Source organism: Oncorhynchus nerka, linkage group LG21 (assembly GCF_034236695.1).
Source record: "Oncorhynchus nerka isolate Pitt River linkage group LG21, Oner_Uvic_2.0, whole genome shotgun sequence".
Lineage (NCBI taxonomy): Eukaryota > Metazoa > Chordata > Actinopteri > Salmoniformes > Salmonidae > Oncorhynchus > Oncorhynchus nerka.
The window spans coordinates 18,918,685-19,207,042 of record NC_088416.1 but is presented as its reverse complement, the minus strand read 5'-3'; the positions used below and the strand labels follow the sequence as shown (position 1 = coordinate 19,207,042).

The following is a 288,358-nucleotide window of genomic DNA, read 5'->3' as shown; positions in this document are numbered from 1 at the left end:
AACAAAATTATTCAAATGGAGCACTGGTCTGGGTCTTTGAGAGAAACAAAGTACCACATTAGCAAGAAAGATTTTGGGAAACTCAACCTAGTTTTGACCAGTTCGACCATATGATTGGTTGGGGGTAAATGGGGGTAAATGGTGTGTACATACAATTATCTGCCAAAATAAAGCCAACATTTGAGTAAATGAGGGTTCTGGCGGCTCTGTTTTGGTGTGAGGTGCATTTTCCTGGCATAGCTTAGGTCCACTCAACCTCTTAGAGGGTAAGGTAGACACCAATAAATACACAGCCATTCTGAGTGATCACCTTCAACCTATGGTGAATCATTTCTATCCAGATGGGAGTGTTCTCTTCCAGGATGACAATGCCCCCATCCACAGGGCACGAGTGGTCACTGAATGGTTTGGTGAGCCTGAAAACGATGTAACAATGTTTCCTTTATTTTTGCAGATACCTGTATGTCAAATGTGATTATATTTCTTAACAAACTGACCATTTCAATCACTTTATAAATAGGCTCTCTGAATACCCTACAAAACTCTCACTTATTTGTCTTCTGATATGAAGGAATAATGGATAAATATAATATTTTGATCTAATCCAGGCCCTAAGGCTAGGAGGCAGATGAGGACATAGGCAATGAAGCTTCTATAGAGAGTTGACCAGGCCCATGTCCGCAGGAAGATGATTTGGGGTGGGGCTGCTGTCGACGGGGGGATAATTTTTGTTGGGGGGTTCGCATGTGTGCAGTTTTCAGGGCTGTCAACTTTTGAAGAAAGCTTGGAGTAAGATTTTCTTTGTGAATTTCCATTGCTCCCTGGCACAACCCTTAGACGGGGGGGGAAATGTTACTATTTTAAAGCGAATTTCCTGCTATTCTATGTATTTTGACATAGCTTAGGCCTATGATCAGGGTGGACATTTTTACAGGTTAGGTGTATTCAGGATTCTTTGAACAATAAAGGAACACTCAAAACTCAACTTTGTTACTTTGAGATTTTGGGGGAATGAAATGTAAAGAACACTAACATGCTGACCAGACCGGACACGCGCGAGCATTGCAAAATAAATATAGAAATCCATGTTATTCAATTATTGCACCCACACTGCTCGCGAGCGTCTGCGATGCCAAGGGCTAAAATAGAACTCCTTTCTATTTCTTATGCAGATTGCCCTGAACGTTCTGCCTATCCCATATCCTCATTGGTTTATAGAAGCAGGTACCCACGTGCCATCTCCTCATTGGTTATACCCACATGGGTGATTGAAAGACAAACTGTTTTGCCGGTCGTCGTGGTAATACTATGAAAGTTTAGATGCCGATCACCATATAAGTTCAAAGATGAAAAAGCCTGGAAGGAGGAGAGATGACTAAGAAAAATTTGGTTGGCCGTTTTATGTGTGGATTAATTGTCGGAGTAGAGGACCTTGTGCATTTCAGGTAAAATAACAACTCAATGTTTATATCCCAGGACAAGTTAGCTAGCAACAGCAAGCTAGCTAAATAGGACAGATTAGCTGGCAAGTGCAAGCCAACTAGCTAAATTGCCATACATGTATAATGCTTTTCGACCTGTCCAAATTAATGTAATTGGTTCAGAGTTTGTTTTGATATTTTAAGTTGCGTGTCGTGATCGCGTTTGGTGTAAGTGGACAAAATAAATGTATGTACGATAGCGCATGATGGTGCATGTGTGCCGCTGGTTTGGGTTCCGTGTAATGTTTTTTTTAACATATTTTTAGGTGGTTTGACACTTTATTCAAACAGTAATTAAATGAGATAGACAGGCAAATTCTATAAGACAGTGGAAAGGTTGGAAGCAGGGATTGATTCCTATTCTCAGGTGGAAAGTCATATGTGACACATGCCAGGGAGTGTTACCAATACACCAAGATTCTGCACAGGACATTTTTAAATGAAAGGTTGATCGCAGTGGGTAACCAAATCATAGATTGCAGTCTCATGTCCATAGTGTTACGGTTTTCTTCCATCGAAGGAGAGGCGGACCAAAACGCAGCGTGGTTATCTTTATACATCTTTAATAAAAATAAAAATTGAACAATATACACCACACAAGAAATGTGTAAAACCAAACCAGCCCTATCTGGTGCAACAAACAGAGACAGGAACAATCACCCACGAAATAACCAAAGAATATGGCTGCCTAAATATGGTTCCCAATCAGAGACAACGATAAACACCTGCCTCTGATTGAGAACCACTCTAGGCAACCATAGACTTACCTAGACTACTTCACTAACCACAATCCCATTACCTACAAAAAAAACCTAGACAAAACACATCACATAAATACCCATGTCACACCCTGGCCTGACCAAAATAATAAAGAAAACACAAAATACTAAGGCCAGGGCGTGACACAGACTGATTTCAAGGTAAGGACACAAACATGTTGTAATTTGAGTGAACTCTTTCGTTAAAATAAGGCTACAAGAAAATCCTGTTGGCTCTCCAGGAGGGTTTGCCACCCCTGATATATATTTCCCATGTGTTGGGTGTTTGAAAATGTTCTTGTTATAACAATAATTGCTCAATCACCCAAGCTTTATGAAAATACAAATATTCAAGTGTTTTATGCCTACTAAGGAGATAGATTGGGGGTAAGGCCCTGCGATAGACTAGCGTCCTGTCCATGGGGTGTACTTGTCCATCAAGCTGCCTCACGCTACAGAAACAGGAGATAGGCATAAGTAGTATATAAGTAGCCTTGCAGGAGCCTATTAGTTGAAGATCCTTGCCATCATCTTACTTACATAGACAAAATGTGTTTATGTGTTGTGAGTCCCCCTACCATCTCTGCCTAGCTTGGGCACAATATTAAAATGTCAAAAATGATATTTGATTCCTGGAGCATTTCATTTCCAATGCTTATTGGTATGACTTATTGAAAACTGTCTATGAATGACGGGAAGTAATACATACGGTTGGAGTCATTAAAACTCGTTTTTCAACCACTCCACAAATTTCCTGTTAACAAACTATATTTTTGGCAAGTCGGTTAGGACATCTACTTTGTGCATGACACAAGTAGTTTTTCCAACAATTGTTTACAGACAGATTATTTCACTGTATCTCAATTCCAGTGGGTCATACACTAAGTTGACTGTGCCTTTGAACAGCTTGGAAAATTCCAGCTTTCATGAGTGAACTATGCTCAACTCAGAGGCCCCACCCAGGTGAACAGACATCGGTTGTAAACTATGAAACACGGCCCTCTCTCCCAACCCTATATAAGCCCCTTTACGAAAATGTAACTTTCTGTTCTGAGGACGTGAGGACTTGCGGTCCCCGTGTTAAAAAGGACAAGGTCACCTACAGAACTAAGCCAACCTCAGCGTGAGCTCTGGTTGAACGACAAGAACCTAACGAAATTATCATCGAATTTCAATGTGAAGATAACGATCCACACGCCGAAAGGATGAATTTCGACTATATCAGCCAGAATATAGCATGAGCTTAAAGTATGGCAACTTGGCATGAACTTTGAACTCTTATTCACTAAAGAAGTGATACCTTCTAGCCGTTGCGTGAGCGCAGCTACTGTAGACGTGGGCTTGGAGAGGACGGACAGAGTATCCATTCTACCATGCTCCAGTTCACCACTAGACATTCTTCAGAGGACCAGAGATCCATGCTGGACCACCCCGCCTTCTATCTACGACCAATCTACCTAAGCGCAGCTCAGAGTAAATATTTATTGTATTTTCCTTTTTCAAATGAACGGTTGTTTAGACTGCATAAGATACTGTATTTACGATAGCATAGCTGCCTACGGCGCGATAGAGACAAAACCTTTTTGCTCCTCAGTCTTCCCGCTCTTTCACTCAATGTATGATACATTGTGTGTAGATGTAATTCTGTGTTATTATTTAGGTATTTCGTAAATAAATAATTAATCAACATTTTGTTAGCCAGGGTTCATGAAGATTTCAACCAAGAATTTACAACTTTCAGATGAGACTGAATAAAGTGACGATTAAATATTGACTGCTACATATGTAAAAGATTACTAGGTCTTAAGAGTTTATTCGGAAGATAACAACTCTATAAACATTCTTTCGTGGTGCCCCGACTTTCTAGTTATTTACATTTACATGATTAGCTTAATCAGGTAATATTAATTACAGAGAAATGATTTTATAGAATAGCATGTCATATCACTTCATCCGGCATAGCCAAAGACACGACTGTGTAAACAGTCACAGTGCAGGGTGGGAAAAGTAAGTGACTCCTTGGATTTAATAACTGGTTGACCCTCCTTTGGCAGCAATAACCTCAACCAAACGTTTTCTGTAGTTGCGGAGCAGACCTGCACAACAGTCAAGAGTAATTTTGGACTATTTCCCTTTTCAAAACTGTTTCAGTTCAGCAATATTCTTGGGATGACTGGTGTGAACTGCTCTCTTGATCCCTTACATACTTAGGCCAATCATATGCTTCAATGTGCCGCGGTTCACAGTTCTGTGGCAAAACAGGACAATGATACAGGTTCCTCTCGTGATGTCAAATTGCAAGCCTAGATGCTCCGATTTCAAAACAATTTGGGGCACAGTTGAAAACTCGCTGACTATACAATGTATTAATTAGAAAATTAAAATCTGTACTTTTCCATGCGTGAAATATTAGAAGTGTCGTAAGAGCATGAGACGAGAGCCAAATGCGTGAGTTTCACATGTGTATTTGCTGTTTTGACATGACAAGCTTAAATTTTGCATGTGAAACCAAATTTTCACTTGTATAAAATAACATGTTCACATGTTAACACCATGTTTTCACATGTGAAGTTTGCGGTTAAACATGTTAAAAACATTCACGTGAGAATCTTATCTATCTTTGGTTGTTACCCTGGCCTTTGCTTTCACTGACTTTTTCAGGTGCCCCTCCAGAATCTCTCATAATTGTTTAAATAGGTTGAGATCTGGTGATAGAGACACAGAGACACAGCAACTCAATGTCACGTTTCAGGTGTTGATGAGGACAGATGCCTATTGACTTGTTTATCTCTGCATTGGGTTGTCTTCCTGGCCCATTGCCATTTACCCAAACTGGTTGTCCTGCTGCATCAGATGAGCTTCTCCAGGCTCACCTTTTCTTGGAGTCACACGATGACATGCTGTGTGGTCCTCCCACTACGACTCGTGAAAGCATGCAGTTTATATTGAGGGGCTTGTTCTGGTGACATGATGGTCGATGCTTGGCTGCCGTTTATGACGTTGCTCTTTTGTCCATAATAATCTCATCATGTAGGTTATAGCCACACTGTATCTTTGAGTTTAGCAAATGCCAATACCAGTGGACACATTCACTATAACGAACACAAAAGTGTGACAAAACCATCGGTAGAGTGAAAAATGCGATGGAAACCCATTTAACTTGTATTTTTTATCCTATACACAGTACATGGGAATTTAACCGCAAAGGTTATTTTAATGTGTACTATGTAATCATGCAAAGCCTTTTATCCACAACAAAAAAATTAGCAAGTTGTTAGTATGTAGATTTAAAAATATATATTTGCACGAAAATCTGTTGCATTTTGGATGGAAACCTAGCTAGTGATGGATTTTCCCCCATCTTTGTGCATGTCAATAATGGAGGATGGATAGAGTAATGGAAATGCCAATGCTTTATGTTTGTGTGTTCAGACTCTTGATACTTACTGCCATGAATGCCAATCATGTATGGGAATGTGTGGACACTTCTATGGCCCCTGCCTTCGCTATCGGCATACTCTGAACTCCGCAATGATATGAACATGTTTAGTTGTGTGGTCAGTTCTCCTCTAAGACAGGAGCCACCTCTCTACCACCCCTCCATTGGCTTTTCAAATGCAAATATTCAACCAGTTTCATCCAACGTCTCAGTCCTTTGGATAAAACGCTCCTTTTCTCACAATAGCTTCTGTCACGGTAAAAGAAGATAAAGAGATGCATTTCCTTTTAAGTACAAAAATCACACAACAGTCTAGCCACTTTTTCCTATTTGATTTCGTGAAGGCTGCTATCCAAAGCCTTGGATTGTTGCATTTGAAAAGCAGAGAGAGAAAGAGAATCCTTTCCACACAAGCCCGGGGTGACAAGCTGATCGTAAATAGTTTCTGACCAGATCAGCATCCTCAGTCTTCCCTTTACAATGAACTGTAATATGACAACACAGGCAAACGGTGAGATCTGCCAGTAGAAAACTGTTTGTGAATGTCATCGGGTCATTCATTGTCATGTCATTTGGGAAACATCTGAGAGTGCAGAGATTCACCTCATACCAGACAAGGCCATACTTGTTTTTCGAATTGGTCCACTAAAATATCAAGTGCTATCCAATACGAATAAAGATAATTGGCTCCAAAACCAGGGGCTTGGTGCACTTACACTGTAAATGTGTGTAAACCATTGCAACACCCTTATGCAAATTGATATGGTAGAGACTGTTGATGAAATGTGATTGGTTTCTGGACACACATACAGAAATTACAGCCAGATCTGATTGGAGCATTGAGCGGCTGGCAGAAGTCCACATGAGCAAGGAAGTCCGATTGAGTTGTCAAAATGATTTGTTGGCCCTATTTATTGATTAATGTTGAGCTATTGATCTGTGCTGGATTAACGTAAAAGTCAATCCTATGTATTATGACAGGAGCCCACCTATCAGAATCGAGCTACAGATATCAGCTGATAATTGAAATGCCACTCTAGTAAAGGTGAACCTGTGTTATCTTTGAGGTGCTAGCTTGTTACTATGGCAGCAGCCCTTAAAGCTTGTGACCACCCTGAACTGAACCTAATCAGACAAGTGATTGATAGCTGATCTCAGTACCACGTCGACTTTGCTCTTCATCTTATTCAAAAGTTATTGTGCGCAGAACAGTAAAATGCTGTACACTCCGGGAGGTCCGTGGGGCGACGCACAATTGGCCTAGCGTCGTCCGGGTTAGGGAGTGTTTGGCCGGTAGGGAAATCCTTGTCTCATCGTGCACCAGTGACTCCTGGTGCGGGCCGGGCGCAGTGCACGCTAACCAAGGTTGCCAGGTGCACTGTGTTTCTTCCGACACATTGGTGCGGCTAGCTTCCGGGTTGGATGGCGCTGTGTTAAGAAGCAGTGAGGCTTGGTTGGGTTGTGTATCGGAGGACGCTTGACTTTCAACCTTCGTCTCTCCCGAGCCCGTACGGGAGTTGTAGCGATGAGACAGGATAGTAGCTACTAAACAATTGGATACCACGAAATTGGGGAGAAAAAAAGGGGTAAAATTCTCAACAAAAAAAAAAGCTGTACACTGGCCTTTCTATGCATGAAAAAATGGGGAAAAACTGCATGAAACATTTATTTTGAGATACATGTGAAATATAAAACATTTGGCAAAGACTGTATAAAAAATATTGAAATACATTCAAACATGTATTTAAAATGTGTATATAAATTCATAAATGTACCTTTCAAAAGTTTGGACTAGTTTAGACTAGTTGAGTATCCTGGCCAGCCTGAGTATCCTGGCCAGCCTGAGATATGGCTTTTTCTTTGCAACTCTGCCTAGAAGGCCAGCATCCCGGAGTCGCCTCTTCACTTTTGTCATTGAGACTGGTGTTTTGCATGTACTATTTAATGAAGCTGCCAGTTGAGGACTTGTGAGAAGTCTGTTTCACTAACTAGACATTCTAATGTACTTGTCCTCTTGCTTAGTTGTGCACCGCAATTTATCACTGCAGTATTTATTTTACAACTTCAACATGCTCTGCTTTGCTCCAAGTAGCTGACGTCAGATCAGTCATCAGTCCCCTCCTCTGTAGGGGATCAAAGAACTAGATGTCTGTCTGAAAAAGGGAATCAAGGAGAAATTATCCTGATCTTATATGCTGTAAATGGGGCTAAATGCAGCAAGATAAAATGAATGCAATGTTGATATGAGACATGGCCATGCCATTACGGGCCATACTGAGCGGCTGCCCAAGTGGCGGTCAGAGTGCCAGCTATGAAATGTTATAAATTGATTTGCATTTTAACCTGTTAGGGATGATGCGAATTTTCGCAGCTTTTCGCAGCTTTTTGTTAAAAATCGCGCAACATTTCAAAGTCCTGCTACTCATGCCAGGAATATAGTATATGCATATGATAAGTATGTGTGTATAGAAAACACTCGGAAGTCTCTAAAACTGGTTAAATCATGTCTGTGGCTATAACAGAACGTGTTTAGGAGTAAAAATCCCTGGGAAAACTGTTCACCAAAAACACAAAAAAAATATTCATCCGCCAGTCAATGTATTGTCTAAGGCGATAGAAAATAGATGAGGTTCCGTTTACAATGCCTACAGCTTCCACACGATGTCGCCAGTACTGGCATTTCATTGCTGGTTTATCCTTGGTTAGATGACGTATAGGCACTTCCTGTCTTGGGGTGCACCGGAGGAAGTTATGAAAGTGAAAAAATGGACGATGATTTCAAGACTTGCTGCTATCGAATACAGATTGCCCCGTGATCAATTTGATCGATTATTAACGTTTATTAATACCTAAAGTTGGTTTACAAAAGTAGTTTGAAGTGATTTGTAAAAGTTTATAGGCAACTTTTTTAATTTTAAAAAGAGACGCTGCGTCTTGTAAAGGTGAATTTTCCTGGATCAGACCGGCCTTCATAAATTGACATTTTGGGTATACAATGACGGATTTAATCGGGAAAAATACCCAATTGTGATGTTTATGGGACATATAGGAGTTCCAACAAAGAAGCTCGTCAAAGGTAATGAATGTTTTATATTTTATTTCTGCGTTTTGTGTAGCGCCGGCTACCGCTAAATCTTTTGTTTAGGTCTCGTTCAGGTATTTCGGGGGGGTGCATGCTATCAGATAATAGCTTCTCATGCTTTCGCCGAAAAGCATTTTACAAATCTGACATGTTGGCTAGATTCACAACGAGTGTAGCTTTAATTGAGTACCTTGCGTGTGTGTTTTAATGAAAGTTTGAGTTTTATCGAGTTCTAAAGGTGGCGCTCTGAAATTTCCGCTGATTTTGGTTCTTGTACAGGAACCACAATCGGCTGCCCAAGTGGCGGCCAGAGTACCAGCTATGACATGTTATAAATTGATTTGCATTTTAATGAGGGATATAAGTATTTGACCCCCTCTCAGGTGTTTTTATACAGGTAATGAACTAAGATTAGGAGCACACTCTTAAAGGGAGTGCTTCTAATCTCAGTTTGTTACCTGTATAAAAGACACCTGTCCAAAGAAGCAATCAATCAATCAGATTCCAAACTCTCCACCATGGCCAAGACCAAAGAGCTCTCCAATGATGTCAGGGACAAGATTGTAGACCTACACAAGGCTGGAATGGGCTACAAGACCATCGCCAAGCAGCTTGGTGAGGTGACAACAGTTGGTGTGATTATTGGAAGAAACACAAAAGAACTGTCAATCTCCCTCGGCCTGGGGATCCATGCGAGATCTCACCTCGTGGAGTTGCAATGATCATGAGAACGGTGAGGAATCAGCCCAGAACTACACAATCTTGTCAATGATCTCAAGGCAGCTGGGACCATAGTCAACAAGAAAACAATTGGTAACACACTGCGCCATAAAGGACTGAAATCCCGCAGCGCCCGCAAGGTCCCCCTGCTCAAGAAAGCACATATACATGCTCGTCTGAAGTTTGCCATTGAACATCTGAATGATTCAGAGAGCAACTGGGTGAAAGTGTTGTGGTCAGATGAGACCAAAATGGAGCTCTTTGGCATCAACTCAACTCGCCGTGTTTGGAGGAGGAGGAATGCTGCCTATGACCCCGAGAACTCCATCCCCACCATCAAACATGGAGGTGGAAACATTATGCTTTGGGGGTGCTTTTCTGCTAAGGGGACAGGACAACTTCACCGCATCAAAGGGATGATGGACGGGGCTATGTACCGTCAAATCTTGGGTGAGAACCTCCTTCCCTCAGCCAGGGCATTGAAAATGGGTCGTGGATGGGTATTCCTGCATGACAATGACCCAAAACACACGGCCAAGGCAACAAAGGAGTGGCTCAAGAAGAAGCACATTAAGGTCCTGGAGTGGCCTAGCCAGTCTCCAGACCTTAATCCCATAGAAAATCTGTAGAGGGAGCTGAAGGTTCGAGTTGCCAAACGTCAGCCTCGAAACCTTAATGACTTGGAGAAGATCTGCAAAGAGGAGTGGGACAAAATCCCTCCCGAGTTGTGTGCAAATCTGGTGGCCAACTACAAGAAACGTCTGACCTCTGTGATTGCCAATTTTTCCCTCATTAAAATGCAAATCAATTTACAAAATTTGCATTTTTCTCTCTCTCACTGTTCAAATACACCTGCCACTAAAGTTATAGACTGATCATTTATTTGTCAGTGGGCAAATCAGCAGGGGATCAAATACTTTTTTCCTCGAAAGAACGAGAGAGAGATATACATTCTCATAGAGTCGTCTCTTAGTCAGAGTGGAAATTCATTGAGCATGAAGAAATCCAAATGTTAACACCTGTTAGAGAGAGAAAGAGACTTTCTGTAATGAAACATTCTCATTTAATTTAAACCCCCCCTCCTTAAAAATAAAACACCAAAATATACTCTGTAGCGCATACATGTACCATACTCACCTTTCCCTCTACTACACGATAAAAAACAATATCACAATAACCATACACCTCATCACATTAACCAAAAAACCTCACCACTTCTACAACCGTACATCCAAAACATCTTCCCCAGCTATACAGACAGCCCTCCAACACACCATATCTCCTGAAACATCTCCACACGTTTTATCTTTCTATAGAACTCAAATTCAACCCTAAGGCGCGCAGAGACCATCCTATTACATAATAGAAAAGGATCTGTTATCCCCACCTTTGACCCTGTTCCTCCTTGTTAGCCAAATGGCCAAATGTGTTTTGTTGAATTTGGCTTTCTCCTTATTCGAATACCTGTACCCCATTATAAACATCCCAACAGTAAAAACCACCCCCAACCTCTCACACAGACATTAATGGCATGAACCTGGTGCGCACTGAAAACACAATCACAGTTTCTTTCATAATAACACAGAAAGGACTCCCCTGCCCGATTCCCAGTTCAACCCGTGCCAACCAGCTGTTTAGTGGCCAGGGCTCCATGAAGAACCCTCCACTGGAAGTCCCCTGACCTCCTTGGTCCTGGGGGTTTGTAGAGCGCCCTCCATCTAAAACCCACCATGCTCTGCGCACCACATACCCCCTTCCACTGATGTACCTTCACTCCTGTTAGGCTCCTAATGTTCCTCCCCTTAACGTAGAGGTTGTAGGGGGCTTTACCTCCCACCCCTTCAAACTCCCCCTCTCCTAGCAGTTGCAGGTCACTCAGCCTTTGTAAACCCGCTGCCATCAGTTGCCTCTGCAGGGTGGCTAACTGAACCGATCTCAAAGGGATGGCTGGGTTGTGGAAAATAGACTCCTCCCACAACCACAGCCCAGGCTCCACACCCCCTTCTCATGTGGGCCTTAGCAGCTGCCAGGCCCTCAGCACTGTAGAGTAAAAATCTGAGAGACCTGCTGTACTCAGCCTCTCCAGCTTCATGAGGAATAGCTGCAGTCAAACCCTAATCCGCCAGCTCTCCTCAGCAGCGCGCATGCCAGTTCCCTCCAGCCAACATCAGTATGGTACAGCAGTCTCTGCACTGATTTTAGTCAGAAAGCAGCCATCCTGCTCTCCAGTTCCACCAGGCCCTGTCCTCCTTCGTGGACGGTCATGTACAATACTGCCGCCCTCAGCCAGTGATGGCCCGACCAGAAAAAGTCCACCAGCTTGCGCTGCAGGTCTGCGAGCAGACGGGGGGGGGTTGAGACGGGGACGGGGACGGGGGGGTTGAGGACAGCCAGTTTATGCCACAGGGAAGATGCCACCAGGTTGTTGATTATCAGCACCCTCCCTCTATATGACACTTGGGACAGGAGACACCTCCACCTGCCAAGTCTTGACAGCACCTCCCAGTTCTTCCTGACCCACTTCTCTGAGCCCAGGTACACCCCCAACACTTTAACCATGGGTGTCAAACTCTGGCCCGTGGGCCAAATTTGGCCCGCGGGGTAATTATATTTGGCCCGCGAGACAATACCAAATTACTACTAGAGCTGGCCCGCCGGTATTATACAGCGCATTCACCACTAATACTACGAATCCCATAATGCTCTGCTGTTTTCGCGCGCCAATCAGGACAGGACCCAGAAACGCTCTCTCCTCTGTGACAGTAGTCATAGCAACATAGACGCTACAACTGTCAGCGAGCTAACCCTTCCCAAAAATGGCGAAAAGAAAGGCAGAAAACAGGAGCTTTCTGGACAAGTGGGAGGCAGAATATCTGTTTACATATGTAAAAGACAAACCTGTTTGTCTTGTTTGTGGAGTCAACGTGGCTGTAAGTAAGGAGTACAACATTAGACGACACTATGAAACGAAACACCATGACAAATACAAGGACCTGGACATGACTCAAAGGAGCCAGAAAGTAGAGGAGATGAAAAGAAGTTTGGTTTCACAACAGAATATGTTTAAAAAAGCCACATCACAAAGGGAGGCTGCTGTAAAGGCTAGTTATATAGTGGCAGCAGAGATCGCAAAATCAGCCCGGCCCTTTAATGAGGGAGAGTTCATGAAAAAGTGCATGATGAAGGTTTGTGACCTCGTATGCCCAGAGAAAAAACAAGCATTTTCAAACGTGAGCCTGAGCAGGAACACAGTAGCTGATCGCACATGTGATCTTGCCACCAATCTGTATGACCAGCTGATGGAAAAGGGAAAAGATTTTGTTGCGTTCTCCCTCACTGTGGATGAGAGCTGCGAAGCATCTGATACTGCTCAGCTGTCAGTCTTCATCCGTGGAGTGGACTCAAATCTGTGTGTTACGGAGGAGCTATTAGGATTCAAATCAATGCATGGCACAACCACAGGAAATGAAATCTTTGAGGAGGTTTCCAAATGTGTAACTGAAATAAAGCTGCCGTGGGATAAACTCGTTGGATTAACGACAGATGGTGCGCCAGCGATGTGCGGTAAAAAGAGTGGACTGGTGGGCATGGTTCGGGAGAAGATGCGGGAAGAGAACTGTGCAGGTGAGCTAACTGTTTACCACTGCATCATACATCAGGAAGCACTGTGTGCCAAAGCCCTAAAGATGGAACATGTTATGACCACAGTAACACAGGTAGTTAACTTTATAAGAGCCAAAGGTCTAAATCACCGCCAGTTTAAATCTTTTCTGGAGGAGTGTGGTTCGGAATACGCAGACGTGCCGTATCACACAGAGGTGAGATGGCTAAGCAGAGGAAAAGTACTGAACAGATGTTTCGAGCTGCGTGAGGAAATATGTCAATTCCTGGAAACCAAAGGGAAGGATACAGCAGAGCTCCGGGAGCAAAAGTTCCTGTGTGAGCTGGCCTTTCTCTGTGACATCTCGAGCCATCTCGATGCGCTGAACCTGCAGCTTCAGGGGCGGGGGCGCATCATCACAGACATGTACGCTGCAGTGAGGGCCTTCAAAACTAAACTGTGCCTGTGGGAGAATCAGATGCTGCAAGGAAACCCTTGCCATTTTCCCTGCTGCCAATCCATAAAAGCACAGATCTCTACCGCCGTGTTCCCATGCGCACAGTTTGCTGAAAAACTCAGTGTTCTCGCACCTGAGTTTAGCCGGCGATTTGCCGACTTCGATGCCCAGAAATGCAAGTTTGAACTGCTTAGTAATCCCTTCGCAGTTGATGTGGAAAATGCACCAACCAACATCCAAATGGAGCTGATTGAACTCCAGTGCAACGACACGCTGAAGTCAAAGTATGATGCTGTGGGCGCCGCACAGTTTCCACGGTTCATCCCTGACACAATGCCTCAGCTCCGCACCAAAGCTGCTCAGATGCTCTCCATGTTCGGCAGCACTTATCTATGCGAGCAACTTTTCTCCTCGATGAAGATGACCAAAACAACTCACAGGAGACGTCTGACTGATGAACATCTTCGCTCGATACTGAGGATTTCTTCAGCTCAGAGCTTGAGCCCAGACATTGATGAACTAGCATCCAAGAAGAGATGCCAGGTATCTGGCTTGGGCACATCAGATTAGACCAGTGTGCAATAATTAACGTTTTCTTTATGCACTTTTTCTTGCTACAAGGCATGGGCTTGAATGGTTGATTGATTTATTATCATTTTATTTGTAAAATTATTAGCCAGTGGAAAAAGTTTATTTTGGTATTTAAATCAGAAGGCTGCAAATAGAAAAGAGGCATACAATTTTTATTTAAATTTTATTTATTTAATAAATGAATGCCATTGATGTGTTTTTTCATTTGAAATTCGATTTTGCATGTCTCCACTATTAAATTATATATTGTATGGTAATAAGCGATGCTTGTTCCATATTCAATGTTAAAGCAAAACTTGTTTGGGTCCATATTTAAAGGTTAATTTGTTCAATGTTGGCCCGTGACTTTGTTCAGGTTTTACATTTTGGCCCACTGGGTATTTGAGTTTGACACCCCTGCTTTAAGCCCTTCACAACCCCACTGCAAACCCCCTGGGAGCAGAGGGGCCCTATCCCCCCCATGTCCCACATAACAGAGCTTTGCTCTTGCCCAAATTTACCTTAGCTGAAGAAGCTCCCTCGTACACTTTCAGACTGGTCTCTAGTGCCTGCATATTCTGACCATCACAGTAACATCATCTGCAAATGCTGACACTGCTATGCCTGTCACCACACCCATGCCTGTCCAGCACTCTCCCTGCAGTCTCCTGCGTAGCAGGCACAAAAAAGGCTCAATGGGTAGTGTATTTAACTGCCCTGATAGAGGGCATCCTTGTCTAATTCCCCTTCTGGCCGACTGAACCCCCTCCCACCTTGACCATACATGACGCCCCAGCATACAACAGCTTCACACCGGTCAAAAAAACTCTTCCCAAACCCAAACATCACATTAAACAGATACTCATGGTCCTCTCTATCAAAAGCCTTTTCTTGATCTAAAGAGAACAGTCCAAAGTTCACATTAGAACCTCTTGAGAAGTCCAACATGTCCCTGATTAAGAATAAGTTGTCTGTGATTGAGCTTCCCAGTACACAATATGTTTTATCCTTATGTACTATCGAGTCCAGATGGGACTTCAATCTGTTTGAGAGGACCTTGGCAAATATATTGTAGTCCGCACAGAGTAATGCCACAGGCCTCCAATTCTTAAGTTCACACAAGTCCCCTTTTTTGGACAGGAGATTCAGAGCCACCTGATGGCAGCTCATCGGCAACTCTCCTACCCCGGTGCATTCACGCAACACGCAAAAGAAGTCCTGTCCAATTATTCCCCAGAATTGTTTTGAAAACTCCACTGGGTGCACGACCAGGGGACATCTGTGTTAAGGCCTCTGCCATTTCATGGAATGACAGAGGAATGTCCATTTTATCCCTCTGTGCCAGAGAGAGCTTAGGGAGTCCTGCAAACAAGACCTGAGCACACATAGGATCACACATTTCTGCCCTATACAACTCAGTATAAAACTCCACAGTCCACTCTCGCATCTCTCCCACCACTGAGGTCACCTGCCCACCAGACAGCCGTAGACAATGCATACCCTTGACTTCACCACTCTGTCTTTCCAAACCAAAGAAGAAGGAGCTGGGAGCATCCATCTCCTTGAGCATGGAGAACCTAGCTCTTACAAGGGCTCCCTTTGCTTTAATTGCTTTAACCTGGAAAAAACTACCAGGTCCCTACGTAATTCAGCTAAATTAGCCTGGAGGCCTACATTGCCTTGCTCCACCATCTCTAGCTCCATCTCACTAATACAACGCTCTAGTTCCCCCAATACTCTTCTAGACTCTGAGGATGAGAGAGCTGTATACTGTTCACAGAAAAGCCGAATTTGGATTTTCCCCACATCCCACCATTGACTCAGAGACTCATACTCTTCTCTTTGCTGCCACCACCTTTCCCAAAAGGTCTGGAAACCTGAGCAAAAAAGTGGCATCTTGTGAGAGCTTTACATTAAACTTCCAATAGAATGCCTGCCGGGGACCTGGTGAAATAGACAGCCGAGCCATGGTTATGTGGTGATCCGAAAAACCAAACGGGATAGTGGTAGTGCCCAACAGCCTATTGCTCCGATTCCTGGACATGTAAAACCGATCAAGTCAGGCTGTTTAGTTCTCCAAACATCCTATAGGTCGAACTGATTAATGATGTCCCTTAAAACTTCTTATGGCTGCAGGGGCAGGCTTGAGTAGCTTGGATGAAAGGTGCCCAGAGTAAACGGCCTGCTCCTCAGCCCCAGTTGCTAATATATGCATATTATTATTAGTGTTGGATAGAAAACACTCGGACGTTTCTAAAACTGTTTGAATGATGTCTGTGAGTATAACAGGACTCATATTGCAGGCAAAAACCTGAAGAAATCCAAACAGGAAATTGGAAATCTGAGGTTGGTCGATTTTCAACCCAGCCCCTATTGAATACACAGTGGGATATTGGTTATGTTGCACTTCCTAAGACTTCCACTAGATGTCAACCGTCTTTAGAAACATGTTTGAGGATTCTGCTGTGAAGTGGGGGCTCATGTTTGAGCCAGGTGTCTGGCAGAGAGCCACAGGCGCCGAGGCGCGGTCACGAGAGAGTTAGCTCTCGTTCCATTGCTTTTCTACAGACATAGGAATTCTCCGGTTGGAGCATTATTGACGTTTTATGTTAAAAACATCCTAAAGATAGATTCCATACAGTGTTTACCATGTTTCTATGGACAGTAACGAAATGTTTTGACATTTCGTTTGCAACTAGGGAATGCGCTTCATGACTTTGGATTTGTTTACCAAACGTGCTAACAAAAGTAGCTCTTTGGACATAAATGATGGACATTATCAAACTAAATCAAACATTTAATGTGGAACTGGGATTCCTGGGAGTGCATTCTGATGAAGATCATCAAGGGTACGTGAATATTTACAATGCTCTTCTGTTGACTACCCAATATGGTAGATATCTTTTTGGCTGCTTTTTTGTTTGAAAGCTGTACTCAGGTTATTGCATGGTTTGCTTTAAAGTTTTTTAAAAATCTGACACATCGGTTGCATTAAGGAGAAGTGTATCTATATTTCCATGTCTAACAAGTGTATTTTCATCGACATTTATAATGAGTATTTCTGTAAAATGATGTGGCTCTCTGCAATATCACCAGATTTTTTGGGAACTAGTGAACGTAACGCGGCAATGTATACTGAGATTTTTTAAATATAAATATATATTTTTAAATATAAATATGCACTTTATCGAACAAAACATATGTATTGTGTGACCTGATGAAGATCATCAAAGGTTAGTGATTCAATTTGATCTCTATTTGTGCTTTTTGTGACTCTTCTCTTTGGCTGGAAAAATGGCTGCATTTTTCTGTGACTTGGAGGTGACCTAACATAATCGTTTGTGGTGCTTTCGCCGTAAAGTCTATTTGAAATCGGACACTTTGGTGGGATTACCAACAAGATTACCTTTAAAATGGTATAAGATACTTTGTTTGAGGCTCTTTCACATTTCTGTCCTTCGTAAAATCCATTGTACAGTTCCAGTCCCCACTGACCACCAGCGCCTCCTCAGGCGTTACCTGTGAGAGTTTCAGTCTAAGACACATAAATAGATCCCCCCTCTCTCTCCCTGTGTTAGGCGCAATAGACATGTATAAAGACAAAACCCATGTTGTTAATTTCTACTTTTCCAACAAGCAGCCTACGCCTACACACCTCCTTTGAGGAGCACATTTTTACAGTAAGACCCCATACAAAAAGGACTGCCACCCCTGCACTAAAATTTGTCCCATGGCTCAACACACTTGCCCCTTTCCACCGTAGCCCCCAATGGACTTCATTCAACACATCAATATGCGTCTCCTGCAGAAACGACACCTGTACTTTTTTTGTTTTACATATTCACCCAACACACTCCTCTTTCCCGCATCTCTGTCACCATTTATGTTGAGTGAGCCTACCCGAAGAGTCTACATAATACGTGGGAGAAAGGCCAGCAATGAAAGAGACCAATAGCAAAGCTCAAAAAGCCCCAGTGCCAGAAAGAAACTATACATCTCAACAATGTCTGAAGGTAGACCCACTTTCTCAACTTTAACCGTTTCCTGGGTGAGAGGACACCATGCCCCTCATTTTTCATAGCATGATGTGCTGATCTTACAAACTTTCTCGGATCAGAAAAAGAAGCCTCAAGATGAACTTTTTTCCCCTTGGTCTCATTCAGGAACCTTGTATGTTCCCTCAGCGTGTACTTTGACCCTTGTCCTTGACTGGCTGTCAGCTCCGGACCCATTGAAGAGGAGTCTGAAAAAAATAACTCCTCATCATCCTCTTCCTCAGACTCACTTTCCTCCTCATATCTCATCCTGACCACCTTCCCTTCCTCTCTGGTCAGGGCCTCCCCCCAGCACCAGGCAAAGGTTCCATGGTGCCTTTGACCACACCCTTTTTCCTTTTCCGCTTGACACCCTCCTCCTCCCCCCTATTCTCTTACACTTCCCCACTATACTCTCCTCATCCACTAGCATAACCTGACTAGACCCAGCCTCCGCTACACCATCATCTCTAGCATGACTAGGCCCAGCTTCATCTACACCACCATCTATAGCATGACTAGACCCAACCTTCGCTACACCACCATCCATAGCATGGCTAGACCCAGCCTCAGCTACCCCACCATCTCTAGCCTGACTAGACCCAGCCTCCGCTACACCACCATCCATAGCATGACTAGACCCAGCCTCAGCTACCCCACCATCTCTAGCCTGACTAGGCCCAGCTTCATCTACACCACCATCCCTGGCAGGACTAGGCCCAGCCTCATCTATACCACCATCCCTGGCATGACTAGGCCCAGCCTCTCATTGCCCTCTGCACATTGACCTCGATTTCCCCCACTGGCTCTTGTGCCCTTACCTTGTCAATGGCCTTTATGTGGGCACGCAAAGTTCTTATGCCCCAATTCCCCACACTAAAAACACCATAGACTATCTGTGCTAGCAAACCCTGCATAGAGCCCCTCCCCATGCCTCACAGGTTAAAATGCACATTTAGCTGCTGCTCATTGTTATTCAGAAACATAAACAACGTGCTTAACGGCATCTGCCTGAAAACCTGCCAACAGTACACGAAAACCGCTAGCAAACTTACCAAAACGACTGAGCAGTTTCCTGATTTCATCATCCGTAATAAACTGGGGCATATTTGCAACTACCACCCTTGTCGAAGGGGTAGGAAGAGGTGAAATTGGCACCCTTACAAATATTCCACTACCAAATAGCCTACCAACCAAATTTTGCTCTTTTCATGAACACAACCACAGCTTTGTTCATTCTAGAAGCGGAATGTATAAATTCAGCTCCTACCTGTTCACCGACAGCAAGCAGAACCTCCTCCACTTCAACTCCATTCTCAGGAACACACCTGAATCCATGCCGTATCGAAAGCGTCTCCTCCGCACTAGGCTGAGAAGCCATCGCACACACCACACCTTCCAAATCCCAGGAAACTAATTCTGTCCTCTTCCACCCTAACTTGTGGATACCGCTAAAACAAATAATGCATTAACCCTCCACCATAGAAAATAAAATTAAAACAAAATACCTAGGACAGAGCCCTCCACACCAAACACTCAAACTCCAAAAACTCCCAGCATGCACTGCAAGAGAGAGAGAGAGATTTCATAAGATGTGTGTTTAAGGCGTCTGACAAGATAAAGATTGGGTAAATAACTTCCTCTTTGTGTAAACGGACTAGACAACATAATTGGATGAATTTGGAAAACATCAAGAAAATCTAAGACAGGTTCCTTCGGAGAGTTCATCAATGAGCTTGATGCCTTGATAAGCTCCTTTCCTGAGGACGGTTCACCTCTCACAGTTCTGGGCGACTTTAACCTCCCCACGTCTACCTTTGACTCATTCCTCTCTGCCTCCTTTCCACTGCTCTCCTCTTTTGACCTCACCCTCTCACCTTCCCCCTCTACTCACAAGGCAGGCAATACGCTCGACCTCATCTTTACTAGATGCTGTTCTTCCACTAACCTCACTGCAACTCCCCTCCAAGTCTCCGACCACTACCTTGTATCCTTTTCCCTCTTGCTCTCATCCAACACTTCCCACACTGCCCCTACTCGGATGGTATCGCGCCGTCCCAATCTTCGCTCTCTCTCCCCCGCTACTCTCTCCTCTTCCATCCTATCATCTCTTCCCTCTGCTCAAACCTTCTCCAACCTATCTCCTGATTCTGCCTCCTCAACCCTCCTCTCCTCCCTTTCTGCATCCCTTGATGCTTCTATGTCCCCTATCCTCCAGGCCGGCTCGGTCCTCCCCTCCTGCTCCGTGGCTCGACGACTCATTGCGAGCTCACAGAACAGGGCTCCGGGCAGCCGAGCGGAAATGGAGGAAAACTCGCCTCCCTGCGGACCTGGCATCCTTTCACTCCCTCCTCTCTACATTTTCCTCTTCTGTCTCTGCTGCTAAAGCCACTTTCTACCACTCTAAATTCCAAGCATCTGCCTCTAACCCTAGGAAGCTCTTTGCCACCTTCTCCTCCCTCCTGAATCCTCCTCCCCCTCCCCCTCCTCCCTCTCTGCAGATGACTTCGTCAACCATTTTGAAAAGAAGGTCGACGACATCCGATCCTCGTTTGCTAAGTCAAACGACACCGCTGGTTCTGCTCACACTGCCCTACCCTGTGCTCTGACCTCTTTCTCCCCTCTCTCTCCAGATGAAATCTCGCTTCTTGTGACGGCCGGCCGCCCAACAACCTGCCCGCTTGACCCTATTCCTCCTCTCTTCTCCAGACCATTTCCGGAGACCTTCTCCCTTACCTCACCTCGCTCATCAACTCATCCCTGACCGCTGGCTACGTCCCTTCTGTCTTCAAGAGAGCGAGAGTTGCACCCCTTCTGAAAAAACCTACACTCGATCCCTCCGATGTCAACAACTACAGACCAGTATCCCTTCTTTCTTTTCTCTCCAAAACTCTTGAACGTGCCGTCCTTGGCCAGCTCTCCCGCTATCTCTCTCAGAATGACCTTCTTGATCCAAATCAGTCAGGTTTCAAGACTAGTCATTCAACTGAGACTGCTCTTCTCTGTATCACGGAGGCCCTCCGCACTGCTAAAGCTAACTCTCTCTCCTCTGCTCTCATCCTTCTAGACCTATCGGCTGCCTTCGATACTGTGAACCATCAGATCCTCCTCTCCACCCTCTCCGAGTTGGGCATCTCCGGCGCGGCCCACGCTTGGATTGCGTCCTACCTGACAGGTCGCTCCTACCAGGTGGCGTGGCGAGAATCTGTCTCCTCACCACGCGCTCTCACCACTGGCGTCCCCAGGGCTCTGTTCTAGGCCCTCTCCTATTCTCGCTATACACCAAGTCACTTGGCTCTGTCATAACCTCACATGGTCTCTCCTATCATTGCTATGCAGACGACACACAATTAATCTTCTCCTTTCCCCCTTCTGATGACCAGGTGGCGAATCGCATCTCTGCATGTCTGGCAGACATATCAGTGTGGATGACGGATCACCACCTCAAGCTGAACCTCGGCAAGACGGAGCTGCTCTTCCTCCCGGGAAGGACTGCCCATTCCATGATCTCGCCATCACGGTTGACAACTCCATTGTGTCCTCCTCCCAGAGCGCTAAGAACCTTGGCGTGATCCTGGACAACACCCTGATGTTCTCAACTAACATCAAGGCGGTGGCCCGTTCTTGTAGGTTCATGCTCTACAACATCCGCAGAGTACGACCCTGCCTCACACAGGAAGCAGCGCAGGTCCTAATCCAGGCACTTGTCATCTCCCGTCTGGATTACTGCAACTCGCTGTTGGCTGGGCTCCCTGCCTGTGCCATTAAACCCCTACAACTCATCCAGAACGCCGCAGCCCGTCTGGTGTTCAACCTTCCCAAGTTCTCTCACGTCACCCTCTCCTCCGCTCTCTCCACTGGCTTCCAGTTGAAGCTCGCATCCGCTACAAGACCATGGTGCTTGCCTACGGAGCTGTGAGGGGAACGGCACCTCAGTACCTCCAGGCTCTGATCAGGCCCTACACCCAAACAAGGGCACTGCGTTCATCCACCTCTGGCCTGCTCGCCTCCCTACCACTGAGGAAGTACAGTTCCCGCGCAGCCCAGTCAAAACTGTTCGCTGCTCTGGCCCCCCAATGGTGGAACAAACTCCCTCACGACGCCAGGACAGCGGAGTCAATCACCACCTTCCGGAGACACCTGAAACCCCACCTCTTTCAGGAATACCTAGGATAGGATAAAGTAATCCTTCTCACCCCCCCCTTAAAAGATTTAGATGCACTATTGTAAAGTGGCTGTTCCACTGGATGTCTTAAGGTGAACGCACCAATTTGTAAGTCGCTCTGGATAAGAGCGTCTGCTAAATGACTTAAATGTAAATGTAAATGCATGAACGACACACACACAAACTACGATAAAGTCAGTGAACAAAACTAATGAGTGGGTTCTTTAATCTTAACCTTTGCAGATGTCTTCAGAAACATGTTTTTTTCCATTACTCTGAGTATGCTTTTGTCCATCTCTCAGTGGGTGTCGACAGTTGTGTGCCTAGAGATGCTTTATCGCTTTTCTCTCTATTCACTAGAAAAATATGTTCTTGAACAATGGGATTCAAACCTCCAGTTGAACATGGTCTCATTTGTAAGCTACGTGCTGACAGCATAATCAACAACATTCTCCAAACCTGAGGGCAAGCCAGATAATACTGCCTCGCTAACTGCTGCTTCTAAACATTTAAGTCCCCAGCTGTACTGTTGTGCAATTGGAGTGTGGATCTCTTTGTTGTCTTCCATTTGCAGATTAAAACAATATGGAAGTTGTTTTAGCATTGGCTTCAGTCATTGTCTGTTTATAGATCCCCAGCAGCGAATCTGCTACTATTCAACATTTTCAAATGTGGGAAAAACAGTCATGGTTCGTGCTCATCCGTGGAAATATTTCCATTGAGAGGCATTTTCCCTAATTGTCAAACAGTGGGAATATTGCATCTTAGAGATACATTACCAAAATGTTTTTGTGGCCTGTTCAGAGACCTTCACTGAGCTGCCATGATTTATTTTCCCAGTGCATTATTCACTCCAGATCATAAAGGAAAATATTTTTTGACATCTTGTCAGTCTTTTGCTATTTTAGGTTTGTTGACGCAGAGAAAAATATAACTGTAAAGTCAAGTATAGTGTCAGAATACCCATGGCCAACATTCAGAATTCCTACCCAGAGCCTGATTTAAACGAGTGCAACTCTACACTTTCCGCCATATAGTTAACACAAGGCCGATATACTTCAGAACAGAGCATAATGTGTTCTTCGGCCATGTTTTTTAAAATGAGAGTTGACAGATTTTAAGTGGGGTCAAGCCACAGAGGATCAAACTTTTTGTCAGAATTTCACTTTTCCACAACCATGTGTGTTTTCCCTGCCTGTCAAAAGGGAGAAAAAACAGTATCACTCTTGGGCAGACGACAGCAAAGTTAATGAGAGGGAGAAAAAAATGAAAGAGAGAAACTAATGAAATGAAAGAATTACTCTAATAAACAACAGTTCTCCTTTTCAACCCTCGCATTGTCTCAATATCCTTTACTCCATTGAAACTTTAATACAAGGCCAGGTTTTCTTTCAAAACACTGTACTTTATCTTTTCAAATGGACACAACCTACATAAGCACATACACACTGAATCTCGTCCATTCCTTGTGTGCATTCAGTGTCATGCCTTTTGTTAATGCTACATAATAACATAATGCCTTCACAAAAGAATCATTGGAAACTTTGACAATGGCTGATATATTAACCTGTTGCTTCTACTCGGGACGCTTGCGTCCCAACTAGAGCTCTGGAAATGCAAATGCGCTACGCTAAATGCTAATAGTATTAGTTAAAACTCAAAAGTTCATTAAAATACACATGCAGGGTATCGAATTAAAGCTACACTCGTTGTGAATCCAGGCAACGAGTCAGATTTTTAAAATGCTTTTCGGCGAAAGCATGAGAAGCTATTATCTGATAGCATGCAACACCCCAAAAGACCCACAGGGGACGTAAACAAAATAATTAGCATTTCGGCGTTACACAAACCGCACAATAAAATAGAAAACATTCATTACCTTTCACCATCTTCTTTGTTGGCACTCCTAGATGTCCCATAAACACTATTTGGGTCTTTATTTCGATTAAATCGGTCCATATAAAGCCTAGATATCGTTATATGTAGACTGTGTAATAAACGAAAAAAACATTGTTTCAAAACGTAACGTCATTTTTTAAAATTCAAAAAGTCGACGATAAACTTTCACAAAACACTTCGAAATACGTTTGTAATGCAACTTTAGGTATTAGTAAACGTTAATAAGCGATAAAATTCATCAGGAGGCGATGTAAAGATCATTAGCTGTCCGTCTGGAAAAATGTCCGGCTAGAAACTCAACGAAAATATCCGGTCCTAGGCCTGGAGGAGATACGGTGTCCTGTATGTGTTTGACCAAGAAAAAACTCGAAGGGAAATGACAAGACTCTAGACACCCTGTGGAAGCTGTAGGTACTGCAACCTCAGTCAATTAATTGTGGTTCACGTTTATCAATGGGTTCAAGTAGCGCATGGATATATTTTCCCCATTTTCAGTGATCAGTTTTTCCTGTGCTTTTCGATGTAAATGCCGTTCTGGTAAAGCCACAGCAGTGATTTAACCAGTTTTTTAAACGTCTGAGTGTTTTCTATCCACACAGACTAAGCAAATGCATATACTATATTCCTGGCATGAGTAGCAGGGCGCTGAAATGTTGCGCGATTTTTAACAGAATGTTCAAAAAAGTAGAGGGTCGACTTAAGAGGTTAAAGGGAAAATCAACAAAGAATCACTAATTGCTATAATTTGCAGTGTTAAATAACACTAATATGTGAGAACAATATTTTTTGTGAACAAATGTTTAATTGTGTTATACGGTTGGTAACAATATGAAAATCTTTTGGAAAGCTGTTGCAGCTCAAGTCGACTACAAAACCCACAATGCAATGCAGCTGGCTGGCTGGCTAGCTGGATAGCTAGCTAGCAAGCGTAGTTACACACAATAATACCAAAGTCAATATCAGCATGTAAAGTAGCTAGTTAGCTGTAAAATCACCTAAACAAGCTGCACTATCTACAATCTCTCCATGATCAACCTGCAGATAGTTTGCTTTGCAGAGAGAGTCTGACTTTCGCAACGGCACCATGCAATGCACCCTGGACTGATGTGGCAGAAAAATAGGAGAAATGTGGTGGACCCTCTGTTAAATTACACATTTCTTGAGGTAGGGATATCACTAAAATATGATCAATGGCTCTTTTGAGAGAAAACTTCCCACATTATGACATCGATCAGTTTTGAAATCTGACATGTATGATAGACGTTTTCGCGATCTAAAAGTAATCTTCCTATTAACTTTCAGTGTAGTGAGAGCGGCATTATTACAACGTGTTATTACAACAGGTATCCTGTGTGTGTGTGTATCCTGTGTTCTTTTCTCTCCTTCTCCCCTCACAGGTGAAAATCATCACTCCCCAATCAGTCACCAATCACTCATCAATCAGAAGACACACCTCCTCCTGTTTCCTACCCAATCACAGTTCCTTTCCCTTGGTTTAAAAACCCTGTCAGTTGTTTGCTCTAGAGCTCAATCTCTCTGTAAAATGCCATTTGTTTGTAGATCGCTCTGTTTCACCCTCTCCTACTATGTCTCTATCGCTCTTTAAGTATTGAGCTATCTTTTGTTTGAGCACCTCCATATCACTTTGTCCTAACCTGTGAGTATTGCTCTTGGTTATGGTGTTTGTGTTTGTTTGCTGGTGGGAAAAGGGGGAAACAAGACAAGTCGCCCATGGGCATACACTACCCGTAGGTAAACTTTGTTAAATACACTAGTTAGAACTGGGCGGACCACCCACTGTATTTTTGGTTAGTTAGTTAGCTGTTGTTGAAATAGGCTAGTCTAGTTTAGGGGTGTTTTTGAATACTTATTATTTCTTTCCTTGGGTCCAGCTCAGCCCCTTTTCCTGTCCCCCCCATTACTGTGTGTTTTCTAATAAACCATGTGTTTGACGGTAATTTAGTTGTCTGTGGTTATTTCGTTCTCACTGTTACTTTGTCACTATTATAAATTGCATGAGTTATGTTACGGGTCTCGTTACCATCTCCCCTAGACTGTCGGGCCAAAAGGGATTCGTAACACAACGCTAGAGGGGTTATGGCTATTGACATTACTTTAATCAGTTTGTGTATTTTATTTCCCAGAGTGCTCTCTTCTTCATGCTATTCTGAAGTGATTTTCTCATCTCATTCTGCGCAGATCGAGGTAAGCAGATGGCCATGTGTTTGTCATTGAGACTCCACATTTGGCTCTTCTCCCACCCAGGAATGCTTCCAGCATCCAGCATTAGAACTGGCCCGCTCTGCCGTCCACAGCTCACAGTCCAATTGCAGCCTGACATCACTGATTCACTGGAGTATAGCAGCATTTGAGATAGTGTAGAGAGCTAGCCAGTGTCTTTGATTACGGCCTCGTGAAATAGTCAAATGATCTAAAAGTCTTCCAGGCGAGTGGGCTGAGGTTTATTTACAGTTTAATCTCTAATTTTTGTGATGGTTGAGCTGACATGGCTGATGGGATGGAGGTGATAGGATGGCTGACTGCAGTGGATGGGGATGTTTCACCATGTAGCCACTACATAACCAGGGTGAAGGTCTGCTTCAAGGCCAGTAGGTGGCTGGTGCGTAAATTAGTTGAGCTCAAAAGGTACTCGCACTCAGATTAGTATTATGTCAGCAGTAACATGCACAATTTAGCCTGAGAGTGAATATATTTGAGCTTCAGTACCTTGATTATCCTTATCATCTTTCGATCTTCATTGAGAAAATATAATCTCATCTTTAAGAAGGACGTCAAAGGGAGATAGGAAAGCTGCTGTTTACACTTACTTCTTTTGCTGATGAAATATCAATTACTATATCTCTAATCAACTCATAACCACCCCTTGGAAATGATTTGCTACTGATTTTTTGAAGTGTTCAAATGTCCCCTTTTACCCTCTAAACATTGTCTAACTTTCATCTCATTGGAATTCAGATCATGTCGCGGTGACCACCCACGTCACCATCAGATCTATTACTGTGAAACATTAAAACACCTCCGGAGCCGCCCCCGACGGTAGATGCCCCTCCCCCAAAGGTGCGGACTCCGACCACAAAACCTGACTCAATAGGGGAGGGTCACGGGTGGGCATCTACCGTCGGGGATGGCTCCGGTGTGGGGCAAAGTACCCACTCCGCTCGCAGATACGTCTTCCTCCATGGCGGCTCTGGTGCAGGGATCATCGTCGGAAGCTCCGGACCGTGGATCGTCACCTGAGGAACCGGACCGTAGATCGTCGCAGGAAGATCTGGACTGAGAACCCCTGCTGAAGGCTCTGGACCGCCGACCGTCAGCTGGAGGCTCTGGACCGCCGACCGTCAGCTGGAGGCTCTGGACCGCCGACCGTCAGCTGGTGGCTCTGGACCGCCGACCGTCAGCTGGTGGCTCTGGACCGCCGACCGTCAGCTGGAGGCTCTGGACCGCCGACCGTCAGCTGGAGGCTCTGGACCGCCGACCGTCAGCTGGAGGCTCTGGACCGCCGACCGTCAGCTGGAGGTTCTGGACCGCCGACCGTCAGCTGGAGGCTCTGTACCGCCGACCGTCAGCTGGAGGCTCTGTACCGCCGACCGTCAGCTGGAAGCTCTGTACCGCCGACCGTCGCTGGAGGCTCTGGACCGCCGACCGTCGCTGGAGGCTCTGGACCGCCGACCGCCGCTGGAGGCTCTGGACCGCCGACAGTCGCTGGAGGCTCCGGACCGTTGACCGTCATTGGAGGTTCCGGACTGCGGACCGTCGCCGGAAGCTCTGGACTGCGAAACGTCGCCTGAAGCTCTGGACTGGAAACTGTCGCCGGAAGCTCTGGACTGGGAACTGTTGCCGGAAGCTCTGGACTGTGGAGGCGCACTGGAGTCCACATGCGTGGTGCCGGCACCCGGTGGTACCGTGCTGGTGACATGCACCTCAGGGCGAGTGTGGGGAAGAAGCACAGGACGTACTGGACTGTGGAGACCTGGAGGACTGATGCGTGGGACCGGTACAGGTGGCACCGGGCTGATGACACGCACCTCAGGGTGAGTGCTGGAAGAGGCACAGGACGTACTGGACTGTGGAGGCGCACTGGAGACAGTACGTATGGCCGGCGCTGGATATACTGGGCCGTGGAGGCGCACTGGAGGTCTGGAGCGTAGCGCTGGCACAACGCGTCCTGGCGGGATGCTCACTTTAGCCCGGCAAGTGCGGGGCGCTGGCACAGGACGCACTGGGCTGTGTAGGCGCACTGGCAATACAGTGCGTAGAGCCGGAGCAGGATATCCTGGATCGAGGAGACGCACTGGAGACCAGGATCGCTGAGCTGGCACAACCCGTCCTGGCTGGATGCTCCCTTTCGCACGGCAAGTGCGAGGAGCTGGCACAGAAAACACCGGGCTGTGGATGCGCACTGGAGACACATTGCATATCTCCGCAAAACATGGTACCTGACTATTCCCACGCTCCTCACGGCGACTGTCTTTCTCCAGACACCAAACATCCACTACCTCAGTGAAGCCTCTTGCACTGAGATGCAGTGCCTTAGACCACTGTGCCACTCGGGAGCCCCAACACATGTGCACATGGATGTTGTATTGTAAATATTTGGTGGCGGAGCGGTGGCCTGAGGGAAGGAACACACTGAATGTGTTGGGTAAGGAGTTATGAAATGTCATGTAGTATTTTTAACTGTTTGTAACTGTCTTATGTTGCTGGACCCCAGGAAGAGCAGCTGCTGCCTTGGTAGCAGCTAATGGGGTTCCATAATAAATACAAATATGGGCAAAAGACCACGACTAAGGGCTGTTCTTCCGCACAGTGCCTGGACAAAGCCCTTATATACCACAAACCTTCGAGATGCCTTATTGCTATTATAAACTGGTTACCAATGTAATTAGAGCAGCAAAAATACATATTTTGTCATACCCATGGTATACAGTCTGATAGACCACGGCTGTCAGCCAATCAGCAATCAGGATTCAAACCACCCAGTTTTTAATGTGGATTCTGTCACTATGGGCCTTCAGACACAACTCAAAGTAATAGCAATTACACCCAAATATAGATTTTGCCTGAACTATCCCTTTAAGTTGGTTTAGAGTACCTACCTGTCAACCTTGACCTCCACTTGTCCAGTGCATTACTAGTGTCAATGAGCTATTTTGGGTAAACCAGACTGAACACTGTGCAGTATTTGGTTTAACCAGGCTATCAAAGAGTTACCAGGCCAAGGCAGAGATGTGGAGAATATCAATGCAAGGACACACTATGGCAAGATATTTATCAGTCTAGCCATTTAGCCATTGGAGGCCATCCCTGTGTGTCTCGGAAGATTTGCTAAATAAAATCTGGCATAAACTAAAAAGGTATTACGACAGTCGTTGCTTTTTATGTTTTGTTAATAAAATCAACCCCGGGAGTCTGGCTGTTAGATTTGAGGGCCTGGTTCTTATTATACTGTGACTTCTATCTCTAAACTGACCGTGAAATCAATGTTTCATTTTTTGCCTTACTTTATTCTTCTCCTCAAAGCCAAACCATGCTTCTTTGTAAACTAATGCAGATGTTTTCCTGTGATAAGCATCCGCTGTCTCAAAGTAAAGCCGACATCATTAAATTGACTTTTTATTATTAGTTGTGTCTCGCCCTGACCATAGAGAGCCCTTGGTTCTCTATGGTGTAGTAGGTCAGGGCGTGACTAGGGGGTGTTCTAGTATGTCTATTTCTATGTTGGTGCTAATATGGTTCCCAATTCGAGGCAGCTGTTTATTGTTGCCTCTGATTGGGGATCATATTTAGGTAGCCATTTCCCCACCTGTGTTTTGTGCGATATTGTTTTGTGTTTAGTTGCCTGTGTGCACGTCATGACTTCACGTTTCGTTGCGTCTTTATTGTTGTGCTGCGCCTTGATCCGCTTATTACAAGAAACGTGACAAGTTTATATATTATTACAATTAACGTGCATGGTTGATTACTCCAAAGAGGAACATTTACTTAGCAAAATTTACTTTTGAAAGGTAGAAGTTCTCAGTGGAGTCAAACACTCATTCTCCAAAGCAATTTAATGGTGTTTGAAAAAACCTGGAGGAAATCATAGGGAATATTCCATTTCAACCCTGAATTCAATTAACCATGTTCTACTACATAGTAATTTAGTGAATTTCAGTGGCTTGGAAACAGGAAAATATTTTAAAAATATGTTAAATTATTGTCAGGGCTTAGGTAGAACACAACCATAACAATATTAATTAATTAGTTCCTCCCCGTTTATATTGCCGGTGTAGTCATGAAACTCCTATGGTCCAGTTTCAAATTTGAACAGTCCTCTTGTGACTGACATTGGGACCTTTCACAATCTATTGTTGTTCAGACCACCCCTAACAGAATATCAACAGAGCCTCCCTAAACTCTGGATTCACCTTGTGAGTTCATTCAAAAAATATATTAATAATGTGTACGCTGTATACACCCAGAGTGTCATGCATTGTTTGCGTTTCCAATGAAACAGGAGCAGCCACAACAGAACTGAATGTCAAATGTTAAATCTTTGAAAGCTTTCCTCCAATAATTGTTTTGACAACCACATGTTTAATAGCCAACCTCTAACTTCTAACTGTGCTGTTAATTAAGTTACGTAATGTTGTCAAAACTCAGCATTCATTAGAGCCTGCTTGTTTGGTTGGTTACACCGTTTAGGTCATTAATGTCACACGTTTGTCAAAGTATGGATCAGGCTCTGCCGCTAAGTGTGGGATTGAATTTATAATTACCACCTGTTTTAAAGTGATATTAAAAAGTTCATACACTTTCATCAATCTGATTAAAAAATATATATAATCTGTAGGCGAAGTACCACTTAGCTAGATGTCTATCTAACTGAAACCTCTTTTAAGAGAAACTTCCTACAGTATTCATGTGGCAATATTTCTCTGTAGAATCACTAATCAAGATATTGATTTAACCATGACAAGTCCATGTAATGAACACGAGGAGAGACAGAGAGCTGGTTTCAAACGCAGGGCGCAGCAGGTGTTTATTGCAAACGACCACAGGAGGAGGCAGGTAGCTGGGTCCAGGGGCAGGCAGAAGGTCATACACAGGAGGAGGCATGTAGCTGGGTCCAGGGACAGGCAGAAGGTCATACACAGGAGTAGGCAGGTAGCTGGGTCCAGGGACAGGCAGAAGGTCATACACAGGAGGAGGCAGGTAGCTGGGTCCAGGGGCAGGCAGAAGGTCATACACAGGGGGTCCAAAAGGGCAACAGTACAGGCAGGGAAAAGGCTAGTAATGTAGTCCGGGAGATCAGGCAATAAGTAGACAACAGGAAACCCGAACAGGCAGGGAATAGGCATCATTTGTGAGGCAGGTAAAAACTATCATACACGGGAGGCGTAAAACACAGGAATCGCAGCTTTTAAAACTTCTTATGGCTGGGGGGCAGTATTGAGTAGTGTTACGGATACAGTTATCCTGTGTGTGTGTGTATCCTGTGTGTTTCTTTTCACTCCTTCTCCCCTCACAGGTGAAAACCATCACTCCCCAATCAGTCAACAATCAATCATCAATCAGAAGACACACCTCCTCCTATTTCCTACCCTATCACAGTTCCTTCCCCATGGTTTAAAAACCCCATCATTTGTTTGCTCTGGAGCAATCTCTAGCTCAATCTCTAGCTCAATCTCTCTGTAAATGCCATGTCTGTAGGTGTCTGTGTTTCACTCTCGCTTTTTGTCTTAACCTCTCTTTTGTTTAAGCACCTCCATATAGCACTTTGTCATCACCTGTGAGTATTGTTTTTGGTTATGGTGTTTGTGTTTGTTTGCTGGTGGGAAAAGGGGAAACCAAGACAAGTCGCCCATGGGCATACACTACCCGTAGGTGAACTTTGTTAAATACACTAGTTAGAACTGGGCGGACCACCAACTGTATTTTTGGTTAGTTAGTTAGCTGTTGTTAAAGTAGGCTAGTCTAGCTTAGGGGTGTTTTTGAATACTTATTGTTTCTTTCCTTGGGTCCAGCTCAGCCCCTTTTCCTGCTCCCCCCCATTACCGTGTGTTTATAAATAAACCTAGAGTTTGACGGTAGATTTCTGTTGTTGTGGTTATTTCGTGCACACTTTTACTTTGTCACCATAATAATTTGCATGAGTTATGTTACGGGTCTCATTACCATCCCCCCTAGACTGTCGGGCCAAAAGGGATTCGTAACAAGTAGCTTGGATGAAAAAGGTGCCCAGAGTAAACTGCCTGCTACTCAGGCCCAGAAGCTAAGATATGCATATTATTAGTAGATTTGGATAGAAAACACTCTGAAGTTTCTAAAACTGTTTGAATGAGTATAACAGAACTCATATGGCAGGCAAAAGTCTGAGAAAAAATCCAACCAGGAATTGGGAAATCTGAGGTTTGTAGTTTTTCAATTCTTTGCCTATCCAAGATAGTGTAAATTTGGTCAAATTGCACTTCCTACGGCTTCCACTAGATTTTTTCAACAGTTTTTAAGGAATAGAGTTTTTAGAACCTTGTTTGAGGCTTCTACCTTGAAGGGGGAGAGAATGAGAGCTGTTTCAACCAGAGGTCTGGCAGAATGCCATGAGCTCAGTCTCGTGAGAGCGTCCTGCGTTCCATTGCATTTCTAAAGGCAAAGGAATTGTCCGGTTGGAATATTATTGAAGATTTATGTTAAAAACATCCTAAAGATTGATTCTATACATCGTTTGACATGTTTCTACGGACTGTAACGGAACTTTTTGACTTTTCGTCTGCACCTAGTGCTTGCGCCTCATGAATTTGTGAACTAAACGTGCAAACAAAAAGGAGGTATTTGGACTTTAAATGATGGACTTTATCAAACAAAACAAACATTTATTGTGGAACTGGGATTCCTGGGAGTGCATTCTGATGAAGATCATCAAAGGTAAGTGAATATTTATAATGCTATTTTTGACTTCTGTTGACTCCATAACATGAGGGGTATCTGTATGGCTTGTTTTAGTGTCTGAACGCTGTACTCAGATTATTGCATGGTGTGCTTTTTCCGTAAAGTTTTTTAAAAATCTGACACCGCAGTTGCATTAACCTTTTGCGACGAGCAAACCCGTATCCGGGAGCGTAATCATAGCCTCAAATGCATTAGCATAATGCAACGGACATAAATACCCCTATAAACTTTTACTATTCATGAAAATCGCAAATGAAGTGAAATAAATATATTCAAACACAAGCTTAGCCTTTTGTTAACAACACTGTCATCTCATATTTTCAAAATATGCGTTACAGCCAACGCTAGACAAGCATTTGTGTAAGTTTATCATGGCATAATGCTATGCTAGGCTCTGCTGGCAGCAGGCAACATTTTCACGAAAATAAGAAAAGCAACCAAATTAAATCATTTACCTTTGAAGAACTTCAGATGCTTTCACTCAGGAGACTCCCAGTTAGATAGCAAATGTTCCTTTTTTCCAAAAATATTATTTTTGTAGGCGAAATAGCTCCCGTTTGTTCATCATGCTTCGCTGAGAAATCGATCCTAAAATGCTACAACTATAACGCCAAACTTTTTTTCAAAATTTGCTCCATAATATCGACAGAAACACGGCATGCGTTGTTTAGGATCCATCCTCAAGGTGTTTTTAACAAATATATTTGATAATATATCCGTCGAGGCAGTTGGTTTCTCATAAGAAGCGATTGGAAAAATGGCTACCTCAGTATTTTACGCAAGGTTTTCTGCGGGAGACACCATGTGACCACATGCCATATATGGTCCCTTACAGCCATTCTTCAAGGGAAATGCCTAAAAAGATGTCACAATGCTGTAGACACCTTGAGGAAAACGTAAGCTCATTCGTAGCTCATTCACAGCCATATAAGGAGGCATTGGCATGAGGCGGTTTTAAAAAATGCGGCACTTCCTGGTTGGATTTGTATCTGGGTTTCGCCTGTAACATCAGTTCTGTGGCACTCACAGACAATATCTTTGCAGTTTTGGAAACGTCAGTGTCTTCTTTCCAAAGCTGTCAATTATATGCATAGTCGAGCATCTTTTCGTGACAAAATATCTTGTTTAAAACGGGAACGTTTTTCATCCAGAAATTAAAATAGCGCCCCCTAAATCCAACTGGTTAAGGAGAAGTGGATCTATAATTCCATGCATAACACTTGTATCTTTTATCAATGTTTATTATGAGTATTTCTGTACATTGATGTGGCTCTCTGCAAAATCACCGAATGCTTTCGAAGCAAAACATTACTGAACATAACGCCCCAATGTAAACTGAGATTTTTCTATATAAATATGAACTTTATCAAACAAAATATAGATATTGTGTAACATGAAGTCCTATGAGTGTCATCTGATGAAGATCATCAAAGAGAAAATGAATCACTAACCTATTTCTGCTTTTTGTTACTAGGTGCTGACCTAACATAATCGTTTAGTGTGCTTTCTTCGTTAAGCCTTTTTGAAATCGGACACTGTGGTGGGATTAACAACAAGTATCTTTAAAATGGTGTGAAATACTTGTATGTTTGAGGAATTGTAATTATGAGATTTCTGTTTGAATTTGGCGCCCTGCACTTTCACTGGCTGTTGTCATATCGATCCCGTTAGCGAGATTTCAGCCACAAGAAGTTTTAACGACATTGTTTGTCACAAAACAAACAATGCCTCACAGTGATGGGGTGCAAAGAACTGAACTAAATTAGTGTGTGATAATGACATACAGGTGATTAGAATTCAGGTGATTGGGATCTGGAGAGTGAGCTGCGTTCAGGGGATCTAGGTGTTTGAGAGTGTGAGCTGGAAAGTGGGCTGGAAAGTGAGCTGCGTTCAGGCGATCTACGTGTTTGAGGTTATGAGTTGGAAGCAGATGTTACAGTCCCACTTCATTTTAACAGCTAACCTGCAGTTCAGAGGGCCCAAAAGATTAAATACCCTCCCTGTCTTCACAGCACCTCCATTTGTAATAAGAAACCCAGTTATGACCATGGTTTTTATGACCATAAATCAAGGTAATCGTACAGGTAAGCCTTAAAACACCTGACTCCACTTGTTTAGCTTTGGCAGCCCTCCATTTTGTATGAGTGCTCACTTTCTTGGCATTTTGTTTGAGTATCAATAAAAAGGAGGATAAATTATATCACTGGCATGTGTTAATTTGATTCCAATTTCCTGTGTCTTGTCCATGGTTCACCGTCTAACATCTACATTAAGAAGCTTTACTCTGCCATCTTCTCAGTATCTTATTTCAGCATTTCAGATGCTGACTAAAAACTTTGGAGGTCGTCATTGTTTGTCATTCGAGCACCTCTGCTCTACAGACTAACCAATCTAAATAAGGAAGTCAAAGTCACATTTTTTTTATGGTATTGTCTTCCTACCCGGCCTGACGATGAGTCATGGATAGCTGGTCTTGCCTGGGCAGGAAACTGCTGTCAGCTTTGACCCCAGAACCTGTTCTGTATACGTAGACAGAGGAGGCATCATTCATATACACATGATGTTTTATCACATCTTAATATCTACAAGTGATATATAATTTGATCTATAACGTATGTACTAACACCTAGTACTTTTGTGAAGCATCACAGCACAGTTGAAAAATATATGGCAAATAGAAATCCAAAATGGATGATGTTGAGAGATAGATGGGAGGGGTTGAATGGCGCTGACGGGTGCGACTAATAATAAGATAACCAATGTAAAACATATGGGGTCTGTAAAATGTATATAGGTTCAGACATTCGGTAAAATAGATTGTCTGTAAAATGTGTATAAGATGTATAAACTGAAGGTAGAAGCCTAAGTGTTATTGTTTATTAGTCTACTCCAGTTGGGGGAAGGGTGGTAGGGTTTGCGGAGAAAAAAAAAGTATGTATATATGTTCATATGTATGTGTATGTATATGGATATATACAGTGCCTTGCGAAAGTATTCGGCCCCCTTGAACTTTGCGACCTTTTGCAAAATTTCAGGCTTCAAACATAAAGATATAAAACTGTATTTTTTTTGTGAAGAATCAACAACAAGTGGGACACAATCATGAAGTGGAACGACATTTATTGGATATTTCAAACTTTTTTAACAAATCAAAAATTGAAAAATTGGGCGTGCAAAATTATTCAGCCCCCTTAAGTTAATACTTTGAAGCGCCACCTTTTGCTGCGATTACAGCTGTAAGTCGCTTGGGGTATGTCTCTATCAGTTTTGCACATCGAGAGACTGACATTTTTTCCCATTCCTCCTTGAAAAACAGCTAGAGCTCAGTGAGGTTGGATGGAGAGCATTTGTGAACAGCAGTTTTCAGTTCATTCCACAGATTCTCGACTGGATTCAGGTCTGGACTTTGAATTGGCCATTCTAACACGTGGATATGTTTATTTTTTAACCATTCCATTGTAGATTTTGCTTTATGTTTTGGATCATTGTCTTGTTGGAAGACAAATCTCCGTCCCAGTCTCAGGTCTTTTGCAGACTCCATCAGGTTTTCTTCCAGAATGGTCCTGTATTTGGCTCCATCCATCTTCCCATCAATTTTAACCATATTCCCTGTCCCTGCTGAAGAAAAGCAGGCCCAAACCATGATGCTGCCACCACCATGTTTGACAGTGGGGATGGGGTGTTCAGGGTGATGAGCTGTGTTGCTTTTACGCCAAACATAACATTTTGCATTGTTGCCAAAAAGTTCAATTTTGGTTTCATCTGACCAGAGCACCTTCTTCCACATGTTTGGTGTGTCCCAGGTAGCTTGTGGCAAACTTTAAACGACACTTTTTATGGATATCTTTAAGAAATGGCTTTCTTCTTGCCACTCTTCCATAAAGGCCAGATTTGTGCAATATACGACTGATTGTTGTCCTATGGACAGAGTCTCCCACCTCAGCTGTAGATCTCTGCAGTTCATCCAGAGTGATCATGGGCCTCTTGGCTGCATCTCTGATCAGTCTTCTCCTTGTATGAGCTGAAAGTTTAGAGGGACGGCCAGGTCTTGGTAGATTTGCAGTGGTCTGATACTCCTTCCATTTCAATATTATCGCTTGCACAGTGCTCCTTGGGATGTTTAAAGCTTGGGAAATCTTTTTGTATCCAAATCCGGCTTTAAACTTCTTCACAACAGTATCTCGGACCTGCCTGGTGTGTTCCTTGTTCTTCATGATGCTCTCTGCGCTTTTAACGGACCTCTGAGACTATCACAGTGCAGGTGCATTTATACGGAGACTTGATTACACACAGGTGGATTGTATTTATCATCATTAGTCATTTAGGTCAACATTGGATCATTCAGAGATCCTCACTGAACTTCTGGAGAGAGTTTGCTGCACTGAAAGTAAAGGGGCTGAATAATTTTGCACGCCCAATTTTTCAGTTTTTGAGTTGTTATAAAAGTTTGAAATATCCAATAAATGTCGTTCCACTTCATGATTGTGTCCCACTTGTTGTTGATTCTTCACAAAAAAATACAGTTTTATATCTTTATGTTTGAAGCCTGAAATGTGGCAAAAGGTCACAAAGTTCAAGGGGGCCGGATACTTTCGCAAGGCACTGTATATATATTTACCCAAAAAATGATATGGGGGATTGGAAATGAGGCAGACAGTTGCATTGATGGAAGCAATGATCTTCCACAATATTAAGCTGATCCACCCCATAAAAAAAATGTAAATTAAAAAAACACCTACTGCCATGGTGAGAGAGGTTATGCATTGAATGATCTTATATTTTGTTGACAAATGTTGTCCTGGATATGTGTATTTCCTTATGTTACAAATGGTCCATTTATACCCATAGGCTGCTGAAGTGCATGTTCATTTGAGAACCCAATGTTAGCATTGTAGAAGTGAGTCTATCCTCATTAAACACTGTAAACTGACTTGGAAATAGTTTGCTGGTAAGAGGCATGCAAGACACTCATTAGCGCACTGTACAGTGGAGGATAATGGTAACGTGGAAATAACTAAGTGTGGGAGTAAATGCTTTATGCTTGTGGTGTTATAATGTTTTGGAAACTGTCTGACTAGTTTGAGGAGTTTATGAAACTCATTAACATATAGTAGAGTGTTTTCATAATAGCCAATCTCTGTCAGAGAAAAGCCCTTGGAGATCTCCCAGTTGGAAGCAGTGGAGGCTGGTAGGAGAAGCTATAGGATGTCAAGCTCATTGTACAGAAAAAAAAGTTGTTTATCCTGTTTTTTTTGCTACATTATTCATTCAGTTCATCTGCTGTTTTTCCTGTTATTCTCTACTATATGTTAATTCGTTTCAAAAACTAGTCAGACAGTTTTCATTTATTCCATTCCAGCTATAACAATGAACCCATCTTCCTATAGCCCCTCCCACCAGCCTCCTCTGGAAGGAAGCCCCTGTCAGCCCCTTTTGTGTTGCTCTCATATAACCTCAAACTAACATTCCCCGTTTTAGGGGCAAGGGAGATGGATAAACAAATTGCACCGGACGGCCAAGTGAGACTCCCTTTGCTGCCCAGCCGTCAGTACTACCTTGTGGGACATCTCTACACGTCGATAGTCATTGACTGTATGGAGGGGAAATTTAATGTGTGGGCTAGACCAGCACAGCTCCTTCTGGAGTAGCCTGCCTGACTATATAGATGGGATGTAGACATATAACAGATAGAGTCTGGCCCTGTAAAGAAGACAGTCGGTGCATCCCAAATGGCACTCTATTCCTTAAATTGTGCACTACTTTTGACCTGCGTCCTATGGGCCTTGGTCAAAAGTAGGCCCCTATATAGGGAATAAGGCTCCGTTTGGGACTCAGCCGTAGAGACACATAACAGATAGAGCCAGCAGCCTTGTGAAAGAGCTGGTCGCTGTACATTATCAGTGTGTCACTTGCTGTCGAGATTAAACATATTTTTTTCTTCTCTCAGTACTGTGGAATAATGGAAGTGACACGAGGGAGGAATCTTCTGGGCCCAGGAGAGAGCACAGTTTAATATAATTTAACTGAAGCATGGTGTATGTGTGTGTGCGTGTGTGGCCTTCACTGTTATCTGAAAAGTGAAAAGTTGATAACCTCTGCCTTTCGGTCAAGTTCCCTCGCTTCTCTCTGTCTCTGTCTCTGTCTCTCTCTCTCTTTTATATCCTCTCTGTTACACACACACACGGCCCTAAACGTGGACAATCTCTATCTAATGGAGTGTAATAGCCTCTCATTTCTGTGTGCCATGTCAGCCACAGCTGTCCATCGATGAAGTAGACAACTGTAAGTAACAACCTCCTGGTGGGAGCCGTATATTTGTGTCAATGTGTGAGTGTCGGTGCCCAGTGCATTTCCATCCCATCCTCTCCTATCCTAAGTGCCAGCCCCAGGGGTTACGAACCCATCTACCAGTTGACGGATAGAACAGAACACCAGTGGGGTGGCAATATTTGTGTTTTGAGTGAAGGCGGGATGGGGATAAACGGGGCATATTATTGCCAAACCAGTCACAGGAGGTTAGGATGTGTTTTGAATGAAACGCAGGTGTGGCTGGGTTCTATACTCTCCAGGTGGACATGATTTAGGTCAGTGAGGATGTGATGGAAGTCGGCACTGATTTCAAAGGGGCTCTAGCTGCCCATCTCCTGAGTAAGGCAGGTTGAGGTGTCCTAGAGGGGTGACTCCTCTATCCCTTACCTGTTGGGCTGGGCCTGTCTGACTCCAACATAAATATAGATGGTGCCGGAGGAGCATGAATATAGATGCTGATAGCAGGGGGGCTACTATTAATAACAGGACCTTGATCTGTCCCTGGATGGAGATTATGTGGAAAGAAAAGTGGGGATGTCACAGGAAGTGAACTGTCCTAATTCTTCAAGTGGGGCATAATGTTTGGAGGTTTACAAAGGGAAGGCACACGTTTTAGGAGGGCATTAGTCAAATCCATAGGCACCCACTGGTTGATGTGATGGATAATAGAAGTGATAGTATATTAATAATGAGGAAGCAGTGTGTCCCCTGGAGCGATACTTAGTTTACTGGGCGAGTCCACTGAAGTAAACAAGCACTAATGAAGTTGGAAATTACTGATAGTAATGCATCCTCCTAATGGCTCACAGCCATGTTCATTGATCCAATGGGGAGGGGTAATGAGGATTACAGGAAGTGACACAATTGCACTTCCTCTCTGGTTGCCCAGGAACCAGGAAGTGTAATGCCTTAAGGCAATGTCATTTCTATTTCGGCACAGCAGGGAGGACAGCAGAAAACCATTGAGGAGACAATAAATACAGTACTGTTAGACTTCATACTGTCATATTAGTCCTTGGCAGAAAAAATAAACAATCTTTATTTTCCCTTAAAGTTTACTTAACTTTAAGTCATTTGCACAAAACATTTTAAGGTGAATTCCCCCTTAAGAACTTCTTATTAACAATGACAGTCTAGGAACAGTGGGTTAACTGCCTTGTTCAAGGGCAGAACAACAGATTTTTACCTTGTCAGCTCAGGGATTCGATCTAGCAACCTTTACAGTTTCTGGCCCAATGCTCTAACCACTATGCTCCCTTTGGATACAAGCATGAAATTTGGAATAAACATTCCTCTAGTTATACAGTATGAAAACATCTCATAAGAAGTGCCCATTTCAAACTTAACCAGGAAGCGAGATATTGTGAAAATTCAAAACGGCTGCCATAATAGCTGGTATTTGAACAAAAAACTGTTATGCAGATAAAAGCATGAAATATGGTACAAACATTCCTGAGATTATAGCAACATGTCATTTTAGGGTGTTCAGTTTAAAAGGAAGTGTAATTCAAAATGGCCACCTATGGAGATGGTAATGAATCCATGGTCATGTTTAATGACAATCCAACATCCTGGGATTGACACTTGGGAGAACAAAGGGCTCACTTGTGTAGCCATACCTCAGGAGTTCTCTGCAAGCTTTATCAGTCTCTGGTAAGAGTTTTCACAAAGGTGTCCAGCAATCAACTGTTTTAGCCCATCCAAAACGTTCTGGTGAAGGTTCCAATTGGATGGTTTTCAGACTTGTTGACCAAATGTTGGTTTGGCACAAGTGCTTGGTTTGAATGTTGCAGCAGTGCAGCCTGTGTTGGGGGGGATGTTCCCTATTGAGAATGACCTCTTAGAGAAGGGATCCTTGCTCAGCTCATTGAAACAATCTAGGCTGGTTGTCTTGTCATAGATAACACAGCTGTATCTCTCAAGTAATGTGAAAGTGGATGAATCCAGATCAAGCTGTTAAAATGGTTCTGCTGCCATGGAAACAAAGGCATCAGTCACCTCTGGAAATGACTTCCATGCACTTCAAGCTGTCATTTTGCCCTTTCCATGAAACTTTGAGGTTCTATCACAACCTGTGATTGCGTTGATCCAAATCTGCTGGTAGGTTTTAACCAAACCAAAAGCAACCCACAGCTTTACGGTAGGATTTTTAAAACATTTTTTTTATTTTACTAGGCAAGTCAGTTAAGAACAAATTCTTATTTTCAATGAGAGCCTAGGAACAGTGGGTTAACTGCCTGTTCAGGGGCAGAACGATAGATTTTGTACTTTGGGGATTTGAACTTGCAACCTTTCGGTTACTAGTCCAATGCTCTAACCACTAGGCTACCCTTCCGCCCTACCAAGGATAATCCTTGGTAAGATGGAAGAACAGCCCAGCAAGGAGGACAATGATGTCTGTGTCCACTGATCAAATAATAATGATTGATGCACCCTTTTGAAGGGCATTTTTAAGATGAAGGCATACTCCTGTGTCTGCCTCTTTGTAGTCACATTCCGTAATTGATGTCGGAGAGCTTTTTGAGCTCTCTTTTCCATCTTCAAATCCATTGGGGGACACCTTCTTTGTCAACATTTTGAAAAGATCCTGTATGTTGTTTTGATTTCTGAGAAAGTCAGAGAACTTACATGGAAGCGTGGTTGTCTTCTTTCAGACTTTCATCGATTCTCTCTCATTGAGTATTTTAGACTATTTTCTTTGTATGTGTCACACACTATCGATTCAATTGCAGTTTTTCAACTTTAGCTCTACACTACTGCCATATTTGCCAAATGTGGAAACTTGGTGTGTAAGCGGCAAGGAATGGACAAGGACAGCTCCATCATTGATTTTGGCATCAAAAGAAGAGGGCACAGGTGGGTAGGAATCTACAGTGATCAGGCCTAGCAGATCAGATTTTGGGGTTTGCATGTTAAGCATTATGTTATTTGAATGGGCTGGAGGACATGGGTTATTCTCACGAGAGGAAAAACAAATCTAGGTTTCCATCTTTGAACTTCCTTGCATTGTAAAGTCGTCTCAAAAGTGTACAATCATTTTTGAATGCTAATAGTTGCTTTCTCTCTTTTGTGACTGGCTTTGCATTAGCATTCTAAGCAGTGTTTCTATACACAATGACTTCCTGGATATATTTTTGATATTTGAGAAGTGCGTAGTTTCTCAATGGTACAGACAATAGTAATAGTATCTTTGCTTGCACAATTGTGTGTATCCAAAACCAAATGCTCTGGACATTTCTCTAGGAATTGATTCCCCATGCTTGAGATTGTGTTGCACAAGCTGGCCACTTGTTTTTTTAATGCTTGCTGGTGTGTTGAATATTGCAACTACAGTTTGGAACTAGCAACATTTTCAATTGGGTGAATTTTTGCTTAGTTGTTAGCTAGATATCTAGCTACATTATGTAGTATTGGTATTTACAAAATGGTTGGAATTTGCCCAGCTAGCTACCCAGCTGATAGTGATATTCTACGGACGTTCAAAACGTTTCCTTTTGGTCCCTTACCATTTTCCCCAGGATGTCCTTTTGTTAGCTGGGTTCTTAGTTTGAATTAATATTAATCACACTATGAAACAAGATTAACCAGGTCTAAATGAGGCATTGGGCTTACATAACTGAAAGTGAGTTGATTAGACAAACCAAAAATGCATTAGCTAGCTACAAAGACGCAAATTATTGATTAGTGTTACCTCCACAACCCTGAGCTGCACACTCCCCTCCCCATCCCCCATGACCAGAGCCTGAGAGTCTATGGGGTAGCATAAACCTGCCTCTCAAATGCTCTATGACCTGTGCCCTGAAAGATTGCTAGGGAGGTTACTAAAAGGTCGGATATCTGCCCATCCTCTTGACTGTACAGGTCACACAATACTTGCAGTCTCCCTCAAGCAGTGACAGAGTGCAACATCTCTGTCTCTGCCCATCAAAAACTGGACTCACTCATACAGTTGAAGTCGGAAGTTTACATACACTTTAGCCAAATACATTTAAACTCAGTTTTTCACAATCGCTGATATTTAATCCTGGTACAAATTCGATGTCTGAGGTCAGTTAGGATCACCACTTTATTTTAAGAAAGTGAAATGTCAGAATAATAGTAGAGAGAATTATTTATTTCAGCTTTTATTTCTTTCATCACATTCCCAGTGGGTCAGAAGTTTACATACGCTCAATAAGTATGTGGCAGCATTGCCTTTAAATTGTTTAACTTGTGTCAAACGTTTTGGGTAGCCTTCCACAAGCTTCCCACAATAAGTTGGGTGAATTTTGGCCCATTCCTCCTGACAGAGCTGGTGTAACTGAGTCAGGTGTGTAGGCCTCCTTGCTCGCCTATGCTTTTTCAGTTCTGCCCACAAAATGTCTATGGGATTGGGATCAGGGCTTTGTGATTGCCACTCCAATACCTTGATTTAGTTGTCCTTAAGCCATTTTGCCACAACTTTGGAATTATGCTTTGGGTCATTGTCCATTTGGAAGACCCATTTGCGACCAAGCTTTAACTTCCTGACTGATGTCTTGAGATGTTGCTTCAATATATCCACATAATTTTCTGTCCTCATGATGCCATCTATTTTGTGAAGTGCACCAGTGCTTCCTGCAGCAAAGCACCCCCACAGCATGATGCTGCCACCCCCGTGCTTCACGGTTGGGATGGTGTTCTTCGGCTTGCAAGCCTCCCCCTTTTTCCTCCAAACATAACGGTAGTCATTATGGCCAAACAGTTATATTTTTGTTTCATCTGACCAGACGACATTTCTCCAAAAGTACGATCTTTGTCCACATGTGCAGTTGCAGACCTTAGTCAGGCTTTTTTTATGGCGGTTTTGGAGCAATGGCTTCTTTCTTGCTTCCTTGTCGATATTAGGAATCATTTTACTGTGGATATAGATAATTTTGCACTTGTTTCCTCCAGCATCTTCACAAGGTCCTTTGCTGTTGTTCTGGGATTGTTTTGCACCACAGTACGTTCATCTCTAGGACAGAACTGAGCGGTATGACAGCTGTGTGGTTATAATTGTCTTGGCTGATTTCTTTTGATTTTCCAATGATGTCAAGCAAAGAGGCACTGAGTTTGAAGGTAGGCCTTGAAATACATCCACAGGTACACCTCCAATTGACTCAAATTAAGTCAATTAGCCTATCAGAAGCTTCAAAAGCCATGACATAATTTACTGGAATTTTCCAAGCTGTTTAAAGGCACAGGCAACTTAGTGTATGTAAACTTCTGACCCACCGGAGTTGTGATACAGTCATTTATAAGTGAAATAATCTGTCTGTAATCAATTTTTGGAAAATGTACTTGTTTCATGCACAAAGTAGATGTCCTATCTGACTTGCCAAAACAATAGTTTGTTAACAAGACATGTGTGATGTGGTTTAAAACGAGTTTTTATGACTCCAACCTAAGTGTATGTAAACTTCCGACTTCAGCTGGACTTGTGGGATGTTGTGCGTGTCCAAAGTGAATTGTGTAACGTGTGTATATATACAGTGGGGCAAAAAAAGTATTTAGTCAGCCAACAATTTGTCAAGTTCTCCCACTTAAAAAGATGAGAGAGGCCTGTAATTGTCATCATAGGTACACTTCAACTATGACAGACAAAATGAGAAAAAAAATCCAGAAAATCTCATTGTAGGATTTTTTATGAATTTATTTGCAAATTATGGTGGAAAATAAGTATTTGGTCACCTACAAACAAGCAAGATTTCTGGCTCTCACAGATCTGCAACTTCTTCTTTAAGAGGCTCCTCTGTCCTCCACTCGTTACCTGTATTAATGGCAACTGTTTGAACTTGTTATCAGTATAAAAGACACCTATCCACAGCCTCAAACAGTCACACTCCATGTCACATAATTGTGACCTGTTTCAAGAAGCTAGATTTATTTTTTATCAACATCCTGGGGGGCCAGAAATGCCTTCTCGAACATATGAACTTCCTTATGCCTTAATAAAGGACTGGTATGCTATCTGTAAATACAAATAGAATTGTTAAATTAAGAGCCTAGTAGGTTTAGCCACGGAAAAAGCCAGGAACCTTCCCGCTAGCCATGATTGACTGAAATAATGGATGGGCTGGACATGCCGAGAGATGAGTTCGGATTGGTTTTCCATTTAGCATGCTTCTGACTATAACATTCGCTGCTCAGTATGTGTTGGTAGTCTTTGCTGCCACTGCTTTTTTGAAAAATATACATTTAGCCATGGAGAACTGCAAAGGTGTTGCTACTGCTCTCAAGAACATTGCTGCACTCAATTTGGCATGCCTATCTACAAAGATTTTAAAAAGTTGGGATGTACTACTTTCTGCACATGGTCAGTGTGAACCGGAGTGACTTGACATAAGGGGCCAAACAAGCTGTAGCTAGCTACAAACAAAATGGAAAAGACATGCTGCCGTGAAGCATTCATCCATATATACGGGGAAGAGTCAAGCTACATTTTCAGATATGATACATTTCGCATTTTGTCAGAAAGTTGTTTCCGTTACAAGTTAATGTGTACTGTTAGCTTGCTGGCTCCCTAGCTAAGGTTAAATGTATGATCTTGTAGTAAAATTATTTGTATCTCAGAAAGCCATTTGCATTGCTAGTTATAGCGTAATGTTAGCTGGGGGGAGTTGCATTTCTTTCAACTGACCCATCAATTTAGACAAGTGTGTCTGGGTAGGCAACATCTAATAATTATAAAATATTTAAAACATTTCTCGGGACACTTTCTATTTTTGATATTGTCCCTATGCAAATTTGCAAGCAACCATTTCACTGTACTGTTTACACCTTACATATCCTGTGCATGTGACAAATCATATTTAATTTTATTTGATAAAGTGTGTGTTTACCAGAGAAGGTAATGTGAAGAACAACATGACCTGCACCAAAGTCAGATTAGGATATAGGCAAAGGACTAGATAGTGTTTTTTACCTGGAGTTTTCCTTATTGTATGCTACTCCTTACACCACTTTTAGTCTTGAAATGCTTAGTTGTTTCCTACACTAACTTACTCACTACCTTAGCACATAGCCTTACATGTGAATCCTTAAAGAGATGGGTGGGGCTAAGGCTTAAGAGGGTGTGAACGATGCTGAATAAGTGTAGACAAAGAAGAGCTCTCCAGTAGGTGTACCAAAACATTCAAGCGCCATTTTGTAGCTCTCAGTCTCTACTTTTATCCAAAGACCAAATCAAGGTGGTCGGTCACAATTGAACCCTCACTGTTAATTTTCTAGGGCTAAAATGACCAATGAACACACAACCTTTTGCGATGCTTTGACTATTAGTGGAGGTGCCTCCCTCAGTGCTCCACCGATGGTGGAGTTCTCAGCAGGACGATATACAGTGATGTAAAAATACTTGAGAGTACGACTGAAGTATTTTGGGGGGGTATCTGTACTTTACTATTTATATTTTTGAAAACTTTTACTTTTACATTCCTAAAGAAAATTGTATAATTTTTACATTTCCCTAACACAAAAGTACTCGTTACATTTTGAATGCTTAGCAGGACAGGAAAATTGACAAATTGACATGCTTATCAAGAGAACCACCCCGGTCATCCCTACTGCGTCTGATCTGGTGGATTCACTAAACACACATGCTTCGTTTGTAAATTATGTCTGAGTGTTGGAGTGTGCCCCTGGCTATCCGTAAAATTTAAAAACAAGATGGTGCCGTATGGATTGCTTAATATAAGGAATTTGAAATGATGTAAACTTGTACTTGTACTATTGTTACTTAAGTACATTTTTGCAATCATATTTAAAACCAAATACTTTTATACCTTTACTCAAGTAGTATTTTACTGTGTGCATTGTACTTTTAGTCATTTTCTATTGAGGCACATTTACTTTCACTCAAGTATGACAATTGGGTACTTTTTCTACCACTGATGATACCATTCAGGCATGCTTATACTTTTTTAATGTTAGTGTAGAAGATCCCATCTTTTGGGATTATTCTCAGACCAAAACACTTTTTTTTATATTACAGTATACATTACAGTATATGCTCACTCCCTTGGCATAAAACTAATGTGAAAGGGAATTGGTTGTGATTTTATTGGGAAAAGCCATCGTTGACAAATTTGACAGTCATCCACTGGCTGACAGAATAGAGTTTCTGGCCAGTATATGAATGTAGTTTCCTGTTATAGAACGCAGGTATTTTAGCTCTATTTGTGTTTGTGGTTTTGTAAGGATGTAAGTGTGAAGACCTGTCAGTGAGAGAGAGCCCCATAAACGCTTCAGTCTCATCATTACGAAGGACATTTTACACTGTCTGTCACCAATGACCTCACAGAGAGAGACCATCCGTTGACGACTCTGAGGCAAGCATCTCCAACATCTTCTCAACGTGCCAAAAGGCTGACGAGGTATTTTACACTGTGAGGTGTGCAAGGATCATTTCAATATTCCACCCAAGTCTTTTTCTCATCCCCTGCTCCACAACCTTCGAAGAGTTCGAAAAACTTTGCTGATTTGGTGTTGGATCAGTTCCCTTGTATCTATCAAAGGAAATGTGCGCAGAAGACAAAAAGTACATCGGTGGATGAGTACAGAATTGGCATTCAAGTTTTTGTCAGTGTGCGTCTCATTTAGGTAACAAAATATTGCTGTTCTTGTATCACTGGTGCTCAGGAGGTTCAGGTTTATCATCCTCTTTCTATCTGAAATACATCTGGTGCTTCTACTCCGAATGACCTGGTTCGATGTATTATCCGTTAACTTTTTGCCCTATTTCGCTTACAGGGATTTTAGCGTTTAATTGCCTTTAAACAAACAAGCCAGTCATGAATACTGTAACACTGGAGGTAAAATGCAGAACTGGAATGTAAGGTCATAGTCATTACCAAACACCAGGGACAGCCAGTGAGCAGTCTGAAGCAAGTTAAAGACACAATATGCAATATCCTGCTGTTCAAAGGCCATACCTACAGTAAAAAAAAGTGGCAGGGTCAGAATGTTGAAATTGAAGATGATGCCTTTAACCAACAAGCTTTGATCAGAAACATACCTTCGCATTACGACCTCACCTGCCATCAAGAGCTACCATGATTGAACACAACGCATCAAGGCAATTTCCTTCATTCTACAATAACCTGAAGGCATTTCTCCATAACTGACAAAGCGGTTCAGGTTCATCTAAAAGCGATGGCACTTTAAATGGATTTCAGAGGTGAATTTCTCATGTTTGCGATGCATTTAGCCTACAGTGATCTGATGCCCCAAATCATGAATGAGAGCAATAAATGCGAGACAAACGATCAGTACATGATTTGATAGTTGGATATCGATGTTTGTTTATCATGGTGAAAGAGAATAATTGAGGTTAAAAGGTACATGATTTGCAGTTTACAGGTATGACATAATGAGGTTAAAAGGTACGTGATTTGCAGTTTACAGGTATGACATAATTGAGGTTAAAAGGTACATGATTTGCAGTTTACAGGTATGACATAATGAGGTTAAAAGGTACATGATTTGCAGTTTACAGGTATGACATAATGAGGTTAAAAGGTACGTGATTTGCAGTTTACAGGTATGACATAATGAGGTTAAAAGGTACGTGATTTGCAGTTTACAGGTATGACATAATTGAGGTTAAAAGGTACATGATTTGCAGTTTACAGGTATGACATAATGAGGTTAAAAGGTACGTGATTTGCAGTTTACAGGTATGACATAATGAGGTTAAAAGGTACGTGATTTGCAGTTTACAGGTATGACATAATTGAGGTTAAAAGGTACATGATTTGCAGTTTACAGGTATGACATAATGAGGTTAAAAGGTACGTGATTTGCAGTTTACAGGTATGACATAATGAGGTTAAAAGGTACGTGATTTGCAGTTTACAGGTATGACATAATGAGGTTAAAAGGTACGTGATTTGCAGTTTACAGGTATGACATAATGAGGTTAAAAGGTACGTGATTTGCAGTTTACAGGTATGACATAATGCCAAATACTATTAGTCTCATCATTATTGTCAGTGAGAGTGTTGACAAAAACAACACGCTGTACAAATGGTAACGTCTATGGTTTCATATAAACGTGTTTGTGCTACATAATATTGCTGTTGATCGTTTTTGTTGTTGTATCTGAGACCCTTTTAGTTACTATTTGCAAAACACTTCACAGAGAGCGATAATGCACTTGGTAGGGTTTTGCAACATAACATGCATGTTTTTTTTCTCTCTCTCTCTCTCTCTCTCTCTCTCTCTCTCTCTCTCTCTCTCATACACATACACATACACATATATATGTTCCAACTCAACACTCTATTGCAAATTATATATTTTGTGTTAGTCTACGGTGCCTTCAGAAAGTATTCATACCTTTTGACTTATTCCACATTTTGTTGTGTTACAGCCTGAATTCCAAATGGATTAAATATAATTTTTCTATCACCCATCGACACACAATACCCCATAATAATAAAGTGTAAACATGTCTTTAGAAATGTTTGTTGCGTGGGGCCAAAACATGACCAAATAATTTTGTACTTGACCCAAAGATATTAAACATGCCTGTACACACTTTCTATGAACGCTACGTGTTACTGTATTCGTTTCCTTCACTTGTTTTGACCAATTAAACTGTTTTCACACACAAAACACTCACTTTACACGTTTTATCACCAGTTGTTTACCGTGAACATGAAAGAGCAGGGAAGTACCAGAATTCCCAACACCTTGGGATGGACAACATTATTTTTTTTCACGTTAAAGATCTTTAAATGTCTTTAACAATAACAGTTGGTTCATAAATCCATGTGTAATGTTAATCATAGCAGTTTCTCCTTTCTATTTTAAATCAAAATATAATATTTCATGGAATATTTGACGTTCACATTCACCCCCATGAGCCAGTACATGTCATACCCATGTGCTTAATTTGAGGTAAAGTCAGTTTTCTGAACCCTGCACAGTGTGTCTTGCTTCATTACCAATCATTTTACTGTGTCCCCCCTGGCATCACTGGCTAACAGCCCTGGCAGACAGCAGATATATTGGGGTGAAGGTGTGCTGGCTTGGCTTGGTGAGAGTATGGCCTAGATTAAATCAGGACAAGTGTTAACCTGCTATGTCTCATGGGCATAAAGGTCCAACAAAGCCTCATTGTGTGTGTGCTTTCTTTCTTTCTCACTTTCTTTCTCTCGCTCGCTCTCTCTCTTTTAGTCACACACACAAACACACACACAGTACCATTCAGTAACCAAAAAAGTGTTAAACAAATCAATATATTTTAGATTCTTAAAGTAGCCACCCTTTGCCTTGATGAAAGCTTTGCAAACTCTTGGCATTCTCTCAACCAGCTTCACCAAGAATGCTTTTCCACCAGTCTTGAAGGAGTTCCCACATATGCTGAGCACTTGTTGGATGCTTTTCCTTCAATCTGCGGTCCAACTCATACTAAACTATCTCAATTGGGTTGAGGTCGGGTGATTGTGGAGGCCAGGTCACCTGATGCAACACTCCATCGCTCTCCCTTTTGGTAAAATCACCTTTACACAGCCTGAAGGTATGTTTTGTAATTGCCTTGTTGAAAAACAAATGATAGTCCCAATAAGCACAAACCAGATGGAATGGCGTATCGCTGCAAAATGCTGTGGTAGCCATGCTGGTTGAGTCTGCATTGATTTCTAAATAAATCAGACAGTGTCACCAGCAAAGCACCTCCTTCTCCATGCTTCACGGTTGGAACAACAAATGCAGAGATCATACCTGCTCTCACAAAAACACGCGGTTGGAACTAAAATTCTCAAATTTGGACTCATCAGACCAAAAGACAGATTTCCACTTGTCATCGATATCTGGAGGTGGTCTTGAGGAGGGCCGACCGGGCTCTCCTCCAGGCACGATGACAGCGATGGACAAACATCTGGGCCGAAGGTATGTCAACCTCTTCTTCTTGCTCAGGGAAGAGCGGGGGCTGATTCCCCAGGGAACACTCAAAGGGTGATAGGCCCGTGGCAGAGCAGGGAAGGGTGGTGCGTGTGTATTCGACCCACACAAGCTGCTGGCTCCAGGTGGTGGGGTTGGCGGAGACCAGGCAGCGCAGAGAGATCTATAGGAACTGGCCGTTGGACTGGGGTTGGAACCCGGAGGACAGGCTGGCCGACAATCCAATGAGGGTGCAGAACGCCTCCCAGAACCGAGGACCCCAGTCCATGGATCCGGAAGACGTGCAGCACCATGAGCTGGGCCATCTCTTTGGAAGAGGGTAGCTTGAGGTGAGGAATGAAGTGGGCGGCTTTGGAAAACTGATCCACTACGGTCAGGATAGCAGTGTCGCCATCAGACGGGGGGAGACGCGTGACAAAGTCCAGGGAGACGTGAGACCAGGACAGTGAGGGACAGGCAGAGGTCGGAGGAGACCAGCCGGAGCTTGTAGAGGAGTTTTCTTCAGTGCATAAGCCGTGTAAGCGGCGACGAATGCGGAGGCATCGGGAACTATGGTAGGACACAAAAAAACTCTGTCAAGGTCTGATGGGAGCCTGGGTAGTAGACAAGCCTGGAGGAGTGGGCCCACTTCAGGACCGAGGAGTGGACCGCATCAGGAACGAATATCCGGTTATCTGGGCACCCCACAGTGTACAGCTGGGAACGCTGTGCCTCACGAACCTGCTTTCCTATTCCCCAGCTGAGTGCCGTCACCAGGCACGAGGTGGGAAGGATGGTCTCAGGTTCCAGGGTAGTAGCCATGGGGCTATAGCAGTGTGACAGGGCATCCAGCTTGACATTCTTAGATCCCGGCATGTATGAGCGGGAGAAGTTGAACTGGGTGAGCAGTATGGGCCACCTAGCTTGCCTGGAATTGAGATGCTTGGCGGTGCGGAGATATTCCAGGTTCTTGTGGTCGGTCCACACAAAGGAAAGGATGTTCCACCCCCTCCAGCCAGTGCCTCCACTCCTCCAATGCCATCTTCCCCGCTAGAAGCTTACTATTCCCCACATTGTAGTTCCTTGCCATGGCGTTGAGGCGGGGGGAGAATAATACGCAGGGATTTAACTTGAGGTCCAGGGCAGACTGCTGGGACAGAACAGCCCCCACTCCGACATCCGAAGCATCGGCCTCCACCACGAAGTGACCGGACGGGTCAGGGTGAACCAAGATGGAAGCTGTGGTGAAGTGGTGTTTGAGATCCCGGAAGGTCCGGTCAGCAGCTTGGGACCATGTGAATGGAACCTTGGGAGAGATGAGTGCAGACAGGGGGGAAGCCAGGGTGCTGTAGCTCCGGATAAAGCGGTGATAAAAGTTGGTGAATCCCAGGAAAGGTTGCAGCTGTGTTCTGGACGTAGGCTGGGGCCAATCCACCACCGCTCTCACCTTCCCAGGATCCATCTGTACACTCCCTGCAGCGATGATGTAACCCAGAAAGGGGATGGTGGAGTGATGGAATTTGCACTTCTCTGCTTTTCCAAAAAGATGGTTCTCCAAGAGGTGTTGGAGAACCTGTCGGATGTGGAGCATGTGTTCTTGGGTGGCGCGGAAGAAGATGAGGATGTTATTGAGGTAGATGAAGATGAACCTGTTCAACATGTCACGGAGAACGTCATTAACCAGTGCGTGGAACACACAGCAGGGGAGTTGGTAAGGCCAAATGGCATGACCAGATACTGTAGTAACCGCTGGCTGTGTTGATGGCTGTCTTCCACTCGTGCCCTTCCCGTATCCGCACCAGGTGGTAGGCGTTCCGTAGGTCCAGCTTGGAGAACACGGTGGCCCCCTGGAGCGGCTCGAAGGCCGAGGAGATGAGCGGTAGCGGGTAACGGGTCTATACTGTGATGTCGTCAAGACCCCGGTAGTCGATACACGGGCGCAGGGTCTTGTCCTTCTTCTCCACAATGAAGAAACCTGTGCTGGTGGGGGAGGCAGAAAGACAGATGAACCCAGCAGCTAGGGAGTCCTCAATGTAGGTCTCCATAGCCTTGGTCTCCAGACCCGACAGAGAGTACAGTTGTCCCCATGGCGGAGTGTCTGGGAGAAGTTCAATCCCGCAGTCATAAGGTCCGTGTGGCGGCAGTGAAGTGTCCTGAGCCTTACTAAACACTTCCCGGAGTTCCTGGTACTTCGCGGGAATGGTGGAGAGGTCCAGGGCTGCTTCCGAGCCCCCAGGAAGATGTCCCGGGGCAGGCTGCGCTGACTTCAGGCAATGGTGTTGCAAAACGGACTCCAGCCAATGATGGACCTGGCAGGCCTGTCAATGAGGGGATTGTGTCGCTGGAGCCAGGAGAATCCTAATACCAAGGGAACCTGAGGAGACTTAATGAGCAGGAACTGGATCGTCTTGCTCATCCTTTGCTTCCTCCGATACATGTCGAACAGCGCTTCCCGGTTCCAAGCACCCTCAACTGCCAACTTGCGGAAATCCACTGCATAGTCTGCCACACTACGGGAGTATTGACGTAGCTGGAGCAGCTTGTGAGTAGCCTCTCTCCCAGACAACGGAGAATCAAACACCTTCCAACCCTCCTCCACAAACCAGACTGAGGCAGACAGCTGATTGTTGCTCCCACACCACCGTGGCCCAGGCGAGTGCCCTCATCAGCGTTATGATGTACACTATCCTCGAGTGGGGTAATGATGTACACTATCCTCCAAGGGTAACGAAGAAGGCTGCAGCTTGAAAATGAGGGAGCACTGGGAGAGAAAAGCCTGACAGGTTCCGGGAATCTCAAGCGTAGTGCTCTGGAGGAGGTAAGCTGGGTTCTCGGGACACTGGGGTAGGCTGGGAGATCACGGGGATGACCCAGTGGGGAATCCTCAGTATTGCTCCAGCAAGGTATCGAACGCCTGATCATGACGTTGTGTCAGGGGTTGGAGTCCCTCCATAAGACCTTGAAGTAACTCCTTGTGTCTTCTAATGGTGGCTCCTTGCAGGGAGACAGCATTGTGGAACTGGTCTACTGGGTCAGTCATGGCCAGTTCGCACTATCAGGATTCAGGTATGACCCAGATGCAAACAGTGTCAAAAAACAAAGGTTTATTTCTAGAACATGGGCAGGCAAATGACAGGTCAAAGGCAGGTAGAGGTCAGTAATCCAGAGAGGGTGCAAAAGGTCCAGAATGGCAGGCAGGGTCAGGGCAGGCAGAACGGTCAAAACCGGGAAGGACAAGAACAGACAGGAGCAGAGGAACAAATGCTGGCACATTTCACGAAACAAAATGAACTGGCAACAGACAAGCAGAGAGCAGAGGTATAAATACATAGGGGATAATGGGGAAGATGGGCAACACCTGAAGGGGGGTGGAGACAAGCACAAAGACAGGTGAAAGATCAGGGTGTGACAAATTAACTTATCCTCTGCAGCAGAGGTAACTCTGGGTCTTCCTTTCCTGTGGCGGTCCTCATGAAAGCCAGTTTCATCATGGTGTTTGATTGTTTTTGCGACTGCACTTGAAGAAACTTTCAAAGTTCTTGACATTTTACGCATTGACTGATCTTCCTGTATTAAAGTAATGATGGACCGTCATTTCTCTTTGCTTATTTGAGCTGTTCGTGCCATAATATGGAGTTGGTCTTTTACCAAATAGGGCTATATTCTGTGTACTACCCCTACCCTGTCACAACACAACTGATTGGCTGAAACGCATTAAGAAGGAAAGAAATTCCGCAAATTAACTTTTAACTAGGCATACCTGTCAATTGAAATGCATTCCAGGTGACTACCTCATGAAGCTGGTTGAGACAATGCCAAGAGTGTGCAAAGCAGTTATCAAGGCGACGGGTGGTTACTTTGAAGAATGAAATATATATTGATTTGTTTAACACTTTTTTCGTTACTACATAGTTTTGATGTCTTCACTATTATTCTGCTATGTAGAAAATAGTAATAAAACATTTAAATAAAAACAGGAATGAGTAGGTGTCCAAACTTTTGACTGGTATTGTATGTCAAAATGTAAAAGCAACATGTGATAAAATAAAGCTACACATTTGAGCACATGTGAAAACCTGATCTAATGTTAAATGTGACAACATGGGGATGCAAAATGTCAACAAGTGATACCATTTTACATGTAAAATTGAAAATTTGATTTCCACATATGATGGTGGAAATTAGATTATCAGATGTGAAAGTTTTTCACATGTGAAAATGCAATTTCATACGTGAGAGTTTACAGAAGTCCCCTTACCTACAGTGGGGCCAAAAAAGTATTTGGTCAGCCACCAATTGTGCAAGTTCTCCCACTTAAAAAGATGAGAGAGGCCTGTAATTTTCAACATAAGTACACTTCAACTATGACTGAGAAAATAAATCCTGAAAATCACATTGTAGGATTTTTTATGAATTTATTTGCAAATTATGGTGGAAAATAAGTATTTGGTCACCTACAAACAAGCAAGATTTCTGGCTCTCACAGACCTGTAACTTCTTCTTTAAGAGGCTCCTCTGTCCTCCATTCGTTACCTGTATTAATGACACCGTTTGAACTTGTTATCAGTATAAAAGACACCTATCCACAACCTCATAGTCGGACTCCATACTCCACTATGGCCAAGACCAAAGAGCTGTCAAAGGACACCAGAAACAAAATTGTAGACCTGCACCAGGCTGGGAAGACTGAATCTGCAATAGGTAAGCAGCTTGGTTTGAAGAAATCAACTGTGGGAGCAATTATTAGGAAATGGAAGACATACAAGACCACTGATAATCTCCCTCGATCTGGGGCTCCACGCAAGTTCTCACCCCGTGGGGTCAAAATGATCACAAGAACGGTGAGCAAAAATCCCAGAACCACATGGGGGGATCTAGTGAATGACCTGCAGAGAGCTGGGACCAAAGTAACAAAGCCTACCATCAGTAACACACTACGCCGCCAGGGACTCAAATCCTGCAGTGCCAGACGTGTCCCCCTGCTTAAGCCAGTGCATGTCCAGGCACGTCTGAAGTTTGCTAGAGAGCATTTGGATGATCCAGAAGAAGATTGGGAGAATGTCATATGGTCAGATGAAAGGTAAAAACTCAACTCGTCGTGTTTGGAGGACAAAGAATGCTGAGTTGCATCAAAAGAACACCATACCTACTGTGAAGCATGGGGGTGGAAACATCATGCTCTGGGGCTGTTTTTCTGCAAAGGGACCAGGACGACTGATCCGTGTAAAGGAAAGAATGAATGGGGCCATGTATCGTGAGATTTTGAGTGAGAACCTCCTTCCATCAGCAAGGGCATTGAAGATGAAACGTGGCTGGGTCTTTCAGCATGACAATGATCCCAAACACACCGCCCGGGCAACGAAGGAGTGGCTTCGTAAGAAGTATTTCAAGGTCCTGGAGTGGCCTAGCCAGTCTCCAGATCTCAACCCCATAGAAAATATTTGGAGGGAGTTGAAAGTCTGTGTTGCCCAGCAACAGCCCCAAAACATCACTGCTCTAGAGGAGATCTGCATGGAGGAATGGGCCAAAATACCAGCAACAGTGTGTGAAAACCTCGTGAAGACTTACAGAAAACGTTTGACCTCTATCATTGCCAACAAAGGGTTTATAACAAAGTATTGAGATAAACTTTTGTTATTGACCAAATACTTATTTTCCACCATAATTTGCAAATAAATTCATTAAAAATCCTACAATGTGATTTTCTGGATTTGTTTCCCTCATTTTGTCTGTCATAGTTGAAGTGTACCTATGATGAAAATTACAGGCCTCTCACATCTTTTTAAGTGGGAGAACTTGCACAATTGGTGGCTGACTAAATACTTTTTTGCCCCACTGTATAATACAGCTCTGCACTTAGCAAAAGAGTTCCATCTGCATTGCTATTTTAGTTATCAGTTAATCTGACTATTGTCTCATCATTGATTTCATTGATTTATTTAAGACATTTTAGGGTTTTCTGTATTGTTGTCTAATGGGGCATATGACAAATAGTTTTTCTTGATTTGTATTTTTAAATAAACTGATATTTACTTTGAAGTGTAGGAATACAGGTGAAAAAAGTGTAGGAATACAGGTGTAATCATTTATTGACACAGACATGGTGGGAGTAGCAAGGATATCGGAATGCCATGAACCAATACGTTGTGAGTATAAATCCCAAGTAAGCACAGGCTGAATAATAATTTATGTAGAAATAAACATACACAATGTAGTCATGTATGTCAAATATGTACAAATAATGTGTGCATCATAAGGACTTGTTTTTATTTGCAGGGCATCACAAATTGTTATCCCCAAGTGAAAGAAAATATTTGAAACTTCATGAAATGTCACTTGAAGTGATCCAAAAACACATGATTTCACCTGAAAAATGTCACTTGAAGTGATCCAAAAACACATGGTTTCACATGAGAAGTGTTCCAAAAACACATGGTTTTTCCTTAAGGGACACACCCGTCTACACATGCATGAACGTACATTCAAGTCTGACAGAACAACATTGCCACAGACACAGGAGCCAAGTCCATTAAGTTTGACTTGGAAATCGTCTTGGTGAGGTTGAAGATAGCATAACTTTCAGGGGTACACACTCTTAGTGTAATCTATTTTCCCTGTTTTACATGTCTGCTTTCAGTTAATAATGCTCTGTGTTATTGAACCCAGACCTCTTCTAAGAAGCTGTAATGTGGTCAGAGAAAGACATATTTCGCTCTATAGAATCACAGTGATGCAAGGGAGAGATCTCAATGGAAGCAGACTACATAACTAAGCCCTCAGCCCTCATCTGGGCTGAATAGTTTGTAATAAGAATCACAATGAGGATAAAATGCTTTAAGCAAACTTCTAAGTAACTATGAAGTGTTAGTTAGAACAAAAACACACCCACACAACTTTAATAACTTGTAAAGCTCTCACTTGTCGTTGGCTTGACCCGTGGCTCTCTCAACTGGGCTGCTGTGAGGTAGATGTGTTTAGTCAGTTTCTATTCTTCTCCTTAGCCAGAGATTCTCTCATCCACATTAAACCCTCTGGATTTTGCTGGCGGAGGTCTGAGGAAAGCATTTGAATCGCAATCATGTAGAGGGATCACAATCTAAAGCTAAAGGGCTTTCAAAAACAAAGTATTGTATCTTTGTAAAGGTGCATGTATGGATTTCTCCGGCTTGGACAAGGCTTAATTACTTTACTTACTTACAGCTAGAATCTGCAGTTGAAACAATAATGAAAGGGATACCGTGCCTCTGTTTTGGTCAAATGCTGAGGGATGGGCCTGGAGAAATGTAGCCACTCTAAAATTCACAGACAGAGCTATGGAAGCAAGAACTGACTATTTACGATATCAAAATTATAGTTTTAACTATGTCTTGAGGCTATACAGGGTTTTGGTTTTTGTCCAAGTTGTTTACAAACATTGGAGTACGCTTATATTTTGGGTTCTGACGGGGATCGACGGTTGAACTGAGCTCATGAGGCATTCATACATTACATTCTTCAAGAACTAAAAGGGTATGTCATTCATTTATAAGTGCACAAATGGATGTAGCAACTACAGATTCGAGCTTTAAATGTGCATGTATGGGCTTGCCATATCAACAGATATGTTTTGCTTGTCATGTGGAAGGGATCAAAGAATCTCTGATCTTCTTCTTAGTCATGCGTTGATGATAGCAATGAATGTACTGTACATACAGTACAGATAAAGTGACCTTTGTCCACCAGTTGTCATGGCGGCACAGAAAAACAAAAGGCTTAATGCCACACAGAATCATCTCTTGACTGTATTTATACAGTATATATCTACCATCAAGAAATCAGGTTTTCTTCAAAGAGATCGAATGAGGACAAGTATATTAAAGGAGAAGTCAATTGAAGTTGTTGCGTTTTTATATTTTTGTTCAGTAAACATATAGAGCATGTATTATAGCCAGGGCCGTGTGTTTCGCGCAATCCCTTGGTATAGTAAGATTTTATACTGTAATTTGAGCCTCATCCAGTAATGAGAATTGCACCAAAAAATGAAATCTTTTGTCTGAGGATGGTGTTTGACCGTCTGACAAATTGCGTGCAAGCATTTCTTTGGAACAATGTGTTCGATTTTCAAAAGAGTCCACAAAACAAAACTCGGTGGCATTTTGCAGGTACCGGTGCTGAGGGTGCTGCAGTACCCCCTGAAATGTTTTTATAATAGTAATTCAAATATATTGTTTATATATATTTCCTTCTGACAAAAGTCGGGGGCCTTCAATTGTCCTGTATTAGCGGACCGATATACGTAGGTGGTCAGAGGAGTGTTCAGGTAGGTGTATAGGATTTTCCATCGGTGCCATGTCGGTGGAGAGTCCAGACCAGGTTTCCACTGTGAGCATTCCCTCAGAATATGCCGATTTGGCTATCGCCTTCCGTAAGAAGAGGGTGACCAAATGACCACCTCATCGACAGGGGGATTGTGCGATAAACCTCCAGGTAAACGCTGCACTTCCCAGGAGTCACGTGTACTCATTGTCACAGGAGGAGACATATGTCACGGAATCTCTGGGACAGGGGTACATTCGGCCCTCCACGTCACCCGTCTCCTCGAGTTTCCTTTTAGTGAAAAAAAGGAGGGAGGTCTGCATCCGTGCATTGATTACCGAGGTCTCAATTCCATCACAGTGGGGTTTAGTTACCCACTACCTCTCATCGCTACGGAGGTAGAATCATTTCACGGAGCTCGTTTTGGTGCGTATTCGGGAGAGTGGAAAACCGCGTTTAGTACCACATCCGGCCATTATGAGTACCTCGTCATGCCGTATGGGGGGGCGGCGTGTTTACGGAGGTCGGCAGAGGCGGACAGAGCGTTCAATCGTTTGAAGGCGCTGTTTACTGATGCTTCCGTGTTGGCACATCCGGACCCCTCTTTGGCGTTCATAATGGAGGTGGACGCGTCCGAGGCTGGGGTTGGAGCCGTGCTATCACAGCGCTCGGGCACGCCACCGAATCTCTGCCCCTGCGCTTTCTTTTCGAAGAAGCTCGGCCCGGTGCAGTGAAACTATGATGTGGGGGACCGGGAGTTGTTGGCTGTGGTAAAGGCCCTGAAGGTGTGGAAACACTGGCTTGAGGGGGCCAAGCACCCTTTCCTCATCTGGACTGACAACCGTAATCTGGAGTATATCCGGGCAACGAGGAGACTGAATCCTCGTCAGGCAAGGTGGGCCATGTTTTCACCAGATTTAGGTTCACTATCTAGTATAGACTAGGTTCCCTCAACACGAAGGCCAACGCGCTGTCCCGCCTCTATGACACCGAGGATTGGCACATCGATCCTACTCCCATCCTTCCAGCTTCAAGGCTGGTGGCACCAGTGGTATGGGAGGTGGACGCGGACATTGAGCGGGCGTTACGGTTGGAACCTGCGCCTCCACAATTTCCTACAGGTATTAAGTACGTGCCGCTTGGTGTCCCTGATCAGTTGATTCGGTGGGCTCACACCCTACCCTCTTCGGGTCATCCTGGTGTGGCGAGGACAGTGCAGGGACTTAGGGGGAAGTACTGGTGGCCCACCATAGTTAAGGACGTGAGGTTCTTACGTCTCTTCCTGTTCGGTGTGCGCTCAGAGTAAGGCTCCTAGTCACCTGCCTAGAGGGAAGTTACAGCCCCTCCCCGTTCCACAAAGGCCGTGGTCTCATCTGTCGCTGGACTTACCAATCTTCCCCCGTCTCAGGGGAACACCACAATCCTGGTCGTTGTGGATCGGTTTTCTAAGTCCCGCCGTCTCCTCCTGTTGCCCGGTCTCCCTACAGACAGTGGAGGCCCTATTTACCCACGTCTTCCAGCACTTCCCCAGTTCACGTCCCGAGTTTGGAGGGCGTTTATGGAGCGTCTGGGGGTCTCGGTCAGCCTGACCTTGGGTTATCACCCGACAGTAATGGGCAGGTGGAGAGAGTGAACCAGGAGGTGGGTAGGTTTCTGCAGTCGTATTGCCAGGACCGGCCAGGAGAATTGGCAAGGTAAAGTCCCATGGGCAGAAGTGGCTCAGAACTCACTCCGCCACTCCTCCACGAACATGTGACAGTTTCAATGCGTGTTGGGCTACCAGCCGGTCCTGGCACCGTGGCATCAGAGTCAGACCGAGGCTCCTGCGGTGGAGGAGTGGTTGCAGCGCTCTAAGGAGACCTGGAGGGCCGTACAGGAATCCCTTAAGCAAGCTTGTGGATGGCAGAAGAGGAGCGCTGACCGCCGCCGCAGTGAGGCCCCCGTTTTCACACCGGCGGACAGGGTCTGGCTCTCGACCCGAAACCTGCCCCTCCGCCTGCCCTGCCGGAAGCTGGGGCCGCAGTGTGTGGGGCCATTTAAAGTCCAGAGGAGGATAAATGAAGTGTGTTATAGATTACAACTCCCTTCTATCGTATTAACCCCTCGTTTCATGTGTCTCTCCTCAGTCCGGTGGAAGCTGGTCCCCTGCAGGAAGGTGAGGTGCCAGAGGTTCCTTTCATCCCCTCTGGACATTGAGGGGTCCCCAGCGTACACAGTACGTGCTGTTCTGGACTCTAGACGCTGGGCGAGGGGCCTGCAGTACCTCGTGGACTGGGAGGGGTACGGTCCGGAGGAGAGGTGCTGCGTACCGGTGGGGGACATCTTGGATCCGCCACTGTTGAAGGATTTCCATCGCCCTGCGCCTCGCCCTCCGGGTCGCCCTCGAGGCCGGTGTCGGCGAGCTGCGGGAGCTGCGCATCAGGGGGGGGACTCCCACCGAAGGTGGCTCCTCTTCCGGTTCGGGCGATGCTCGGAGGTCGACGTCACCGGTCTACTAGCTGCCACCGATCCCTTTTCCCTTTTCTGTTGGTTGTGTCTTATTGGTTACACCTGTTTCTTGTTTAGGTTTAAGTTTGGATATTTAGGCTGGTGATGCCCGCCTGCTCTTGTGCGGGCTTGTTTCCTCTCTTCGTGTAAATAAAAGGTTCATATCCAGGAATTCCCATGATTGCACAAAACACAGGGCCCTAATTATAGGATCTTTATGATACATCGCCGTCAGAAAGTATTTACACCCCTTGACATTTTCCACATTTTGTAGTGTAACAGCCTGAATTTCAAATTTATTAGAATTTGTGTCACTGGCCTACACATAATAATGTGAAGTGGAATTATGTTTTTACATTTTTGTACTAATTAATTTTAAAGGAAAAGCTGAAATGTCCATAGTCAAAAAGTATTCAACCCCTTTGCAAGCCTAAATAAGTTCATGAGCAAATATTTTTGTAACAAGTCACATAATAAGGTGCATGGACTCACTCTGTGTACAAACAGTGTTTAACATGACTTTTGAATGACTACCTCATCTCGGTACCCCACACATGTATGTAGTTCTGTCCTTGAGCTGTTCTTGTCTAATGATGTTCTGTATTATATCATTCTGTATTATGTTTCATGTTTTGTGTGGACCCCAGGAACAGTAGCTGCTGCTTTTGCAACAGCTAATGGGGATCCTAAAAAAATACCAAATACCAAAAATACATGCAATTATCTGTAAGGCCCCCCAGTCGAGAAGTGAATTTCAAACCCAGATTCAACCACAAAGACCAGGGACTTTGTCCAATGCCTTGCAAAGAAGGGCACCTATTGGTAGATGGGTAAACATAAAAAAGCAGACATTGAGCATGGTGAAGTTATTAATTACACTTTAGATGGTGTATCAAAACACCCAGTCACTACAAAGATACAGACATCCTTCCTAACTCAAGCATGGTGGTAGCTGCATCATGTTATGTGTATGCTTGTAATCAGCAAGGACTAAGTTGTTTTTAGGTTAAAACATAAACAGAATAGAGCTACTGTAAAAGGAAAACCTTTTTCAGTCTGCTTTCCAACAGAAAAATGCATCTTTCAGCAGGACAATAACCGAAAACACAAGGCCAAATATACACTGGAGTTGCTTACCCAGACAACAATAAATGTTCCTGAGTGGCCAAGTTACAGTTTTGACTTAAATCGGCATGAAAATCTATGGCAATAATCAGCAACCAACTTGAGGAATAAAAATAAATAAACAAAGTGTAAATATTGTACAATCCAGGTGTGCAAATCTCTTAGAGACTTACCCAGAAATACTCACATCTGTAATTGCTGTCAAAGGTGATTCTAACATGTATTGCCTCAGGGAGTTGAATACTTATGTAATCAAGATATATTTGTTTTTTTCCTTCATATTTTCATTTTTTACAAATGTTAGAATTTGTCTTCCACTTTGAAATTACAGAGTATTCTGCTTAGATTAATGACAGAAACCTACATTTTTATCTCACCTTGTAACACAACAAAAGGTGGAAAAAGTAAAGGGGTGTAAATACTTTCTGAAGGCACTGTATGCCACTACAAGAATCTGTGAAACGTCTCACTCGTGTCAAGTATATTCTATTGAATGGCATTACACTCTGTGGTATCACTCATTCATTGTCACTCAGAATAACTTGCTGTATCTTTTCTGAAGTGAAAAATGTAATATTATGTCAAATGTTATTGCACAATGATATCAGTGAGAAGTTATGTCACATGGAAGAGAGGAATGGACAGATTTTTTTGGTTTGTTAAAAAAACACATTTTAATGCACCATTTATGTAGTAGCACTGTTCCATATATTTTGAACTTTCTCCACATTTCTCTTATTAGATTGCTATGTATTTTTTTTTTGACAAACTCTGTACAACTCCTCAACGCTTTCCAACATTGAACAAGTAGTTTCATAAACATAATAAATATAATTTTTCCTTCTTGGACATTGAAAGAGGAAAGAAAATTGAATTGCAACATTATCAAACATAACAAACAAAATTGAAAATCAACCTACGTATCGCACCTTTCATCATTACAAAATCTTAAGTAGACACATTGTGGACATAATTAGATGTATTTATCAATCTACGTTATAAGGTAATGTTGGCCTGTGTCCTTCAACAAAAGCTGTACCCTTTAAATCATGTGATAAATATACAATTCTGTGACATTTAAATAAATACAAATGTTTTCGCTTCTTAGACCTTCACTAAAGACAAACGCAACGTACATACCCGAGAAAGAACACTTACTTACATCGTTGTTATAGTAACTATAACTGCATCGAGAGCAATCGGACAATTCCCCTCTGCACAATTAAGGAAAACAAAACAAACAATCGAAAGGGCAGCAGCATTTCTTATTGAAATGAAGAAATAGGGCAAGAAATAAGAACAGCCTATTGACTAGATAGCTGCGCTTGTGTCTTTGGAGGATGTTTGTGACCACAAACTATTTTGGGAATGGCAAAGAAAAACAAGAAAACATTTGATCACACTGGTGTTGCTGACTACACTAATAGCATTTGTGCAAATAACTGGAATTCTGTGTACTGTATACTGGATAATGAGAGCCATTTTCAATGTAATTACTATATTAGAGAAGTATGCTGACTGCGACACACTTTGAGAGACACCTATAAAAACAAGGAAAATATTCCTGTTTCCTGGAAAAGGAAGGAAAATAGCCAAAAAGTCAATTTGCTACATAATACTGAAATACTGCATTTGATTGAAAAGGTTTTCAATAGCATCTGGTTATGATAACTGGAATATGTGTTCAGAATAGAATTACATCGTGTTTGGAGTACAAGTCCCCAAAATCTGGAAACAGTGATGTAGAACAGGGTCCTTGTAACATTATAACAGAGAACCAACTGGCTTTTGAATTCCAGGGTAAATCATTTAGGTATGAGGTAACATATTTTCATGACAGAGGCAGATACCTGGAATTGGAATGCATAACACTATCATACATTGGCAATTCCATTCCAGACTAACCTCCAATCTATCCTGGCTGTTTAGGAGTACATGGTGTGTGTTAGATGACTGTAGCATGCCTGACTGGGTAACAAAGCAGAGCCCACAGGTGACAGGCAGACATAGATGAAGCGGCATCTGTGATTCTTGTGATCATTCGTTTCAGCGAATAGGATACATCTGTCTGACAATACGTTTTATAACTATCACTGAAAGCGATCTGTAAACAACATTGCCAATGAAATCACACATTTTATTCTGACTGCTTTATGCCAATGATCAAAAGGGTCCGGGAGGAAAAAAAGGATTCAGATCAACCAATTTTTTGTTGTTGCCTATAGACATTTCTGGCAACGGAGGGTTGGCTTTGTTTATGACTTTGCAAAATAATCACAGCGTCTTGTGACAGGGTGCGTCATTTTGGATTTCGATGAGTTGTCAGGATGATGTTTATGTGTCAAAATGTAATATCAGTTAGCACTTCAGGATGCATTTCAACTGAATACCCACTGTACTGACGTCAGTTCAATATCTAGTTTTAATTTTAATTTGGTTGAGTTGTCAACTAACATGAATTCAATGTGAAATCAACCAAAAATGTCACCCTATCATTAGATTTAGGTTAAAAGTTGGATGAAAAAAATACAGAAATCCCTTTTTGCAAATCCAATCAGTTTTCCACGTTGATTAAACATCACATAGAATTTTTGGGTTGACATGACGTTGAAAATACTGTATATAGTTGTGTTCCAAAAAAGCACAAAGGTCTGTATGAACAAATACATGAAAAACAGCACTCTATGCCTTTCAAACCCTTAGGAAAAACATCAAAACAACGAACACAACCAACAAGATTGACAATCTGCGAATCAACAATCCCTTTTTCTGTCCCTGTTTGTGCACTATGGCCCAGGGGCATGGCCGCAGGACAATGTTTTGGGGGGGTGCTTTGACTGTTTTTGTTATACTTTTTTAAATGTAGATTTATTAGGGAGTGCTGCAGCAACCTCAGCACCCCTACTTCCCAAGGCTATGCCAGGGGAACATTTGAAGTCAAATCCCAGCTGGTCCCAGTTTCCATCCTTGCCTCTATCTATACCACAAAAGCCCTTTTCATTTCATTCCCAGTTCTTCCATTCACTTGCTCATTCATAGAGATGTTGCACAGCAGGGAACAGTGTCAGGATACAGGCTTCGGTACTCTTCTCTCTTTCCTGAATTGTCCCTGGCTCTTAGCTGTCAGCCAAACTAGCTGTGACTTCCCTGCAGGTACAGATAATTAGCGGACCATGCTGGTCTGTGTGAGAGAGAGAGAGGTAGAGAGAAGTGTAGTGAGAGAGAGAGAGAGAGAGAGAGAGAGAGAGAGAGATGTGAGAGAGGCAGATGTGAAGTCCCTGTGGCCATTATAGCTCTCACAGTCCTCTCACAGCTCTACCTACTGGGCCGAGCTATCTTCACAACACCAAGTAGCACTTTGGTCTGAATTGGTTTTATCCTGTGCTGTGTGGGGTTGTGTGTGGAAGCCAACTGGTTCTCTGAGCCCTGAGATTGAAGCTTCAAGTTCACAAGCTTTTTGGGAGGGCTCCCACAATATTTTTCAGAGAGAGAGAGAGAGAGAGAGAGAGAGAGAGAGAGAGAGAGAGGTGAATCCTACTGCAATACATTTGAGACTGGTCCTGTCTAGATAATGTCTATCTGAATATGCATCACGCTATTCCCCTTTGTCAGAACAAACCACAAGAAGTCAGCATTCACTCAATCATCTTCCAGACCTTGTGTTCATCTTTTCCTAGTTACTTTGACTTATGAATGTGTAATTTAAAAAATAAAGTTGTGCTATGTGCATGACAATATCTGATAAATGGTTTTATGTTCTGGAATGAGTTGGAATGAGGATCAGATTTTTGATGGTCCTTCATAATGGATGGCTCAAGAAAAAGTATTACCAGTACCCACTGGATTTAGTACAGATAAGATACGCAAGTTGTAGAGATGAATCAACCAAAACATCCACGTTCCTCTCAGACCTTAACATATCTAGCCCAATTATTTTCTTTTTTTAAATAATAATTGGCATTTATCCCAATCTGGCTTTTAACAATGCTATGCTAAAGTGGACGGTGTCTTACTACGGTGCTGGTAATTTTGGAATTTGAAATAAATAAAAGTGCTTTCATAAAGGAGTGCTTATCCAGTTGAAAATTAACACCTTTTACAACCTCACTCAACAGAACATTACTTTGACAAGTGGGTACCAATTTTCACAGTTCATTCACATTAGCAACAGTGTTGGATAACGTCACGTCCCCTTTTTCCGCGTGCACAATGCCTTGGTTGTTGCTGTACGGATATTGGGAAAGGCATCCATCTTCAATGGAGGCCAAAGATTTCACATCGGAACAGGGTCTCCATGAAGATCCATCAGAAAAACAGCAGGAAGGAAAGGGAGAATGTTTTCTAGAGACAGCAGTCTGGACAGACCTGAAATGAATGGTCCATGGCAGTCATTCCCTTTGCAGCGCCAGCAAGCATAGCCAACTCAAAGTTTAAAAAAAATTCTACAGAAAATAAAAACACGCAAAGGAAAAAGAATCAAATGGTTGTGTCTATGATCTTGAACAGGTCAGTCCAACAGGTATCATGTATTTGACACTGATACAAGCACGTGCCCCAGTACCATTTTCTTCCCACTCTCAAAGTCTTGTTATGGACTCCAACTCCATCCATTTGGACTCCAACTTCTGGATTTTGCAGAATAAAAAACAATAAGAGAACACTACATTTACTGACGAACAGGTGAAAAAAATAGATCTGACATCAAACGTCACCTCTCAATTGAATCTGCCAACGCCTTATGGCAAAAAGTCAGCTCCTGACATTACTTTGTTTGGCCATTGTCATCATGAGCCTCCGTAGCTTTCGGAGGGAACGCACTGAGCGAACATACCTCAATATATCAGCAGGCGAGAGACTAAAGAGGTCACCGCTCCCCTGGGAGGGGGTCTGTGAGGTTGGTATTACAGACCAAGTGTACCCTGTCTGAACCATCACGGTGCGGTAGCTGTTTCCCTCGGTTGGTTTGGAGAGAAGAGGGAAAAGAGGTGCTCTGCTGTGGTGGACATGTTGGAGGGGTGGTTGGCGGTGAGAGGTTAGACGGGGGCTTTCAGCCAAAGCAGAGTTTTGTTGGTCCTCAAACAGCCGATGACTGCTTGATGCTGTGGAAGCTGACCCTCGTGGGCGACGTGGGGATGGACATGGCGCGCGCCACTCGAGCCCTGATTGAATGCTTGTCCTGCCAGCGGTGCCATCTCTTCCTAACCGCAGAACGCACCTGAGAGGATAGCACAGAGGGCAAAAGAGAGAAGGAGAAAAAGAGAGAAAATAAAAATGGATTTTGGTCTGATGGTGTAATTGTTGACTAAAGAAACATTTCAGGGCAGAAACGACATAAATCGGCAATGTCAGTTTGATTGAATACCACTTATCGTTAACTGGCAGGTTAAGTGAGTTTCCATTGAATTGTTTTCACCTAATTCAAATATTTATCCCATACTTCCAAATTGTGGTAACCAAGGAGAAGAGGAGGACAGTGTTGGGACAATGCCATGGGGTTAAAACTTGTGATACACCATGAGGACCACCCTGTATTCTCGAATAGCAAGTCAGTGACATGATGAGAACTACTTTCCTTATTTGCTTTCGGATCTTATTAACCTCATTAGAAGCCCAAACTTTGACTGGATGTATCAAAGCATACGTGTTACAGACCCCTTTTCTCACTAATAATTTTGTTTACAAAGGAGAAGCAGCACTATGTTCTTTGGCTCCCTGGTTTAAATATGCTGAAAAGATCCAAATCTAAGTTCGGGTTGTTCCCCTTCTAAACTTATATTCATGACACGGTTTGCTCCATAGAGCTTCTACATCTTGAATAACATTCTCTTTCTTCAGCAGGAAAGTGTTTATGATTATGACAATTAACGCTCATAGGCATAATGTTTGTATCCATGATTCAACTAAAACGCAGGCATTACGTAAGACGCCTATCACATTCTCACAGGCTGGGAAGCTCTCCGCATGTAGATGCCAGTATATTTATTTCAAGCCAAAGTGTTTGTTTTTTCACCCGCTTCTAAAGAACTAGAGTAACAAGCAGCTCTATCTTTGTCTTATCATGTGATACCCTGCAGGGTCCTTTGGAACACTTCACACAGTTGGCTGTGGAATTGAAGGAATTGTGTCACAGAGGATGAGGACTGTGTACAGTAGGGGTGTGAACACAGTAAAGACACTTGTTTATGTATGCGAATAGAGCCTTGAGTGTTTATTAGGGAGCACAGAATAATGATAACTGTATATTCATGATTATAGATAGAATAGCTGCCTGACAGTTTGAGTACAGTGTGGGAGTGCTGGAGTGATTTCATGGAAAAAAGGAAAAAGGAATCACTTTGACGTTCTTTTGTCTGAGACTGGAAGCCTATTAATACACATAAGGGGCTGTAATCAGGTTTCCATGTCACCTTTTTATCAGAGTAAAGTTGGTTGGATAAAAAAATTCAGGCCTGTTGGAAACATCTAATTTGTTGACAAAACCAAATATGTGGGATATTTTTTTGTTGTCTGTGAAATAAAATGTGATAATTGCAGTAGAAACGCTTTTATCCGCACATATTGACATTCTACCATCATTGTGAAGTAAACTTGCATTCACGCTATGCTATGTTGTGTGATCCTCCCACTGCGACTTGGCAAAGCATGCACAGTTTATTAACTTCACAGGGTGGTGAAAGTGCACGGTAATGAGCTTGATGCTCCTGTCCAATAACTATTGATGGTCTTAATTTGTAGGGTAGGGACATGATTATTCATAATTAGCTGCCAGTTGAAAAACAAAAATGATCCTGGTCTTATCCATAACCTTCTAATCTACCCTCCGAGCTGTATCTGCGAGCTGTTGGCTAGAGCTACAGTTGAAGTCGGAAGTTTACATACAGGTCATTAGAACTAGTTTTTCAACCACTTGACAAATTTCTTGTTAACAAAATATACTTTTGGCAATTCGGTTAGGACAACAACTTTGTGCATGAAACAAGTCATTTTTCCAACAATTGTTAACAGACAGATGATTTCACTTATAATTCACTGTATCACAAGTCCAATGGGTCAGAAGTTTACATACACTAAGTTGACTGTCCCTTTGAACAGCTTGGAAAATTCCAGAAAATGATGTCATGGCTTTAGAAGCTTCTGATAGGCTAATTTACATAATTTTTGTCAATTGGAGGTGTACCTGTGTGTGTATTTCAAGGCCTACCTTCAAACTCAGTGTGTCTTTGCTTGACATCATCGGAAAATCAAAATAAATCAGCTAAGATTTTCCTTGGGAGCAATTTCCAAATGCCTGAAGGTACCACGTTCATCTGTACAAACAATAGTATGCAAGTATAAACACCATGGGACCACGCAACTGTCATACCACTCAGGAAGAAGACGCGTTCTGTCTCCTAGAGATGAACGTACTTTGGTGCAAAAAGTCCAAATCAATCCCAGAATAACAGCAAAGGACCTTGTGAAGATGCTGGAGGAAACAGGTACAAAAGTATCTACATCCACAGTAAAACGAGTCCTATATCGACATAACCTGAAAGGCCGCACAGCAAGGAAGAAGCCACTGCTCTAAAAAAAAAAGAAGCCAGATTACGGTTTGCAACTGCACACGGGGACAAAGATCGTACTTTTTGGAGAAAAAGTCTGATGGTCTGATGAAACAAAAATAGAACTGTTTGGTCATAATGACCATCATTATGTTTGGAGGAAAAAGGGGGAGGCTTGCAAGCCGAACAACACCATCCCAACTGTGAAGCATGGGGGTGGCAGCATCATGTTGTGGGGGTTCTTAGCTGCAGGAAGGACTGGTGCACTTCACAAAATGTAATGGCATCATAAAAAAGGAAAATTATGTGGATATATTGAAGCAACATCTCAAGACATCAGTCAGGAAGTTAAAGCTTGGTCGCAAATGGGTCTTCCAAATGGACAATGACCCCAAGCATACTTCCAAAGTTGTGGAAAAATGGCTTAAGGACAACAGAGTCGTGGCATTGGAGTGGCCATCACAAAGCCCTGACCTCAATCCCATAGAAAATTGGTGGGCAGAACTGAAAAAGTGTGTGCGAGCAAGGAGGCCTACAAACCTGACTCAGTTACACCAGCTCTGTCAGGAGGAACGGGCCAAAATTCACCCAACTTATTGTGGGAAGCTTGTGGAAGGCTACTCGAAACATTTGACCCAAGTTAAACAATTTAAAGGCAATGCTACCAAATACTAATTGAGTGTATGTAAACTTCTGACCCACTGGGAATGTGATGAAAAAATTTAAGCTGAAATAAATCATTCTCTCTACTATTATTCTGACATTTCATATTCTTAAAATAAAGTGGTGATCCTAACAGACCTAAGACAGAGAATTTTTACTAGGATTAAATGTCAGGAATTGTGAAAAACTGAGTTTAAAACGTATTTGGCTAAGGTGAATGTAAACTTCCGACTTCAACTGTAGGTGCCAAGTGGGCACATTTGCTGTTTATCGCACACTTTTTGTGCCAAAACTAGGATGGAAACGCATAAAACTTTTGGTTTTGTTCTGTAAATAAAAAGTTATATGACTAAGGGTTTTTATGTGCACTATGTCAAGAAGCATTGCTTTTTATCTGCATCTGCAAGTTAGTTTGATGGAAACACAGCTCTGGTGGGGAAATTTGCATCTTTATGTTGATTTTAGAAGATCCGCATGAAAATCTGTCACAAATTGGATGGAAACCTAGATTGGGAAGCAAAATGGATCCATTTAAAAGAAATGCCAACCAAGGCGGAGATTGTGGCATTAGTGAATGCATGTGTAAGTGAATGTGTGTGACTGTGTATACTCCAATGCTAGCGCCTATAATCCTCCACTGAGTGTTTTTGTCTATTACTGTTGTCAGTTTAATGACAACAAAGAAGAAGGCGGTAATATGTGTGAAAAGGTGTAGAGTTGAATGAATATAAACGATAACTCAGAAGAAAAATAGCAGAACAACAGATACAAACTGAGATAACCAATTCCAGAATTTCATAAGAGATATGGCGTTATTTTGTAAGACATAAAACTTTCAATATTACTGCAGTTTCCTGTGCTTTCCATTCTAATCATGTTTTATATCATACAGTGAGCTCAAAAGTATTGGGACAGTGACACATTTGTTTTGTCTTGCCTCTGTACTCCAGCCCTTTGGAAAAGGTCTGAGGCTGGAAAAGTTTAAGAACCTGTGATGGTCTAATAACAGTATGCGGCTTTGTACCGTTTTGCTCTACTCTATAATTATTCAATATGAGTTTCACATTTATTCCCATAAGGTTAGAAGTGATTACTGTAGTATAGGCTAGGCTGGGAGTTTGGCTTGCTCTTTTTCTTGTGCGTGGGTGGGCGTTAAAAATAAAACTAGCCTATGGTCCTGACAGGTTGACAATCTTACACACAGCCTGCCATGAGTGTCAAACCATTAACATTTCAAAATAACCCCTTTTTAAGAGAAGGCAATTATCACAGGATTTCAAATGTGACATTTCAATCTGGTTTTGGAATGCTTCACATGTGATGATGTTTCACATGTGGATTTTCATAAGTGATCACATAACCTTTCACATGTGGAATCATGTGTTATTATAGGAATATATGTTTTTGGTTTCACACTGGTTGTGGGAAGGAAGCCATATGTTTTCTGACCGGTAAAACGTTCTGAGAATGGAAGTGAAAATTTTGCCTGTTCTGGGGATGTTTCTTTTTAGGTTGCAGGGAGGTTCTGATAACGTTTTACTCTGACCACCACTTAGTTTTCATGGGATTCAATACATGTCATGACATTCAATATGTCCATCAGATTGTGGGGTCTAGTGGCTTTGAAACACACTACAAAATGACTCCGTCCGGACTCTGGAATATTCAACAAATACACCATAACTACCACCACAATCCAGGTATTGCTTAGTCAGGATTACACGCTTAGAGACCCGACAGATCCATTTTCTCCCTGCTAGTGAGGTTAGCACAAGGTGAGTGCGTCTTTGTTTTTGGCTAGGCTAGGTTTTCCCCTATCAGCAGGCTCTAAGTCTGTCATTAGAGTCAGGGTTGTGTGTAATTGCTTCAAGGGGTCTCCCAGCAGCATAGGTTTTGGAGAAGAGAGAAGGTTAATCCCTCATCATGATTTCAGTGCAATTTCAGTGCAATTGATTAATATCAGTTAGGTCATTAGCCACTGTGTGAGTGTGAAGTGTGAGTGTGAAGGAGAGCTGTACTAGCGAGGAATGCTAAAAGTTGGCCGCGGCTGACTGGTATGGATAAAGCAGCACTTCTTTCTACTCTCATTCCTACTGCTTGAGTAACAGCACTTCTTCTAGAACATCAGAGCAGAGAAGGCTAGTCAATAACACGTGCTTGTGTGTCTGAGGTTAGCACTACTCTGGTTCTCCCTACTTTGTCGTTGATGGGAAAAAAAAGCAGGAAGAAAAACATTCGGTCCTCTCAGGCTTTGCTTCACAGATCGCTGATCGCTCATGACAACATTTGAACAACCGCTGAACTCCACCATGTGTCCTTTGGATGTGTTCCCATGATACCATCGAGAGCAACAAATTAGCAGCTGCCTCGACATTAGTGACCCAACAGGAGACACAGAAGTTGATAAGCTAAGCAAACTGCCAGCACACGTCTATTGAGTGGCCACTTTTGCCCTAAGTAACTGCATCTCAGTGGGAGATATCTGCCATTCTAACGTACATTGATCTTTACTCAGCGTTAGTGTGTAGGCTTCATTTCATCCTTCCCGACTATCCATATAATGCTGAGGTAAAATAAATGCATTTATAAACCAAAATACTCGGATGAGTGATCCATGAGACATGACACGGGCGAGTCTCCAGTTGAGACAGATTGCTCCAGGGAGAATGGGATAGCTGAGAAGGAGGTAACTGCAATGTTTACATCAAGCTGTGTAGCAAGGCTACATTCACAGCTCTCCCAAAGGATTTGTCAGGTTTTAGGGCAAAAAATCTTTTGTAACTCATGCGAGATTTAGGTTTCTCACCGATTTAATATTTTATGATAAATCCATTTAGGCAAATCGGAAATGGCAGCCTATTCCTAATATACTACTCTACCTTTGACCAGGGCACCATGCAGCCTCTGACATGGGGGGTGTATATATGAGTTGGGCCAGGGTGAAGCTCATTGTGATCCTATTGATGCTGATGTTCAGTGGAGGCAATCTGTATGTCCAAGGTAACCCTGCTGCTAAGGCTTGCATTTTAGACGACACAATACATTTTTTGGGCATTTTTAGCTCTGCATGAAATGGTGCCAAGTGGACATGTTTCCAATAGTCCTGGGAGGAATGAGAGGGAGGGGGGGATAAGGGTGGAAGGGATTGGTTAAGAAAAAAGCATTTACGGGTACAGTGTGAGCGGTGGGAGATCATGGGACAAAACATTAATCTGCTTACCTCGCTGTTCAGGAAGCAGTAAAACACTGACACGAAAAAGCCCTGGAGGACAGAGACCGAGGGAAAGATGGCGGGAGGGGGTGAAGACAGAGTTAAAGAGATGGAGAGGGGGAGGAGAGAGAAAGAGTGTTGAATATTGACGATAAAGATGAGCAGTGTGAGCAGCACTACATTGTACTGCGGCCTACAAATATTTCTTTGACACCTTCACACACATTATTTGTTTTATATATCGTTATACGCTTCAGAATGTTGACAGCGTAAAACAAGTTCCCAAACCCTTTATAACACTTTTCATTGGGCCTGGGCATACCTGAAAAGACTCCAGAATGGAGTTGAAGTAGATGAAGACTATTTGGGCGACCTCATCCTCCCCTCCAGGGTTGACAAAAAATAGCATGTAGGTGATGCCCAGGAGAGGCAGCAGCACCAGAGTGGCCTTCACCGCTTTCCTGATGGACACACAGTAACACAAGAGTCGGGTTATTAAATAAAGACTTGGCCGCCAACTAGAGTCAATAAGACACAGACACAGAGTCGTACTAGCAACACAAATAGATGGCTAGAATAGACCTGCCAGACAACTAGTGAGTCAATACTAATTTGATAATGGCTGCCAAGTTTTTGGTTCTCCTGTTCAGTGATCGTATGGTTCATGAGATCACTCACAATACTGGCGTGTGTAGTTTGTATTTATGGTGTCAACATACCTAGGGTAGTGATAATGTTTGTCAAGTTCCTTCAATACTATGATTCCACACTGGGTGTGGGATTACATGTTCAAACCATGGCAGCAGTTCCCAGTTCACATGCATATTGCAATACCTCATAGTCCGCTATAACAGGTAGATGAATAACTCCCAATTGAATTGTTCTGTTAACATATTTATGTTCTTAAACTTGCTATGATGAGACATAGATGTGCTGTGCGTTTGTTTTGTGCTTTCTTTGTGCTTTTGTGTGTGTGCGCGTGCCGTGCATGCCATGTGTATGCCGTGTGAACGCCTGTGTGTGTGTGTGTCATCCTCTGCCGCCCCATGGCGCTCTCGCACCTGTGAATGAGTGCGTGGCAGCTGTGCCCATCAACTGCATACAGAAAGACTCCGATGTCAGCTGCTGAAAATGTTACCCAGTGCTGTCAGAGCTAGCATGTTGCCGTACTGCCATCTCATCTATACTGATGCGAATTGGGCACAAAAGGAATGTACAATTTCAATTTCTAACATGGCCTAAAGTAATGTGACACTGACGAATTCTTTCAACTCATCCAACTCCCAGTTGAATAACAGTGGAAGTGCATTGCTGTGGTGCATACCAGCTATACGGCCCACCAAGGGGTTAATGTATGAGGACTAGGTCATGTTCTAGGTCATACTGGCTTCTCATCCATCGGCATATTATTCATCACAAGTGAAGTGCTGACCAGCAGAGTCCAATAGAGGAGCACTAGCAGAGGCTCAATGGCACGAGAGACACAAAATGGCACCCTATTCCCTACATAGTGCACTACTTTTGACCATGGCCGGCCCTAGTTAAAAGTACTGCACTATAAAGATAATAAGGCAGGCTGAAAGCTGGCTGAAGGGTAAGGAAGGCTGAGGCCAAATTGAATTTGCGCAATAAGAAGTGTGATTGACAAATGACTCCATTAAATTACAATAATGAGCAAGGATGTTTGCTTGGCTATTTTCCAGTTAGATGACCCCATGCAGCGTCTGTGACTCTGGTTTCATTATCCAAGGAGTCAGTCAAACTGTCTGATCTTACTGTACCAATAAAAAGGTGTGAAAGTTATTATTGCTTATGAATAGTCAGCATGGTGTGTTAGCCAGTTGTGGAAATCTAAGGAGCTGGTATACAGTAGCTGTGAAGTGTGTGATGGTTTCTGATGATGCAGCCACACACACACACACACACACACACACACACGTGCTCGTGCACACGCACACACACTCCCACCCCACCTGCCTCCACACAACAATCAATTACTGCAACTCAACCAGACAGGTATCGATTATTAGGTTTCTTCCAGCGAGGCCATTGATGGTTTTTTCGGTGTGTATTAATTAACAGCCCATTGATGTTTACTTTACCGACCCTGGCTATTCATCCCAATCCCTACTGCCTATAGAAAGTCTACACCCCCTTTCAATTCTTTTCCACATTTTGTTGCTTTACAAAGTGGGATTGAAACCGATTTAATTGTGTATTTTTTGTCATTGATCAGAAAATACTGTTTAGAAGTTAATAAAAATGTAATAATTAAAATATAGTCATTGCATAAGTATTCACCCCCTTTGTTTAGGCAAGCCTAAATAAGTTCATAAGTCAAATTTGGCTTAACAAATAGTATAATAAGTTATATGGACTAATAGGGGTTGACATGATTTTGTGACTACCCCTTCCTCTGTCCCCATACATACAGCATCTGTAAGGTCCCTCATTTCCAAATCCAAATCAAATCCAATTTTATTTGTCACATACACATGGTTAGCAGATGTTAATGCGAGTGTAGCGAAATGCTTGTGCTTCTAGTTCCGACAATGCAGTAATAACCAACAAGTAATCTAACTAACAATTCCTAAACTACTGTCTTATACACAGTGTAAGGGGATAAAGAATATGTACATAAGGATATATGAATGAGTGATGGTACAGAGCAGCATAGGCAAGATACAGTAGATGGTATCGAGTACAGTATATACATATGAGATGAGTATGTAAACAAAGTGGCATAGTTAAAGTGGCTAGTGATACATGTATTACATAAGGATGCAGTCGATGATATAGAGTACAGTATATACGTATGCATATGAGATGAATAATGTAGGGTAAGTAACATTATATAAGGTAGCATTGTTTAAAGTGGCTAGTGATATATTTACATCATTTCCCATCAATTCCCATTATTAAAGTGGCTGGAGTTGAGTCAGTGTCAGTGTGTTGGCAGCAGCCACTCAATGTTAGTGGTGGCTGTTTAACAGTCTGATGGCCTTGAGATAGAAGCTGTTTTTCAGTCTCTCGGTCCCAGCTTTGATGCACCTGTACTGACCTCGCCTTCTGGATAATAGCGGGGTGAACAGGCAGTGGCTCGGGTGGTTGATGTCCTTGATGATCTTTATGGCCTTCCTGTAACATCGGGTGGTGTAGGTGTCCTGGAGGGCAGGTAGTTTGCCCCCGGTGATGCGTTGTGCAGACCTCACTACCCTCTGGAGAGCCTTACGGTTGAGGGCGGAGCAGTTGCCGTACCAGGCGGTGATACAGCCCGCCAGGATGCTCTCGATTGTGCATCTGTAGAAGTCGGTGAGTGCTTTTGGTGACAAGCCGAATTTCTTCAGCCTCCTGAGGTTGAAGAGGCGCTGCTGCGCCTTCTTCACGATGCTCTCTGTATGAGTGGACCAATTCAGTTTGTCTGTGATGTGTATGCCGAGGAACTTAAAACTTGCTACTACTGTTCCATCGATGTGGATAGGGGGGTGTTCCCTCTGCTGTTTCCTGAAGTCCACAATCATCTCCTTAGTTTTGTTGACGTTGAGTGTGAGGTTATTTTCCTGACACTACACTCCGAGGGCCCTCACCTCCTCCCTGTAGGCCGTCTCGTCGTTGTTGGTAATCAAACCTACCACTGTTGTGTCGTCCGCAAACTTGATGATTGAGTTGGAGGCGTGCGTGGCCACGCAGTCGTGGGTGAACAGGGAGTACAGGAGAGGGCTCAGAACGCACCCTTGTGGGGCCCCAGTGTTGAGGATCAGCGGGGAGGAGATGTTGTTGCCTACCCTCACCACCTGGGGGCGGCCCGTCAGGAAGTCCAGTACCCAGTTGCACAGGGCGGGGTCGAGACCCAGGGTCTCGAGCTTGATGACGAGCTTGGAGGGTACTATGGTGTTGAATGCCGAGCTGTAGTCGATGAACAGCATTCTCACATAGGTATTCCTCTTGTCCAGATGGGTTAGGGCAGTGTGCAGTGTGGTTGAGATTGCATCGTCTGTGGACCTATTTGGGCGGTAAGCAAATTGGAGTGGGTCTAGGGTGTCAGGTAGGGTGGAGGTGATATGGTCCTTGACTAGTCTCTCAAAGCACTTCATGATGACGGAAGTGAGTGCTACGGGGCGGTAGTCGTTTAGCTCAGTTACCTTAGCTTTCTTGGGAACAGGAACAATGGTGGCCCTCTTGAAGCATGTGGGAACAGCAGACTGGTATAGGGATTTCAAGCACATATTCAACTACAAAGACCAGGGAGCTTTTCAAAAGCCTCTTAGGGCAATGATTGGTAGTTGGGTAACACTAACAAATCAGAAATTGAATATATCTTAAGCATGGTGAAGTTAATAACTATGCTGTGGATGATGTATTAAACCTCCCAGACACATCAAAGACGCAGTCGTACTTCTGTACTGAGGTGCAGGACAGGAAGGAAGCTGCTTAAATATGTCTTCCATGAGGCCATTGGTGATGTTAAAACCGCTACAGAGTTCAATGGCTGTGATGGGAGAAAACTACAACATTGTAGTGACTCCACCATAATTACCTAAATGACAGAGTGAAAAGAATATAAAATATAAAAAACATGCATATGCAACAAGGCACAAAAGTCAATTTTTTTTAAATATTTTTTTTTACAAAACACAGCTAAGGAATACACTTTTGGCCTAAATGCAAGGCCTTACGTTTGCAGAAAATCCAACACAGCACATCACTGAATAACTGGCTCCATATTTTCAAGCATGGTGGTGGCTACATCATGGTATGGGTATGCTTGACATCGGCAAAGACTGGGATGGAGCTAAGCAAAATATCCTAGAGGAACACCTGCTTCAGTCTGCTTTACACCAGACACTGGGAGAGGAATTCACCTTTCAGCAGTACAGTAACCTACAATTTAAAGCCACATCTACACTAGAGTTGCTTACCAGGAAGAGAGTGAATGTTCCTGAGTGGGAAAGTTACAGTTTTGACTTAAATCTGCTTAAAAATCTATGCCAAGACTTTAAAATTGCTGCCTAGCTACGATCCCCAACACCTTGACAGCGTTTTACGAATTTTGAAAATAATAATGGCAACTATTGTACAGTACAGGTGTGCAAAGCTCTCATGAGACTTACCCAAGAAGACTCAAAGCTGTAATCGCTGCCAAAGGTGTTTCTAGCATGTATTGACTCAGGGGGTGGTACTTATCTAATCAAGGTATATTAGTGTTTTATTGTTATAAAAGAAAAAACGTATTCCCCTTCAACATGTAGATGGTCTAGATAGTTGACAATAAAATAACAATTAAATGCATGTTAACCCCACTTTGTAACACAATAAAATGTGAAGCACTACCTATGGGGGCCTGTTCAAAAGTAGTGCACTGTAAAGGGAGTTTGCGGCCCTGGTCCTGGCTCACCTGTACTGTATTGTCTCTGAGGTGGTGGAGGCTCTCAGCTTGGTCATGAGGATTCTCACAATGTTGAAGAGGAATATGAAGTTGATCTGAAAACAGAGAGAAAATAAGAATTTAGAATTGGTCAGAATTTAAATTGGTCAGTTATGAGAGAGAAACATTGAATAAAACAATATTTGTCTGCGCTGGAAATAACTGTAGTGGGCTTTAAGTGATGCAAGGAGACCGGTGCCAAATAAAGTCTATATTTATTTTTATTTTTTACTGAGTGGTATAGATTATAAATCTGTTAAATCTGCATGGGAAAGACAAAACACTTGGGGAAAGCTGTCATCAAGGCAAAGGGTGGCTACTGTGAAGAATCTCCAATCTCAAATTCATTTCAATTTGTTTAACACTTTTTTGGTTACTACATGATTCCGTATGTGTTATTTCATAGACTTGATGTCTTCACTATTATTCTACAATGTAGAAAATAGTCAAAGAAAAACCCTGGAATGAGTAGGTGTCTCAACGTTTGACCGTGCTACTTTTGCAATGAGCGCTGCATCTCAAACAGAATTCTCCAACATAATTCTGAGCAAACGAATAAATATCAAATGAAAACCATCTGCCAAACAACGAGTAACGGTCTTAGGATGATTGACTGCGGTTTTAAGGGAAAATCAATCAAATAATTTTTTTTACATTAAAATATAGCCTGCTAGTTGTATGATGTTTTAAACCGTGTTCCAACGCCGTGTGAGTATCTGATGAGTTATGTAGGGAAAAGGCATGAGATAATAGCTCACATATTTAAACTTGCTTAAGGGTGGATATATGTTAAGATAGTTAAGCTGAGCTAAAACAGTTACAGTTTAGCATTCTGCAAATCATATACTATTCATATATATTCCTCATTCATTCCAAATGACCCAGTCAGTTCTGCGTATGTGTAGTAGGTGTCACGTCATTCAAATAGCTTCACATGATGGTATTACTACATGTGCGTGAGTGTGTACGTTGGAATGCTGCGGTATAAAGTTCACACACCATCGACCTTTCCACTGTTTGTTTTGAAGCAATTACTTGACCTCGAAACACATTTTTTTTTTTGAGTGAACAGTAATGTTGTTTTGGCAGTTTTCAACGACAAGGCTAGAACACTATGTCTATACAAGGAGGAGAAATGTGAAAAGGATTGTGTAACACTGTCTTACCAGCAACACCAGGATCATTGGGCCCTGGTAGATGTAATCTGTGTACACTCCTGCCTTCTTCCCAAACCAGCACCTGCAATTTAGAACACAGAGAATTGAGCCAATCATACTGGACGATGTCAGAAGGTCAACCAATCACATTTTTTCAATGACAAAGCAGACTGCGGGACCTTTGCCAACAATTCTTTATTGTTGACAAAAACGAGGATGGGCCACGGCCAACCACATTAATTGATATCAGAGGTTGGTGAGAGGGCATAGCCTATCAAAGCCAGTACTGTCAGAGAACAATAGAGGCCTTTGTAAAACACAGCACTCCTCTCCAGCAACAGAAATCACCTAAAACAAAGAATTTTGCTGTAAAAACAAAGGGAGGAAAAAAGGAAAAGTAGACACTCTCCAAGGGGATGAGAAGCTCCAGATTCACTCATTCTACAGACTCAATTCAGTGGAGTGAATTATTAATTTGTTCTGCCTTCACCTTGTTGTTAGAGTGAGAGAGAGAGAACTGTGTCTGGATAGAGGTTTGTTTTCGTCCCGCTGAGCATTATGAAAAACAAACTAACAGGATTCGGAGGGTGGGTATCACGGCAACCTGTGTGTAAGCGAGACACTCCGATGTGATGAAGTGGAAACTGTCAGATTCCTGTTGAGGCGATAATGAAATACACCCCTGGACAGAACACTAGTCTGTCGCAGGGCCTTACCCATAGAAGCGGGAAGTAGGGTAGGGGTGCTGTGATTTTTTTATTAGACGGGGTGGAGGGACACGTTTTTACCCAGGCTGCAGACTGTTAGACTGGCTATATTGGTCCACTAATACAGGACTATTAAAGGCCCAGTGCACTATTTTTCAGACTTATCAGGGGGTGCTGCAGCACCCTCAGCACCCCTACTTCCCATGGCTACGGCCGTTAAATCTCCTTAATGCTGAGTGCAAAGCAGAGACGCATCAAGTCCCATCTTTAAACTCTTTGGTATGATTCAGCTGATGATCAAACTCCCAACCTTCCAATCTAAGGGTGGACACTAACCACAATGCCACTGAGTTATGAAGTGCCTTGCTATAAAATAAGCATTTAAATCAGAGTTATATCTTTGACTGCAGGTACGTATCTTTTGAGCAAATGATTTATCTTATCTGAGGTGTCATCATGGGATCTTCACACACTAATGCTCTAATGACAGTATTTCTCATCATAAAACACATCTATAGTACATTTCTAAGGCCTCATCAATGGATCATTACTACAGTAATGGTATAACCGACACATTCATCTATTATTTATTGGGCACACTAGGTCACTCTCAGATTAGCGTTCACATTGGTAATGGGTATGGATTCACATTGGTCAATGGATCCCATATTCTGTAGCAGGATAGTGTTTTTCATCATGAATCTTGTTCTGGGAGGCAGCTCTGCAGAGTGGTCACTAGCTGGCACAGCCACAAATTCCCAAAATTGGATTTTAAACCTAACCTTAACATTAATCACACTGCGAACCCCGAATGCCTAACCCTAACCTAAAATTAAAACCAAAAAGGCAATTGTTTTCATAAACTTTTACAATACAGCCAATTTTGAGTTTGCAGCTGGCCTATCTGAGGGGAAATTGCAATGTTCTGCCAACTAGACACGACTCATGACAATAAATGTCAACCTGCTATTCTGTATGCAGAGCAATTACAGGTTACAGGTTCACCAAGACTCCCTTAAAATGAGGATGAATTGATTGTTTAATGCAAAAAGTTAAGGAGATGATTGGGTGACATCCATCTCTCATCCACTACAAGTATCACTCTGATGGATCTGAGGGGAGCTAGACACGGACAAGATCGTTGCCTGATTCCAAAGACAAATGGATTGCACAGGGGCATAAATAGAGATGGAGAGATTGAGAAAGAAACCATTTTTTAACTTACTTTTCGTTGTCGTAGTAAAGCTTGCCAATGGCCCATGCAATGATGATTGGAAGAGGGATGCCTGTAAAACATCACACATGGTCTCTGTTTACAGTTGACTTCCATTCTTTGTGATCAGTCGAATGAATAAATCAATGCACATCCGTCTTTCCTTCGATCAACTAAGTGTAGGCTACTCACACCACCCGATGCAGATGAACATCCACTTGCGTAGCTTGTCGGTGGAGTAGGTGAGCACGATGGCTGTATGCAGGTAGCAGCCCTCCCCAAACATCCAGAAGAAGTTTGTCACGTGGAAATAGTTATAGGCTGCCGTGACCAGCCGGCACCACAACTTTTATAGAGAGGAAAGAAAGAATAACAAAAAAAAGATTAAGGCTAGTAAAAATATAAACGTGAGAGCAGTAAAGGCACCACTGGTTCCCTTTCCTCACTCCTTAGGGGGTTATTGCTTATTGGGAAAACCATCTGACCTGCGTCTGAAATGGTGCCCTGTAGGCCCTTGTCAAAAGTAGTGCACTATATAGGGAATAGGGTTCCATTCCGGATGCAGCCCTGGTTCTTTATGGACATGTGATGAGATCGAGTAGGAGTCAGGCAGGGCTGCAGCTTCTGAAGCTTAAGCTTATTGGGGAGAGCCGGGAGGAAAGTAACACAGGGCAGAGGTGGATTTGTGTGTATTGTTGTATATTGTTAGATATTACTGCACTGTCGGAGCAAGAAACGCAAGCATTTCGCCACACCCGCAATAGCGTCTGCTAAATATGTGTATGCGACCAATTACATTTGATGTGATTTGATTTAAGCTTGAATAGTCTTTGAAAATGGTAAAAAACATCTCCTACTACATTCCCATTAAAGTGAGATAAGAAAATGATGGTTAATATAGCTATTATGTGACCCATTTTAGTTTGATCAATATTGTGGGGCAAAATATCGTGGTTGTGCAACATTGCGATGTTGACCCATGGTTAATTTTCATAAAATATGAACCTACAGCGTTAATTATTCAAATTGACACAAACAAGAAACTATGTCTGATAATACATTTGTTGAAAGTAATGAGCATTACAAACCAAAAACATGGAGATAAGACAGATATTGTGCACTTCTCGCCAGCTGTTACTTCCTTCCCAAGGTTGCGTTACTCCCACCGGCAGGTAGAAAAAAGTAACGTTTTGGTTTTTCTATTCTTGGTCTATTTAATTGAAACTAATTTACTACAGAAATTAAATTACAGTTGCTAACGGTAGAGGACCTGTATATGTTGTTTGTCATAAAATATGGTATCTCTTGCTCTATCGATCTCTGAGTAATTAGGAAAAATATGAAAAGTGTTAGTTTTGTCCCTGTTCTCCCCGACGTCAATTCAACGTCGGTTCAATGGAATTTCATTTGAAATGACATGGAAACAACTGTTACGGTTTTCATCTGGTGAAAGAGAGGCGGACCAAAACGCAGCGTGGTTGAAGTTCATGTTTTTTTTAATAAGAAAAAATATACATGAACAAACTACAAAAACGTGTAAACCCGAAACAGCCCTAACGGGTGGAAAACACAGAGACAGGAGACAATCACCCAAATCACAAATATGGTTCCCAATCAGAGACAACGATAACTTCTGATTGAGAACCACTCCAGGCAACCATAGACTTACCTAGAATAACAAACCATATAAATCACCCATGTCAAACCCTGGCAAAAACACAAAATACTAAGGCCAGGGCGTGACAACAACATTTCAACCAGTGTGTGCCCAGTTAGTAGTCTCTCTAAAAAACACTCAACCTGCGAGTGAAACTCCACCGTGCGATCCTTTATTTAACATATGCAGCTTGTTTGAGCGTCTCTATCATGCACTGAGTAGTGACAAAAGGACTCTCTGAATGTTTCCAATTTGGAACTGGTTCTTAGGCAGATGTTTGGCAAACAAAGGTCACCGCAGCAGTTTAAGAAACGCAGATTTGACCCCCTGCATTACTTGTTAAACTGCATCATAGCTCTCACTTCCCATGGCCTACGGCAGTCTGAATCATCCTACACTGTAGGATCCTACACTATACCTCTCAACAAATTCAAAGTCAATGTAGATGTGCTATCTTAGTTGAATCACTCTGTTGCGCAGCAGAAAATGCAAATTGTAGTGTATTTGAGGATTAAAAATGGTTCTAAAGTTAGCAATTTCCACTTTGAAATGTAAAACTATTTGTCCTAAAGAAACATCTACAAAACGTTCATGAATTAAAATCCACATAATAATTCACATTCTCTGCGGGATTATTTTCATGCTGTGAGAAACTAGTCAAATTAAGATAGTACACATCTGTTTGCCACTTTTAACACTTCAATCCCTATCTTCTTTGACAAATAATGAGACCAGATCATTTTATTTTATTTATTTATCCGTTATTTTACAAGGTAAGTTGACTGATAACACGTTCTCATTTGCAGCAACGACCTGGGGAATAGTTACAGGGGAGAGGAGGGGGATGAATGAGCCAATTGTAAACTGGGGATTATTAGGTGACCGTGATAGTTTGAGGGCCAGATTGGGAATTTAGCCAGGACACCGGGGTTAACATCCCTACTCTTACGATAAGTGCCATGGGATCTTTAATGACCTCCGAGAGTCAGTACACCCGTTTAACGTCACATCCGAAAGACGGCACCCTACACATGGCAGTGTCCCCAATCACTGCCCTGGGGAAATCATTGAGAGTCACTTGTGAGTTACTTTGGATTGAGAGAGTCAGAGAATGGCACTTGGGGGAGTCTGGACTAGGTGCCTACAGCTGGGAGATGAGACAGGAGATCTGTCAGTCTTTAATCTGTCTCTGAAGACGGACGAGAGACAACTCATTGGGAGATGATATCAGTTTGGAAGGAGGGGGGAGATGCTCCCATTTGGCGTTTGTTCAAAAGTAGCAAAGTCCATCTCCGAAGGCCTGTGATGAATGTGTTGTCTAAGTGTTCAACTATAGTAGTTTCATGAAAATTCCCTAACAAATGTAAGACTAGATGCTTAGACGAGAACTCCTTATTGTCATGCAGGCCGGGAGTGGTCTTGGGTCACAATCCAAATAAGGAGTTTTTCCAAATCAGGTGTTACTTATTTACCTCCTTTTCACGACAATAAGAACAAATATTTGAATTTAGCATTTGTTCAGGTAGTTATTCATACGGTACCTAGTGAAAATAATATAGTAAGGAGTTTGAAAAATCATGACTCGCATTTTATCTTGCCTCCGCACTTACTTCAAGGACATACCAAAAGACTCCCTGACCCAGTACTACCCATCAAATCATCCCACAGAAAATGGGACTCTACAGCCAGCAATCTCAGTGTATTTGGGCTAAGATCCCAATTCCCTCCACTCTACCCCTTGTGTAGTCTAAAGGCATTTCAGGGCAGCTGTCAAATCAGGATTGCAGTTCATTCAATTTTTTATTTTTAATCGGTGAGAGACTCTCAGTGTGATTAGTGAAGTGGGGCCGTGGTCGAATGTAGTAGCGTGATTTCGTTACCGTCCTATTTTCGCAGGGTGAACCCAGTGTACCAAGGACAAGAAAAAACACAAAAATCACAGTTTTCATAAGTGAAAAATAACTCTCCTTAGGTTCGAGAGTTGCTTTTGACCTAGACAACTCCCCTTTTGAAAATAGGACGAGATTCTTCTTTCGAGACCCACATGAGGGCATGCGCTGTACCAAAAGCATTGAATGGCGGGAATCAACGCAGTTGCACATTAGCTGACGTGTTCTCAGTCGAATAGGCCTAGTATGCTGATATTCGTTTTTTACTGCAACAGTACGTTGTAAATGGTATGCAGTACGATTACTACACAGTATGAATTTACAGTCCCACAAAATAGTATTGTTGCATGCAGACAATTATCCAAAACACACAATCAAGTCATGGAAATGGTTAAAAAGCAACAAATTGGACGTTTTGGAATAGTTAATTTCAGCAGCAGGGTCTGGGAGACTAGTCAGGATCGAGGGAAAGATGTACAGATGTGCAAAGTACAGAGAGATCCTTGATGAATACCTGCTCCAGAGCGCTCAGGACCTCAGTACAACGACCCTTATCACACAGCCAAGACAACACAGGAGTTGCTTCAGGACAAGTCTCTGAATGTCCTTGAGAGGCCCAGCCAGAGCCCGGACTTGATACCAGATCAAAAATCTCTGGAGAGACCTGAAAATAGCTGTGCAGCGATGCTCCCCACCCAACCTGGCAGAGCTTGAGAGTATCTGCAGAGAGGAATGGGAGAAACTCCCCAAATACAGGTGTGCCAAGCTTGTAGTGTCATACCCAAGAAACCTCGAGGCTGTAATCGCTGCCAAAGGTGCTTCAACATAGTACTGAGTAAAGGGTCTGAATACTTATGTAAGTGTGATATTTCGGTTCTACATTTTTTATACATTTGCAAAAATGTATAAAAACTAGTTTTTGCATTGTCATTATGGGTTATTGTGTGTAGATCGATGAGGGAAAAACGATGTCATTAATTTTAGAATAAGACTAACGTAACAAAATGTGGAAAAAGTTTAACATTTCATACATTTTGAATGTTCCAAAATGTTCATGTCAATGGAATGTGGTCTAAGAAAAAACACCAGAAAGAAACCTAATCAGTAAGTCATTGATCTTTAATTAACCCACCCAAAACCTCCCAAAAGCAATCAATATATTATTTTATGAACTGACAACCGTTGACTTGTGCTGTTGCTTTTAACATATTACATATTAGCCCTGACTTATGTACTATGCTGTGTTCCTCTGCAGGTCACTTGCTCCACGACCTAGCACAAATAATTAATTAAACGAGCCGTCAAGCCTTCGTCTTTCAACTGACAAGCAGAACTTCTCAAGGCTAATAGCTGACGGCAGCCATCTTGTTTCTTCTCAGAATAGAAGAAGAATAGATGGAGGAGGAGGGCTGACTTACTGGGTCACTTATTATTATTTCCCCCCTTTTCTCCCCAATATCATGATATCCAATTGGTAGTTACAGTCTTGTCCCATCGCTGCAACTCCAGTATGGACTCAGAAGGACTTGCTAGAGCTCGATGGGACAAGGGACATCCCAGACGGCAAAACCTCCCCTAACCCGGACGACGCTGGGCCAATTGCGCACTGCCTTATGGGTCTCTCGGTCACGGCCGGAAGGGGCCGGGGTCTGTAGTGACGTCTGTAGCACTGCAGTGCCTTAGACCTCTACGCCACTCAGGAAGCCCCTGGGTCGCTTTGAGCGCGCTCAGCTTGCACAAGCAATAACATCAAGAGGGGTAATTAACAGTGAACCAGGACAGCATGATAGTACTCCAAAGTTAGCTAGTGTGTGTGTGTGTGTGTGTGTGTGTGTGTGTGTGTGTGTGTGTGTGTGTGTGTGTGTGTGTGTGTGTGTGTGTGTGTGTGTGTGTGTGATTTTGGTGTGGGGTGCATTTTGTGTGTGTTATTTTGGTGTGGGGTGCATTTTCCTGGCATGGTTTAGGTCCACTTAGAGGGTAAGGTAAACACCAATAAATACACAGCCAGCAGCTCTTCTGTATGATCACCTACAGCCTATGGTGAAGCACTTCTATCCTGATGGGAGTGGTTTCTTCCAGGATGGCAATGCCCCCATCCACAGAGCCCAAGTGGTCACTGAATGGTTGTTTACCATATGCCTTGGCCATCTCAGTCACCAGATTTGAACACTTGCCAAGGCACATTGAAGCTGTTTTAATGACTTTTGATGGCGCTCTATTAACTTCTTCGATATAGGGGGCGCTCTTTTAATTTTTGGGTAAAAAAACGTTCCCGTTTTAAACAAGATATTTTGTATATTTTCGACTATGCATATAATTGACAGCTTTGGAAAGAAAACACTCTGACGTTTCCAAAACTGCAAAGATATTGTCTGTGAGTGCCCCTGAACTAATGCTACAGGCGAAACCAAGATGAAATTTCATACAGGAAGTGCCCCAGATTTTGAATGCGCTGTGTTCCAATGTCTCCTTATATGCCTGTGAATGCGCCAGGAATGAGCCTACACTTTCTGTCGTTTCTCCAAGGTGTCTGCAGCATTGTGACGTATTTGTAGGCATATCATTGGAAGATTGACCATAAGAGACTACATTTACCAGGTGTCCACTTGGTGTCCTCCGTCGAAATTATTGCGTAAACTCCAGCTGCGTGCATTTTTCCATTTGGTTCAGAGGAGAAACCAAACTGCCACGAATGATTTATCATCGAATAGATATGTGAAAAACACCTTAGGATTGATTCTAAACAACGTTTGCCATGTTTCTGTCGATATTATGGAGTTAATTTGGAAAAAAAGTTTGCGGTAGTAATGACTGAATTTTCGGGTTTTTTTCTTAGCCAAACGTGATGAACAAAACGGAGCGATTTCTCCTACACAAATAATCTTTTTGGAAAAACTGAACATTTGCTATCTAACTGAGAGTCTTCTCATTGAAAACATCCAAAGTTCTTCAAAGGTAAATTATTTTATTTGAATGCTTTTCTTGTTTTTGTGAAAATGTTGCCTGCTGAATGCTAGGCTTAATGCTATGCTAGCTATCAATACTCTTACACAAATGCTTGTGTAGCTATGGTTGAAAAGCATATTTTGAAAATCTGAGATGACAGTGTTGTTAACAAAAGGCTAAGCTTGTGAGCCAATATATTTATTTCATTTCATTTGCGATTTTCATGAATAGTTAACGTTGCGTTATGGTAATGAGCTTGAGGCTATGATTACGCTCCCGGATACGGGATTGCTCGACGCAAGAAGTTAAGACACTTTATGATGGTGTTTCCTTTATTTTGACAGTTACCTGTATGTATATGTTTATTGCATATAAAGCGGCCTGAAATGGATGTACAGTTAACTTCCCTGTACTCACCACATTGCTCTCGTGCACCTTAGGGTTCATGGTGAGCTGTACAACGAACCAAGTGGCGTTCCTCAGGATGAAAGCTGTGATCAGGTTCCAGTGGATGATGTTCCTCAAGCAGCGGATACTCCTGGTGGAAGAGAGGAGAATAGAGGAAAGGGTAAGCATTGGTACCTATTAATTATACTGTACAGTGCAACTCTATCATTGCTATGCATCACATTGTGAATCTTTTGCAAAAAGATATGAATCACTGTTCTTGACGCCTAAGTCAATACGTTGCACTGTAATACTCCTGGTGGTAGAGGAGAGAACAGTGGCCAGGTTAAGGGTTGGTGGTATGTAGTATAATTATTGCAGTGTTTGCAGTGAGTGCAGTTTTTCCTACATCAGTATAATTATGACCTTTGAACCTCGTGCTAAATCTTTTTTCTTACTAAAACGTTTTGAGGCGAGCACGAAATTTCCTCATGCTATGCAGTATAATTTTGTTAATACATATGATGGAATGATGAATAATAGGACCATGATAAAAAGAGAGAAAGTTAAGAGATATTGGGGAAGTTTGTGTGTGTTTGTGTGTGTTTTTGGATGAGTGTTTGGCATTATTAGTACAGCATGTGTATGTCTGTGAGCGTGTGTGTGTGGGACTATGGCCGTGTTTGTGGCTTTGTGTGTGTACCACAATTTACATATTCCCTACAGTAAGTCTGAAGAGCTAGACAAGACCCGCTCCCTCCAGCAGGTGGTGTATCACTTTCTCTGTTCTGTTCTAACCACTTCATCCCACCTCCAGGGGCAAAGCAAACCACATCACATTAATCTCCCTTTACCCTCTAACGGTACAGTTGGGCAGGCTGATCAATCTTTTCCACAGGCCTCAGACTAGCAAGCCCAGCAGTTTCTTCAACCCACAGGAATAACTGATCGAATTGGACCAGCTAATGCATGGTTTATTAGATCAGTCAAGGTTGTAATTCACACAATTGGTGTACAAACTTGGAGGTAATAAGACACTAGCAAAGGAAAGCATCCAGGACCAGCAGGGCCCGGATTCACAAAACATTCTTAAGAATAGATTTCTTTGTAAGCGCCATTTTTTTCCTTAAGCTTATACTTAAACTACGAAAAGTTGCTATTCTTCAGTAAAGTTATTTGAAATGTTCTTAAAACCTGTTTGGGCTAGGGGGCATCGTTTTCACGTTCGGATGAAAAGCGTGCCCAGAGTAAACTACCTGCTACTCAGGCCCATATGCTAATATACATATAATATAATATATGCCTTGCGAAAGTATTCGGCCCCCTTGAACTTTGCGACCTTTTGCCACATTTCAGGCTTCAAACATAAAGATATAAAACTGTATTTTTTTGTGAAGAATCAACAACAAGTGGGACACAATCATGAAGTGGAACGACATTTATTGGAATATTTCAAACTTTTTTAACAAATCAAAAACGGATAAATTGGGCGTGCAAAATTATTCAGCCCCCTTAAGTTAATACTTTGTAGCGCCACCTTTTGCTGCGATTACAGCTGTAAGTCGCTTGGGGTATGTCTCTATCAGTTTTGCACATCGAGAGACTGAAATCTTTTCCCATTCCTCCTTGCAAAACAGCTCGAGCTCAGTGAGGTTGGATGGAGAGCATTTGTGAACAGCAGTTTTCAGTTCTTTCCACAGATTCTCGATTGGATTCAGGTCTGGACTTTGACTTGGCCATTCTAACACCTGGATATGTTTATTTTTGAACCATTCCATTGTAGATTTTGCTTTATGTTTTGGATCATTGTCTTGTTGGAAGACAAATCTTCGTCCCAGTCTCAGGTCTTTTGCAGACTCCATCAGGTTTTCTTCCAGAATGGTCCTGTATTTGGCTCCATCCATCTTCCCATCAATTTTAACCATCTTCCCTGTCCCTGCTGAAGAAAAGCAGGCCCAACCATGATGCTGCCACCACCATGTTTGACAGTGGGGATGGTGTGTTCAGGGTGATGAGCTGTGTTGCTTTTACGCCAAACATAACGTTTTGCATTGTTGCCAAAAAGTTCAATTTTGGTTTCATCTGACCAGAGCACCTTCTTCCACATGTTTGGTGTGTCTCCCAGGTGGCTTGTGGCAAACTTTAAACAACACTTTTTATGGATATCTTTAAGAAATGGCTTTCTTCTTGCCACTCTTCCATAAAGGCCAGATTTGTGCAATATACGACTGATTGTTGTCCTATGGACAGAGTCTCCCACCTCAGCTGTAGATCTCTGCAGTTCATCCAGAGTGATCATGGGCCTCTTGGCTGCATCTCTGATCAGTCTTCTCCTTGTATGAGCTGAAAGTTTAGAGGGACGGCCAGGTCTTGGTAGATTTGCAGTGGTCTGATACTCCTTCCATTTCAATATTATCGCTTGCACAGTGCTCCTTGGGATGTTTAAAGCTTGGGAAATCTTTTTGTATCCAAATCCGGCTTTAAACTTCTTCACAACAGTATCTCGGACCTGCCTGGTGTGTTCCTTGTTCTTCATGATGCTCTCTGCGCTTTTAACGGACCTCTGAGACTATCACAGTGCAGGTGCATTTATACGGAGACTTGATTACACACAGGTGGATTGTATTTATCATCATTAGTCATTTAGGTCAACATTGGATCATTCAGAGATCCTCACTGAACTTCTGGAGAGAGTTTGCTGCACTGAAAGTAAAGGGGCTGAATAATTTTGCACGCCCAATTTTTCAGTTTTTGATTTGTTAAAAAAGTTTGAAGTATCCAATAAATGTCGTTCCACTTCATGATTGTGTCCCACTTGTTGTTGATTCTTCACAAAAAAATACAGTTTTATATCTTTATGTTTGAAGCCTGAAATGTGGCAAAAGGTCGCAAAGTTCAAGGGGGCCGAATACTTTCGCAAGGCACTGTATGCATAGTATTACTACTATTGGATAGAAAACACTCTGAAGTTTCTAAAACTGTTTGAATTATGTCTGTGAGTATAACAGAACTGAGAAAACTTGAGAAAAATCCAACCAGGAAGTGGGAAATCTGAGGTTTGTAGTTTTTCAACTCATTGCCTATCGAACACACAGTGTCTATGGGGTCATATTTTACTTCTTAAGGCTTTCACTAGATGTCAACAGTCTGTAGAACCTTGTTTGATGTTTCTACTGTGAAGTGGGGGCGAATGAAAGGGGATTGAGTAAGGTCTCTCCCAGAGTGGCATGACCTGGTCACGCGCGCTCATGTGAGAGGTAGCTTGCGTTCCATTGCAATTCTAAAGAGGAGGAATAAAAAAAAGAAAAGGAATTCTCCGGTTGGAACATTATTGAAGATTTATGTTAAAAACATCCTAAAGATAGATTCGATACATCGTTTGACATGTTTCTATGGACTGTAACGGAACTTTTTGACTTTTCGTCTGCACCTAGTGATCGCGCCTCATGGATTTTGATTACTGGGCTAAACGCGCAAACAAAAAGGAGGTATTTGGACATAAATGATGGACTTTATCGAACAAATCAAACATTTTATTGTGGAACTGGGATTCCTGGGAGTGCATTCTGATGAACATCATCAAAGGTAAGTGAATATTTATAATGTGACTTCTGTTGACTCCACAACATGGTGGATATCTTTTTGCCTTGTTTTGTTATCTGAGCTCTGTACTCAGATTATTGCATGGTGTGCTTTTTCCGAAAAATGTTTTTTTGAAATCTGACACAGCGGTTGCATTAGGGAGAAGTATATCTATAATTCTGTGCATAATACTTGTATCTCTTATTAAAGTTTATTATGAGTATTTCTGTAAATTGAGGTGGCTCTCTGAAAATTCTCCGGATGTTTTCGAGGCACAACATTACTGACCATAAAGTGCCAATGTAAACTGAGATTTTTGGACATAAATATGAACTTTATCGAACAAAACATACATGTATTGTGTAACATGAAGTCCTATGAGTGTCATCTGATGAAGATCAAAGGTTAGTGATTCATTTTATCTCCATTTCTGCTTATTGTGACTACCCTCTTTGGCTGGAAAATGGCTGTATGTGTTTTTGTGACTAGGCTCTGCCCTAACATAATCATATGGTGTGCTTTCGCTGTAAAGCATTTTTGAAATCGGACACTGTGGGTAGATTAACAAGAAGTCAAGCTTTAATTTGGTGTATTGCACATGTGAATGTTCCGCTAGCGGAACCCCTAGCCCTAGCCAGTTTGAAGCTTCTTCCTATGTTTCTTCCTATTAAAAAAGTTATGAAGAAATTAGATTCTTGAAAATAATGTTCTTGGAAATGTACTTAATTCCAACACTTGTCTTAAACCCACTGCAGTGAGAGAATAAGCTGTTTAAACCCCCTAGAGTCAATTGTCAGCACCCCGCGGAACTATATTTAGAATAATAAAGAAATCCCCATAAAAATTAATCAGTTTACAGACATCTGTGGAAGGTGACAGAGCTATTTATTTTTTTATTTAACTAGGCAAGTCAGTCTGCTTGTCTTCAGCAAACTGTTTGCGGGCTTTCTTGTGAATCATCTTTAGAAGAGGCTTCCTTCTGGGACGACAGCCATGCAGACCAATTTGATGCAGTGTACGGCGTATGGTCTGAGCACTGACAGGCTGACCCCCCACCCCTTCTACCTCTGCAGCAATGCTGGCAGCACTCATACGTCTATTTCCCAAAGACAACCTCTGGATATGACGCTGAGCACGGGCACTCAACTTCTTTGGTCGACCATGGCGAGGCCTGTTCTGAGTGGAACCTGTCCAGTTAAACCGCTGTATGGTCTTGACCACCGTGCTGCAGTTCAGTTTCAGGGTCTTGGCAATCTTCTTATAGCCCAGGCCATCTTTATGTAGAGCAACAATTCTTTTTTTCAGATCCTCAGAGAGTTCTTTGCCATAAGGTGCCATCTTGAACTTCCAGTGACCAGTCAGTATGAGGGAGTGTGAGAGCGATGACACCAAATTTAACACATCTGCTCCCCATTCACACCTGAGACCTTGTAACACTAACAAGTCACATGACACCGGGGAGGGAAAATGGCTAATTGGGCCCAATTTGGACATGTTCACTTAGGGGTGTACTCACTTTTGTTGCCAGCGGTTTAGACATTAATGGCAGTGTGTTGAGTTATTTTGAGGGGACAGCAAATTTACAAGCTTGGCGGAAGGCACAGGTACACACTACTTTATATTGTAGCAAAGTGTCATTTCTTCAGTGTTGTCACGTGAAAAGATATACTCAAATATTTACAAAAAATGTGAGGGGTGTACTCACTTTTGTGACATACTGTATATATATATATTTTTTTACCTACATACATCCATATACATACACAAACATTCATACCCCAAAATAATAATCTACACTAACTTAAATATATACATAATAATAATAAAATGCTAGAGAAAAAAATAAAATAATAATAAAGTACAAATAATAATTATATGTACACACAGCGACACAAGCACCACAGAAGGCTGGTGGGAATCTAATTGGGAGAGCGGCCCACGGCTATGACAGAAGCAGAACGGCACAAAACACCAACTTGCTATCCAGGTGTCTTCGTCTGGCCCGCCCCAACCATCACCCCAAGTCCCCTGCAGGCAATACATAAATGGTATGGTAACAAGAATAATGTAAGATTTGAGAAATAAATAACGAAACTAAACAAAAATGGTATGTATATCCATCCGGAAGTGTCAATGATCAAACCTGGAAGGCCACTCAAACAGGTATCTCTCTGAACTCCAACGAGAGATCAGTCGTCCAGCCGGAATGACAGTGAAATGAACGTTAAAGAAGAGCTCTGACTGCCCTCCATTGGTCGGCTCAGCATCTTACATGTTCGGTAGCGACAATAAACCTTCAGTCGGCATCCCTTGCTGAGACAGTTTAATACGTTTTCACCCGTTATGGCATAGTATGGATTCGAGTCCATGAGCAGACCCCAACACACAATGACAAGGTTCTCTAACCTGTACGGGGGATTGGCGTATATTCCCGTATAAACTTCTCTGCGTCCAAAACCGAGGAGAGACAAATCTTCTCACCGGAAGGCGGGGTAATTCTGAGTCTTGCAGGGAAGAGCAAGGCTGGGCGAAGATGGAGTTTGTAGAGTTTGGTCATGACATCTCCGTAGCCGGCGCGATGCTTTGCCACACCGGGCGCATACTCCTCATAGACACGGAAGGGATGTCCTTTATGTAACAGGTTACCCCTCATTCGAGCCTCGCGCAGGATAAGATCCTTGGGCTTGAAACTGTGACAACAGATGATTACTGGGCGAAGCGCTAGGACGAGAGAGCGATGTGCACGGTCCAGTTGGGGATCCGACGCCAAAACATCCGATCCCATTGCATCCCTCAATAGCTTGGCGAAGAAGTCGGTGGGGCGAGAGCCAGCCTCCATCCCCTCTGCCAGACCAACAACGCAAAGGTTATGACGTCTGGATCGGCCCTCCAGGTCGATCACTTTCCCAGAAAGCCTCTGCACACTATCCTGCAAGAGGACGTGCATAGCTTCTCTAACTCGTCGATCCTACCAGCGTTGAATTCAGAAGCTTTCTCAAGGTCCACAATACTCTGGCCCTGCGAAGCAACCGTTCAAATGGTGCTCTCGATTTTGGTGTCCAGTTCAGCAAAAGTAGCCTTAAAATCCTCAGCTATAGCAACACGAGCCCGTGTAAGAGGCTCTCCAAGAGCCCGTGTAAGTTCTGCAAGTGTCATGTTGTTACCTGTGCCTTCCGCCATGTCCGTCTCATTGTTTGGTGGGGAGGAGGCCTCCGATGAGGATTTGTCGTCCTTTGGTCGCCTATTACTCGGCATGTTCACATAGAAAGTTACTAATATTGTATTAGAAAGAGACATTTGTTGTAGAAAGTGCTGTAAAGTAGGTTAGATTGTTTCGCAAAAAAGTTGCAGGAGCCTCTCTCACACACATCCGTTCACTCCAACATGGTAGCTCCGCCCCCCAAAATATTGTTTTTGGGAGGGGATTTCCTTTAATAACTTTACCATGCTCAAAGGAATATTCAATTTGTTTTTATATATTTATATTTACTAATCTACCGATAGGTGCCCTTCTTTGTGAGGCATTGGAAAAACTCCCTGGTCTTTGTGGTTGAATCTGTGTTTGAAATTCACTGCCCGACTGAGGGGTACAGAGATGAGGCAGTCGTTAAAAAAAGATATGTTAAACACTATTATTGCACACAGAGTGAGTCCATGTAACTTATTATGTGACTTGTTAAGCAAATGTTTACTCCTGAATGTATTTAGGCTTGCCATAACAAAGTGGTTGAATACTTATTGACTCAAGACATTTCAGCTTTTTGTTTTTAATTAATTTAGTTCCACTTTGACATTACGGTAGTGTGTAGGCCAGTGACCCAAAAATATAAATTTTGTCCATTTTAAATTCAGGCTGTAACACAACAAAATGTGAAAAGAAGTAACGGGGTGTGAATACTTTCTGAAAGCATGTATTGACAGCATTCCTCCCACTTTATACTACATTTTTAATGGCTCATTACATCATGTGTTTATTCAAAAACCTTTCCTACCAATGTAATAAATGTGACAGAATGCACACTGCTAGATGACCTGTTTTTACCATGTTACAGTAAGTGGTTGTACAAGAGACGCACACAAATGCATGGAGGCACATGCGCGCACGTAAGCACGATTGCATGCACACATGGCTGACATAGCTACAGCTACACGGGTTCTGCCAAAAACAAAGCCCTTTAAGCTTTGGGGAAAAAAAACATCTGAATTCCTAAATTATTAATGACTAATCCACCAGAGACGGTTTGGGGTACAGCCAATGTAGACATCGTCCTCTACCTTTCCCTCTCTCACAAGAAACTTAAGCAGCTCCTTTGAGTTTCCACTATTACCCTGTTATTACCCCTTTATTTAACAAGTCAATTAACGTGCTATCACAATATCAATATAACCCAACCTCTCTATTTTCTGAGAAAATAACATTGTTAATAACAATAGCCTATTTTTGTGCTATAAAAGTGTTGACTGATGTCCGGGTTGGAGCGAGCCGGTCGCATCCGCGCTTCGGTCTGCAGGTTGTATAACTTTTTCATTACATTTCATTACATTTCATTATAGTACAACGGTCTGATTTGTCTAATCTTAGCAATTTCTTCTTAGCTAGCTACATAGTCGTCGTTGTATCAAAGATAATTGCGTAATTATCGTATTTCGTCGTCTCCTATCTGCCCAACACGTTCACCGTCTACCGTAGCACTGTAGTAACTATCACACTCAACTGAACGACTTGATTAGTGTAGTGTTAGCTAGCTACATAGTTGTCTTTGCTGTCTTCGTATCCAAGATAATTGTGTAGTTTAGAGTGTGTAGTCTTAGAGTGATTATCTTAATTCACCGAGGTTAGCTAGCCAGCTATTTTGTCGTCCTTAACGTAGGAGACACTCCTAGCTAGCCAATAGCCAGCCAACGTCTACTGAATAGAACTTTCGCATTCGGTCGCATTCCGCTTCGCTCCACAGGTAGTATCACATTTTCATTTCATTTCATTACAGTCCCAACGGTGTGATTTGTTTGATCGTAGCTAGCTACATAGCTAGCTACATAGCCGTCTTTGTTTCAAAGATAATTGTGTAGTCTAGAGCGATTTTCTAGGTTAGCTAGCCAGCTATTGTCGTTCTCCTAACGCAACGTAACGTAACCAACACTGCTAGCTAGACAGCTAGCTCCCGAAAAGCAGCATTGTAGAAACTTCACACTCAACGGTACGACTTGATTAGGGTAGTGTCAACAACGCAGCTAGCCTACCCCAGCAGTACTGTATCATTTTAATCATTTTAGTCAATTAGATTCTTGCTACGTAAGCTTAACTTTCTGAACATTCGAGACGTGTAGTCCACTTGTCATTCCAATCTCCTCTGCATTAGCGTAGCCTCTTCTCTAGCCTGTCAACTATGTGTCTGTCTATCCCTGTTCTCTCCTCTCTGCACAGACCATACAAACGCTCCACACCGCATGGCCGCGGCCACCTAATCTGGTGGTCCCAGCGCGCACGACCCACGTGGAGTTCCAGGTCTCCGGTAGCCTCTGGAACTGCCGATCTGCGGCCAACAAGGCAGAGTTCATCTCAGCCTATGCCTCCCTCCAGTCCCTCGACTTCTTGGCTCTGACGGAAATATGGATCACCACAGACAACACCGCTACTCCTACTGCTCTCTCTTCGTCCGCCCACGTGCTCTCGCACACCCCGAGAGCTTCTGGTCAGCGGGGTGGTGGCACCGGGATCCTCATCTCTCCCAAGTGGTCATTCTCTCTTTCTCCCCTTACCCATCTGTCTATCGCCTCCTTTGAATTCCATGCTGTCACAGTTACTAGCCCTTTCAAGCTTAACATCCTTATCATTTATCGCCCTCCAGGTTCCCTCGGAGAGTTCATCAATGAGCTTGATGCCTTGATAAGCTCCTTTCCTGAGGACGGCTCACCTCACACAGTTCTGGGCGACTTTAACCTCCCCACGTCTACCTTTGACTCATTCCTCTCTGCCTCCTTCTTTCCACTCCTCTCCTCTTTTGACCTCACCCTCTCACCTTCCCCCCCTACTCACAAGGCAGGCAATATGCTCGACCTCATCTTTACTAGATGCTGTTCCTCCACTAACCTCATTGCAACTCCCCTCCAAGTCTCCGACCACTACCTTGTATCCTTTTCCCTCTCGCTCTCATTCAACACTTCCCACACTGCCCCTACTCGGATGGTAACGCGCCGTCCCAACCTTCGCTCTCTCTCCCCCGCTACTCTCTCCTCTTCCATCCTATCATCTCTTCCCTCTGCTCAAACCTTCTCCAACCTATCTCCTGATTCTGCCTCCTCAACCCTCCTCTCCTCCCTTTCTGCATCCTTTGACTCTCTATGTCCCCTATCCTCCAGGCCGGCTCGGTCCTCCCCTCCCGCTCCGTGGCTCGACGACTCATTGCGAGCTCACAGAACAGGGCTCCGGGCAGCCGAGCGGAAATGGAGGAAAACTCGCCTCCCTGCGGACCTGGCATCCTTTCACTCCCTCCTCTCTACATTTTCCTCCTCTGTCTCTGCTGCTAAAGCCACTTTCTACCACTCTAAATTCCAAGCATCTGCCTCTAACCCTAGGAAGCTCTTTGCCACCTTCTCCTCCCTCTTGAATCCTCCTCCCCCTCCCCCTCCTCCCTCTCTGCAGATGACTTCGTCAACCATTTTGAAAAGAAGGTCGACGACATCCGATCCTCGTTTGCTAAGTCAAACGACACCGCTGGTTCTGCTCACACTGCCCTACCCTGTGCTCTGACCTCTTTCTCCCCTCTCTCTCCAGATGACATCTCGCGTCTTGTGACGGCCGGCCGCCCAACAACCTGCCCGCTTGACCCTATCCCCTCCTCTCTTCTCCAGACCATCTCCGGTGACCTTCTCCCTTACCTCACCTCGCTCATCAACTCATCCCTGACCGCTGGCTACGTCCCTCCTGTCTTCAAGAGAGCGAGAGTTGCACCCCTTCTGAAAAAACCTACACTCGATCCCTCCGATGTCAACAACTACAGACCAGTATCCCTTCTTTCTTTTCTCTCCAAAACTCTTGAACGTGCCGTCCTTGGCCAGCTCTCCCGCTATCTCTCTCAGAATGACCTTCTTGATCCAAATCAGTCAGGTTTCAAGACTAGTCATTCAACTGAGACTGCTCTTCTCTGTATCACGGAGGCGCTCCGCACTGCTAAAGCTAACTCTCTCTCCTCTGCTCTCATCCTTCTAGACCTATCGGCTGCCTTCGATACTGTGAACCATCAGATCCTCCTCTCCACCCTCTCCGAGTTGGGCATCTCCGGCGCGGCCCACGCTTGGATTGCGTCCTACCTGACAGGTCGCTCCTACCAGGTGGCGTGGCGAGAATCCGTCTCCTCACCACGTGCTCTCACCACTGGTGTCCCCAGGGCTCTGTTCTAGGCCCTCTCCTATTCTCGCTATACACCAAGTCACTTGGCTCTGTCATAACCTCACATGGTCTCTCCTATCATTGCTATGCAGACGACACACAATTAATCTTCTCCTTTCCCCCTTCTGACGACCAGGTGGCGAATCGCATCTCTGCATGTCTGGCAGACATATCAGTGTGGATGACGGATCATCACCTCAAGCTGAACCTCGGCAAGACGGAGCTGCTCTTCCTCCCGGGAAGGACTGCCCGTTCCATGATCTCGCCATCACGGTTGACAACTCCATTGTGTCCTCGTCCCAGAGCGCTAAGAACCTTGGCGTGATCCTGGACAACACCCTGTCGTTCTCAAATAACATCAAGGCGGTGGCCCGTTCCTGTAGGTTCATGCTCTACAACATCCGCAGAGTACGACCCTGCCTCACACAGGAAGCGGCGCAGGTCCTAATCCAGGCACTTGTCATCTCCCGTCTGGATTACTGCAACTCGCTGTTGGCTGGGCTCCCTGCCTGTGCCATTAAACCCCTACAACTCATCCAGAACGCCGCAGCCCGTCTGGTGTTCAACCTTCCCAAGTTCTCTCACGTCACCCCGCTCCTCCGCTCTCTCCACTGGCTTCCAGTTGAAGCTCGCATCCGCTACAAGACCATGGTGCTTGCCTACGGAGCTGTGAGGGGAACGGCACCTCAGTACCTCCAGGCTCTGATCAGGCCCTACACCCAAACAAGGCCACTGCGTTCATCCACCTCTGGCCTGCTCGCCTCCCTACCACTGAGGAAGTACAGTTCCCGCTCAGCCCAGTCAAAACTGTTCGCTGCTCTGGCCCCCAATGGTGGAACAAACTCCCTCACGACGCCAGGACAGCGGAGTCAATCACCACCTTCCGGAGACACCTGAAACCCCACCTCTTTAAGGAATACCTAGGATAGGATAAAGTAATCCTTCTCCCCCCTCCCTCCCCCCTTAAAAGACCTAGATGCACTATTGTAAAGTGGCTGTTCCACTGGATGTCATAAGGTGAAAGCACCAATTTGTAAGTCGCTCTGGATAAGAGCGTCTGCTAAATGACTTAAATGTAAATGTAAATGTAATTCCTTTGACCCCCCCCTCTGTGCGTCATCTTTCATTTTAACCCTCTCCTTCATTCACCCTCATTCCTTCTCCCTCTTTCAAAATGACCACTGTAATTTACTACTCATTTTTACTCCTCTCTTCTTCACTCTCTCTCTTTCTGTCACCCACCTCATTCTATTTTTTTTTCTCTCTCTCCCCTCCCCCGTCTCTCTTACTCTTCGTCAGGCTGGACTAAATTACGGGAGGCAGTGGAGAGCGGACCCATGTTTCCGTATCCTCCCACTTCTCTTCCAATTATGCCTGACAAGGTATCGCTGGACAAGGGTTGTCCGAGTCAAGGGTTGCTGGCTCAGTTCCCATCAGACATAACCTTACGTGTCTTACTATTCATATGTCAGCCAAAGAAAGGATCTGAAGCTCTAGAAATCTACCTAAATTCTAGTTACAGATGCACTTTCATGGAGATCTCAGAGCCAAAACAAGGATCCCAAATGGCACTCTATTCCCTTTGTTGTGCACTACTTTTGACCACGGGCCCTGGACTGCGATGGTCTGCGATGGTCTTCTTGAGGAGAAAACATTTTGGAATAGCTGGTAGGTATGCCGAGTTATACAAGTGTGTTATGTTTCCAATTAAGTAGATATTTGAGAAGTCCGGGGGCTGACCCATCAAATCCTATTAAATTAAAGAGACTTAAAAGCATTCTAGAGGACTAATATTTTAAGCATAGACACTCACATAAACCCAAAATATCTGGTGTGTGTCATACAGGAAATGTCACTTTTAATCTGAAATCAAAACACTGAGGAGGTTGAGGTTTCAGAATGTGTCTTTTTAGGGAGTATATGTAGATAGTCTCTTGTTGACAGAGTATCTAGGCATGGAAAGAGACACACACATACTTTCAAAATGATGATCTTAAATAAAACACACCTTAAAAGGCATACACACATGCACACTGTACGCAGAGCCCCTGGTCGTCACAGCTCTCCATAGAGAAGTGCCTCGGAGGGATTGCGTTAGAGCAAGCACATTTATTTATTTTAAAGTGCAAGCTTCAGAGGAACAAATTAGGATATAAGAGACATCAAAGTGATTCTTTGATTTATTTGCCTCTGCATATCAATGTAGGTAATAAGGGAAACAGAATGGCCCTGAAGAGGAATGCAATACAGGGCTTGGATGGAACTCTGTGCTGTGTGGTGCTGTGAGAGCAAAAGATTGGCCTGAAAATGAACTTCATTATTCTTTTCATTTTAATTTGATTAATAGTAAGGCACTTCATGTCATTTCACAGGCAATTTCAACTTTTTGTCATTAGAAAAGTGACAGAGATAAATATTACGAGAAAGTGGGAGAAGGGAGAGTTAGGGAGTGAGGGAGGACAAAGTGTAGCCACATTATGAAAAGAACAATAAACGCAGAAACTCAATTTACGATTCTCATCTCAGGGGCCTAAACATATTTACAGTGTTTCTTGAATGTGCCAGACTGCCCAGTGCACGGTTTATTCATTGGGAAGTACTGACTGTAAGCACACTACCAATTTACAGGGTATACAAATATATGAGGGAGAAAGATATGATGCTTCAGTAACTTTAGGTCACACATTGATTCTGTGACACAGTGATTCTGTGTGACCAGTCAGTAGAGCATGGCACTTGCAACACCAAGGGTTGAGGGTTCAATGCCACTGGGGCCACCCGTACACCAAATGTATGCACGCACGACTGGTTAAAAGCGTCTGCTAAACGGGAAATATTACAACTTCAGTAAGTTCCCTTTTTTGCCTTCAAGAGAATAAAACACCATATCCTAAGGATATAAACCATATCCGAACAAACCTCTTTCTGTCAAACTTTAACAAGAGTTTTACAATGGTAGAAATGAACTGGAACGAAAACAGTCACCTCAGTGTTTCGAGAATCTAAAACAGGATTGTTTTTCCTAAATCGTCAGAACATCTCCAGCTGGTTTACCCAAAGGAAAGTTCTAAGGACCAATGCCCTCCAACTCTCTCTCTCTCTCTCTCTCTCTCTCTCTCTCTCTCTCTCTCTCTCTCTCTCTCTCTCTCTCTCTCTCTCTCTCTCTCTCTCTCTCTCTCTCTCTCTCTCTCTCTCTCTCTCTCTCTCTCTCTCTCTCTCTCTCTCTCTCTCTCTCATAGTGATATGATGGACAGTGGCGAGATGTCTTCAGGGGAGGGACTAAGGTTCTGGTTACATCCCAATTGGCACCCTATTCCCTTTATACGTAGTGCACTACTTTTGATTAGGGCTCTGGTCAAAAGTAGTGCACTATATAGGGAATAGGTACTTTTGACCAGAATATGGGGGCCATTTATCTCTATTAAGAACAAATCAAATCGTATTGGTCACATACACATATTTACCAGATGTTAGGGCGGGTGTAGCGAGATGGTTGTGCGATATGCCACCACAGTCAAGATGTAGCCTAGCTCCATGAATGACGAGAGTAACTCTACACACTAAATTATCAGACACATCCACACCACCAGCAGTGCTGTAGCCTTTATCTAAATTAAGTGGTGATTGGGAGAAACAAGTTTTTCTGGATGGGGCCCCAGGCTACATGGTGAGGTTCAGAATGTGGAATTAACATGCACACACACACCAGCCTGGCCTCAGAGCCATGTAAAACATACAAGACATATGATACCTACTAATGGTCTAGCTACTTCCGACAGAAACAAAGGTAGGGTGGTTGGTCAGAGAGGATGGGTAAGTGTAATGTCCCAAAAAGTATTTTTTTAAAGTATTTTAGCTAACCCTTCCACTAACCCTTACTCTAAAATGATCCCAATTCAACTAACCTGCTATGTAAATTCACCTAATCTTTGTCGTTTTAGTTTCCCTAACCTTTAATGTAAATGAACTTATCCTAACCTTTGTAGTTAGTTCACCTAACCACCAAACATAACATGTCATTTGTTGTTAAGACGCAAAAAGCAACCTGGTTTTATAGAAAGATGTATAATACTATATGTTCTCCAAGACGTATGATAACTTACATCATCCAATTCAGATGCTATTGTATGACCAGGTAAGATGTATGGTACTATATACACTACTGACAAAGAGACTTGCTTAGGCCAAGAAACACGAGCAATGGACATTAGACCGGTGGAAATTTCTCCTTTGGTCTGGAGTCCAAATTGGAGATTTTTGTCTTTGTGAGACGTGGTGTGAGGTGAACGGATGATCTCCGCATGTGTATTTCCCACCGTGAAGCATGGAGGAGGAGGTGTTATGGTGCGGGGTGCTTTGCTGGTGACTGTCTGCGATTTATTTAGAATTCAAGGCACACTTAACCAGCAACTGCAAATTGACCGGAAGAAGCCCAAACAGATACAATATTTGACTAAAACATAATAATTTCAAACCATGCATACATTTGTATACATTCATGTGTCTCTCTATTATGCTTCGGAACAGAATTTTCCAAATTAAAATCACTTGCTGGTGTTTTTTTATGTCCAACAATGCAAATTCTAGCATATATTTATTTTTTGGTCCGAAAACTTGGGGAACCCTGCCATGGGTCCTCTAATTCATACGATATTGTACACTGCGATTCCATTCATAATGTAATTTAACGTAACGTAGCATATATTACTAAATGGATTGTCACAGAATAAAACAAATTGCCCTGAGACAAGGTTGCACACACACACTTGACTTCTCTTCTCTGGGCTCAGTCGAAGTTCAAATCTCTGGCAACACAACCACTGTCACATTGTCAAAATCGGACACACTTCTCGTTCTTACTTCCAACTCCAGCCTCCATGCTCTAACCACCAAACATAGCTGAGCAGCAGGGACCTGCAGAATAAAATATTATTTTACAAGAAGTTAAAGGGGACCGTGGAAAAGAACTGGAGTGTGGTGCAGTGGAGTGTTTAAAGCCACACTGGGCTGGGTAAACATTGGGGCATGGCCACAAGTGTGGTAAAACCAAGACCATTCAAACCCAGATCAGAACATGCTGTTCTGGGTTAGGGAGGGTTTGGCCGGTAGGGATATCCTTGTCTCATCGCGCACCAGTGACTCCTGTGGCGGGCCGGGCACAGTGCATGCTAACCAAGGTTGCCAGGTGCACGGTGTTTCCTCCGACACATTGGTGCGGCTGGCTTCCGGGTTGGATGTGCGCTGTGTTAAGAAGCAGTGCGGCTTGGTTGGGTTGGTGTATCGGAGGACGGATGACTTTCAACCTTCGTCTCTCCCGAGCCTGTACGGGAGTTGTAGCGATGAGACAAGATAGTAGCTAATAACAATTGGACACCACGAAATTGGGGAGAAAAAAAGTGGGTAAAATAAAAAAATATAAATAATTGTATTTTTTACTTAAGTAGAACAACTACATGTATTCCCTTGTGTGTTATATGGCAGAAATCAAATAATTAAAGGTCAGAAATTCTCTGAATCACTTCCAGCAGAATGAGATGATGAACATGTGAGTTCAGTACTCAGCAGAGAGATATAGGCAGTTTTTTTCTTTTTTCTTTTATTTAGGCTTACAGCAAGTTCCAGTCTTGGTAAAGAAGATAATAATTATGTCTCTTATGATATACCACACTTTGTGCATTACCTGATAAAGTGATCCTGAATTGGTATAAACAAGTATTGACTGGTTCTTTCAGTCAATTTCTATTAATGTGTATTACAATATACAATATACAATATACAATATACCCAGATAGCAGAAACGGGGTCTGTTGAGCCATTAACAAGTATTATTTAATCCCCCAACGTCAAATACGTTGACGAACAATCATCACTTGTTTGCACTAGAGTCAAGTCAGCAATCTGTGTGATTGGTTAGTGTATCTGCTTGCTCAACAGCAGGCTATAGGACTTGACCTTTTCAGGAGGAGGTAACGCTGGAGTGTGCGCGGGGCATGGGAATTGTATCTGTGAGTCATGTGTGTGTGTGTGAGAGAGAGTGCAGGTTACCCATCGAGATAATGACTTGCCTTAGGTGGGTCACCGGGTCTCTAAATGGTCTCTCTATAATGACTCGATGCCCAAAACTACCTTGCCCTCAAGGTTAAAGAGTACCCGGGTATTGAAGCAAAGTAGCATAATCAATGGTCCCATGTTGTTCCAGGATGCCTTGAAGGTTGTCACAAATTACTCCCATCACCCTAATCATCAAGAAGTCTCTTTGTGGAGCTGTAAGGATTATTAAAGGCATGAATTCAATCTCCTCAGCTTCTCCGTTTCTCTAGCCATCAGCTTTGCCCTTGACGTAGTTTGTATGCAACATTCATTACGCTTTTGGAACGTGCTACAGTTTGAAGTCCTATACCATGTTATTAGTACTATGGTCAGGGTAGAATTAATTTTAAAAGTCATTAGTGAAGCAAAGTGAAATTAGACAGACATGTGGGTAAGATCCATTAAACCAAATGAAGACCGAACATAGCACCATGGCTACCCCAGGAAGCACTTTGAAGCACTAATAAGCAGTGGGCTGAAGGCTCTTTTCACACATCTCTGAGCTCTTGTAAAAAAGAATTAGGGATCAGGGACCTCCCTCTGGAGAAAAAAACACATTCCACATTGCTGTTAAAACGAGCCTGTAATCGTCCCCTTTAAGTAACCGCAAAAGTGCCTTGGTTTATAATGAGGACATCGCTAAGTTGGGTAGAAATGTTGTGGTACAGTATCTCTACAGCTATTTGCTTTTCCTGTTTGGTAGCAGACTTTTGTTCCTTTCAACAGGGAGCTATATTTATGTCAATGATTTGCAGCTTGATTCAACGCGGATGTTATGTTCATGCTCGCACCGTGGCAACAAAGGTCTTTAACAATGTGTTTGAACTGGACCTCTGCAAACCGGCTCTAATGGAGTGGACCTCTGCAAACCGGCTCTAATGGAGTGGACCTCTGCAAACCGGCTCTAATGGAGTGGACCTCTGCAAACCGGCTCAATTGGAGTGGACCTCTGCAAACCAGCTCTAATGGAGTGGACCTCTGCAAGCCAGCTATAATGGAGTGGACTTCTGCAAACTGGCTCTAATGGAGTGAACTAAAGCAAAGTTAATACAAAAAATCAGACCATGCTGAAACATTGACTGGCACGAGGCTAGACAACTTTTCGTCTGATGTGTTGGATGCCAGCCAGCGCCAGGTGAACTGTGACCATCACTGCCAGGCATCACTCCAACTGTCACACGTCACACTAGGATGCTCGCTCTGAAAGTGGGCGAGCAGCTGCTTTGGGATCCCAAAGTTCCGCCACGTTTGTTCCAAGGGAGAACAGTGGCTTTATGTCTTACACTTTATTATATGAATAGTATCACATATTTGAGGGGGTTTGAGTTGCTGTACAGCCCTGGGCTCTGTGCTGAGTGGATCCTTACTACATTTGATCTCAAAGGCCTAGTGGTACAGTAAACCGCGAACCCCTTTCCACATCACCCCAGTGCCTTTCATCTTACTGGCTTATCTCTTGGTTAATTTTTCTCTACCAGGGAGTCCTGTATCTTCACTATGCACATTCATGAAAGCAGCAGCATTTCCTGTTTCATGCTTGAAATTAGGCACTTTCACAGCAGAGACTGTTAAAGTCCATCCCCTTCATTTGCAGTTACTACTGATCCTTTGATTTGGATGCCATTTTAAAGCCAAAGCATTGGGAACTCGAGAGTAATTTTACACAGCCCGAGGGAAATGTTTAAGGACGCAAGGACGGTTACTATTCTTCGTCAAACCCCTCCCACTGTGAATGAACTAGGACAGCGTCATGGGCATTTTGCTGCAAACCAACCTGCTCTTGGAGAATTTCATATTATTCGGTTTGGTTACATAAGGCTGTTTGGTTTATTTAAGGCAAAAATGAAAAGAAGGTGGTTGGTCGGGTGGATAAGGTAGGCATATAGCGGGAATGTCTAGCTACTCAAAGGTTGCGAGTTTGAATATTATCACGGACAACTTTAGCATTTTAGCTAATTAAAAATGTTTTACTACTTTTTAGCTACTTTGCAACTACTTAGCATGTTAGCTAACCTTTCCCCTAACCTTAACCCTTTAAGCTAACCCTTCCCCTAACCCTAGTTGAATTATTTAGCCTAGCCTAGCAATGTTAGTGAGCTAACTAACATTAGCCACCTAGCTAGAATTGTTTGCTAATTCGTAACATATAATATGAATTGCAATTCATAACATATCATATGAAATGTGTGATGGACGAATTAATACATACTATACGAAACGTAGCATATCATACTAAATAGAGAGTCTCAGATTTACACACAAAATAATACGAAATTCTCCGAGACCAGGTTGTATCAACACCTGCTCCTTTTACTGTTAAGAAAATGAGGGGGGATAGATCCGGCACAACGGATCAACGGGGTTTTCCATTAGTGGATGACAGCAGTGCTGCTCTGCTTGTCCTTTTCCCACTGACGCAGATCCCCCCTGGTGTGTTTCACAGTCCAAATGGCATATCACTGCGTTGGTAACACCCTGCCAGTGCAGTGTTGGGATCCTGGGTCTGTTCGCTGTCGGTGCGTTTCTCAGTTCACTGGGGACCTGAAGGAAGCTGGCCAGGGGCCATCACTTCACACTGAGACCATGTGTCTCTGAGGTCTGTAGCCTCCTGTCCTTCACATCCCCTGTCTCTTCATCCTGCTGCTACGTCAGCATGGATGGGAATAGAAACCACCAGGTCCTCCTAGTTCAGGGATCAGTGGAAAGTCACTGATAATCTAAATGAGTTGTTTCCCTGATATTTTTTTCCTTTTTCATAATCACTTAAGTGTTAAAATAATTGACAAATCATGAAGTTTACAAAGTCTCCAAGTGGTGGCAATTACACAACTATATATCCATGCGTGTAACTCGAACGTAATGTAGGTCCGCCCAATTCTATATAATTAGATAAATGTCCGCTGAAGTTCCCACACATACAACTAAACCTTCATCCCAAACGAAAGCACCTTTACCTCTTTCACACGAGTCTGTATATTTCAGTGCTCGGCAGCATCAAATCAAATGTCACCGAGTGTGAGTAAAATGAGAGGTGAAGCATAAGGGTCCTTCCGTGGATGCTTTGTCTACGACTCAGACTCAGTAATACTGTTCAGTGCGTTGGGTGCCTTAATTCAACGAGGCTTGAACAAGTAGGAATGGCAACGTGTTTAACCTTTTCTTACCGTCGTGTTGCCTGTCTGGAAATAACCTCAAGTCAATCAATCTAAACTTGTCCGCACACTAAACTAGGCCTGGGGTCTTCACTGGGTTTGAATAGGAGGTTTAGGACTATCCAAACAAAAGTGTTACTGAAGCTAATGCACAGACACAAAACCTCTTAAATGTGGTTTCCTTGGCCGAGCTACCCAAACAATCTGCATGCATTGAAGGCACTTAAACTGTACAGCAAAGGTTTACATGATTAAAGAGGAGTTTATACACTCATGAGTGACAATGATGTGCATTGTCTTTTAACTGTACAATGCACTCGGGCAGTGAAGCTATTTAGATTCATCTCCGTAATCAGTCCCGAAGAGCAGATTAGAGAGGATATAAAATTATATATAAAAATAACTCTGTTTTTATGGGTGTGAAAAAAAACAGCCCCTTTTGTCTTTCGATTTTACGCCAAAAGACATTGAAGGCCTATAATCTATCAAAGCGAGGCATGTGAATGAGAAAGTACTCCTTTCAGGGACTTTTCTTCTGTCGTTACAGTACGTACAATGTATGACTCACACAGCTACCATTCTCCTGTGAGAGGTCTATACCCATGAAGTAGCTAGGGGGGCTTTAGAGACAACAAAAAATATTTTTTTTGTGTATGAAACATTAAAAAGGACACCTTTGTCACAGCCTGATAAAATGAAAATATTAAAACAGGCCCTGATTCCAGCGAGTTCAGCCCATGTGTGGAGAGGGAGTAATGAAGTCTCAGGGTGTGTGTGTGTCCATCCCAGACATCTGTTCCCGCTAGCTGTTTCATTTCAGTTAAGGAAGTAAACAGTAGACCAGCGCCGGCCGGCCTGTCTGCTACTTTACGATTTTAGCCTTTCCTCTCCTCTATTTTCTACATACAGTACGACCAATCGCAATATCGTCATGACACAGTGCTGGCTATATTAGCCGAGAGGGTAAGAGGTTAATAAACAGGACACTGATGTCGAAGATGTAACTATTCAAACCAGATTGAGCCTAAACAAATACTCCTCTGTTGTCTCATCTCAAATGAGACTTCCTGATTGGAGATATTGAAGCAGTGAGACAGTATCTTGCTGACATTAATCGGAGCAGATGAATCCGGGATAATCTGTTCTAAACAATCTCTTACACTATATGTTTAATCTCAGAGTCCAGATAATCTGTGTTGGTGTGGCCTTTGAGAAAACACAGACGGGGCGGTTTTTGGCTGACTGACATGTTGGGTTGTTAGTGACATGCTGTTTGTCACCTATTACTGCTTTCGCCACCACACAATGCCTTAACTTTCCAAACAGATGTAATTTCAGCATCTAGTTTTGGTTTACATTTGGTTGAGTTGTCAAAAAAATACAAAATTCCCTTATGTTGATTACACCCCCCCCACCCCAACCAGTTTTTCCCCAGCAGGTGAGCCATGGGAGTCCAGAATGAAACACAATCACTCTCCTCTCACGGGTTTGAGTCTGAGTGGATTTGTCGGTGTCAGTGTGTGTGTTTCCGTGTGTGTGTGTTTGTTTGTGCGTGCCTGTGTGTGTGAATGTATTTGAATAATACACCCCGCTCCAGCAGGACACACTTCCCTAATATGCTGAACACATACAGGACAGAACCGAACAGGGCTGCATCACACCTAGGTCAAATCAGCGCTGCACTTATATTCACCACCTCATTCAATTTAGACATTGATGGGTCATGACAGACCATGCACTGTCTGCAGGGTTGAGGGCCGGGCTGGTGGTATACGTCATGACATATTACCCCCGGTGAGTGACAATTATCGAGCACAAGAATGTGGCTCCTGTCAACTGAGCCATGAAGTTACATGAATCTTGGCAGGATTATTATAGCGTGTTATGAACAATGGATTTATGGTATTTTCTTCTCGGTTTTGTACTGTACTGTTTCATGTTGTATTAGATTTAGTATGAAACACTTAGCCGTAACCGAGACTAAGGGGTTGTGTGGGTGTGACACCAAAACATCGGATGTGTTGACATGGTGAAGGAACGTGACAGGTGGGTGTCGTGTTGTTATCTGTTTCTGTTATATGATGTGTTGACATGGTGGAGGAACGTGACAGGCGGGTGTCGTGTTGTTATCCGTTTCTGTTATATGATGTGTTGACATGGTGGAGGAACGTGACAGGCGGGTGTCGTGTTGTTATCCGTTTCTGTTATATGATGTGTTGACATGGTGAAGGAACGTGACAGGCGGGTGTCGTGTTGTTATCCGTTTCTGTTATATGATGTGTTGACATGGTGAAGGAACGTGACAGGCGGGTGTCGTGTTGTTATCCGTTTCTGTTATATGATGTGTTGACATGGTGGAGGAACGTGACAGGCGGGTGTCGTGTTGTTATCTGTTTCTGTTATATGATGTGTTGACATGGTGAAGGAACGTGACAGGCGGGTGTCGTGTTGTTATCCGTTTCTGTTATATGATGTGTTGACATGGTGAAGGAACGTGACAGGCGGGTGTCGTGTTGTTATCTGTTTCTGTTATGTGATGTGTTGACATGGTGAAGGAACGTGACAGGCGGGTGTCGTGTTGTTATCTGTTTCTGTTATGTGATGTGTTGACATGGTGGAGGAACGCGACAGGCGGGTGTCGTGTTGTTATCTGTTTCTGTTATGTGATGTGTTGACATGGTGGAGGAACGTGACAGGCGGGTGTCGTGTTGTTATCTGTTTCTGTTATGTGATGTGTTGACATGGTGGAGGAACGTGACAGGCGGGTGTCGTGTTGTTATCTGTTTCTGTTATGTGATGTGTTGATATGATGGAGGAATGACAGAAGGAGGACAGTGCTACTCACCTCAGCCTCATAAAGAGGATGAAGGCCACCAGCAGGGCTGCCAGAGAGATACAATGTCCCATGTAGTTTATGATCACCGCTATGTGGTAGTGCAGCTTGCTCTTTTTCTGCAGAAAGGAGACAAAATAAAGCCAGATAATACCACACAAAAAAACTACAGTAATATGCAAACAATAGTATGGACACACAAGTCTATACTTGGCAGTGTACGTCATTGTCAAAGTTAAAAGATAGCTAATAACATCATGAGAGATATCGTGCACCTTCGTATTGCTATTGCCTACTGTTTAAAACAGTGCAAAACGCATCATCTATAAATTGTGTTATGGCAATTGGTTGGCATTTGACTATAAGGTGCCACAGAGGTTAGTGCGTACGGCCCGGTACATCATGGGGCCGAGCTCTTTGCCATCCAGGTCCTCTGTACAAGGCAGTGTCCGAGGAAGGACCTAAAAATGTTCTTAGACTCCAGCCAGCCACGTCATAAGCTGTTCTCTCTGCTACCGCACGGGAAGTGGTACTGGAGTGCCAAGTCTGGGACCAAAAGGCTCCTGAATAGCTTTTTACCCCCAAGCCATAAGACTACTGAACAGTTAATCAAATGGCTATCCAAACTATTTGCATTGAGACCCTTTTTTTTGCACTGACTCTCTGCACACTCACTGGACTCTACACACACACACACACACACACACACACACACACACACACACACACACACACACACACACACACACACACACACACACACACACACACACACACACACACACACACACACACGCTGCTGCTACTCTGTTTATTATCTATCCCGATTGCCTAGTCACTTTTACCCCTACCTACATGTATATATAACCTAAAATACCTGAACTACCTCGTACCTCTGCACGTACCCCTGATTCGGTACCTGCACTCCTTGTATATAGACTCGTTCTAATTATTTTATTGTGTTAATATTTCCTTTTTGTTATTTAGGAAATGTTTCTCACTTTTAATATCTGCATTGATTGGGAAAGGGCTCGTATGTAAGCTTTCCACTGTAAAGTCTACACCTGTTGTACTTGGCGCATGTGACAAATAAAATGAAATTTGATGATGTGGTCTATACATATGTCAATAGTTCATTCATTACAGCCTTCACTCATGAGGTCATCATGTACAGCAGACTTTGCAACGGATCTATACATATAATTGAATTTCATCTATAAAAATGGTTTAATATGTCTGCATGTATTATGCACTGTTAGAACACTGTCTGGCGTTGAATAGATAGACAGAGTCAAGGTGCAGAGGTTTGAGTTGACACTGGATTATATGAGTTCCCATCATCTGTGGAAAAGACCAATATAACCCAACCAGATGGCATTTCACAAGGGACAAGACGATCACTGTTGTGATATCAAATATCACATGCTGGTAATTGAGTCATTTTCATTGACATCAAACAGGGAAATTATATGTCACTGGTACTTGAAATCCCATCTTTACATTACAGCATTTAAATGGTCTACTTAGCACACCCCAATTTAACAGAAGACTTTTGTGTTCCTTCAATGGATGTGAAATTAAGGGTGAAACTGAATATACTTGAGTTTTGTAATCCCAGTCTTCCACAGCAGTTGCTGCTCTGTACGACGTGGGAGCAGCAAATTACAAGTCAATTAGAAACGTGTGTTCTTGATAACAGACTACTCTTTTGATTTTGAAGCTTTACTGTGGTACATATTGTGGTTACCCATGTGAGTTTCAGATTCGACCACATTCCCGTACAGTTAACACCTCTGGTCTCTCAACTGTCTTATGTTCTCCTTCTCTACAGTTCCTCCCTGTCTTCTTTCTGGACATGCTGTTCTGTACCTGTTCTCATGACTTCATCACAGAGCGCACCTTCTAGTTGTGTCTCTTTTAACATGTTCCTCTTCCCATTATCTCCCTGTTTTTCTCCCTTCTAAGATCTACTAACAGATAAAGAAACAAAGACCAAACTCCAAACGCCCCCCCCCCCCCCCCCAGAGACAAATGTGAATCTTCATCCATCCGGATCATCCTGATGGGATTATCTCCTCTGTAATCCCCCAATCTAATCTGTGACTTTGATAGATTACCACTGGCAGATTACAAACCTACGCCTTGATGAGTCAGATGGGGAAAACATGAAACGATCTGTAGCCACCTCAGGTCACACACCTTTTACCACAGTGTGTTATGGTACAGCCTTAGATTAAATAAACGTTTTCCGTCATCAATCTACACACAATACCCCATAATGACAAAGTCAAAACAGGTTTAGAATTTTGGGCAAATTTATTAAAAATAAAAAACAGAAATACCTTATTTACATAAGTATTCAGACTCGTTGCTATGAGACTCGAAATTGAGCTCATGTGCATTCTGTTTCCATTGGTGATCCTTGAGATGTTTCTACTAAATGATTGGATTCCACCTGTAGTAAATTCAACTGTTTCGACATGATTTGGAAAGGCACACACCTGTCTATATACGGTTCCACAGTTGACAGTTGTAACGAGTGCGCTGAGAGCCGGGAAGCAAGTTCAGGGAGTGAGTGTTTTAATAAATAAAACAAACAATGAACACGAAATACAAACAACGCACCAACATGAAAACAGAGTCAATAACACCTGAGGAAAGAACCAAGGGGAGTGACAGATATAGGGAAGATAATCAAGGAGGCGATGGAGTCCAGGTGAGTGTCATGAGGCGTAGGTGCGCTTGACAATGGTGACAGGTGTGCGGGATAATTAGCAGCCTGATGACCTAGAGGCCGGAGAGGGAGTATACGTGACAGTACCCCCTCCCTGACGCGCGGCTCCAGCCACAGGACGCCGACAAAGGGGACGAACCCGGGGATCAGGAGCGGACCGGTCACCCCTGCTGATGTGCGAGAACCTGTCACGCCAGCTGAGGCACGGGAACCTGTCGAGTCAGCTGGGGCGCGGGGGCCTGGCGATCCGGCTGAGGCATGAAAGCCAGACGAGCCGGCTGAGGCTGGGGAGCCTGGCGATCCGGCTGAGGCATGAAAGCCTGAAGCAGTTCCCAGACCCGACGTCATTACCCTGACACAAAACTTTTTTTTTAAACACTCCCTGATGCTTCCCTTAGGTGAGGTGTTATTCTGTAACGAGTGCTCTGAGAGTCGGGAAGCAAGTTCAGGGAGTGAGTGTTTTAATAAATAAAACAAACAATGAACACGAAATACAAACAACGCACCGACATCAAAACAGAGTCAATAACACCTGAGGAAAGAACCAAGGGGAGTGAAAGATATAGGGAAGATAATCAAGGAGGTGATGGAGTCCAAGTGAGTGTCATGAGGCGCAGGTGCGCGAGACGATGGTGACAGGTGTGCGGGATAATCAGCAGCCTGATGACCTAGAGGCTGGAGAGGGAGTATGCATGACAACAGTGCATGTCAGAGCATAAACCAAGCCATGAGGTCGAAATAATTATCCGTAGAGCTCTGAGACAGGATTGTGTCGATGCACAGATCTGCGTAAGGGTATCAAAACTTTTATGCATTATTGAAGGTCCCCAAGAACACAGTCGCCTCCATCATTGTTAAATGGAATAAGTTTGGAACCACCAAGACTCTCACTAGAGTGAGACTGAGCAATCGGGGGAGAAGGGACTTGGTCAGGGAGATGGTCACTCTGACATAGCTCCAGAGTTCCTCTGTGGAGATGTGAGAACCTTCCAGAAGGACAACCATCTCTGCAGCACTCCACCAATCAGGCCTTTATGGTAGAGTGGCCAGACGGAAGCCACTCCTCAGTAAAAGGCACATGACCACCCACTTGGAGTTTGCCAAAAGGCACTTAAAGGACTCAGACCATGTAAAACAAGATTCTCTGGTCCAAGATGAAACCAAGATTGAACCTTTTGGCTTGAATGCTAAGGAGGAAACCTGGCACCGTCCCTTCGGTGAAGCATGGTGGTGGCAGCATCATGCTGTGGGGATGTTTTTCAGCAGCAGGGACCGGGAGACTAGTCAGGATCGAGGGAAAGATGAACGGAGCAAAGTACAGAGAGATCCTTGATGAAAACCTGCTCCAGAGTGCTCAGGACCTCAGACTAAGGCTAAGGTTCACCTTCCAATAGGACAACGACCCTAAGCACACAGCCAATACAATGCAGGAGTGGCTTCGGGACAAGTCTCTGAATGTCCTTGAGTGGCCCGGGCTTGAACCCGATCGAACATCTCTGAAGAGACCTAAAAATAGCTGTGCAGTGACGCTCCCCATCCAACCTAACAGAGCTTGAGAGGATCTGCAGAGAAGAATGGGAGAAATTCCCCTAAATTCAGGTGGGCCAAGCTTGTATCGTCATATGCAAGAAGACTTGAGACTGTAATGGCTGCCAAATGCGCTTCAACAAAGTACTGAGTAAAGGGTCTGAATACCCAGTTTTTGCTCAGTCATTATGGGTTACTGTGTGTAGATTGATGAGGGGGAAAAAACATTTAATCAATTTTAGAATAAGACTGTAACGTAACAAAATGTGGAAAAAGTAAAGGGGTTTGAAAACTTTGCGAACACGCTGTACACATACGCAAGCATGCACAAACATGCACTAACTAATCCCACCAACTCATGCCCCCAAAAAATGCAATACATCCTAGCATCTTTTGCGAGATCAAGGGCTATCTCGCAAATGGGGGAGTCTGTTTTACCTCAGGCGAAAACACTGCCAAGACTCTCCTAGAGACTCTTACTCTATTCTCTCTTGTCTGCCATCTCTGCCTTTGTCTCTGTCTCTCTCGCTGTGCTGTGCTTTATAACTGGGTGGAACTAGCTTTGTCATTCACAAACGAAACAACTTTTATAGTGCTATTTATTACATAAAACATCTCCAAGAGCTTTAAAGCTGTCACGCCCTGACCTTAGAGATCCTTTTTATATCTCTATTTGGTTTGGTCAGGGTGTGATTTGGGGTGGGTATTCTATTGTATTTCTATGTTTTGGCCGGGTAGGGTTCTCAATCAGGGACACCTGTCTATCGTTGTCTCCGATTGAGAACCATACTTAGGTAGCCCTTATCTCACCGGTCTTTGTGGGAAGTTGACTTGGTTTATGGCACATAGCCTTAAGTTTCACGGTTTGTTTTGTAGTGTTCATGGTTTTGTTTGGCGTATTTTTCTAATATAGAGAACATGTACGCTCGTCACTCGGCACCTTGGTCCGGTTCTTACAACAGGCGTGACAAAAGCAACACAAAAAAGACAATCCATTTGGAAAACAACCACGTCATTCATGAGATGGAAGGTCCAAGAGAAAGTTCATGGCTTGAGTAGTCATCGGACGCAAGAGGTCAATGGTGGAAAGCAAGCAAAGGTGGTCTCAGGACGTGGTGATAGTACTCAGCACTGAGGTCATGTCTTTCTCTTTCCTGGCTGAGCAGTACCAGCATTCGAAGAAGCCTCCAAACGAACACATTGAAGGCAAGCCGTAACTCAACAGGACAACACTCATCCCAACATACCAACCCATAGTAAAAACAACTATCAGGTTCATAAGGATAATTTTACATAGGGTCTCACTCATGGTAACGCTGATCCTAACTCTCCTACTGGCTACAGTTTCTTAGAAATATTCATATTCTTGTTGGGTCTGAGGGAAACGGATGTCAGTGAGGGATCCAAAGTGCTTCTGTGGATGTCCCCCCTTGGCCTCTATCTCTTTAATTAGGCAATAGGGACAGACCGGATAGTCCTAGCATACGATGGAGCACACAGGCTTGTATCAATCTATCCACCAACCCACCCATCTACACACATTAGCAGGACATGCATGTGTATTGTGTATGTGCCAGTGTGTAAGGACAGGTTGTTCGTGTATTTGTCCAATAGTTCATGTTTATTGAAACATCGGAGGCTTGAGCCTTGTGTTGTGTGTCTGACCTCCCTGAAACCTGATAGATAAGAACAAGGCACATATGTTTTGTCAAGTAAAGCTGGTCCGCGGAGGGGGACGGTAGGGGGAGGCTTCACACACACATACACACACATTACATGCTTTTTGATGGCGGTGCCCAGCCGCCTCCCACTCTTAGAGGCCAGCCTTCCCGCCGGCCAAATCTGTCACCAATTTCCTCCTGCCCTCTTAAAGGAGGCCAGTGAAAGCTCTCTGAGCCAATAAAACAGGACAGGGAGAATTGAGGAGCAGTATGCCATGCAGAGCCAAACAGAGGGAGCAGGCTGCCTCGCCAGCCCAGTGAACAGTAGAGATGGCTGGGCCCTCGTCTCATTTCTGCGGACTCCCCTGACTCTCCTTCTGCTTAACCCTATAACGGTGCAGCACTGGTTTAGATCAACTACTATTTTACTTTGATATTTATATGAATGACGAAGAGAAGAATGACTATGTCTGTTGTATAATGACTCCTGATGATGACTACGATCTGTGATTATAGAAAACATTTGTGCCACTGGTACACAAGAGAGTATCGCAGAGAGTATCTCTAGAGCTGAGATTTTACTGATACGCTTGAAATGTGCAAGTGGAGATTCCGGCACCTGGAAACTGTACATGGACATACAATAATGATTAGTAAAAGTGGGTTTGAGAAAAAAACGAACACATCCATGCAGTTTCCATGCAGTTTCCCTCTAGTTCTAGTGGGGCAGGCTAGCAATCCGCAATCCGCATCCGTATGTGCAAAACATTAACCTCTCCCCACCTTTAATGTTTTAGTTCTAAGATAGAGGTAGCAGTTACACTCACAGTTTAATTCGTTCTGTGCCCAACTGTCTTCCCCACTAACCTTTGTGAAAAATGTTAAATTCACAGCAGCTGTTTCTTGCAGGGCTATTTTGATCTTGCAGGTGGGAGAGTCTGTTATAGCTCGGGCTACAACACTGCTTAATCTACAGCACACTCTCCTGTCTGCTATCTGTGCCTGTGTCTCTCTCTCTGTGCTGTGCTCTAACTGGGGGGAGCTAGCTTTGTCATTCACAAATGAACCAACGAGTACCTTGTGTTCTGTACAAAACAATAACTCTGGGATGTAGGGCAGACATAGGGATGTATTTTTTTACTCAGAAACGAATCCCTCAATGCTCATTCGTCTGCCTCAGCATAACGAGACATGGTGATAGTACTCTGTCCTGAGGCATCGCTTTCTCTTTCCTGGCAGAGCAGCATCCCCCTAACTACGGATCTGTCGCCGTACATTCGTCGCAGACGATATCGCAGACACTGGTGAATGATGCGTTTACAAAATTACACTGATTGGCCCAAGCTACATGCATGAAATGTTGTACATATATGCACCCCCTGATGAGAAACATGCTTCCCATAAGGACCTATAAGCTTTGCCCATTCGATTTTCTGCAAATCATTGACACCCCTGTTTTCAATAACTTTCAAAACCTTACCTTGAGAGAATAACAGCATAGAACCTTTTTCTAAAATGTTTTATGAGTTGGAGAACACATTGGGAGGGATCTCAGACCAGTCGTCCATAAAGAATATTTCCAGATCCTTGATATCCTTCGTCTGCGCTTATGGACTGCCCTCTTCAATTCAAACCACAGGTTTTCAATGTGGTTCAAGTCCGGAGACTGAGATGGCCATTGAAAAATTTTGATTTTCTGGCCAATTAAGAATTTCTTTGTGGATTTTGTGTGCTTGGGGTTCTTGTCTTGCTGGAAGATCCCCTTTCGGCCAAGTTTCAGCCTCCTGGCAGAGGCAACAAGATTTAACGATAAAATATCCTGGTACTGGGTAAAGTTTATGATGCCGTTGACATTAACAAGGGCCCCAGGACCAGTGGAAGCAAAATAGCCCCATAACATCAAAGATCCACCACCATATTTTACAGTAGGTATGGGGTTATTTTCTGCTTATGCATTCTCATTTGGACGCCAAACCCACCACAGGTGTGCATGGCCAAAGAGCTCTATTTACATTTCATCCAACAAATGCAGACGTCTTGAGTTTGCTAAACGGCATTGGCACTTGAATGGGAACTGGTGTTTAGCCAGATTATATTGTCACGCCCTGATCTGTTTCACCTGTCCTTGTGCTTGTCTCCACCCCCCTCCAGGTGTCCTCCATCTTCCCCATTATCCCCTGGGTACTTATACCTGTGTTCTCTGTTTGTCTGTTGCCAGTTCGTCAAGTCAACCAGCGTTTTTGCCTTAGCGCCTGCTTTTCCCCAGTCTCTCTTTTTCTCACCCTCTTGGTTTTGACCCTTGCCTGTCCTGACTGAGCCCGCCTGCCTGACCACTCTGCCTGCACCTGACCCTGAGCCTGCCTGCCGTCCTGTACCTTTGCCTCTACTCTGGATAACCGACCTCTCCCTGACCTGAGCCTATCTGCCATGTTGTACCTTTGCCTCTACTCTGGATTACTGACCTCTGCCTGTCTTGATCTGTCGTTTGCCTGCCCCTGTTGCAGTAATAAACATTCTTACTTCAACACTCACTGCATTTGGATTTTACCTGAAACATGATAGACATGAACTTAGAGCGCTTTGGCCACGCACACCAGTGTTGGGTTTGGCATCAAAATGAGAATCCATGACCAGAAAAGATCCCATACCTACTTCAACGTCTTTATCAAGGGTATCAATAATTTCGGACCCCACTCTATATGCATCTCCTCATGAGAAACAAGTATCCCATAATGACTCATTGTTGTAAGTTGTAATAATTGTCACTAATTGCCCGGGGGGGGGCACTGTTTAATTTATGGATGACATGTTTACTGTTGCCTTGTTTCTTCGTGCACTTGTTTTCACATTTGAGTAATTTGTTATACTTTGTCTTTGGCCCAACCACAGAAGCCCCGAGGGCCTTATTTTCAACCGGAGTTCAAATATACAACAACTTAAAAGCATTGGGCCAGTTATTTATGGTCATTTCTGTGGATCTTGCTCAGTACAGGTAACACTACCATGAAACTGCATTATCGCTGAGTGACAAGCAGCCATGATTGACCTGGGAAAATAGACTATGTGGCTATTTCTATAACCCCTGCCTCTGGGGCTCTGATGACAATGACCTTTTCCTACCGTAACAAAGTGCTTTTTCTTGTTTAAGAGCTCATGTGCCACAGTGGAATGGGATGGGGACTGGTGTTGTTTTAGTACAGCAGAACAGATATGTACTGTATATAGCGAATGAAAACGGTACAGTTGTGTTTTACAAAAGTTTTTAAAAAGCGCATGTACTCCCCCGGTGTTTGTTTGCAATTGGTAGTTTAAACTGAGGTCGTCAAGTCTGTAGGACATGGCTTCATTATCCTTTACTACATATGCCACTGGACTGGAATGAAAAACATTTCACAGTAATTCCCTCTTTCTATTACAAACACATGCAGTGAATAAACAGATACAGTACATAAATCATTCAAGTCCATTATCATGGTAATCTCATGAAAAGCATAGGCTATAGGACCTCTGATTCTGCCAAGTTATTTTAAAACAAAAGAAACCTTAACATGACTCGTAACCCATGACCTCTCTTCTAGAGGGAGCCTAACCCAGGGAAAGGAAACTTAAAAGGGGTGAACTAGCTACGTATTCCAGGGTCAAAGCTCATATCTGTTCCTCACTGATTTAGTCTGCAAAGTCAGCGGAGCGGAGCATTCACTCGGCTGCCTACTAAAGAGGAAATAACCCCAAAACATCCAGCCTGGGCAGGAGGAGACTTACCACAAAACGTAAACCAACAGCTGGACATGATTTTAATGAAATAAGCACTCTAGCGACAACAGCAATTCCTCCTTAAACAACCATTACCAACTGAGCAAAACCAAAATAGACTCAAGGGTTGCTGGGATTTCAAGGAATGCAGCTTTGTGATTGGAATGAGAAGATTATAGTTTATCGTCAGCTATAAGCTTTGCGGACAGGAAGATGCCCTAGAAAGCAGTTACTCAGCCCCCTCCTGCTGTGCTGGTATACGGAACAAATTGTGAGATCAAATTGAACGTTTTGTAACCACACAGAAGTGGTTGACTCATCTTGTCAGTAGCCCACTATGCTGTAAGAGGATTAAAATGTTCTACAGGTGGAAAGGGCAAATGATCATTTACAACACGAGCCAGCTCAATACACAGACCTTCCTGGTAAAAAAAATGATCTTGCTTTTGTACTCTCCTGCTCTAAGATGAGGCCAGATTTTTCTTTGCTCCTCTGCATTCTGTCTTTCCATAAAGGTGATATTGAATGCTGATGCTAGCAACACTGGCAGCAGATGGCTTGTAATTCCTTCTCAACAAAACCTAGTCATATAAGTTTGGTCTACCACTATTTATGCAACTGGTGATAAAACCCAAGACTTAAAAGTGTTCAAATTCAACAGTCACTGCATACCTCAAAAAATGTGTGAATTGCTGGCATAAACAGCTCCAACAAAATAACCACTGTAGTCAGATATAGTGAATGCCAAGAAAGAGTAATATAGCTAACCTTTTCCCTACTTGATATGTTAAAAAGATTTGTAAGCAAAAGCTATGCCCTAAAGGATTGCACACTTTCTGAATATCAGTAAAGGTCACTGGAACTACTTTTAATTAAGTACATCGGACCTTTGTGTCTGCAAGGTGACACTGTTTAAATAGCACTGCTTTGCCACCGTCCTCAGTCTTTGAATAACCATGCCATTGAGTCCCATACTGTTTTTAATTTTCCCTATACCACAAGGTTTGATTTTGTAAACACGCAGCACCAACCTTCCCGATGCTTGGATCTGGATGAGCCAAATCACAAAGCAGTGGGAGTCCGAGGCGACAGCGTGCTCCCCTGTGTGAGTGGACTTATTAATTTGCATGTGTATGTCCCTGAGGAAACAGATGGTGGGGAGAGGAGAGCAGGCAGTGTGCAGCCGTCTGCCCAGTAGCAAGGGGGTCCTCACCAGCTTTAGAGGACTCACGTGTTCGCCCGTTCACAATGCTGCTAGCTATCAGCTGCCTGCTTGCCAATGGCCATCTCAATCAATCTGTGCCATTGGTTTTGGGAAGGGAGCTAATTTGTTTATTACATGATTCATAGTCCTGTAAGTGATTCATATACTGCAGCTTTCCGACTCATTCAAATGAAGGGTGGTGTTTTTTTCCAGGGAACGGAAAGGAGGGCAAAAAGGTCACTGGTCAAATTTGGGGTTAAAAAGTATTTCACAGAAAAATGACAATGTACAGTAAGAGTTATAATAAGGTCATCTAATTGACCAGTTTACAATCAATGGTATGGGCATTGGAATAGCTTAATGTTAGAAAATTCACAGAAAATGTGTTTTCAGCTCACGCTGTACAGTATGTGTAACAAGTCATTGGAGCTACTGTACAGTATATCCTTGGGAGACTATGCATATAGTACTACCTCACGCTACCTTTCCTTCCCTCCAACCAGATCACCTCCATTACGCTCCATAACGATCTGGTCGACGTAAACAACCACTTATGCCTAATTAAATACAAGCTACAAATAAGGCTATACACTAAGCTCAAGCTCCCTTCCACTCTCTTCTCCTCCCAAAGACGGAAGAAAAGTGTTTAGGTAAAAGCCCTGTTGCCTTGAGGACTGAGATATAAAGGTATGACTCTGTATGACTGGTAGCTTCTGTTGTGAATGACTGAGCTGCTGAGCCCTCTTCGAAAGATTTAAATTGGAGTACAGTTTTTATTTTAATTTTTTTATTTAACCAGGTAGGCTAGTTGAGAACAAGTTCTCATTTACAACTGCGACCTGGCCAAGATAAAGCATAGCAGTGTGAACAGACAACAACACAGAGTTACACATGGAGTAAACAATAAACAAGTCAATAACACAGTAGAAAGAAAAAAATAATCTATATACATTGTGTGCAAAAGGCTTGAGGAGGTAGGCGGATAATTACAATTTTGCAGATTAACACTGGAGTGATAAATGGTCAGATGGTCATGTGCAGGTAGAGATACTGGTGTGCAAAAGAGCAGAAAAGTAAATAAATAAAAACAGTATGGGGATGAGGTAGGTAAATTGGGTGGGCTATTTACCGATGGACTATGTACAGCTGCAGCGATCGGTTAGCTGCTCAGATAGCAGATGTTTAAATTTGGTGAGGGAGATAAAAGTCTCCAACTTAAATGATTTTTGCAATTCGTTCAAGTCACAGGCAGCAGAGAACTGGAAGGAAAGGCGGCCAAATGAGGTGTTGGCTTTAGGGATGATCAGTGAGATACAACTGCTGGAGCGCGTGCTACGGGTGGGTGTTGCCATCATGACCAGTGAACTGAGATAAGGCGGAGCTTTACCTAGCATGGACTTGTAGATGACCTGGAGCCAGTGGGTCTGGCGACGAATATGTAGCGAGGGCCAGCCGACTAGAGCATACAGGTCGCAGCGGTGGGTGGTATAAGGTGCTTTAGTAACAAAACGGATGGCACTGTGATAAACTGCATCCAGTTTACTGAGTAGAGTATTGGAAGCTATTTTGTAGATGACATCGCCGAAGTCGAGGATCGGTACGATAGTCCGTTTTACTAGGGTAAGTTTGGCGGCGTGAGTGAAGGAAGCTTTGTTGCGAAATAGAAAGCCGACTCTAGATTTGATTTTAGATTGGAGATGTTTGATATGAGTCTGGAAGGAGAGTTTACAGTCTAGCCAGACACCTAGGTACTTATAGATGTCCACATATTCTAGGTCGGAACAATCCAGGGTGGTGATGCTAGTTGGGCGTGTGGGTGCAAGCAGCGAACGGTTGAAAAGCATGCATTTAGTTTTACTAGCGTTTAAGAGGAGTTGGAGGCCATGGAAGGAGTGTTGTATCGCATTGAAGCTCGTTTGGAGGTTAGATAGCACAGTGTCCAAGGAAGGGCCAGAAGTATACAGAATGGTGTCACCCGCAGCAAGAGCAACAACATTGATATATACAGAGAAAAGAGTCAGCCCGAGAATTGAACCCTGTGGCACCGCCATAGAGACTGCCAGAGGACCGGACAACATGACCTCCGATTTGACACACTGAACTCTGTCTGCAAAGTAGTTGGTGAACCAGGCAAAGCAGTCATTAGAAAAACCGAGGCTACTGAGTCTGCCGATAAGAATATGGTGATTGACAGAGTCAAAAGCCTTGGCCAGGTCGATGAAGACGGCTGCACAGTACTGTCTTTTATCGATAGTGGTTATGATATCGTTTGGTACCTTGTGCGTGGCTGAGGTGCACCCGTGACCGGCTCGGAAACCAGATTGCACAGCGGAGAGGGTACGGTGGGGTTCGAGATGGTCAGTGATCTGTTTGTTGACTTGGCTTTCGAAGACCTTAGATAGGCAGGGCAGGATGGATATAGGTCTGTAACAGTTTGGGTCCAGGGTGTCTCCCCCTTTGAAGAGGGGGATGACTGCGGCAGCTTTCCAATCCTTGGGGATCTCAGACGATATGAAAGAGAGGTTGAACAGGCTGGGGTTGCGACAATGGCGGCGGATAGTTTCAGAAATAGAGGGTCCAGATTGTCAAGCCCAGCTGATTTGTACGGATCCAGGTTTTGCAGCTCTTTCAGAACATCTGCTATCTGGATTTGGGTAAAGGAGAAGCTGGGGAGGATTGGGCGAGTAGCTGGATACCCGTGCCAGGTCGATTAGGAAGGCCTGCTCGCAGTTGGTCAGGATACCGTCTATGAGGGTGCCCTTTGTTTACAGATTTAGGGTTGTACCTGGTGGGTTCCTTGATGATTTGTGTGAGATTGAGGGCATCTAGTTTAGATTGTAGGACTGCCGGGGTGTTAAGCATATCCCAGTTTAGGTCACCTAACAGAACAAACTCTGAAGCTAGATGGGGGGCGATCAATTCACAAATGGTGTCCAGGGCACAGCAGGGAGCTGAGGGGGGTCGGTAGCAGGCGGCAACAGTGAGAGATTTATTTCTGGAGAGATTAATTTTTAAAATTAGAAGTTCGAACTGTTTGGGTATGGACCTGGAAAGTATGACGTTACTTTGCAGGCTATCTCTGCAGTAGATTGCAACTCCTCCCCCTTTGGCAGTTCTATCTTGACGGAAAATGTTATAGTTGGGTATGGAAATCTCAGAATTTTTGGTGGCCTTCCTAAGCCAGGATTCAGACACGGCAAGGACATCAGGGTTGGCAGTGTGTGCTAAAGCAGTGAGTAAAACAAACTTAGGGAGGAGGCTTCTGATGTTGACATGCATGAACCCAAGGCTTTTTCGATCACAGAAGTCAACAAATGAGGGTGCCTGGGGACATGCAGGGCCTGGGTTTACCTCCAGATTACCCGTGGAACAGAGGAGGAGTAGGATGAGGGTGCGGCTAAAGGCTATCAAAACTGGTCGCCTAGAGCGTTTGGGGACAATGAATAAAAGGAGCAGATTTATGGGCGTGGTAGAGTATATTCAGGGCATAATGCGCAGACATGGGTATGGTGGGGTGCGGGTACAGCGGAGGTAAGCCCAGGCACTGGGTGATGATAAGAGAGGTTGTATCTCAGGACATGCTGGTTGTAATGGGTGAGGTCACCGCATGTGTGGGAGGTGGGACAAAGGAGGTATCAGAGTTATGAAGAGTGGAACTAGGGGCTCCATTGTAAACTAAAACAATGATAACTAACCTGAACAACAGTATACAAGGCATATTGACATTTGAGAGAGACATACAGCGAGGCATAAAGTAATCGCAGGTGTTGATTGGGAGAGCTAGCTAAAACAACAGGTGAGACAACCACAGCTAATCAGCTCACACAACAACAGCACGTAAAATGGCGATGACTAGGCAGAGAGGGTCGGATTAACTACACACAGAGCCTGAGTTCACGGCTGGGGCTGACAGATAAAAAATAAATAAACAGAATGGAGTACCGTGATTAATGGACAATCCAGCAGGCATCAGCTATGTAGCCAAGTGATCATAGTGTCCAGGGGGCAGCACTAGATGGAACAGGGAAGCCGCCACTACGCTAGCGACATGGCGTCTAAAGTTAGTAGCCCCGACGGAGGCCGGTTGAAGGCACAGCGGATGGAGTATTCGTCGGCAGACTAGTCGTGGTGGTGCGGCAGGGCGCCATGTCGACAGAGAATCCAAGCCAGATGGGGAAAGAGGTATTGTAGAATTTAGTTTGCTAGCCGGGAGATGCGCCTGGCTCACGGCTAACTGGTGCTAGCTTCGTGGCAGTGGCGTTATAGCCAATCAGTAGCAGCAGGGGATCCGGTGCCAAGGTCCAGAGTTTACAGCAAGGATCTGGTGGAGTATTGGGCTCTAGCCGTGTATGAGTGGGGTTCGGGTGAACAGCTGAGAAGGCCGGGAGGTGGGTCTCAGGTATAGCTTCGGGACTGGGTGCCACGGTGAGTGCAAGCTAGCTGTGAGCTAGCTAGCTGCGAAGATCAGAAGTAGTGGTCCAGAGATTACGGCAGGAATCCGGTGCTGTTGTGGAGAGACAGTCCGATACAGGTAGACTAGCGAGTATTATCCAGGCTAAAAACAGGGCTGGTATCTGTGCAGAATGTAAAAGCCGCTGGCAGTGGCTAACAATGACTAAATAGCTTGTAGCTAATTAGCTGCTTAGCTTTTGGAGGTTCTTGAATGTGTTCTAAAATTGAAAATAATAGCGATTCCGTATCACATTGGGTGAGGCAGGTTACCGGAAGGTATAATCGAATAAAAAATCGAAAAGATATTGAAAAAATACGAAAAATACAAAAGTACACGAGAGGACAAACAAACACGTCTTCACTGCAACGCCATCTTGGATACAGTTACCTCTGTATGCCCTAAAGGATTCACTTGTGACGGCTTAGTCATCCAGCATCAACAGGATGCTCATTGATAACGAAAGCAAATTGGAGAGATGAAGCTTGGAACACCCACTCTATAGGACACATCATCAGTCCTGGAATTTTGTTAGAGAATGTGTGCTGGAAGAGCACATGGTGGTGCTGGTTTGATTTCTGTTGTACCACAGAATGTTTCTATTGGCAGCTGTAGCCTCAAGATTAGAGAAGAGGGCCAGTAACCAGAAAAAAAATCTGGTGTGATGTGAGCTGGTGCCGGAGGGTTGCTTGTGTCAGTATCGCAGGTGCTACTGCCGTTGTGCCCTTGAGCAAGGTACTTACAGGAGAAGCCTTATTTTTTCAATCAAATCTATATTTTTTATGAAAATTACATGTTATAGAAGGGGTCCAGACACCTTTTTTTTGTGATTTCACTTGTTTATGAGAAACTTACCCCAAACAACAAATCAATTCCTTATTCTCGTTGTGTAGTATGGGGCCCCTGAAAAAAAACATGAACAAACTCTCCCAAAACACCCACATACGTCCTTTTAGAAAAGTAACATCTTTCAGTATAGTGATGCAGATGTTTACATGTTGTACACACAAGAGTCTGGAACTTCCTGTATTGCAGCACCTGCTTTCAATATACTTTTGTACCCCTCATTTACTCAAGTGTTTCCTTTATTTTGGCTGTTACTTGTAGAATGGATGGAGAGGAATCGCTTGAGTCGCAGTAAAAGGGAATATAACGTTGTCAATAAAGTTTGGAATTAAACAATTTTGTGTGTCCAACATCTTAATGACCTGCGTCACAATATTGAGAGCTGTTTTTGGAGCCTTGGCTCATGTATTTTCCGGGACGCCAGACTACACAACGAGGGTGAGGAAGTGATTTGCTGTTTGAGGTAAGTTTCTCAAAAACAAGTGAAATCACAGAAAAGGTGCCATTTACATTAGAAAAATGAGATGTGGTTGTAAAAATGAAAAGTTGGTTAAAAAACAGCTCCCACAATGCTTTAGGGGGGCTGCTCTGTGTCTGACCCTATCCAGCCAATCATGTGCGTGTTTCTGTTTGAGGGATACTGAGAATTTCTCTGCAAATAGATAGTAAATATATTTTCAGCAGTGCTTGTATCCTTAGAAGAAGAATGGAAGAATATATTTTACTCTCCATTGTAGAGAAATTCTCAGTATTCCCACAGTTAACTTTCCATACACCAATGACCATGCTACATACAGTACATACCTCATTGAGAATCTCTTGACACTGGGTGTAGTTGCCTTTCACGGCCCAAGACCCGTTGGAAAGGCATTCTCTATACACATTGTCTGTGGAAATAAAGGATTGAAAAGCATGTTATAAAGTAAGCAAACATGCACCATTTCTCCTTTCGTACAAGCGGATTAAATAAACCGCAGCCTTAAACTCAGATTCTGCAAAACCCACACAGGGCGGTTGTAATTTATGCAGCTTAGATTGCCGATAGACCCAGATACACACGATCCAATCTTTAACAATGTTGCACGCCAGACCCATTTCCAAATAAGTATTGGAACTCTTGACAGTGCTGCCTCTTTTTTATTCTCTAAATTATAAAGAAAAAATACAACAAAGTCTCCAGGAATAAAAAAAACACCCACGGCTGAGATGTGTCTTTATTTGATATCAGGTGTACATGCTACATGCACACGGTGGAGGTAACGTGACTCAAGAAGTAAGCAAGAGACAAGCAAAGGCACAGACTTCTAAAAGACTCTCTGCTGTGTTCACAAGGTTGCGACGGAGTAAGCGACAGAGTGTTGGAGACAGCCGAAAAACACATCAAAAGCAGTCAGATCTTAAGCTAACCTAAAATAAAGACTGTCAGCTACGCTCTACTAACACCTAATGAACCATCGTAATATTACCTGACAAAGTGCAAGAAAGGAAGCATCATGTTGTTACCCCATGACAGGTTTAATTGGTTGTTCTTAAGTTGATTGACACAGAGTAGGTGTCATGCCATGCTCTCAATATGTTACATTATGTTACATCACATGAATCCTACAGACAAAACACAAAACATATCAAACGTAAGCACGACCTAAGGCCATACCATTTTGTATACTTCCTGCTATGCTCTCAAGATGGAGATCTGTACAAACGCGAAGTAATGGGATAAAAACATTTTTTTGATAGACTTAGATGAATCATGATAAAAAGTTAATTGAACGAGAGAAGTGTGATGCCATGATATCTCAACAATAACACTCTTGACGTGGTTTACACCCCCCCCCCCCGCCCCAAAATAAGAAATATTTGAGATTATCAGAATTTTTCAAACGTCACGTTTTTTGCTGTAAGGGTTCTGTATTACAGTAGTTATTTCCGACCATTATGTAGGCTACATATACTGACCTGTTCTTGATCCGTGGGAGTTGGTTTTGTAATACAAACACTAGTTAGCACACTCTCGCACGCATTTATTGATCATTGACATCAACATTTTAACCTTTATAGTCTATATCACTGAACACCGTCGGGACTAACCTATACATCTGTCCTACAGATTAGTTCTTTGTGGCTACCATTATACCATGACTGTCTGCCAAGAGCACCACAATAGATGGTTGACAGTATAACATGATGTAATTAAGCATACACACGGTTCGATCTTTGAACTGGGTTGGAGGTTGGGTTGTACTGAACATATGGCATACAGTACATACATGAAAGAGAATGAGACAGTACACAAACACACATATACCCTGCAGAAAGCAAAGGATGGATTGTCTTCTGAAACAAACCTCTGACAATACATTTCTGCTCAACTGCTCTGGACCTCCACGTGAATGATATCATTCTTCCACCTGGATCGCCCCTATTGTGGGGTTCTGTTGTAGGGGGAATTGGGGAAGGCCTCAAGTCAATATCTTTAAGGCTGAGTAGGTATTATCAGTGGGATTCAATCATTCCCACTGCAGCTGAGAGTAGCTGGCCCTGCAGCGAGCAAGGTCCTCTTCCTCACTCTACCCTGAACTTTGAGCTATAGTACACGTTCTCTGAAGGTTTAAGAATGCCATACTGCTGCTCCTGGAAATAAGCTTTCTTGGAAAGATTGAGGAAAGAGCATTGAACTGAGAGGAGAAGATTACATGTTTGTCATGGATGAAAAGATCCACAAAAACGATACAGTTTTCATCTTTTTGACTTTGAAAATCAATCATGGTGTCCTTTTTCTAAGCCACCCTTCGGAATAGTTTCTCTTTCTTTTAGCTTTGTTTGAAAACGAGGTCGCTATGATGTCCAGTATCACGCCAATGTGACAAGGAACTCAGGCTAACTCATGCACAGCAACGTCCCTACGGCTAATCATTTACACCCATCAGTCCCTGTATCGATCGTAAACAACTAATATCACAAACAAAGCTCCCAATAGAATGCTGAGTTTTGGTGGAGTGGGAACACTCCAATTTCAGGTGTAGATGTTTTCTCCAGAGACAGGGATCCCAGGTCCAGAACTTCCTTCCTCAAGATGGAGTTTAGAAGGTTCAGTAAATTCCAAGTCTGGAATTTCTAATCTTCACATCCTCCCTCATCTGTCGCCACCTCTCCTTCCAACCGTCTGAATAAATATAAAAATGGAGAATGGAATTCCATTTGTTAAAGTAGAGCTCCAGCTGAGAGCTAGACATAAATTGGAAAGGAAAGAGAGGGGAGGATTTAAAGTCTGCATCTGCATTCTGCATTTTCCCGACAGAGTCAATATCTACCCTGAAGAAGAGGCTCCCATGTACCCCCTCCTGACTATAATTTAAACAGTGTAAAGGCCAGCGCAAAATACAAACTTCAACTCTTGCTAAGGAAACCACCTTGAGATGATCCGGCACTCATTTTCAATACACAGTAATTCCAAAGATCAATCATGTTTAAACTCCAATTATCAACACCTACAGCTGACACATTGCCATTTAATGACGTCGGAGTGCCTGTGCTTTGCTACAGTTTCAATTCTTATTCAGTGTGATCTCATTCCCTCTTTCCGCCCTCCCGACCCCCGTTGGTATTGGATGACTCACTCTATTAACGCAGCCGACCTTCTAAGCTATAATTAATCGAAATCTAGCTGAATCCCATGTAAGCCCCCGCCAGAAGCTTAACATTCTCTCTCGCCCCCTCAAACGGGATGGGTATGTTGTGTTCCGGCACGTCTTAAGTGGGCTTAATCGACGAGCTGCCAGGCTATGTAGTAAGCATGGCAACGCAGAATAGTGAATGCTGTTTACCATTCGTTGAGGAACAATCTTTGTTACAGGGGAGAATATATCTGGTGAATACGAATGGGGTTCGATCTTCACTGTCTGAAGAGCTCTAGGAACTCTAAGAAGAAAGTGGGAAGCCCAGTTAAAAAGTGAACTGAACTGAACACCTACAATCAGTAAACCCAGCTACAAAGGAGATATATGTGAAGAAGGATCAGGAGTGGGGACCCAATTGAACGGTATAATTCCAGACTCGATCTAGGGGTGTGAAACACTAATATAAGGGATGAAACATCTAAAGCGGTGTGAAACGATAATACCAATCTAACCTACCTGGCAAGACAATCACAGCTCTGAAGGAAACGTTCTGCCAAACTTTCTGCCAAAGTTCTTCAGCTTCAGGCTGGCCTGTACCCTTCTATCATCCACGCTTGGGTTATCCATAATGACGAGTACACTGAGCCAAGAGAGAAGCAATTGGAGGGTAGGCAAGGACTTTGGCCATCAGTTGTCTCAGCTCTTCCCTCCCAACTGTTTGTCTCCTAGCAGGTGTAAGCTCCATTGGACACCAACGTTAATGTGACTAGTACTGTGCTAGTCGATCACTCTAGCTTGGACCAGAGGGACTAAGGAAGGGCCCAAAACAGCTTCTGTAAAGCCTGAGAAGATTGTGGCCAGACAGTGTTTCTGGACAGGATGTAGAGGTGGAATGCAACAGAGCAGTGACTGGAGAGTTGGGCTGAGTCGTTCAGGGGTGGCGGTGTACAAGGTTGGAGAACTGACTACTGACTGTGTCGATATAACAAGGAGGAAATACAGAGAGAGGGTGTGTGTGAGAGAGGAGAGAGACAGAGACAGACAGACTATAGGCATCGCTGTAGGCCAAATGGACATGTGTTGATAGACATGTTATAGAAGAGACCTGTGAGACTGGGGGGAAGAGAGGGAGAGTCCAGGAGATGACATCTTTCCACCTCTTTCTTTCCAATTTATATCCATCACTCTACTGGAGTCTTGACTTGAATCCTTTCTGGACTATTATTGTCCTTTTCCTCCTAGTCCTCCCTGCTTGGAGGTTGAGGTGATTTAGATCACACATACACAACTCAATGCCTGTTGTAATTGTTCCTGTCACCATTTCCCCTCATTTCCATTTTCTCCCTCTCTTTCCACTCGTTTCTGCCTCTAATGCTACCTATACTTGGTAGTTGTATTGATTAGACATATAAAAGCCAAGGGCTTCCTTAATTTGTCCTGTCAAACCATGAAAGAGCTCTGTGATCATTCACATGCACACACACACACACACACACACACACACACACACACACACACACACACACACACACACACACACACACACACACACACACACACACACACACACACACGGTCCTGACAAAGTGCTGGGCTGAAGGCAGACCCATGGATCGATTAGTTAATAGAATATGGTGATGTAAATTGGCAGGAGAATGATTCTAAGTACCTAAACATGAATCATCATTTAGTTTAAGTAATTTGATTTACGATGACACTGATGGGTAATCAAGGCATTTATCAACTTGTAATTACAGTGTTCATGAGCATTGATGAGCATCAATAAATATTGAGTTGTGTGGTTACATTTTTGTGGAACTGGAGGTTGATCTTCTTACGTTTCTGCAACAAAGATTGAGATTACTGGTGTGCTTCCAGAACTGCCATGGTGTCACGACTTCCTCCGAAGTCGGTCCCTCTCCTTGTTCGGGCGACGTTCGGCGGTCGACATCACCGGTCTTCTAGCCATCGCCGATCCACCTTTCATTTTCCATTTGTTTTGTCTTGTCTTCCCACACACCTGGTTTCAATTCAATCAATTACATGTTGTGTATTTAACCCTCTGTTCCCCCCATGTCCTTGTCCGGTATTGTTTGTTGTAAGTGCTTGTTATGTCTGGTGTGCGTCGGGTTTTGTACCCATTTATTGATTGTTCTGGTTTCCGGTGGGTTTCTACTATTAAACTGCGCCGTTGGAAACACAGTTTTTGCTCTCCTGCGTCTGACTTCTCTGCCGCCAGTACGCACCCCTTACACATGGCTCATTTAAAGACAAACCACCACTAAGCCTTTTTAAACGCACACTCAATTATCAACTTTTTAGTTACAAAACAGCCTGGGACAATTAGTCCACTTTTGAGTTCTGACTAACTTTGATTTTGGGGTGAAATGTCCCTTTTAACAGATGTTTGACAGTGTGTAGATAATATTACAAAACAGGACCAGACCATTGCATGTGTCCAGATATCTACCTTTGCTCATCTAATATATCAGCTAAAGTGTGGTTTGGGACCATTTAAAATTACAGAGAAGCAGCTCCCAGCAATTCATCATCGTTCTATTCTTGTCAGGAAATTTCATAAATTCAAATCTGTGTCAGGGGGGGGTGGCATTTCCACTGAGAACTTCTGGATGAGGAACAGACTGGGATAATTGCTCCATTTTTAGAGATCAAAGTCCTTTCCTTCAAATCAATTGTAATCAATTCTGCTCTGATCATCTGACTATACCACTGGAGGAGCTCGATGGTGTTTGCGATGGCTTCAGACCAACATTGATTCCCTCGGGAGATAGTTCATCGTTTTGATAATGCACTGGGAAATTATATCACAAATCGTTTGGAGAAACATTTGTAGACCTCCACAAGTCTGGTTCATCCTTGGGAGCAATTTCCAAACACCTGAAGGTACCACGTTCATCTGTACAAAAAATAGTAAGCAAGTATAAACACCATGGGACCACGCAGCAGTCATACCGCTCAGGAAGGAGACGCGTTCTGTCTCCTAGAGATGAACGTACTTTGATGCAAAAAGTGCAAATCAATCCCAGAACAACAGCAAAGGACCTTGTGAAGATGCTGGAGGAAGCAGGTACAAAAGTATCTATATCCACAGTTAAAGGAGTCCTATATCAACATAACCTGAAAGGCTGTTTAGCAAGGAAGAAGCCACTGCTCCAAAACTGCCATAAAAAAGCCAGACTACGGTTTACAACTGCACATGGGGACAAAGATCGTACTTTTTGGAGAAATGTCCTCTGGTCTGATGAAACAAAAATAGAACTGTTTGGCCATAATAACAAGCCGAAGGGCACCATCCCAACTGTGAAGCACGGGGGTGGCAGCATCATGTTGTGGTGGTGCTTTGCTGCAGGAGGGACTGGTGCACTTCACAAAATAGATGGCATCATGAGGGATGAAAACTATGTGGATATATTGAAGCAACATCTCAGGACATCAGTGAGGAAGTTGAAGCTTGGTTGCAAATGGGTCTTCCAAATGGACAATGGCATACTTCCAAATTTGTGGCAAGGACAACAAAGTCAAGGTATTGGATTGGCCATCACAAAGCCCTGCCCTCAATCCTATAGAAAATGTGTGGGCAAAACTGAGAAAGTGTGGGTGAGCAAGGAGGCCTACAAACCTGACTCAGTTACACCAGCTGTCAGGAGAAATGGGCCAGAATTCACACAACTTATTGTGGGAAGCTTGTGGAAGGCTACCCGAAACGCTTGACCCAAGTTAAACAATTTAAAGGCAATTCTACCAAATACTAATTGAGTGTATGTAAACCTCTGACCCACTGGGAATGTGATGAAAAAGAAAAAGCTGAAATAAATCATTCTCTCTACTATTATTCTTAAAATTCCTACAATGAAAGTGAAGGACTAGAGAAATGAAATCACTGAATAGGATATATAGGATACCTCAGATCATGCAATAAATCACGTCTTAGGTCAGGTTGTGACAGATGGATTACCTCTTTGCTGTTTCTCATATTGTAATGTAGCCTTCTAGAGTGGTGTGTTTCATATATTGTAATGTAACCTTCTAGAGCGGTGTGTTTCTTATATTGTAATGTAACCTTCTAGAGTGGTGTGTTTCTCATATTGTAATGTAGCCTTCTAGAGTGGTGTGTTTCTCATATTGTAATGTAGCCTTCTAGAGTGGTGTGTTTCTCATATTGTAATGTAACCTTCTAGAGTGGTGTGTTTCTTATATTGTAATGTAACCTTTTAGAGTGGTGTGTTTCTCATCTTTTAATGTAACATTCTAAAGTGGTGTGTTTCTCATATTGTAATGCAGCCTTCTAGAGTGGTGTGTTTCTCATATTATAATGTAATCTTCTAAAGTGGTGTGTTTCTCATATTGTAATGCAGCCTTCTAGAGTGGTGTGTTTCTCATATTATAATGTAATCTTCTAAAGTGGTGTGTTTCTCAAAATGTAATGTAATCTTCTAGAGTGGTGTGTTTCTCATATTTTAATGTAACCTTCTAGAGTGGTGTGTTTCTCATATTATAATGTAATCTTCTAAAGTGGTGTGTTTCTCTAAATGTAATGTAATCTTCTAGAGTGGTGTGTTTCTCATATTATAATGTAGCCTTCTAGAGTGCTGTGTTTCTCATATTGTAATGTAGCCTTCTAGAGTGGTGTGTTTCTCATATTGTAATGTAGCCTTCTAGAGTGCTGTGTTTCTCATATTGTAATGTAGCCTTCTAGAGTGGTGTATTAAATAGTTAACATGGCTTTTCGTCAATTTCCTAGGGCCTAAGAGGACAGAGCAAGAGTAATTGGTCCTATAGTGGTACTGCGGGTAGTTTTGTGTGGCCTCCACTTTGCCATCGTCACTCGTCTTTAATGGGTAGTGACTAATTGCTAGAGGGAATATCACATACACATGCCTAAGCACTTACTCCAGCAATTAAAAAATCATCAACATTTTTTATCGACAGAATCAGAAGACTTTCATTTATTTAATGGGTGCATCCACACAACACTAGTATTAATTTCACTCTACTGATCATTTTCAGAGAAGCACACATTGACCCTCTGAGAAAAGGAGGATATAAGCTTGTTTCTGATAGTGATAGTTGATTATTGTTGGAATGGGAGCTACGTGAAAAAAGAAAAAAAAATTGACAGTCCTCTTTCAAACTAGCATCAGCTACTTAAACTATCCACATTGATGTCTCAAGAGTTTACTAAATCTTACTTCGTAAATGAATAAAACAGATTTTGTTTTTGGTGAGAGAGCGAGCGAGAGAGAGAGAGGGAGAGAGAGAGACCATCATAGCTCTCACAGAAAGTAACACGTTGGTCTTAATTGGTTTCATCCTGTGCTGTGTGTGGAAGCCAACTGGTTCTCTGAGCCCTGAGATTGAAGCTTCAAGTTCCCAAGCTTTTTGGGAGGGCTCCCACAATATTTTTCAGAGAGAGAGAGAGGTATCTGTTACTGCAGTTTCCGTTTACTTCTTGAGTGTGTTTCTCCCTGAAACCAACTGAACATGAGAGCTCAAGCCTTTACAGGATCCGTCATAAAATATCCCATGGCCAACAGCCCGAATCATATTGAATTGAATATAGGCATTAATATTCATGGCTCATCTTTCTATTGCATTTGTTTCTGTACCGCTTTGATGCCTTGACAATATTCAGATAACAATCTGTGAAGGTGTAGTCTGAAAGTAGGACTAAAGGATATTCAGAACTCTGGCTGTTTTTTTCCAGTCAGTCCTCCTCTTATCCCCTACCTACTGAAAGAAACACAACCAGAGGCGGATATATATTTTGCTAAAAGGTGGAGCATAGGCATACATAATGTACCCCCTTCTGTTTGTCATGCCCATGACTACATAACTAACTGGTTTTCATTTTTTTTTTTAAAAACAATACCAATTCCCTCCGGGTGAATTCAAAACAAAAAATAGACCTTTGGGGAGAAATATGATACAAAAAAAGGACAAATAAAATACAATGGCACTGCACCACTATCCTGGTTGTCGTTGATCGTTTCTCAAAGGGAGCCCATTTCATCGCCTTACCCAAGTTGACCTCAGCGAAGGAGACCACTGATCTCGTGATTACCCATGTCTTTCAGCAACACGGACTTTCCCAGGACATTGTCTCAGATTGTGGGGCCCCAGTTCATCGCACGTTAATGACCAACCAAGAGCTGGATAAGTTATTCCCCTGTTTCGTCTCCACTCAGGCCAGCAACTGGAGCAAGTTCCTCGTCTGGGTGGAATATGCTCATAACACACTGCCAAACACGTGCACTGGACTGTTGAATGTCAGTTTTGGTTCGGGCCTGAGGCACCCTGCAGTACCTGGTAGACTGTGAGGGCTACGGTCCCCAGGAGTGGGCGTGGGCGCCTGCCCGGGGACATCTTGGAACCGGGACTTTTCAGGACTTCAACTAACTATGTGGTGGTCGCCCTGGCTCCGCGGATGGAGCCGCTACTAGAAGGGAGGGTAAATGCCATGTTTCCACCTTTCACAAGAGGGTGGCAGAGACCATCCTAGAGACATTATTGACAGGTGCGTCCAATTACTCATTATGATTTCCTTGTTAAAATAGTTGTTTTCTGGTTTCCTTTGCAGAAGCTTGATTTGTTTAAGCTGTGCATTTGTTTCCTGGGTGAGTTTTCAAGACTTCGTGTTTGTGGTTTTTTCCAGTGTACTGTAATCCTGCGGCTGTTTCTCAGTAAATAATGTATGTTTATCCTTAACCACTGATTTCTCGTCTGGTCTCTTCTCTGCACCTGGGTCCAACCTCACCACATCACAATGAAGGTCAGTCAATCCAGAAGATTGCAGTCGCAAAAACCATCAAGCACTATGATGAAACTGTCTTTCATGAGGACCGCCACAGGAAAGAAAGACCCAGAGTTACCTCTGCTGCAGAGCATATGTTCATTAGAGTTAACTGCACCTCAGAAATTGCAGCCAAAATAAATGCTTCACAAAGTCTTAGTAACAGATACATCTCAATATCAACTGTTCAGAGGAGACTGCGTGAATCAGGCCTTCGTGGTCGAATTGTTGCAAAGAAACTACTACTAAAGGACACCAATAAGGAGAGACTTGCTTGGACCAAGAAACACGAGCAATGGACAGGTGCAATTAGACCGGTGGAAATCTGTCTTCCAAATTTGAGATTTTTTTGGCTCCAACAGCCATGACTTTGTGAGACGCAGAGTAGGTGAACGGATGACCTCCGCATGTGTGGTTCCCACCGTGAAGCATGGAGGAGGAGGTGTGGGGGTGCTTTGCTGGTAACACTGTCTTGTAATATTTTCTAATTTAAGCCACAGCCTTCTGCAGCGATCCGCCAAGCCATCTGGTTTGCGCTTATTGGGACTATGATTTGTTTTTCAACAGGACAATGACCCAACACACCTCCAGGCAGTGTAAGGGCTATTTGACCAAGAAGGAGAGTGCTGCATCAGATGACCTGGCCTCCACAATCACCCAACCTCAACAGAATTGATATGGTTTGGGATGACTAGGACCGCAGAGTGAAAGAAAAGCAGCCAACAAGTGCTCAGTATATGTGGGAACTCCTTCAAGACTGTTGGAAAAGCATTCCATGTGAAACTGGTTGAGAGAATGCCAAGAGTGTGCAAAGTTGTCATCAAGGCAAAGGGTGGCTACTTTAAAGAAACTAAAATATATTTTGATTTGTTTAACTGATTTTGGTTACTACCTGATTTCATATGTGTTCTTTCATAATTTTGATGACTTCACTATTATTGTACAATGTTAAAAATAGTAAAAATAAAGAAAAACCCTTGAATGAGTAGGTGTGTCCAAACTTTTGACTGGTAATGTACAACCTTGGATATTGACAGACACACACAAATAAGCATTGTCAATGGGGCTCTACTCACTGGTGGTGTTGTATTTGACGCCATAGAACATCTCTGGACATGGCCGTAACACCCACTCCCCTGCGGTGCTCTTGGGCCAGCAGGTACCGATGGGATCGATGGACATGTTACAGAACAGGCCTGAGCAACAGAGAAAGGATGGAGGGAGATAGAGAGACAGACACAGAGAAGGGGATCACAAAAGGAATGAAAGGGAGAGAAAGACAAGAGAAAAAAGACAGCATTACAACCAGTGGATTTTTGTCCGTGATTGTGGATGGACAGAGGTTAAAGAGCGTAGTGTCACAGCTGTCTAACAGAGCGAGAATGGTAAACAAAGAACAGGACATGACCACCGTAACCTGCCTAGCAGTGCTTACAGGTAACTGGCCCTGCCGACAGTAGGGTCGACCACACACACATGGTCACAGAGGTCATTACTATGGCACCAGTCATCAACGGAGCTACAGCCTCAGGGCATGTCCAGCTGTTTTCAATTATAACAACCCCTAACTTTTCTCATGTTTGAACATTGTACATTTTGGAAAGTTGTACCATGTTTACCCACTGCAGTTGACATTTCCATCCCTCTTATATGAAGTTGTGCTAAACAGTAGAAACTCATTGGTTTGTTTAGACTACCCCTCAATCTATAAATGCCTAAAATAACATGAATAATGTTGATTGAAAGTTTGTTTACAAATACTTGAAATGTGCAAAGTGCAAACTAGGTTTACAGTTACTATGCAGTAATGTACACTACCATTCAAAAGTTTGGGGTCACTTAGAAATGTACTTGCTTTTGAAAGAAAAGCACATTTTTTGTCCATTAAATTAACATCAGCTTGATCAGAAATACAGTGTAGACAGTGTTAATGTTGTAAATTACTGTTGTAGCTGGAAACGGCAGATTTTTCTAGCTGGAAATGGCTGATTGGGGCGGCAGGTATCCTAGTGGTTAGAGCATTGGACCAGTAACCTAAAGGTTGCTACATCGAATCCCTGAGCTGACAAAGTAAAGCTCTGTTGTTATTCCCCTGAACAAGGCAGTTAACCTGCTGTTCTTTGGCCATCATTGTAAATAAGAATTTATTCTTAACTGACTTGCCTGGTTAAATGAAAAGTATTCATTTTTAATGGAATATCTACATAGGTGTACAGAGGCCCATTATCAGCAACCATCACTCCTGTGTTCCAATGGCAAGTTGTGTTAGCTAATCCAAGTTTATCATTTTAAAAGGCTAATTGATCACTAGAAAATCCTTTTGCAATTATGTTAGCACAGCTGAAAACTGTTGTCTGGTTAAAGAAGAAATAAAACTGGCATTCTTTAGACTAGTTGAGTATCTGGAGCATCAGCATCTGTGGGTTCGATTACAGGCTCAAAATGGCCAGAAACAAAGGACTTTTTTCTGAAACTCGTTAGTCTATTCTTGTTCTGAGAATTGAAGGCTATTCCATGCGAGAAATTGCCATGAAACTGAAGATCTCATACAGCGCTGTGTACTACTCCCTTCACAGAACAGCGCAAACTGTTCTATAGAAAGGGGAGTGGGAGGCCCCGGTGCACAACTGAGCAAGAGGATAAGTACATTAGAGTGTCTTATTTGAGAAACAGACGCCTCGCAAGTCCTCAACTGGCAGCTTCATTAAATAGTACCCGCAAAACACCAGGCTCAACGTCAACAGTGAAGAGGATAATCCGGGAAGCTGGCCTGCTAGGCCAGCAGTTGTTTTAGTGAAGGTAGTTGACGCAAACTAGCCACTTGCGAAATGCACTCATTAAAAATAACCTCTGTGATCTCCATATTGCTAGCCACTATTTTGTGTATGGGGTATGTGGCCAACAAGTGAAGAAGGCAGTGATGCAGGCAGTTTCTCTATGACAATCTGACATTCTATTACGCACAGACATTACGTGTTAAGCCGGTACATTGGATACATAGTGGGAGGTGACTGGGTTAGATTTTTGTTATATTTAGATCACCCCAGCAATAACCATGCGTACATCTCAGGTCTCTGCCTCCCTTTAGGGTCTTTTCCATTTCCATTTTGGTGATTTAGCATAAACTCTTATGCAGAGCGATTTACAGTTAGGGTTAGGTGACAGTTTTCCCCTGTGATGTTTGTTCATTCCTGCAATGCCTGTGCATAAAGATGAAAGCATGATAAAATAATCTAATATTTCTGATTCATGGAAAATAAGCAGATGCGATATACACAGAAGAGGTGAGTCACAATCTGTGTGGCTGTCTATGAACCCGCGAGCCACTGACGTACTAGCAACATCTGTGTTAACGTGCTAGCGACAACACTCTAGTGGAAAACATGCTTACAGGTAGGAGCAAACCTGTACCTGGGGATAAAGGGATTAACACCTCACAGCGACCTTCCATGACGATCATACCAACAACAAAACTACACATGTGAAGACATAACCTCGTGGAATAAATGTGACAATAAATGTAAAACTGCAAATTCGATTTTCACACGTGAACGCTTTTCCCTTGTGAAAATGCAATCAAACATGTGAGAGGTAGATTTTCACGTGGGAATTTGTCTTACATGTGGAACTGCAAATTTGATTTTCAAATGTGAAAATGCTTAAAACGTGAAACGACATGTGAGATACCATCGCATGTGAAGTGTTCCAAAACCAGATGATTTCACATGTGAAAGGATATGTGATCACATGTGAAAATCCACATGTGAAACTTGATGTGAACTTTCATTACATGTAAAGTGTTCCAAAAACATGATTTCACATGTGAAATATCACATGAAATTATGTGGTTTTTCCGTAAAGGGTGATGGATGGATAAATAGATGGGAGTAAGAGAAGGGAACACATAAGCAAAATAGGAGGTGTCTGTCTGGTTACATTTAGCCTTGTCGGACTACATATGCTAGTGATTCGATGAGTCGTTTTTTTCTCCCCAAAGATTTAAAACTTCAGTGAAGACATCCAATCCTCACTATGTAAATGAGAGAGGTAGAGACGCTGGAGGGATTTGAAAACCTAGCACAACCCCAAACACGATTCTGATAAACTAAAACGGAGATAAAACGCAAAGTTGGGACGCTGCAGGCAGTTTAAAACTAATTAGAGCATGTCAGATTGGAGGAGGCAAGCAGGCAGCCCTCATATAGCTGATAACATTACTCCGGGCTGTGGGAGAAAAATGTGTTACTTATTAATCAAACAAAGGGGACTGTAATTTGTCCTGCACAATTTTTACAACTGCAGGCAGCTATGCATCATGGGCTGCCAAAGAAAAGCCCCTGATGCATAGCGATTGGCTTAGAGAAAATCCTCCCCTTAATTTCACGGAGGGGGGTCAAATGTTTTGTAGCGACCAGCACAGGCTGTGTGTATAATGTGTATTGCTATTAGTTGGTCGTGTTGTACTTACCTGTACCCAGGGTCCAACATGCCAATCAACCTGCTATCTGCCAATCACAGGAATGCCTGAAATGTTCTGATGCCGGGCATCCTGGTGGATGGTGTAGTGGAGTGTTTGGATGTGGGGGTTAGCAAGGGGATGGAGCATTGCAAGTTAAGACCATGTTTAGCCATTGTTGTCTCTCTTACGTCTGGTCTTCACAAGAGAATGTCACGGTTGTTTTATAGGGTAGCTTTCATTTATTTGGCGTGGGCTATGGCCAAACAGTAACCGTAAATTCGTAATCTCAATCCTCGGTCTGGACAAATGTTCATGTATGATCTAGGCAGGTCATTACATTGGTATCAGAAGTAAAAACGGAGATAAGAGTTAGCCACCTAGCTAGCTGACTACCGTAGCTAGCTAACATACGTGACATCGGGGGTTGAAAATGCTTTGAGGGATTCCGAAAGTGAAGCAGGAGGTAGGGGACGACTATGGCCAAGGAGGTGCATGTGCATGGACGTCGGAGGATCTGGCTGAGGAGATCACCAGGGCATAGGAGCACAGAGGCCGCTTAAGGGAGACCCCACGAATGATGTCGGCCGAAGCGGGCATGAGCACTTCGTTGACTGTGCTTCGTGAGGATTCTGGTGGGCGGACCGAAGGGGTGACGTCGACGCTGCGGGAAGAGGAATCGGGGGCTCAGGATGTAAACAAACATGGCGGCACCCAGTTCCCGGCTGCGTCCGAATCTGTTAAGACCCAGAAGTATTTCCGGTGAGGCGGATTGGGAAGCTTTTCATGCTCAGTTTGAACTGTTAAACTCATTTAGGGGGTGGTTGAATGAAGAAAGGGCACTGCAGTTGGCTTTATGCCTGACGGATGAAGCTCTGTCCTGTTTAATATTGATTTGCCCCGAGGACAGACGTGATTATGGGGCTTTACTGGGAGCACCGAGGAGGCGCATTGGACAGTGTGTACAGCCCGGGCTTCTGCGCTCAGAGCTGTGTAATAGACGCAGGAAGCCTGGAGAGCCACTAAGGGTGCTAGCTAATGACATTGAGAGCCTCTCTCGGCGGGCATATGCTCACATGCTCCCCTCCATGCAGAGCGAGCTAGCACAGGACCAGTTCATCCAGGCGCTTTCTCCTACAGAGCTGTGCATACAGACCCAGCTGGCTCATCGTGTGGGCTGGGGCTTCAGCTGTGGCTTTGGTGGGGGTGCAGGGAGACAGACCCACTGTGCGGGCTGCGGGGCAGAGCAGTCCAGAGCCGGAATAGCCTGCATGGGTGGCTGTAATGACTTAACTCATTCGTGCTGTGTCGCCACACGAATGTCCCCATGTCCCCCAGAGCTCAGGGAAACGGCTCAGGGTCCTCATAGACTGGGTAGTGCGGACCCCTGGCTCGCTTTCCCAACCACCACCATCTTCAGGAGGATCCCACCAACACAGATGGGGGAGCAAGGATCCAAGTCCCCCAGAAGCAGACGAGGGCAAGCGGATGGAGCCTGTTGTTGTGGTTGGCCAGACCTGTGTTAGGGACTTTTTTCATGTCCCTGTCACTGTGGAGGGGGTGCACTGCTCTGTCCTGGTGGACACTGGGTCCATAGTAACCCTGGTGAGGCCGTATATTGTCCAAGGTTGGATTCAGATTGAGCCAACAACTGTGCAGCTCCACACAGTCACAGGTGAGCTGGCACACATGAAAGGGAAGGAATAATGCCCTGACAGTAGGGGGCAGGACTATGAGTCATCCTGTGTGGGTGGCAGTTGTGCAGGGACCTTGTATCTCAGGAGACCTAAATGGGGGCACACTGGGCAGTCACCATGGCCCCCCATAATGTCACATTCACACAACTCAACAACCCCTTTACTACAACAGTTAAAGCAGCAGAGACTCATGGCTGCCCCCCCTCCCAACATCTGTCTGTGACTTTTCTCCAGCCCCCTGTCACCTACGGCGTGTGTTACATTCCCCAGCTACCTCCATGACACATCCTCCGTGAGCCCGGGCCACGCCCCCCCCCAGCCCAGCTACCCCAGATGGGAGAGGAGAGGACACTGGGTTGTGGGTGAGGAACTGTGTTGGTCTTGACCCCGAGCAGCAGGAACAGTTGTGGCAGTTACTGTTTGAATTCAGAGACAGTTTTGCGCTGAGTGAGGAAGAAGTGGGTCAGACTCATCTGGTGCAGCAAGAGATCGACACAGGTAATGCTTGGCCCATCAAGATGTGTCCCCGCCGTATCCTGCTGCCACACCAGGAGGCGAGATGCAGCGGGCAGACTTCATCGAGCCCTTAGACAGCCCCTGGGCGGCGCCAGTCGTCATGGTTCCTAAGAAGGGGTGCAAGCCCCATACCACGTATCAATGAGTCGCTGGACCTGGTTAGGGGGTCCTCCTGGTTCTCCTCAATAGACCTCCGCAGTGGCTACTGGCAGGTACCCCTCTCCTCAGAGGCCAGAGCCAAAACTGCATTCTCCACTAACAGAGGACAGTGGCAGTTCAAGGTCCTGTGCTTCTTCCTGTGCAAAGCTCCAGCTAATTTTGAGCATTTGATGAACAGCATGCTGGATGGAATCCCCCGACAGCAGTGTCTGGTATAACTCGACAACATTCTCGCACATGTCAGCTCCTTCCAATCAGCCCTAGGGGTGCTACGACATGTACTGCAGAGGGTGGCTGCCACAGGCCTGAAGCTCCACCCCAAGAGGTGCCACTTCATCAGGAGATAATTGTCCTTCTTGGGCCACCGAGTGGTGAAGGAGGGTATCAGCACCATGGAGGACATGGTGGGGGCTGTCCAAGACTGGCCCACCCCCACCGACCAGCATCAGCTGAAGAGCTTCCTGGGCCTGGCCTCGGGAGGTTTGTACGGGGCTTCTCAAGCGTTGCTGCTTCCTGAACCGCCTGCTACCGAATAACAAGGCCTTCACTTGGACAGTGGAGTGTCAGGAGGCCTTTAATGCTGGTTGGGGGAGTTTTAGCCATACGACTTCACAGTGGTGCACAGTGTAAGGGCATACCACTCCAACCCCATGTCTCATCAGCGCTGTACTGCAGACGGAGCCGCCACTGTGAGCGGAGAGAGGGCCGTGACAGAGAGCTGTGTGCAGGGAAGGGGGTCTGTGCCACAGTGTGTCGGGCGAATGGGCCTGTCTGCTGTGAGTTGCAGAGTGTCGACGTGGCTGAATGGGGACGGAAGCAGGGACGGGACACAGACCTACAGTCAGTGCTACAGTGGGTAAAGGCACAGCTAAGGCCACCATGGGAAAAGGTGGCAGAGCTCTCACTCGCGACCAAAGGGTTGTGATCAAAGTTTGAGAGACTGCGGCTGGCTTGGAAGGAGTCAGCTATGTGAGAGGAGAGGTGGCAGGTGGTGGTCCCAAAAGCATTGCGGGAGGCTGTGCTCCAGAGCACTCATGGGAGGGGGGGGGGGGACTGGACACTTTGGGGTTACATAAACACTCCACTGCCTTCGTCAGAGCTTTTACTGGGGGCAGCACAAGAGGGACGTGGAGGACTTTTGCAGCTGCTGTGACAACTGCACAGTAAGAAAGGACCCTCCAGGCCGCTCTCACCCAACAGATCCCAGTTTGGGCTCCCATGGAGAGGGTGGGAGTGGATGTAGTTGGGCCGTTCCCCACCACAGACAGTGGAAACCGCTGGGTGTTCACAGCCATGAACTATTTCACAAAATGGCCCGGAGCCTATGCTCTGCCTCACCAGGAGACAGAAACCATTGTTGACGCCCTGACAGCGGGGATGTTCGGCAGGTTTTGAGCTGCGGAGTCCATCCACAGCGACCAAGGCAGAAACTTTGAGTCACCATGTGTGAGAGGCTGGGTATGCACAAGAACCGTACTACTCTCTCCATCCTCAATGTGATGGCCTTGTGGAACGCTTCAACAAAACACTTGGACAGCAACTGGCCATCGTCAGTGCCAAACACCAGCGTGACTGGGACAAGCACCTGCCTATGGTCCTCATGGCATGCCGCTCCGCTGTCCAAGACTCCACCTCCTGCACGCCTGCCCTCCTCATGCTTGGGAGAGAGAGCCACACCCCTGCAGAGATGGCGTTTGGTTGGCCCCTGGATAGCCTTACTGTTCCCCCGGGCCGGAGTATGCCCGGAGACTCCAGGACTGCCTGGATACAGCCCACACCTTCACCAGATGTGAGGCAGGAGAGGAACTATGACATGCACACCCGGGGAAGGCACTTTGTGGCTGGGGAGCTGGTCTAGGTCTACAGCCCCTTACGAAAGAAAGACAGAAGCTCCAAGTTGGACAGCCACTGGGTGGGGCCCTGCAGTGTCCTGGAGAGGGGAGGGGAGGTTGTTTACTGGGTGCAGCGTACTCCCAGGGGGAGAAAGGTGGCACTGCACCGGGACAGGTTAGCCCCGTCCAGAGGGGCCTCTTCTCCCCAAACCCCAGGGACCCCCACAATTCCCCTCTCTGGCAATGACATTCTCCAGGCACCCACCCCCAGATGCTGCAGACAAGGCTCCAGAAAGCCCACTCCCCCAGTCTCCCCCCCCTGTGTCACCGCGTGGTTCCACGGACTACATTCCCCGTTCCCACATCCTTGTCCCCTATATACCCTGGGCCCCAGAGGGGCAGCCCCCTGCCACAGACTGAGCCCCTTGTTTCACATCTGGACACTCTGTGACCATCACGGCCACGCAGGCAAAGGAGACCTCCGGGTTCGTTCAGAAACTCTGTTTGTTCCCTGGGACAAGGGACTTTGTGGTGGTGGGTGGGGGGGCTGTGTAGTGACCCGCACAGACAGCTGTGTGTTATGTCTTATGCTATTAGTAGGTTGTGTTGTACTTACCAGTACTCAGTGTTCGCGGGGTCTGACATGCCAATCAACCTGCTATCTGCTAATCACGGGAATGCCTGGAATGTTCTGATGCCGGGCATCCTGGCAGTTGGTGGAGTGGCGTGTCGTGGTGGGGGATGGAGCATTGCAAGTTAAGACCATGTTTAGCCATTGTTCTCTCTCTTACGTCTGGTCTTCACAAGAGAATGTCACGGTTGTTTTATCTTTCATTTATTTGGCGTGGGCTACGGCCAAACAGTAGTCTGTGTGAAGTTGGGTTGAAAAAACGTAAATTCGTAAACTCAAACCTCTGTCTGGACAATTGTTCCTTTATGATCTAGCCAGATCATTACAGTATCTTTCTTTTTTGGAAGAGCACAGCAGGATGTGACATTAAACCAAATATAAACAAAAATAGGACCGTAAAATAAAGTGTACTGGCTAAATTGTCTAATATAATTGTCCCAATGCAATTTCCATCCTAATAATTTTGCCACAATGGGGAGTGGTGGAAGTATGAAAACAAGCATTTCGCTACACCTGCAATAACATCTGCTAAATATGTGTATGTGACCAATAACGTTTGATTTGATTCGTATAGTTTTGACTGATACAAATGAAATGTCCAGAGTTTGACTCAAGTTGAAACACGATGATCAATACATTTGTCGTTATTCTCTTTACAAAAAAATCAAAAGCAAAATGTAACAAAACGGATTCTGATCGAAAATGCAAATAAAGCCCCGGACGGACACCCGTTTTCTCTCTATCTAAATGAATGCAGCTCTTTGGGTGTTACACACCGTGAATCATATCTTTGGCGAAAGCATCAAAAAAGTGACACATAAACCGACACCAGGCTATACACACTTACACTTTTTGGGACCACAGGAACACTTCTACTGTACTCACCGGCGGTGACATTGCTGGGTGTGAGGGTCAGATTCCACAGTGCCAATGTACGTGCTGAAACACAAGAGGAAAATCAGATATTAATGCACCACTAAAATATACAGGAACCGCATGAATAAAACCATGTGACATTTACAATTCATTTATCGTCCTATTCAGGTTTGACACGAAGATTGATATGTGTCTGATCAATGCTGACAACAAAAAAAGAAAGAGACTCATGTCATAAAAGTCTTGGAATTATCTTCTTTTGTATTCTGTCCCCCATTGACCTTTAAAAAGGTGTTACCAGTCAACATAGACAACTGGCACCCAAAACGCAACACTTGTGAAATAATTTAAACAGTCGTACAAGGTGGAACACAAGAGACAAAAAGCGGAATCGTCTTAGATTAACATCTGCAGGCAAATGATGCTCGTCACTCTGTATCCAACTATTCCTTACACCCCATTCCCCTTATCCCTCACCCACACCCTCATCCCACTCCTCTCCCCTTACATTTCCACAGCACTTCATTTCATGCTATGCATAATATATACATGGAAATATTCCCTTTTTCTCTCCGGCATATGCTTTGATGTACAGTTGCATTATTCAAATAGTGCAGGGTACCTGGCACCCATGGAGCATGTTTCGTTTGAGCCAGGCCCACATCGCATCTCATCATGAAGGAAGCCTAGCACTCATGACTGCCAAATAGTTCCTTCCAAACATAATTTCATGCCTGTCTACCTTCTCTATTCCCCTCACTGAACTTAGATCAAAGGACAACTGGACAGAGAATTCTGTCTATGTAAATAAAACAAATATATACTCAAATATATATAAAGTACAGGCAGTTTGGGCTGTTTTTTTAATAAGGCGATAAAAGTCAGAGGCAGTCTCACATGAATGGACAGACCGTTCTTTCATTTCATCTTAGATCCTCCTCAAGTCCTGAGCCGGAATATAGAGGTCACACAGCACACTGTAGTGGCTCAAACACACAACCCATTTCATCCTCAAACCTCTGCTAACTGTTTTCCATGACACATGCTGTATCTTTGGTGTATTCACATCCCATTTTGGTGGGAGTCCATGTTCATGTTTGGTACATTGGCCTTGCTAGATGGCCATGTAAATGTTGAAGTGATGGTTGATAGTTACGATGCATTTTCACAGCCCCCAAAAGGTATCTCTTAGGCTCTCAGTCTGTTCCCCCTAACTGCCTCTGTGGTTGCCATCCACTGACATAAAACAAGTTGTCCCAAGAACACGATTTCAGCATAAACGGTTGTGTTATGTTCAGAGAAAGACACATGCAAAGTATCCAAGCACTTAGCACGCATGCACACACACTGTGAGCACTGTGAGAACATGCGGTCTACTAGTTAGAGGGTAGGTCACACAGTCAGCACACACAGCATGTGGGATACTACATTGATAACACAAGTCCTACAATCCATCCTCAGAATTAGTCTATACTAGAGGAACTCCCCGGGGACGTACTCACTCGTGATGACTGTGTCCACGCTCCACAAACATTACCATAACATCCTCCCCTAACAGGCTCTGGACATGGCTTGTGACAGTCTATCCTTTATAAATAGTTATAATTAGAGAAGCTGCACCCTATGGTCCCTGGTCAAAACTAGTGCACTACATAGGGTGCCATTTGGGATTCAGACAATCATTCCAGAGAGACTTCAGGCCCCTAGTGATCCTATGCCCTTGGTTAAGGGAGCTTTCAGGTTCAGTGAATCTCTGCATGGGTAGATAATAATTATGTCAAAGGACCAGGCCAATGAGATAACATGCCCTGCAACCTATACAGGCTCAGAGCCAATACAGTGCAAGCTGATCTCTGTGATCTCTAGAAAACCCATAGAGATACACAGTATTGAATTTGCTTTTCCATCTCAGTAAACAATTTTACAGTAATGTATATATTCAATGGGAAATCTAATATATCACCCATCTCTAAAGACCGAGCCCCATCTCATGATGTTCTTCTGTACAGTAGCAGAGGTCAATGCCCTCTATTCTACCAGTGTGGCTGACTGAACGCAACTGAAGAGAGGTCAAAGTCACCCTACTGTAGCTCTCAGAGTGTACACTTCACACTGGTCTCAAAAACTCTATCAAGAAATCAAACATCTACGAGAGACAGGCGCCACTCCTCAGTGCACTGATGGTACTGTTGCCTCTAAACCAGCTACCATAACAATAGCCAACAGCATACCATCCTGCATCCCTCTGCTGGCTTGCCTCTGAAGCTAAGCAGATTTGGTCCTGGTCAGTCTCTGGATGGGAGACCAGCTCCGACTAAAAGTGTGTTGGAGGACCAGTGGGATGCACTCTTTCCTCTGGTCTAAAATAAAATATCCCAATACCCCAGGACAGTTATTGAGGACATTGCCCTGTGTAGGGTGTTATCTTTTAGATGGGATGTTAAAACCTCTTTGGGCTAGGGGGCAGTATTCGGAAGTTTGGATGACTGACGTTCCCAAAGTAAACTGCTTGTTACTCAGGCCCAGAAGCTAGGATATGCATATAATTGGTAGCAGTGTATAGAAAACACTCTGAAGTTTCTAAAACTGTTACAATAATAACTGATATGACAGGCAAATACCCGAGGAGAATCCATCTAGAATTATTTCTTTGAGAACACAGGCTATTTCAACGCTAGTCTGGGATATTCAAAGGAATTCCTCCCAGACAGCAGTTCCTATGGCTTCCACTAGATGTCAACAGTATTTAAAAAGGGTTTCAGGCCTGTTTTTTTTTTTAAATGAGCAAGTAGTTGTAGTTTTTCTAAGGCGTCCCACGTTAGGACTCCAGTCTTGTGGTGCGCATGATTGAGGGCGCGCACTTCGTTATTTATCTCCGGTATTGAACATACTACATTGCATCTTAACTTTTACTTTTATTTACATATTAGGGTACCTGAGGATTGATTAGAAATGTTGTTTGACTTGTTTGGTTGAAGTTTACCCGTAACATTTGGGATTCCTTTGTCTGCATGTTGAACGAGTGGAACGGGTGGATTACTGAATCAAATGCACCAAATAAACTGACTTTTTTGGGATATAAGGAAGGACTTTATCGAACAAAACAACCATTTGTTGTGTAGCTGGGACCTTTGGGATTGCAAATAGAGGAAGATCTTCAAAGGTAAGTGATTTATTTTATCGCTATTTCTGATTTTTGTGACGCCTCTGCTGGTTTGAAAAATGTTTTTAATGCTGTTGTATGCGCTGTCCTCAGATAATCACATGGTATGCTTTTGCCGTAAAGCCTTTTTGAAATCAGACAACGCGGTTAGATTAACTTCTTGATGCACCCATCCCGTTAGCGGGATCATTTTCGTCAACCACCACTGAATTGCAGAGCGCCAAATTCAAATTAAATTACTAAAAATATTACATTTTCATGAAATCACAAGTGCAATATAGCAAAAGACAGCTTACTTTGTTGTTAATCCACCTGGCATGTCAGATTTCAATAAAGCTTTTCGGGGAAAATTAAATTACTAATTACTACCAAGCGTTTATGTAAGGACATCTCTCTCAGGAGACAAAATATTACAAACAGCTAGCAGCCATGTGGATTGGTCACGAAAGTCAGAAAAGCAATAAATTAAATCGCTTACCTTTGATGATCTTCGGATATTTGCACTCAAGAGACTCACAGTTACACAATAAATGTTCCTTTTGTTCCATAAAGATCATTTTTATATCCAAAATACCTCCATTTGGTTGGCGCGTCATGTTCAGAAATCCACAGGCTTGAGCGGTCACGACATCGCAGACGGAAATTCCAAATATGATCTGTATTGTTCGTAGACACATTTAATTTTTTTTTATAATCAATCCTCAGGTTGTTTTTACAATATATAATCGATAATATGTCAACTGAGAATGTAGCTTCTTCAATAGGAGAGAGAGAGTAAATGGCTGCTCCAAGCTGTTGCGCATACAAAACGCTGCTGGCACCCAGCCATACAATGATCTTTCTCACTCATTTTTTTAAATAAAAGCCTGAAACTATGTCTAAAGACTGTTCACACCATGGGGAAGCCATATGAAAAGGAATCTGGTTGATATCCATTTAAATGGAGCAAAGGCAGGCTATGGAACATGGAGCTTTCAAAATAGAGGTTAGAGTGTTTTCTGTCCTAATCTGACAATTATATGCATATTCTAGATTCGAGGGCCTGGGAAATAGGCAGTTTAATTTGGGTACGTTTTTCATCCAAACATCAAAATACTGCCCCTACACTCAAGAGGTTAACCCCAGTGTTCTGGCTAAATTCCAAATCTTGCCATCATGGCCACCTAATTATCCCCAGCTTGTAACACTTCCCCAGGTTGTTGCTGTGAATGTGTTCTCAGTCAACTTTCCTGGTTATAAAAAACATACCACTCGCATACATGCTGTGCTCACGCATTCATTCATGTGACGGGTTAACCCACACACACGTTCCAGTGATTCATGTCACCGTTGACTGGCGTGATGCAATTTGACAAGTTTATTGCTCAATTAATGAACCATGACTCATGCAAACTGCAGATGTTAGAAACAGAGCCTAAAACAATTGCAATCATCTTTTTACACCATTTCAAGTAAAATCAAGCTTTTTGTTCTCAATAATAGGCTTACTGTGATGATTGATGGATAGGCAGGCTAGGCAGTACCGCTCTCTCTCTCTCCCACACACTGAAAGGTATTAGTAACTGTGTGATGAGTACAGGATAAGCTCTGAAGATAAGAGATCTAACCCAGACAAATCAGGGATAAATACAAATAGGCCAGAATGTAGGAATTACTTATGGTAGTCATTTAAATAACTTTTTTAAGGGGACGTTCAATACTACAACCAATTCAACAACTTGTTGGTGTAATAGCATTGATAAATCATGGCTGTGGTGGCATCTTGGCCTTCAGTGGCCCATTAAGGGGAGACAGACACTGATTCAGGAAATCTGAGATGAGATGTTAATCACTGTTTGATCCGCATACTTTCCCTAAGCTTCCCTCTGTTTAATGGGCACACATATCAGAGATGGATGGAGCCAGGGAGAGAGAGAATGAGACAGAAAATGAGAAAGAGGGAGAGAGAGAGAGTACTCTCTTGACATGTGAAAGGGAGGAAACATCCTCTATTGCAGATAGCAGGATACATGGTGAGCATTGGTGGAAAGGAAAATCAAATCCATCGGAAAACATGCTCTGAATCCTGAGAATGGAATGACAAAGCCTATAGAATAAACGACCAGTTATACAATTATGGGGGCTGTTTAATATCTTACTGGATGCATTACGTTTACACAGCAGCAAGTAATAATGTGAGGGCGCCGCTGTAAATAACCCCATTGAATAGTCACCATGGACACAGACACACACACACACCCACACCCACAAGTTTGATATGTCAACGTCTATTACATTTACATTACATTTAAGTCATTTAGCAGACGCTCTTATCCAGAGCGACTTACAAATTGGTGCTTTCACCTTATGACATCCAGTGGAACAGCCACTTTACAATAGTGCATCTAGGTCTTTTAAGGGGGGTGAGAAGGATTACTTTATCCTATCCTAGGTATTCCTTAAAGAGGTGGGGTTTCAGGTGTCTCCGGAAGGTGGTGATTGACTCCGCTGTCCTGGCGTCGTGAGGGAGTTTGTTCCACCATTGGGGGGCCAGAGCAGCGAACAGTTTTGACTGGGCTGAGCGGGAACTGTACTTCCTCAGTGTTAGGGAGGCGAGCAGGCCAGAGGTGGATGAACGCAGTGCCCTTGTTTGGGTGTAGGGCCTGATCAGAGCCTGGAGGTACTGAGGTGCCGTTCCCCTCACAGCTCCGTAGGCAAGCACCATGGTCTTGTAGCGGATGCGAGCTTCAACTGGAAGCCAGTGGAGAGAGCGGAGGAGCGGGGTGACGTGAGAGAACTTGGGAAGGTTTAACACCAGACGGGCTGCGGCGTTCTGGATGAGTTGTAGGGGTTTAATGGCACAGGCAGGGAGCCCAGCCAACAGCGAGTTGCAGTAATCCAGACGGGAGATGACAAGTGCCTGGATTAGGACCTGCGCCGCTTCCTGTGTGAGGCAGGGTCGTACTCTGCGGATGTTGTAGAGCATGAACCTACAGGAACGGGCCACCGCCTTGATGTTATTTGAGAACGACAGGGTGTTGTCCAGGATCACGCCAAGGTTCTTAGCGCTCTGGGACGAGGACACAATGGAGTTGTCAACCGTGATGGCGAGATCATGGAACGGGCAGTCCTTCCCCGGGAGGAAGAGCAGCTCCGTCTTGCCGAGGTTCAGCTTGAGGTGATGATCCGTCATCCACACTGATATGTCTGCCAGACATGCAGAGATGCGATTCGCCACCTGGTCGTCAGAAGGGGGAAAGGAGAAGATTAATTGTGTGTCGTCTGCATAGCAATGATAGGAGAGACCATGTGAGGTTATGACAGAGCCAAGTGACTTGGTGTATAGCGAGAATAGGAGAGGGCCTAGAACAGAGCCCTGGGGGACACCAGTGGTGAGAGCACGTGGTGAGGAGACGGATTCTCGCCACGCCACCTGGTAGGAGCGACCTGTCAGGTAGGACGCAATCCAAGCGTGGGCCGCGCCGGAGATGCCCAACTCGGAGAGGGTGGAGAGGAGGATCTGATGGTTCACAGTATCGAAGGCAGCCGATAGGTCTAGAAGGATGAGAGCAGAGGAGAGAGAGTTAGCTTTAGCAGTGCGGAGCGCTCCGTGATACAGAGAAGAGCAGTCTCAGTTGAATGACTAGTCTTGAAACCTGACTGATTTGGACCAAGAAGGTCATTCTGAGAGAGATAGCGGGAGAGCTGGCCAAGGACGGCACGTTCAAGAGTTTTGGAGAGAAAAGAAAGAAGGGATACTGGTCTGTAGTTGTTGACATCGGAGGGATCGAGTGTAGGTTTTTTCAGAAGGGGTGCAACTCTCGCTCTCTTGAAGACGGGAGGGACGTAGCCAGCGGTCAGGGATGAGTTGATGAGCGAGGTGAGGTAAGGGAGAAGGTCACCGGAGATGGTCTGGAGAAGAGAGGAGGGGATAGGGTCAAGCGGGCAGGTTGTTGGGCGGCCGGCCGTCACAAGACGCGAGATGTCATCTGGAGAGAGAGGGGAGAAAGAGGTCAGAGCACAGGGTAGGGCAGTGTGAGCAGAACCAGCGGTGTCGTTTGACTTAGCAAACGAGGATCGGATGTCGTCGACCTTCTTTTCAAAATGGTTGACGAAGTCATCTGCAGAGAGGGAGGAGGGGGCGAGGGGGAGGAGGATTCAAGAGGGAGGAGAAGGTGGCAAAGAGCTTCCTAGGGTTAGAGGCAGATGCTTGGAATTTAGAGTGGTAGAAAGTGGCTTTAGCAGCAGAGACAGAGGAGGAAAATGTAGAGAGGAGGGAGTGAAAGGATGCCAGGTCCGCAGGGAGGCGAAGTTTTCCTCCATTTCCGCTCGGCTGCCCGGAGCCCTGTTCTGTGAGCTCGCAATGAGTCGTCGAGCCACGGAGCGGGAGGGGAGGACCGAGCCGGCCTGGAGGATAGGGGACATAGAGAGTCAAAGGATGCAGAAAGGGAGGAGAGGAGGGTTGAGGAGGCAGAATCAGGAGATAGGTTGGAGAAGGTTTGAGCAGAGGGAAGAGATGATAGGATGGAAGAGGAGAGAGTAGCGGGGGAGAGAGAGCGAAGGTTGGGACGGCGCGATACCATCCGAGTAGGGGCAGTGTGGGAAGTGTTGGATGAGAGCGAGAGGGAAAAGGATACAAGGTAGTGGTCGGAGACTTGGAGGGGAGTTGCAATGAGGTTAGTGGAGGAACAGCATCTAGTAAAGATGAGGTCGAGTGTATTGCCTGCCTTGTGAGTAGGGGGGAAGGTGAGAGGGTGAGGTCAAAAGAGGAGAGGAGTGGAAAGAAGGAGGCAGAGAGGAATGAGTCAAAGGTAGACGTGGGGAGGTTAAAGTCGCCCAGAACTGTGAGAGGTGAGCCGTCCTCAGGAAAGGAGCTTATCAAGGCATCAAGCTCATTGATGAACTCTCCGAGGGAACCTGGAGGGCGATAAATGATAAGGATGTTAAGCTTGAAAGGGCTGGTAACTGTGACAGCATGGAATTCAAAGGAGGCGATAGACAGATGGGTAAGGGAGAAAGAGAGAATGACCACTTGGGAGAGATGAGGATCCCGGTGCCACCACCCCGCTGACCAGAAGCTCTCGGGTGTGCGAGAGCACGTGGGCGGACGAAGAGAGAGCAGTAGGAGTAGCGGTGTTGTCTGTGGTGATCCATGTTTCCGTCAGAGCCAAGAAGTCGAGGGACTGGAGGGAGGCATAGGCTGAGATGAACTCTGCCTTGTTGGCCGCAGATCGGCAGTTCCAGAGGCTACCGGAGACCTGGAACTCCACGTGGGTCGTGCGCGCTGGGACCACCAGATTAGGGTGGCCGCGGCCATGCGGTGTGGAGCGTTTGTATGGTCTGTGCAGAGAGGAGAGAACAGGGATAGACAGACACATTTACATTTAAGTCATTTAGCAGACGCTCTTATCCAGAGCGACTTACAAATTGGTGCTTTCACCTTATGACATCCAGTGGAACAGCCACTTTACAATAGTGCATCTAGGTCTTTTAGTAGTCTATTGACACCAGCCATCCCCCGTCAATGCGCTGACTTCTAAACAGCAGTTCTTAGAACAGTTTATTGAAGTGGGCTGAGACGATTGTGTTAAACAAAGTCGATGAGTTCTCTCTGCATTAATTGCTTGTCTATTAGATCCTGAGTGTTCTTTCTCAGCACTGCAACAACCTTAATTATAAGCCACTACCGCCATGTACACCTCCTTTCTCTGCTCATAACAATTTATCACAGTATCTTCTTTTTCTAGGTCAAAGGGGTGCTCATAAAGCCTGTGGATCAAAAGGATATGGATTATTCTTGCTTTCTACAAAGCTGTTCATTGCAACCAAATAGTGGCTAATGTGTGTCTCGTCCTTCGATATCCCTTCAAAATCACGTGTAGCTAATTAAAGAGCTGGGCACTGTGTGTGTGTGTGTGTGTGTGTGTGTGTGTGTGTGTGTGTGTGTGTGTGTGTGTGTGTGTGTGTGTGTGTGTGTGTGTGTGTGTGTGTGTGTGTGTGTGTGTGTGTGTGTGTGTGTGTGTGTGTGTGTGTGTGTGTGTGCGCGTGGGTGCGTGTTACTGAACCCTTTGATCTTTAAAGGGAGAATAAAATAGCTTATTGCATTAGTAGTGAATGGCTTCCATCCAATTAGCAGGCTTATTCAAGGGAGACAACATCAATACTATCAATACTGCAGCTTCATCAGCAATTTTGCACAGATATACTATATTTCGGCATCAACGTAAACTGCTGAACTGGCTATAACCTAAAGTTAAGGTAGCAGAGAAATACTTTCAGCAATAATAAGTTATTAAAATACTGAGCTATATTGTATGCAAACATTTATTTTGTTCTATGCTAATACAATTACTCATAGAAGTAGATTTTGTTTAACAAGTAATACATTTTTTGTATATCCCCAAGCACACATCAAAATCCACAAATAATATTTTAATTGGCCACAAAATCAACATTTTGCATTGGCCATCTCAGTCTCCGAACTTGAAACCCAATGAAAGCTGGTGGTTTGAATTGTAGAGGGTGGTGCAAAAACACAGACGAAGGGTACCAAGGATCTAGAAGGAGTTTGTATGGAGGAATGGTCTAAGCTGTGTGTTCTCTAACTCATACAACAGCTCAGTGCCATCATCTTCGCAAGGTGAGGTATTGAAAACAGGTGGGTCAATAATTTTGACCTCTATGTTTTTGAAGAAAAAAAAGAAGATATTACTTGTTAAACAAAACATCTTTCTCTGAGCAATTGTATTGGTATAAAATAATATAATTTCCCACCATTTTTTGGAACATACAACGTAACTCAGTATTTCAATTATTTATTTTATACAGTCATTTTTGCACATCTTTTCAAGCGTGTCAATAATTTTAGAACCCCAATGTATTTGCAAAGCTTTAGTCTTGTCAGAGATCGTCACATTTTGTATTTTGCGTTTTGTATTACACTGGGCTGAACTACACACCAATGTATTTTCTAACAAGATACTTTCGAAGTCTGTCATTTCTATTTTCAAAATACTTTTCCATACCATTTTTCATATAGCTGTTCACAATTTGTTGTCCCCTTTCACCCTACATTGGTATCAAACGTCTGATGGCACTATGGTGTGATAAGAGGGTCTGCTAAATGTACAGTGCATTCAGAAAGTATTCATACCCCTTTTGTTACGTTTCAGCCTTATTCTGAAATGGATGAAATTACTTTTTTTTCTCATCAATCTACACTCAAAACCCCATAATGTTTTTTTAATGTTTGCAAATGTAATACAACTTAAAAACAGAAATACCTTATTTACATGAGTATTCAGACCCTTTGCTATGAGACTCGAAATTGAGCTCAGGCGCATCCTGTTTCCTGTTTCTAACTTGATTGGAGTCCACCTGTGATAAATTCAATTGATTGGACACTATTTGGAAAGGCACACATCTGTCTATATAAGGCAACACAGTTGACAGTGCATGTCAGAGCAAAAACCAAGCCATGAGGTCGAAGGAATTGTCCGTAGAGCTCCGAGACAGGATTGTGTCGAGGCAAAGATATGGGGAAGGGTACCAAAACATTTCTGCAGCATTGAAGCTCCACAAGAACACTGTGGCCTCAATCATTCTTAAATAAAATACATTTGGAACCACCAAAACTCTTCCTAGACTTGGCCCCCCGGCCAGACTAAGCATTAGGAGGAGAAGGGCTTTGGTCAGGGAGGTGATCAAGAACCCGATAGATAGTCACTCTGACAGAGCTCCAGATTCCTCTTTGGAGATGGGAGAACCTTCCAGAAGGACAACCATCTCTACAGGCCTTTATGGCAGAGTGTCCAGACAGAAGCCACATGACAGCCAGCTTGGAGTTTGCCAAAAGGCATTTAAAGGACTCTCTGACCATGAGAAACAAGATTCTCTGATGAAACCAAGATTGAACTCTATGGCCTGAATGCCAAGCATCACATTTGGAGGAAACCTGGCACCATCCCGACGGTGATGCATGGTGGTGGTAGCATCACGCCGTGGGGATGTTTTTTGCGGCAGGGACTGGGAGACAGTCAGGAACAACGGAAAGATGAACGGAGCAAAGTACAGAGAGATATTTCATGAAAACCTGCTCCAGAGAGCCCAGGACCTCAGACGAGAGCAAAGGTTCACCTTCCAACAGAACAACGACCCTAAGCACACAGCCAAGACAACGCAAGAGTGGCTTCAGGACAAGTCTCCGAATGTCCTTGAGTGGCCCAGCCAGAGCCCAGACTTTAACCCGATCGAACATCTCTGAAAAGACCTTAAAATCGCTCTGCAGCGACGCTCCGACATGCAATCTGACAGAGCTTCAGAGGGAGAAACTCCCCAAATTCAGGTTGGCAAAGCTTGTAGCATCATACCCAAAAAGACTGGATGTTGTAATCGCTGCCAAAGGTGCTTCAACAAAGGGTCTGAATACTTAAGTAAATTTGATATGTCCCCCCCCCCAAAAAAAATTTGCTTTGTCATTATGAGGTACTGTGTGTAGATAGATTAGCATTTTATATCCATTTTTTATCCATTATAGAATAAGCCAGTAACGTAACAAAAATGTAAAAAGTCAAAGAGTCTGAATACTTTCCGAATGCACTGTATATCAAAAACATTCGATTTGAAACTAGACCTATGACAATACCCAGTGTGCTTTTCAGTTGTTACTTTTCACATATACCTTTAGATTTTGGTCATTTAGCAGACACTGTTATCCAGAGTAACAGTGCATTCAACTAAGGTAGAGTAACACCAACATATCACAGTCATGGCAAGTAAGACATTTCTGTAACTGTTACTGAGAATGTTGTTGCTGTTTGGCTGGCTACTTGCAGATGTAATTTTGTATTTAAAAATACAGAATACATGTATTTGAACTAAATACAATACTTTGCAAAAGTATAATATTTCATTTTAATACATAGGTTTTTAGGGTATTTTGGAGTAGTATTTTGTCATTGTAATTTGTCATTCATGCCCATCCCTAAGATGTGTTTTCCCCTTTCATGTAGAAGTTGAAAAGACAAGGAAAAAACAACTCTGATGGCTGACAGAGGTGTTCCCATTCGTCGTGTGTCATCTCAGAACTTTTTCATTATTGATTTCCCAAGAGTTCTCTAGAAGAAGGTGGTGACGCCATGACATGAGAATGACAGTTGAAGAAAGAAAAGGTTACATTTCTTTATTTGTGAACTCTAAATCCAGCAATATTTCTGACCTTTTCCTCTGAAAAAGACACAAAATAACCTATAACCTATGTATGATGAAGTGTACAGTCGTGGCCAAAGGTTTTGAGAATGACACAAATATTCATTTTGAAAGACTCTGCTGCCTCTGTTTGTATGATGGAAATTTGCATATACTCCAGAATGTTATGAAGAGTGATCAGATGAATTGCAATTAATTGCAAAGTCCCTTTTTGCCATGCAAATGAACTGAATCCTAAAAAAAAACATTGCCACTGCATTTCAGCCCTGCTAGAAAAGGACGAGCTGACATCATGTCAGTGATTCTCTCGTAAACACAGGTGTGAGTGTTGACGAGGACAAGGCTGGAGAGGCTCTCATACTGATTGATTGTTATTTTTGTGTGTTGCACACAAATAACAGACTGGAAGCTTCAAAAGGAGGGTGGTGCTTGGAATCATTGTTCTTCCTCTGCAATCATGATTACCTGCAATGAAACACGTGCCGTCATCATTGCATTGCACAAAAAGGACTTCACAGGCAAGGATATTGCTGCCAGTAAGATTGCACCTAAATCAACCATTTATCGGATCATCAAGAACTTCAAGGAGAGCGGTTCAATTGTTGTGAAGGCGGCTTCAGGGCGCCCAAGAAAGTCCAGCAAGCGCCAGGACCTTCTCCTTAAGTTGATTCAGCTGCAGGATCGGGGCACCACCAGTACAGAGCTCACTCAGGAATGGCAGTAGGCAGGTGTGTGTGTATCTGCATGAACAATGAGGCGAAGGAGGATGGCCTGGTGTCAAGAAGGGCAGCAAAGAAGCCACTTTTCTCCATGAAAAACATCAGGGACAGAATGATATTCTGCAAAAGGTACAGGGATTGGACTGCTGAGGACTGGGGAAAAGTCATTTTCTCTGATGAATCCCCTTTCCGATTGTTTGGGGCATCCGGAAAAAGCTTGTCTGGAGAAGACAAGGTGAGCGCTACCATCAGTCCTGTGTCATGCCAACAGTAAAGCATCCTGAGACCATTCATGTGTGGGGTAGCTTCTCACCTAAGGGAGTTTGCTCACTCACAATTTTGCCTAAGAACACAGCCATGAATAAAGAATGGTACCAACACATCCTCTGAGAGCAACTTCTCTCAACCATCCAGGAACAGTCTGGTGACAAACAATGCATTTTCCAGCATAATGGAGCCACTTGCCAAAAGGCAAAAGTGATAACTAAGTGGCTCGGGGATCAAAACATCAATATTTTGGGTCCATGGCCAGGAAACTCCCCAGACCTTAATCCCATTGAGAACTTGTGGTCAATCCTCAAGAGGCGGGTGGACAAACAAAAACCCACAAATTCTGACAAAATTCTAAGCATTGATTATGCAAGAATGGGCTGCCATCAGTCAGGATGTGGCCAGAAGTTAATTAGTCAGACGAATTGACAGCATGCCAGGGCGGATTGCAGAGGTCTTGAAAAAGAAGGGTCAACACTGCAAATATTGACTCTTTGCATCAACTTCATGTAATTGTCAATAAAAGCTTTTGACACCTTATGAAATGCTTGCAATTATACTTCAGTATTCCATAGTAACATCTGACAAAAATATCTAAAGACACTGAAGCAGCAAACTTTGTGATTCTGTTATTCTCAAAAACTTTTGACCACGACTGTAGAGGAAATATATTTTGCATCCTTTCTACTAACCATCTTTTAACAGACTGGGTAAAAAGGAATCAAAGAAGTGATAAAGATAAATATTCACATTGAATCCCATTATAAACACTATCATGGTGAGTGAGAGATATGGATGATTTCATCCTTGATATGACTAGATAATGTGCTTGACATGATTTTCTCGATGCTTCGTGGATTAAGCTCTTCACCTTTCATAGCCCTCTGTACAGCCAACTGTACACCTGTCTGAAGGTTTGTGCTACAGGTCAAACTGTTGTTTCATTACAGGTCAAATGAGTCTTGAATCTTGTCATTCAAACCCTCATAGTGTTGGAAGCCATAAAGACGGGCCTACGAAGTGTGCTCCATGACCTGACATCTCTTCCCCATGCAGTCTCTGATAACTTAGAGATAATCCATCATAGATCTTATCGGATCTGAGCTCCACCAATGTCCTCAAACACACTGCGTATACACATACAGCACAGAGCAATCGCTCCACATAATCTTTTTGATTGGCCTTTGAAGTGAAAGTGAGGGGTGAAGGGTGCGAGGGGTGGGAGGACTAATCCTTATGGAAAAGAATATGCAATCATCACAGACTACTCCTAGATTGATACGGAGGGTAACTGAGGTGCAACTCTATGTCCCATCACCACCACAGACGATTAGATACTGTTTTTTTTTTTATTTTTTTTTATTTTTTTTTTATTTACTTTTCTGCTCTTTTGCACACCAATATCTCTACCTGTACATGACCATCTGATCATTTATCACCCCAGTGTTAATCTGCAAAATTGTATTATTCGCCTACCTCCTCATGCCTTTTGCACACATTGTATATAGACTGCCCATTTTTTTTCTACTGTGTTATTGACTTGTTAATTGCTTACTCCATGTGTAACTCTGTGTTGTCTGTTCACACTGCTATGCTTTATCTTGGCCAGGTCGCAGTTGCAAATGAGAACTTGTTCTCAACTAGCCTACCTGGTTAAATAAAGGTGAAATAAAAAAATAAAAAAATAAATAAAAAAGACAGTCTTGATAAACTGTTCATGCAAAAAGATCCCACAGCCTATGGAAATCTCCTGCCCACACTTTTGTCATGTAGTCAAGTCAACTTCAGACAATGCCTACCCTATTCACTCTATAGTGCACTAATTTTGTCCCTATTCCTTATATTTTAAAATGTAACCTTTATTTAACTAAGCAAGTCAGTTAAGAATAAATTCTTATTTACAATGACGGCCTAACCCGGACGTTGCTGGGCCTATTGTGCGCCACCCTATGGGACTCCCAATCACGGCCAGATGTGGTACAGCCTGGATTCAAACCAGGTACTGTAGTGATGCCTCTGAGATGCAGTGCCTTAGACCGCTGCACCACTTGGGGGCCCATATACTGTTATGCACTACTTTTTCCAGATCTCTATGGGCCCTAGTCAAAATTAGTGTACTTTAAAGCCAATAGGGTGCCATTGAAGACACATCCAATGTCTTTTTATAACTGAAGGGTGAACTGTGATTTGTGATGGGCCAATTGAACCATCTAGGAACAATAAGAATGGCACTACTGACAGAGGTAATAGCACATCTCACAACAAGCCCTTATATCTGAGTGCATGTCGGTACTTTCGTCTCATCACAATTTCATCTCGGAGTGTCTTCCTTTCACCTCAACACAATTTCATCTGAAATATCTCAAGTGCTCTCTGAACAAAGCTACTGTACTGTATACCGTATAGCTCACTCTAGGAAAGTCTTAAAGAGCAACTAGACATAAAAAAATGAAATACATTTTTATTTTATTTCTCTGGTTGACAATGGCCTATGTTGCATCGATAATAGTCAGAAACATTGATTATTGTTAAAAACATGTACTACAAAGTGTAAATAGCATAATTATGGTCATAAAGTCAGTATCTTCCAAAACTAAGATTTGCGAGATTTATGGAAGCTGTTATGTTCCTAGATCTATTAGATATTTGAGGGTTGGGTTTTGATTTCGATCATGCCTACTTGCCCATTCACACGGATGGTAACGCCTACGGAGAATTGTCATGCACGGAGAAACAGCTATGCTGATTGCGCTCAATCTAATCATTTGATAGAACCCACAGACAGTGACAGACCTGCCCACATTACAGAGTGCCTGGGACTTGTTTACATAAGACAACACGTCACCAATGTTATGTTGAAAGACCACTTGGCCCCTAAACTTATTGTGTGGAAACTTGCTGATGTGTTTGATAGTAATCACTCGAGTCTGCCACTGTTTTGGGCAAAATTACAAATGGAGACAATGCGCACATGCATCTCAACTGCCATGATTCAATATTCAAAAATTCAGAACCCATTAGCCAGCACCTTGTGTCCCACCGCAACATGTTTAGTAACATGATTCCCTATGAAACACTGCCAGAGAGACACACACTCTGGTAATAGATAGTGAGAAAGTTGTAAAAACTAAAAGACACCAAAACACTTTGCCACTCACCAGTGACTTGATAAGCTTTTGCTTGATAAGCTGATTTTGCTAACTTGCCTGCCTGCTCAAAGTGCCTTCTAGCTACTAGCTAGCTTTATTGACAACCACAGAGACGGAATTAACTAGTAATTTTATGCACTGGTTAACAGTGTGTACTGTAGCTTGTGCTTTATTTCACGATAGTTCGACAGCTTCCTGAAGTTGTAGACATGTTCTCTCGAGCGTAGTAGCAGCTGACTCGATACTGCAGTGCACTTCTAGTTTCCATGCAAAAAACAATACTTGAGAAATACTGCACCAGACACCTTAGCTAGATGTCAAATTGTGCGACTAAGACCTCTTCTGCAAAACTTTTAAGTTACTTATATATTTCTTGATTTATCTTAATTAATTCAGACTACACTGAGGGAATTGTTTTGCTACCGTGACTCAATAAGGACAAACAACAATAACTACCAAGGTACAATATAGTGAACATAACACATCCACCTCAAACCATACCTACGAGAAGCAGAAAAACACATGCAGAATCAGTGTGTTCAGCCCCCCCATTCCAAAAAGTCATCCTAGGTGATTGGGACTATAGAGTGCACATGGACTTCGATTGGGAACACATTCTTGCCCAATTGCATTCTTGTTTCCCACTGATGCTGTGGACTGACAAATAATGACTGTTGTTGCCTATGTACAGTATTCCACCAGTGCCTATTCCGTGATGGGAGGAACTCAGAATGATTAAACTCCCTATTTAACATGATAGACCATCAAAAATGTTCCTCCACCATATTTCCTGCCCACATAGAAAACTGTCCTTATACGATTGGAGGAGGGCCTCACCAGTGAGATTGGTGGACAGCAGTAGCAGTGTATCGCAGGTCAGGTCAGCCGTTGTCCCGGAAATCACCACAGCCCAGATGGTCAACACCTGAACAGGAAAAGAGAAATAAATAAAGAGAAAACAAGTCTAGTCAGTCTATTTCTGGAACTGGGGTAAAACCAATTGTTATGTGAAAGACAGATGACATAAGTATAATACTGATGTGAATTTCACTGTCGACTTGAGACGAGGGAAACATAGGCAGACACTGTATCTAGTGCCTAGCATCAGTCAGCCTACCTCCAACACAAAAAGGCTGACAATATCCCCAAGTTCCCAATAGTGCCCTTCTATGCTGTTCACTGAATTAAAAAATTATGTTAATTTATCAAATTAATTGACTAATCAGACATACTCCCAGTCTCAGCATCATAAAATACTGCATTCATTTTATATGTTGGTTTTATGCACATAATTTACATGTTATTTATATACACTATTCCCTGATGTACAGTATAATGAACAACCAACGTAGTTATAACTTTCAGGACTGGTTCCATTGAACCTGAAGTACAAACGTTAATGTACATTATGTCATGTAGGCTATAAAGAATATATTCCCATGTATTGCACCCTTTCCCTTATGAATACCCTGGCTATTTACATACCTAGGGAAACATATGCAGTAGATACATAAATATCCCTATAGGCCAGGAGTCATCAACTAGATTCAGCTGCAGGCCAATTTGTTCTTGAGCGAATGGTCAGGGGGCCGGAAGATAATTACAAATAATTTGTAGACTGCAAATTGTCCGTAAGAAGCCCAAACATATATAATATTTGACTAATACACAATTTTAAACCTTGCTTATTTGAATACAATCACATATACAGGTAGCGGCCAAAATAATGGAAACACGCGAAAACGAGGGATACAAAGTATATTGTATATCTGAGATGGTACCGCAGGACATGGCTGCTGTTTAAAGGGCTCCTTACCAATTGTGCTATTGTGTGTGTTTTTTCACGTTATTTGTGACTGAAAAGAGCTTCTGGATATCAGGACAGCAATTACTCAACTCGTACTGGACAAAGATTATTTCTTAACGAGATGGACGCGAATGATTTACGACTACATGGATAACATACAGTTGGCTGGGTTTTCGGTGCATCGGCAAAATAGAACACCTGCTTCGGTGAGACAAGGGGTGGGGGTCTGTGTCTATTTGTAAATAAAAGCTGCCGCACAAAATCGAATATTAAGGAAGTCTCGAGGTTTTGATCGCCTGAGATAGAGTATCTCATGATAAGGTGTAGACCAAACTATTTACCAAGAGACACAGGGACAGAAGAAAGTTCTCCCTCGCCCTCCATTTGGCAAATCTGACCATAACTCTATCCTCCTGATTCCTGCTTACAAGCAAAAACTAAAGCAGGTTATACCAGTGACGGATTACCAGGACATTTACATTGAGCATGTGCTGACCAACTGGCAAGTCACTTCACTGACATTTTCAACCTGTCCCTGATCGAGTCTGATATACCAACATGTTTCAAGCAGACCACCAGAGTCCTCCATCCTCAACACAGGGGCCCCTCAGTGGTGCGTGTTTAATCCCATCCTGTACTCCCTCTTCACCTCCTGTACTTCCTCTTCATCAATGATTGCATGGCCAAGCACGACTCCAACGTCATCATTAAGTTTGCCGACGGTACAACAGTGGTGGGCCTGATCACCAACAATGATGAGACAGCCTATAGGGAGGAGGTTAGAGAACTGGCAGTGTGTTGCAAAGATGACAACATTTGCCTCAACGTGATCAAGACAAAGGAGGTGATTGTGGACTACAGGAAAAGGAGGACTGAGCACGCCCCCATTCTCAGCAATGGGGCTGTAGTGGAGCAGGTTGAAAGCTTCATGTTCCTTGGTGTCCACATCTCCAACGAACTATCATTGTCCAAACACACCAAGAGAGTCGTGAAGAGGGCATGACAAAACCTATTCCCCCTCGGGAGACTGAAAATATTTGGTATGGGTTCTCAGATCCTCAAAAAGTTCTACAACTGCACCATCAAGAGCAACCTGACTGGTTGCATCACCCCCTGGTATGGCAACTGCTCGGCCTCTGACCACAAGGCACTACAGAGGGTTGTGGGTACAGCTCAGTACATCACTGGGGCCAAGCTTCCTGCCATCCAGGACCTCTATAACAGGCGGTGTCAGAGAAGGCCCTAAAAATGGCCAAAGTCTCCAGCCACCCTAGTCATAGACTGTTCTCTCTGCTGCCGCACGGCAAGCGGTACCAGAGTGCCAAGTCTAGGTCCAAAAGGCTTCAGCTTCTACCCCCAAGCCATATGACTCCTGAACAGGTAATCAAATGGCTACCCGGACTATTTGCACATTTTCTTTGTCTTGTGTTTATTTTAGTAAATACTTTCTTAAAACATATTTTTCCTGTTTACCTGTTAAGGCTACCCCAGAATACTGCCCCTTCTGGAGGAATTCGGCACCCATATAAACCATGATAAATTTTTGTCAAAAGTTGCTAATATATGCATATAAAAATTATTATCGAATAGGAAACACTCTAAAGCTTATAAAACCGTTTAAATTTTGTCTCTATGTAAAGCAGAAGTCTCAGGGCATGCATTCTCCCAAAGTCTCTCTTGTAATGGGAAAAGTTGCCACCACTTTGACGTCATCGTATACACACTTCCCAAGCCGTTATAACCATGGAAACAGTTTCTACGTCTTCAGCGTGAAGCCTGCTTTCGATGAGGCGTGTAACTGTGAGAATCGCGCGCTCACGAGACGTTCAGCGTGCCCAAACGTCCCGGTGACGCAAAAAAAAAGTTTCACCAATGGGAGCTGGGAAATTTCTCTCTCTTTCCCTCAGGATGGACTGAACAACGTGTGCTTCTCTGTTCGCCCTCACGATTGCTGTAGACCTTTATAACATGTTAAGGCTTAATTATAAACATAGTTTGACAAGTTTACTCGAAATATAATGTATACTTTCGACGTTTTGGTGCGCATCCACTTGAAATTTGCATACATTTCGACCGAAAAGTGTCTAGTTTGAGAACGGAAAGACACAGACTTGAAAACTGAACGCTAACTTGGTGAGTATTAACCCTTCCAGGTCTTCTGAAGGAAGAACAGCCATGGTAAGGGAATATTTATGTCTTCATTTTGGGTTTCTGTCGACTCCAAGATAGAGGAGTCAGTATGCTAAATGAGAGCGCCGACTCTCTATTATAGCCTAGTGAACGCCAAATGTAACGTTAAAAATAATTGTAACATAGCGATTGCATTTAGAAGAAGTTTATCTTGCCATACATATTTAAAACATGCATATTTAGTCAAAGTTTATGATGTGTATTCCTTGTTAGCTGACGTTATCTGCCGGAGCTATTTTATTTCTCCTGACATTGCAGTAGCATTTTTGAACGATGCATAATTGTAAACAGAGATTTATGGATATATATTGCATATTATTGAAAAAAAAATGAATGAACTGTGTAACATGTTATATTACTGTCATCTGATGAAGATTTCAAAAGGTTAGTGAAATGATTTTTCTTTTAATCCTGCGTTTGTTGATTGCATATTTTTTCCTACTTGGCTAAGCTAATGAGGTATGTATGCAGTGGTGGTTGGACATAAATATGTGCTATGTTTTCGCCGTAAAACATTTTAGAAATCTGACTTGCTGGGTAGATAAATAACTTCTTTATCTTTCATTTGAGCCATTTTTCAAGCGATTCTGTGGAGGTTAAATATTTTTAGGATTATTTCTTGCGTTCCCTGCGCCACATTACAGCTCAGGGGGGGGGGGAGTTCCCAAAGGGGAACTAGTAGCTCTAACTCTGCATTGTTGGTTAAGGGCTTGTAAGCACTTCACTGTAAGATCGACACCTGTTGTATTCGGCACGTGACAAATAACATTTATTTGATTTGATTGAAAGTAGGTTCTTCCACACAGGTGTGGTTCCTGAGTTAACTAAGCAATTAACATGCCATTATGTATTAACATGCTGGGTAGAACATTATTTTGGCTACCATGGCTATGGGAACACAATAGGAAGTCAATGGTTTGAATGAATGGTCTTGATGAGCATGAAAATGAAAATGATGTAAACCATATGCCATGGTCTTCTCTGTCACCAGATCTCAACCCAATTGAACACTTGAGTTTCTGGAGCAGCGCCTGAGACAGCATTTTACACCACCGTCAACAAAACACCAAATTATGGGAATTTCCCATGGAAGAATGGTGACGCATCCCTTCAGTAGAGTTCCAGACACTTGTCAAGGTGCAGTGAAGCTGTTATGGCTTGTGGTGGCCCACCATTCCATTAAGACACTTTATGATTCCTTTATTTTGGAAGTTTTGGAAGCAGACGACACAGTTCTGTATATACATCTGACCCTTCTTTGGACACAGCGTTAGCAAACCTCCAAACGAGCTGCAATGCCATACAACACTCCTTCCTGGCCTACAACTGCTTTTAAATACCAGTAAAACTAAATGCATGCTCTTCAACCAATTGCTGCCCGCACCCACCCGCCAGACTAGCATCAGTACTCTGGACGTTCTGAATTAGAATATGTGGACAACTACAAATACCTAGGTGTCTAGTTAGACTGTGAACTCTCCTTGCAGACTCACATTAAGCATCTCCAATCCAAAATTAAATCTAGAATCGGCTTCCTATTTTGCAACAAAGCCTCCTTCACTCATGTTGCCAAACATACCCTCATAAAACTGACTATCCTACCGATCCTAGCCTCCAACAGTCTACTCAGCAAATTAGATGTAGTCTATCACAGTGCCATCCGTTTTGTCACCAAAGCCCCATATACTACCCACCACTGCGACTTGTATGCTCTCGTTGGCTGGCCCTCGCTACATATTTGTTGCCAAACCCACTGGCTCCAGGTCATCTATAAGTCTTGGCTAGGTAAAGCCCCGTCTTATCACATCTCACTGGTCACCATAGCAACACCCACCCGTAGGACGCGCTCCAGCAGGTATATTTCACTGGTCATCCCCAAAGCCAATACCACCTTTGGCCAACTGTCCTTCTAGTTCTCTGCTGCCAATGACTGGAACAATCACTGAAGCTGGAGTCTTGTATCTCCCTCTCTAACTTTAAGCATCAGCTGTCAGAGCAGCTTACCGATCACTGTACCTGTACAGTCGTGGACAAAAGTTTGAGAATGACACAAATATTAATTTTCACAAAGTTTGCTGCTTCAGTGTCTTTAGATATTTTTGTCAGATGTTACTATGTAATACTGAAGCATTTCACAAGTGTCAAAAGCTTTTATTGACAATTACATGAAGTTGATGCAACGAGTCAATATTTGCAGTGTTGACCCTTCTTTTTCAAGACCTCTGCAATCCGCCCTGGCATGCTGTCAATTAACTTCTGGGCCACTGATGGCAGCCCATTCTTGCATAATTAATACTTGGAGTATGTCAGAATTTGTGGATTTTTGTTTGTCCACCCGCCTCTTGAGGATTGACCACAAGTTCTCCATGTGATTAAGGTCTGGGGAGTTTCCTGGCCATGGACCCAAAATATCGATGTTTTGTTTCCCGAGCCAACTAGTTATCACTTTTGCCTTATGGCAAGGTGCTCCATCATGCTGGAAAAGGCATTGTTTGTCACCAAACTATTCCTGGATGGTTGGAAGAAGTTGCTCTCAGAGGATGTTTTGGTACCATTCTTTATTCATGGCTGTGTTGTTAGGCAAAATTGTGAGTGAGCCCCTTCCCTTGGCTGAGAAGCAACCCTACGATGAATGGTCTCAGGATGCTTTACTGTTGGCATGACACAGGACTGATTGTAGAGCTCGTCTGGTCTTCTCCAGACAAGCTTTTTCCGGATACTCCAAAAAATCGGAAAGGGGATTCATCAGAGAAAATAACTTTTCCCCAGTCCTCAGCAGTCCAATCCCTGTACCTTTTGCAGAATATCAGTCTGTCCCTGATGTTTTTCCTGGAGAGAAATGGCTTCTTTGCTGCCCTTCTTGACACCAGGCCATCCTCCAAAAGTCTTTGCCTCACTCTGCGTGCAGATGCACTCACAGCTGCCTGCTGTCATTCCTGAGCAAGCTCTGTACTGGTGGTGCCCCAGCTGAATCAACTTTAGGAGACGGTCCTGGCACTTGCTGGACTTTCTTGGGCACCCTGAAGCCTTCTTCACAAAAATTGAACCGCTCTTCTTGAAGTTCTTGATGATCCGATAAATGGTTGATTTAGGTGCAGTCTTACTGGCAGCAATATCCTTGCCTGTGAAGCCCTTTTTGTGCAAAGCAATGAGGACGGCACATGTTTCATTGCAGGTAACCATGATTGACAGAGGAAGAACAATGATTCCAAGCACCACCCTCCTTTTGAAGCTTCAAGTCTGTTATTCGAACTCAATCAGCATGACAGAGTGATCTCCAGCATTGTCCTCGTCAACACTCACATATGTGTTAACGTGAGAATCACTGACATGATGTCAGCTGGTCCTTTTCTAGCAGGGCTGAAATGCAGTGTAAATGTTTTTGGGGGATTCAGTTCATTTGCATGGCAAAGAGGGACTTTGCAATTAATTACAATTCATCTGATCACTCTTCATAACATTCTGGAGTATATGCAAATTACCATCATACAAACTGAGGCAGCATACTTTGTGAAAATTCATATTTGTGTCATTCTCAAAACTTTTGGCCACGACTGTACACAGCCCATCTGTAAATAGCATACCCAACTACCTCATCCCCATATTGTTATTTATTTTTGGCTATTTTGCACCCCAGTATCTCTACTTGCCCATCATCATCTGCACATCTATCACTCCAGTGTTAATCCTAAATTGTAATTATTTCACCACTATGGCCTATTTATTGCCTTTACCTACCTCCCTAATCTTACTACATTTGCACACACTGTACATAGACTAACAATTAAATTTAAAAAACGTTACCTGTATCTCTGTTATGAGTAGGAATACTTTGGAACAGATTTCCAAAATTAAAATCCCTTGGAGCTGATTTGCTGTCCAAAAATCCAATTGTATTTATTTATTTTTAACTTTGGGGTAGAGGTCGACCGATTTATCGAAATGGCTGATTAATTAGGGCCGATTTCAAGTTTTCATAACAATCGGAAATCGGTATTTTTGGGTGCCGATTTGCCGATAAAAGAAAAAAATGTAATACCTTTATTTAACTAGGCAAGTCAGTTAAGAACACATTCTTATTTTCAATGACGGCCTAGGAATGGTGGGTTAACTGCCTTGTTCACCTTGTCAGCTTGGGGGATCCAATCTTGCAGTTAACTAGTCCAACGCAATAACAACCTGCCTCTCTCTCGTTGCACTCCACAAGGAGACTGCATGTTACGCGAATGCAGTAAGCCAAGGTAAGTTGCTAGCTAGCATTAAACTTATCTTATAAAAAACAATCAATCATAATCACTAGTTAACTACACATGGTTGATGACATTACTAGATATTATCTAGCGTGTCCTGCGTTGCATATAATCTGACTGAGCATACAAGTATCTAAGTATCTGACTGAGCGGAGGTAGGCAGAAGCAGGCGCGTAAACACTCATTCAAACAGCACTTTTGTGCGTTTTGCCAGCAGCTCTTCGTAGTGCGTCAAGCATTGCGCTGTTTATGACTTCAAGCCTATCAACTCCGGAGATGCTGGTGTAACCCAAGTGAAATGGCTGGCTAGTTAGCGCGCGCTAACTAGAGGAACGGAAGCTATACTGTTACACTGGCAATACTAAAGTGCCTTTAAGAACATCCAATAGTAAAATGGTATAGAGGGAAATAGTCCTATAATTCCTATAATAACTACAACCTAAAACTTCTTACCTGGGAATATTGAAGACTCATGTTAAAAGGAACCACCAGCTTTCATATGTTCTCATGTTCTGAGCAAGGAACTGAAACGTTAGCTTTCTTTCATAGCACATATTGCACTTTTACATTCAACTCCAACACTTTGTTTTTGCATTATTTAAACCAAATTGAACATGTTTCATTATTTACTTAAGGCTAAATAGATTTTATTGATGTATTATATTAAGTTAAAATAGGTGTTTCATTCAGTATTGTTGTAATTGTCATTATTACAAATAAAATAAAACATCGGTCGATTAATCCGCATCGGCTTTTTTGGTCCTCCAATAATCGGTTATCGGCGTTGAAAAATCATAATCGGTCGACCTCTAGTGGGGGGGGGGGGGGGGGGGGCACATAAAATCACCCGCGAGCCAAATTGTTGGCGGGAAAAAATGTTGCAAGTATGGCTAAATGAAACTCATGCAGGCCGTATTTCAAAAACCCAAACCGCCCATTCTTTCTGTGGTCGGTTGTGTGTGAAGAGCCTGCAGGCTACTAGAAAAGCACAGCAGGTCCTGCCTGAGGCCTTACACACAGGAAAAAAGGTATTTCAGGGTCCACACACCCACACAGAGAAGAGGAGAAGAGGGGGAGACTAATCTAAGACCCCGCTCCCCCCATCCCTCCTCTGAGGTTTCCGACACGAGACACTCTAAATTTGTGACCTGCATTTCGTAATGTGTTGAAATTGGAAAGCAATCCGTGAAGAGAGGAAGAAGCAAGAATTTAAAAGAAAAACCACACACGGGAGCCTGATCTTGCGTAGAGCCAGTACACTCAAAATAGCCTCATCTGCTTAAGAACATTAATGGGGTTTTATGTAACCTCATCTGCTTGCTTGTTTGCTTTGCTGGTGTCCTTGTTGATGGAAGGAGAATTCAGAGTGTGTCACAAGGAGCTGCACTTGAAACATTCTTTATCCTCTCTGTCTCTTAACTGTTATTCATTATCACAACAAAATGATACTCTGTGTCAGAAGCATGTTCTGGCATAACCTTCAGCTTAAACACAGGATGAGCAAAATGTGGAATCTTTCTCAAGTGTTAAATTACTATTCTGCGGTAGATAGTAATGGAACTCTCTGACAAAACCGGTTGCTTTTTCATGGTAATTTTCTAAGAATGCATGCAGTCTTCCATAGTAATAAGCTGGCAGAATATTTGACCAATCTATCTTCACTAAAATTGTGTCAGCCTTGATAGTGCAACACAAGCGTACATTCATGAAAAGTTCTTCTTATGACTGCCATTCACATAATTGGCATGTTTGGCAACATCTTAGTCGTGGTTGTATAGTAATGCACTCTAATGCCGTATAATCACCACACATCATCACTGCAGCTGCCCAATACAGTACAACATCAATTAATTTAATTCACTCAACCAATTCAGACACAGCCGTGGGGTGTGAAGATGACGCACAGCAGGTATCTTTCACAAATGAGGAATATTTTCCCAAGCATAACACTTCTGTGTTAAGCAATGCCCACTTCATAAACCATTTGAATAAGTGCATGGTTGGTAAAAAGAAAAAAGAAAAGTAAGGGTGACAAAATGATGGAGACTTTGTGGTCTTTGTTATCCCTATATCCCAAGTTGTTGTAGTACCTATATATTCATTGTCCTTCCTTATCCCCTGATTGGAAAAAGATCCAGAAGCATGATTAAGTCTCTGCCCAAAGCCCCAACACATTGCAGTTTGGGGTGGTAAGAGAGAGAGAGATATTTGGTATTTTTTCTATTTTTACAACAGGCCTCACTGTGGCACAGTGTGAAGTAAATCTCCCCAAAGCCTTGGGTTGGCACGGATATACTGTATACATAGGGGTCATGGGCAGGTTGGCAAGGAGATGTATCCAGAGGTCATGGGCAGGTTGGCATGGAGATGTATCCAGGGGTCATGGGCAGGTTGGCATGCAGATATATCCAGGGGTCATTGACTCATTATTCCCATATATCACTCTCTTCCTCTCCAAAGCAAAGTGGGCAGGAGTGAGTGTGCATGTGTTTAAAAATGTATACTTTTAAAAGTGCAATTGGCAGTTTAAAGGTTCAATACTGCGATTTTTCAATTTTCCCTCATATTTCAACAGTGTCTCCTGAAAACTCTGAATGAGACACTTATCTGCTGGCTTTGAAAAAAATAACTTCTGCTCATCTCAATTTGGGTGGAGTAGAATGGAAATCTCCACTCGTGATGTCAAAAGCCTGAGAAGAACCCATCCCAGAGGGGATTTTTGCTGAATCAGAAAATGATGATCTGTCAATCACGCTCAAACCATAATTAGAAAGAATGTCTGAGCTGCAGCAAGTAAAGGGTAAAGAATCTTCTGTCACTCACAAGCTGCACCTCTAGCAAATAGATCTCAAGGCACATACCACTCATGAATTTGAGTACAAACCAGGGGTTAGAATCGGTTCAGGGAACAGAACCAAGAACTGGAACAGAAAGTGATCCAAAGAACAGAAATGGAACCGGGAACGAAAGTGATCCATACAAAAAAAACACAACAAAGCGCCTTTGCAAAGCCTTCACTCTGTCACTCAGAAACATATTCCGGTGTCTGCCTGCAAGCTGAAAATCTTTGCCAGTGTTTGTGCATGTTTAGGCTACTTGCCCCTCCCCCTCCAATGCACAGGCTACTGTACTAACATTACAAGCTTTATTCAGAAAATAGAGAAAGAGATTTTAAATTAGCTAGAGAAGAATGGATTACCTTTTTCAAACTTAGTTAAGGATACTATACTACTATAGGTCAAGTTATAACGTTTCACGTTGGATTTATTAACTACAAATAGGTAAGACTTTTCATTCTGGTGTCAGTCTACACACACAAGCGTGTTAGCTAGCTAGCTCAAGCTTGTTAGCTAACTAGCTCAAAGGATTTAAAATTCCTCAATAGAAGCCACTCCTCCTAGGTACAATTCTGTGGTTCTAATTCAGAGAATGCATGTCATAACAAGATGCACAGCGCATCAAGCCTCCTCCCCAACCCTCTCTCTCTCTCTCTCTCTCTTCTCATCCACTACATTTCAGTCACATCTTGCGCCATAGGCTACACTTATCTGTCCATCACGCATGTAAACAACTAGCTTGCCTGCTCTATCCGTACTGATTGGTGAAGTAATTTAATGAGCTAAATGTAACAAACTGTCGATTTCATAGGTTAAAAAAGAAACAGAAAGGATCAATATAAACCTGTACTTTTTTTTGATTAGAACCGATTCAGAACTTTATTTTGCTAGTCAGAACAGTGGAACAAAAATAATTTTGGGATCCACCCTGGCACGAACGAACGAACGAACGCACTCACACACACACACTCCCCCAACAAACATCTGAGTTACACATAGCCCAGAGTGAGTACTACAGTGCAGAGTGGAGAGGAGAGGAGAGGAAGGAAAACACAGGAAGCCAGCCTTCTGCCCTCAGTCAGTTATTCAACAGAGCAGAACAGTGGAGTAGGCATGGGGGAGTCCAACTCATGACCTAAAAGTGCTGTGTCCAGCAGAGGCTGTTGTCACCTCTGACTTCATATGATTCGCTCTGGTTCACTTCAGTGAAACTGACTGCAGTTTTCTATGGGAAAATGGAACCTATATGCCAACCATGAGTAAAGCTATCACCAAAATAACTGTCACACTCTACGGGCTGAGAAGTTTTTTTTAAAGGTAGCTACTGAGTTAGCACATAACGTTCTGAGAACCATATGTTTCATAACGTATGGTGAGAGTGTGGTTGTGGTTATGGTTATTTTGCTACAACCTTTCCACAACTTTCTGGGAATGGTGCAGGATAGTTGCTTGACTTTGGAACATTCTCTGCACATTTAAGTAACTTGACAAAAAATATATTTTTTCTTGGTATTTCATTACTTTAACAGAACTTTTCCTAAAAGTTCAGACATGGTTACGTTGTATTTCAATTTGGTAACGTTTAAGGAATGTAAAATCGTGAATGTACTCAAATAGTTCAGAGAATGTTAAGAACCAATGTCCTACTGTAGGAATTTCAGTACTTAGGAAATCATGTTCCTTCAGGTTTCCTCAAGGTTCTATTTAAAGTAATGTTTTCAAATTGTTTCCGAGAACGTTAAGAACACCTTCCATAAAAACCACAAGAGAACATTCGAAGAATGTTACTTAAAAAAATATGCATTGCGTTTTCAGCATCAACAAAACTCTCTCTATCCTGTTCAGGTTGCATCCTATGAAATGGGGTCTGTTTGAATAGACTAAACTGAAAAGTTTTGAATACGTAAAAAACATGGCGTGCAAGCTCCATCCTGGTGGCGCAGTGGACTAATTCCATGTATAGAGAACAGAAGATTATAGGTTTGAATCTCACTGATGCCGAGTCACAATAAAAAAAAAAATTAATAACCTATCATTTCCATTCTAAGAGTGTTTTTTAATAAAACATCCCATAAAAACTTTCAAGGAACCAAAGTAAAATGTTCTTCGAACCTGCCTTCAACCTAAAAAACCAGAACAGGCTAAATGTTCACTTCTGTTCTCAGAACATTTAAAAAATGTTTTACCCGTCAGGAAACCTACTGTATGGCTTCGTTCCCACAACTTCCAACGAACCAAATGTGGTAGCAGGTAGAGCTTTCTCGCAGGCTTTGGAAAGACTGTGTGAAATACCATTGCTAATATTTGTCTCCCTCGTGATGGACTGAGTGTACCAATTCTGCTCCTTGAAAACTTGTAATAATAGACAAGATCCTGCAACCATAGAGAGGTAAATACCTGTCTATTTATGGAAAAAATTGCCCTGATTAACTCCTTGGTCATATCTCAGTTTACTCACTTACTTATGGAGCTGCCTACTCCTGATGATTCGTTTTTCAAATCATTTAAGCAAAAAATATTTTGCTTTATCTGGGACACTAAACCAGACAAAATAAAGCGTGCCTATCTATACAATGAATATGAATTGGTAGGTTGAGATGATTAAATATAAAAGCACTAAACCTCTCTCTAAAAGCTTCACTTTCTCAAAAGTTTTATTTGAACTCTAAATGGTTCTCAAGTAGATTACTAAGAAAAGCTCATCCATTGTTTAAAAATAGACTTTTTGCCTTTTTTTGACGTTTAATTGAAAATAATACTTTTTTCAAAGTATCTCTCTTTTTCAAACAATCATTGCAGAGCTGGCTACAATTTTCGATGTACCGATTCCATGGTACAGGGTGTATGAGTTGATATATAAAATGACGCAAGATTCAAGACTTTGTGCTTTTCAGCTAAAATTATTATGTAGAATTCTTGCCACCAAAAAAGTGTTTAATACTTGGGGCATAAACTCATCGAATCTCTGCAGATTTTGTTGTGAGGATACCGAATCAATAGACCATTTATTTTGGTATTGCCCTCAGGTAGCCTGTTTCTGGTCTCAGGTTCAGGAATGGTTGAAAATGCATAGCATTGATCTAAAATTGATCCTAGAAATAGTACTGTTAGGAGATCTGGAGAGACCAGGTCAGTCATTTACTAATATACTAATATTTTTAGTAAAAGTATTTATCTTCCACTTGCAATCTGTGGATTCTATTCGATAAGATAGTAGATTGAAATTGTACGTTGAACATCACAGCATAGTTGAATGATATATATTGCATAGAATTCCGAAGAGGGTGGCCAGAAGAGATAGGTGGGATGGGCTGAGGGAAGCTGAGGGTTGGGATGTGGAATCAGAGACAAATGGGAGTGGAGTTGCTGTGCAGGAGATAGAATGATGGGCAAAGATAAAAGTCCAAAATAAAGTCAAAATAAAACAAAAAGTAAGTTTGAATGACACCGAGGGGCAGTGTTTTTACAGCTAATGCCAGTTTGCCTGAGGCTGATTCCGTGCACATGCATATACACACACTCTCATTCAAATATACACATACACGGACACACGCACATGTAATAGTGCCAGACATGCACACAAACATATACATTTGGCATTGCTGTTAGTTGTCCTTAGTTTTGTTTTTTCTTGCATTGTTGTTTGCTGTTTTCTTTTGTCTTTTTCTTTTTTCTCATTAGTTCATTTTCTTGGTTGTTGGTGTATTGGGGGGGGTTCTTTGGGGTGGGGAATGGAATTCATTGTATTTTTTCTTTTTTCTTGGGGGGGACTGTGGCAGGGGTATCGGATGTTTGAGGGACAGATATTGGGGAACTGTGTGTGTGGGGGGGGGGGGGTTGTTTTGGAGGGTTCGGGTCCCTGCATTTTTGGCCTGGTGTCGACGTGCCCTTGAGCAGGGCGTTGACCCTGGATGATTCTGTGTGTCGCTCAGAACAGGAGTCTGTTGGATGACTTGCGGCTTCACTGCAAGTATATTGTCTGTTTTGGATATTCAATAAAAATAATAAAAAATTCTGCTCCTTGATTCATCATCAGGCAAACTTGGGTTTCAACTGACCCTGACTAAGTTACGGTCCTGTTGCACATCCTCATTTAGGGGAGTTTTATTTGGCCGTTCTATTATCCACAATCACAGGGTGTGCCCTGTCCTGATCACTTTGACTTTTCTGCAGTTTTCTTATTGCAGACAGGGGGTGAAACGAGTGAGGGTCTGTTTTAAGTGTGAAAATGGTTAAGTCGACAGAATATCGAACAGAGAAGGGTAAAATCAACTTACACAAAGCAATGGAAATAGAACTAGAACAATAGAACACATTTTGTAGGCACGATTATGTTGGCAGCAGAGCAGTGTTCATTTTATGAGCAAAGCCCCTGACAGCTTAGCCTAAAATTGTAAACAATGAACAATACATGGTATTACAACATGCCACCATAGCCCTGCTCCTATTCTGCAGTTGCCAGAAGGGTTGAAACATAATCTAATTCTGACTGTGTCACGCCCTGACCATAGAGAGCCCTTGTTTCTCTATGGTGTAGTAGGTCAGGGCGTGACTAGGGGGAATTCTAGTTTATAATTTCTGTTGTGTTCTAGTTTATATTTCCTATGTTGGTGTTTTGTATGATTCCCAATTAGAGGCAGCTGGTAATCGTTGTCTCTAATTGGGGATCATATTTAAGTAGCTATTTTTCCCGCCTGTGTTTGTTGGGATATTATTTTGTATTTGTGCATGTGCACCACATAGTCATGTTCCCTTGTTCATTTATTTGATTTGTTGTTTTGGCTTAAGTTTCACTTTGGAATAAATATGTGGAACTCAATATCCGCTGCACCTTGGTCCCGCTCTTACGACAACCATGACAGACTGTCCATAGTTAGTACGTGTGATTATTATATTAATCTATTCCTATTGGTTTCCCTTTAAACAAACTACAACTTTGGTATTAATGAAGCTTTTATAAACCATGTACAGTATACAACATGCATTGATGCTTCAGAAACCACTAACAATAATCTTCAATAATGGAATTGTACACTACCATTCAAAAGTTTGGGGTCACTTAGAAATGTCCTTGTTTTTGAAAGAAAATCTATTTTTTTGTCCATTAAAATAACATCAAATTGATCAGAAATACAATGTAGACATTGTTAATGTTGTAAATGACTTAGGTTTAGGTATGCTTAACTGGCAGTAAGGGAGTCAGATTGGGTAGCCAAAGGAGCCTTTTATTTCGACGAACAAAACACACGGTACTAAGAACACTAAACACAATATGGGTTGACATAACCCAGCGCAAACCACATACACGAAACAACAAACAATTCCACACACAGACATAACAGAGGGTATAAACAGAGGGTTATATACACGTCTAATACTGAGGGAATGGAAGCCAGGTGTGTAGGAAAACAAGACAAATGGAAAAATGAAAGGTGGATCGGCAATGGCTAGAAAACCGGTAACGTCAACCGCCGAACATCGCCCGAACAAGGAGAGGAACCGACTTCGGCGGAAGTCGTGACAGCGGGAAATATCTGCTGGCCTTCTAGGCAGAGTTCCTCTGCCCAGTGTCTGTGTTCTTTTGCCCATCTTAATCTTTTATTTTTATTGGCCAGTCTGAGATATGGCTTTGTCTTTGCAACTCTGCCTCTTCACTGTTGACGTTGAGCCTGGTGTTTTGCGGGTACTATTTAATGAAGCTGCCAGTTGAGGACTTGTGAGGCATCTGTTTCTCAAACTAGACACTCTAATGTACTTATCCTCTCAGTTGCGCACTGGGGCCTCCCACTTCTCTTTCTATTCTGGTTAGAGCCAGTTTGCGCCATTCTGTGAAGGGAGTAGTACACAGCATTGTATGAGATCTTCAGTTTCTTGGCAATTTCTCGCTTGGAATAGCCTTCATTTCTCAGAACAAGAATAGACTGACGAGTTTCAGAAGAAAGTCATTTGTTTCTGGCCATTTTGAGCCTATAATTGAACCTACAAATGCTGATGCTCCAGATACTCAACTAGTCTAAAGAAGGCCAGTTTTATTGCTTCTTTAATCAGAACAACAGTTTTCAGCTGTGCAAACATAATTGCAAAAGGGTTTTCTAATGATCAATTAGCCTTTCAAAATGATAAACTTGGAGTAGCTAACACAACGTGCCATTGGAACACAGGAGTGATGGTTGCTGATAATGGGCCTCTGTACGCCTATGTAGATATTCCATTCACAATCAGCCGTTTCCAGCTATAAAAGTAATTTACAACATTAACCATGTCTACAATGTATTTCTGATCAATTTGATGTTATTTTAATCAACAAAAAACGTGCTTTTCTTTCAAAAACAATGACATTTCTAAGTGACCCCAAACTTTTGAACGGTAGTGTACATGTCAAAATGCAATTGCTAAGATGAAAGGGGTCAACAGGGAAATGGTTCTTGATCTTCTATCGAGTTCCTTTTGACTGTGAATGAAAGTGGATTGTATTGGTGTGGGGATGGCTACCTGACTATCTGTCTAATGGAGTTCACCAGATAACACTGGCCCAACTGGTTTTACATCTGATACACTGGCTGGCAGCAGGCCTGCAATCAAGGCAGAGTGACTGACACAATGTTGTTTTCCATTCTTTCCATTCTTGTTTTCCATGAGTGGGATGAGTGTACAAGTGTACACTTTGGACAGAAAGGGTTAGAATCACACCAAAACCAGCATTGTATCTTAATTTGAATATAAAGTAGGATTTCAGCTCTGGCATCCTTTACAGCTCAGGGCATGGCACTCGTAACCAATCAGCAATGCACCTGTGTGGTGACTGAAGCCAGGTTCATGCCCAGGTCACAGCCTTTTAATCTGCCTCTCCGGGTGTTCTTTCATGTCCTGATAGGCTATCTTCACTCCTGTATCCACCACTGATCACCTTACAGTGTCTGACTGTCTGTGCAAACATGATATCACTCTGTGGCTGTATCAAAACCCCCAAAAATATTAAAGGTCTCAAAACAGGATTCTACAAATGTATTACCTGACCACACACTCTAGTGAGTGAATACAGATACAGGTTTTGAAAAAAAGAAAGTGATTCGGTCTTGGCAGAGTATCACAGCTCTAAGCTGCCTGAACAACTGCTGGGGTAGAGAAGTCAAGTGCCTGAAATCCCTCCTTCTCCGCTGCACCATGGAATCCCATGACTCTCTCCCAGGCTTCTCAGCATAATTCGCGGCTCTCTGACTTCCCGGAAACTTTTGATAGTAAATCCGGAAAACAATGGGACAAAGCTGGCAGGCAAGTGCATTTTGTCTCGAATTAAACCACTGATTTCAGGGGAGACTTTCTTGGACTTTTGGTTTAATTCGAGACAAATAATGAGTTTATCCCAACTACCTTGTTGTGCGATTCACATTGGTCCTCCTTATATACCAGAAAGGCATTAGCACATGGTATTGACATTGCCCTACATAAAATGGCATTGACATTGCACAACCCTGACTATTATTATCCTATCCAAAGTTTCAGACAGGGTTCTACATGCCTTGCCAAGAGCATTTCCATGCAAATTGAATGGCACCTCATAAAATCCTCTTCAATTAGATATAGCATGCATGTGTGTGTGTGTGTGTGTGTGTGTGTGTGTGTGTGTGTGTGTGTGTGTTTATTGGAGAGAGTTACTGTGTGTGTGCATGTCTGTGTGCGTGCGTGCCTACGTATGTGTGTGTCTGTTATTTGTCGTGTGTCTGTGGTCACTGACTGAGCCACACACAGGGGGTTCTCTGAGTACACCAGCGGGAGAAGCAACTGCAGCCAGCTGTACAATTGATCCAGGTCTAACAATTAGGTACCAGGCACCAACAACATGCAATATTTACCCTGGGCCCTTACAAATGGCAATGCTGTCCTCACGCTCTCAATTCTCATCCCCATCCACCACCATTGGCCGAACTCCATCTTGGAGAGGCTGCGTAACAAGAGGCTTGACTGGCACACAGAGACAGAGGTTAACTTGGCTTTCAAAGACCTTCGGAAGGCAGGGTAGGATAGATTTCGGTCTGTAACAGTTTGGGTCTAGGGTGTCTCCCCCTTTAATGAGTGAAATCTATGATCTCTTATCCTCTCTGGGATGGGACGGTAGCTTCCCACCTCGCCAACAGCCAGTGAAAGTGCAGGGCTCCAAATTCGTTAAATTAAAATTCCTCAAGCATACAATTATTTTACACCATTTTAAAGATAAAATCCTCGTTAATCCAGCAAGTGTCTGATTTCAAAACGATTATGTTAGGTCACCACCAACTCACAGAAAAACCCAGCCATTTTTCCAGCCAAAGAGAGGAGTCAGAAAAAGCACAAATATAGGTCAAATGAATCACTAACCTTTGATGATCTTCATCAGATGACACTCATAGGACTTCATGTTACACAATACATGTATGTTTTGTTCGATAAAGTGCATATTTATATTAACAAATCTCATTTTACATTGTTCAGCAGTTCTAAAACATGCAGTGATTGTGCAGAGAGCCACATCTATTTACAGAAATACTCATTATAAATGTTGATGAAAATACAACTGCTATACATGGAATTAGAGATATACTTCTCCTTAATGCAACCGCTGTGTCAGATTTCAAAAAACCTTTACGGAAAAAGCAAACCATGCAATAATCTGAGTACAGCTTTCAGACAACAAAGCAGCCAAAAAGTTATCCGCCATATTGGGTAGTCACAACATTAGTCATTAATAGCATTATAAATATTCACTTACCTTTGATGATCTTCATCAGAATGCACTCCCAGGAATCGCAGTTCCACAATAAATATTTGTTTTGTTCAATAATGTCCATCATTTATGTCCAAATAGCTTCTTTTGTTGGGGCGTTTGGTAAACAAATCCAAAAGCGCGTTCAGGTCCCGCCGAACGTTGGACCAAAAGTTCAAAAAGTTCCGTTACAGCCCATAGAAACTTGTCAAACTAAGTATAGCATCAATCTTCAATAATGTTCCAACCGGAGAATACCTATGTCCGTAGAAAAGCAATGGAACGAGAGCTAACTCTCTCGTGACCGCGCCTCAGAGCCTGTGGCAATCTGCCAGACACCTGACTCATTTCTCTCTCATCCGGCCCCCCTTCACAGTAGAATCCTCAAACCAAGTTCTAAAGACTGTTGACATCTAGTGGAAGCCTTAAGTGCAACATAACCAAAATCCCACTGTATCTACAATAGGGGCTGAGTTTTAAAAAACTACAAGCCTCAGATTTCACACTTCCTTGTTTGATTTTTCTCAGGTTTTCGCCTGCCATATGAGTTCTGTTTTACTCACAGACATCATTCAAACAGTTTTAGAAACTTCAGAGTGTTTTCTATCCAATAGTACTAATAATATGCTTATATTATCATCTGGGATAGAGTAGCAGGCAGTTTACTCTGGGAACCATATTCATCCAAGCTACTCAATACTGCCCCCCTGTCACCAAGAAGATTTTATTGATGTCACTTGTTAAATCCACTTCAATCAGTGTAGATGAAGTGGAGGAGACAGGTTAAAGAATGATTTTTAAGCCTTGAGGCAATTGAGACATGGATTGTGTGTGTGTGTGTGCCATTTAGAGGGTGAATGGGCAAGACAAAATATTTAAGTGCCTTTGACCGGGGTATGGTAGTAGGTGCTAGGGGCACCGGTTTGTGGTACGAACTGCAATGCTGCTGGTTTTTTTACGGTCAACAGTTTCCCGTGTGTATAAAGAATAGCCCACCACCCAAAAGGCATCTAGCCAACTTGACACAACTGTGGAAAGCATTGGAGAACATTGGCCAGCATCCCTATTCAATGCTTTCGACACCTTGTAGAGTCCATGCCCGAAGAATTAAGAATTCAATATTAGGAAGGTGTTCGTAATGTTTTTTAGTATCTCAGTATACTGCATTGGTGTTCGTGGTTGTATGTGTGTTGTGTTCACTTGTAACATGCCCATGTGTGATCCTTCACTTCAAGGAGCACCCGAGCAACGATTTCTTCAGTGGTATCACAGACACCTTATTAGTGTGGCACTATAAGTTAATTTGTCGGAGACTCAATTGAATTATATTGATGTTAATTAATGTGCCAAATGACCCAGAGTTATGAATACTTTAAATAGCTTCCACCACTTTAAGCCTGATTAAAGGTAACAAAAATTATATGAGCAAATACTGCATCGTTTAGTCAAGGTCAAAACCAAATCTGATGCCCCATGTTATTATATATATATATAATTATAATATATATTCCTCCCTCATGTCCATTGCTCAAAACTTAACTGTCAAAAGCAGTATTGGCGTTGCCATTGTAGTAGTTTGGTAGGTCTTTGCCCTTGATCTCATCCAAATCTACAGTGGACTAACAGTAATTATAAAACCGCTGGTTCGAGGTCAGGGACATCAAAGCAAATGTGTTAATCAGTTGTTCTATTACAGATGGAGCTTTTGCCTCTTTCCAATACAAATGTAACCTATGAATAATTAGGCTGCCTTTGTTTAGGCATTTAAAGTGTATAACCAACACAAGCCTCATGCTTTGAGAATGTATTCCATCTCCATCTGATAGCTAACAAGAAAGCAAATTTGAAATACAAACAGAACTACTTCCCTATTAGAAGTTATTTGCAATTGTAATACACAGAATTGAGCCTCCGGACCCAGTTTGAACCATACTACCAAATGGTTCACTGCTCAGAAGCAGACTAAATCAAAGCTGTTTGCCTTATTTGCATCATTAGCCAAAACAATTCAAAATTCAATAAGACATGAAAATAGAAGGACCAAGTGCTACAGTAGTTGTTAAAAGGTCCTTGGTGATGGCAAAGGCTACTAGTCTTGCAGGTCAGACATCCATGGCTAGCTTACTTAGCTACCCTGTAGTAACAGCTTACTCACTGCTGTTTGTCAGAGAGCATGTGACAGCAAAAAGTCTGACGTCATACAAACCCTTATCATATCTGATCATATTTGCCCTGTGACAAAATCTACTGCCCTGTCACAGTTTAATTGTTAATGATGTGTATGCTATTAAGGGAGAGCTCGATAGCAGCTCCAATGGCATATGCCATTATATTGAGATTTAAGTTTCGGCCGTCTGTCGTGGAAATTCATGTATACTGAGAGAGACTTTGTCATTTCTTCAAACAATCATCTTAATTCAATATTGATTAATTATTGCGATAATGAGGCTGGTCGAAACCACACCCTTGAGTGTTGGACTGAGTAACCTAACCTTTCACACAAATGCAGAGTTCTTTATATAGCTGACACTAAGAATGCTTCGTCATGCGTGGTTCCACCCCTCCCATGGGGCATCATAAGTCACTCTGGGTTCATCGTGTCATTATCTGCATGGGGGGGTGTTGTCTTAACCCCACCCTGTCTTAGTTTCTCAGATGCAAGGATGATTTTGAGACGATGAGAGATTGTTCTACTCCTAAACTATCTCTACTAAAACACATTATTGTCTATGTAATGCAGTCTTTAACTCATTTGTCATCTCAAGCCATCTCTAGTGACCATTTGCCCAGATTAGCTGCAGGGAACTAGAGTGGATACCATAAAAACACAGCATTAGCAGAAAGGACAGACAATGTCTTCCTATTTGTTAAGTATTACTTGCTAACTATTAATTTCCAACAAATCAGTTAAATATGAAATTTTTCTGTCACACGCCAGTATGCATGCTAGCTACAATTAGGCTAGCATGGCAGATGAGCCTGACAAACAGACACATCAATGCATCAGGGCCAAGTGACATCATGTTGAATTATAAGCGGTGCCAGAGAGTTGTGATTAATGGACCATCCTACATGATTTGTATCTCGCTTCATGCTTCCAAACAACTGGGACCACAATTGGCAACTGAGAGGGACTGCAGTGTCTGCTGGCTATCTCTTCTTTCGTTGGTATCGTGATCCATTACTGCCAATGATTGCTCAGTAGGTGTAGCCTACATACCTGGTTGTCGAAGGTCAGTCATTGAGTTGAAGGAACTAAGGAACAGAAATCAGCTGACACTCAGCCCCTGCCCTGTCCCGAATCTAGTAGATATCTAGTAGATATGAAACACTCTTCGAAAAGAAAGGACAGCCTAGAACCATGAAGGGTTCTTCAATAGTCGCCACAGGAGAACCCTCTGAAAATAACTATTTTTGGATCCAAGTGGAACCTTTTCACAAATGCAAGGTACAATATTTTTCACCACTAAAAAGGGTTCTCCTACGGGGACAAAGCTGGGGGGATAAGTGGAGTCTGTGATGTCTATAATAAAGGACATGCATGACAAACACATATTTCTTTAGACATTGATTACACTCTGGGGGTTTATTCTGCCCTGGAATTGCGTTCCCATGCAAAACTAGACAGATAGCTAACAACTGAGCCTTTAATAAAACTCCCAAGGTGTGACTTTTCTTGAATTAATACATTGAAATCATTTATGTTGTGAAACTGCAAAACACAGTTGAAGTCGGCAGTTTTGTAAGTCGCTCTGGATAAGAGCGTCTGCTAAATGACTTAAATGTAAATGTAAATGTTTTCATACACTTAGGTTGGAGTCATTAAAACTTGTTTTTCAACCACTCCACAAATTTCTTGTTAACTATAGTTTTGGCAAGTCGGTTAGGATATCTACTTTGTACATGACACAAGTAATTTTTCCAACAATCAAAATAACAAATTGAAAGACAGAAAGGAAAAAGGAAACAGTTCCGTGTGGAACACACAGACACAGAAAACAATCACCCACGAAACACTGGTGGGAAAAGGCTACCTAAGTATGATTCTCAATCAGAGACAACTAACGGCACCTGCCTCTGATTGAGAACCATAGCAGGCCAAACGCAAAATACAACATAGAAAAACAGACTGCCCACCCCAACTCACGCCCTGACCATACTAAAACAAAGACAAAAACAAAGGAACTAAGGTCAGAACGTGACAAAGGTGCGGACTCCGGCCTCAAAACCTGAACCTATATGTGAGGGTCTGGGTGGATGTCTGTCCACGGTGGCGGCTCTGGCGCGGATCGTGGACCCCACTTCATCATAGATTTTCTCCCCCTCTTTATCCGCCTCCGTGGCCTCTTAAAAACGGCGACCCTCGCCGCCGACCTCGGACTGGGGATCCTAGCCCCGGGTCCCGAAGGGACGGGAGATTCCGGCAGCACCGGACGGACGGGAGACTCCGGCAGCTCCGGAGTGAAGGGCGATTCTGGCAATGCCGGCGTGACGGACGGCTCTTGCAGCTCTGACTGGCCGACAGCTCTGGCAGCTCAGGACAGACTGGAGACTGGCAGCTCAGGACAGACGGGAGACTCTGGCATTGTGAATTACATGGTGTGTTTAAAGACATGAAAACGTGTAATTGTTTGTATTAGTTTAAGCGTATTGTGTTCGTCTGTTGTTGTGACTTAGATGAAGATCAGATCAAATTTTAGGACCAATTTAATCAGAAGTCCAGATAATTCCAAAGGGTTCACATACTTTTTCTTGCCACTGTACTTTAGTATTCAATTTAGAATTAGTATTCAATTCACATGAATTGCTGCTGTCTCTGTACATTATACATTTCAAGTTAAAGTTGCAAAAATACAAAGCAAGTGCCAAGGTACCATGTATCTCACGTGAAGACAAACCAAATAGATAATAATCATTTGAGTAGCTACTAGCCAACTCCTTTCATTACTCTAATAATGTGCAAACACCTCTGTTCAATAACAGAGCATTTACACTAGAAACAGTAACAAAACTATAGTATAGTATGTTTAACAATTTGCTTACATGACGCACGAGAAAACTAACACAGCTGACGGCGTACATGAAAGGCAAGGCAATTTGCGTGAGTAAATGTAACGAACTAACGTTGATAAGTAAGCAATTATATCAATAACAATAGTATCAACACTAGCAATATGCTGGAATTGAACTCACAAACAAATGTTTTCCGAGGCTGAAGCGTGATAAGAAATAGCTGCACTGAAATAACTGTACCGTAGCGTTGTTTTAAGCTGCCTGGCTGCGTGCAGAATGACTATTCTACTCCACTTCATGTTTTCGCGCATTCTTTATAAATACCAGAAAGCTCTACTAGGGGGCGATAAACACCATGGAACACAATGAAAGTCAATCTTAACCACTAAAGTAAAATAATCTGTTGGCTTCTAAAAGAATGACTGCACAGGGTTTTAGGATGAAAGGGGGATTTCACTTTTGATCGATTGTATCAAACTCAGTTTAAGGCCTTTCTTATAAGAACCTCAGTGCTTATATGGGTCAGTGTTTCACGCTTAGGGCAGTCACTTAATCCACTCTAGTGGCAAGTTGCCGATGATGCACCTTAAAGTAACAAGAATATATTGGCTGCAGAATGAAAAGCGAAGACGAATATAGCCTCCTCGAATATGAAATGCCAACAGGGCATCAATATTACATATACCCCAGCTAAGCTCAAAGGTATATTTCTGGTTCGCTGGTAAACAGGACTTCCTTTCGGTCCTTCCTTTCTGTTCTGATGTTGGTTAAGGGCAAATTATCATTTTAGACATAACCTTCATGGAGATAAACGTCTCTCTCAGCTTTGGTATTGATCTGCCAATCTTACATTGATTGCTATTTTCTCTGTCCCCCGCCAGATGCAGTGGCGGTCAGTGCCGTTTAAGATGAGGGAGGCCAATTATTTTTTTTATGAGCATGGCCTTATTTCTATTACAGCATATTTGATGACTGTCATTCATATTCCATTCACCCAGCTCTGTAACGGCATTCAGAGGTGGAAGGAGGATCGGACCAAATCGCAGCGTGGTAAGTGTTCATGATGATTTATTCAAAACAAACTGAACACTGAAATACAAAACAATACGGCATTCTGAGGTGGAAGGAGGATCGGACCAAATCGCAGCGTGGTAAGTGTTCATGATGATTTATTCAAAACAAACTGAACACTGAAATACAAAACAATAAACGATGTGAACAAAACGAAAAACGAAACAGTACCGTGTGGCCCAAACACTCACACGGAAACAAACACCCACAAACCAAAAGTGAAACCCAGGCTACCTAAGTATGATTCTCAAGCAGGGACAACGATTGACAGCTGCCTCTGATTGAGAACCATACTAGGCCGAACTCAAAACCCAACATAGAAAAACACACAGACTGCCCACCCAACTCACGCCCTGACCATACTCAAACAAAGACAAAACAAAGGAACTAAGGTCAGAAAGTGACAAGCTCAATGGAACATCGATAGGTTTAGCCTACTACATGATACTCATATTTTCCTAACACATCATGAGGCTGCCACAACCTAGCCTATGAATGAAAGTACATTGTTGCCACCATATTAGGTAACGTCATAGTCAACATAGCTACTGGAACTAACGCGTTCATGCAATCATGCAGTACAGTGTACAGTCAGTAAGCAGTTTAGCAGTTACACCGGCAGGCCCCGGTGGCAGTAAATGAATAAGCCTCTTAAATGTAAAGTCCCTTGTTTAGGGGACCTGTGTGGTTCTGGTATTGGTTCTGACTGACATTTTCATTTATAAATGTATCTGTGGACACCGTAGATGAAAATAGCTTACATTGAGCAGTAGCCCTGATTCTTCTGCCTGTGTGAAATCTGACACCACTTGAAGCTGGAATGTCCCTCCTACCCTTTCATTCCCTCTTCCGACTGTCCATCAACTCCTGGCTGAACCCTACGCCATAGCCACGAACAACGCATACGCCTGGAATTTGAATGTTTCCCATTGCTCCTCATGTTCACTGCACAAATCTTCCTCCGCTGATCAATTGTGGTAGCAACAAACTTTCGACCAATGGGGTTTGGTAGCAACCATGCCCCCTTCCCTTATTTGCCCAAATGGAATTCATAAATTTCCTCACATGGACATTAGGAGACCAGCAGTAAAGAGAGTCCTATATGTTTCTATGTACTGTACACTTCAAATCCAAAAACATAATGTTCCCATGAGAATCATTTCCACCTCAAAAGATTCCAAAAGCCCTTTGTTGAATAAATATCTCAGCTCCACTCCAGTCCAAGATGTAGAAGAGTGAATGGCAGTGATGGTCGCATATGTTGCTATGTACAATTCATCCAAACACTTAATATCTCATTTTGATATGTATACTTGAAATCCAAATACCTAATCTTCCCATTAGAACCCAATTACTTTCCACACACAAAGGATTCCAAAAGACCCTTTATTATTAATCTCCACTTTACCCTATGATTTAGAAGAGCACACATCTTAACAACCGCCTCCAGCCATACTACTTTGTAATGCCGGATGATGATGTTTGGATGAGGAGAGCGAGAAAAAAGTGGTGGAAGCCGATGCAATAGAGCTGTAGAGTGGAAGGTAATGGACTCAAGATGCAGCAAATTGGTTAAACGGCCACGGAGGTCTCTATCGCCACATGTCTTCGCTCTGGCAGTGGCTGTAGGGCGGCTAAGCCCCCTTATCCATCCATCCCATATTCCTCCTCCCCCAGCAAACCCTCTATCCCCTTCTTTATCTCCAGAGCCAGGGACCGGGCCTTCTTGAAGCTTGACAGCTCTGATAGGGAGTGGAAGTGTGGCCAATGTTGGCCCCTGTAAGGGGATGTTGCTGTCACTGTGTGGATCTTTGAGTGGCTGATGACAGGTGCTAGAGACCCCCCCCCCCCCCCCCCCATACACACACACACACACACACCCCTGGCTAATGGCTCCATCAACCCAGACATCCCTTTCCCTTCATTTAGCTTAGTTTCCTCTCTTGGCTCAGCATTTACTCTGTTCTCCATTCATATCAAAGTGGTAAGGATTGGACGAGATAAGAGGGGGACTTCATGGCTGTGTCCCAAATGGCTTCCTATTTCCTATATAGTGCTCTACTTTCAATCAGAGCCCATAGTGCTATATATAGAGAATAGGGGGCCATTGGGATGCAGACCTTGACAGCCACTACCTCCAGCTGTTGAGGGTAAGGTGCGCCTGGCTGCCTTAGTGGCCCATAAGGAGCGGCTGTTTTTTTAGCTACAGTGTCTGAGCTTCACTTATCTAAAGTGAACAGGCTGCTCATCGTGAATGAGTCGATAGTCTGGGACCAGCAGGAAAAGGGTGCCTGCTTGACATTCAGCACACCAGCAGAACTTCTGAAATGAATCAAACCGGAAGAGGTTGAGGTTCCTAAAAATCTTCTCAAAATGTATTCTAGTTAGACATTTTCTGCCAAGTCACTTTGGTCTGGCCATACACTTAAATTAGTTTTCATGCTCTTGGCCTGAGGGCAGATCACATTTGAACAACCACTATAAACACCTCTGAAGGGGACAAAGTGCTTTCAAATTACCACAAGGATGAAAACCTTCCGCCTTGGTCTCAGTCTCCTGACAATACAAGACATTCCAGTCACTTTAAACAGCCTCTCTCTCGCTCTCCCTCTCTCGTTCTGTCCCTCCATCGCTCTCTATCTCTGCCTCTCTCTCTGTCTCTCTCCTAGCACATAATCAAATCTTCATGTTCACTGCACAAATCTTCCTCCAGCCTAGCGCTAGGCTTATGCTAGCCATGGACATAAGCTGTTAATTCCTCCATGGTGTGTGACAAAGTAGGCGAACTCGGGGCCCAATCATGCAACAGTCAGGAGAAGAATTACACAGAATTTTTGGATACCGAACAAGACGGCACAGTCAACCGCCCGTGAATACATTTCCCACCGTGATCTCTGTGTTGCGTTGTGCAGCCTCAGCGGTGGCTTTTCAAATGGCTCATTTGAGATTCAGATTCAGACACGTTGCAGCACATATGAAAGACAACAACGTCTACTACGCTGACAACAAATTGTGAACGAGCCCATAAAAAAACAGTGTGCAGCCTCGCCGGCCCTGCGATGTGAGTGATGGGATGTAGAACTTGGTCTGCCTCTACCAGACCCCAAGAAACAATTTATTACAACTAATGGGGGGGGGGGGGGAGTGAAAGAAAGAAAACTAACGTGAGTAGACCGTGATGAATGCCTTGTTTGTTCAGCTATCAGATATCTCCAAGTTTGTTCCAACTTCCCACATTCCAAACCCAAGCCTCGCAGAGGTTTTGTTGAGTACCCCAACAGAACAGGAAGCACACAGCAATGAGAAATAATAGCACACATAAGTATTTGAGCTTCAGGAGAATGCAAAGACGTTGCCTGCTTTGCATCCTGTACTGATGATTGCTTTCACAGGCACAGCTAGGGACGCTAGAGTAAATCTAGGGCGGCTGTCTTGCAAAAAACAACAACATTGATATCTGGAGGTAAGCCGGGGCCGGGGGATGGCAGACACAACCTGAAACTGCCAGCTGAAAATGGAACCCGGGTTCTGACATTCTACCGGGTACATCTTTCAGTGGCCAAGTGTCTGTTCTCCTCAGCCATGGAGTCTCGGCAGACCTCAGTGACAGGCAAGCACCATGATGGGGGCCATGATGGTCAAACACTTAGGGAGACTCTTAGTAGGCCTTTGTCTACCACACACACATCTCTCTATTCATTTGACGCCTGACAAAAAAAAACCAGCTACCTCCACCCTCGAAGCTGGGCTGTACTGTAATTTGTGTTCATCGATCAACCTGAAATTACAGGGTAGATAAACAACCAGCCCTGCAGGTGCCATGGCAAGCTAACTAACTTAACAGGAACAGAGGATGCTCCGTGGGCGTAAGTAACAAGGATGGACCCTTGTCACTGATGCCCATCAATAAGGGTGGGTGCTGGATGAAGAGTTTGCCTCCATTTCTTCTCAGCAGGACGGCCATGTTGTGTCAGGCACTGTGCCTGCATGCTGTGGTGCTGCAGCCTCAGCAGCAGCTCTGTTCTGTTTAAGGCTCTAATGGTGTTTACACATACAGGGCATTATGACGCTCCACTGTTTACTCTGCCTTATTATCACAGGGGAAGACAGGGAGGCAGGGAGGAGAGAGAGAGAGAGAATGAGTATGTGTGTCGGTGAAAGAGAGAGAGAGTGTTGGTGAAAGAGAGAGAGAGAGAGAGTCGGTGAGAGAGAAAGAGAGAGAGAGAGTGTGTTGATGAGAGAGAGAGTCGGTGAGAGAGAGAGAGAGAGAGAGAGAGAGAGAGAGAGAGAGTCGGTGAGCGAGAGAGAGAAGGGTATTGAAAAGGGTAGACACAGGAAAATCTGGCTCCCTGTAGAGGAAAGGCTGTGCAACCACTGCACAACAGCAGAACCTGAGACGGAGCTGCATTTCCTGACAAAATATAAAACAATTAGAGAGCGTCATTTTCCCAAATTTGAAACCCTTATTCAATGTTTCAAAGACCTCTCTGAAGAGGATAGGCTACCCGTCCTGTTGGGGGAGGACGCAGAGAGCTGTGGGTTGGCAGCGCACTACATTGCTGCCTGCCATGAGTTGAGGGACAGTGTCTGACAGACCAATCAACCTGCACATGTACTCTACTGTATGCTTATTGTTATTGTTGAATGTATGGTTATTTTGACCCTTGGTTATTGTTGTCCCGTTGACAATTTTGATTCTCATTTTTATATTGTAAATATCCAAAATAAGATTTGGCAATATGTACATTGTTACGTCATGCCAATAAAGCGAATTGAATTGAATTGAGAGAGTGTGTGTGTGTGTCGGTGAGAGAGAGAGAGATAGAGAGAGAGTGTCAGTGAGAGAGAATCGGCAGCACCTGGTATCACCCTACACAACACTGAAATCAAGTGTCTGCTATATGCAGATGACCTGGTGCTGCTGTCTCCCACTAAAGAGGGGTTTACAGCAGCACCTAGATCATCTTCACAGGTTCTGTCAGACCCTAACCTAAAAAAATATATATATAATGATATTCCAAAAAAGGTCTGGAAATAAGGATGACAAATATAAATTATATTTGGACACAGTTCTATTAGAACTCACCAAAAACGACATATATCTAGGACTAAATATCAGCAACACAGGTAGCTTTCACATGGCTGTGAATGAGTGTAATGATCGTCGTCCTCCTCGTCTGAGGAAATATCGGACCAATGCGCAGCGTGGTATGTGTTCATGATGTTTATTTGCCTGAACACTGAAATACAAAATAACAACGTGAATAAACGAAACAAATGAAACAGTCCCGTGTGGAACAAAACACAGGTGGGAAAAGGCTACCTAAGTATGATTCTCAATCAGAGACAACGAACGACACCTGCCTCTGATTGAGAACCATACCAGGCCAAACACATAACCACAACATAGAAAAAGGAACATAGACTACCCACCCCAAACTCACGCTCTGATCATACTAAAACAAAGACATAACAAAATAACTAAGGTCAGAACGTGACAATGAGCTGAGAGACAAAGCAAGAAGAGCATTCTATGCCATTAAAAGGAACATCAAAATCGAAATTCCAATTAGAATCTGCCTCAACATTTTTATATCAGTTATAGAACCAATTGCTCTATATGGCAGTGAAGTATGGGGTCCAATCTCTAATAATGAATTTACCAAATGGGACAAACATCCAATCGAAATACTGCATGCAGAGTTTTTCAAGACTGTATTGCAAGTGCAAAGAAAAACTCGAAATAACGCATGTAGAGCAGAATTGGGCCAATAACCCCATCTCATTCGAATAGAAAGAAAAGCCATCAAATTTTACAACCATCTAAAAACAAGTGACCCCAAAAAATTTCATCACACAGCTCTACAATGTCAAGAAATGAAAAAAGAGAAGAGTCCCCTCAGCCAGCTGGTTCTGAGGCTCAGTTCACCAACCCAAACCAACCCCATAGAGCCTCAGGACAGCACTCAAAAAATCTGGCCCAACCAAATCATCACAAAACAAAGAGAAAAATATATCATCCATTGGAAAGACACCACAAAAAAATCAAAGTAAACTTCAATGTTATTTGGCTCTTAACAGACAGTGCATGGTGGCAGACTATCGGACCACTGTGACTGATAGAAAACTGAGGAAAACATTGACTAGGTACAGACTCAGTGAGCACAGTCTGGCTATAGAGACTGGTCGTCACAGACAAACCTGGCTGCCCAGATAGAACAGGCTGTGCTCATTCTGCTCCAAGGGAGAGGTAGAGACAAAGCTGCATTTCCTATTACACTGCGACAAATACTCAGACCTAAGATAATATTTATTTTCCAAAATTATAATTCAACACAAAGAATTTGAAACTATAAAAGATTAAGAAAAAATCAAATATTTATTGGGTGAAAAGCAGTTTTGGCAGCCAAATATGTGTCCTCCTGCCACAACCTGAGGGACAGCCAGTGAAAAGTGCAAAGTAATGTCAGTAATATTTCCCATCTTGTTTTGTTTTGTCTTTCATACCATGTCATGTGTCTTCTCAGTCATGTTGACACTGGCCCACTACCATTGCTTTAATGTATTGTTGTTCTCATTAATATTGTTGTTGTAGTTAATTGTAATCCCATGTCCACTATTATTATTGCTGTTGGTCCCACCATTTATTTATATATAAATATATATCTAATATATAAATATATATACTTATTTAATTTTTTGATATGTATACTTTGACAATGTAAGTAATAATGAACTTGCCATGTCAAAAAAGTGAATTGAATTGAGAGAGTGTGTGAGAGAGAGAACGAGAGAGTAGCTGAGGGTGTAGGTGAGGGAGGGTGTGTGTGTGTGTGTGTGTGTGAGAGAGAGAGTGAGTGCAAGCATGAGAGACTGCAGAAACTGCACCACACACACACTACTGTCCAAAAATAAACGTCCTCTCACACAGTGGGATAGCTACTGAGAACACCAGGGAATCAAAACCCAGAGAGAAAAAATGGCTATGAGAGAACCCTATCCCTATTTTTTCCAATTTTGATACCCTCTGAGGGGGGACTGTCGGATAAATCATTAATCTGCGTCCCCTATGGTCTGTGGTCAAAAGTAGTGCACTACATAAAGAATAGATTGCCATTTGGGATGCACACTAAGTATGCCTCTCGACTTTGCTTTTTCACTTGACCTTGCGGTTGCGGTTGACTCTGGGCTGGTATCGTTGCTGTAGGGTTGCTAATTGTGATAAATGAGAATGACACCAGCTCCTATGGTAGCCCAGCAAGTCAATATATTTAATGCCAGCTCTTGCACGGCGAGGAGCTGCTGTCTCTGTGGGTAATTAATGGAGGATGCTCAGGCTTGTATCAAGGATGGCGGTAAAACGACACAGTGCACCTCTCTCTTGCATACATCTCCCTACTCTAATTCTAGTGCAGCCCCTCGGGCAGTCGTGTGTGTGTGTGTTGGTCTGCGTTTGTGCTTGCATATGGGTGAATGTGTACGTTTGGGAATGGAGGTGATTGTACCAGTACATGTTCAAATAAATCAGATGTCGGAATGGTACGTTGATATAAGATCCCCTGGTCATGCCCCATACAGACTGATTCTCTCCTTTTGTATTTTTAATGTCTTCCCCCTGGAGAAACTAAACGATGACGTTCATCTGGATAGCTGCAGTCTCTTTGAGACGCTCGTGACATGAGGGAACGAAACGCTTCCACTTGACTTCTTGCATATCCCAGGCGCCTCGAGCCTGCAACAGATACCGGGAGACCTGGGATATAAAAAAGTCCCCACTCACAGGACCATAAATATGTCACTCTGTCGTGGAAGGAGGCCGGTGTTTACAGCCTGGCCAAGCATGGGTTATCAGGCCTCTGGACAATCCACAGTGCACCATAAACATTACAGCAGAGATGGGGGGGAGGGGGGGACAAGGGGAGAGAGGGACAAGGGGAGAGAGGGAGAGAGAAAGAGAGCAAAAGGGTGGGAATGTGTAGCATAGTGGAGACTTAGGGGCCATTTACATTAGTAAAATGTTTAGTGAGATCTTTCTTCAACATCAGATTTTCAACTTTTCTGTTTGTACTAGCCTTGGATGTGATGTGGCCAAAGCTACATTCCTGCTTCGTATGTGACTGCAGCTACTAGCATACTGTAAATACCATAGTATACAGACAGCAATTGAAACTATACAGGAGCTTCTTATCAAAACCATATTCTTGATTAATGCAACGATTCAAACGTTTGTGGCTATTTTACAAGCCTTTCATTTTCAATTTCGGCTAATGTAAAAATGCTGTCTACTAATATAAAAGGTAATTAAGCTGATTCTTGCAGGGACATGTGGTGTGGGAAAGCCGTTGTCTTTACACAGTACCTAAAATAAATGTATTGGCCGTTTCAATTGTGTTGATGAATTTCTTGTGCACATTGTATTTATATGAATTGTGTCAAACAATTCAGCATCAGCTGCCATCGATACTTTGTAATGTTGAATTTGAAATAAACCATTCTATATACAGTGCATTCGGAAAGTAGTCAGACCCCTTAACTTTCTCCACATTGTGTTACGTTACTGCCTTATTCTAAAAATATATATATATATTTTTTATTATCAATGGACACACAATACCACATAATGAATGAATCAAAAACAGTTTTTTAGACATTTCTGCAAATGTATAAAAAAAATCCAAACTGAAATATCACATTTAGTATTCAGATCCTTTGCTATGAGACTCGTAATTGAGCTCAGGTGCATCCGGTTTCCACAGTAGAAGTTGGAGTAAATTTGAAAAGCAAGTAACTTAGAAGAACAACAAAAATAACATATTGAACTTGTAAAAGTACCTCTTGTTAGCTACTCCCTATAGTTGTTCACAATTACACTAAACAAAATTATAAATGCAACATGTAAAGTGTTTCATGAGCTGAAAAGAAAAATCCCAGAGGTTTTCCATGCAGACAAAAAGCTCATTTCTCTGAAATTTTGTGAACAAATTTGTTAATATCGCTGTTAGCGAGCATTTCTCCTTTGCCAAGATAATCTATCTACCTGACAGGTGGCATATCAAGAAGCTGAATTAACAGCATGATCATTACACATTACCTTGTGCAGGGGACAATAAAAGGCCACTTTAAAATGTGCAGTTGTCTCACAACACAATGCTACAGATGTCTCAAGTTTTGAGGGAGTGTGCAAATGGCATGCTGACTGCAGGAATGTCCACCAGAGCTGTTGCCAGATAATTGTATGTTAATTTCTCTACCATAAACTGTCTTCAACGTCTTTTTAGAGAATTTGGCAGTATGTCCCTCTGTCCTCACAACTGCAGACAATGTGTAACCACGCCAGCCCAGGACCTCCACATCCGGCTTCTTCACCTGTGGGATCTGTGACGGCCCTGAATTTTTCTGAACCGTCTCAGTGCTTCTCCTTCCAATAGGACGCTTTCCCTTTAATTCCCAATTAAATAGCCAGCATCAGCTGCGCGAAAGTGGGGTTGTGATGGAGACGTGACTGAGGATGTGTTCAACCCTCAGTTCCCGAAGCTTCTCTATTCCGTTGCCTAATAGAGTTTACCCAGGATCGGATCCACTCTTTGCGTCCGTGGACTACACCGTCCTCCGTGGCCTTTCTCCGCTGGAGATCTATTGGCGGATTGGATTGTCTGACTGACCGACTGACTACAACCTTTTTGTATACGGTATTTCATTTGTTTTGATGTGAGGTATACTGTGATGATTTATGTAGTTAGTTGTAGTTGAGGACTTAGTAAGAGTTGATACGCTTTAAGTTCTGTGGTAAAATAATTGTTATATTGATGGTATGTTTAATACTGGGTTTATGCTACACTGAATGAAAGGACAAACATTGCGTGACAAAAGTCACTTGAGTTCACTGAACTCCTTTTTAGGCCCGAGGTACAGGACATTTCTGGAGGAACCAGAACTCATTGTGATATTATTATATATGTGTGGGTAATCATTGATGTTGTTAATACAACCCACGCAAAAGAATATAGTTGTTTTTGAAGTTCTTTCCAATGTTTTAAGGGTTTATGAAAAGTTTATTTCCATCCTGACTTTTACATAAGTCCTTTGTATTGGTGTAGACTTGACGGACCAGATGGGACTCATTCCCACCCAAACTAAAAGGAGAAACCAATGTTTTCTCTGGTAGGCACAACCTACCTGGCACCCCTATAAATAATAACCTCAAGTCAAAACCGTTACAGATCGTCTGAGGGGTATGTGGGGGTGCGGAGGAGTAATTATGTCTGTAATAAAGCCCTTTTGTGGGGAAAAAAACTCCTTCTGATTTGCTGGGCCTGCTCCACAGTGGGTGGGCCTATGCCCTCCCAGGCCCACCCATGGATGCGCCCCTGCCCAGTCATGTGAAATCATAGATTAGGGCCTAATTTATTTATTTTAATAAAAAATCTTGGAAATTGTTGCATGTTGCATTTGTATTTTTGTTTCAATATAGTTCACATCAATAACAATTGAGTGAAAAGACTTGTTATTTACAGACTACTGAGACACGGCTATAGTGTCTCTTCGCCTTACATCATAGATATCTCCCACTTCCTTTCCCAATTAGCTAGTTTGTGAGCTGCTTTGAGGCTATGTAATTGCACTGATAATAAGAATACAAAATATCCACAAATAAACCCAACTGCACTCGAGTCCTCTGATCAAACAAAAAGGATAAATAAACAAGATAACCCTTTTGGGAACCGCAAACAATTGCTTTGATGAGTTTGTGTTAGCGGGAAACTGAGTATATACTCTGCAAAAACAAAACAATCATACAGTAACTTAATTTAAGTAACTCATCGGAAAAATCAACCAAAACCATGTTTGGCGCCCCAAAGCTTTGTTATGGCACCACCCCCGGTGCCTGCTGCTCTCAAACCACCGTAGACTGTGCACTTGAATTTAATTAACATACAGAATTGGCTCAGGTGAATCCCCGGCGCAGGTATGGAGATGCGCTGCCTTTGTCCTCCCCTGAGTTATATCGGCTAAGGAAGCGTAGTTTGGAAAGAAATCTTCTCATAGTTAGTCAACCAAAAAACCTTGACAAGCTTCAAAGCTGCATGGGACTCAAAAAAAAAAGTCCCTCAAAGTTTTCATACCCTTTGATTCTTCCACTTTTTTTGGTTACAGCCTGAATTCAGAAATGTATTAAATCTTATTTTTTCTCACCTATCTACACAGAATATCCCATAATAACAAAGTGGATTTTTTTTAAAATACAGAAATATCAGATGTACACATCCGAGTCAATACATTGTGGAATAACTTTTGACGGTGATTACAGCTGTGAGTCATTTGGGGTAAGACTCTAACTTTCCACACCTGGATTGTACAATATTAGCCGATTATTCTTTTAAATTGGTTTGGTCATTGTTAGCCATTTTCAAGTCTTACCATTGATTTTCAAGTCAAGTTCTGTCAAAACTGTAACTAGGCCACTCAGGAACATCCAATGTTGTCTTGGTAAGCAACTCTAGTGTGGATTTTGGCCTTGTGTTTTAGGTTATTGTCTTGCTGAAAGGTGAATTCGTCTCCCAATGTCGTTTGGAAAGCAGACTGAACCAGGTTTTGCTTTAAGATTGTGCCTTTGCTATTCCGTTTCTTTTCATCCCAAAAACTCCCTAGTCCTTGCTGATGACAAGCATACCCATGCAATGATGCAGCCACCACCATGCTTGAAAATATGAAGAGTGATACTCAGTGATGTGTTGTGATGGATTTGCTCCAAACATTGCACACTAGGACAAAAAGTACATTTCCTTTGCCAATTTTTCTGCAGTTTCACTTAAGTGCCTTGTTGCAAACAGGATGCATGTTTTGTAATATTTGTATTCTGTACAGGCTTCCTTCTTTTCAGTCTGTCATTTAGATCAGTATTGTGGAGTAACTACACTTGCTGATCTATCCTCAGTTTTTTTCATATCACAACCATTAACTAAGTAACTTTTTTAAAATCATGGTGAGATCCCTGAACAGTTTCCTTCTTCTCCGGCAACTGAGTTAGGAAGGACACTTGTATCTTTGTCGTGATTGGGTGTATCGATACACCACCCAAAGCTTAATAACTTCCCAATGTATTTTACACATCTACCAAAGGGTGCCAATCGGTGCCTTTCTTTGTAGTTGAATCTGTGCTTGAAACTCAAAGGGGTTGAATACTTACTGACTCAAGACAATTTAGCTTTAAAAAAAAAATACACAAACAATTACAAACAAAAATTCCACTTTGACATTATAGGGTATTGTGCCTAGATCAGTGACACACAATCTCAATTTAATCCATTTTAAATTTAGGCTGTAATACAACAAAATGTGGAAAAAGTAAAGAGGTGTGAATACTTTCTGAAAGAACTGTATGTCTCTAAAGGGATAAAAAAAACTGGACGATACACTCTGCACACTGCATATAGCTTTGTAGTCAAAGCAGGAAGGGTTTGATACGGACATACAAGAGTATGAACAAACGTCTAATTGATTACGTTTACGCACTCTCCAACTCAAGACCTATGTAAGAATCATGACGCAATTTTGTTTTGAAAAAGGCATGAGGCGGTTATCTGGGTCTGGGAAACTGGCCCATAGATTCCTATTCAGACATTGAGACTGTTATCCCTTAGACTCTAAGGTTTATAGCCACTGAGTACTGTAATGAAAATAGACTACACAATGACTGGCATTTGAAAAATAAATAAAGGATTATATTTGTCCAGAAATAGTCGCTTTATTGCTTTGGTATTTATTTGATTTAGCCATGTTTAATTATGTAAGGACTAGACAGCAAATATCCTGTGATGTCCAGTTTCACAACGCCCATATTGGACAAAATCATCTCTGTATTATTCTATCTACCGACAATACCCCATCACTAAACCTTAAGAACATGAAGAGTAAACCAATCAGATTCAGATTATGGGACGGTCACAGTAAAGTATGAAATAGGAAAAGAAAATAGGAATAGATAAGAGACAGATAATGATCGGGCAGCGTGTCCGTTTTACTATATGAGTGTCTGGTTTACCAGTTAATTCTATCCTGTGCATTGACTATTACAGTTTATCTTTACATTAGATCTGTCATGCTTGGCCCCGCCTGCTCCCGCTCCCCCTCCCTGGCACTCGAAGGCGACAGGCTCCCCAGCATTACGCACTCTTGCCACCATCATTACGCACACCTGCCTATCCCCCGTCACGTGGAGACTACGTGGCAGGCTGACTACCTGTTATGCGAGTGCAGCAAAGAGCCAAGGTAAGGTGCTAGCTAGCATTAAGCTTATCTTATAAAAAACCATCAATCTTAACATTATCACTAGTTAACAACATATGGTTGATGATATTACTAATTTATCTAGCTTGTCCTGCATTGCATATAATCTTTGCGGTGCCTGTTAATTTATCATTCAATCACTGCCTACTTCGCCAAACGGGTGATTTAACAAGAGCATTCGCGAAAAAAGCACGGTCGTTGCACCAATGTGTACCTAACGATAAACATCAATGCCTTTTCTTAAAATCAATACACAAGTATATATTTTTAAACCTGCATATTTAGTTAATATTGCCTGCTAACATGAATTTCTTTTAACTAGGTAAATTGTGTCACTTCTCTTGTGTTCTTTGCAAGCAGAGTCAGGGTATATGCAGCAGTTTTGGCTGCCTGGCTAGTTGCAAACTGTGTGAAGACCATTTCTTCCTAACAAAGACTATAATTAATTTGCCAGAATTGTACATAATTATGACATAACATTGAAGGTTGTGCAATGTAAAAGCAATATTTAGACTTAGGCATGCCACCCGTTAGATAAAATACGGAATGGTCCATATTTCACTGAAAGAATAAACGTTTTGTTTTCGAAATTAAAGTTTCTGGATTTTACCATATTAATGACCAAAGGCTCGTATTTCTGTGTGTTATTATATTATAATTCAGTCTATGATTTGATAGAGCAGCCTGACTGAGCAGTGGTAGGTAGCAGCAGGCTCGTAAGCATTCATTCAAACAGCACTTTCCTGCATTTGCCAGCAGCTCTTCGCTCTGCTTCAAGCATTGCGCTGTTTATGACTTCAAGACTATCAACTCCCGAGATTAGGATGGCAATGCTAAAGTACCTATTAGAACATCTAATAGACAAAGATATATGAAATACAAATGGTATAGAGAGAAACTACCTAAAACTCCTTACCTGGGAATATTGAAGACTCATGTTAAAAGGAACCACCAGCTTTCATATGTTCTGAGCAAGGAACTTAAACGTTAGCTTTTTTACATGGCAGATATTGCACTTTTACATTCTTCTCCAACACTTTGTTTTTGCATTATTTAAACCAAATTGATTATTATTTCATTATTTATTTGAGACTAAATTGATTTTATTGATGTATTATATTAAATTAAAATAAGTGTTCATTCAGTATTGTTGTAATTCAAATCAAAATCAAATGTATTTATAAAGTCCTTCTTGCATCAGCTGATATCTCAAAGTGCTGTACAGAATTGTCATTATTACAAATATATTTATAAAAATCGTCCGATTTAATCAGTATATCCTGTTTTTGGTCCTTTATGAAAAATCATAATTGGTCGACCTCTAGTCATTACCTCCCCTATATCTGTCTGTTCCTAAGCTCTGTCCCTCCGCTTCAGGATTAATGTTCGTATGTTGTTTTGTTACCTGGTGCTGACGCTGTTCCTGTCTTGTTCCATGTCTGTTCCCAATTAAATCTTGACTCCCCGTACCTGCTTCTCTACTCCAGCATCGGTTCTTACAGAACGCAGCAACCATCAAACGAAGCATCGGGGAGTGCTGGCTTTCCAGTTGGTGGTGACGTCGGGTCCGGGTGCTGATGGAACCGGGGGCCGATGGGGGTGCCTAAGCCAGCTTGTCGGGCCGGGTGGTGCGCCTAGAGGGGGAGGCACTTTCATGCCTGCTCCAACTCCCCCTCCCTGGTGTTTGAAGGCGCCAGGCTCCCCAGCATTACGCACTCCTGCCACCATCATTATGCACACCTGCCTTCCCACGTCATGTGCATCAGCTATTATTGGACTCACCCGGACTCTATCACCTGTGTCATTACCTCCCCTATATCATTCTGTTCCCAAGCTCTGTTCCCCGCTTCAGGATTAATATTTGTATGTCGTTATGTTACCTGGTGCTGACGCTGTTCCAGTTTTGTTCCATGTCTGTTCCCAATTAAATGTTGACGCCCCGTACCTGCTTCTCTACTCCAGCGTCGGTTCTTACAATATCACTGTCTGTGAATCATATCCTTCAGCCCTGTGCTAATGCAATCTCTAACACGCAACCCAAACCGGCTGCGCACGTGCGCCATCGTGCATGAATTTATTTTGTCCCCCTACACCAAACGCGATCACGATACGCAGGTTAAAATATCAACTCTGAACCAACATTCATTTGGGGACAGGTCGAAAAGCATTAATGATGTATGGCAATTTAGATAGTTAGCTTGCACGTGCTAGATAATTTGTCCTATTTAGCTAGCTTGCTGTTGCTAACTAATTTGTCCTGGGATATAAACATTGAGTTGTTATTTTACCTGAAATGCACAGGGTCCTCTACTCCGACAATTAATCCACACATAAAACGGTCAACCGAATCGTTTCTAGTCATCTCTCCTCCTTCCAGGCTTTTTCATCTTTGAATTTATATGGTGATTAGCATCTACACTTTCATAGTATTACCACGACGACCGGCAAAACAGTTTGTCTTTCAATCACCCACGTGGGTATAACCAATGAGGAGATGGCACGTGGGTACCTGCTTCTATAAACCAATGAGGAGATGGGAGAGGCAGGACTTGCAGTGCGATCTGCGTCAGAAATAGAAAGGAGTTCTACTTTAGCCCTTGGCAACGCAGACACTTGTTGGCGCACGCGAGCAGTGTGAGTGCAATAATTATATAACATGGATTTCTACATTTATTTTGCAACACTCGTGCACGCGACGTGTCCGGTCTGGTCAGCATGTAACAGTTATTTTCCTATGCTGCAGTATCTAAGGTCAAATATACAGTGTGGCCCATATACAGTATAATCTATTAATCTATACCTACAAACAACAGTTAAGACCTTTTTCCAGTATAGCCATCGTCTCTATGTAACCCGGTTATTACACCACCAACTCTTTTCACAGCCCTGATTGGCCTTATGACGGACATATCAGTTTCATACAACACTCCTATGGAAACAAGAGAGAAATATGCGTCCCAAATGGCACCCAATTCCCTACACAGTGCACTACTTTTCACAGCCCTATGGACCCTTTCGGAATAGGGTGCCATTTGGGACGCAACCAGTGAGTGCTCCTACAGTGTCTTTAAGTGCTTCTATACATGCGTCTGTGAGCATAGTGTGATGTCGAAAAATAAAGAACAGTCATGCAAGCCAGCAGATGGATCGCAGTTTGGCTTGCCAGGAATGATTTCCTTCATTCTATTAAAGGGGCAATCTGGGAATAGTGAATACATTTTTACATTTTAAAAAGTGGTGGCCACTTTGTTTTTGTTTGAATCTCAGATTGCCCCTTTAAATACCCAGCTCTCTGTCAACACTGCCAAGGTAATGAGGTTTCACTTGAAGTTGATCAGACCCATTTTCGGAGAATTTTACAGGGCTCATGTTGTAAGGGGCTTAGGGAGAGGAAAAGCAAAGGCCTTTCTGAGCGACTATTATTGTTATCATCCGCATTTGATTACCTTTGGTACTTAATGTCCTGTCCTCTCTGATTTGGTTATCTTTTTACAGAATGAATTTACAAAGGAGACAATATGTAGTTAACCAAAGACTGCAACTAGCCATCAGCCTATGTGATGTGTCGTAACATATCTTTTTGTTTCAAACCATTTTCCGATTTCTTTTTACACATTGTATTGGTTTGAGGAACTCTGAATGTATGTATTGCAATCCAAATCCTAATTTCTACTTTATATCTATTTATATAAGGATTTTAGATGTGGTGGTCTAGAGATGCCTGATATCCTATGACTCAATCAAAACAAGTGGTTAGAATTTCTCCTCCAGTTGCTTGCTATACCTTGGGACCAATTGCACAGAAGTGGCATAGATTTCTCATGGGCTAGACGAGAAAACATCTAATAAAATCTGCAGCAGCACTCTAATCCTGACATTGAGCTATCCTTCACTGCGATAGGTTCAGGGCTGTGCATGACCAGTTTTCCGTTCATTAGGGGGAACAGTTTTCAAAATGGAGTGAAACTGAGAAGTACCACTGTACCTGAACATGTCCAATAAGAATACTGATTTTCGTTTTCCATTGGAAAACGGTTTGCAACTATGTGCTCTACTGAACATGACCCTGAGCAGATAGAAGAGCTCCCCTCTCTGACTTTCAACTCCTCCATCCTGACCTTAACAGAGAACCTGTACTCCACTCCTGCAGAGTGCAAACACTGCATTCCCATATCTTCTGTAATAGACTCCTAACTGCACTGATTGATACACCTGGCAGCCTCACCTAAAGTATATGACATACTGTATAGTGGGATATTGGTTCATTACTGGGCTTCAAACTTTGACTGATTGAAGTTCTCAAGCATCACACTATCTGCAGCAATCAGTCCAGTCACCTTGGCTTGGGGAAGGTGGGCTTTAAAACATATGTGTGCTGGCAACCTGGCTACCATTGATTAATATGTTCAAGTGGAGCTGCTGATGCAAGCGCTTTCGAGGATTTCAGCCTTGCGGCGTCGAACATATACTTTATCATCAACGTAAAGCCAGCCGCTTGGTGTAGTGCACTATACAGGGAATAGTGTAACATTTCAGACGCAGCCATGATAGACAATAGACGGCTTTATAGGTGACGGGAGTCGAGAGAAGCACGCACATCGAAAGGTCAAACCATAGTGTAAATGCACATATGCCATATAAGTAGTCAATGAAACACATGGTAAAGGTCGCCGGAACTGTTCGCAGTCACACAGATGTATCATATTCCCCACAGCGTTAAAGGGGAATGGAAACACTTTAGGAAGTAAATCTAAGCAAGATATGTATTCAATCCACTAATACTAAACATGTGCATTTAACATAAAAACATCTCTATATTTAGTATTTTGATCGCCGACAGGGTTTATTTGAGCTAAGGTCAGCGCCATTTTAAATTGCCATAGTAAAGACTGACGCCAGTGCATCACTGGCAGGAATCAGCAAATTGTCTGTGGTATTGAGTTTTCGTGCGGGGAGTGAATCGAAGAGAGTGAGGTTAGGGGTGGACAACGATGATGGCAACAGCAAGTAGTAATTCAAACATAAACTGTATAGCGCCAGGCTGTATGAATTGGCTCAAAGAAAATCGCTCTGTAAACTACCATTGGCTGCCCAAGGACCTACAACTTTTATAGAAGTGGCTCCATGTCCTGAAAAGGAAGGACGTGCCAGCTCGAGCTAGCAGGATATGCAGACAGCATTTCGCGGAGGCAGAATTCTCGATGAAGGGCACTTTCGATGTTATGGTGTAGGGGTTACCGAATGACCATCATCAACATCGCTGACTTTGGAGTCAAGCAAAAGCGACTGAATGGAGGAGGTGACGCGAGTCAATGCAATGGAGCCTAAGGTAACATTAACCGGTCATGACTTTTGTTGACAAGGCTAGCATCAGACACTGGACAACTTTGTGTAACACCCCCCAGCAAATAACGTTAGTAAGCAACTCAACTGCAACTAAAATTGCAACACAGTTTATCCATGTACCCCTGTTATTAGGTAACGTTAGTTAATGTAGTTAGCTTCCACCTCAGATAGTCAAGTACTGTAATACATTTTGCTGACAGATTTGTTTTTGTAATTTAGCTAGACTGAAGTTAATGTTTGCTGAAAAATAAATGTCCCTGTATTTGCTGTGTGTGTGTGTGTGTGTGTGTGTGTGTGTTGACAAAGCATACAAGACAGGTAGCTTGTTAATGCCAACTGATATATTTGGGTTCTGTTGTCTTAACAAAACGTTTGTTTGTTTTCAGGATGACATCTTCATCCCTGAAAACGTTTTCATCCTGGGGGAGACTGTGCAGGAGGCTGGTGGTACATGCAAATCCATATTATTTATAAGGCTATTGTTTATTTCAAGTATATGCTGTGATTCTTAAATATAACTATAGCCTAATAGATGCCATAATTGTTTTCTACCAACAAGAAAGAACGGTTAGTACTGCTTGCCAAACTGATACCTGGGTGCCTGTGCTGCCGTGGAAAATAAGTCCACTGGTACTCGGGGCCCATCTAGATTGCGCTCATGACCACCAGTATACAACCGAGTCCTGCCCCTAAACGCCACAGATGGAGCTGACAGAGAGTAAGATCAGTGAAGACCATAAATCTCTGTCGGGGGTCAAAGGTGAGACTTGTAAATTTGATGTCCAAAGGCCATTCATTTCACATAAAAACATAAATTAACACCCATGGCATAATTGTGTTAAGTGTTTGCAACAATATATAGAATAATGGGTGACATACTGTATATAAAAAATATTTAAAAACTTGAATAATCTTTGTCCAGACTTTTGCGCTTCATCAATGTCATTCAGTTTAACAATGGTAAAAAGCCATTTTAAAGCATATCACATGATGGTAATCACAGAAGACCCACAAAGAAGACCCATTGAAGACCCTCTATCAATGTGATGAGGTAAGTAAATCTCTCTGAAATATTTGATTTCACCTTTTCACCCTCAAGTAACCTTTGTAAAAAAACGCATGTCCTTCAGTACAACACAGAAAACATACTTTTAATATTATTATTTTATAAAATGCTATATTAAATATGAAAAGTAAGGATAATTGCATCCGCACTTCGGTCCGCAAGTAGTATAACTTTTCATTACATTTCATTACATTTCATTATAGTACAACGGTTTGATTTGTCTAATCTTAGCAATTTCTTCTTAGCTAGCTACATAGCCGTCTTTGTATCAAAGATAATTGCGTAATTATCGTATTTTCGTCGTCCTAACGTAGTCTACACTGCTATCTGCCCAGCAGCTAGTCAGCTAGCCAGCTAGCAAAAGTCCACCGTTTACCGAATAGCAGCACTGTAAAAACTATTACACTCAACTGAACGACTTGATTAGTGTAGTGCTAGCTAGCTACATAGTTGTCTTTGCTGTCTTCGTATCCAAGATAATTGTGTAGTTTAGAGTGTGTAGTCTTAGAGTGATTATCTTAATTTACCGAGGTTAGCTAGCCAGCTATTTGTCGTCCTTAACGTAGGAGACACTGCTAGCTAGCCAACAGCTAGCCAACGTCTACCGAATAGAACTTCCTCACTCAACAACCCGGTCGCATTCCGCTTCGCTCCACAGGTAGTATCACATTTTCATTTCATTTCATTACAGTACAACGGTTTGATTTGTTTGATCGTAGCTAGCTACATAGCTAGCTACATAGCCGTCTTTGTATCAAAGATAATTGTGTAGTCTAGAGCGATTTTCTAGGTTAGCTAGCCAGCTATTGTCGTTCTTTTAACGCAACGTAACGTAATCAACACTGCTAGCTAGCCAGCTAGCCCCCGAATAGCAGCACTGTAGAAACTCACACTCAACGGAACGACTTGATTAGTGTAGTGTCAACAACGCAGCCACTGCCAGCTAGCCTACAAAGTCAACAACGCAGCCACTGCCAGCTAGCCTACTTCAGCAGTACTGTATCATTTTAATAATTTTAGTCAATAAGATTCATGCTACGTAAGCTTAACTTTCTGAACATTCGAGACGTGTAGTCCACTTGTCATTCCAATCTCCTTTGCATTAGCGTAGCCTCTTCTGTAGCCTGTCAACTATGTGTCTGTCTATCCCTGTTCTCTCCTCTCTGCACAGACCATACAAACGCTCTCCACACCGCGTGGCCGCGCCACCCTAATCTGGTGGTCCCAGCGCGCACGACCCACGTGGAGTTCCAGGTCTCCGGTAGCCTCTGGAACTGCCGATCTGCGGCCAACAAGGCGGAGTTCATCTCAGCCTATGCCTCCCTCCAGTCCCTCGACTTCTTGGCACTGACGGAAACATGGATCACCACAGATAACACCGCTACTCCTACTGCTCTCTCTTCGTCCGCCCACGTGTTCTCGCACACCCCGAGAGCTTCTGGTCAGCGGGGTGGTGGCACCCGGGATCCTCATCTCTCCCAAGTGGTCATTCTCTCTTTCTCCCCTTACCCATCTGTCTATCGCCTCCTTTGAATTCCATGCTGTCACAGTTACCAGCCCTTTCAAGCTTAACATCCTTATCATTTATCGCCCTCCAGGTTCCCTCGGAGAGTTCATCGATGAGCTTGATGCCTTGATAAGCTCCTTTCCTGAGGACGGCTCACCTCTCACAGTTCTGGGCGACTTTAACCTCCCCACGTCTACCTTTGACTCATTCCTCTCTGCCTCCTTCTTTCCACTCCTCTCCTCTTTTGACCTCACCCTCTCACCTTCCCCCTACTCACAAGGCAGGCAATACGCTCAACCTCATCTTTACTAGATGCTGTTCTTCCACTAACCTCATTGCAACTCCCCTCCAAGTCTCCGACCACTACCTTGTATCCTTTTCCCTCTCGCTCTCATCCAACACTTCCCACACTGCCCCTACTCGGATGGTATCGCGCCGTCCCAACCTTCGCTCTCTCTCCCCCGCTACTCTCTCCTCTTCCATCCTATCATCTCTTCCCTCTACTCAAACCTATCTCCTGATTCTGCCTCCTCAACCCTCCTCTCCTCCCTTTCTGCTTCCTTTGACTCTCTATGTCCCCTGTCCTCCAGGCCGGCTCGGTCCTCCCCTCCCGCTCCGTGGCTCGACGACTCATTGCGAGCTCACAGAACAGGGCTCCGGGCAGCCGAGTGGAAATGGAGGAAAACTCGCCTCCCTGCGGACCTGGCATCCTTTCACTCCCTCCTCTCTACATTTTCCTCTTCTGTCTCTGCTGCTAAAGCCACTTTCTACCACTCTAAATTCCAAGCATCTGCCTCTAACCCTAGGAAGCTCTTTGCCACCTTCTCCACCCTCCTGAATCCTCCTCCCCTCCCCCTCCTCCCTCTCTGCAGATGACTTCGTCAACCATTTTGAAAAGAAGGTCGACGACATCCGATCCTCGTTTGCTAAGTCAAACGACACCGCTGGTTCTGCTCACACTGCCCTACCCTGTGCTCTGACCTCTTTCTCCCCTCTCTCTCCAGATGAAATCTCGCGTCTTGTGACGGCCGGCCGCCCAACAACCTGCCCGCTTGACCCTATCCCCTCCTCTCTTCTCCAGACCATTTCCGGAGACCTTCTCCCTTACCTCACCTCGCTCATCAACTCATCCCTGACCGCTGGCTACGTCCCTTCCGTCTTCAAGAGAGCGAGAGTTGCACCCCTTCTGAAAAAACCTACACTCGATCCCTCCGATGTCAACAACTACAGACCAGTATCCCTTCTTTCTTTTCTCTCCAAAACTCTTGAACGTGCCGTCCTTGGCCAGCTCTCCCGCTATCTCTCTCAGAATGACCTTCTTGATCCAAATCAGTCAGGTTTCAAGACTAGTCATTCAACTGAGACTGCTCTTCTCTGTATCACGGAGGCGCTCCGCACTGCTAAAGCTAACTCTCTCTCCTCTGCTCTCATCCTTCTAGACCTATCGGCTGCCTTCGATACTGTGAACCATCAGATCCTCCTCTCCACCCTCTCCGAGTTGGGCATCTCCGGCGCGGCCCACGCTTGGATTGCGTCCTACCTGACAGGTCGCTCCTACCAGGTGGCGTGGCGAGAATCTGTCTCCTCACCACGCGCTCTCATCACTGGCGTCCCCCAGGGCTCTGTTCTAGGCCCTCTCCTATTCTCGCTATACACCAAGTCACTTGGCTCTGTCATAACCTCACATGGTCTCTCCTATCATTGCTATGCAGACGACACACAATTAATCTTCTCCTTTCCCCCTTCTGATGACCAGGTGGCGAATCGCATCTCTGCATGTCTGGCAGACATATCAGTGTGGATGACGGATCACCACCTCAAGCTGAACCTCGGCAAGACGGAGCTGCTCTTCCTCCCGGGAAGGACTGCCCGTTCCATGATCTCGCCATCACGGTTGACAACTCCATTGTGTCCTCCTCCCAGAGCGCTAAGAACCTCGGCGTGATCCTGGACAACACCCTGTCGTTCTCAACTAACATCAAGGCGGTGGCCCGTTCCTGTAGGTTCATGCTCTACAACATCCGCAGAGTACGACCCTGCCTCACACAGGAAGCGGCGCAGGTCCTAATCCAGGCACTTGTCATCTCCCGTCTGGATTACTGCAACTCGCTGTTGGCTGGGCTCCCTGCCTGTGCCATTAAACCCCTACAACTCATCCAGAACGCCGCAGCCCATCTGGTGTTCAACCTTCCCAAGTTCTCTCACGTCACCCCGCTCCTCCGCTCTCTCCACTGGCTTCCAGTTGAAGCTCACATCCGCTACAAGACCATGGTGCTTGCCTACGGAGCTGTGAGGGGAACGGCACCTCAGTACCTCCAGGCTCTGATCAGGCCCTACACCCAAACAAGGGCACTGCGTTCATCCACCTCTGGCCTGCTCGCCTCCCTACCACTGAGGAAGTACAGTTCCCGCTCAGCCCAGTCAAAACTGTTCGCTGCTCTGGCCCCCCAATGGTGGAACAAACTCCCTCACGACGCCAGGACAGCGGAGTCAATCACCACCTTCCGGAGACACCTGAAACCCCACCTCTTTCAGGAATACCTAGGATAGGATAAAGTAATCCTTCTCACCCCCCCTTAAAAGATTTAGATGCACTATTGTAAAGTGGCTGTTCCACTGGATGTCATAAGGTGAACGCACCAATTTGTAAGTCGCTCTGGATAAGAGCATCTGCTAAATGACTTAAATGTAAATGTAATAATCTTTGTAGGTCAAGGTCATTACTTTATATAGGTGACCAAGGAACTGCCTGTTAAATATGTTTATTCATGAAATCCGTCCTTCAGTATCACGCTTTTGTGCTTCAGCACAACAAAAGTTTCATGTTATACCACAATGTCACTCATTACGCTGAATGACAGTAGCTGTGTTATGCCATGTTTTCACTAGTTTACAACATTTAATAATGCAATTCACATTTACTTGTTGTATGAATACTGAATATCATCATTTTAAACTATTTTATGGAGTTTTAAGGTATTTCAGAGCCGTTTACTACAAAACGAAGGAATTCAAAACTCTGCAACTCTGACTGGGAAAAGTTTACAGAGCTTTATTAATCCAAATTACAAGTTACACACCAGTTACATGATACTACATATGCTTACACAATAAAACAACACACACAAGCATTCTAAAAAATAAATCCATGTTTTAAAGATGATATTGAATGATGAGTTCAGTTTGAGAACATTCAAGAGTTCCATTTGATGTTCAGACAATGGATTTGGTTAATATTCTGATGTTCAGAATAAGGAAATGTTTTTTTTTTTTTTGGTGTAATATTTTTTTATGCAATTTCTTTCAAATGCCATGATATTACTTTCAGAAAGATATCCACTGTTTCATGATGATTTTAAGCAAAACTAGTTTTTTGCACAATGTTTATGGAATGTTTTTTAATTTATGTTTTGTTTCAAATGTTCAATTCTTATTTAATCCTAAATTAATTAAATTGTACCTCATGTGTCAGTTAAACTATGTTTCATAGTAAAACCCATCTTCTTTATGTGTATGGGTAATTTCTCTCGCTAGCATAGAACCGATCGACAGTTGAAGACAGAAGTTTGCATACACCTTAGCCAAATACATTTAAACTCAGTTTTTCACAATTCCTGACATTTAATCCAAGTAAAAATTCCCTGTCTCAGGTCAGTTAGGATCACCACTTTATTTTAAGAATGTATAATGTCAGAAGAATAGTAGAGAGAATGATTTAGTTGATCTTTTATTTCTTTCATCACATTCCCAGTGGGTCAGAAGTTTACATACACTCAATTAGTATTTGGTAGCATGCCTTTAAATTGTTTTACTTGGGTCAAATGTTTTGGGTAGCCTTACACAAGCTTCCCTCAATAAGATAAGATAATAAGATTAATAAGATTCCTCCTGACTGTGCTGGTGTAACTGAGTCAGGTTTGTAGGCCTCCTTGCTCGTCAACGCTTTTTCAGTTCTGCCCACAAATGCTCTATGGGATTGAGGTCAGGGCTTTGTGATGGCCACTCCAAAACCTTGACTTTGTTGTCTTTAAGCCATTTTGCCTCAACTTTGGAAATATGCTTGGGGTCATTGTCCATTTGGCAGACCCATTTGCGACCATGCTTTAACTTCCTGACTGATGTCTTGAGATGTTGCTTCAATATATCCACGTAATTTTCCGTCCTCATGATGCCATCTATTTTGTGAAGTGCACTAGTCCCTCCTGCAGCAAAGCAATCCCACAACATGATGCTGCCACCCCCGTGCTTCACAGTTGAGATGGTGTTCTTCGGCTTGCAAACCTCCCCCTTTTTTCCTCCAAACATAACGATGGCCAGTATGGCCAAACAGTTCTATTTTTGTTTCATCAAACCAAAGGACATTTCTCCAAAAAGTATGATCTTTGTCCCCGTGCAGTTGCAAACCGTAGTCTGTCTTTTTTTATGGCAGTTTTGGAACACTGGCTTCTTCCTTAACCTCTTCAACCTATGGGGGCGCTATGTCATTATTGGATAAACGTGCCCGTTTTAAGCGCAATATTTTGTCACGAAAAGATGCTCGACTATGCATATAATTGGCAGCTTTGGAAAGAAAACACTCTGACGTTTCCAAAACTGCAAAGATATTATCTGAGTGCCCCAGAACTCATGCAACAGGCGAAACCAAGATGAAACTTCAAACAGGAAATGAGCAGGATTTTTGATGCTCTGTTTTTCATTGTCTCCTTATATGGCTGTGAAAGCGCCACGAATTAGCCTGCCCTTTCTATCGTTTCTCCAAATTGTCTGCAGCATTGTGACGTATTTGTAGGCATATCATTGGAAGATTGGCCATAAGAGACTACATTTACCAGGGGTCCGCCCGGTGTCCTTTGTTGAAATTGTTGCGTAATCTCCAAGCTGCTCGCATTCATCCATGTGATTGAGACAGAGAGGAGACTTCCAGGAATGATATATCATGAAGAGATATGTGAAAAACACCTTGAGGATTGATTCTAAACAACGTTTACCATGTTTCAGTCGATATTATGGAGTTAATGTGGAAGAAAGTTTGGCGTTTGGATGAATGAATTTTCGTTTTTTTTGGTAGCCAAACATGACGCAGGAAACGGACCGATTTCTCCTGCATAAATAATCTTTCAGGAAAACTGAACATTTGCTATCTAACTGAGAGTCTCCTCATTGAAAATATCCGAAGTTCTTCAAAGGTAAATTATTTATTGAATGTTTTTGCTGGTTTTTGTGAAAATGTTGCCTGCTAATGCTAACACTAAATGCTAATGCTAAATGCTAACGCTAAATGCTAGTTTGCTATGGTTGAGAAGCATATTTTTGAAAATCTGAGATGACAGTGTTGTTAACCTCTTCAGTCGACCCTCTACTTTTTTGAACATTCTGTTAAAAATCGCGCAACATTTCAGCGCCCTGCTACTCATGCCAGGAATATAGTATATGCATTTGCTTAGTCTGTGTGGATAGAAAACACTCAGACGTTTAAAAAACTGGTTAAATCACTGCTGTGGCTTTACCAGAACGGCATTTACATCGAAAAGCACAGGAAAAACTGATCACTGAAAATGGGAAAATATATCCATGCGCTACTTGATCCCATTGATAAAGGTGAACCACAATTAATTGACTGAGGTTGCAGTACCTACAGCTTCCACACAGTGTCTAGAGTCTTGTCATTTCCCTTCGAGTTTTTTCTTGGTCAAACACATGCAGGACACCGTATCTAATCCGGTCTAGGACCGGATATTTTCGTTGAGTTTCTAGCCGGACATTTTTCCAGACGGACAGCTAATGATCTTTACATCGCCTCCTGATGAATTTTATCGCTTATTAACGTTTACTAATACCTAAAGTTGCATTACAAACGTATTTCGAAGTGTTTTGTGAAAGTTTATCGTCGACTTTTTGAATTTTAAAAAATGACGTTACGTTTTGAAACAATGTTTTTTTCGTTTATCACACAGTCTACATATAACGATATCTAGGCTTTATATGGACCGATTTAATCGAAATAAAGACCCAAATAGTGTTTATGGGACATCTAGGAGTGCCAACAAAGAAGATGGTGAAAGGTAATGAATGTTTTCTATTTTATTGTGCGGTTTGTGTAACGCCGAAATGCTAATTATTTTGTTTACGTCCCCTGTGGGTCTTTTGGGGTGTTGCATGCTATCAGATAATAGCTTCTCATGCTTTCGCCGAAAAGCATTTTAAAAATCTGACTTGTTGCCTGGATTCACAACGAGTGTAGCTTTAATTCGATACCCTGCATGTGTATTTTAATGAACTTTTGAATTTTAACTAATACTATTAGCATTTAGCGTAGTGCATTTGCATTTCCAGAGCTCTAGTTGGGACGCAAGCGTCCCGAGTAGAAGCAACAGGTTAACAAAAGGCTAAGCTTAAGAGCTAGCATATTGATTTCATTTCATTTGCGATTTTCATGAATAGTTAACGTTGCGTTATGGTAATGGGCTTGAGGCAGTAGTCATGATCCCGGATCCGGGTTGGCTCGACGCATGAAGTTAATGAGTGTCCTTTCAGGTTATGTCAATATAGGACTTGTTTTACTGTGGATATAGATACTTTTGTACCTGTTTCCTCCAGCATCGTCACAAGGTCCTTTGCTGTTGTTCTGGGACTGATTTGCACTTTTCGCACCAAAGTATGTTCATCTCCAGGAGACAGAACGTGTCTCCTTCCTTCTCCCAAGGATGAACCAGACTTGTGGCGGTCTACAATTTTTTTGGCTGATTTCTTTTAATTTTCCTATGATGTCAAGCAAAGAGGCACTGAGTTTGAAGGCGGGCCTTGAAATACATCCACAGGTACATCTCCAATTGACTCAGATGATGTCAATTAGCCCATCAGAAGCTTCTAAATCCATGACGTAATTTTCTGGAATTTTCCAAGCTGTTTAAAGGCACAGTCAACTTAGTGTATGTACACTTCTGACCCACTGGAATTATGATACAGTGAATTATTGTTGAAAAAAAACACCTGTGTCATGCACAAAGTAGATGTCCATACCGACTTGCCAAAATTACAGTTTGTTAACAAGAAATTTGTGGAGTGGTTAAAAAACGAGTTGTAATGACTCCAACCTAAGTGTAAGTAAACTTCCGACTTCAACTATAAGTACAGCTAGCTTGTACAATTTAAAGATCTTGTTCTGTTTTTTACACAGTTTTATAACTTAAAAAATAGCTAAAAGAAAAATGCTATTGCTGCTACTAATAATAGTTCATAGGATCCTTATTGTTGTTGCTAAAGGAATCACATTTAATCAATATTTGTGGCCCGTAGTGATATGTGTCATTCAGGGTAACAAAACATTGTCATACAGTATAACACCAGTATTTTATATTAAAATACAATAACTTTGTTTTGTTGACTCAGAGACAAAAACAAATCTCAAAGGATTAAGTGAAATATATTTTTATAGATTTTAGCAGGAAGTTTTTGTAAAAAACCTGTGACACATCAAATATGAGGGAGTCAAAATAAAATAATGTCAGTTTTTCTGGGTAGTTATATTTCTGCCCGTCTAAGGATGGATATATAACCTTGTGATTATAACACTTAGTTTTATGAATTATATTTTACTAGGGTACATTCATATGAATCACAAAACAAATGATTTATTGGCTTTATTTTTGATTATAACTAATAATAGGGCATAGGTGACTCTCCAATGATCATAAAAAAAGCATTTCAGGGAATTGTAATTGCTGTTTAATTTTATTGTTACTTTGAAAACCTTATATGACTTCGACCCATGAACCTGAGAGCTCAGAATCACAATCACAGTGTGAGCCAAGATATACTATCGATTCCTTTGGGGGAGTGGGATGGTGTTCCCGAAAATGGAGAAGGAGCAGGCAATTCAACAGCGAAATCAAAGATGCACCTATCCATAAATGGAATCGAAGTGGAATTGTTTTTCCTCTGATTTATTTTTACCCGTTTCAATGGATGTGCCACCTTGTCCCGGTTCCGCTGTTTCGACTCTCTCTCTCTCTCAACCTATGAATGCTCAGCTATGAAAAGCCAACTGACATTTGCTCCTGAGTTGCTGAACTGTTGCACCCTCTATAACCACTGTGGTTATTATTCTGATGTAAAAATATATTTTTCTAAAATATATTTGATTGTTTGCTGTTCTACATGCTGTGTATTCACTAACAGTCTGAGTGATGGGACATTTTTATAGTATCTGTAACATATTTAGGTGTGTATTTAATCTGCATCTTAACTTCTTAAAGTAGCAATCAGCAGTAGAAACAATAACAAAGTGTCTACCTGCTCCTCTTTCGGTAAAAAACTGAGGGATGGGGCTGGAGAAATGTAACCACTCTCAAATTCATAGACAGAGCTATAGATGCAAGGACTGACCATTCATGATATCAAAATTGTAAGCCTGTTTCTATGATCTGTTTCCCCTACCATGTACCCAGTTTGCTTTGGATAAAGGCATCTGCTAAATGGCATATATTATTCAAGTCTACTTTGACTCTGCCAACTAGCTGCCCAGTGTCGTTACCATTCTTTCAAATAGAAGGCAGCCAAAGCTAGTTGAACACACTACTCCAGTGACAGGGACACAGGATTAGTGCACACTGAAAGTAGTTTTAATGGATTTCAATGGTTATACAGTACCAGTCAAAAGTTTGAACACACCTACTCATTCAAGGGTTGTTCTTTATTTTTACTATCTTCTACGTTGTAGAATGATAGGGAAGATATCAAAACTATGAAATAACACATATGGAAGGAATCATGTAGTAACCAAAAAAGTGTTAAGCAAATCCAAATATATTTTAGATTTTAGATTCTTCAAAGTAGCCACCCTTTGCCTTGATGGCAGCTTTGCACACTCTTGGCATTCTCTCAACCAGCTTCACCTGGAATGCTTTTCCAACAGTCTTCAAGGGGTCCTACATATGCTGAGCATTGTTGGCTTCTTTTCCTTCACTCTGTGGTCCAATTCATCCCAAAACATCTAAATTTGGTTTAGGCTGGGGTGATTGTGGAGGCCAGGTCATCTGATGCAGCACTCCTTCTAGGTCAAATAGCCCTTACACAGCCTGGAGGTGTGTTTTGGGTCATTGTCCTGTTGGAGAAAAAACCATAGTCCCCAGATGGGATGGCGTATCACTGCAGAATGCTGTGGTAGCCATGCTGGCTAAGTGTGCCTTGAATTCAAAATAAATCACAGATAGTGTCACCAGCAAAGCACCATCACACCTCCTCCTCTATGCTTCACGTTGGGAACCACACGTGCAGAGATCATCCGTTCAACTACTCTGCATATCACAAAGACATGGTGGTTGGAACCAAACATCTCAAATTTGGACCATAGGACAGGTTTCTACTGGTCTAAAATCCAATGCTCATGTTTCCTGGCCCAAGTAAGTCTCTTCCTATTATTGGGGACCTTTAGTAGTGGTTTGTTTGCAGAAATTCGACCATGAAGGCCTGATTCACGCAGTCTTCTCTGAACAGTTGATGTTGAGATGTGTCTGTTACTTGAGCTGCAATCTGAGGTGCAGTTAACTCCAATGAACTTATCCTCTGAGGGCAGAGGTAACTGGGACTTCCTTTACTGTGGCGGTCATCATGAGAGCCAGTTTCATCAAACCAGTTTCATGGTTTTTGCGACTGCAAATATCTTCCTGATTGACTGACCTTCATGTCTTAAAGTAATGATGGCCTGTCGTTTCTCTTTGCTCATTTGAGCTGTTCTTGCCATAATATGGACTTGGTCTTTTAACCAAATAGAGCTATCTTCTGTGTACCACACCTACCTTATTACAACACAAAAGCATTAAGAAGAAAATAAATTCCACAAATTAACTTTTAACAAGGCACACCAGTTAATTGAAATGCATTCCAGGTGACTGAAGTTGATTGGGATGAAGCTGAAGCTTCATGAAGCTGATTGAGAGAATACAAATAGTGTGCAAAGCTGTCATCAAGGCTAATGGTGGCTAATTTGAAGGATGTCCAATAGAAAATATATTTTTATTTGTTTAACACTTTTTTGGTTACTACATGATTCCATATATGTTATTTCATAGTTTGATGTCTTCACTAGTATTCTACAAGGTAGAAAATAGTAAAACATTAAGAAAAACCCATGAATGAGTAGGTGTGTCCAAACTTTTGACTGATAATGCATATATATACAGTGGGGAGAACAAGTATTTGAAACACTGCGGATTTTGCAGGTTTTCCTACTTACAAAGCATGTAGAGGTCTGTAATTTTTTATCATAGGTACACTTCAACTGTGAGAGACGGAAGCTCAAACAAAAATCCAGAAAATCACATTGTATGATTTTCAAGTAATTAATTTGCATTTTATTGCATGACATAAGTATTTGTTAGTAAGAATTCCAGCTCTCACAGACCTGTTAGTTTTTCTTTAATTATGAAGCCCTCCTGTTCTCCACTCATTACCTTTATTAACTGCACCTGTTTGAACTCGTTACCTGTATAAAAGACACTTGTCCACACACTCAATCAAACAGACTCCAACCTCTCCACAATGGCCAAGACCAGAGAGCTGTATAAGGACATCAGGGATAAAATTGTAGGCCTGCACAAGGCTGGGATGGGCTACAGGACAATAGGCAAGCAGCTTGGTGAGAAGGCAACAACTGTTGGCGCAATTATTAGAAAATGGAAGAAGTTCAAGATGACAGTCAATCACCCTCGGTCTGGGGCTCCATGCAAGATCTCACCTCGTGGGGCATCAATGATCATGAGGAAGGTGAGGGATCAGCCCAGAGCTACACTGCAGTACCTGGTCAATGACCTGAAGAGAGCTGGGACCACAGTCTTAAAGAAAACAATGAGTAACACACTACGCCGTCATGGATTAAAATCCTGCAGCGCATGCAAGGTCCCCCTGCTCAAGCCAGCGCATGTCCAGGCCCGTCTGAAGTTTGCCAGTGACCATCTGGATGATCCAGAGGAGGAATGGGAGAAGGTCATGTGGTCTGATGAAACAAAAATAGAGCTTTTTGGTCTAAACTCCACTCGCCGTGTTTGGAGGAAGAAGAAGGATGAAGAACACCATCCCAACCATGAAGCATGGGTGGAAACATCATTCTTTGGGGATGCTTTTCTGCAAAGGGGACAGGACGACTGCAACGTATTGAGGGGAGGATGGATGGGGCCATGTATCGCAAGATCTTGGCCAAAACCTCCTTCCCTCAGTAAGAGCATTGAAGATGGGTCGTGGCTGGGTCTTCCAACTAAGGAGTGGCTCCGTAGGAAGCATCTCAAGGTCCTGGAGTGGCCTAGCCAGGCTCCAGACCTGAACCCAATAGAAAATCTTTGGAGGGAGCTGAAAGTCCGTATTGCCCAGCGACAGCCCCGAAAACTGAAGGATCTGGAGAAGGATCTGCAGTGTGTGCAAACCTGGTCAAGAACTACAGGAAACGTATGATCTCTGTAATTGCAAACAAAGGTTTCTGTACCAAATACCTGTTCTCCACACTGTATGTTTTACCTCTGACAAATTGGGGGGGCCAAATAAAATCACCTGCATGCCGAATATGGCCTGTGGGCCGGCCGCCTGTTGGGGAACTTTGTTGTATAGTGCTAGCACACACTGTTATTCCTCAAAAGCCATTTTCCCATCTGTCAGCCAAGCAGCCATTGGTGATCAGTTATGTGATATGGTTGGGTGGGAGGATTTAAATCTCTGTAGCTTCTGTGCCCATTGAAATAGAATTAATGTACTAGAATTAAGTCAATTTAATGGGAATGTCCGCTCTGTGGTCTGGTCCTTTCCATCTGAGGACTCTGCCTCAGGTTAATTAGATCAGCGGGGACAGACAGACCCAGACTGTAAATAGGAGGACATTGAGATATTTAATTGAAGAAGTAGACATTGATATCTAATTGAGGAAGAGTTTATATGAGAGGCTAAACAGACTGGAGTCTCACTGACATTCACACCTGATGAAGGAACAAGGATCTGTTTGCCTCTGAAAGAGGGCCCTGTTTAAGACTGTCCTTAAAAGTTTGGTAGACTGGAAAAACAGTTGTAGGCCTACAGAGTCTGTCTGTACAAATTGGGAGTATAAAAATAACATTATGTTAGTGATTCATTTGAAAACGTAAAATGTATTGTTTGGTGGAGAGGAAAATAATGTCTACAGGGTCAGACAGTTTGGCAAATTTAGAGTATAAAAATGATATGTTAGTGATTCAATTTAACATAATCAAATGATCATATGAAAATAAAAGACATGGGATGGTTGCCCAGTAAAAACAAAAAGTGATCTGAGAGTGTACGTTGTCTAGCTACTGTTGATGATTGATCTGCCATCAGATATGCATAGTTGGTTTTATTTGCATTTCCACTTCCTCATTGTCCAGGTTGCCTTTTCTGCTTAAATTAGAATGCCAATCTCACTCCATTTAAAACTGTCAATCCCTTCACCTCCTAGCCCCGAGTAGCATTCCCTCCTCTCTCTCCATTGGACAAATGCCAGACTTACTACCTCAAGCAATAGGATTAGTGTGATTCACAGGCAGTGGCTGTGTAGAAATGAATCCCCTACTTGCACCTGCATGAGTTTGATTCTCAATGCTTTGTTGCATACACACCAGATACACACCCCTGGAATTCAAGAATGAAGAATCCCGTGCAAGTAGGCCTGTGCAAGGGCTGAATAAGTGTTTTGTTGCCTTCGTCGCTTTCAATCTGCGCAGGTAATGTTGGCTATGCGGATGTGATGATTGTATAAGAAAACAGTCATATCTAATTAAACCGATTTAGATTTGAACCTCATTCAAACGTGTAATGACAACGCATAATCTTCTCCTAAATTAGGCTAAATCAGGCGAGCCACAAAAACACCGAAAGATTGTCTGAAATGTAACAATGCATTCATGTCCAACTATCTGGGTTGGGCTTTTAAAGGGATTATCTGTTGTTATTAGCCTATACATTTAAATTAAGAATGCTGTTGTAGAATATAGCTGAACTTTGATTTAGGTGACGACAAGTTCTCTCTGTCATTAGGCTATTTTAAGAACCCTGGAATTGGGATTCTTGAATACAAGCCAAGTGAATGAATCAACAAAATAATGTACATAACAATATTTAGCAATAACCCTTTTAATCATAATAGTTAGTAGTGCTCGAGAGCTCCAGTGACAAAATTACCTGCATTTGAAAAAGTATATTGTTCACTAGATATTGTTCTTTACAGGAGTAGTAAACGAAAAACACACACACATACTGCACACACACACTTTTACATTCATAATTTACTGCTGCTACTCTGTTCTTTATTTCACTCGTATTATTATATAACCTGATGCTTAGTCACTTTACCCTTCTCTCATGTACATATCTACCTCAAATACCTCGTAACTCTGGTAGGCCTACTGGTAGCCTACTCTCTGTATATAGCTCCATTCTTGAGTATTTTATTTTATTCCTCATGTTACTATTTTATTTATATTATTATTTCTAAACTCCGCATCGCTGGGAAGGGCTCTTAAGCAAGCATTTCACGGTAAAGTCTGCACTAGTTGTATTCGGCGCATGTGACGTGACACATTCAATCTGATTTGATTTGAATATATATATATATAATAATCAAAGTCCCAAGCAGTGAGAGTCTAAAACACAATCTCGGCTGAGCCAACAAAACAACATAGTAATTAACTGAAACGACAACACTCATTTTCAAAGCATCTCGCATGCACCTGACATACCTGCGGAAGAATTCGCAGCCACATTTTTTCTGTGCGTTTATTTGCTGATTTCTCCAAACTCCACTCCTTCCTTGCCGCAGCTACTGTGTTACCACGAGATGCCTCCGGTACCAGAGTAGGGATACTCAATCATCAACAAGAGAGGATATCACACCACTTTTGGAATGAATCTTGCACACATGAAACACCAACTGTCAGTCAGTTACTTATCGTTATGCATTTTCTCAACTCTGAAGTCCCAATAAGCCTCTAAATTGCCGGTCATTATCTTATCGAGATACGTTTGTTTTGATCGGTGTCAGTCCATTTCAGAGGAAATTCAAACGTCTCTTCGGAAATATTGGTTGTACTATGTAGTTCAGTAGTCTATTTCCTTCTGTATTTACAACGCTATATATTCCAGTGAATGGACTTTTCCAGGGTACCGCGTTTTGCGTGGTTTTAATAATAGCCTACATGTAAATAACTCTTCTTCTCCATGTACATTAAACGAACATGACAGGTTCCAATAATTAATTCAGTGGGCCGATTGAAAGTCGGTCAGAGATTGAGGTCGGGTCTCGCGAACTTCAAAGCGTTGACAGCCTTTGCATCGTCCTTTCTCAACCCCTCTTCATAACAGTCCTCTCAAGTATTGCTTTTCCGATGTGCGACTGGTCCGGTGCTCCAATATTTATTTTCTTAATGCTGACTTCTCCAAAATACCATTTAACTTGTAATTGCTAGGCAACATACACCACACGCCTGTCTCCGAGGGACAATATAGCATGAATTAAAAGCTGCCCGCTGCGCTCCAAAAACTGAAAAGGGAAGAGTGCTTCGCAGGCTCAGTTTCAGAAATCGCGTAATATGATGTGTTTGACATAACTACACCGGTATCCCCTTAACGCAGTGCGCGTCCACAGTCTTTATCGCTCTTGGGGTGTTTCAGCTCCGATTCCACTTCACTCAGTCCGACCGACTGCTTTCAGAATTTGAAATATTTTGTTTGCGGTGTGTCTCTCTCAGCCTCCATAGGCAAATAGAACAAACTCCAGCATGCGATCGCATAGACTATCCTACGTCACTGCACACTTTACGGCTCTCCTCTCTTCACTTTTGTTTTTCCTCCTGAGAGCAAATTACCTTAATTTCACTTTTATCAAAACAACATGTTAGACATGCTTCTCGATTTATGGCCAAGGGTACACAACTCCAGGGAGCAGGAAAATGTGTCTGTGAAGCTGTGATATGGTTCAATGAAAGCAATCATTTGCCACTGAAGCCCCATTGAAAGCTGTAGACCCATGTCATATACTGTATGGGAACATAAAGATAAATAATTATAATGTAATTTAGGCTGGCCACTCAAATAATCCCCGTACCCCTTCTTCTCTTTCTCCATTGCACTGCATTATCTCTCCTGATGCCCCAGCATGTGTTTAGTTCCCTTACAAGGAAAAAACACACAATTTCACATGTGAAATTTCTACATGTTTTGCACATGCAAAATTGTATTTCATGTGAAAACATGTGGTTTTGGAACACTTTACATGTGATGTGATTTCATATAAAGTTTCATGTGGATTTTCTCGTGATCACAACGTTACATAAGTGGATTAACATTTTCCCATGATACCCTGTAAACAAAAAGTCATTAGGATGTCTACAGAACGCCACAAAATAGCTGCAGTTTTTACCACGTACATATTAGACACATGTATGTTTATTTAAACATTATTATTCAGTATTTACTCACCTGGGATTTGAATAACTTCTTGCTTCATGGCATTCTGATCTTCCTGCTACGCCACCAGTGACTGATTTCACCTGTATTCCCATGATTTGGACTTCATAGTAAATCTCAGCTTTGTATAATACGTTCAAGAAAAACTATTATATTTATCATAGTGGTTCAGGAGTACGGTAAAACGGAATTATATGCCCCACCAACACTGTACAGAAACCATCAACTTGCTGAGATAAGTAAATTAAATAAACAATGAGAGAATAGTCAGATAACTAAAATAGTGCAGAGATGTATTATAGGTAATGAATCTGTAGGGGACTTCTAAGAATGCTACAGACTTTGTGGTGCAGCAGAAAGGTCAGTGTAACCCAAATCCAGAGGTTTTTGATTTCAAATCCAAGGTTGAATCATATTGAAAATTCAGTAGTAAGTGATTATGTCAAATGTAATCATATTGTTATTGATTTGTACACCTTTTTTATAACACCTTTTTCAAGGTAAGCGTACCACGTAACTTAAAACCCCCCATTCCTGTCAATGTAAATAGTCCGGGTGGCCATTTGATTAATTGTTCAGTAGTATTTTAGCTTGGGAGTAGAAGCTGGTAAGGATCCTTTTGGACTTAGACTTGGCGCTCTGGGACCATTTGCCGTGCGGTAACAGAGAGAACAGTCTGTGACTTGGGTGATGAGTCTTTTCCAATTTTTTGGGCCTTCCTGACACCGCCTAATATATAGTTCCTGGATGGCAGGAAGCTTGGCCCCAGTGATGTACTGGGCCATACACACTACCCTCTGTAGTACCTTATGGTGGGATGCTGAGCAGTTGCCATACCAGGCAGTTATGCAACCGGTCAGGATGCTCTTGATGGGGCAGCTGTAGAACTTTTTGAGGATCTATGCCATTTCTTTTCAGTCTCCTGAGGGGGAAAATGTGTTGTCGTACCCTCTTCATGACTGTCTTGGTGTGTTTGGACCATGTTAGTTTGTTGGTGAAGTAGACACCAAGGAGCTTGAAACTCTCGACCCACTCCACTACAGACCAGTCAAAGTGAATGGGTGCATTTTCGGCTCTCCTTTTCCAGTAATCCTTGATTAGCTATTTTGTCTTGCTCACGTTGAGGGAGAGGTTGTTGTCCGAGCACCACACTGCCAGGTCTCTGACCTCCTCCCTATAGGTTGTCTCAACATTGTCGGTGATCAGGCCTACCACGCTTGTGTTGTCAGCAAACTTAATGATGGTTTGGAGTCATGCTTGGCCATGCAGTCGTGGGTGAACAGTGAGTACAGGAGGGGACTAAGCACGTAACCCTGAGGGGCCCCGTGTTGAGGATTAGCGTAGCAGATGTGTTGTTGCCTACCCTCACCACCTGGGGGCAACCCGTCAGGAAGTCCAGGATCCAGTTGCAGAGGCAGGTGTTTAGTCCCAGGGTCCTTAGTTTTGTGATGAGATTTGTGGGCACGATGGTGTTGAATACTGAGCTGTAGTCAATATACAGCATTCTCACATAGGTGTTCCTTTTGTCCAGGTGGGAAAGGGCAGTGTGGAGTGTGATTGCGTCATCTGTTGATCTGTTGGGCGGTATGTGAATTGGAATGCGTCTAGGGTTTCCGGGATGATGATGTTGATGTGAGCCACAGCCAGCCTTTCAAAGCACTTCATGGCTATTGACGTGAGTGCTACGTGGCGGTAGTCATTTAGGCAGATTACCTTCACTTTCTTGTGCATATGTACTGTGGTGGTCTGCTTGAAACATGTAGGCTTTGCCTGTTTGATGGTTACTCTGAGGGCATAGCGGGATTTCTTATAAGCGTACGGATGAGTGTCCCGCTCCTTGAAAGTGGCAGCTCTAGCCTTTACCTCTGTGCGGATGTTGCCTGTAATCCATGGCTCCTGGTTGTGATATGTACATATGGCCACTGTGGGGAAGACATTGTCAATGCACTTATTGATGATGCTGGTGACTGAAGTGGTATACTCCTCAATGCCATTGGATGAATCGCAAAACATATTCCAGTCTGTGCTAGCAAAACAGTCCTGTAGCTTAGCATCTGACCACTTCCATATTCTGCGAGTCACTGGTACTTCCTGCTTTAGTTTTAGCTTGTAAGCAGGAATGAGGAGGATGCAAATCTGACTATAATTCTGAGGGAGAGCTTTGTATGTGTCTCTGTGTGTGGAGTTAAGGTGGTCTACAGTTTTTTCCTCTGGTTGCACATGTAACATGCTGGTAGAAATTGGGTAAAACAGATTTAAGTTTATTTGCATTAAAGTCCCCGGCCACTAGGAGCGCCGCTTCTGGGTGAGTATGTTCTTGTTTGCTTATGGCCTTATATAGCTCGTTGAGTACGGTCTTAGTGCCAGCTTCAGTTTGTGGTGGTAAGTAGACAGCTATGAAAAATATAGATGAAAACTATCTCGGTAGATAGTGTGGTCTACAGCTTTTCATGGGTACTCTACCTCAGGTGAGCAATACCTCGACACTTCCTTAATATTAGACATCACGCACCAGCTGTTGTTGACAAATAGACACACACCCCCACCCTTCATCTTACCAGATGTAGCTGTTCTGTCCTGCCGATGAACGGAAAACCCAGCCAACTATATATTAACCGTGTCATCGTTCAGCCACAACTCTGTGAAGCACAAGATATTACCGTTTTTAATGTCCCATTGGTAAGGTAGTTTCGATGGGAGATCATCAAGTTTATTCTCCAGTGATTGCAAGTTGGCCAATAGAATGGATGGTAGAGACGGGTTACACACTCGCCAACGAATTCTCACAAGGCACCCCGATCTCTGCCCCCTGTATTTCGTATTTTCTTCAAGCGAATGACAGGGATTTGTGCCTGGTCTCGGAGAAGCAGTATATCCTTCGCGCCGAACTCATTAAAGAAAAAATCTTTATCCAGTTCGAGGTGAGTAATCGCTGTTCTGATATCCAGAAGCTCTTTTCGGTCATAAGAGATGGTAGCAGCAACATTATGTACAAATTAAGTTACAAACAATGTGAAGAAACACACAAAATAGCACAGTTGGTTAGGAGACTGTGAAATGGCAGTCATCTTCTCCGGCACCATTGTATCCAAATTGCATTTTCACGTGAAAAGTTTTGGTCCAGAAGGGGGCTAGGCCTGCATCTCTGCTAAAGTCTGGCTAAAAGTTTGAAAGGAATAGGAGTCTTATTCTGGACATTTAGCTATTGTTTACTTATCTAAAGTATACGAACCTTGCCAGCAGGCATACCAGCTAACATAGTTAGACAAGCTACTGTTCTTTCTCTTGCTAGCTACTCTTGTAGGTACTCGGCAAATGGTGAAAAATCTGTCAATATACCCTTGAGCAAGGCACTTAACCCTAATTGCTCCTTTAAGTTGCTCTGCTAAATGACTAAAATGCACAAATATAAATGTAATTTAATTGATTGACTAAAATGGCTACTTGGTAGCTAGTTATGAGGTTGGGAAACTCTCTGGGCTAGATAAAGCCAACTTCATGAAATTGATAGGGGGCTAGTAGTATTACAGAGAGGAAAAATTATTATTATTTAAGAAAAATGTAAAGAGGACAAATCTGAGGGGGCATGTGCCTCTGTGCCCCCTATGGGCATTATGCCTCCGCATACACAAACAACAGTTTTGGTCACAAGCCTGTCCTTTATCTCTCAGAGGCAAAGTAAGGGGCAGGCTTAAATTATTTCTTAGAGGAGTTAGAAAGATTGATGAGATGACAAAAGCCTTTTTTAACAAATAGAGTAGGTCTATCTGACATCTGACATATTGCACCACTAAAGCAATGATATCCCATGTGATGATGTATGGCCTACTCTACGAGGGTATTGGGAAGCTCACTGAATATAAAGATGGAGACTTGGGGAGAGGAACACTGTTGCTACCTCGCTCAGTAGAGGAGCAAACTGAAGAGAAGAGGATATTCAGCCACTCTTGGTGGACAATAGAAGTTAGTTTAACAAATAAGAGAAGAAGGCTTGGAAACCAGATGCATTTGTATTATTTTATTATGAAAAAGAATGCTGTATTAGTATAAAATAATATAATTTTCCAATTTTTATGAGCATACAATATAGCTCAGTATTGTTATTATTTCTTTTGTAGTATTTTTTCCTCATATTTATCGAGGGTGCGAGTAAGGTGACTGTGTATACTGTATGTCCAAAATAACACAATAATCATCATAAGAATACTTCCAGAAGCACCTTGTGGAGAAGTTAGGGTTTTGAAATAATTTTCTTGTACCACAGTCGGTAGAATATATGTTATATGTTATATGTTGACTTGTGTGTCCTGTAAAGGTCATCATTACCTAATAGTATCTCTGAATCTGCACATTTTGTTCACCTAGGAACCTGAATCATGATTGTCTCTTTGTGTATCGTGTTTTTAGAACTTTTTGGGGGGGACAATAAAGGACATTCTGTCCCTCAGGGGCACTGTTGTTGATCCTATTGTGCCACCCCAACCCTCATATCATGGGGTGTGGTTGCAACCAGGTCACCTGTGAGGCAGTATTCAATGTCCATTCATATTTCAGGAAGTCGGGAGATGCTGTGGAAACTGGCCACTATGAGCAACAGTGAGCGCTGTTTCCTTCAAGTAGTTTTCGGTTTTGCTAGGGTGTTGTGGACGGTATTTAAAAAAAAGTAGGATCCTCATTAGCTGCTACTAAAGCATCAGCTAGTCTTCATGAGGTCCACATGAAACATGACATAATACATATTATGAACTGGGTGGTTCGCTTTGCGTCGTGCCTTAGAACAGCCATTAGCCGTGGAATATTGGCCATATACCACACCCCCTCGTGCCTTATTGCTTAATTATAAACTGGGTGGTTCGAGCCCTGAATGCTGATTGGCTAACAGCCATGGTATATCAGACCATATACCATGGGTATGGCAAAACATTTATTTTAATGCTCTAATTAAGTTGGTAACCAGTTTATAATAGCAATAAGGCACCTCGGGGATTTGTGATATATGGCCAATATACCACTGCTAAAGGCTGTGTCCAGGCACTCCGCGTTGCGTCGTGCATAAGAACAGCCCTTAGACGTAGTATATAATGTACAGAACATCATTGATTAAGATGGGACCGGAGCAGAAGGCAGACGCTTTACATGTGTTTTTTTATTTGTTTATCGGTCCAGAGGTTAGCACTAAGATAGCATTGAATGAGCTGTATTCCACCATAAACAAACAAGATAACTCTCACCCAGAGGCGGCGCTCCTATAAGCCGGGGACTTTAATGCAGGGAAACCTAAATCAGTTATACCAAATTTCTATCAGCATGTTACATGTGCAACCAGAGGGAAAAGAACTCTGGACCACCTATACTCCGCATACAGAGACACATACAAAGTTCTCCCTCGCCCTCCATTTGGCAAATCTGACCATAATTCCTGCTTACAAGCAACAATTAAAGCAGGAAGCACCAGTGACGAGATCAATAAAAAAGTGGTCAGAGGATGCAGATGCTAAGCTACAGGACTGTTTTGCTAGCACAGACTGGAATATGTTCCGGGATTCCTCCAATGGCATTGAGGAGTACACCACATCTGTCACTGGCTTCATCAATAAGTGCATCAATGACGTCGTCCCCACAGTGACAGTACGTACATACCCCAACCAGAAGGCATGGATTACAGGCAGCATCCGCACTGAGCTAAAGGCTAGAGCTGCCACTTTCAAGGAGCAGGACTCTAACCCGGAAGCCTATAAGCAGTCCCACTATGCCCTCCCGACGAACCATCAAACAGGCAAAGCGTCAATACAGAACTAAGATCGAGTCGTACTACATCGACTCTGACGCTCGTCGGATGTGGCGGGGCTTGCAAACCATTACAGACTACAAATGGAAGCACAGCTGAGAGCTGCCCAGTGACACAAGCCTACCAGACGAGCTAAACTAATAACACTGAAACATGCATGAGAGCACCAGTTGTACCGGAAGACTGTGGGATCACGCTCTCCGCAGCCGATGTGAGTAAGAACTTTAGACAGGTCAACATTCACAAGGCCTCAGGGCCAGACGGATTACAAGGAGGTGTACTACGAGCTTGCGCTGGCGAACTAGCAAGTGTCTTCGCTGACATTTTCAATCTCTCCCTGTCCGAGTCTGTAATACCAACATGTTTTAAGCAGACCAGTGCCTGTGCCCAAGAACACTAAGGTAACCTGCCTAAATGACTACCGACCCGTAGCACGCACGTCTGTAGCCATGAAGTGCTTTGAAAGGCTAGTCATGGCTGATATCAACAACATCATCCCAGAAACCCTAGACCCATTCCAATTTGCATACCGCCCCAACAGATCCAGATGATGCAATCTCTATTGCACGCCACACTGCCCTTTCTCACCTGGACCAAAGCAACACCTATGTGAGAATGCTATTCATTGACTATAGCTCTGCGTTCAACACCATTGTGACCTCAAATCTCATCAATAAGCTAAAGACCTTTGGACAAAAACACCTTCCTCTGCAACTGGATCCTGGACTTTCTGACGGGCCGCCCCCCAGGTGGTAAGGGTAGGTAACAACACATCCACCACACTGATCCTCAACACAGGGGCCCCTCAGGGGTGCGTGCTCAGCCCCTTCCTGTACTCCCTGTTCATTCATGACGGCACGGCCAGGCACGACTCCAACACCATCATTAAATTTGCCGATGACACAACAGTGGTAGGCCTGATCACCGACAACAACATGACAGCCTATAGGGAGGAGGTCAGAGACCTGGCCGTGTGGTGCCAGGCCAACGACCTCTCCCTCAACGTGATCAAGACAAAGAGATGATTGTGGATTACAGGTAAAAGAGGACCAAGCACGCCCCCATTCTCATTGACGGGACTGCAGTGGAGCAGGTTGAGAGCTTCAAGTTCCTTGGTGTCCACATCACCAACAAACTAACATTTGTATTACCTTTATTTAACTAGGAAGTCAATTAAGAACAAATTCTCATTTTCAATGACGGCCTATGAACAGTGGGTTCAGGGGTAGAATGACATGTTTTTACCTTATCAGCTCAGGGTTTTGATCTTGCAACCTTTCGGTTATTAGTCCAACACTCTAACCACTAGAATACCTGCCACCCCAGCAGGTAGACTAGTGGTCCAAGCATGGTCCAAGCACACCAAGACAGTGAAGCGGGCATGACAAAATCTATTCCCCCTCAGGACGCTGAAAAGATTTGGCTTGGGTCCTCAGATCCTCAAAAGGTTTTGACTGGTTGCATCACTGCCTGATATGGCAACTGCTCTGCCTCCGACCGCAAGGCACTACAGAGGGTAATGGGAACGGCCCAGTACTTCACTGGGGCCAAGCTTCCTGCCATCCAGCACCTCTTTAACCAGGCGGTGTCAGAGGAAGGCCCTAACAATTCTCAAAGACTCCAGCCACCCTAGTCATAGACTGTTCTCTCTGCTACCGCACAGCAAGCGGTACTGGAGTGCCAAGTTTAGGTCCAAGAGGCTTCTAAACAGTTTCTACCCCCAAGACATAAGACTCCTGAACATCTAATCAAAGGGCTACCCAGACTATTTGCATTGCCCCCCCTTTTACGCTGCTATTACTCCCTGTTATCTATGCATAGTCACTTTAATAACTCTCCCTAAATCTACATATTACCTCAATTACCTCGACTAACCGGTGCCCCCATACATTGACTCTGTACCGATACCCCCTGTATATAGCCTCGCTATTGTTATTTCACTGCTCCTCTTTAATTGTTTGTTACTTTAATTTATTTTTAGGGGGGGGTGTTTTTCTTGAAACTGCATTGTTGGTTAAGGGCTTGTAAGTAAGCATTTCTCTGTTTTCGAGCGTATGTGACAAATAGCTTTTGATTTGATTATGATTTACACACAATATCTAGGTTTAATACATGTCATGCCCTGACCTGAGGGCAAATTCAATTCTTTGTTTTCTTTATTGTTATGGTTAGGTCAGGGTGTGAAATGGGTGATGTATGTGTTTTTTTTACTGTCTAGGGGTTTTGTAGGTTTTGGGGTTGGTTACTATCTAGGTGTTTATATATGTCCATGGTTGCCTAGATTGGTTCTCAATTAGATGCAGGTGTGTATCGTTGTCTCTGATTTGGAACCATATTTAGGCAGCCATCTTCTTTGGGTATTTCATGGGTTATTGTCTATGTCTAGTTGCTTGTTTGTAGTATAGTGTCTGTCTTCATTAAAATATAACATGTATTCAATTCATGCTGCCTTGGTCTCCTCCATACATCGACCGTGACAATACAGTATATATAAAATGGCTGAAACCCAGCCTAAAACCCCAAACAGCAAGCAATGCAGGTGTAGAAGCACGGTGGCTAGGAAAAACTTCATAGAAAGGCCAAAACCTAGGAAGAAACCTAGAGAGGAACCAGGCTATGTGGGGTGGCCAGTCCTCTTCTGGCTGTGCCGGGTGGAGATTATAACAGAACATGGCCAAGATGTTCAAATGTTCATAAATGACCAGCATGGTCAAATAATAATAATCACAGGCAGAGCAGGTGGACTGGAGACAGCAAGGAGTCATCATGTCAGGTAGTCCTGAGGCATGGTCCTAGGGCTCAGGTCCTCCGAGAGAGAGAAAGAGAGAATTAGAGAGAGCGTACTTAAATTCACACAGGACACCGGATAGGACAGGAGAAGTACTCCAGATATAACAAACTGACCCTAGCCCCCCGACACAAACTACTGCAGCATAAATACTGGAGGCTGAGACAGGAGTGTCAGGAGACACTGTGGCCCCATCCGATGGCCCTGTCCGGGGGTGTCACACAGGAAGGATATAACCCCACCCACTTTGCCAAAGCACAGCCCCAACACCACTAGAGGGATATCTTCAACCACCAAATTACCATCCTGAAACAAGGCCGAGTACAGCCCACAAAGATCTCCGCTACGGCACAACCCAAGGGGGGGCGCCAACCCAGACAGGAAGAGCCCTAGTAAAGCCAGTGACTCAGCCCCTGTAATAGGGTTAGAGGCAGAGAATCCCAGTGGAAAGAGGGGAACCGGCCAGGCAGAGACAGCAAGTGCGGTTCGTTGCTCCAGAGCCTTTCCGTTCACCTTCACACTCCTGGGCCAGACTACACTCAAACATATGACCCACTGAAGAGATGAGTCTTCAGTAAAGACTTAAAGGTTGAGACCGAGTTTGCGTCTCTCACATGGGTAGGCAGACCATTCCATAAAAATGGAGTTCTATAGGAGAAAGCCCTGCCTCCAGTTGTTTGCTTAGAAATTCTAGGGACAATTAGGAGTCCTGCGTCTTGTGACCATAGCGTACGTGTAGGTATGTACGGCAGGACCAAATCAGAGAGATAGGTAGGAGCAAGCCCATGTAATGCTTTTGTAGGTTAGCAGTAAAACCTTGAAATCAGCCCTTGCCTTGACAGGAAGCCAGTGTAGGGAGGCTAGCACTGGAGTAATATGATAAAAAAATATTTTGGTTCTAGTCAGGATTCTAGCAGCCGTATTTAGCACAAACTGAAGTTTATTTAGTGCTTTATCCGTGTAGCCGGAAAGTAGAGAATTGCAGTACCTAGAACCTAGAAGTCATTCATTTTTCTGCATCATTTTTGGACAGACATTTTCAGATTTTTGCAATGTTACGTAGATGGAAAAAAAGCTGTCCTTGAAACAGTCTTGATATGTTCTTCAAAAGAGAGATCAGGGTCCAGAGTAACGCCGAGGTCCTTCACAGTTTTATTTGAGACGACTGTACAACCATTAAGATTAATTGTCAGATTCAACAGAATATCTCTTTGTTTCTTGGGACCTAGAACAAGCATCTCTGTTTTGTCCGAGTTTAAAAGTAGAAAGTTTGCAGCCATCCACTTCCTTATGTCTGAAACACATGCTTCTTAGCGAGGGCAATTTTGAGGCTTCACCATGTTACATTGAAATGTACAGCTGTGTGTCATCCACATAGCAGTGAAAGTTAACATTATGTTTTCGAATGACATCCCCAAGAGGAAAAATATATAGTGAAAACAATAGTGGTCCTAAAACGGAACCTTGAGGAACACCGAAATTTACAGTTGATTTGTCAGAGGACAAACCATTCACAGAGACAAACTGATATCTTTCCGACAGATAAGATCAAAACCAGGCCAGAACTTGTCCGTGTAGACCATTTTTGGGTTTCCAATCTCTCCAAAAGAATGTGGTGATCGGTGGTATCAAAAGCAGCACTAAGGTCTAGGAGCACGAGGACAGATGCAGAGCCTCGGTCTGATGCCATTAAAAGGTCATTTACCACCTTCACAAGTGCAGTCTCAGTGCTATGATGGGGTCTAAAACCAGACTGAAGCATTTCATATACATTGTTTGTCTTCAGGAAGGCAGTGAGTTGCTGCGCAACAGCCTTTTCTAAAAATGTTGAGAGGAATGGAAGATTCGATATAGGCCGATAGTTTTTTATATTTTCTGGGTCAAGGTTTGGCTTTTTCAAGAGTGGCTTTATTACTGCCACTTTTAGTGAGTTTGGTACACATCCGGTGGATAGAGATGCGTTTATTATGTTCAACATAGGAGGGCCAAGCACAGGAAGCAGCTCTTTCAGTAGTTTAGTTGGAATAGGGTCCAGTATGCAGCTTGAAGGTTTAGAGGCCATGATTATTTTCATCATTGTGTCAAGAGATATAGTACTAAAACACTTGAGCGTCTCGCTTGATCCTAGGTCCTTGGCAGAGTTGTGCAGACTCAGGACAACTGAGCTTTGAAGGAATACGCAGATTTAAAGAGGAGTCCATAATTTGCTTTCTAATAATCATGATCTCTTCCTCAAAGAAGTTCATGAATTTATTACTGCTGAAGTGAAAGCCATCCTCTCTTGGGGAATGCTGCTTTTTAGTTAGCTTTGCGACAGTATCAAAAAGGAATTTTGGATTGTTGTTATTTTCCTCAATTAAGTTGAAAAAATAGGATGATCGAGCAGCAGTAAGGGCTCTTCGATAATGCACAGTACTGTCTTTCCAAGCTAGTCGGAAGACTTCCAGTTTGGTGTGGCGCCATTTCCGTTCCAATTTTCTGGAAGCTTGCTTCAGAGCTCGGGTATTTTCTGTGTACCAGGGAGCTAGTTTCTTATGAGAAATGTTTTTAGTTTTTAGGGGTGCAACTGCATCTAGTGTATTGCGCAAGGTTAAATTGAGTTCCTCGGTTAGGTGGTTAACTGATTTTTTCCCTCTGGCGTCCTCGTGTAGACAGAGGGAGTCTGGAAGGACATCGAGGAATCTTTGTGTTGTCTGTAAATTTATAGCACGACTTTTGATGTTCCTTGGTTGGGGTCTGAGCAGATTATTTGTTGCAATTGCAAACATAATAAAATGGTGGTCCGATAGTCCAGGATTATGAGGAAAAACATTACGATCCACAACATTTATTTAATGGGACAAAACTAGGTCCAGAGTATGACTGTGACAGTGAGTGGGTCCAGAGACATGTTGGACAAAACCCACTGAGTCGATGATGGCTCCGAAAGCCTTTTGGAGTGGGTCTGTGGACTTTTCCATGTGAATATTAAAGTCACCAAAGATTAGAATATTATCTGCTATGACTACAAGGTCCGATAGGAATTCAGGGAACTCAATGAGTAGCTATAAAAAGTGATTGAGTAGGCTGCATAGATTTCATGACTAGAAGCTCAAAAGAAGAAAAGGTATTTTTTTTGTTTGTAAATTGAAATTTGCTATCGTAAATGTTAGCAACACCTCCGCCTTTGCGGGATATGGTCACTAGTGTAGCCAGGAGGTGAGGCCTCATTTAACACAGTAAATTCATCAGGCTTAAGCCATGTTTCAGTCAGGCCAATCACATCAAGATTATGATCAGTGATTAGTTCATTGACTATAATTGCCTTTGAAGTAAGGGATCTAACATTAAGTAGCCCTATTTTGAGATGTGAGGTATCATGATCTCTTTCAATCATGACAGGAACGGAGGAGGTCTTTATCCTAGTGAGATTGCTAATGTTTAGTTTTGCCCAACCTAGGTCGAGGCACAGACACGGTCTCAATGGGGATAGCTGAGCTGACTAGACTGACTGTGCTAGTGGCAGACTCCACTATGCTGGCAGGCTGGCTAACAGCCTGCTGCCTGACCTGCACCCTATTTCATTGTGGAGCTAGAGGAGTTAGAGCCCTGTCTATGTTGGTAGATAAGATGAGAGCACCCCTCCAGCTAGAATGGAGTTTGTCACTCCTCAGCAGGTCAGTCTTGGTCCTGTTTGTGGGTGAGTCCCAGAAAGAGGGCCAATTATCTACAAATTCTATCTTTTGGGAGGGGCAGAAAACAATTTTCAACCTGCGATTGAGTTGTGAGACACTGCTGTAGAGCTCATCACTCCCCCTAACTGGGAGGGGGCCAGAGACAATTACTCGATGGCGACACATCTTTCTAGCTGATTTACACGCTGAAGCTATGTTGCGCTTGGTGATCTCTGACTGTTTCATCCTAACATCGTTGGTGCCGACGTGGATAACAATTTTCTATACTCTCTACACTCGCCAGTTTTAGCCTTAACGTCGGTAGCCCTGCCCCCTGGTAAACAGTGTATGATCGCTGGATGATTCGTTTTAAGTCTAATACTGCGGGTAATGGAGTTGCCAATGACTAGAGTTTTCAATTTGTCAGAGCTAATGGTGGGAAGCTTCGGTGTCTCAGACACCGTAACGGGAGGAGTAGAGACAAGAGAAAGCTCGGCCTCTGACTCCAACTAGCTGCTTAATGGGGAAAACCGGTTGAAAGTTTCTGTCGGCTGAATGAGCGACACCGGTTGAGCATTCCTACAGCATTTTGCTGCGGGACCGTGCGAGGGGATTTATACTAACGTTACTATCTGTACTTACTGGTGGCACAGACGCTGTTTCATCCTTTACTACACTGAAATTACCCTTGCCTAACGATTGCGTCTGAAGCTGGGCTTGTAGCACAGCTATCCTTGCCGTAAGGCAACTTTGAGCCATGAGGGAATGACATTCATGTTACTGACACTACATCTAAGTACGATATTTGCTACTTTGTTCTGGTCCGACTTACCTATGTCCTTTACCGCACATGAATACACAGCTGGCAAGTAGTCCAGGTGCGACTACACTAGGGCCTGTAGGACCTGTCTGGTTGACTGAGATGTCAAGAAGGCAGAGCAAAGCCCTGTCATGGACAGACCTCTTTCCATTTTAGCAACCATAGTGTCTATGTGTTCTGACCGTGACAGCTTGCTATCTGCCTCAGGTGCCAAAGGGTCCATCTTCGAATCCAGCAATAAAAAGTGAATGCCTAAACTTAACCCTAACAAGCTCTCTCAGCTTTAGGTGCAGGTTGAATGTTACACACGCTATGCAGTGTGTGTAAACATTATATATGGCCTCTTTTTGAATTGGTTTACTACTCTTACATACAGTGAGGGTCCAAAACATTAGGAACACTTTCCATGACAGACTGACCATGTAAATCCAGGTGAAAGCTATGATCCATTATTGATGTCACTTGTTAAATCCTCTTCAATCAGTATAGATGAGACAGGTTACTGTTTTTTAGCTAGGATTTTTAGCCTATAGATTTTGTTGTAATGTTTGAGTCACTCAAATATCGCACGAACACACATAAGACATGGCAAAATGTTTACAATAGCAGGAAATTAGCTTTAAAACGACACAAAAAATGTTTGACAGTTTGTGTCATGGAGAGTGCTTGTGCTGATCGGTGCATAATAATGTCTGGAAGGGAGCAAATGGAATGGCATTAAAGACATGGAAACCATGTGCTTGATGTATTTAATACCATTCCACTGATTCCACTCCAGCCATTACCACAAGCCTGTTCTCCACAATTAAGGTGCCGCCCAACCTCATGTGATGTATAGGCTATCCAGCCCACAGAGGTTAGCGACAGCATTACCTAGTGGTTAGAGCGTTGGGACAGTAACTGAACGGTTGCTAGATCGAATCCCCGAGCTGACAAGGTAATAATCTGTCGTTCTGCCCCTAAACAAGGCAGTTAACCCACTGTTCCTAGGCCATCATTGTAAATAAAAATGTGTTCTTAATTGACTTGCCTAGTCAAATCAAATCAAACTATTTGCCATAGGTGCGGAATTCAACAAGTGTAGACTTTACAGTGAAATGCTTACTTACAAGCCCTTAACCAACAGTGCAGTTCAAGAAGAAGAAAATATTTACCAAGTAGGCTCAAATAAAAAGCAATAATAAAAAGTAACACAATAAGAATAACAATAACGAGGCTATATACAGGGGGCACCGGTACCGAGTCAGTGTGCAGGAGTACAGGCTAGTTTAGGTAATCTGTATATGTAGGTGGGGGCGAAGTGACTATGCATAGTTAACAAACAAACAGCGAGTAGCAGCATTGTACAGGAGGGGGGGGTCAGAGTAAATTGTCTGTTGGCGATTTTTATGAATTGTTCAGCAGTCTAATGGCTTGGGGCTAGAAGCTGTTGAGGAGCCTTTTGGTCCTAGACTTGGTGCTCCGGTACCACTTGCCGTGCGGCAGCAGAGAATACAGTCTGTAACTTGGTGGACTGGAGTCTCTGACAGGTGGTGATGCAACCGGTCAGGATACTCTCGGTGGTGCAGCTGTAGAACCTTTTGAGGATCTGGGGACCCATGCCAAATCTTTTCAGATTTGTCGTGCCCTCTTCACGACTGTCTTGGTATGTTTGGACCATTATAGTTCATTGGTGATGTAGATACCAAGGAACTTGAAACTCTCGACCTGCTCCACTACAGCCCTGTCGATGTTAATGGAGGCCTGTTCGTCCCGCCTTTTCCTGTAGTCCACGATCAGCTCCTTTGTCTTGCTTACATTGAGGGAGAGGGTGTTGTCCTGGCACCACACTGCCAGTTCTCGGACCTCCTCCCTATAGGCTGTCTCAACATTGTCTGTGATAAATAAAGGTTGAAAGAAATTGAAAGGGAGATGTTGTCCCCCTAGATTTGTTGGTGGTAACATGCTAAATCCTCACTGTCCACATTTAACCACTATGCCTGCAACTGTATGCCTGGGTTTTTTAGATTCACAAGACAAAGGAAGCCACGGTGCTGAAAAGAAGGATGTGCCACCATCAATCAGGCAGTTCTGTTCCCCTCTGTCAGGTGGAAGATGTGTGTGTGTGTGTGTGTGTGTGTGTGTGTGTGTGTGTGTGTGTGTGTGTGTGTGTGTGTGTGTGTGTGTGTGTGTGTGTGTGTGTGTGTGTGTGTGTGTGTGTGAGGAGGTGAGATACGACAGGGGCAGGTGGTAGTGCTTTGTGAAGATTTGGACAGCCATTCAACGAGATGCATCACAATCTTTTGATGTGTGGATGAGGAGGAAAGCCTGTAGGATTTCCTGTCTCATGTTTAACATTTGGAGGATTCTGGGGGAGGGAAGTGACAGCTTCACACCTAGTAAATCCTAGGCACTTATCATATCAGTTTTCTCTGTGATGTTTAACCCCTTCATTGTCATTGTATCACTGTAAAAAATGAGGCCTATCGGTACATTCCACCACACAGAACAAATTTAGGGCTAGATTTAATCTGATTGCCCCTTTTCAGCTATGCACCTTTTTGGTTAAGACCGCATTCACTGTAAACACTGCATATGTCGGCTTAATGGGAAATTACATTACATAAAATGCATATCTTCTGGGGTCCGGATTGAATCTAGGTCTTAAATAATGTTATTTTAGTGATTCATAACAAATTAGAGTTTGAAATAGCATTTGGAAGCTTAGGAGTACAAAGTAAGCTTGGGAGATTGTTTTTTAAATTTCATTACATATATTTGAGAGAAATAAAAGCCTAAGCGACACAACAGCACATTTTGAGTTGTGTCGTGTACGATACATTTTTCCTCTTGGTTCTCTGTCTTTGGCTGGCAGGCAGGAAAATGTGTATTAATCCAAACAGTAATTACATTACTACAAACAATACGCAGGGCTATAAAATAGGAACAGATTGTTAGGGCTGCTGAGGCCTATGGTCTCGTCATTCTAATTGTGTTGATTGTATCTTCTTGCCTTCTTCCTGTTATGTTTCTGTCACCAAACCGCTCATTAGTGAGGAGAAACTGTCCTCGGCACTCTCCCACTGCCCACTAACCTATTGCTGTCTGTGATGTCATACCTAATTATGTGCAAACTATCTGTAGGACACAAATGATGGGCGTAATTTGTGGTCGTACCAACCTACACAACTGACTTTACAAAGATGACTCACTGGCTGAGAGTCATTGTCAGGGACACAATATAGCCTAAAACAACTCTCCTTTATCTGAGACACAATCAATTGGAAGCATTTTAGAGCGTGTGTGTCGGTGTGACTGTGTGTGTACAGTTGAAGTCGGAAGTTTTATTTCACCTTTTATTTCTTTCATCACATTCCCAGTGGGTCAGAAGTTTACATACACTCAATTAGTGTTTGGTAGCATTGCCTTTAAATTGTTTAACTTGGGTCAAACGTTTAGGGTAGCCTTCCACAAGCTTCCCACAATAAGTTGGGTGAATTTTGGCCCATTCCTCCTTGGGTGTAACTGAATCAGGTTTGTAGGCCTCCTTGCTCACACACGCTTTTTCAGTTCTGCCCACACATTTTCTGTAGGATTGAGGTCAGGGCTTTGTGATGGCCACTCCAATACCTTGACTTTGTTGTCCTTACGCCATTTTGCCACAACTTTGGAAGTATGCTTGGTGTCATTGTCCATTTGTTAGAGCCATTTGTGACCAAGCTTTAACTTCCTGACTGATATCTTGAGATGTTGCTTCAATATATCCACATAATTTTCCGTCCTCATGAAGCCATCTATTTTGTGAAGTGCACCAGTCCCTCCTGCAGCAAGCACCCCCACAACAGCTGCCACCCCCATGCTTCACGGTTGTGATGGTGTTCTTCAGCTTGCAAGCCTCCCCCTTTTTCCTCCAAACTTAACGATGGTCATTATTGCCAAATAGTTATATTTTTGTTTCTTCAAAAAGTACGATCTTGGTCCCCATTTGCAGTTGCAAACTGTAGTCTGGCTTTTTTATGGCGGTTTTGGAGCAGTGGCTTCTTCGTTGCTGTAAGGGTTTTCCTGTGGTGAAGGAGAAGCGGACCAAAATGCAGCGTGGTGGTTATTCATGTTCTTTAATTTATAAAGAAACTACACATGAGATAACTAACAAAAACAACAAACGTGAGAAAACCTAAAACAGTCCCATCTGGTGCAAACACAAAGACAGGAACAATCACCCACAAACACACAGTGAAACCCAGGCTACCTAAGTATGATTCTCAATCAGAGACAACTAATGACACCTGCCTCTGATTGAGAACCATACTAGGCCGAAACATAGAAATACCCCAAAACACTCACTTCCTGAGTGGTATGATGGCTTTGTGGTACTATGGTGTTCATTCTTGCATACAATTGTTTGTACAGATGAACGTGGTACCTACGGGCATTTGAAATTCCAAAGGCACTTGCACATCTGAGCAATCTTTTTTGCAGGTGCATGGTAACAGTTGAACAAGATGAAGGAAAAAGGAAACCGCACACTTCTCTTGATAGTATCACTGATCTTTAATAAGCTTACGTATCGGCCTCACGGCCTTCGTCAGAGCTTTTGTGCAAAAGCTACAGGCGTCTGAAAATTGCTCCCAAGGATGAACCAGACTTGTGGAGGTCTATAATCTTTTTTTCTGAGGTCTTGGCTGATTTCTTTTGACTTTTTCATGATGTCAAGCAAAGAGGCACTGAATTTGAAGGTAGGCCTTGAAATACATCCCCAGGTACACCTCCAATTGACTCAAATTATGTCAATTAGCCTATCAGAAGCTTCTAAAGCCATGACATCATTTTCTGGAATTTTCCAAGCTGTTCAGTCAACTTAGTGTGTGTAAACTTCTGACCCACTGGAATTGTGATACAGTGAAATATAAGTGAAATAATCTGTCTGTAAACAATTGTCGGAAAAATTACTTGCGTCATGCACAAAGTAGATGTCCTAACCGACTTGCCAAAACTATAGTTTGTTAACAAGAAATTTGTGGAGTGGTTGAAATACAAGTTTTAATGACTCCAACCTAAGTGTATGTAAACTTCTGACTTCAACTGTATGTGTATGTGCGAGTGTGTGCTGTTATGGGAATTAGAAACAAAATGTGTCACTTCTATTTCAGATAATGTGTTTTTAAAGTCTAGATGAGAATGTCATTAATAACGGATGTATCTTTACTCAATTGACTGAACCCAACTGAACCCACAACCATTGTTAGGACAACTCTTTTTTATACAGATGTATATATATATATATGTAGACCTGTGCAACTCATTGTACACTGAATGTCAGTGAATGGACATTTGTTGTTACAAAATATACAGTCATTTTTTAAACACATGCCTTTTGCCTTCTTCGTCACTGATGTAAATGGTCTCTTGCTTCTTGGTTACACATCTTTAACATTCCCTTTTCATTTTTGTAAATACAAACACTAAGGTAGACAATGGCAGCATTTCATCTTGTGCTTACGTTAATAATTATGTAGAACCTTGTCCCTAATTGATGATATTAATTATGAGTAATATCATCAATAAAATGTTAATTATAAAGTAATGATCAGGTTTAGGGAACATGATCAAATCTATTTCAAGCTACACATTTAATTCAAATTAAATTAGCTTAACCAAGTCATGTTGAATTGATTCTGTTCCAGTACAATGCATTTACTTGAACAAATTATATTTGCTTGACAAAAAGAAAATAAGTAAACTGAAAAATGAAAAAATTGTGTTTATCTAACATGTTTCATTCATGTGTAACCGATGTACACATTTGAATTAGGTCAATTCAAAGTACCATTTTTTTCAGTGTAGGTAGGAAGTCATGAAAGCATCAGTAGCCTAGGTTTGGGTCCCAAATGGCCCCATATTCCCTACATAGTGCACTACTTTTGACCAGAGCCTTATGGGCCCTAAGTAGTGCAATATATAGGGCATAGGGTGCCATTTAGGAAGGACCCGATGTATTTCAGAAAATATTATTCATAAAGTATAAATTTGAGATGAATATTCATGACGATGTGGATAATGTTGAGGATGAGGAATGGAATTTATTATTGATTAAAATGTTTATTTAACTTGAGGAAGACGACGATGTCATCAAAGTTCACTTCAGAAACAGCATTGTTATCCCAAGGCGCCACACATCTCAGGAGTGTTAATACCTCATTACATGTTTAATTATTTTATTAGACCCCAAGGAACTCTCCCTGTGGTTTTAACAAACGACTAATCTCCTCACAAACGTTGCTTTCTTTCAACGTCACAAATGCACTAATATAACTTGAGAGAAGAAAACATGGAGAAAACCCAGTGCCCAAACATTTTTTTTTCTGAACATTCATGTCACAAGGTTGTATTGTTGCACACACACACGCAAACACACACACACAGTATAGTACATACACCCAAGGCACAGTTTCCAGGTTAGGTTACTACTGAATGAGTCATCACCTTCATATTTTCCATTTTGATGGTTAGCTTTCCTTTTAAAATGAGATGATAATTTCAGTTACAAGTATTGTACATGTGTGATAATAAGTTTCAACTTATGATCAAGCAAAAGATACTTAGGAACATTTGTCCTCCCGCCTGTGTCCCTTGACATTGAGGAAGGGGGCAGCTGGCACACTGCACCTTTCTGTACAAAAGGTCCATGTTCTGGTATAGCCTCAAGGCCATGTGTGAATACCTCTGGGCTATATTTAAATCGATGGCATTCTTTTTTAGCTCTATTTTTCAGCGGTACCTGTCAGTAGGGCATTCCAGTGGGGGGCTTGCCAGTGCTGGTGAGACGCTCGCTTCGGTAGGGCATGACAATGCAGGCAGGGTGCCCCTGAAGTGATTCGGAGGGGGACAGTAATTTACGGTGACACTGTGGCAACAGCCAGGGAGGGGTGTTTGAGTATGAGTTTGTCTGTGACAACAGCAGCACACCCTTCTCTCTACTTCACCCCTTCCAGTCTCTGGCTGTCTGTCTGACAGAGCCCAGAAACATGGCCTTCTGGTTTGGTGACATTCTGTCCTCTTGATCACCTGTAGCGTGAAGGGAATCGAGTGCTGTTGTTTTATATGGCTTCATTAGTGATTGTCTGAAAAGTATTCTCATAATCAGTCGCACCTGCATGAATTTATAGGGTTGTGTAGATTTGAGCAGGCAGCTTTATAGACTCCTGTATTTCTGCTCTGCCAACTTTTTTAAATGGCCCCTTGTAACCTCTACACGCTTAGAAAAATGGTTCTTTGTGGAGGGATAGGGTTCTACCAAGAACCATTTTTAGCTGAAGATCCCATTTTGGAAGACAAGGCTTCTTTGTAAAGCAAAGGGTCCTACCTAGAAACTTTAACATCCTAAGAACCGTTTTTAGAGGAAAGGGTTCTTTGATAATTCTTTGGAAAGTCAAGAAGGATTCTTTGGAAGGCAAGAAGGTTCTGCATAGAACCATATATTATATTTCGCAGCAATCTCTATTGCATGGTGATTTTCAGAATTGTTTGTTTTAATAACTGTGCTCTTGCATGTACATTGATTGCTTCATTAATTTTTTGCTACAAAAATATATAAAACATACATTTTTCGAACAAATCCAATCTGTTAGTACAGTCATTGGATTAATTGCACCACTTATTGAGATGGTTGTTCCTGTTTATATGATAAAGGTAGTCTCTGTATTAAATGTTCCCTACTGCTTCCATATATACAGTACTTCCATACATTTTTTAAACTGGTAAGATTAACCTTGTGAGGCATCCTAGAGCAAAACACTGACATGTTTGTGTTTCGTGAGAGTCTCATCTCTCCATAGAGGTTTCATATTAGTGTGTAGCCCAAACTGTTTGGATGCTACAGACGTTTTCAAGATGTCTCATGGTCTGAAAAACACTGCTGTAGCTCCTCCACCTTCCACCGCAGATGGGGAAGGATGCCATTGGCGGATGTGGTGAATTGAGACACTACCCGTGCAAAACATATCTCTAGTTTAAGTTAAACAGACAGATTTCTATAAGGATTTTTGTATTATGCTAATTGTATTCCACGGCGGCGCAGACATCGACTCTAAGGGGAGATAAACTGTGCACGGTGATGGAGAGAAAGTGGAGAGAAGAATTACACTTGTTTCCACTTCTTCTTATTAATAATTCAGACTGAGAACCAACTGGCCATATTTGGTTTGTCTCCTGCTCAAATTATGAGTACCACAGCATACGGTAACCTTTCAGGGTAGGACTGCGACACTGAAACTTTGTTTTGGGGGGTCGTCTTTCAGTAAAGTGGTGGCGATCGATAGTAAAACGACCTGCTCTTTTCTGGTAAGGGGTCCTTGAAGGATAAAAAAATATTGATTTTGCAATATAGTAGCCTACTCATTGTTACCAATTGAACGACATCTATCGCAGGATAAATCAATGTTGAAGTTTATGGATGTTACATTTTACTTTATGGGTAGGTTATGTAGGCTTCTTCTAACGCATCACTTTCTACCACATATAAGACTAAGATTTCATTATCAGAATTCCAGTCTTTCCAATAAATGTTATACCCCTTGATCTTCAAGAATGGGACTTATGGATGTATGGAAGTATACATTATCAAATTGTTTTACCTGAGCATAACCCCAAAACTAAGGACTTATTAGCCAGCACTACTCTGTTGTTTATGATTTTATTGTCATAGAGGACTGATTGGGCTCATTGATTCGAGTTGAAAAATAAGTCCTGTGCTCATGGAATGGCATGCTTTGAGCACTACTAAAAAGTGCTATTTACATGTGAAAAATGAATGCCATATGCTGCATTTGCTATAGGCCTATTGTTTACCTTTTTTGTTGGTGACACGTTGATATCTTGATAATATACAGCTGTTGAAAGAGCAACTCCACAGATTAAGCAACAACAAAATGGTTCCCCCGCCTCTGTTTTGGTAAAAATGAGTGATGAGCCTGGAGAAATGTAATCACTCTCAGATGAATAGACGGATCTATTGATGCATGGCCATCCATGATATCAAAATGATTGGTTTAACCGTGTTATGAGGCTATACAGTATTTGTTTACATTTACAATGTTTACAGACATTGGAGAAAAACAAGCTTATATTTTTGGTTCTCATGGAGTGTGACAGTTGAACTAAGCTCATGGGGCAATTTCTAAGTTATATTCTTCAAGTATCAAAAGATATACAGGGCCAGTCAAAAGTTTGACCACACCTACCTAAGGTCAAAACTATTAAATATTTTGCCTTGATGACAGCTTTGCACACTCTTGGCATTCTCTCAACCAGCTTCACCTAGAATGCTTTTCTAACAGTCTTGAAGGAGTTCCCACATATACTGAGCACTTGTTGGCTGCTTTTCCTTCACTCTGCGGTCCGACTCATCCCAAACCATCTCAGTTGGGTTGAGGTCGGGTGATTGTGGAGGCCAGGTCATCTGATGCAGCACTCTCCTTCTTGGTCAAATAGCCCTTACACTGCCTGGAGGTGTGTTTGGGGTCATTGTCCTGTTGAAATACAAATGATAGTCCCACTAATCGCAAACTAGATGGGATGGAGTACTGCTGCAGAATGCAGAGGTAGCCATGCTGGTTAAGTGTGCCTTGAATTCAAAATAAATCACTGACAGTGTCACCAGCAAAGCACCATCACATCTCCTCCTCCATGCTCCACGGTGGGAACCATACATACGGAGATAATCCATTCACCTTCTCTGCATCTCACAAAGACACACAATTGGAACCAAAAATATCAAATTTGGACTCATCAGACCAAAGGACAGATTTTCACCGGTCTAATGCCCATTGCACATGTTTCTTGGCCCGAGTAAGTCTCTTCTTATTATTGGTGTCCTTTAGTAGTTGTTTCTTTACAGTGATTCGACCATGAAGGCCTGATTCACGCAGTTTCCTCTGAACATATTATTTCATAGTTTTGATGCACTATTATTCTACAATGTAGAAAATAATAAAAATAAACCCTTGAATGAGTACTGAAGGTGTGTCCAAACTTTTGACTGGTACTGTATACTAATGTATGTCCAAAAATGGATGTAGCAACTACAGATTGCCCATTTAAGTCTATCAAAAGTTTGCGATTTTGGGAAAGTGTCCATTAAGCCTACAGTATGGATTTTTTATTTCATCAGCATGAATTAGATTGAGCAATAAATGCCCCACTTTTATTCCATAGGCCTGGATTCACGCTTTGCAGCTGTTGCAAGAGCACATTTTTCACTGGCTGTCCACTGATTTCATAAACAATGATTGATAGGCAGCTTAAACTTCTTGAATTCAGCCATTATTGAGTTCAAATACAAATTTAGATTTCTGAAAAGCCATCCACAACAACAATCCGTAAGGTGCAAATAGCTAAATGAGAGTAGATAAGAGAATATAAGTAGATATCAATAATAAGTGATATCCGTATTGTCGTAGATTACACACTGCTGTCATCCTTACCTCCAAGCGTTTATTCAAGTTGGATAATCTTTGGATGCCAACAACAGTCGCACCATTGGAAGACATAGCTTGGACTGTAGTCTACAAAAGCCTATTCCTGCTCTTTTCCCACAATCCATCAAACACATTTGGTGTGTCATTATAGTGGTCTCTGACTTATGGTCAGACTCGCTCAGGTGGAACAAACTTAAACTTGCGCCTTTTTTTCAATGCTTTAGGCAAGACCCAGATGCAGACAGTTTTAAAGTAACAAAAGTTTAAAACTAGAACAGAGGGCAGGCAAAACGACAGGTCAAGGGCAGGCGGAGTTCAGTAATCCAGATCAGAGTCCAAAAGGTACAGAACGGCAGGCTCAGGGTCAGGGCAGACAGAGGTCAATAATCCAGTGTGGTGGGACAAGGTACAGAACGGCAGGCTCAGGGTCAGGGCAGACAGAGGTCAATAATCCAGTGTGGTGGGACAAGGTACAGAACGGCAGGCTCAGGGTCAGGGCAGGCAGAATGGTCAAAACCGGGAAAACTCGAAGCAGCCATGAGCAACAGGAACACCGCTGGTAGGCTTGACGAACAAAACGAACTGGCAACAGATAATGAGGGGAGGTGGGAGACACCTTGTTGTGGGTGGAGACAAGCACAAAGACAGGTGAAACAGATCAGGGTGTGACAGACTCAATGACTTGTATTGTACCTTTTACCCCCTGAGTGCACTTCAGAAGGTCAGTCAAGCATGCTGGCAGTGTCTTACCCCATTTCTCCTCTTTTACACATCCTCCACCTCTCATATGGCCAACATTACAATACTATTTAAGTGGGCCACAAGATTAGTCCATTCTTTATGGTACATTACTTCCTGCAAGTTGGTGTGGGAGGAATCAGCTCGCTTCCAACAAAAGCAGACAAACATTTACCTACCTTGATTTGGATCTCTCCAGTTCACTTCTAATGGGGTTGGTTGCTATCTCAGGTATAGGAGATGCGGAAGATGCAGGTTGTGCTCACACACATGCACGCACACACACACACACAAGTGCGCACACACACTATAATAGAGGCACCCATTTAGCAGTACCTGCACTTGTACTGTATGTCATATGTGACTACTGCTCTGTTGTGATCCTTGTAGATTAAATACATCAAGGGACATGCCTACACAGTTTTTTTTCACCAAGTTTTATTGCTCTCATTGGCTGGACATGGGAATGTGTTCTCTCATGCAGCTCCACTAGCTACATGAGTTTGAGCCTCTATTGTGTGTTTCCAGGGTCGTTAGTGAAGGAAGCTGCTCAACCAAAGGAGGGATATGTTAGCCTAGGAGCTATTAGCTCTACACTTGATAGACTTCTGTGAAGTTTCCTCAAACTATATTTATTTTCTCTCTCTTAAGGGAAAAGAAAGTTATGTGACTTCCTTGCATGGTCATGCGTGTGTGACTCAATCCCTCGCCTTCACTCTCCAGAATGAAAATTGAGGCAAAGGCTGAGAAAAGGATTATCCTCTTTTCTTTGCAGGGAGACATTCCTCACCGCTCTGTCACTTTCCTCTGAGACAAATTAGGTACCTTGAACTGGGAAAGTCATGAGATATATATGCATCACCTAGTCCTCCCTATGAACTACTGAGCTTTTTTGAATTCCCAAGCCCGATATCTGATTACAATTAAAATAGTTGAGCTGTGGACAGACCCTTCAAGTTGTGTTATGACATATAACATAAGTGTGTGTGTGTGTGTGTGTGTGTGTCATCATGTGTGTGTTAGAGACCGACAAGGCGAGAAAGAGAGCCAAGCTTTTAATCATAATTCAAGAGCTAGCATGTTTACTGTTTTCCCAAAATAAGATATTGTGTAAATGTAACACACCCTACTACACTATGCCAAATTGACAAACTGGACATAGACGTGACACTGACAGTGACTCTCATGCAACAAAAGAATATCCCACAACTATGACCGAAATATAACGCATGGCTAGACTGTGCAAGGTTGCAGATGTAGTGCATTTAATTTACAGTATTAATCACACAATTTTACCGTTAGATTTTTATTTTTGTTACAATAGATTCGACAGCGTTCATTGACTTGTCCATAATATATTTATGTATGCCATTCTTCTCTCCGAACTTGACTTCCTGGAAGAACAGCTGAGTGTACTGTAAAGCTGAGGATGTCCCATGGACCGTAAGCAAGCATTATTTAGTGTACATTCCGGTCCCTGGACTCCTGTGTCATCTAAATAGGGACTGGAGGGACAAAGGTGGTAGCACCTCCATGGTAGCAGCTGGTTCTATGTCAGGGATTTGTGTTCTATAGAATGTAGAGCACTGACTGACCAGGCAGAAATTGAGATTCAACATGGGGCCAACTAAATATCAAGACTGACCTTGTCTTTATGGATTCCCCCGGGAAAAAAATGGCGTTACCTCACAAAGCTCTTTCATGTGTCGTATGAAGTACTGTACTCCAAGTCTACAATAGAATATAAGTAATGTATCCTAGATCTAATTAATTTTAAGTGTGCCTAATGATGAAGCTCAATTGAATTCAAAGGCGGTGTAGGAGGTGAGTCATCCCATTTCAACCTATTATAACCTTGTTTTGTTGTTGTCATTGAGTATTCACTCCATCTGCAACCTTTCCATGCAACGCTTGTTCAATGTAAAGTGATAATATCATCATTCATCCACAGTAAAATGGCAGCACTTCATCTAGATATCAATGACAGTTGTTTTCAACCTCTGGAGGCTATCAAGAACTGATTTACTATGACGCTGTTGTTCTATCCTTTATTCATTTCAATTTTTCCAGTCCCTACTTTTTAGTTTTTGAATATGTTTTTTTATGTACCCTGTTCATAGCATTTCTAGTGAGTTATTCAGTTATATAATGATGGGGAGGCAATAACCACATTTCGCAGCTGTCTCTGCAGACTAGAAAGAGTATTAACTGCTGATGTTATGTATTAACTGCTGCTATTTCATACTGCGGGACTAAAGGCTTTCCAAGCTCAACAGCCTTCTTAGAGTGAAATGGCTATAATGAAGAGAAAAAAGAGGCAGATGGTCACTGACATTGATCCACAGTTTTGGAAAATGAGGAAGACTTGATTGCACGTATTCAGAGCAGGACTGGTTCAGGCTTGGTTATAAACAGTCCTTGACTATATCGTACTTTATTAGCTTTTTTTAAGGTCTTATTTTGACCTTTAGGAAAGCATGGCTATAAAAAAAACATGGCTATATTCTGACCAAAGGCAATGAAATGCATATATATGTGACAATCAAACGATAAATCTTGGTGATGCTGAAGAATGCAGTTCAGACATAGTCCAGACATTGGCCTCTACCAAACGGAAGGCTTGGGAACTGGGGACCACTGACCAGCTGTTTGTGTCTGTACATCCTGCCTAAATCCTGGCCATTTCACAATAAATATCAAATCAAATATAAAATATAAACCATTGAAATAATAGTATGGATGGTTTCCTGAAGTAATGTTGACAGCGAATATCTACAGAGTCCCCTTCACCTGCGAGCCAACTCATTTTTAACAGAAAAAGTCATTTCCTAAGCTGACAGGTGAAACATCTCAGCTATCAGGAAGCTCACGAATAAAACCATTCATATCTCGCCTCACACTCAATCCAAAGGGAAGGCCATGGTTTCAACAATATCCCCTTCCTTGTTTGTCTTCCAATTCTCCAGCTTAGATTAGGAGTATTGTAGTTCCAGAGTACCCTTCTACTGTAAGATGCTGTATAAGCAGGTTGAAACAGTGAATGATACAAATGTGCTGAATCCATTTGAATCCTTCCGCGTGACTCGTGTCTGATACAGGTGAGAAAGGTCAGTTAGAGTTTGTACCAATGATCCTGCTAATGATCATGCTCAGTATTCTGTTGCTTGTGGGTTTTAGGTGGTTGTCTCCTATTGGCTGTTGAGATTTACAATCGTCACAGCTTGCCTTTGATCTCCCAAGATCTTTCTAGAATTAAGTCTGCATGTTAAGTATATGTGTCTGAAATAGTACCCTAGGGTGATATGGTCCCTGGTCAAATGTGCACTATACTTGGAATAGGGTTCCATTTCACATGCATACATAGACTCCCACAGCCTATGCTATCCTAGCCTAGATCCCTGGTCAAAAGTAGTGAACAATAAAAGGAAAAGGGTGCCATTTCTGACTTTTTTCCAAGCACAGAGATCATGGAAAATGCCACCATGGGATGAGGAGATATGATCCCATGGGCTGAATGCTTGAAACTGATGAACGGCTATGAGGTCATGCAAATGGTGACACTGACTGTTAAAATCAGACTCAATGGCCACCTGAGAATATAGAGTCATTAAATTCATTCTCTCCATTCATAAAAGGGGTTCCCGAGTGGCGCAGCCGTCTAGGGCACTGCATCTCAGTGCTAGTGGTGTCACTACAGACACCCTGGTTGAAATCCAGGTTGTATCACAGCCAGCTGTGATTGGGAGTCCCATAGGGCAGTGCACAATTGGCCCAGTGTTGTCTGGGTTTGGCTGGTGTAGGCCTTCATCGTAAATAAGAATTTGTAATTGAATGACATGCCTGGTTAAATAAAAAAGGGAGGGATTGAAATTACAGGAGGAAAAGGGGCAATAGTAATGAACTCATGAAATAATAAATGATATATAAGTGAGGATAAATAATTGGGTTCTAAGAATTAAGCTTCATATTTCCATCATAAACATTTTCCTTGAAAGTGTCCTTGAGTGATTCAGTAACCCTGAGTCAAGTGAGATCTTTGAGTTGCATGTGGAGGAGATATGATGGATAGGCCAGGCCACATCACCCAAAAACATAGCCTACAATAAATACAGCAGTAAACATGGGAAAGTACCTAATTCCTTACATAAGGAAGAGCGGGCCAGACTTTTTCTGTGACCTCAAGTACCTTAAACAATGGCTGTTTTAGAGAATGCAGGCATGCGGGAGAAGGGGAGGAAGTATATCTGTCCTTAACAGAATCCATGTGTTATTTCATAGTTGTGATGACTATTATTCTATGTGGCGCTGTACAACGTGACTGTTGGCAGTACAGTACTGGGCTATTTTGCTAAAGAATCCCTGTGTCGTGCGGGCAGGGCACGCGGGAGACCGGGGTTCAATTCCCTGACGGGGAGGAAGGAGTAAGTTGTCCTTGTAAATAATAAGTTGTTCTTAACTGATTTGCCTAGTTAAATAAAGGTTACACTAAGAGCATAATATTTATGAACCCTAATTCTAATCTAACCAATACCCAAACGGAGATTAAGTGAAAATAAAAATATGATTGATTTATCAAGAATGGTCCCCATGCTTGTCTCAGAGCAGTGCGAAACGGTGCTAAAATAGTTGTGGGCTTTTGCTTCAAATCCCATTGCTTCTAACTTCAACAACAAGTTAGCTACATTTTAAGCACCAGCCACTGTTCACCTTCTATTGATTGCGCTGTGGTTGCCAGCCAAACGATGACACTGGGTGTCACGACTTCCTCCGAAGTCGGTCTCTCTCCTTGCTCGGGCGACGTTCGCCGGTCAACGTCACCGGTCTTCTAGCCATCGCCGATCCATCTTAAATTTTCCATTTGTTTTGTCTTGTCTCGTCTTCCCACACACCTGGTTTCAATTCCATCAATTACACCCAGCAGCGTCAACCCTCTGTTCCCCCCATGTCCTTGTCCGGTATTGATTGTTGTAAGTGCTTGTGCACGTTATGTCTGGTGTGCATCGGGTTATATACCCATTTATTGATTGTTCTGTTTTCCGGTGAGTTTTTATTATTAAACTGCGCCGTTGGAAACACAGTTTTTGCTCTCCTGCGTCTGACTTCTGTGGCGCCAGTACACACCCCTTACACTGGGCCATTTGTGCGCCGCCCTATGGCACTCTCAATCACGGTCGGATGTGATACAGCCTGTATTCGAACCAGGAACTGTAGTAAGAGATGCAGTGCCTTAGACCACTGTGCCACTCTGGAGTCATGACCAATATATCTATCTTTACAGAACAGTAACCATGTGTAGGTAGATGAAAATGATTTGTTGCTCGGCTATTAGACAATTTGCTTGTAAAGGTTGAATAATCTATTGTTCAGCTAATAGCCATTCCTAGAAATATTGTTTGCAGAATTTACAGCCTGCTACGCTTGTGAAAAACTAATAATAATACTTTTCCCCTTTCCACTTGTTAAAGATTCCAATTGATAAAGTGTTTCAGCTACAATCGCCCCCAACCCCAATTAATACATTTGGGCATAGTTGATAGCGTGCTGGACTTCGGGCTAGAATGTTCAGGGTTTGAAACCTGCTGCCTGCGTGTTTCATTGCATAGCAAGTTTGTATGAAGGTCTGGTTATTCACAGGCAAATAGTAAAATACTCTAAACTGCTCTGGTGACAAACAAATTTGCTGCCCTGTTTTCAATCGTCCACATGCCTGGGAGAACCTATTCAAGTAAGTAGATACATTACAACAATGGAAAAAAACATTTATTATTAGCTAACTAGCTACAGTGCATTTTAACTCAAATGAGCTGCTAACATAGCTAATGTAAACTCACCCCATTCTGTACAAGGGGGCGCAACCGCAACATTCAAACGAGGCTACAAAGAAAACTAATGGTACTGTAGCGACTGTGTTGACTTCAAAAACCGCCCTAAAAACCTGATTCAAATTCGACACAAACCTACAAATACCGTAATTTCCGGACTATAAGCCGCTACTTTATTCCCACACTTTGAACCTCGCGGTTTATACAATGATGCGGCTAATTTATGGATTTTTCCCGCTTTCACAAGATTCATGCCGCCAAAAACCTGAGCACCGTCACATAATGTGACGTAAATCGAGCGCACTCAAACTTCCCATCATTCTGATTACGGTAGTAATTTTGTCACCCTCATCATGGCAAAGACACGGAGAAATGCATATGATGCAGCTTTCAAGTTGAAGGCGATAAATCTGGCTGTTGGAAAAGGAAATAGAGCTGCTGCATGGGAGCTTGGCCTTAATGAGTCGATGATAAGACGTTGGAAACAGCAGCGTGAGGAACTGACTCAGTGCAGAAAGACAACAAAAGCTTTCAGAGGGGAGAAAAGCAGATGGCCCAAAGTATTTTCAGCCACTCGACATCAAAGTAAATCGTGCATTTAAGGTGGCGCTCCTTGTTCAGTGGGAGGCTTGGATGACAAGTGGGGAGAAATCCTTCACTAAAACGGGCCGCAGGCAAAGAGCATCTTATGGTCAAGTCTGCCAGTGGGTCCTGACAGCGTGGAGCATTGTCAAAAAATCCACTATCATCAACGGGTTTCGAAAGGCTGGACTGCTACGTGCTGAAGGGGCAGCATGAGCTCAGCGGGGTATTTGCCTCCGGATGAAAGTGACGAGAGCGACAATGAAAACGAGCCAACATCGGATGAAGCAATTCTGAGGCTATTCAACTCCGACACCGAAGGAGATGACTTCAGTGGTTTCAGTGCACAGGAGGAGAAAGATAGTGACCAATGACTTTCTTGGTAGGCTACTGTTTTAATTTTTGTTACAAGCCGTGTTTCGTTTAAAGGCTGTGTAAAGTTCATTTGTTTCAATGTACCGGTAGGCACCTGCGGCTTATAGACATGTGCGGCTTATTTATGTACAAAATACATATTTTTTTATAATTCAGTGGGTGCGGTTCATATTAAGGTGTGCTTAATAGTCCAGCAATTACGGTAGGTATGTAATGACACATTATATAAACTCTTTATAGTGTTTTATTTACATTTTAGAGGCGATAAGGTGATAAGTTGGACAGATCGAGTGAAAAAAAGCAATTTTCCCACACAACATCTCTCCTTCTCACTATCACGCATTAGTTTCGCTTCCCAACCAGCCATTTTTTTAAAGACCCGACAAGGCTCATTGCCTGCTTGAATTATGCAGAAACGGGCAGCGTTTAGGTCATGTCATTGATTATGTTGTAAAGGGGAGAAATGATGCTTTACAATGGTATTGACATTACAGTTGATCTGGAAGTATTACGTTTTGGGGGCGCTAGAATAAGGGAAATGGTACGGACCAAGGCGATGTATGAGTTTACGTGAGTTTACGTTAGCTAGTTTACATACTGTATAGATAGCTAGCTAAGTTAATGACATTTTACAAGCTACCTAACTTCATATTAGCTGGCTGTCTTGATATATGTATCACTGTAAAATACATGTGTAAGTAGCTAGGTAGCTGAACATAAATACCACTTGAAACTTGATGATGACGTGATAATTTGAATCAGCTGTGTATGTGCAACCCTTTGAGTGCCCAGGACCAGGACTGAGAACCACTGCTCTTCATTGGGACCTCTTAATCTGCAGACAGGCTTTCACAGCTCTCTGTATCTGAGGACAGAAAACCTCACAAGAAATAGACTACATTATACTCAAATTACACAGCACTGAATATGATGTTCTCTGTCCTCACTAAGGACTGGAACTACACAAAAGTACCTGCTCTATCCAGAATAGCCTACTCTCTCACTTTGACAGCTGGGTCTGCTATCCTTTCACCCTCACCCTCCCATCTCTATCCATCTGTCTCTCGTCTGCAGGTATGTTTTGATGTGAGAGAGGAAGCAGTCCCGTCATTGCCACCTCACCCACTCTTAAGATAACCTCCGGGCCAACACCTCTAGAGACACTATGCAATTGTGATGAACTGAGAGGGTAGCACTGTAATTCATGAATCATATGCTGTCTTCCCTGCTCCTCTGTTCTTACCTCTTTCCCCTTTCTGTCTTCTACACCTCTCTCCCCACATCTTTCTTCCTCTTTTTTTTAATAATGCACACCATATGTGCATTGAAGTACAGATTGACCTTGTATTTACAATATAATATTACAATTATCATAATTATAATGCATGTATTTATAATACCTTTATAATGAACTTCTTTCAATTTCACATTCTCCACTGGTTGAAATTAAGTATCTCATTGAAATGCTATCATGTGTCCTGTGTGATTAATGTAGATGAAGGGAGTTAGATATGCATAGGAAGTTTTTCTTACTGTTTTTTTTCTGTAAATATGAATTACAAATCAGCCTTTACTTAAATCATGTTTCTAGTCTATTGCATAGTTACATTGTGTAATCATTGATGGCCCAGGAGCAGGAGTGGTAAAACACTGTTGAAGTGTAAAATTGTAATACATGCATGCAGACAAAGCATCATTCCAATAATGGAGTTTGATACACCTGGTATTGGATATGACTGAAAAAGAGTGTCTCACAAAGATTGTGAACCGCACCTTTATTTGCCAAGGAAGAGTACATGACCAGTGAATATATTCAATGTACAGGCTACAATGTGGGGATCTCATGCAAGGTAATAACTACAGTACATGTATATAGGACTTACATCCTTGGCACAATAAAGTTATTATATTCTACTCTATACATAGGCTTCATTAATGCCATTCAGACTTGAAGTCGATACAACAACTATGAAAGCTGAGATTCATAAATAGGTTCTGAACTAATATTCATACCAAACGTTCTAGGGTCCATACACAGATCGGCTACAAAGTTTGATGACAAAATTTCCCAACAATGGACCGTCGCACCACATTCCTGTTCAAGTGAGCACAGCACAACAAGGTGAGTCCAAAAAATGTATTGTATGTTGCTGCATAAATGATGCAATATGCCAGGGAGATATGTATACGGAGGCTAAGAAAGTAATTCTAAGTGTATTCTGTGTATTAAGTTGCTAGTTGCCCATGTGCCTCACCATAAGCATTTTGTATATTTTCGCCTCTTAATTTTGCCTAGGTGGTGCACATGCACTGTAGCCTATAACCTGTTTAAGAGAAATTTACAGTTGAAGTTGGAAGTTTACATACACTTAGGTTGGAGTCATTAAAACTCGTTTTTCAACCACTCCACAAATTTCTTGTTAACAAACTATAGTTTTGGCAAGTAGGTTAGGATATCTACTTCGTGCATGACACAAGTAATTCTTCCAACAATTCTTTACAGACAGATTATTTCACTTATAATTCACTGTATCACAATTCCAGTGGGTCAGAAGTGTACATACACTAAGTTGACTGTGCCATTACAGCTTGGACATTTCCAGAAAATGATGTCATGGCTTTAGAAGCTTCTGAAAGGCTAATTGACTTAATTTGAGTCAATTGGAGGTGTACCTGTGGATGTATTTCAAGGCCTACCTTCAAACTCAGTGCCTCTTTGCTTGACATCATGGGAAAATCAAAATAAATCAGCCAAGACCTCAGAAAACATACTGGAGACCACCACAAGTCTGGTTCATCCTTGGGAGCCATTTCCAAATGCCTGAAGGTACCACGTTCATCTGTACAAACAATAGTACGCAAGTATAAACACCATGGGACCACGCAGCTGTCATACCACTCAGGAAGGAGACGCGTTCTGTCTCCTAGAGATGAATGTACTTTGGTGCGAGAAGTGCAAATCAATCCCAGAACAACAGCAAAGGACATTGTGAAGATACTATATCCACAGTAAAACAAGTCCTATATCGACATAACCTGAAAGGCCGCTCAGCAAGGAAGAAGCCACTGCTCCAAAACCTCCATAAAAAATCCTGACTATGGTTTGCAACTGCACATGGGGACAAAGATCATACTTTTTGGAGAGATGTCCTCTGGTCTGATGAAAGAAAAATAGAACTGTTTGGCCATAATGACCATCGTTATGTTTGGAGGAGAAAGGGGAGGCTTGCAAGCCGAAGAACAACCGTGAAGCATGGGGATGGCAGCATCATGTTGTGGGGGAGCTTTGCAGGAGGGACTGGTGCACTGCACAAAATAGATGGCATCACGAGGCAGGAAAATTATGTGGATATATTGAAGCATCTCAAGACATCAGCTTGGTCGCAAATGGGTCTTCCAAATGGACAATGACCCCAAGCATACTTCCAAAGTTGTGGCAAAATGGCTTAAGGACAACACAAAAGCCCTGACCTCAATCCCATAGAACATTTGTGGGCATAACTGACAAAGCATGTGCGAGCAAGGAGGCCTACAAACCTGACTCAGTTACACCAGCTCTGTCAGGAGGAATGGGCCAAAATTCACCCAACTTATTGTGGGAAGTTTGTGGAAGGCTACACAAAACGTTTGACCCAATAATTTTTACTAGGATTAAATGTCAGGAATTGTGAAAAACTGAGTTTAAATGTATTTGGCTATAAAATTCCAACTTCAACTGTAGCACCAAAAAGGGTTCCCCTATGACAGGGGTGTCAAACTCATTTCATGGAGGGCCTAGGAAGACCGAGACAACCAGGTGAGAGGAGTTCCTTTCTAACCTGTGACCTTAATTCATCAATCATGTCAAAGGGAGGGTTGAAAACCCGCAGACACTCAGCCCTCCGTGGAATGAGTTTGACACATGTGCCCTATGGGGACAAACCAAAGAACCCTGTACGGTTCTACTTAGCACCTTTTTTTCTAAAAGTGTAGCTGTATGGTCTATCCTATGTCTACATATACTCTGTGGTCCAATCCACAAACACAGTACATTCACTCGGGACTGGGGAACTTTTGACTGTGTGTCCTGTGTGTTCTGCTTTTGTGGGACTCTTCTAAATTTACCTTTGTAGTTTGGGTTTTCAATGTTTCATAGTAACCCTGAACGAGGTTCCTTCAGCTGTGAGGCATCTCCTCTGCACTTCCAATGCACTGTGCACAATGAACTGTAATATCAGGGTTCTCAGAATATCACAAACTATAGAGATAGCCGTTGAAGCAGAAACATCCATGAATATCTTAGCCTCGATTTGGACACTATAGGTGCTCTAAAATGTATACCATTTCAAAATATAATTATTTTCTGTGAATCCCTGTAGTATCCTTGAAGCCTCATCTTCCGAGAATGAGAAATATTTGTGATAGAATGCAAATACTTCTGACCTCAGAAGACCTACTGATTTTAAATGAGTGTCTATGTTTCAGTCTAACTGCCATACTTTTTCTGTATGTTTAATTATGCAATATTTAAAAACATAATTTTTTCATCCATTAGGACATGCTTGCGATTGGGACATGCTTTGGATTAGGAAATACCAGCGGTAGGCTATTAGCTGACCTCAAAGATGCTGCCTTTTTCAATGAAATTAAGAATTCCTCAGCTTGGACTCATAGTCTACACGTAAAATAGTAAACATAAATCCAGGACACTCAAATTATGTTAAGTGACGTTTGGTATGGTTAAATAAGACATAAGTTTCCTTAAGGTAAAAACAAAAGTAGTGTTGTTGGAGTGGATAAGTGGGTGTATAATGCAAACATCTAGCACACCAAAGGTTGCTTGTTTTAATCTCATCACAGACAACTTTAGCTAATTAGAAATGTTGCAACTACTTACAATATTTACATACTTTGCAACTGCTTAGCATGTTAGCTAACCCTTAACCTAATCCTAACCCTTTGACATTTATGAACACAGAGTGGTCCCTGCAGCGTACTCTCTATCCGGGGTGTGTCGACTACCATCATTCACTTCCAAAGGTTTACTCGAAAGATGAGTGAACCATCCCTTTACCTCATTTTGATATAACATCTTTGGTCTGACAGACATTTGCGTGACACCCAGAATGCATTGTCTGATGTCAATAAACATGGCTCCACACATACTGTATCTGGCAATTATCTTAGAATTATCTTATAATAATCCGTACAACCTTCAAAAGATTTAACATTACAAACTATGCAAGAATTGGAATGCATGATTTGTCAACAGTACTTGAAAACTTTTTTTCATGTCAGTATTGCCTTGTAACTTAAGATGTTTTGCACAGTACCAGTCAAACATTTGGGCCACCTTCTCATTCTAGGGTTTTTCTTCATTTTTACTATTTTTTACATTAGTGATTAGTGATAATAGTGAAGACATCAAAACTATGAAATAACACATATGGAATCATATAGTAACTAAGAAAGTGTTAAACAAATCAAAATATGTTTTGTGTTCGACTTTCTTCAAAGTAGCCACCCTTTGCCTTGATTACAGATTTGCATTACTCCCCAAATACAGGTGTGCCAAGAAGACTTGAGGCTGTAATCGCTGCCAAAGGTGCTTTAACAAAGTACTGAGTAAAGGTTCTGAATACTTATGTAAATGTAATATTTCAGTTTTTAGTTTACTAAATTAGCAAAAATGTCAAAACTTTGTTTGCTTTGTCATTATAGAGTATTTGTGTGTACATTAATGAGGAGGAAAACCCGGTTTAATCGATTTTAGAATAAGGCTGTAAAGTAACAAAATGTGGAAAAAGTCAAGGGATCTGAATACTTTCCGAATGGACTTTATCATACTCATTGGAGTGTCCCAGATCTACATTTACTATGTCTGCCCTTGAGTCCAAGTTAAACTCCAAGTATCCGCCCATCAGTACTCAAATCCTCCAGCAGTATTTATCATACAACCACAAGACCTCTGTGTTATTTCTAACTACATGAGTAGAACATTAGCAGGTTTGCTTTTTCCAGCATCTATACATAAAATGCAAGGCAGCAGGGGAAGGGGAAAAACTCTCTCACTGTTGAAGTAGCATCCACTGAACAATTGGGGCAGTCCCAAAACTCAAAGGTGTTATCCAGCAACAACATGCATTATTGAGGAATTCATTAACACCTGGTAGCTTGGCCAGTTTTAACTATTTATTGAGTTATACAACATTTATTTGTACAGTATGGCCATTGTGATATTCAGAGTCAGGAGTTCAAATGGGAATTATACAGTATCAGGAGTTCACATAGGAAATACAGATTACAAGCACACCAAGACAGTCGTGAAGAGGGCACAACAAAACCTACTCCCCCTCAGGAGACTGATGGGATTTGGCATGGGTCCTCGGATCCTCGAGGGGTTCTGCAGCTGTGCTATTGGGAGCTTTGGTTGCATTGCTGCCTGGTGTGGCAACTGTTTGGCCTCCGACTGCAGGGCACTACAGAGGGTAGTGCGAACAGCCCAGTATATCACTGGGGCCAGGATTCCTGTCATCCAGGACCTCTAAACCAAGCGATGTCAGAGGATGGCCCTGGAAATTGTTGAGGACTCCGGCCACCCTAGTCATGGACTGTCTTCTAAAGCTACCGCATTGCAAGTGGTACCGGAGTGCCAAGTCTAGGTCCAAGAGGAATCTAAACACTTCTTTCCCCCAAGCCCCCCCCACCCTCTTTACAACACTGCTACTCTCTCTTGTCATCTATGCATAGTCACTTTAATAACTCTACCTACATGTACAGTAAGGGAAAAAAGTATTTGATTCCCTGCTGATTTTGTACATTTGCCCACTGACAAAGAAATTCAGTTTATAATTTTAACCTCTTCAACCTATGGGGGCGCTATGTCATTATTGGATAAAAAAAACGTGCCCGTTTTAAGCGCAATATTTTGTCACGAAAAGATGCTCGACTATGCATATAATTGGCAGCTTTGGAAAGAAAACACTCTGACGTTTCCAGAACTGCAAAGATATTATCTGTGAGTGCCACAGAACTCATGCTACAGGCGAAACCAAGATGAAACCTCAAACAGGAAATGAGCAGAATTTTTGAGGCTCTGTTTTCCATCGTCTCCTTATATGGCTGTGAATGTGCCATGAACGAGCATAAGCTCTCTGCCGTTCGTCCAAGGTGTCTGCAGCAATGTGACTTATTTGTAGGCATATCATTGGAAGATTGGCCATAAGAGACTACATTTGCCAGGGGTCCGCCCGGTGTCCTTTGTCTAAATTGGTGCGTAAACTTCAGCTGCAGGCATTTTCCCATGGGATTCAGAGGGGAAAGCACACTTCCACGAACGATATATCATCGAAGAGATATGTGAAAAACACGTTGAGGATTGATTCTAAACAACGTTTACCATGTTTCAGTCGATATTATGGAGTTAACTTGGAAAAAAGTTTGGCGTTTTGACGAATGAATTTTCGGGTTTTTTTGGTAGCCAAACATGACGCAGAAAACGGACCGATTTCTCCTGCACAAATAATCTTTCAGGAAAAACTGAACATTTGCCATCTAACAGAGTCTCCTCATTGAAAACATCCGAAGTTCTTCAAAGGTAAATGATTTTATTTGAATGGTTTTCTGGTTTTTGTGAAAATGTTGCCTGCTGAATGCTAACGCTAAATGCTAATGCTAGCTATCAATTGCTATCAATACTGTTACACAAATGCTAGTTTTGCTATGGTTGAGAAGCACATTTTTGAAAATCTGAGATGACAGTGTTGTTAACAAAAGGCTAAGCTTGAGAGCTAGCATATTGATTTCATTTCATTTGCGATTTTCATGAATAGTTAACGTTGTGTTATGCTAATGAGCTTGCAGATAGATTTACACAATCCTGGATACAGGTTTTTTTAGTAGCTAAACGTGACGCACAAAATGGAGCGATTTCTCCTAAACAAATAATCTTTCAGGAAAAACTGAACATTTGCTATCTAACTGAGAGTCTCCTCATTGAAAACATCCGAAGTTCTTCAAAGGTAAATGATTTTATTTGAATGGTTTTCTGGTTTTTGTGAAAATGTTGCCTGCTGAATGCTAACGCTAAATGCTAGCTAATGCTAGCTATCAATAGCTATCAATACTGTTGCTAGTTTTGCTATGGTTGAGAAGCATATTTTTGAAAATCTGAAATGACAGTGTTGTTAACAAAAGGCTAAGCTTGAGAGCTAGCATATTGATTTCATTTCATTTCCGATTTTCATGAATAGTTAACGTTGCGTTATGGTAATGAGCTTGAGGCTGTATTCATGATCCCGGATCCGGGATGGCTCGCCGCAAGAAGTTAATGGTAGGTTTATTTGAACAATGAGAGACAGAATAACAAAAAAATCCAGAAATAAACATGTTATAAATTGATTTGCATTTTAATGAGGGAAATAAGTATTTGACCCCCTCTCAATCAGAAAGACTTCTGGCTCCCAGGTGTCTTTTCTACAGGTAACGAGCTGAAATTAGGAGCACACTCTTAAAGGGAGTACTCCTAATCTCAGTTTGTTACCTGTATAAAAGACACCTGTCCACAGAAGCAATCAATCCGATTCCAAACTCTCCACCATGGCCAAGACCAAAGAGCTCTCCAAGGATGTCAGGGACAAGAATGTAGACCTACACAAGGCTGTAATGGGCTACAAGACCATCGCCAAGCAGCTTGGTGAGAAGGTGACAACAGTGGTGCGATTATTCGCAAATGGAAGAAACACAAAAGAACTGTCAATCTCCCTCGGCCTGGGGCTCCATGCACACACCTGTCCATATAAGGTCCCAAAGCTGACAGTGCATGTTAGAGCAAAAATTAAGCCATGAGGTCTAAGGAATTGTCTGTAGAGCTCCAAGAAAGGATTTTGGAAGCACAGATCTGGGGAAGGGTACCAAAAACGTTCTGCAACATTGAAGTTCCCCAAGAACACAGTCGCCTCCATCATTCCTAAATGGAAGAAGTTTGGAACCACCGAGACTCTTCCTAGAGCTGGCCGGCAGGCCAAACTGAGCAATCGGGGGAGAAGAGCCTTGGTCAGGGAGGTGACCAAGAACCCAATGGTCACTCTGACAGAGCTCCAGAGTTCCTCTGTGGAGATGGGAGAACCTTCCAGAAGGACAACCATCTATTTCTGCAGCACTCCACCAATCAGGCCTTTATGGTACAGTGGCCAGATAGAAGCCACTCCACAGTAAAAGGCACATGACAGCCCACTTGGAGTTTGCCAAAAGGCACCTAAAGACTCTCAGACCATGAGAAGCAAGATTTTCTGGTCTGAATGCCACATCTGGACAAAACCTGGCACCATCCCAACTGTGAAGAATGATGGTTGCAGCATCATGCTGTGGGGATGTTTTTCAGCAGCAGGGACTGGGAGACTAGTCAGGTTCGAGGGAAAGATGAACAGAGGAAAGTACAGAGAGATCCTTGATGAAACCTGCTCCAGAGCACTCAGGTCCTCAGACTGGAGTGAAGGTTCACCTTCCAACAGGACAACAACCCTAAGCACACAGCCAAGACAACGCAGGAGTGGCTTCGGGACAAGTCTCTGAATGTCCTTGAGTGGCCCAGCCAGAGCACAGACTTTCAATTGATCAAAACTCTCTGGAGAAACCTGAAAATAGCTGTGAAGCAACGCTCACCATCCAACCTGACAGAGCTTGAGATGATCTGCAGAGAAGAATGGGAGAAACTCCCCAAATACAGGTGTGCCAAGCTAGTAGTGTCATACCTAAGAAGACTCAAGGCTGTAATCGCTGTCAAAGGTGCTTCAACAAAGTACAGAGTAAAGGGTCTGAATAATAATAGAAATGTGATATTTTATATTTTATTTTTTAATAAATTAGCGTTTCTAAAAACCTGTTTTTGCTTTGACATTATAGGGTATTGTGTGTCCATTTTAGAATAAGACTAACGTAACAAAATGTGGGAAAAGTCAAGGGGTCTGAATACTTACAGAAGGCACTGTATAGATAGCAATGTTATTTTTTACTCCCTATATGGGTATTTCTATAAACTAGGGTACCAGTGAGGATTTCCTACACTGGAAAACTTGTTAGAGCTGTTGATAAGTCCTTGATAAAAAAATAAGATAATGTAATTACATGAAGATATAAGGGGGATCATAGCTATATTCAATAAAGTCACAAGTTGGTTAAAAACCTGTGTTTAACCCTTTATCATGGTTGGTGTCTTGACAGTTCTATACAAACTCTTGTGATATAAAACATGCATTTTCTGTCCTTGCGTTTATGGCAGTGTATGTTGTCATTATATCATATATTAAGCATTAATCAGTTAGATTAGATATTAGTTACACAATATTTTCACACATCATCATCTGATCCAGGTAGAAATATCCGAACGACAGTGAAGTGACAAACAGCTGTTGTGATAGCACATGCAATGCAACAACAGCCCAAGTGCTGGAAAAAAGGTGTTGGCAATGAAGGTCCAGAATGTTTGTCATTCGTTACGCCGGTAAAGACAGTTTTGCCTGGACCCACGTTGGTTCTAAAATCCCTAGCGAATTGATGTTTATCCTCTGTTGTCTATTCAATTTAGGGTTTCGTTAGATTTAACAGAGAAAGTATCAAGGTAATGAGTTCATATTTATATGTGTTTTTGTGCCTTGGATTGGACACAGTCTACTGTGTTCAATTGTGTAGGATAGACTATTTCGCAGCACCCAACGCAATTCCTATTAATGATCCTGTATATAATGACAACACATTACATAGCCTAGTGGGTTTATTGACAATACAATCAAATTGGTCACATACACATGATTAGCAGATGTTATTTCAGGTGTAGCAAAATGCTTGTGCTTCTAGCTTCGACAATGCAGTAATATCTAACAAATTACACAAACATATACCCAATACACACAAATATAAGTAGGAATGAATTAAGACTATATACATATGGAAGAGCGATGTCAGAGCGGAACGAATTAAGATATAGTAGAATAGTATAGAATACAGTATATACATATGAGATGAGTAATGCAAGATATGTAAACATTAAGTGGCTAAGACACCATAGAATAGTATAGAATACAGTATATACATACACTACAGGTCAAAAGTTTTAGAAAACCTACTGTACTCATTCAAGTGTTTTTCTTACATTTTTACATTGTAGAATAATAGTGAAGACATCAAAACTATGAAATAACACATGTGGAATCATGTAGTAACCAAAAAAGTGTATGAAAATATATTTTATATTTGAGATTATTTAAATAGGCAACCTTTGCATTGATGACAGTTTAACGTTTAAATGGTTTACTCACGTCGGTCACGAACATTAGCCACAACAAATTGGAATTTGTGTAATACACACAAAATACATTGTCATGAAGATCATGTAATACACATAAAATAGTGGACTTTTTTGTGTGCCTGTCACGAATTTCGAATGTAATTTGTTTCCATTTAATAATAAGCTCTGATAATGTGTTGTTTAAAATTGCAGGTCTAACTGTAACGGCTTTCTTCTGTGGACGAAGGAGAGGACCAAAGCGCAGCGTGGATAGTGTTCAATCATGTTTGATAAAGACGATAAACGGGAACACTACAAAATACAAATTCTGTCTAGTGCAGACACACGAAGACAGAAGACAACCACCCACAAAACCCAACACAAAACAGGCTACCTAAATAAGGTTCCCAATCAGAGACAATGACTAACACCTGCCTCTGATTGAGAACCATATCAGGCCAAACATAGTAACGGGAAAACTAGACACACAACAGAATGCCCACTCAGCTCACGTCCTGACCAACACTAAAACAAAGAAAACACAAAAGAACTATGGTCAGAACGTGACCCTAACATGGAAAACAAAATGTATTTGTCATGTTATTTCATTACCGAATTACTTATTCAAAATTCATTATATAAAATTCATTATATATGGGAATGAAATAACATGACAAATACATTTTGTTTTCCATGTTAGACCTGCATTTTTAAACAACACTACCAAAGCTTATTGTGAAATATAAACAAATTACTTGTGTACATTACACAAATTCCAATTCCAATCCTAATGCCAGCTAGGCTAGGGGTTATGGTTATGGTTAGGGGTTAGGTTTAAGGGTTAAGATTAGGGGTAGTTAATATGCTAGCTAAATAATTAAAGGGTTAGGTTTAGGAGTTAGATTAAAGGGTTAGGGTTAGGGTTAGCTAACATGCTGCAATGTAGCTCAAAATTAGTAAGTAGTTGCAAAGTAGATAATTAGAGAAAATGATCTTGGCTTTCCATACAGACCCGTCTATTAAAAAAGGAGCCTAGTTTTTGGTCACTTTCGTATTATAAAAACAGCGATGGTGATATTCAAATAGTGAGATTAATGCTACCGCTATTCATGGTTTATTACGTGTGCCTGTGTCGGCCTCATAGGCTACAGAAAAATTGCCATGTATCTATCCAAACTATTTTGATTGTCAATGTCCACATTATTCGCACATATTTTTTCATGTAATAATACTTTCAATATGAAAGCATTGGCAAGGCCAAAAAAAAGTACAAATATACTTAAAGTGGTAATAGCCTACTTAAAAAAAAGATTTGCATGCTTAAATCCCTGAAAATCCTTGAATTTGACCTGCCAATGTTTGTATGAACCCTGCTTAAAGGCTGTATAGTCCAGGGCCTATGTTGCCGTATAGGTTATGGGCCAATTTGCATACATTCACTTTTACATGTGGAGTACACATGTGGAACTGCATGAACATCCTTTTTATTTTTGTTTCAAACCATTTTGAAATGTTGATCCTAATCACACACATTGGCCCAATTATTTATAGAAAGACCCATATGTGGAGTGGCAGGTAGCCTAGTGGTTAGAGCATTGGGCCAGTAACTGAAAGGTTGCTAGATTGAATCCCTGAGCTGACAAGGTAAAAATCTGTCGTTCTACCCCTGAACAAGGCAGTTAACCCACTGTTCCTAGGCCATCATTGTGAATAATAATTTGTTCTTAACTGACTAGTTAAATAAAAGTTTAAAAAAATAATATATATGTTATTTTTACTCTTTGGTTTAATTTGTTACTCACTGTGTATTCTTTAACTCTGCATTGTGGGAAAAGGACCCATAAGAAAGCATTTCACTGTTAGTCTACACCCTGTTGTCTACGAAGCATGTGACACATTTTTTATTTGATTTGAAAGGTCTAGTACTGTATCCTGCTTGGTCACTATTTCCTGCTTGGCCTTCGTCGACATGGTGACCCCAATCAGGGGTGCCCATTGTGGTCAACACTGTCTCACCCATCTCTTTATCCCTCAGGGACAACCTTCTGACCTCACTCCGAACCTGGAGACCACACACCAGCCACCAGCCCTATGGGCGAAGGGAACGGGAGAATACAGCAAGTGTAATTTCCTTCTCGGTACTGAACTTTGACAGATAATAATTTTGGTCAAGTCTTTGCAAAGATGAAATTTCAAATGATATTTCATGTGGAATCACAGAGATGAGAACCTAGAATTTAATATTTTCTGTTGAATCTTTCCATCAATTCATCACATTATTTGACAGGCACTATAATAACACAGGCAAACACTTTTATAGTAGAAACCTTGATGAGAGAGCTGGAATTCAATAGATCAGATGAACCATATTTGGACAGGATAAAATTAATGTGTCACACCCTGATCTGTTTCACCTGTCCTTGTGCTTGTCTCCACCCGCCCTCCAGGTGTCGCCTTTTTCCCCATTATCCCCTGGGTACTTATACCTGTGTTCTCTGTTTGTCTGTTGCCAGTTAGTTTTGTTTCGAAAAGCCTACCAGAGTTTTTCCCTCTGTTGCTGTCTATTGATTGTACCTGTTTTTCCCGGTTCAGACCTTTTCTGCCCGCCCTGACCCTGACCCTGACCCTGAGCCTGCCTGACGTACCTTTGCCCCCCTACTCTGGATTATTGACCCCTGCCTGCCTTGACCTGTCGTTTGCCTGCCCCTGTTGCTGTAATACACATTGTTACTTCAACACATGATAGAATGCCCATTTATGGAAGATTAGTGAGTAAAACATGCCTTGCAACATTATCAGACAGAAGTAGTTACCAGGAAACCTATTTGATAATCTCAATGTCTGTCCACCATACAAGTGTGGGAGCATTCATCCATCCGTCTTATCTACAATATTAAAATGTAAAAGTATTGTTCTTAACCTGACATTTTCTACAGTAATTACTTCTATTGATTTTATGTCTCTGTCTCAACCAAAAATTTAAGTTAAAGAATAGGACTAAATCAATTCAAACTTTATTTGATTCAGCCCTATTCTTTAACTTAGATTTTTGGTTGAGACGTGAATCCAAAATATAAATTATTAATTTGTAGACAAACTGGAATTAAAGCCAGACTAAGTCAATGGCACAGATGGAACTATCCTAGCAGAAGATAAATCTACTTCAAATAATGATATTTGGTTGCGTTGACAAACAAACACAATTCAACATCACTTTTGACATACAATAAAGAGCCTATTAACTTGTCGACAAGTTAACAAATTATATGTCGGATTCACTTCTTCAACTCAACCAAAAATACAAGTTAAAGAATGGGATTAAGCCAGTGATTCAGGTGAAACTATACAAGCAGTAGATAGATCTCTTTTAAATGTTGATATTTGGTTGCAGAACCAAACACAATTCAATATTACTTTTGTAATACAGTAAATAGCGTAAAGTTCAGGCTATTTTACAACCTAAATGCAACATTCAATCTTGAAATGAGTAACACATCCCATGGCCAAATGTTGAGGTTACTGTAACTATACGTGTTCATGTTCAAGATAGCATGCATAGGTCTCGTACATTGTATTTTATTTCATGTATTTTTTATGTAATCTTAACTGCAATCCAGGCCATTTGGTTCTGCTATTGGATGAAGCACAGTGATAACACATGAACCGGTTGAATAAATAAACAAGTTATCGGACATTATATTCCCATTTTAATTTTGTTGTGCTTTTAAATAGTTGAAAGGGCAGTGATAGACATTATGGGTCACAACTTAACCAAACATCTGACATTGTTGTTCTATTGGAATTTGATTGTGCTTTAGATGGTTGAAAGCATAGTGATAACACATTGGAAATTCAACTAACTGTTGGCTTTATTTTTAAGTGGGTGAATATAGGCTGTAATCTCATGAATCAATGTCTCAACCAAATATGACCTAATTATCCACATTGAAATGACATGGAGTGCCCAGTGGGACCCCTCTGTAAAAATTCAAAATAAAATAAAAACTATCCTCACTTTCTCATTCCTTTTCTCTTCCTGCTCCAATTGTTATTCATATAGAGATGATAAACAATACGTCCTTAAGTTCTGGAAGTTGTATATATGTGATATATGAATAACTATAGGGCATGAAGTATAGTATATACTGTATTATTTACTATGACTCAGATAGGCTGACAGGTATTTCCATTTTCTCTGCTCTTTGTAGACAAGTTGAAAGTGGTTTTCAATTCAATATAACTTATTTTCCAACTCTTTCAATGTCTTTCATTGTTTAATTGCCTGTTTATGTATGCTAGTGTCTATAACTTTTGCGTTTTCAATAGTCATATTCATTGTATAACCATACTCACATAATCATACTCATAACTGCATTCATTGTGAACTGTTTATCCAGCAAATTTAGATTTTTTTACTTCCTTTATATGCATACTTTAATGAAAAGTTCACAACAAAACCCTGATACATATAATATATAATGTATATTAATGAAACACCGCCAACAACCCATACAGTATTAATGGCACAGTTTTAAAATAAGAACTGAAATGGTACACACTCTGCTGGAAGCCTCTGTCAGTTCATGTTTGTACAATTAATCCCTCCCTCCACTTTCCACACCAAGGAGAAATGGATGGCACGGTTAACCTGCTACAATCTGCAGAATTCATGGGCCGTGGATAAGAACCAGACAGCTGGACAATTTTTTTCCTCCTAAAAGCCTCTTCAAAACTTCCCAAGGAGTGTGATTAAATTTAAAAAGATAAACATACCACTGTAGGGTAACTTTTTACTAATAACAGACTTCCTCCTCTCTCCTCATCCCACTCCTCCTCTTTCTCTCATTCTTTCTTTCCATCCTTAAACTACAAACGGTGTCTGGAGTGCCTAAATATAGCACTCCATTTTGTCATGTTCAGCATGCTTCGGGGCCGTTGAAGCTAGCTAGCTCCAGATTTAGTAACAGTGGCATTTATAGCTTTAGAGAAAGAAGAATGAGGATAAATCATCCGGCGATGGTTTAGGCCAGGGTTCAATCATCAGTAGCATGCCATATATATTCTCACTGCCTTTCAGTTTGATGGGAAAACTATGCAATTTAGAAGGTACAAATAATACTAAAGATATTGGAGGAGTTTGAAAAAGGAAAACATTTGTTATATTGTAGATCTACAATAAGATTTTGGTGACCTGAGTTCCAGATTGTCTTGTTTGCTATTTGCAATCAAATTTATTTCAAGTTATCAGTTCAAAGATATCATTTTAGTTTGTCAATCTAATGAATCTTTTCTCCCTATCAGTGCTTTTCAATAACTAACATATGGAATGGGAATTTGGTTTACTTTCTGAATAGGTTGTTATCAATAAAATGTACAATAAGGTTCAGAATGTTTGATTTGCCTGCTTGGGGGGCAGGGAGACACCCAGCTCAGCTAAAACCATTGACCATTGCATGTGGTTTTCAAGGGACTGCTAAAGAGCACATAGGAACTACTAATTTCCTATGATTCCATGCAAAACGTTTGTGCACATTTAGCTCTAGATCATAGTTACACAGCAGGTAACTGCATGCTTTTCATGATCAGTAAACATTGTGTTATTTCAGATAGCCTACGTAAGGGGAGCATATACAGTACATCTGGCATTTAGCTAAGCAAACAGAGACGGTTCTTGGAAAAAGCTTGATATTGGCAATTACGCCTATCCTATATGTTGAGTCTAAACTCATCCTGGTAAAGTTGTCTGTCTGACTACTGTCATCACTACATCACTACATTACTGGGAAGCAAATAAAACATTTAGAGATAACTAGCTAGTTTATCCACTGAAGGTTAGCTAGCCAAATTGACGTGGTCCGTAAATCAACGTCTGTATAAGTTGCCTTCCAGCAGCAATTGTAATTAAACAGTCTTAAAATCAATCTTGAAAGGGGTATTCTATTAGCTAGCTTAGGTATGCTGGTTAGAGAAAAAACAAGTACGTAATTTACCATAATGTTTAGGCAACTTTACAAAGTTTCTAGAATGAATGGAAAATTAACCTAAGCCACACAGACTTGTCATGTAGAGTACACTTTTATTTTATACACTACATGACCAAAAGTATATGGACACCTGCCCATCGAAAATCTCATTCCAAAATCATGGGCATTAATATGGAGTTGGTCCACCCATTGCTGCAATAACAGCTTCCACTCTTCTGGGAAGGTTTTCCACTAGATGTTGGAAAATTGCTGCATGGACTTGCTTCCATGACACCACAAGAGCATTAGTGAGACGGGGCACTGATGTTGGGCGATTAGGCCTGGCTCGCAGTCAGCGTCCCAATTCATCCCAAAGGTGTTCGATGGGGTTGAGGTCAGGGCTCTGTGCATGCCATTCAAGTTCTTCCACACCGATCCCAGATTTGTCCATCCACTCATTTGAAGTGTCTCATAGAGGATCTAGATAGAAAATTATGTGGATAAATTGAAGCAACATCTCAAGAGATCAGTCAGGAAGTTAAAGCTTGGTCGCAAATGGGTCTTCCAAATGGACAATGACCCCAAGCATACTTCCAAAGTTGTGGCAAAATGGCTTAACTTCTTAAGGTATAGGGGGCAGCATTTTCACTTTGGATAAATAGTGCGCCCAATTTCAACTTCCTGCTACTCATGCCAAGAATATAATATATGCATATTATTAGATTTGGATAGAAAACACTCTGAAGTTTCTAAAACTGTTTGAATCATGTCTGTGAGTGTAGCAGGCAAAACCCAGAGGACTAACCGTTCAGAATGTTCTTTTTTTAGGTCTCTGTCTGTTCAGTGAGGTCTCATTGGCAAACAATATTTCTTAGGAACTTGTTTTCAGTTCCTACCGCTTCCACTGGATGTCACCAGTCTTTGGAATTCCATCTAGGAACTGCGTAACACTGTTGAGAGTTGCGGAAGACTTGAAAAGTTGCTTGGTTTGTTGTGTTCCTGTATTGAACACAGACCCGTCTTCAATTTGGTCGATTATTAACGTTTAAAAATACCTAAAGATGTATTACAAAAGCAGTTTGCAATATTTTGGCAAAGTTTATATGCAACTTTTGAAATATTTTGTGGTGACGTTGCGCAATATGAAAGCAGTTTTTTTCTGGATCAAACGCGCCAAATAAATTGATATTTTGGGATATATATGGACGGAATTAATCGAACAAAAGGACCAATTGTGATGTTTATGAGACATATTGGAGTGCCAACAAAAGAAGCTCGTCAAAGGTAAGGCATGCTTTATATTTTATTTCTGCGTTTTGTGTAGCACCTGCAGGGTTGAAATATGCTACCCTCTTTGTTTACTGTTGTGCTATCATCAGATAATAGCTTCTTATGCTTTCGCCGAAAAGCCTTTTAAAAATCTGACATGTTGGCTGGGTTCACAACGAGTGTAGCTTTAATTGAGTATCTTACATGTGTGATTTAATGAAAGTTTGATTTTTATATCATTTTTATTTTATTTTGCCGTGCTGCATTTTCCCTGGCTTTTCCCCAAGTGGGGCTGCAGGGGCAGTATTGAGTAGCTTGGATGAAAGGTGCCCATATCAAACGGCCTGCTCCTCAGTCATAGTTGCTAATATTTGCATATTAGTATTGGATAGAAACCACTCTGAAGTTTACAAAACGGTTTGAATTATGTCTGTGAGTATAACAGAACTCATATAGCAGGCAAAAACCTGAGAAATTCCACTTCCTGTTTTTTTTCTGGGGGTGGCAGATTTTCAACCAAGGTCCAATTGAAATTACAGCGAGATATGGATGAGTTTTCACTTCCTACGCCTTCCATTAGATGTCAGCAGTCAATAGAACTTTGTCTGATGACTCTAATGTGAAGGGGGGTCGATTGACACAGGAAATAATAACCACAGCCATGAGTGGACCATGCTTTCACCAGGCGCGTTCACAGGGGAAGAACTTGCGTTCCACCGCTCATCTGAAGTAATTCTAATTCTCCGGTTGGAACGTTATTCAAGATATATGTAAACAACATTTTAAAGATTTGATTCAGTACATCGTTTGACATGTTTCTACTGACTGTTACGGAACTTTGTGACTTTGGAATTGTTTACCAAACGCGCTAACCAAAGTAGCTAATTGGACATAAATAACGGACATTTTCGAACAAATCAAGCATTTATTGTGGACCTGGGATTTCTAGGACTGCATTTCTGATGAAGTTCATCAAAGGTAAGGAAACATTTATCATGTATTTTCTGGTTTCTGTTGACTCCAACATGGAGGCTAATTTGGCTACTGTTCTGAGCGCCGTCTCAGATTATTGCATGGGTTGCTTTTTAAACTTTTTGGAAATCTGACACAGCGGTTGCATTAAGGAGAGATATATCTATATATCCATGTGTATAACTTGTATTATCATCTACATTTATGATGAGTATTTCTGTTGAAACGATGTGTCTATGCAAAATCAATTGATGTTTTTGGAACTAGTGAATCTAAATAGCCAATGTAAACTCAGATTTTTTTATATAAATATGAACTTTATCAAACAAAACATGCATGTATTGTGTAACATGAAATCCTTTGAGTGTCATCTGATGAAGATAATTCAAGGTTAGTGATTCATTTTATCTTTATGCTTTTTGTGAATGCTATATTTTGCTGGAAAATGGCTGTGCTTATTGTGGTTTGGTGGAGACCTAATATAACCGTTTGTAGTGCTTTCGCTGAAATGCCTATTTGAAATAGGACACTTTGGTGGGATTAACAACGAGACTAGCTTTAAAATGATATAAAACACGTATGTTTTAGGAATTGTTATGAGATTTATGTGGTTTGAATTTGGCGCCCTCTATTTTCACTGGTAGTTGTCATATCATTCCCGATATCGGGATTGCAGCCATAACAGGTTAAAGACAACAAAGTCAAGGTTTTGGAGTGGCCATTACAAAGCCCTGACCTCAATCCTATTACCATAATGCAATTTGGAAGGTACATTTGTGGGCAGAACTGAAAACATTTGTGGTTAGAACTGAAAAAGCATGTGCGAGCAAGGAGGCCTACCAACCTGACTCAGTTACACCAGCTCTGTCAGGAGGAATTGGCCAAAATTCACCCAATTTATTGTGGGAAGCTTGTGGATGGCTACCCAGACCTTTTGACCCAAGTTAAACAATTTAAAGGCAATGCTACCAATTCCCAATTGAGCGTATGTAAACTTCTGACCCGCTGGGAATGTGATGAAAGAAATACAAGCTGAAATAAATCATTCTCTCTAATGTTATTCTGACATTTCACATTCTTAAAATAAAGTGGTGATCCTATCTGACCTAAAACAGGGAATTTCTACTCTGATTAAATGTCAGGAATTGTGAAACTGAGTTGAAATGTATTTGGCTAAGGTGTATGTAAACTTCTGACTTCAACTATACTTGGTATATATATCCTGAAAGAAAGAAATTATCTCACGCCAATACATTTTTATAGAAAGTTAGCAAAAATAGATAAGATCTTCCTACCATGGAAAATAAAATACCTGTCTATTTGTGGAAAAATCACCCTGATTAACTCTTTAGTCATATCACAGTTTACCTATTTGCTTATAGTTTTGCCTAAACCTAGCAACCTGCTTTTAATTATATGAGCAAAAAATATATATATATATTACTTGGAATGGCAAGTCAGACAAAATTAAAAGGGCCTATTTATATAATGAATATGAATTCGGAGGGCAGAAATGATTAAATATTAAAGTATTAGCATTATTAAAGCACCTATCACGAAAGGCATCAGTCATACAAAAGTTACACTTAAATCCAAAATGGTTATCTTGTAAATTAGAAAGAATGTCTCACCCTGTCACGCCCTGACCTTAGTTTTCTATGTTTTATGTATTATTTTGGTCAGGTCAGGGTGTGGCGAGAGTGGGTATGCTTGTTTGTCCTGTCTAGGTTTTTTGTATTTCTAGGGGTGTTTCTTAGTCTAGGTTTATTATAGGTCTATGGTGGCCTGAATTGGTTCCCAATCAGAGACAGCTGTTCGTTGTATCGTTGTCTCTGATTGGGGATCCTATTTAGGTTGCCATTTTTCCATTTTGTTTTTTGGGGTTATTGTTTATGTGTAGTTGCCTGTCAGCACTCGTTATATAGCTTCAGGGTCGTTTTGTTTCTAGTTTTTCCTTCATTAAAAGAAGAATGTATGCTTATCATGCTGCGTCTTGGTCTCATCAATATGACGAACGTGACACACCCCATGTTCAAGAATGGCCTTTTTGCCTTCATTCAGATTACAACCACTCACTTTCGGTTATTTGAAAACGAAATAATCTACAAACTGTTATTTTTTAAACAAGCCATAGAAATTTGGTTGCAATGTCAGTTTAATCCACCTGAAAAGATAGAACAAATATTATGATTAAACTCAAATATACTAATTGATTAAAAAAAAGGTACAATCTTTGTAAATTATATCATAAATAGGACTGGTGGAGTTATGTCACACATGCAGCTAACACAGACATATGGAAATGTCTGCTCTCCCCAAAATTACAACCAAATAATTGCAACATTACCAGAAAAATGGAAGAAGCAAGTGAAAGGGGTAAAGCACTTGTCTGTCGGCCCTGCATTAAAGACCAAAATTGGATAAAGAAAATTGTGATAAATAAAAATATATACCAGTTTCTTTTAAGGACCAAAAAATTGACAGTTGTGGCATATACATTGCTGAATAGTTGGGAAGAGATTTTCAATGTACCGATTCCATGGCACATGGTTTATGAATTGACACGCAGAACGACACCGGATTCAAAACCTACATTTTTTCAATTTGAATTATTATACAGCATTTTTGCAACCAATATAATGTTATATATATATATATATATATATATACACTGCTCAAAAAAATAAAGGGAACACTTAAACAACACAATGTAACTCCAAGTCAATCACACTTCTGTGAAATCAAACTGTCCACTTAGGAAGCAACACTGATTGACAATACATTTCACATGCTGTTGTGCAAATGGAATAGACAACATGTGGAAATTATAGGCAATTAGCAAGACACCCCCAATAAAGGAGTGGTTCTGCAGGTGGTGACCACAGACCACTTCTCAGTTCCTATGCTTCCTGGCTGATGTTTTGGTCACTTTTGAATGCTGGCGGTGCTTTCACTCTAGTGGTAGCATGAGATGGAGTCTACAACCCACACAAGTGGCTCAGGTAGTGCAGCTCATCCAGGATGGCACATCAATGCGAGCTGTGGCAAGAAGGTTTGCTGTGTCTGTCAGCGTAGTGTCCAGAGCATGGAGGCGCTACCAGGAGACAGGCCAGTACATCAGGAGACGTGGAGGAGGCCGTAGGAGGGCAACAACCCAGCAGCAGGACCGCTACCTCCGCCTTTGTGCAAGGAGGAGCAGGAGGAGCACTGCCAGAACCCTGCAAAATGTCCTCCAGCATGCCACAAATGTGCATGTGTCTACTCAAACGGTCAGAAACAGACTCCATGAGGGTGGTATGAGGGCCCGACGTCCACAGGTGGGGGTTGTGCTTACAGCCCAACACCGTGCAGGACGTTTGGCAAATTCGCCACTGGCGCCCTGTGCTCTTCACAGATGAAAGCAGGTTAACACTGAGCACGTGACAGACGTGACAGAGTCTGGAGACGCCATGGAGAACGTTCTGCTGCCTGCAACATCCTCCAGCATGACCGATTTGGCGGTGGGTCAGTCATGGTGTTGGGTGGCATTTCTTTGGGGGACGCACAGCCCTCCATGTGCTCGCCAGAGGTAGCCTGACTGCCATTAGGTACCGAGATGAGATCCTCATACCCCTTGTGAGAACATATGCTGGTGCGTTTGACCCTGGGTTCCTCCTAATGCAAGACAATGCTAGACCTCATGTGGCTGGAGTGTGTCAGCAGTTCCTGCAATAGGAAGGCATTGATGCTATGGACTGGCCCGCCCGTTCCCCAGACCTGAATCCAATTGAGCACATCTGGGACATCATGTCTCGCTCCATCCACCAACTGTTACATCAAAGACTGTCCAGGAGTTGGCGGATCAGGAGCATGCCCAGGCGTTGTAGGGAGGTCATACAGGCACGTGGAGGCCACACACACTACTGAGCCTCATGTTGACTTGTTTTAAGGACATTACATCAAAGTTGGATCAGCCTGTAGTGTGGTTTTCCACTTTAATTTTGAGTGTCACTCCAAATCCAGACCTCCATGGGTTGATCAATTTGATTTCCATTGATCATTTTTGTGTGATTTTTTTTTGTCAGCACATTCAACTATATAAAGAAAAAAGTATTTAATAAGAATATTTCATTCATTCAGATCTAGGATGTGTTATTTTAGTGTTCCATTTTTTTAGCAGTGTATATATATGGGGGATACAATCTTTGCAGCTCTGCAGATTTTGTTGCGTTATTAGATCATTTATTTTGGTACTGCCCATATGTAGGCCGTTATTGGTCACAGGTCCAGGAATGGCTGAAGAATTGCAACATTTAACTAGAGCTAACACTGCAGATAGCAATACTGGGTGATCTGAAAAGTCAATCGATCAATAATAAAATGTTTCTTTCATTTACAATCTGTGGAAACTATGAGAAAAGAAAGCTTCAGTGCTTTTGTGAAGCATCACAGCACAGTTGAAAAATATATGGCAAATAGAAATCCAATATGGATGGTGGTAAGCGATAGATGGGAAGGTTTGAATGGAGCTGAAGGGTGGGACTAATAACAACAAGATAACAAATGTATATACAGTGCCTTGCGAAAGTATTCGGCCCCCTTGAACTTTGCGACCTTTTGCCACATTTCAAGCTTCAAACATAAAGATATTAAACTGTATTTTTTTGTGAAGAATCAACAACAAGTGGGACACAATCATGAAGTGGAAGGGAAGATGGTTAAAATTGATGGGAAGATGGATGGAGCCAAATACAGAACCATTCTGGAAAAGACTGCAAAAGAGTCTGCAAAAGACCTGAGACTGGGACGGAGATTTGTCTTCCAACAAGACAATGATCCAAAACATAAAGCAAAATCTACAATGGAATGGTTAAAAAATAAACATATCCAGGTGTTAGAATGGCCAAGTCAAAGTCCAGACCTGAATCCAATCGAGAATCTGTGGAAAGAACTGAAAACTGCTGTTCACAAATGCTCTCCATCCAACCTCACTCTCCATCCAACCTCACAGCTCGAGCTGTTTTGCAAGGAGGAATGGGAAAAAATGTCAGTCTCTCGATGTGCAAAACTGAGAGACATACCCCAAGCGACTTACAGCTGTAATCGCAGCAAAAGGTGGCGCTAACAAAGTATTAACTTAAGGGGGCTGAATAATTTTGCTCGCCCAATTTTTCAGTTTTTGATTTGTTAAATTTTTTTGAAATATCCAATAAATGTCGTTCCACTTCATGATTGTGTCCCACTTGATGTTGATTCTTCACAAATAAATACAGTTTTATATCTTTATGTTTGAAGCCTGAAATGTGGCAAAAGGTCGCAAAGTTCAAGGGGGCCGAATACTTTCGCAAGGCACTGTAGGTTCAGACTAGTGGTCGACCGATTAATTAGGGCCGATTTCAAGTTTTCATAACAATGGGAAATCGTTATTTTTGGGCGCCGATTTGCCATTTAAAAAATATATATATATTTTTATATATATACACCTTTATTTAACTAGGCAAGTCAGTTAAGAACACATACTTATTTTCAGTGACAGCCTAGGAACGGTGGGTTAACTGCCTTGTTCAGGGGCAGAACGACAGATTTTCACCTTGTCAGCTCGGGGAACCAATCTTGCAACCTTACAGTTAACTAGTCCAACGCAATAACGACCTGCCTCTCTCTCGTTGCACTCCACAAGGAGACTGCCTGTTACGCGAATGCAGTAAGCCAAGGTAAGTTGCTAGCTAGCATTAAACTTATCTTATAAAAACCAATCAATCATAATCACTAGTCAACTACACATGGTTGACAATAATACTAGATATTATCTAGCGTGTCCTGCGTTGCGTATAATCTGACTAAGCATACAAGTGTCTGACTGAGTGGTGGAAGGCAGAAGCAGGTGCGTAAACATGAATTCAAACAGCACTTTAGTGCGTTTTGCCAGCAGCTCTTCGTTTTACATCAAGCATTGCGCTGTTTATGTCTTCAAGCCTATCAACTCCCGAGATGAGGCTGGTGTAACCGAAGTGAAATGGCTAGCTAGTTAGCACACGCTAATAGCATTTCAAACGTCCCTTGCTGTGAGCCTTCTAGTAGTTGTTCCCCTTGCTCTGCATGGGTAACGCTGCTTCGAGGGTGGCTGTTGTCGTTGTGTTGCTGGTTCGAGCCCAGGGAGGAGCGAGGAGAGGGACGGAAGCTATACTGTTACACTGGCAATACTAAAGTGCCTATAAGAACATCCAATAGTCAAAGGTTAATGAAATACAAATGGTATAGAGGGAAATAGTCCTATAATAACTACAACCTAAAACTTCTTACCTGGGAATATTGAAGACTCATGTTAAAATGAACCACCAGCTTTCATATGTTCTGAGCAAGGGACTGAAACGTTAGCTTTCTTACATAGCACATATTGCACTTTTACTTTCTTCTCCAACACTTTGTTTTTGCATTATTTAAACCAAATTGAACATGTTTCATTATTTACTTGAGGCTAAATTGATTTTATTGATGTATTATATTAAGTTAAAATAATTGTTCATTCAGTATTGTTGTAATTGTTATTATTACAAATGAATAAATAAAAATCGGCCGATTAATCGGTATCGGTATCGGCGTTGAAAAATCCTAATCGGTCGACCTCTAGTTCAGGCCTTTGGTGAAATAGCACAGTTACAAATACATGACAAATAAAAATGTATATGTATATAAACTCAGCAAAAAAAGAAATGTCCTCTCACTGTCAACTGCATTTATTTTCAGCGAATTTACATGAACATAAGATTCAACAACTGAGACAAAGTGAACAAGTTCCACAGATATGTGACTAACAGAAATGGAATAATGTGTCCCTGAACAAAGGGGGGTCAAAATCAAAAGTAACAGTCCGTATCTGGTGTGGCCACCAGCTGCATTAAGTACTGCAGTGCATCTCCTCATGGACTGCACCAGATTTGCCAGTTCTTGCTGTGAGATGATACCCCACTCTTCCACCAAGGCACCTGCAAGTTCCCTGACATTTCTGGGGGGAATGTCCCTAGCCCTCACACTCCGATACAACAGCTCCCAGACGTGCTCAATGGAATTGAGATCCGGGCTCTTCGCTGGCCATGGCAGAACACTGACATTCCTGTCTTGCAGGAAATAACGCACAGAAAGAGCAGTATGGCTGGTGGCATTGTCATGCTGGAGGGTCATGTCAGAATGAGCCTGCAGAAAGGGTACCACACGAGGGAGGAGGATGTCTTCCCTATAACGCACAGCGTTGAGATTGCCTGCAATGACAACAAGCTCAGTCCGATGATGCTGTGACACTCCGCTCCAGATCATGACGGACCCTCCACCTCCAAATCGATCCCGCTACAGAGTACAGGCCTTGGTGTAATGCTCATTCCTTCGCCGATAAACGCGAAACTGACCATCAACCCTGGTGAGACAAAGCCGTGACTCGTCATTGAAGAGCACTTTTTGCCAGTCCTGCCTGGTCCAACGACGGTGGGTTTGTGTCCATAGATGACGTTGTTGCCGGTGATGTCTGGTGAGGGCCTGCCTTACAACAGGCCTACAAGCCCTCAGTCCAGCCTCTCTCAGCCTATTGCGGACAGTCTGAGCACTGATGGAGGGATTGTGCGTTCCTGCTGTAAGTCGGGCAGTTGTTGTTGCCATCCTGTACCTGTCCCGCAGGTGTGAAGATCGGATGTACCGATCCTCTGCAGGTTGTTACACGTGAACTGCCATTGCGAAGACGATCAGCTGTCCGTCCTGTCTCCCGGTAAAGCTGTCTTAGGCGTCTCACAGTACAGACATTGCAATTTATTGCCCTGGCCACATCTGCAGTCCTCGTGCCTCCTTGCAGCATGCCTAAGGCACGTTCACGCAGATGAGCAGGGACCCTTGGCATCTTTTTGGGGGGTATTTTTCAGAGTCAGTAGAAAGGCCTCTTTAGTGTCCTAAGTTTTCATAACTGTGACCTTAACTGCCAACCATCTGTAAGCTGTTAGTGTCTTAATGACCGTTCCACAGGTGCAGGTTCATTGAACAAGCATGGGAAACAGTGTTTAAACCCTTTACAATGAATATATGTGAAGTTATTTACATTTTTACAAATTATCTTAGAAAGACAGGGTCATGAAAAAGGGACGTTTTTTTGTCGTCCTGAGTTTACATTACAACATCTCCCATCTGTTGTTCTACTTGCCTTGCTGGAAGGGTTGAATGTCAGTCAGGCCGAAGCTTCTTCCTCAAAGAGAGAAAAAGAGAGAGAGGGAGAGATTGTACCTTGGGATCAAATCATTCATCTCTGGAGATTGGCTTGTGTAACACAACAAATTTCTTCTCAACTTCAGGCCATCGACTTTGGCGCCTCTGCCACATTTTTTCTTTTCTGGATGCACTTACTGTGCCTAGGGCAACAGGTGTCAATTTTACAGCCTGACCCTCTACGTCAGGGATGCCCAACCAGTTGATCGCGATCGATCACAGTGTCCTTGCCAGTCGATTAAGAGATGCTATCTACTAAAATTCAGCAACACAAATCAATGCCTATAATCTCTTTCTGTTTTCACATTCGACAGTTACAAGTACAGGTACATTTGTAGGGAGATTCAGTGAGTTGTTGCCTGAAATCAAAGAGTTTCTCATGGTCTCCAAACATGCAGAATATGCACAGCTAGAGGACACACGGTGGCTCCTGGATTTAGCTTTTCTCACTGACCTAACTTACATGCTTAATTAATTGAATGTAGATCTGCAAGGAAAAGGCAAACATGTAATCGACATGATCAGCTCTGTGAGCACTTTTAAATGCAAACTATCACTGCTCACAAGAAAGCTGCAACGTAAGGACCTGCACTTCGTTCAACACATGCATCCAGAACATGAACGTCAGGGCAAGGACACAGCACAGCTTGACAGTGCACGTTACGTGGAGAAAGTCCAGAGCATCTTATCTGAGTTTGACAGTCGTTTCACTGACTTTGCA

General features: G+C 42.6%; 1 protein-coding gene across 1 annotated transcript; it reads right to left on the bottom strand.

Annotated features, from left to right (window-relative positions):
• Positions 1–63,909: 63,909 nt before the first annotated feature.
• On the bottom strand, positions 63,910–228,203 carry LOC115104025 (corticotropin-releasing factor receptor 1-like). The gene is made up of 14 exons (XM_029625164.2): positions 227,202–228,203; positions 167,192–167,279; positions 149,877–149,930; positions 140,777–140,896; positions 130,077–130,159; positions 113,110–113,216; positions 90,081–90,201; positions 83,364–83,517; positions 83,184–83,244; positions 81,261–81,333; positions 80,065–80,150; positions 74,992–75,130; positions 74,679–74,720; positions 63,910–68,469 (listed from the first exon to the last, which is right to left on the bottom strand). The coding sequence occupies exons 1-14, from the start codon at positions 227,223–227,225 to the stop codon at positions 68,329–68,331; spliced, it is 1,293 nt and encodes a 430-aa protein (XP_029481024.1). The 5' UTR covers positions 227,226–228,203; the 3' UTR covers positions 63,910–68,328.
• Positions 228,204–288,358: the final 60,155 nt, after the last annotated feature.

Bases quoted from the DNA above. Each gene is read 5' to 3' on its own strand.
- LOC115104025 (XM_029625164.2), bottom strand. From the start codon at position 227,225: ATGTGGCTGCGAATTCTTCCGCAG. The intron at 81,334-83,183 runs GTAAGTTAAAAA...TCTAAATTGCAG, and splicing joins CTTTACTACGACAACGAAAA to GTGCTGGTTTGGGAAGAAGG. The intron at 80,151-81,260 runs GTAAGACAGTGT...CTCTGTTTTCAG, and splicing joins CAATGATCCTGGTGTTGCTG to ATCAACTTCATATTCCTCTT.